Source organism: Diceros bicornis, chromosome 32 (genome assembly GCF_020826845.1).
Source record: "Diceros bicornis minor isolate mBicDic1 chromosome 32, mDicBic1.mat.cur, whole genome shotgun sequence".
NCBI lineage: Eukaryota > Metazoa > Chordata > Mammalia > Perissodactyla > Rhinocerotidae > Diceros > Diceros bicornis.
In genome coordinates this window covers 9,747,892-9,993,320 of record NC_080771.1, presented here as the reverse complement: position 1 = coordinate 9,993,320, position 245,429 = coordinate 9,747,892, and the positions used below count along the sequence as shown (strand labels likewise).

General features: G+C 47.9%; 2 protein-coding genes across 6 annotated transcripts; one reads left to right on the top strand and one right to left on the bottom strand.

Annotated features, from left to right (window-relative positions):
* The first annotated feature begins 6,679 nt into the window (after positions 1–6,679).
* Positions 6,680–49,551, top strand: AMFR (autocrine motility factor receptor). Of its 3 annotated transcripts, none has more exons than XM_058527849.1 (14): positions 6,680–7,060; positions 15,917–16,009; positions 19,102–19,266; positions 21,081–21,233; positions 23,503–23,543; positions 23,702–23,834; positions 26,059–26,192; positions 27,247–27,357; positions 35,008–35,198; positions 37,006–37,109; positions 42,235–42,369; positions 44,272–44,355; positions 46,937–47,121; positions 47,448–47,927. In XM_058527849.1, the coding sequence occupies exons 1-14, from the start codon at positions 6,800–6,802 to the stop codon at positions 47,791–47,793; spliced, it is 2,136 nt and encodes a 711-aa protein (XP_058383832.1). In that variant the 5' UTR covers positions 6,680–6,799; the 3' UTR covers positions 47,794–47,927. The 3 variants fall into 3 exon arrangements, with proteins under 3 accessions (XP_058383832.1, XP_058383834.1, XP_058383833.1); XM_058527850.1 differs by lacking the exon at positions 47,448–47,927 and adding an exon at positions 47,937–49,551 and having other exon boundaries at positions 6,691–7,060; XM_058527851.1 differs by lacking the exons at positions 46,937–47,121; positions 47,448–47,927 and adding an exon at positions 47,937–48,061 and having other exon boundaries at positions 6,686–7,060.
* Positions 49,552–52,019: 2,468 nt separating this feature from the next.
* Positions 52,020–223,587, bottom strand: GNAO1 (G protein subunit alpha o1). 3 transcript variants are annotated; one of them, XM_058527847.1, is made up of 9 exons: positions 222,716–223,477; positions 222,456–222,498; positions 138,885–139,026; positions 80,094–80,254; positions 74,469–74,597; positions 72,338–72,467; positions 58,018–58,171; positions 54,347–54,562; positions 52,023–53,312 (listed from the first exon to the last, which is right to left on the bottom strand). In XM_058527847.1, exons 1-8 carry the CDS (start codon positions 222,831–222,833, stop codon positions 54,375–54,377), a joined length of 1,065 nt encoding a protein of 354 aa, XP_058383830.1. In that variant the 5' UTR covers positions 222,834–223,477; the 3' UTR covers positions 52,023–53,312; positions 54,347–54,374. The 3 variants fall into 3 exon arrangements, with proteins under 3 accessions (XP_058383829.1, XP_058383830.1, XP_058383831.1); XM_058527846.1 differs by having other exon boundaries at positions 52,020–54,562; XM_058527848.1 differs by lacking the exons at positions 52,023–53,312; positions 54,347–54,562; positions 58,018–58,171 and adding exons at positions 61,021–66,033; positions 68,233–68,386 and having other exon boundaries at positions 222,716–223,587.
* Positions 223,588–245,429: the final 21,842 nt, after the last annotated feature.

The window sequence follows — 245,429 nt, the reverse complement described above, 5'->3', positions numbered from 1 at the left end:
CTTATTACAGACTTGTTGACCATAAGGCTTGATGTAAAGGAAATCTTGTAAGATACAGCTCCTTAAAGAGATTGGTGTAGTTAAGTTTTTAATAGATAGAAATGACTTTTGATTAGTTCTTAACATCTTTATGGTACTGATCACAGGCTATTTTGAATATTGGGTCATGTGAAAGGTATATCATGTTCTTCCCTATTTAGACTTGGGAAAATCAAACCAAGAGCAACTGAGCAATTGTATTGATGAACATTCAAGTTTATTTAGTTGAGGTCTAGTCAATCCTTCACACTGTTGTGTATCAAGTAGTGACTGTAACTGTGCCCATGCCCAAGTAGTAGATGAGCACCAGTCTCCAGGACCAAAAATGACCAGTGATTTCCTTTGAAAAAGCCACTAGTCCTTGTCCCACCGGGGTAACAGTCTTGCCCCTCTGGTTTACATTAGCATATTTCTAACTTACTATAATTGTACTGGTGAACTCACTGATTAGCTGAACCCTACAAGATGGGGGAAGGCAGAGATGGAGATGGCTTGATCCAGCCTACCTTCCATGATTGCTCTGGCATCCAAGTGAAAAGCTACAGTGACCACATTTCAGATGTGTTAGCTCTTGCCATTTGGGGAGGGTGGAGATAGGTGGACTTTTTCTTGGCGTGATTTATAAAGTGCTGTCAGTAAGGAGTGTTCAAGTTGAAGAGTCATATGATTTGAGGCACTCATGTGCTTTGTAACTTAAGCTTTGACCTAGAAATCCTTTCTTTTTTTTTTTTTTTGTGAGGAAGATCAGCCCTGAGCTAACATCCGTGCTAATCCTCCTCTTTTTGCTGAGGAAGACCAGCTCTGAGCTAACATCTATTGCCAATCCTCCTCCTTTTTTTCCCCCCAAAGCCCCAGTAGATAGTTGAATGTCATAGTTGCACATCCTTTTAGTTGCTGTATGTGGGAAGCGGCCTCAGCATGGCCGGAGAAGCGGTGCGTCGGTGCACGCCCGAGATCCAAACCCAGGCCGCCAGTAGCAGAGTGCGCGCACTTAACTGCTAAGCCACGGGGCCGGCCCTTAAAAATCCTTTCTTGATCACTACTTCCCAGACTAAGTGCTTGAGTCAATCATCCATATCCTGGGGCCTAGGTGAGAAACACCTTTAAGTTGGCTGGGTTACTAACCTTAGGATTTAAGAGATCTGGTTTTGAATGTAAAATTCATAACACAAACAAATTTTTAAAACTGTTTTTGAGCTGGTCAGGTATAGTTGTATCTCAAGACTCTCTTGTTCTATGTTTCCTGATGGAGATAGTAGAACTAGGGAAATTGAAATCTGATGTATTCTTACAGTAATAGAAGAGGGTACATGGGCACTGTTTAACACTAATGTCTTCTGATGAATAAGTTCTTACCACACTTTTTCAAGAACTACCATCTTCAATTGTGCATCCCAGTTCTCTACATACTAAATACTGAGTAGTTTTAAAGTGAGCTCTTCATTAACTGACATATTTTTGAATGCCTTCTGTGTTACAGGTTTGTTTATAAATGAAAGCCCTCTGTTGCATTATATAACTACAATATTTGCCATGTTATTTTCCCTCAGTAATCCAAGTAGTGCATATTCTATATAAAATTACTGAATGGTACTGTAAAATATTCAATAGTTTGAAGGACAAAACTAAAAAAGTTTTACTCAAATGTTTTAAATCATTGAGTATTGACATCGCTTTGAAGAAAAGTGGAATTTGTTTTTTTTTCTCCTAAGTGATGAAAACTTGTGATTTTGTAAAAAGTAGATAATTCTTAAAATGGCATTATAATTCTGTACATGAATTTATACTTTTAACAGCAGATCTGGAAGATTTTTTACTTTTTATCATTGTCTTACCTTGTATCTAGCATTGTATGGTTCAGTTATTATTTTGGATATTTAAGGCTTCCATTTATCTTATTTGGATAAAACAACCAAATTAGCCAGCCTATTTTCTTCCATGCTTACTGAGAAATGAGAGGTAGAGGTCCTCCAAATTCCACAGGCCAGCAAGCAGTCAACTTAAAATTCCCTTTCTTAAATGATGTGACTCTTAGGCTCTCAGGTTTTTGATGACGTTATTTTTTAAGTACCTGCCCAGTCACTTGAGATGAAATGCTTGGAGTAGCTTTTCCACATTGGAGCTCCTCAAACTTAATGTTTTTACTAGTTCATAGTGTTTGGGACAGTACGTGCCCATCAGTAAGACTGCTTCAGAGAGTCTGCAATTTTGTATGTCGCATTGCCGGAGATGGGTTAGTGGTTTTTGACTGTAATACAAGTCAGCTTCCGTAGCATGAAGTTTGATTTCCCATAATTCTTCCACTTGTTTTACATCACTTATTTGGGTTAAACTGGACTCACTTCAGGCAGTTTGCCTTTGTTATTTAAATATGTGATGAGAAACATAATGCTGTTAATTTGACTTGAGCCATAAAACACATTTTAATATTAGCTTGTATTATATGTATCAAGGTTGTTTTTGTGGAAAAAACAGGCTAAAACCTAAGTAAGTCTAGATTAAGCCAGTTTAGGTGTAATTTGTATTTTAGTGATGGATTGTATTGTAAGAGTAGAGGTAAATTAGGAAAATGTGTTTTGCTGTTCTGTTGAGGGGAAGATCAGTGCATTTAAAAACTTCAACTTTTGGTTACTGTGCTTACATCATAGTGTACAAGCATCATTTATAGTTTGGCTTTGAGGATTTTTCTGGCATTAAGTTTATAGAAATGTATAAAAGAAACTGTTTAAGTTTTGGTTATATTTTTATATTTGTAAAGTAAAAGTTTGATTAAAATGGTCACTGTTTTTTTATTTTATTGTCATTTCAATAAAAAAAAATTTAAAATAGAATGACTGATTGTTTGTGTGGCTCCAACCTTAGTGTGCCATTAGAAATCCTGCAGGGTTCTTTTTCACTGTTAGTGGCTAGGGGCCATTAGGTGAGAGACAGCTTGACGTAATAGCAAGGGCCTGAAGACCTGGGACATCGATGTTGCCCTCCCCTCACACTCCTCCATTGTGTGTTAGCAGTGTTCATAGGCAGATTCAGTTTCCTCCAGTGTGAAGCGGTCACTGGATTTGGTACCTGGTGCAAATAAATGCAAATAAAAAATAACCTTATATTATTGGGTTAGTTTCACCTATTCTCATAGCTGGGAAGATTGGGATTTAGAAATTGCCTCACAATTGTGTTAAGTCTGTGTTGTTATATCATTGAGGACTCCATTTCCTCATCTATAAAGAGTGTTCACTCCTACAGTTTTTTTTCCTCAAACTTGCCAGACAGTCGTGATGTTCTGTGACACCATGCTTGCTGCTTATGTAATGCTGTGTAATTTAATTTCAGCATCTTAAATAGAAACAATTTATACCCAAAATATGAGAATGTATGTGTAATAAAACCATAGCCTTGAGGCTTTATAGCTGAACAAATATTGAACAAAACCTGATAAAGTTATTGCAAAGTTCTGAAAATTTTACTACTTGTGTATTTTATAGCAGGCACCAAAGAGCTATGAAAAATTATGAAAGAAAAGGTAAAGATTGAAATATACCCATTAACTTAGTTTTTTCCGCACAAACTTGAGGAGTTGGTTAGTTTTCCTCTTCTGCTAGATTTAGTAGTGGAATACATTGGTCCAGCTAAGGAAACACCGGAATTCCATGGGAGTCCATTTAAGGCTACTGGATTAGATAATGATGTTCAGTTCCTAGGACGTTGAGAATCTTAACAAAAAGCTACTCAGCCCTTCTCACAGGATGGTGAAAATCACATGAGGTCACGCATATGAAAGGATTTCAAATATTTTAAAAAATGAAAATAGCAATACTGTATCTAGGTGTGAATCTTACTCCATACAAACTCTGGTCTGTTTGAAATGACACATTTCCTTTAAATCAAACTAAATCAGAGCCATCATCCCACAAAGATGGAAGGAAATTCAGTCTCTCAGTCACTATTGGGAGTGAGGACCCACCCAAAGTCTCACAAGAATCCAGAAGGCATAAATGGTACTCTGAAATGAAAGTGGGGGTGCGGAGAGCTCTGGCTTCCGTCACGGACTCCACAGACCCTTTCTTGTCCAAGCTGGACCAGGCCCTTAAAGTCTGGTGCTGTTGCCTCCATGTCACACTTGGGCCTTGGAACTTGACTGATACAGGTAGTCCCTGTGCCTATGGTCCAGCCTTCCTGGGTACACTAAATATTCATCCCTTCTGTCTCTTGCCTCCTCCCCTGGTCCTCTCATGGAGCAGGATGCAGCACAAAGAACCAGAAGCATTAGCTGACTTTAGAAGGTGGGTTCCGTCCTTGCCAAAAAGAAGCCATGAGAGATGGATGTGCAAAAGCCTGGTTACCTTCTTGGAAAGGGAAAGGAAAAAATGTTGGTAGAACAAATACTAATTATCCTAGTAAAATATCCAGACACAAACATCTAAAATCTTTTAAAATGTGAATTAAAAATTATATAGTTAGGTTAATTTCACCTATTCTTATATTGAATATTGAGAAAGTTCAAGCTTCTAAGTTTAATTTAGTTAGACTAGTTTTAATATAGTCAGAGCCAAAAGTAAAAAGTTGCTATTAGACACTTCACAAAGTCATTCCAGAAAACAGGTTGTCTAAAGTTTTTTTTTAACACTTAGAAAGTAGTGGTTATCTCAAAATATAATTTAATAAAGAGTATAGCACTTTGAAATTCAAGATGGTGGAATATTGTACCTTAATAAGGGCAGATCTATTAACAGCAGCCTCTTATGGTGATGGGACACAGTTGGTGTGGTATTATGTAACTGTAATGTGACTTAGACTGAATATGGATCACCTGATAGTGTGGTTTAAAAATTATGGGAGCTCAGATAAAGTAGAACAGTAACTTCCCTGGAAAATCGCTATCTTCATTTTTTCAAAATAAAGCTTTCCTTTATTTTACCAATAAAGTTGAAAGTAGCGTTTTAATCAAATGGCTGCAGGGTGGAGAACCAAAGGGAACTGAAGTCTAATATTCATATAGACTTCATAAACAAGTATGTGTAAATTCACATGGACATTGAGCTCTATATGAGGTCTATATAGACCTCATATAAAAAAGTTGGTGTGTGGCCCCCACAAAAGCCAAACTGTTCTGTTCCATCACAGGCCCTTTAATAGGATGATCCTAAAACTTCCAAAGTAGATGGTAATAACCTTGAGAGATCTTTTTTAGTTTCCAATTAGTAGGCTTTTCGAATTAGAGTATTAGGTATAAAAGAGATTTTGAAGACAATTTCTTTTCTTTTGAAAGTTTGTAAGATGCATCAAAAATTGACTGAGCACCTGCTGTGGGCCAGGCACTATTACAGGCCTTGGAGATACAATGAAGAATAAGACCCCCAAGCTAACATTTTTTTTTTGGTAGCACTTTTTCTTTGTAACAGCTTTACTGAACTATAATACACATTGAGATATATCTCACCATTTAAAGCGTACACTTAAATGATTTTTAGTGTATTCAGAGTTGTGCAACCATCACCACAATTTTAGAACATTTTCATCACTTCAGAAAACCATATTTAGTTTTTACCCTCCAGTTCCCTCATTTCCCCATCCCTAAGCAACCATTAATCTACTTTCTGTATCTGTAAATGTATTTGCCTGTTCTGGACATTTCCTACAAAGAGTCACAATATGTGGTGTTTTTTGTCTGGCTGCTTGCAGTTACCATGTTTTCAAGGTCCGTTCACGTTGCATCAGTACTTCACTCATTTTTATGGCTGAATAATATCCCATCATATGGATATCCCTTATTTATGGATTCATCACTTGGTGGACATGAGGGTTGTTTCCACCCTCGGGCTATTATAAGTAATGCTGCTACCAACATTTGTGCACAAGTTTTGTGTGGAGGTATGTTTTCACTTCTCTTGGGTGTATACCTAGGACTGGAATTGCTAGGTCAAATGGTTACTCTTAGGTTTAACTTTTTGAGGAACTGAGAGACCGTTTTCTGCAGTAGCTGCACTATTTTACATTCCTACCTAGTGTACGAGGGAACACTTTTATTTCCCGCTAAATGCGGTTCGTTTTAGACTGTGCGAGGCTACTAGCAAACAGCAGAAACTGAAGACAGCTTTGTTGGGGAGAAATTTCAGACTGTTAATAGTCTTTCTTTGAGGTCAAGGCCTCTATTATTCCCTAAGCACCATCTCCTCTTTCGGCCACCGGGGAAGCTGCTAGGCCCACAGGGGTGCTCAGGGGCAACCTGCTTAGGAGGGGTTAAAGGGAACGAAGGGCCAGGCGGCCGGACGCCCGGTGGCCCGGGTGCCCGCGTCCTGCGCGCCGCCACGCGGCCTGGGCCCCACCGCCCGTCAGCGCCGCCGGGCCTGAGTGCGCTTCGGCTCGGCCGGGCGGGTGCCCCGCGCGTCCGCGGGCGGCGGAGCTGGGCCGGCGGGGCAGCACGCTGGGCGCTGGGCCTTGGCCGGCCCGGCGGCGGCGCGAGCGCTGGGGGCGGGGGACGGAGGCCGCGCCCCCGCGCCCGTCCCGCCCGCACCCTGCGGGGGGCGGCGGCCCGCCCCGCGCCCGCCGAGGCTCTTCCGCGCCGGCAGGGGCAGCAGCGGCAGCGGCGCGGGGCGGAGCGGCGCGAGCAGCCAGGAGCGGCCCGGCCTGGCCCGGCGCGGCGGCGGCGGCGGCGGCGGCAGCGGCGGCAGCGACGCCAGAGCCCGTGGGCGCCGTTCGCGAGGCCGCCGCGGCGGCCTGGCCGCAGCGCGGGGAGGCCTGGGGGCCGGAGGCCGCCGCTGCCGCCATGCCGTTGCTCTTCCTCGAGCGCTTCCCCTGGCCCAGCCTCCGCACCTACACGGGCCTCAGCGGCCTGGCCCTGCTCGGCACCATCGTCAGCGCCTACCGCGCCCTCAGCCAGCCCGAGGCCGGGCCCGGGCGCGGCGAGCAGGAGTCGCCAACGGCCCCGCTGCTGCCGGAGCCGGCCGCGCTCGCCCGCCCGAGCGCCGGGGGACCCCGCGCCCGCGACGTGGCCCAGTACCTGCTCTCGGACAGCCTGTTCGTGTGGGTGAGCGAGGCCGCCGCGAGGGGCGGGGGCCGCCATGTCACCCATTATCTGTGGGGGGCGTGGCTGGGGCCCGGGTCCCCTCCCTGGGGCCCGCCGAGTGAGAAGCCTGGGGCCCCGCCCGCGAGCGCGCTGCCGGAGGAGGGGGGCTGTGGGGCTGGCCCGGGGCGGGAGGAGATGGGCGTGAGGAGGCGCGGCCGAGTTGGAGGGCCTGAGGAAGGGGTCGGGGGGGGCGCGGGGGCGCGAGGGAGGGAAGAGGTTAGGTGCTGGAGGGGCGGAGTAGAAGTCAAAGATGGGGAGCGGGGTGGGGGTTCCTGAGGGCCCCCCGGGGAGGAGACTGGAAGCCCTCAGAGAGCAGGCTCGGGGGAGGCTGGGCCCGGCGGGTCAGTGGCCCCGCTGCTGTGTTCCCTGGTGGAGGGAAGCTGACAGGCCTTTCTGACCCGGTCGTGCACGGCAGTGTTGTAGGGTTTCCCCTGGAGAGGAGAGGGCACAGCCGGAATTCGGGGTCGAGTCTGGGAGCATTTAGGCATTTGGGTGTTTGGACGTTCCTATTCGGCGAGAGGCCGTCTCCCACCACTTTTTTGCCGTTTAGCCTGCGATTGTCCTCTTTGGGTCAAACAAACCTGCAGACCGTGCTTCCTCTCCTGCCGCTCTCACCTGGTGATTCGTCACGGTTTCCTTTGATGTCTGAAGGCAGCAAAACACTCATCATTTTAACTCAGGATTTCTCCTTTTGGTGATCCATTTTAAAACAAGGTTTCCAGTTCGTCTGTCAATGCACGATAAGCAGCCTTTACAAGGCAGACATGCTGGGTTCGCTGATTAGAACAGATAATTTCAGGCGGGGCAGATCAGGAGTATTTTGGCTAAAGAACTTTGCTTCCGCCTTGGCCTAATGTAAATACTTCTTTATATAAACCCTACAGTGATCAGAAAAGTTGCTGCAAGGTTGAAGTGTGTCGCTTGGATATACTGTGGCGTCTTGAGTCTTGTCCCCTCCTGAGAGTTCCCATTTGGGATGGAGAGTAGGCTGTAAATGACTGAGATTAGTATTCCAAGTATATAGAATGATATACAACTCATTTGTAATAATTAATCCCACTGTGCTTCATCAGGAAGCAGTGGGATTTAGGAACTCCGTGGGCTGTGGATTAAGTCTCCTGGTCCTTCTCATGAAGAGATTAGTGGAAGGCAGTGGAGGGTGAGGTTCGGGTGCTCTGCTGCTGTGAAGTTGGACCTTACAGAACTGAAGACGGGAAAAGTGAAAGAACTCAACTCCCATCTCTTGTTTAATTTCAGATCTATTTTTGTGTTTGACTTAAGCAGGTAAACAAGTTAAAGTGATGTGAAGAGGGTTTTTGCCAGATGTTAACATCATCATGTAGTCTTTGACATATTTTTTTAAGTATAAGATATGAATAAGCCTTTGAGAAGGAACCACTATAGTATTTATATAACAACTACTAGTAGTGATTCGTGATTCTTTTTTCCCTCGGAGTTTCTTTTTACAAAACCCACGTTCAAGTTCCAAGGTTAACAGCTCTTCATAAAATATTACATAAAGGCCTGTTGATTTTTCTGTGAAAATTATTACTTTTAAGAAAGTTTCCTTTTCTTCCCAGCTTTTTCAGTAAAGGACTTGCCTCATGCAAGTTTGACATTTCTTCCTGTCTGTTTCCTTTCTCAATTGATCTTCTTATTGTTTTTCTTCCATCTTTGCTCCTTGGTTTTCACGCTTCCATCATGGCCTTCCTTGGTTTCTCAGACCCTCAGCACCCATTACATGGTTTCTGCTTCACTAGCTGAGTAGGAATCACAATCTCAGAGGCCTTCCTCCGTGGGCTGACTGATAGCTTTATTGAGTGAATATGTGGTGGGGCCTTTGTCAAAATGGATCTGTTTTGCTCTCTGTCCGAAGGCATTCAGATTCAATTTTTTAAAACCAAGCAAGACAAAACAAAAGCTGATCTTTTGGCCAGTTTGCAATCTGGCTGCTATTATTTGGTGTATTGGAATGTCTAAAACTTATCTTTGTAGAGCACAGTTCAGATTAGTATGGGTCTGATAGCATCTCAAGAGGTTTTTGGTTAACAAACTCATTTCAAAACCCTCAAAGGTACTATTTGGAGCACTCTGGAGGGCATGGCTGTGAACACTTTCCCCCTACTCTCAAAGCAATCCATATACAAATAAGGCAAAATTCGATAAATGATAGTAGATATATAAAGAAAATATGGTGGAGTTTGGAGGAAAGAGAAAACGATGCCCAGGGAAGGATGCATGGAAGGTGATATTTGAACCCAGCCTTGGAAGGTGGGAAGGGTCTCAGCAAGCAGCAAAGGGCATTCCAGGTAGAGAAAACAGCATGTGAAGCTCAGACTGGAGTATGGAGGACAGGGGAGAGCACGTGCAGAGCGGTTCATAAAGTCGGTTGTTAAATTGAAATTACATTGGATCCTTTCATTTAAGAGTGAGGTTGGGAAGGTGAAGGGGAGACCCAGGAGTCACAGGAGATGGGGGAAGTGACCCTGCTGTGAGAGAAAGGGAGAGGTGAGCAACCCCTCTGAAAGTGTATTTTTCAAAGTGTGGACCTCTGGCAACCTGGTTCATTGTCACCTGGGATACTTGTAAAATGTTGTTTCTCAGGCTCTACCTGGGGATCAGTTTCAGGGAGAAGGCTGGAGCCTTGGCATCTTCATTTTGATTAATGTCCTAGGTGATTTTAGGCACACTAATGGTTGAGAAACTGAATAGGCAGGAAATGGGGTGTGGGGTGAAGGTCAGATTATATAAACCTTGCCTGCTCTGCTAAGGAGTGTGAACATTACTTTCTGGGCCCTAGGGTTTAGGTGGGATTGGAGGGGAAGAGGGGCTGTCGTGATGAAATGTTGTTTTCAGGGGACAGCCTGTGGCAGCAGTGGGGAAGATGGATTTATGTAGAATGGGAAGAGGCCTGGAGATGTAGTGACCTAAAACCTCCTCCCCCCAAGGAAGGCTCTCCAGGTGGCCCTCTGGCATGAACATTGAAAACAGGTTAGAGGGGAGGCTCCAGGTGTCTCACACTAACAAATACCTAGGTTTGACACGATCATTTGTTTTTTCATGTCTTCTAGAACTTTCCTTCTAAAGAGTCATTCTAGATTAGGTTTTATTTTGTTATTCATTTCCAGGCTTATTTTACATTGTTCAGATATCATTTCCATTAAATTATCTCTTGATCCATTTCATCATTTTGAATTGTGCAAATGTTTTTGGCTTTTCCATTTCTATTCTTGTTCATTTTCATTACTTTCTCCTTTCTGTTCTTTTTTTTTTTTCTTTTCTATGGATTTTCCTCTAAAATTGTAAGAGCAGGACATGTAAAATGAAGAGATAGAAATATGAAAAAAGTGTTAAGGTTCTGGCTTAATTATATGTAGGTCAAATAATTTAAATAAAAGTCTCAGGGAAAAAAAAATCACCAAAAGTGAAAATGGATAAAAGTGAACTGACCATTTAGAGCAGGGATTGGCAAACTGTAGTGGCCTCTTTGGCCCGGACTGTTTTTGTACAGTCTATCAACTAGTAATGGTTTTTACATTTTTAAATTTTTTTTTTTTTTTTAAAGAGAAAACTATGTGTCAGAGAGCCTGTGGCCTACAGAGCCTAAAATATTTACTGATAGCCCATTAGATTAAAAGTTGCTGACTCCTGCTTTAAAGAGCCCATCTTCACATAATTATACAACTTCAAAACTGAAAGTAATTTACTAGGTTTGAGTCTTTATGAGTTGAATATTCCAAAGAAGATTAGAGAAAAATGTTAACTCCAGAAATGTTGGGGCAACTGAAGAAAAAGACTAAACTCCTAAATAATAGGATATAAGTCTAGATAAACAACTTAAAAAGATAGGGAAAATCTTCAGGGTGAAGGGGAAGGAGACTGCTACTCGATTGCTTGCTAGACGTGTGCTGAGTGCTTTGTGTACGTAATCTCATTTATTTCCCTCTTATTGTGAAAAGAGGAAAACAATCATCGATGTAATAAGGGGGAGTATGCATCTTTGATTTTATTGGCATTTTTTACTTGTCACTGGGAACCTGTGGAGGTAACATATTCCAGCTGTCTTTAAAGGTAGGAGACAGACAAATGGTGTGTGGGGAGTGGTAGTTAGTGCTAGTGTTAAGTAGGAGACTAAGAAATATCCGTATTGGTCATGTCCTTGAAACAGTTCCTGGTAGTTTAGCCACATCTCATCACATGCTCATAAATAATGCCTCATTAGTGGCCAGCATTTTACAGGATCAAAAATACCTCCAGGGTTACACAGTGATAAACGTGGCTAAGCCATTTGTTACCACCCTCATCTCTTTTCCTTAAAGGCCTGGAACTGTCTTAGAATTTAGTTTCTGTTTTCTCAAGTAGAACAGTAGAACCATTCTGGGAGGGAAGTTTTCTTATGGGGCCTTGGCGTAAAGGGAATGACTTTAAGCTTGATTAAAGTCAGGGTTCCTTGGGCACTGCTATCTGACCTGTTCTGTTATGGGCTGCTCAGGGACAAGCAAAACTTGTTTTTATTTTGTGCAGACTAATAAAAGATAAAGGCATTTGGTGAGGTTTTAAGAAAATATTAAAATTTTTACAGTGCTATAGATGTGAGACTTTTCTGAAGTATTTTAATATATTAGAAATACTGTGTGTTGTAACAGGTTAACTTGGGACTCAGACCACCTAGTTTTGGTTTGTTACTCATCAGTCTCCCATCATATGATGAGAAAAATAATGTGGAATTTCAGAACTGGTCAGATTAGTTTAATAGATTCTAAACTTTAAAAAAAATTAATTAAATAAATAAATAATGCATGCTCATGGTACAAAAATCAAAAAGTACACAAGTGATATACAGTGAAGAGTAAATCTCCCTCTCTGCCTGCTACCTGCCTCTCTCCCCCAGAAGTGGCCATTACTGGTTTATTGTAATTAGTGCTGGCGTTAAGTAGAAGACTAAGCAGTATCCAGATTGATCAAGTCCTTGACACAGTTCCCATCTACATGTTTTACAAACGTGTATGTATACATATACTTTCTTTTTTACACAGAAGGTAGCACAGTAATCACATTTCTACACTTTGTTCTTTTTCAGTGAACAAATTATCTTGAAGTTTCCATATTACACTGGTAAATATAGAGCTGTGAGTTAGTTTTCCTGGCTTCGTTGTATTCCAGTGAATGGCTGTTTTATAGTTTATTGAACTATCTCCCTGTTGGGCATTTAATTGTTTTCCATTTTTCTGCTATTATAAACAGTGCTCCAGTGAACTCCTTATACGTACATTTAAGTTTGAATTCTGCCTGCAAGGAAGAGTTAGTTAGCTGTATAGAGCAGATGAAATGAACTTAGAACTTTTCCTGTGGTCTGCCTGGATAAAGTGGTGGTTCAGACCAGCTTTGCTGGAAGCCAGCCTTGTTCTGATTGTTGGAGGTGAGAAGGTTTGTCCTGGTTCTCTGGATGTAAATCTGGGCTGAAGTGTTGTTTCTGTAAGAATATCCTTGGTGACCTAGTGGGATCTGATTTGGGATTTGCTTTTAAATGAGGAATGCCACGATTATGCTTCTTTGCATATTTGCAGTTTTTCAAGCCTTTGTCAATTTTAAAGTTGAGAATTTATTGTATCCTTATTGGAACAACACAGTGTTTGTGAAATGAAGACATTTTTCTATAAATAGACATAGAGTAAATAGTTATTAATAATTGTTAAGGTATTTTAAAAACACTTTGTACCTAATCTTAAAATAATTTTTAGTTGCTTCCAATCCTGTGTAGCTTTAGCTTTCATATAATGTTCACAAAAGGTTGTCTCTTACTTTTTACCTAAATTTCCTTTCTAATATCAGTATACTTTCTCAAGCCTTTTTTTCCTTCTTAGCCTTGCTAATTTTTAAGTCTTCCCTTTAAATTAAGAAAGGTTATTGATGGGTGATGGGATTATGAGAAGCTTTCACTTTCTTTTTTGTAAATCAAAAATACTAATTTTTTAAACCTTATTTTTAAACTTAGAAAAATCTTTTATAAAAAGTTTAACTGAGAAATAGTACATAATATTTTATTTTTTGTTTTGTAACCCATGATGTTGGAGAATGCTGTTTTGAGTAGAGGAATGATTAAGCCACCCTAAATTTGATTTTTCTCCTTCATTGCTTTCACAGCAGCCTGCTTGGTCTGTTAGATGCTTACCAACCATCTAGACACAAGCTTCTGTGTCTTGTAGATTCTGAAAGTTCTTGAGGGTGGGGTCCAGATCTCTCTCATTTCTCTTAACCTCCCATATCCCGTGAACAAGTAGGTGCTAAATGTGTTGAATTTATTTCTTTATTTCGTATACCTACGTGCAAAAATAGGAAGGATTCTTTTTCAAAATTGTGTTGTTATTAGGCTGGGGGATGTTTGGCTGATTTGAAAAATCCTGTTCAGCTGGGGGATGTGGCACGAGGGGTTGTGGTTGTGGTTTTGTCTTACGATGTTTTTCTTGATTAACATGACTGAGGTTCCCATTGACTGTGTAGAGCACAGTGAAGATGAGCCTTTTTAACATCTGTTTCATGTCCTTAAAAATTAGTATTCTAAGCTATTTGTGGGAACGATTTGAATAGGGCTGTTCCACAGGGAGTCATAAGTTAGGGATATAGGATGTTTTGGATAACTAATTTGGATTTTTTACTGGTTATTTGAAGGATTTAATTACTTTCATTTCATTTCATTCATTTCATTAATCACTTTCATTTTTCAGCAAAACTATTTTTGTTTCAGTTCTTAAAAAATATATCATGAGCCAGCCGTGATGGCCTAGCAGTTAAAGTTCAGCAGTGTGTTCCACTTAGGCGGCCTGGGTTTGGTCCCCGGGCACGGAACCACACCACTTGTCTGTTAGTAGCCATGCTGTGGCAGCGGCTCACATAGAAGAACTAGAAGGGCTAACAACTAGGATATACAACTATGTACTGGGAATTTGGGGAGGGGGAAGAAAAAGAGAGGAAGATTGGCAACAGGTGTTAGTGTAGGGTGAATCTTTCCCAGGGGGGACGAAAAGTGTATATATGTCACACTTCCTTGCCATATTAGACAGGCAGAATAGAACTAACCATAATTTAATCTTTTTACAGTGAATTGGGGCTGCCACTATGTGTTCTACGAAAGGGATGGGTGGTGTAAGACACTAAGGGGAACCTGAAGAGACCTTAGGGAGCTTTCTTTCTTTCTTTTTTTTTTTTTGGTGACGAAAATCAGCCCTGAGCTAACATCTGCCAATCCTCCTCTTTTTTTGCTGAGGAAGACTGGCCCTGGGCTAACATCTGTGCCCATCTTCCTCCACTTTATGTGGGATGCTGCCACAGCATGGCCTGACAAGTGGTGCGTCCGTGTGTGCCCAGGATCCAAACCTGCGGAGCGCACGCACTTAACCCCTACGCCCCTAGCTTGCTTTCTTATATTACTCTCTTCCATCACCTTCCTTTTTTTAAAATATCATTTGCTTCTTTTAGAAGTAGAGGGAAGAATGACCTGGGAAGAGGAATATGGCCACCTTCCTGTAAGCAATAGTGAATCGAAGTTTGAAGCAGCCTTTACATTAAGTTGGTGTTCATTTTCATTGGCTTTAACTAAAAGTCATCTTTACTGTCTTTATCAAGGTCCTTTTGGCTTTTTTGGGTCATGCAGAGTCTTAAAAATCATTTGAACATCAGTAGTGTGATGTACCACACTAGCCTCTTGGTCAGGGGCAGCCTACTCTTTCATTTTGTAAGCATTAGATTTGTTGTTTAGGTGTAAGGATATCCATCTCTCAATTATTTAAAAAAGAAAGTGTCGTACCTCCTGTTGAAGAAGGCCTTGGTTTTGCATTGGTGTGTCATGGTTGCCTTTCAGTTCTCAGCCCCTCCTGCCAGTTTTATTCTTTCTTCTTCCTGGTTTCTCAATTCCACTCTGCTCTAATGCCGCAGAACCTTTACTTTAAGGCCAACACCATGCCTAGAGTATCTTTTGGTTGGCAGGTTGTCCCATTGCAATACTTTTTTTTTTTGTGAGGAGGATTGGCCCTGAGCTAACATCCATGGCAATCTTCCTCTATTTTGTATATGGGACACCGCCACAGCATGGCTTGAGGAGCAGTGTGTAGCTCCGCGTCCGGGGTCCGCACCCATGAACCCTGGGCTGCCTAAGTAGAGCACATGAACTTAACAACTATGCCACCAACCCGGCCCCAATACATTTTAAAATATATATATTTTATTTTACTTTAAAAAAGTATATTTTAAATGTATTTTCTTTAAAAAACTACATGTATATTTTGGTTCTCAATTCTTCATGGTCTTGTGACTTTTTATGACCATTCCTCTCCCCACCTCTTATTTGTTTGACAGGGCAGGGCAGGATATTTGGGTGCTGGATTTGTGATAACTTCATTTGCTAGAAAAGTTTTCTTCAAGGATTTCTATCAAAAGTTTTGTATCAAAATTTTAACGTAGGAAATGATGTACCTAGGAGATACCTGTGGTTTATAAGGTGCATACAGTTTTAGACGTAGAGTACGAAGTTTATACACAGTGGAGTTAAGTCTGACTGGGAAGGTGGCCTACTAGAGGCTATGTACTAGGACAGGGCTCTGTGAATTAACGGGTAAGCTGGTGCCTCCCCTCCCCACTCCTCATCCCTATCCCACCACCCATAAAAGTGTGCTCCTTCAAATATTACTTACCTTGTACTGGTAGAGAACTGGAAAGACTCAGTCATTAGAAATGATGGCTGAATTCCTAATATATAATTTAAGAGCTGCTTTTATTTTTAAACAGGAGGAAATAAACTTCCTTTCTTTGGTTTCTGTACAGGTTCTAGTAAATACTGCTTGCTGTGTTCTGATGTTGGTGGCTAAGCTAATCCAATGTATTGTGTTTGGCCCTCTTCGAGTGAGCGAGAGACAGGTAAGTCCAGACAACTAGAAGGGATTCTTGTGACCAGATTTTTTTTTTTAACTTTGTATTTGGTGTAATTTCAAACTTACAGAGAAGTTGCACGAATACTATGAAGAACTCCCACATTTCCTTTTCCCAGATTCACAGTTAACATTTTTTCCACTTGCTTTAACATTTGCCTTTTATTTATATATACGTATTTTTTCTGGTCCATTTGAGAGTAAGTTGTGGACATGATATCCTGTTACCCCCAAATACTTCAATATGTATTTCCTAAGAGCAAGGACCTTTTCTTATGTAACCATAGCACAATGATCAAAATCAAGAAATTTAGCATTGATAAAATATTTTATATAATCCACAGTCCATATTCAATGTAGCCAAGTTGTCTCAATATTGTTCTTCGTAGCTGTTTTTCCCATGACTTTTATGATGTAGTTTTTAAAGAAGCACAGGTTTGTTTTAGTTTGAATAATCATAAATATCGCTCTTTAGAATATGGGTTCTTTTCCAAAGCAATTTACTGAGATTTTAATTTTTCCTTTTGGAAAAGTAAATTAAGATTCAGCGTTTTACAAGCAGAAAATTAGGTGACTTGTTGCTGTTTCAGGTGAGATAGTCTGATGTTTGAACATTACTCTCAGAATGTATATATGAGCAGGACATGCCTTCATTAAGGAATTATGCCACAAGCATACTATACGGATTGGCAGTTCCCCAAGGATTTTAGTGGATAGAGTGTAGAATGGTGTGTTTTAAAATAGGAATTTAGAACTGGCCTTTAAAACAACAACATACAAGCAAAACTGTATTTTACTTTATTTTATCCCAGTCATAAGACACAGGAACCTTCTACATTAAAAGTAAACAATGGCTTCACTCCTTACCTACTCTTTGAACCCAAGTCTCCTGTTATCACATCAGCCAAGGTCCTAGTTTAGAGCTGAAATGCGATTACGGTGTGGTCGAGCCCTTCTGTGCTGTTCTGAGCAGGACTATTTGTCTTCCCAGAGATTTTTCATTAGTGAGTATGCAGCACTTTCTCCAAAATACCAACTCCAGAAGCCTCCCAGATGGGGTCAGGAGAGTGTAGAGTGTTTCAGTAGGATACAAAGGCTCCTTTTGATACTTCTTTATTCTTCAAGAACTTTTGACGATGGGCCAGAAATTGGTCAGGCCAGGCAAGCCATCTAATGGCTGGTGGATTGATCTGGCACCAGTGGGCCTTATATACTGCTTTCTTTGTCCTAAAATGTTAAATATTAGTTCAAAATTTACAGAAAACATAATAGCCTTGGAATATTACAGAGATTTTTACAATACCTAGAGGTAATTATAATGGGCACGCTTGTTACTCAACTCTACTTTCAGTGTTTTCAGTACAGATCACATCTTTCATGCTGTTCTGTGATGACTTATTTTTTGACTGATGTCATCTAGTAGCATTTATTAAGCAGCATTTTGAGTTAGAACTCTACAGAATTGATATGAGTTTGCTCTGTGGGTGCTTAAAGTTCAAGAAATAGAGTAATGCTAGAGGCAAAGACACTGAATACCTAAAATGGGACAAATGTTAAACTGTTAAGTGGAAGTTTAGAACAAGGAATTTTGTTTTAAGCTTAAATGCCTTAATGCCTACTATGGCACTTGTCTAAGCACTTTACATATATTAACTTATTTAGTCCTCCCAACCCTTCGATGAGATATATGCCATTGTTATAAGACCCATCTTATAGATGGGAAAACCAAAGCACAGAGATCTTAAGTGACTTGCCCGAAGTCACACAGCAAATAGGTGGTGGAGTGCAGATCCAAAACCAGGGCACAAGATGTCCTAGCTTCACCTTGTGCTTTACCTGCCCCAGATCTGGAAACAGACATTCACCAAGGATTCCTAGTTTTGTTCTCTGTACAAAGGGTGTACAGTCAGAGTACAGTGTGTAAAAGTTCTCAAAATAATTCTTTAAGTAGTCATGTTATCAGTTTGTTACACATTTAGGTTTAGTTATTTCTGTTTTTATTCAAGTTTGCTTTTTTTCTGTTTTAATTTTTTGAATTTGTGAAACATTTACGTGGTTCAAAACTATACGTAAAAGTATACTTAGAAGTCATGTTTTCATCCTTATCCTCTCACTCAGTTCTCACAACTCCTGTAGTTGGCACGATAGTCTATTTTAATATCTGTTGGCTAGACGATGCTCAATGCCCTTTTCTTCAGGATAGTAAAGATTTTTAAACGGGAAGTCCTCAGTGTAGGAGAGAGCACAGTGAAGCAGATACGCTTACACACTGCTCGTGGGAGTGTACATTTATACAACTTCTTTGGATATCAGGTGGATGTTACTTATTAGAAACCATGAAAACATTTGTGCTTTTGATTCCATAATGCTGAAGAAATAGAAACTTGTACAAAGATATTCATTGCAACATATTCTGAATGGTGAAAAATTAAAAACAATTTCATTATCCATCTGTAACCACTAAAATGGTATACTCAGAGAATATTCATTGTAAGGTTCTCACAATATGATAAGTGAAATAAAGCAGTGTACAAAAATTAATGTTTTGCACATAGGGAGAAGACTAGAAAAATGCGTAAAAATGTTAAGGCATTTTTGTTTTACTTTTTTTTTTGTACTTTTGCATTTGGTATTGATTATGGGCTGGCAAATGAGCATACGTTATTTTTTAATCTGAAGGATGTTAAAAAAAAAAAATTTGGTCCTTTCTATTGTTTGTTTTTAGAATCCAGAGAACAGAAGTATTAAAAATGCTACTTATAGCCCTCACTATTCTTTTTATTTTGCTTTGGAAGTATATGTATTATTTCTTAATACATAAGGTACTAGACTAATATCATTCCCCTTTTAATGGCTAAGATTCCATAACTGACTGAGGTTACAATTCAGAGTCTATAGATTATTTTCTAGGTATCTTATCTTTATTATTCAGAGGGTTTGTTTTTGTTTCCTTGCCTTCTGTTTCCTGAGAAAGCTCAGTATAGAATATTTTTTCCATAGAAGCCAGCTTTTGTTATGTTCACTTCTCTTAAATGGGTTAGGTGTAAAGGTACTCACTTTTATAAATATTTTTCCTTTTAGCACCTCAAAGACAAGTTTTGGAATTTTATTTTCTACAAGTTCATTTTCATTTTTGGTGTGCTGAATGTCCAGACTGTGGAAGAGGTGGTTATGTGGTGCCTCTGGTTTGCAGGACTTGTGTTTCTGCATCTGATGGTTCAGCTCTGCAAGGACCGATTTGAATACGTGAGTTTTTAGCCAAGCTCTTTGCTTGCTTAGTCACATGTTTGCCAGGTTTGAAATGTGTATAGTAGTCCCCCATTATCTGTGATTTCACTTTCCGCGGTGTCAGTCAACTGCGGTCTGGAAGCAGATGCTCCTTCTGATGTATCGTCAGAAGATCAGTAGTAGCCTAACGCTGTGTCACAATGCCTACGTTGTTCACCTCACTTCGTTTCATCACGTAGGCATTTTATCATCTCACATCGTCAGAAGAAGGGTGAGTACAGTACAATAAGATATTTTGAGAGAGAAAGAGACCACATTCACGTAACTTTTATTACTGTATATTGTTATAATTGTTCTATTTTATTATTAGTTATTGTTGTTAATCTCTTACTGTGCCTAATTTATAAATAAAACTTTATCATAGGTGTGTATGTATAGGAAAATATATAGTATATATAGAGTTTGGTGCTATCTGCAGTTTCAGGCATCCACTGGGGTCTTGGAACATTTCCCCCGTGGATGAGGGGGGCTGCTGTAATATGAATGAGCCGTAACAGGCGTGTTCAGAGTAGCTCTCCAGGGGAAGGCTCCTGGATCTGTACCCACCACCTGTTTCTTGAGGAACATTTTGCAGCAGCCAAGAAATGCGGGATCAGTGTCTCCTAGAGAGGTTTCCTCCCCTACCCAGTAGGGTATTACATTACTACAGCCCACGTGGGGTCAGTTCACCTACACAAACTGTTTTGATCACAGCGCAAGGAAACCTTAATATATAAACTGAATAAAAGCTGGTCTCGTCCAGGTATTTTCTGTTCCAGTCTCCTTTTATTTTTTCCCCTCCTACTCTGGTTCTTGGAGCTCTTCTTTCTGACTGGTTTACACTGTTTCTACCCCTGGGTGAGGTCTGAATTACCTCTCTTGGCTTCCATGGTCCCTGGAGAAGTGAATCCTTTTCTGTCTGGGTGCAAGATCTGCCTCTTGGCTTCAGATCAGAGCTGTGCAGGTGAACCCTCACTCATTAGTGCTCCCGAACTAGTCTCAGGGATCCCAGGTAAATGTGCATCTGCAATCCTGCCCCTCAGTTAAACCCACTCCTGAGCCTTATGTGCCACTTTCTTTACCTAGTCCTCATGGACCAGGTGGTCCTTGCACCTCTGCGTGAGCTGAACTCAGTCTCAAAGCCTTTAGCTGTTTCACAGTTCAGCCCCATTCCGGCTCCAAACAGGAGCTTCTAACCTCCCTAACTGGTTTGTTACCTGCACCTTCCCTCCCTCTCAGGAGTCACAGCTCCAGGCTATCTTTTCCAAGCTCTTGCTTCTCCTTGTATCCCATTAACATGGCATTATAATAAGTCTGCACCTGGATTACATTTCAGTTGTCCTAGCCCCAAGCAGACTAGGACCGTCCTCCCAGTGAATTTTGGAGAGGAGGGCTAGAGCAAGATTGAGGAAGAAGCACAACATAACGTGGTGCTGTCCTGAGTCCTGTTGAATGTTAGAGAATTACAGACCTTTGGAAACTTGCTTCTAGAGATTTATAATCCCAGTGGTAGGAGGATCCTTGAGAATTTGAGATGAAAGTATAATGTGTGTTGTTATATTTCATAAATCAAATGATAAAGATCTCTAAATATCTGCTCCTACTCATATTTAGGTTGGGTGGAGAGTTTTGACCATCTAGTAATGGGATCCATTTCTGGGCTTTGCATTCGGCCATACAGCTAAGCACAGATCCCCAGGCAAAGACAGCGAGATTAACCTTGAGTTTCTCAGTGAGGTTCAACACTGCGATGAAGAAGAATGAGCTTCCTCCTCCTGTTTTGTGTGTTTCAGCTTTCCTTTTCTCCCACCACACCTATGAGTAGCCACGGCCGAGTTCTGTCTCTGCTGGTCGCTATGCTGCTCTCCTGCTGTGGATTAGCAGTTGTCTGTTGTGTCACAGGCTACACCCACGGGATGCACACTCTGGCTTTCATGGCCGCGGAGGTAAGAGGCAGACACGGGTTTTTGCTGTGGTTATATTCCTGTATCTTTTCAAGGAAGCTAGAGGATTATTGACAGATGATTTTCACCCATGAAGTGACTGATGGATATTTGGTCTTTGATTTTAACAAGTGTTTTTGGAGTTGGTTTGTTTTGTGTTGGGTACTGGCACCAAATGCTTTCGTGTGTGTTATTGCATGTAATCCTTGCTACAACCTAATAAAAAGTAATTATTTTTGCCAACATTTATATAGTACTTACTATATGCTGAGGATTATTCTAAACACCTTACATGTATTGACTCATTTTAATATTCCTATTTATGAGTGGGGAAGCAGGCATAGAGGGTGAAGTGAATTGCTTAAGGTTCCAGAGTGACAAGTGGTACAGTCTGAGTCCTGTGACTCTTCCCCTTAAGATGTTATAAACATGATTGGTGATGATTAATAAGCAAGTACTCTGTAATTGGTTTTCTTAGGGCATAAATTAAGCTTTTACAGAATAATATAGGTTGTAAACTATATTCATTATTTTGAAAGAATAATCTGAGATATTCATGTATATTTTAAAATTTACTTTTAAATCTTTCGAAAAATACCCATTTCTGTTCAATAGAAATCAGAATTTTTTGTATATGTTTATATTCAGTGGTCATATTTGCTTTTTTCCTCAGGCCAAAGGCAAAATACTTCTATCTTGCCCATAATAGCTATTATTAATGGAAAAAATGAAATAATATACTGAAGCTAATTAGCTTATATCAAAACACAACTAAGTTTGAACTACTAATTGGGAATTTGTTAGAATAGGGTTAAAATTTTGCTTAATAGCATTCATTTCAGAGTATAATATAGTAATGTAAGTAAAATTAGAAAAGGAACATCATTTAAGTACTTAATAAAAACATTTGCAATCCTAGTTTACTACTTTCTGTGTATGAAAGGTATATGGCTATATTTCCTCTTGAAAAAAAATGTTATTTACAATTTTATTTACAGTGACTTAAGTTAATTAGTTTGCTTTAGATATATTTTATTATAAATCACCATTTGAATGATTCTGTGTTTTCCTTTTTTGCTTCTTTACCTTTTAATTACTATTAGGCCAAACTTTGAAAAAGGTATACCTAAAAGTAAAGACATTTAAATTAGGGCTATTGGGTCATACTGTAGTGCATATTTTTATTTTAGCTCATTACTATTTATTGTTTTAAGGTAATTTATCATGTTATAGATTTGATATTTTGAACTAAATCATATTTTTATATTTATAGTTTTTCTCTTCTATGTAAAATATTTTCCATTTATAAATAGAGATTTCCTAATCTCAAACATAAATAATATACAGTTCTATACTGGTAGATTAAGAGGAAATTTTTCTTAATATCAGTTTCTATAATGCAAAATACCATGAGGGGCTTATTTTGTTTTTTATTTCCTTCGCTCTCTTTTCTTCTCTGTATGCAAAGGGAATGCACAAAGAGTTACGTAGAGAGCAGGTACTTGTATCTAGGATGGTAGCACCTAAACTATCCTTTGGGTGTAGGGCCACCAGGTATTTGTACCAGGTATTCAGACACTCTTTTAGGTATCTAAAGCTGTATAAAATGGTGACTTAATACTGTATAAAATAGAAGTGATCATCAAACTACTAGAATGAACCTCAAGATTGTAGAAGGCATCCCCAGGAGATGGACAGGTGTAATTGGTTGTCACCTATTAACAGGAAAAGGCTCAAATAAAAGTTGGGTTTCTAGGTCATGAAAATATTCCATGGAAATTTGAAGCAGATGAAATGAAATGGTTGGTAAACTTGAACTACCTGCTTTTTTTTCCCTTTTAGTTTTATTGAGATATAGTTGACATACAGCATAATGACTTTAAGGTGTACAGCATAATGACTTGACTCACGTGTATTATGAAAGGATTACCACGATAAGTTTCGTTAACATCTATCATCTCATATTGATAGAAAAAAAAGGCGTGATGAGAATTTTTAGGATCTACTCTCTTTGCGATTTTCAGTATACCATTCAGCAATGTTAACTGTAGTCACCATGCTGTACATTACACCCCCAGGACTTATTTGTCTTATGACTGGAAGTTTGTACCTTTCGACCACCTTCCTCCAATTCCCCCATCCCCTACCCCTTGAGCAACTTGCTTTTTAGTTGAACTGAGAAGCGTTTGTCTTTCATCATTTTGTAAAGTAAGTTTGGCCTGAGCAATCCTAAATTTTACAAAAAAGAAAAAATACGTCTCTTTTTTTACAGTCTCTTCTTGTGACAGTGAGGACTGCTCATGTGATTTTACGGTGAGTAGAAATTGAGGAGGGAGGTGATTGAGGTGTACTCATATAGTTGATTTTAAGATATGTCTAAAATATAAAAATGTGACTCTACTGTATCACGTTTAAACCAAATTCGATTGTAACAGTAAATTATTAAAATTATTTTTCTCTATTCACTGCAGATATGTAATTCACCTCTGGGACCTCAACCATGAAGGGACATGGGAAGGAAAGGGGACGTATGTCTATTACACAGATTTTGTCATGGAGCTCACTCTCTTGTCCCTGGACCTCATGCACCACATTCACATGTTGGTACGTTTCCTCAGAAGGGGCTCTAACAGAGAGCTAAGTTTTTCAGAATCAGGAGCCTGGTTAGTACATTAACAAATGAAACTTTTGTGGATGAGCCATTGAAAGACTATAAAAACTAATGAAGCTGTGCCCCCCTGCCCCACCTTTTGCCACTGGGGGTAAAGCAGTGTTGTGGAACCAGTTTGGCTGGTGCCCAGCTCAGAAGGAATTTGCTAAGTCCCCTGAGAGATTTCTGCTACCAAGTCAATAGATAATTCTTTTAGCATGAAATTAAGGGACTCCCTCTCTCCATAGTTTCTGTGGCTTCTCACATTTAGCAGTTACTTTGTAGATGGTAATAGGAATTCTCGCAGTGTGAGCTACTTCATTGGTTCATAAGTTTTCCATCTTTGTAGTTAAAAACAAAGTCTTTAGGGGCCGGCCCTGTGTTGTAGTGATTAAGTCTGGTGTGCTCCACTTCAGCAGCCTGGGTTTGCAGGTTTGGATCCTGGGCATGGACTTATACCACTCATCAAGCCACCTTGTGGCAGTGACCCACATACAAAGTAGAGAAGATTGGCACAGATGTTAGCTTGGGGCTAATCTTCCTCAAGCAAAAAAAAAAAGTGGAAGATAGGCAACGGATGTTAGCTCAGAGCAAATCTTCCTCACCAAAAAAAAAAAAAAACACAAAGTCTTTATACTTAATTCCTCCTACTTCATTGTTTATATATTACTTTGGTGTACAAGAAATTACAATGTTGGAAACCTGCTTTATTGGTTAGCACTTCAGTGATCTAATAATTATGAGAATCAACATATTTGGTGGGCAATTTATTTAAATTATAAGCCTATCAAAGTAGCATTTAAAAATTATTAGGTTAGACACAGCACATTTCTCAGTCTACTTTTTGAAAGTAACTTTGAAAACATACCTAAAAGTATAGCTTTTGTTAAAAAAAAAAAAAAGAGACCCCCCCCCCAAACAAATGCCCAGAGATAACTGTTGACATTTTGTTGTATTTACTGTTTCTTCATATATTCAAATATATACTTTCATAAATTAAGATCATATTGTGGACATATGGTTTAGGTTTTTTTTAGCTAATGTATTATGTACATTTTCCTGTGCTAGCAACAATTCTAAACCATTTTATGCCTTCAAGATAAAAGTTCCACCATATAAATGTGTGATGATTTAGTTAACCAACTCCTATAATGGGTTATTTAGATTATGTTCGGTGGTTTGCTATTTCATATCTTTATATAATTTTTTAAAATCACATATTAGTTGGACCGGCCCGGTGGTGTAGTGGTTAAGTTCGTGTGCTCCACTTTGGTGGCCCAGGGTTCACGGGTCCGGATCCTGGGTGTGGACTGTGCACCGCTTATCAAGCCATGCTGTGGCAGCATCCCATATAAAGTAGAGGAAGATGGGCACAGATGTTAGCCTAGGACCAATCTTCCTCAGCAAAAAAGAAAAAAAAATCACAGTATTAGTTTTTTTAAGGTAGTTTTATCCTGCTTTTTTTAATTAACAAATATTATTTTCCCATATAATTAAACTTCAAAAATGTTATATATAAAATATAACATTAATTTGTAATTATATTTTATAATAAATATAATTAATGACTATATAATATTACATTATATGAGTTTACAACTTAACTATTCCTGTACTGGGCGTTTTGTTATTTCCTGATTTTCTTTTTCATAATTGCATGGATGGACATGTTTTTTTTTTTTTTTCCCCTGTGAGGAAGATCGGCCCTGAGCTAACATCTGCCAATCCTCCCCTTTTTGCCAAGGGAGACTGGCCCTGGGCTAACATCCATGCCCATCTTCCTCCACTTTATATGGGATGCTGCCACAGCACGGCCTGCCAAGCGGTGCGTCGGTGTGCACCCGGGATCCGAACCTGCGAACCCCGGGCCGCCACAGCAGAGCGCGCGCACTTAACCGCTTGCGCCAGCGGGCCGGCCCCTCGGGTGGACATCTTTTTGCATAAAGCTTTTAATTTCTGGTTAGTTTCTCAGGAAAGATTGCTGGTGATAGAATGACTAGGCCAAAGAGCATGTACGTTGTGTAGAAAGTGAGATAAATGTGTGCATCTGCTTCCTGAGCGGTCGTTCCCGTTCACCTTCGCCAGCAGTAAGAGCTTCTGGTGCACACCTCGCCGTCATCACTTCCAAGTCCACGTTCATTTTTGTTGTGTGTTTTATTCTTCTCCCCTCGTCTTAAGTTGTTCGGCAACATCTGGTTGTCCATGGCCAGCTTGGTCATCTTCATGCAGCTGCGTTACCTCTTCCATGAGGTGCAGCGTCGAATCCGCCGGCACAAGAACTACCTGCGTGTGGTTGGGAACATGGAAGCCAGGTAAGTGAGCGCTAGTTGACGTTGCTAAGTTTACTCGTTTGAGTCTTTAAGAATAACAGACCCCAGATTAAATGAGAACTTGCTTTTGTAAACTGTTCACAGAATGGTGACGAGGATGGGCTCTGGAGTCAGACTGCCCGGGTGTGAATCCCCACTTAGTTGCTGCGTGATTTTGGGCAGTTTGCTTAGCTGCCTGTGCTCCAATTGCTGCTTCTCTAGAGGTGACAGCAGAGCCTTCTTCCTGGAGCTGTTGGGAGGGTTCAGTGGGATGACACATGTAATATTTAGATAGTACTGGGTCCATTGTATGTGCCCAGTAAATGTTAGGTTCTTCTTATGTCATTGTTTTTATCATCATTATTATTAAATGGAAGCTTCCTTGGGCTTCTGCCCTCTGTATTTTATGAAGATGAGTCTCACTTATTCCTAACACATGCATCTTTACACACATACTCTTTCACACTCTTAACCTCATTGAAGGAGGCATTCACTTGCCAACCTGAGGCTTAACCAAGCCTGAAGGTGTGAGGTTGATGGGGATCGTCTTTGTGTCCAAGGAAACAGTTTGGCTCTCTGGGGGTCTTAACTCCTCTGATTTGCCCAGAAGTGTTCCTTCAACTCATCACTAACAGGAGCCATTATTAAGACAAAGTTAGTACAGTCGTGTACCACATAACAATGTTTCGGTCAACAATGGACCGCATGTACAATGATGGTCCCGTAAGATTAGTGCCATATAGCCTAGGTGTGTAGTAGGCTGTACCATGTAGGTTTGTGTAGGTGCACTCTATGATGTTTGCACAACTACGAAATCGCCCGACACATTTCTCAGAATGTATCCCTGCTGTTAAGTGATGCACGGCTATATAAGTTTCTTACTGGCTCTTTGATAGGCTATGAAGAGAAAGCAAGTGTGATGTTTTTGATGGTTGGAAATTTTTTACTGAACAAGGTTCCTCTGTAGCTGTGCTGTTAGAAAGGTAAGGTCTATAAAGTGGCTCAGTATGTGTGAATTGACAGAGATCCCTGCTGGGTGCATTGTGTTTTTTTACAGGTTTGCGGTTGCAACTCCGGAGGAGCTGGCCGTCAATAATGATGACTGTGCCATCTGCTGGGACTCCATGCAGGCTGCAAGGAAGCTGCCCTGTGGACATCTTTTCCACAAGTAGGAGCTTCATGAAGGGCCACATGGGACTGGTGTTCTGTCTAGGGCACGTGGGTGCTTTTTGTGCCCATGCTCAAAACAAATCCTAGCAGAGGAGTGGGGACGTTACCCCAGACTGGCCATGGTGCTGGTACTGAGTGATGTGGGAAGCTTTGGGGTGTCCTCCTTTATCCCTCGGCCTTTTCCCTACATGGCAGGGCTGTCCCCCACTCACAATTTGCCATCTTAATTTCTGGGTGAGTTAGCTGTCTTCATATTCCTTCTCCATTTAAGTTCTGAGGTATAGCAAATATGCCTGTAAGATTTAAAAGAAAGGAACGGGGGACTCCTTGCTTTCAAACAGCTTATTCTGTAATTGGAGTAAGGAAATGTATATTTTTGCATTTTGCACATGCCCAAAAGCAACATAAAAACATGCACCAGGGAAGTGGGCTGAGAGGGGGACTGGACCAGGAACACCAAACAGTCCAGGAGAACTGTGACTGTGTTATCAGTGATTACAAAATAAGATATTCTGAAAACCTCCAAGACTGGAGTAGATCTGTCAGTGGAACAGGCTCAGTCCTTTCCCAGGAGTCCTGTTGTCTCCTTGAGTTGCAGTCCTCGCTGCCTCACATTATTCATTTTTAGAGATCTTGTAGGAGCTCTGGCTGTTTAACCTAAATCATTCTGTCTATAGAGTGGGGGTTTTTGGTATTGATGGACCTTCAGATATCTTTTGGCCCTTTCCATCTGTGGTCAGTTTTGCATATTGAGAAAGTTTTAATCTTTACACCTTTAATCTTCCTCTCCTGATTTTATATTCCCAAATCGTTTTTCGTCTCCTTTTTAATATTAGAAGGGCTTTGGTGGTCTGGGGTATCAGGAACTCAGCAAATGTACTGACATATTTTTTATGTGCTGGGTGCTGTGTTGGGTTCCGGGGATAAAATAAAAACAACAGATACAGTCTTTGCTTTCACAAAGCTCACATCCTAATGGAGGAGACAGACATGAATTAACCAGGCACATTTAGGAGTCTGTAAGTGTAAATTGAGATAAATGCTCTACAGACAAGGAACATGGTTCTTGAGGGCTTGTAACAAAAGGATCTGACTCAAACTTGGAGGAGGTGACTCTTGAGGCTGAGTAGGAGTTAAGTAGCAAAAAGAGGGATCAGGTGGAGGAATATTTGAGACAGAGGGAACATCTCTGTTGCAGGAGGGAGTGTGGTGTGTTGAAGGAACTAAAAGAGAACCCAGGTGTTTGCTGAGGCAGGAGAAGCAGGCAGGAGCTAGGCCCTACAGGGGCTTGAGGGGCACTGGAAAGGGTGAGGAGCCGTTGAAGGTTTTAAAGTAGGGGTTAGGGATCAGGTTTGCAGCTTGAAAAGATCAGGGGCCCTAGTTAGTAATGGCTGCAGTGGTTCAGGTGTGCGTTGACAGTAGCTTGGACTGTGGTGCTAGAAGTGGAGTTGGAGAGAAGTGGACATATTTGAGAAGGGTGAGGAAACACGTGGTGTCAGACTGGCTGTGGGAATGTGAGGACTATAAGGTGTCAGGGATTCTCCTGGTTTTGCAGCTGTGCAACTGGATGGACAGTGGTGCTGACTGTTGAGATAGGAAGACCAGAGAATTCACACATATTTCTCAAAAACCTTTCAGTTAGTCCCAAAGGAGCTTGGAGACAGTTGGGAAGAATAACTCAAAGAGTGTATTTTAGCCCAGAAGAAATGGTTTCAAGCATATGATTAGATTAGTTTTGGGATTTAATATTTTTGAGTGAGGCGAAAGTCACGTAACGTACCATTAACCATCTTAAAGTGTACAATTCACTGGCAGTTTGTGCATTCCCAATGTTGTGCAACCACTTGCACACTCCTCTCTAGTTTCAAAACTTTTTCATCACTACAGAATAACACCTCATACTCATTCAAGTCATCACTCCCCATTCCTCCCTCCTCCATCACCTGGCAACCACTAATCCGCTTTCTGTCTCTATGGATTTGCCTATTCTGGACAGTTCATAGAAAAAATCATACAATAGGTGATTTTTTGTGATTGGCTTCTTTCACTTAGCATGAAGTTTTCAAAGTCATCCAAGTTGTAGCGTGTATCAGTACTTCATTGCTTTTTATGGCTAAATTTAAATAATTTTATAATAATTAAACAATTTGTTTATCCATTCATCCATGGATGGACATTTGGGTTATTTCTACTTTTTAGCTATTGCAAATAGTGCTGCTATAACATTTGTGAACAGGTATCTGTTTGAGTACCTGTTTTTAATTCTTTTGGGTAGATACCTAGGAGTGGAATTGTTGGGTCATGTGGTAATTCTGTTTAACTTCTTGAAAAACCACCAGACTTTTCCACAGCGGCTGCACCATTTTACATCCCACCAGCAATGTATGAGGGTTCTAATTTCTTCACATCCTCAACAATACTTATTATTTTCTGTTGTTCTTATTATAGCTGTCCTAGTGGGTGGAAAGTGGTATCCCCTTGTGGTGGTTTTTCTTTTGTTTTTGAGTGATAATTCTCAAATGTAATTTTTTATTGTGGTAAAATATACATAACATAAAATGTACCATTTTAACTATTTTTTAAGTGTACAGTTCAGTGGCATTAAGTACTTTCACGTTGTTGTGCAAACATCACCACCATCCATTTCCAGAACATTTTCATCTTTCCAAACTGAAATTCCGTACCCATTAAACATCAAATTCCCATTCCTCTCTCCCCCCAGCCCTTGGCAACCACCATTCTATTTTCTGTTTTTATGAATTTGACTACTCTGAGTACCTCTTATAAGTGGAATAGTACAATATTTGTCCTTTTGTGTCTGGCCTATTTCACTTAGCACAACGTCTTTAGTGTTCATTTATGTTGTAGCATGTGTCAGAATTTCATTCCTTTCTAAGGCTGAATAATATTCCAATGTATGTGTATACCACATTTTGTTTATCCATTCATCTGTTGAGGGACATTTGGGTAGTTTCTACCTTTTGGCTATCATGAATAATGCTGCTATGAACATGATTGTACAAATATCTTTTTGAGTCCCTGCTTTCAATTCTTTTGGGTATATACCCAAAGGTGGAATTGCTGGGTCATATGGTAATTCTACGTTTACTTTTTTGAGGAACCACCATACTGTTTTCCACAGTAGGTGTACTATTTTACATTCCTACTAGCAATGTACAAGGGTTCCAACTTCTGCACATCCTCACCAATATTTGTTATTTTCAGTTTTTTGGATAATAACCATCCTAAATGAAATGGTATGAAATGGTATCTCATTGTGATTTTGATTTGCATTTCCTTAATGATAAATGACGTTGACCATTTTTTCACATGCTGCTTGGCCACTTGTATATGTTCTTTGGATAATGTCTACTCCAATTCTTGCCCATTTTTTTATTGGGTTGTCTTTTTGTTGATGAGTTGTAAGAGTTCTTTATATATTCTGGATGCTAAACCTTTATTAGATGTATGATTTGCAAGTATCTTTTCTCACTCTGTAGCTTGTCTTTTCACTTTCTTGATGACGTCCTCTGATGCACACAAGTTTTTAATTTTTGTGAAGTCCAGTTTACTTATTTTTGTTTTTTGGTTGCTCATACTTTTAGTGTCAAATCTAAGAATCATTGCCAGCCAAATCCAAGGTCAGAATAATTTACCCCTGTGTTTTCTTCTAATAATTTTATGGCTTTAGCTCTTATATTTATGTAATTGATCCATTTTGAGTTAATTTTTGTACATGAAGTGAGGTAGGGGTCCAACTTCATTCTTTTGATGTGATTGTCCAGTTGTCCCCACACCATTTGTTGAAGAGTCTATTCTTTCCCCATTGAGTGGTCTTGGCACCCTTGTCAAAATCAATTGGCCATAGATGTTTCAGTTTATGTCTGGACTCTCAGTTCTAGTCCATTGGTTCATATGTCTATCTTTATTCCAGTACCATGCTGTTTTCATTACTGTAGCTTTGTAGTAAGTTATGAAATTAGGAAATGGTGAGTGAGTCCTCTAACTTTTTCAATATTGTTTTGGCTATTTGGGGCTCCTTGCAATTCTAAATGAATTTGAGGATCAGCTTTTCCATTTCTGCAAAAAAGGCCATTGGAAATGAATAGGGATTACACTGAATCTTAGATCACTTTGGGGGTTACTTCTATCTTAACAGTATTGTCTTCCACTCCATGAACATGGGATGTCTTTCCTTTTATTTAGGTCATCTTTAATTTCTTTCAGTAATCTTTTATAGTTTTTATTGTCAAGTCTTTCATCTCCTTGGTTAAATTTATTCCTAGCTATTTTATTGTTTTGGACTATGTAAATGAAATTGTTGTCTTAATTTCTTTTTTTTGGTTATTCATTGCTGGCATATAGAAACATAACTGATTTTTATGTGTTGCTCTTGTATTATGCAGCTTTACTTAATTTGTTTTGTGTGTATGTGTATTGTTTAGGTTTTCTATATATAAGATCATGTCATTTGCAAATAGAGACAGTTTTACTTCTTCCTTGACAATTTGGATGCCTTTATTTCTTTTTCTTGCCTAATTGCTCTGTCTAGGACTTCCAGTACAATGTTGAACAGCAGTGGTGAAAATGAGCATCCTTGTCTTGTTCCTGACCTTAGAGGAAAAGCTTTCAGTCTTTTGCCATTGAGTATGATGTACCTGTGGATTTTTCATAAATACCCTCTATCATGTTAAGGAAGTTCCCTTCTATTCCTAGGATGCTGAGTATTTTTATCAGGAAAGAGCATTCAATTTTGTTAAACGATTTTTCTGCATCTGTTGAGATGATCCTATAGTTTGTTTCCTTTGTTCTGTTAATGCGGTGTGTTACATTGATTCATTTTCTTATGTTCAACCACACTTGCATTCCTAGGATAAATCCCACTTGTTCATGGTGTGTAATGTTTTTAATGTGCTATTTGATTTGGTTCACTTGTATTTTATTAAGGATTTTTGCATCTATATTCACACGAAATGTTGGTCTGTAATTGTCTTTTCTTGTGGTACCTGTGTCTGGTTTTGCTATTAGTGTAATGCTGGTCTCATAGTAAGTATGTGTTAGGAAGTTTTCCCTTCTATATATTGGGAAAGTTTGAGTAGGATCGGTGTTAATTCTTCTTTAAATATTTGATAGAATTCACCAGTGAAGTTATCTGGTCCTGGGCTTTTCTTTTTTGGGAGATTTTTTGAATGATTCAATGTCTACTTGTTGTGGGTCTGTTGAGATTTTCTCTTTCTTTTTGAATTAATTTTGGTAATTTCTGTGTTGCTAGGAATTTGTCCATTTTATATATATTATCTAATTTGTTGGAGTATAATTATTTCCAGTGTTCTGTTATAATCCTTTTAATTTCTATAAGGTTGATAGTAATGTTCACAGTTTCATTTCTGATTTTAGTTATTTGTAGCTTCTCCCTTTTTTCTTAGTCTAGCTAAAATTTGTCAGTTTTGTTGATCTTTCCAAAGAACCAGCTTTTGGTTTCATGATTTGCTCTATTGTTTTTCCGTTCTCTGTTTCATTTATCTCTGTTCTAATCTTTATTATTTCCTTCCTTCTGCTGGCTTTCAGTTTCATTTCCTCTTTTTCTAGTTTTCTAGTTCTGTAAGTTATAAAGTTATTGTTGGTTTGAAGTCTTTTTTCTTTTTAGGCATTTTTAGCTATAAATTTGTCTCTGAGCATTGCTTTCACTGCATCCCATAAATTTTGGTATGTTTTGTTTTTGTTTTAATTTGTCTCAAAGTATTTTCTAATTGCCAAAGTGATTTCTTCTTGACCCCATGGTTGTTTAAGAGTTAGGATTTAATTTTTAAAACACTTGTCTGCTTTGGGTTGAGTGAGAAAACCATTGTTAGGGTATCGTCTTGGTTTGCTTTACTTTGTAGCTTTGGTTAATAGATAGGAGCCGAATTGTGTGGTGGTAATCTAAGGGCAAATTCATTTGTCATAAAGCTAAATGTCTAGATTTCAATAGACTATAGTTAGATAATAAGTTGCTATAGAAGATGTTTTTGCAAGTTTCAGTCCAATGAATATTTAATTACATTGAAGTGTCATACTTAGAAGGAGGAGAAACAGTCCTTCAAAAGAATATTATTATAGTTATGTAGAAAAATATCTGTTGAAAAGTTTGGTTTCTTTTGCGATGGAAGTCTAGCTTTTGTTTTTTTTAAAGCAACTGTATCTACCTAGTTGTACTCACCTTGGAGTTTTTAGGCTATTATATTTAATGTGGGAGATTTTTGCAGAATATGAAATAAAATTAGATTTGCTTATAAAAAGTGTGTCACAGTGTAGCATTATTGGAAGACAAAGATCTTAGGACACTTTTGTAGTCCCATACAAGGCTAATTTTACTAAAGGTGTGATTTAAGGGTGTTCATTAAGGGGAAGTGAACTTTTAAAAAATATAATCATTTATTTGTCTGTTAAATGATCACAAACAGGAATTATAGGTACTTTGTTTCAAAATGTGATAGAGTTGGATGTACATATTCATTATTTTGGAATATTACTGTTGTACACTTTTCTGGCACAGATAGTAAGAAGTAGCTGCATCTTGGCCTGTGGAAAAGTTTTGATATGTGAGTACCATTAGGTTGCTAGAGACTGAGGATCATCACATTATGGTGAGGCTCTCCTTTGTAACTTTATATGTGCACATGTTCCCAGATAGTCAAAAAGAAAAAGACACAGAGAAGTGAGTACTTTTATTCAGTGCCTCCTTGAGCTCTTAGAAGAAAGATAACATATTATCATTCCATGAAATGGAAGGCTCCTTGAAGTCTCAGAAGAAAGATAATGTAGTATTATAAAATGGGAAGGGACCTGGGAGGTCATTTCATTCAACTTTCTCATTTTTTTAGTACACTTCCCTTTAATGGACAGTGCAAGTATTTATTGAGACTCTACCATAATTAGGGCATTATCATCTCCCAAGAAAGGGCAAAAGAAGCTTTCAGCCTCATTGGGAAAGCAGAATACAAATAGAAGAGGGTGACAAATAGAAGATACAAATAGCAGAAGTTGACATGGTGGATATAAGGGAGCGGTTGTAGGTGAGCCAGGTGAGGATGGAAGTAAGGCCCTGAGGAGATGTGATGCTTGGTGAAAAAGTGGTGTTGTCATTGGATGGGAGGTCTTAGTCAATAAGGGTCTCAGAGAAGTGAGCTGGAAGGAAAGGAGCTTTAGTTAGATCTTTGAAGTCAAGATTTTTGAAGACAAGGCCAAGGTTATGACCATGTTAGTGGGTAGCTCAAGAAAGAGTGAGAGAACAGATCATTGGAGTAGAGGATTCAAAGACACGAGAGGCTAGGGTGTTGGATGATTCAGCAACGTGGTTTTTGAGTTAGTCAAATAGAGTTGGAAAGGAAGATGGTGAACCATGTGATGAAGTCTTATTGAAGAAGGGTCATGACCAAGAGCCTGGTAGATGACCATGTATGTTAACAAATTAATGTTCACAGCAGAACACGCTGGAAGTATATTAGAGTGACGTAGGGCAGAGAGGTAATGTTAGCAAATGTTTCTCAACATTTAAATCTCACTAGTGGTAAATAGTAAAATTGAAACACATTTGATACATTCAGACTACTTCTGGTGAATTCTCACAAAATACGCTAAGGATATCTTATTTTGGCTTTTTTTGTAGCTCCTGTCTTCGTTCCTGGCTAGAACAAGACACCTCCTGCCCAACATGCAGAATGTCTCTTAATATTGCTGACAATAATCGTGCCAGGGAAGACCATCAAGGAGAGAACCTGGATGAGAATCTGGTTCCTGTAGCAGCAGCTGAAGGCAGACCTCGCTTAAACCAGCACAATCACTTCTTCCACTTTGATGGTTTGTTATTTCAACCTCAAAAACCATCCTGAAGGGATTTCTCCCCAAAGGGGATGCTGTTTTAATTATAAATTGCCCTATACAGGCCAGTTTAATATTATATTTCAATTTTAATTGAAAGTGTTCAGTAAGTATAGATAGCACTGAGGGTGTTCTGTGCCAGGCATTTTGCTAGATTTTATGTGACTATGGGTGGGGGTGGGGGCGGGGAGGTGGACGTAGTGCAATTGAATCAACCATGCCTGCAAGGAACGCACTTAATGGGTTTAACACTTAACCATTGCTAATAATTTATTGCATTGATGTAGTACTTACGCATATAATGAAGGGTCATTGAATAGACTTTCCAGTGAGTACCAGAAGCAGAATCAGAGCTAGAACCTTGTTTGCCCATAAAATATGAATATTCTGCCTCCCAGCAGTGTTGAAAGGAGCTGTAATAAAACCACACTTAAAATTTTAAGGCCATGAGCACCATATCAGGGGCTGGTTGATCATTCTTCTTTAATTCATGTGACATCAAGCTGTTGTTGATTTTCATCAATTCCAATACCACTAAATTCTATGAGTTTGTATTTCTTACTATAAAATAGGTACCCCTGGAATTTTGTTAGGAGGAGTACTATTCACATCTCTGATTTGAGTTTCCATGGGTGGAGCATGGTGGGAGTGTGGCACATTGGTGAAATCCCTGATAGAAAGGACCAAGGAGAGTAGAGTCAAGTCTCTGAGAAGAGGGGGTGACAGTTGCCTCGATGGCTGGGCCAGGGTTGTGGGAAGGGTGCAGAGGGGCTGCTTTGGTGGCTGTTAATTAAGGCCTCTATCAAGTAAGACTTCTGAAATATACTAGCAGCTCTTGGACTTGGGTCCAGCTATGTAATCTGTTGTTATATGAATTATCTATAAAAACTTAGTCAAAATAGATAAAGTCAGCTTTATTTCTCCGTAGTAAGCACATGAAATAAGTAACCAGTTTAACATGCACATTTTGTTGGGCAAGACCTTTGAGATGGCCATCAACATTTTTATATTCCATGCCTCAGTGCTTCTTTGTGAAGGAAAGAAAAATTACCCTTAAATGTGTGGCTTGATATTGAGTTGTTTTACAGCCAATACTTGGTGGTGTTGTATCTCAGGATCCCCTTTTCTTAGGGAAATAGCAGAAGCAGAAGACTTCTTGGTACCATGAGTCCACGAGCCTGTGTTGTAGAACTCTTTGAAAAGAATTTGAATCAGAAAACCAAGGTCTTTAAACCAGATTATTAAGTAGAAAATACTTCATGAAAATAATTGTGAAAACAGCGTCTCCAGAGGAGTATTATGTGTGTAAAGTGTGAAAGAGAGGAGCAAAAACTCATCTGTTGTGGCCGCGTTAGAGCCATGAAAACCTTCCTTAATACTCTAGGCCAAGAGAGGGGATTGAGATTGTGTGGATCCAGCCCAGTGAGAAGCAGGAAAGCCTAGTGGTGGAGTGTTCTGGAACCTGACTGTCTGGCTTCCAGTCCTGGCCACCATAATTGAATTGTGTGATCTTAGGCAAGTTATCTAATTTCTGAGTGCTTGAGGACCCGAGCCCAGGGAACTAGAGTCAGATCTCTGAAAAGAGTAAAATGAGAGTAGTAACAGATGGTACCCTGTGGGGTTCTGGTGAGGATTACATGAGCTAACGTGGAACACTTGGTACAAAAGGCCTGGCATAAGTAAGCCCTTGGTGAGTACCAGCTCATGTTGTAGAGAGGCCGACTCTGGAGTAGATGACACGGGGAAGAGGTCTCTGACGCTCATGCTGGATTCTCCTTTGTTTCAGGGTCCCGGATTGCGAGTTGGCTGCCGAGTTTTTCAGTTGAAGTGATGCACACCACCAACATTCTTGGCATTACGCAGGCGAGCAACTCCCAGCTTAATGCAATGGTAAGGCCCGCTGACTGCTTTAAGAAGATGATTAATAATCAGAGGGGATGTGTGCAGTGTGCGTGACCTTGTTGGTCTTACTCTGCTGTGGCAGAATGGCAGGAATTTTCAGGGGCGTTTTATTTATTCACTGGGACCACTTAAATTCCTGTGTTTTAAAATTTGAAACTGGTTTGGAAAGCAGCTTTCATTATACTTGTGTGGCAGATAATCTCACCTTTTCTGAGCACTAGTAGGTTCACTCTGTTGTGATCTAGGCCAATCTTGGGACTCTCCTTGATTTTAACCAAAAATATTGGGGGGATTATTGACTAGAGTGAATGATGTGCATTTTATCAAAAATTGTATTAGGCCTACCAAATGTGTTTTTTTGACCCCTGTCCCCTCCCTCCCCCAAATAAATAAATAGATATCCATACACACACACACACACACACACACACGTCTGTGTGTGTATCTCTACCTTGAGATATTGAGGTGTGCTGTTGGCTCAAGGATATTGTTCAGATACTTCAAGATTCTTTGTATTTTTCTAAAGCTTTGTCATATGGTGTGTATTTTTATTTTACAATGTTGCAGAAACGTGTTTCACCATTGTTGAAATTTAGTGTTCTTTGTGGTAATAAATGCAGGAGTCTTAAAATGCACACTACCTTCGTCCTGCTTGGATGGGGCCTCTGGCTGACCTGGGTAAGCCTGACCAGTACTTCAGAAGGTCTTTGGTCATTGTTCATTCATTAGTTAATGGTATGGTAATATATTTATTCAACAGATTTGTACGGGAATCCTGTTCCCGTGATAGGAACTGCACAGTGTAACCAAACTGCAAAGCACTTGCAGTGTCAACAAGGTAGATGTGAGCCCTACTCTCAAGAAGTATAAATTCTAGTTGGGGAGACAGATTATAAATACAAAGAGATAAGGTCATTGCTGATGGTGATGAGTGCTCTGAAGGCAGGAAGGCAGGCAATGTGGGAGAGTGGGCAGGAAAGGCTATTTTAGAGGAGGCTTTCGGAGAAGTTCTCTCTGAGGAGGTGATATTTAAGCTGAGAAGAGAAGGAGGCAGATCAGGGGAAGGAGGCAGTGAAAACAGTAGGTGCAAAGGCCAGGATATGAGAAAGTGCTGGAAACCGAGAGAGGTCATTGTGGTTGGAGCCTAGCAGGTTGGGGACCAAGATTGTGGCATAAGTTGAGATTGCAGAGCCAGCTCGTGCAGGGATCTGTAGGCCACAATCCAGTTTAGATTTTATAATGAAAATATTAAAAGGCCACTCAAGGCTTTTTTTTCTCCCCCAGGGGACTGAGAGGGAATGATTTTGCTTCTGAGAGGAGAATGAATTAAAGGGGCAAAAATGGAAGCAGCGAGACCAGTTACGAGGCTGTGCAATAATAGTTCAGGCAGAAGAAGATGGTGACTTGAACCAGGGTGTTGGTAATAAAGATGAAAAGAAGTGGCAGATTAAAGGTATTTTTGGAAGATGAACTGACAGGACTTGACAGGGCTTTGATTTGCATGTAGGGGGAGTGGGGGGAGGGAAGTGCAGGAACGAAGCTGACGAGCTGGATTTCAGTTAAGCAGCTGATGGTGGTATCGGGTATTGAGTCTTGAGGGCAAGACTGGGGGAGAAACAGGCTGGAGGACCAGGACTTGGCATTCTGTTCGGTGCGGAAGTTGGGATGTCTGTGAGACATTCAAGTAGAGATGTCATGTAGGCAGCTCTGGAGCTCAGGAAAGACATCAAGCTGGAGACACACATTTGGGAGGCTTTTTTTTTGGTGCGGGGGGGTGGTTATGTCTGTAGGTGATATATAAAGCAGGAAACTGGATCTCTTCAAGGGAGAGAATGTGGCTTGCAAAGAGAAGAGGATCAGGGCTGAGGTCTGGCACAGAGAGAGGAGCTATGACCATGGTTTAGAAGGAAGGAAACCAGGAAAAGGTGGCAAGTGAAGCCTGTGGGAATTCTTAGAAGATGAGGGCAGAGAACTGCGTGTTGGATTTGACAGGGTGGAGGTGGTTGATTAGCTGGAGAAGAACAAACAGTTTCCATGGCCTGAGGGGTTGAATACTAGATTGTGGTGGATTGAAAAATGAGTGGGAGCTGAAGAAACACACAGTATCTGGCAGTATGTTATAAAAGGGAGTGGAGAAGTAGAGGGGGTAGCTTGATAGGCATGTGGTATCGGGAGTTTTTGTGTTTTTAAGACTTTTTTTTTTAAGATTTTCCAACAGGTCATTTATCCACAAATTTCAAAACCTATAGAGGAGTATCCAGTGAAGTCATGCTCCCATACTTTCCTCTATCCATCTAACCACCCTCTGCCCCCCATAACAACTGTGGAATCATACAGTATTTGTCTTTTTGTGACTGGCTTATTTCACTTAGCATAATATCCTCAAAGTTCATCCATGTTGTAGCGTATGCAGAATTTCCTTCCTTTTTAAGGCTGAATAATAGTATTCCATTGCATGTATATACCATATTTTGTTTATCCATTTATCCATTGATGGACACTTGGGTTGCTTCCACGTTTTAGCTATGGTGAATGATGCTGTGCACATGGATGTAAATATCTCTTTGAGACTTTGCTTTCAATTATTTTGAGTACCCATGGGTCTTTTTTTAAAGATAGATTCTAAAGCATGCTTGGTATGTAAATAAGAATGATCACTAGATGGGGAAAGATGAATGGTATAGAACAAACCGAAGAGTTAACTGAAAGAGCAAAGACCTGGAGGTGGAGGGTGGGGTTGGGAGCCAGAAGAGGAGAGAGGCATCCACCTTTGTTGAGAGGAGGGATGGAAGTAGCTACCGGCTTGTTTTTGAGATTTGGTTTAAAAGGAAGGCATGGCTCATAATAACCAAGAGGTGGAAGCAACCTAAATGTCCGTCAGAGATGAATGGATTAAGAAAATGTGGTATGTACATACCATGGAATATTATTCAGACTTTCAAAAAGAAGGAAATCTTGTCACATGCTACAACATGGGCGAACCTTGAGGACATTATGCTAAATGAAATAAGCCAGTCACAAAAAGACAAATACTGCATGATTCCACTTATATGAGTTATCTAAATTAGTCCAACTCTTAGAAACAGAAAGTAGAATAGTAGTTGCCAGGGGCTAGGGGGAAGGAGGGAATGGGGAGTTGCTGTTCAGCGGGTAGAGTTGCCCTTTTCCAAGATGAAAAAGTTCTAGAGATCTGTTGCACAGTAATGTGCATATAGTTAATACTACTGTACACTTAGAAATGGTTAAGATGGCAAATTTTATGTTATATCTTTTTGACCACAATAATAAAAAAAAGGCCTGGGTTCCTGCTGGCTCCTGCTTCCTCAGTGAAACCCTCAGCCAGGTTATCAGCAGAGAGTGACAGTGACATCCTGATTGGCATAGATGGTCTGGGAGTGCGGTGGCCTAGTGTGGCCACTGCCTGCTCCTGTCAGGCTCTAGGTGTGTACTTTGGGGGTTAGGCAGCGGTTGAAGCTCTGCACGTGGATCACCTCACCAGCCTCCTTAAAAGAATCAGAAGTCATGGGCATGTAACCCCCTTAGGAATAAGAATTGCGTTCTTGGACTTGGTGTGTTCAGAATTCTCAGAGAGGCCCTGGCTTTTCTTCCTCCAGTTCCATGATGGATTGAAATAGCCTATTTTCAGCACAACTGATTTACAGAAATACATTTTTTATAAAGATCCAATAATTAACTTAATGGATTTTCTGGAAGAAAAGCTCTGGTGGAGTAAAATGAATCTTGAACACTTTTTTATTTGGGAAATGAAGAGGAAGCTGTTTAAGAATAGTGAAGAACATTATCTGATTATTGAGGTTTTTATGGACTTTTCCAGTTAGCTTTGATTTGACCTGGGAAAAAAATGACTGACTGACATTCATGCAAACAACAAGGGGATTCCCGGCTAGTGGAGGCCTCGGGCCCTCTGCTGCACACTGCTTGTCTGGCCCTCCCCCACCTCAGCGATGCCTCTGAGCAAAGCTTTGTGCAGGTTTCCCCTGATCTTGTCTCTCAAGGCCCTGACACTGAGACACATCCCTCTCTTTCTACAGTTACGACGACATGTTCCTTGCAAGCCCATATCCCAGTAGGAGATTCATTCAAGATTCATTCATTCAAGTGCCCCTAAAGCAACTGTATTTTCCCTCCTCTTTCTTTTTTTCTTTTGATCATTAGAACTTTTCCACAAATAAAACCTTGAACATAAGCATTTGTAAAATAAATATACACATACGACAAACAAAACCTGGAGCCTCTTTGATGAAAGTATGAGTGGTGGTGTGTTGAGACCCGTGCTTGCTCCCGCTGCACACTCGCGCCCACTCTCGAGCACTGAGTGGACTCGGAGACGTTTCTGGAGTACAGTTTGAAAACTACAGCTCTAATATTAGGAATTCACTTTCTTTATCATCTTCTCAAATTGAGGTGTAATTTACATACAGTAGACTGACCCGTTTTAGTATCCAGTTCTGTAAGTTTTATCAAACCAACACAGTTCTGTGACCACCACCACAGTCAGGATACGGGACAGTTCCATTCCTCTCCCCCCAGATTCCCTTGTGCCCTTTGTAATCACTTCCTCTCCCACCCCCAGCCTCTGCAACCGCTTATCAGTTTTCTGTCCCTGTAATTTTGCCTCTTGTAGAATGTCATATAAATAGAATCCTACAGTACATAGCCTTTTGAGTCAGACTCCTTTCACTTAACATAATGCGTTAGAATTTCGTCCAAGTGGTGTGTATCAGAAGTTTCTTCCTTTTCGAAATTATATCTTGAAGGAAAACACATTTTTATACCTGAGTTAAACTAAGCTGTAAAATGAACACCTTTTACAGCTAGCATGTTCTGGTTGAGCGTGTTTCAGGACCCAGCTGGGTTTCTGTACTGTTTTTAGTTTGAAATTGGTGCTGTCCCAAGTTATCTGTTTGGCATCCTGGGAAAGTACTACGGGGAGTGCAGTGTGGTGGTGATCCGCAGAGTGGAGGTGGCCCCTTACCCATGTGTTCAGGGTGGGCTGCCAGGTTTGGTGCCCAGAGCCAGCCAGACACCGTGACCTCACTGAGTCACTGTTGAGTGAACATTTCTGTGGTCCTCTGTTTTTGTGTTCCTGTAGGCTCATCAGATTCAAGAAATGTTCCCCCAGGTTCCATACCACCTTGTGCTGCAGGACCTCCAGCTGACACGCTCGGTTGAAATAACAACAGACAACATTTTAGAAGGACGTATTCAAGTACCTTTTCCCACACAGGTAAATGGGGGTTTTAAGTGTGACAGATGGATCATGTCTTTACAAAGATTTAATTCTCTAGATTAACTTTTTAGTTACTTAACAACTGAATATCATTTATGATTTGATGAAGGGTTTCTGTGAATTCCCTAACTTTCCACATTATGACAGAACATTCCCATCAGAGAGGCTCAGATTAAGACAAGGACAAATGCATTCAGGTAATTTTTTCTACAGATATGCACCCCAAACTGGCCTGCCCTTGCCAGTCCAGGAGGTCATGGCATCAGTCTTGTCTTCAGACAAGATTAGCAACCTTTTTCTGTAAAGGGCAGATAGAAATATTTTAGGCCTTGTGAACCATACAGTCCGTTGTAAATTTTCAACTCTGCCGTTGGAGCACTAAAGCAGCCAGGGACAAATGTAAATGAATGCGCCTGACTGTGTCCCAGTAAAACTTTATTTAGGAAAGTAGGTGGAGGGGTGAATTTGGCCTGCAGGCTGTTGTTTGCTGACCCCCAGCTCTAGGAGATAATGCTGCCTGTCCCTGGTTGGCTTTGCACACTGCTGTGGGTTTCCATTAGGTATATAGCTGTGCGAGGCTTGTGCTTTTCACTTTTGTAAAAAGGTCAGATTTCCAGGCCCATCATATAACCCTTTCATGGGTACAAGAAGTATTAACAATTTTTTTTTTTTTTTTTTTTTTGGGAAGGTCAGCCCTGAGCTAACATCCACGGCAATCCTCCTCTTTTTGCTGAGGAAGACCAGCTCTGAGCTAACATCTATTGCCAATCCTTCTCCTTTTTTTTTTTTTTTCCTCCTTTTCTCCCCAAAGCCCCAGTAGATAGTTGTACGTCATAGTCGCACATCCCTCTACTTGCTCTATGTGGGACGCGGCCTCAGCATGGCCCGACAAGCGGTGCATCAGTGCGCACCCGGGATCCGAACCTGGGCCGCCAGTAGCAGACCACACGCACTTAACCGCTAAGCCACGGGGCCAGCCCCAGAAGTATAAGCTTTCTGGCAGGACCAGGGAAGCATCTACCAAGAAATTATTCAACTTTGTATGCAAAAATATGTGGAAATCTATTAATAAAAGCCTACAACTTGAGACTCTTGGAAGAGGGAACTGGCCTGGAGTTTGGAGTCGAATGGGCTGAGGTGTTAGACGTGGCTCACCAGTCCTTACCTGTTTGACCTGGCTGTTGCCTGTGGATTTCCCCAGCAGCAGACCCCGAGACAGGGATTCAAATGCAAGTGGTTAATTTGGGACATGTTCCAGGAAACACAGGCAGTGAGTGGGGCTGTGAGATGGAGAAAGGAAGGCGGCCAGTAACAGGTTTGTTACCCAGCAGGTCACTGTCGTGGTGACTGGAGCTGGACCCCACTGGGGGCCTCTGGGATCCCTGGGAACACACTGTCCTTCCTGAGCGGGGGGAGCTGGGTGTTTATACACCAGTGCCAGTAAGTCCATGTCGAGGGCTCCTAGGGGGCACAGTTACCTCATGGTGCCGGCTGGGCCCTCAGGCAACGCAGTGCAGGAACGGCCAGCCAGCGCTGCGGGACAGGACCTGCAGGGAGGGCCCAGAGTGTCTGCAGCTTGGCCGAGATCTCAAACTGGCTGAAAAGGAGAACATTAACACCTGTTTTGTAGGCTGTTAAGAGGATAAATGAGGTGATCATGTCAGGTTTTCCACGAAGCGCGTTGAGTCAGTGTCATCTGATGTTGTCGTTTCGTTATTGTGCAGTTACTGTTACTGAAAGGGAAACTAAATGTGGAGCCCATTGATAACTCTCAAACTTAGGCCTTAGGCTTCTTTGTCTTGTCTTTAGTCTTAGTGGCATTTTCGGTTCTTCGATGCTGCCGGCGTTGTTAAAGCTTGGCGCGGCTCTGCACTGTCTGTGGTGCTGTTTCTCTTTCAGCGGTCAGAGAGCATCAGACCTGCATTGAACAGTCCTGTGGAGAGGCCAAATGGTGACCAGGAGGAAGGAGAAACTTCTGCTCAGGTGAGCTCTGCACACTCGAGAGAGTGTGTGTGTGAGATCAAGGAGGAGTAGTGTGGTACCTGGCGGTGGTCTTCAGTCCTGCCTCTAATGTTTGGGAGGCTAGGGTGGGAGTGTCAAAGAAGGCCGCTTGCCACATCTGCCTCGATAGTTAAGGTTAACAAACCAGGCTGTGCCCATGGTGTGGCCTGCATTTCCACCCAGGGCCTGCAGCCCACTGCCTGGCCATGGTCCTGAGGACCTGGAGGAGAAGGGAACCATGTGCCCCTGGGCCAGCCCAGCCCCTGTGAGCTTGAGTGGCAGCACTCGGGAGGGCAGAGAGGGAGGCTGGGCCCGGAGTCAGGGTGACTGGACCCATCCAAACCCAGAGGGGGACAACTGGGCTGAATTCTCTAGAGCTGAAACCATCGAGTTAGTCTCTCCCACACTTCACCTGTCCAACTCAGCGTTTCTAGGTACTTCCATGCATTTCACAAAAATGAGACCCTCTGAGTGTGTGTGTGGTGGGGAAGAAGCGTGGTTGTTTGGGGAAGCAGATCTGTCTAGATATCCACTTGGGGAGGCTCCCCTAAACAAAAGCAGCTCCTCTGTCTGGTTTGCAGGGCAGAGCCACCCCCCTCCACCACACACACACACATGCTCTTAGCCCCACACCCTGGGGGTCCAGTTCACATCCTTTCCCCGTAATTCCCATTTGCTTAATCCATTACCATACTTTCCAAAAACTTTCTTAGGAGACTGGAAAAAACCCCAGACAACCCTATCTTGTGTTTCCGTGTTAGTGACATGCGCGGCTTCCCACACGCAAGGCTGGGGTGTGAGGGTGGTGCTGCTTCTCCGCCAGCGCCGGTCAGGGCTCTTCTTGAAGCAGCTGCTGTAACTGATGAGTCACACGCAGGCTGCTTTCTCCTCGTGTGTTTTTCCGCAAATAGGAAACAGTAAAACTCCTAAGACTTTTTCAGATCTGTTGCTGAGTTACATTGTTCGTATCCAGATCTGTGACTGGATTGTGCAGCGTTTGTACAATGGTGCCGACTGCTGGAGGAGGAGGAGTTGTTGGTTTCCAGTGTTTTGCATAGCTGGCTTTGCTTAGATTTGAATGCCAGACTGGCTCGGGGGCATCTGTGGTACAGTGCGTTCCATTCCTGTCTCGATTCTCTAACTCTATTTTTAGAGTTAGCATGAAGATTTCCGAGCTTTTCCTAACATTGTGGAGGGAAAGTACTTATTTCACAAGGAAACTTGCTGTATAATATTTTCGATGATTCTCAGGAAATAAAACGTCCTTGGATAACATCAGTTAATAAAAACCCGAGTTGAGCCCATCATCCCTTCAGCTGCTTATCACTCAGTTCAGAGTTTCCCCTCTGGCCTGCATCAGTCAGGGAGGAAGCTGGCAGGGGCCTGAGGGTGGGCTTCTGTTTCCTTCCTTCCATCTCCTCCTCCACTCACCAGCGGCTCTTGCTAACCGCCTCCAGGGCCAGGCTCAGGAGGAGAGAGGGTGGGGATGGCCCGTGTGTCCCCAGCAAGCACACGTGTGTGCACGTGTCTGTGCAGACCCCTCCGTGTGCCTCACAGTTGTTATCTTACGGGTCTCCCTGCCGTGTCTGGCACCAGAAACCTCAACTATCTACTTCCTTTGAACTTGGACTGGCTGGTTATGACCTCCCCCACCTTCATGGGGTCACTCGTCCCTCCAGTTGACCCTCTTGGGCAAAGTCTGTTTCACCAACATCAGGCTGGTTCCCTCCTGCAGGACCATGTCTGCTCTTCAGGACACACAGCAGGGCCTACGGTCAGTGGAGGTCCTACTTGCTCCCGTCACAGCCTTTTTTAATGTGCTGCAAGCCAGTGTCTTTCTCTTAGCTCTTAAAAATAGGCCTGTCTCTCAGTCTCTTCCACCTCAACTTGTCGCCTAGAGGGCGACACGGCCCTCAGGCTGACACGGCCAGCCTGAGTCGTGTCTGGTAGCGTGAGCACAGAGGGTCGGGCACCTGCCTGAGCATGTGGGGGCACCTGCGCATTGTCTCGGCCTTCGGAGCTTCAGCCAAAACCCAGACAGTCCCATTTTAACATCCGTACACAAGGAACCACGTGATCTTATGTCTGTTTTAAAAAGACCGTTAGAATTTACCCTTTTTATCTGCTTGACTGTTTTCAGAGTTAAGTGAGGGTATAAAATTCATGCAGTAAGTGTAGTAAGACTTGTTTAAATTTTAGAGCCATTAGTAGAACTGAACAGAAAATTCCCAGAATGCAAACTAGCAGTTCACTTTGTTCTTATTTTCCAAGAGTACAGTTTTGAGGTGCTTATGTTTTTCATAGTGGTAATCGTTTACTTATCCCACTAATATTGAACATTCAGTATGAGTCAGGTCCTGTTCTTAGTGGTACAGAAGCCAGGTGCAGCGCTGCCCTCCAGGAGTCCGCACCTGCCATTACGCGTCTGCACGTGGTTCCCTGCCTGGCAGCCGGCCTCCCTTTGGGTCCAGAAGAACATTATTTGGGGCGCTCTGGCCGAGTGGGGAATCCGCTTAGGAGGGCAGCCTGTGCTCACGGCGGCCCCTTCTTCCTCCGTGTCCAGACTGAGCGTGTGCCGCTGGACCTCAGTCCTCGGCTGGAGGAGGCGCTGGACTTCAGTGGGGTGGAAGCCGAGCCCAGTGAGGGGGAGGACTTTGAGGCTCGGGGCAGCCGCTTCTCCAAGTCTGCCGACGAGAGACAGCGCATGTTAGTCCAGCGTAAGGACGACCTCCTGCAGCAGGCTCGGAAGTAAGTTGATTATACCAGCTCTGCTGGTGTAAATCTCAGGTCAAAGCCCTGTGGCCTGAAGGCCGTTGTCATGTTGGACCCATATCGTGTCTTTGTAAACAGACGCCAACATTGAAAAACCATTACCTGTCACCTAAAAATCAGATTTCAGAGCTCTCTTGGAAAACCAGAGGCTCTGGTAACCCTGGGCCCAGCTGGTGACCTCTGGCGGGCAGGTGCCATCGGTTGTCTCCTGTGGGTTGTCTTCAGCCACACTTGCGTGGAGAGCACTTATGTGCCAGCGTGTTCTAAGCCCTTTATGTTAATTATTCTAATTCTCTTAACAGTTCTAAAAGCGAGCATTGTAATTATATCCACTCAACAGACTTAAACCTGAAGAAACTGAGGCCTAGAAAGGTGAACACTGGCCTGATGTCTGGCACCCAGGCCCTCCCTCTTAGCCACTCTGCCTTCAGCCCAGCAGACTGCACATCTTTGTGCTGCCCACCCCCACCCCACCCTGCTATGGGTTGTAGCTGGAGTATGGAGCGTGAGTGTGGGGACTTAGTGGGGGTGTGTGCGTGTGTGGGTGTGTGTGTGTGTGTGTGGTGGGTGGGTGGGTGTCGGGCAGAGGAGAGGGCGGAGGTCAACAGCCGCCTGCCGGGCCTCCTCCCTGGTGCAGTGAGAACTTAGGCTCCTCCGTTCAGGGAAAGGTGTCTTTCATGGGATGGTGCTGAGTGACAGCTTCATGAAGGTGCTGGAAAACGGGGAAATTAAACATTGTGTACGTGTTCCAGAGCTCCCTTCTCTCCTGCAAATCCTTTGTTTTTTTATAGGCGTTTCTTGAACAGAAGTTCTGAAGATGACTCAGCCTCAGAGAGTGGCCTTCCCTCGCAAGGCACGACCTCTGACCCCGTGACCCTGCGCCGGAGGATGCTGGCTGCGGCTGCAGAGCGGAGACTTCAGAAGCAGCAGGCCTCCTAGCGCCGCCTCGCCGTCCTCAGTCCTCAGCCGCCGCCTCCCGAGCAGCGCCCGCCAGAGAAGCCTGGCCCAGATCTGCCTGCTGTGGAAGAAGTGGGCTTGACTGCATTGCCGCTGTATAAAGCATGTGGTCTTCATAGTGTTTGGACAGCTGACAAATTTAATCCTTTTTTGTAATACTTTCTATGTGACATTTCTCTTCCCTTTAGAAACACTGCACATTTTAACTCTAGGCATGATCTCTTTGGTATTGACTGGACTTCTTAGGGTTGGGGGAAGATCCAGAGGAAGTGGGCATCCAGAAACCCTGAAGCAGGCAGCTTCGATGACTGCTTTCTGCATAAGTCACAACAAATGCTGGTGTCTTTAGCTCCAAATCTGGCAGGAAGTGTGTGTGTAGGGGGCTGGATTCATAAAAAGCAGTGTGGAGATGTACAGCATGGGCCTAACTCCACACTGCTGGATAATTTCTCTTGTCAAACTGCTGTTCTTAGTGAGGGTGGGGTTTGGTGCCTGTTACAGAGGCCAGTGTTACACAGGCCAGACCCACGGGCTCCTGGACCCCTGGACTGCAGGGCTTCTTGGAAAGACGACTCTTGGTTTGATACCTGGAGCAGAGGAGGGGAAAGCCCAGGGCTGTGGAGTGTGAGGAGGAGACCCAGTTGTGTCCCAGTACATCCGGACTCACTTTCTGAGCCCCCAGTCCAAAGCTGGCTTTATTTCCGTTACTGCTGGTGCTCCTGCCTCTCACGAGTCCACCCTGTGGGTCTTTCCTCCTTTCTGCATTTCATTGCCCCCTCCCTGGACATGGGAAGGTCAGCACTGAATGGGTTAAGCAGCGAGCTTTGGCTTGGTCAAGTGAGTTAGGCAATGCCAAGGGCAGTGGGTTGGGTCCTTGGAGAGAATGTGGGCCTTCCAAGATGGGAGAGTCAATTTTGGAGGGCTTTACTGAGGAAATAAAAGATACCTTTGTGTCTTTCTCCTCTGGGCCCCTTGTTCCTGTTGGTTTGGTTAAATGTAGAAAGGGAAGCTGTGGAATCCACCTGCCCCGGAGCAGCCCTCAGTCCTGAACCTTTTCAGATGCTTCACACATTTAACTTTAAAGAATTTGAAACACAATCATAGGTTACATAGTTCAGTTTTATCTCCTATTGGATTAAGTTTTTTTAATGTTTGAAAGCATAGTTTTATGGTAGTCCTTTCAGGAAGAATCCAGTATTATCTAAAATTATTGGCAAAGTTAAATGTATTTTACATAACTGAAAGTTTTTAGAATGTTGAAAAGTAATTGAAAAAAGAGTGATGACTAAGTGTTTAGGCTGAGATAATTTATTTCAATAAATCTTTCAAAAGCCTTACTTTGAAATGCTGTTAGTAAATTTCTGTGATTTTTTAAAAATTTGTTTTGCTGAGAGCATAGCTATTTGTTTGTTTTTATTGTGAAACAATAATAATAAAAAGCAAACTCTTCTGGTGTGTTGTGTGTGGCTCGAAGCTAAGGTGGTTTTTTTCAGAGGTGCCAAAGTTAGCTCCCGTGTTGATTTTGTCTACCGTTTTGGTTGGAGGTTTTTTCCATCCTTATACTTCACACGTTGCACACGTTAAAGATGACACTAATTCCGTGTGTTCTTATGTTTCAGATGTGTAAAAAGAAAATGGTTTGGAGCCAATTTTAGGGGGTCTTGAGACAGTGGAATATAGCAATATGACATGGATCAAAGCAGAGACACACCTTACATAGCTTAGAATGACCCAAAAAGCCAAGTGGTAAATGCACCCCTAGATTTTACACCCGGATAGTGGAGGATTCTGGGCGCTATCCTGTCTCTTGGCTTTTGTCACTTCTTGGGGGCACCTGGGACAGATGCGAAGGGCAGCGGCGGGAGGCTAGGCCAGTGTCCTGTTACACTGGGGGATCCCTATCCCGTGGCTTCTTGCACTGTCTTCCCTGCCCCAGGATCAGGGAGCCTGTTCTCACGCTCAGCCCCTGTAGCCCGGAGCTGAGGCCAGGCTGCTGGGTCAGGTTTGGAAACAGAACAAGAAGTGGCCCGGCACTCGGGCAAATGCTGAGTTGCCGTTGCCCTCTTTGCCTCTTCTGGAGGTAGTCTCTGTTACTCCCTCCATTTTCTCATTGGCCCTGATTTGTCGACATCTTGGGTTCTCCTCAGTTTGGTTTCCTTCCCCCAGGTTTGGAGGCTTCTATGTACCATAGAGAAAGATGATCCACGTGGCTGTTTTCCTTCTCTTAATATAAACCCTCAGTGCTCAGGTGCACTTGGACCTGATTTCCCACCTGAGCTGTGTAGACGATGTGCTGTTAGCAGACGTGGTCCTCTGGGTGTGACTTCTCCACTGTGCTGCCGAGAGCTCTGCTGAAGCACGGCACAGCGTGCCAGAGGAGCCGTGGCCTTACCGGCCAGCTTGTCGAGGAGTAACCTCTGCCTGCCCGTCTGCCCACCTGCCGCAGGCCCTCCAGCATTGGGAAGCCTCCATTTCTTATCTCATTGCCTCTGCGTTTGTTAGGTTAGAAGTTCTAAACCTGACTGCACACTAGTCACTGGGGAGCTTTTAGAAGCCATGATGCGTAGGTTCTGCCCCCACGCTCCTTGTTCTAATTAAATTGGTCTTTCCCTGCATCCTTTCCCCCAAAAAAACCTTCCTATCTTCCATTTTAAGGAAGATAAGGCAAAGAAACTTCTCTTGGTTTTATCTACAAAATTCACTTGAAAGTTGCGAGAGAACCCTGTTAGAATGTGGCTCGTTTTGGAGAAACTCGGGTATACCACGTGGAGACAGTCACAGTGTCCTCAGCCTTCTGCCTGCATCCTGGTTTGCCCCCCAGAGCAGTGTTTTGAAGTCAAATTGTGGCCAGGAGTGCAGCCTTCCCATCGACAGAGACGGGTGTGGGCTCCCCCTGCACATGAGTCAGGGTGAGGGGAGCTGGCGGGAAAAGCACTGGCAGAGGGTAGCCTCGCTGGCTGGCAGGCTCGGCCTGGCCGAGCAAGTCCAAGGGTGCCCGGAGTGGTTGTTTCTTGATAACAGGAGGGAACTAGCCTCTTATTCCTTCATCTCTGCAGCAGTATCAGCCCCTCCCTCCACCCCCACTAGACTCAAGGAGAGGCCTCCCTGGGCTGATAACTCCTATCGGTTGGTGTGTAGAGAGGATTCCAATGACTTGACCTCTTGGAGGCCCTCCCTTCTCCCTAGATGGTATGCATAGCACCTGACTGCTTGGCTAATAAGTGATCGTGGACATGATGCAAGGATTTTGGTGGGCTGTGTTCCCTCCAGGTCCCAGTCTCAACCGATTTGCTAGTTATTACAGCAAAAACCTGGCAACCTAGGGGAGTTAGTGAGACCCGCAGCCTGGAGGAGACAAGAATCAGACTCTGCCTGCCAGGCCGTGCTGATCTGTTACCCCTGTGTCTTGGGTCTGTAGGGGCCTTCCTGGCATCCACGTGCGGCAGAGGAGGCTTTTAAAGATGTCCAGATGAATGAGTGTGACCCCTTGGGTGCAGAGGGCCCAGGCAATATGGCCCCATTCTTGGGACCACCCATTGTCCCACTGTAGTGGAACCACTGGGGACAGAAGAAACAGGATCCTGTATTAGCAGATTTGGGCTTACCCACCCTCTCCCATTTTTTCCCTTTCCAACCCTCAATTCCTTCCTACCCTCGAAAACAAACCCAGCTGAGAGTGAGGAGGAGCTGGCTGGGAGCCGAGGAAGAGGACATCTGCAGGCAGGGAGTGAGTGGCCCATTCCTCTGCCCTCCTTGCTCCCGGGCGGCTGCACTGAGCTGGACGGTAGCACTGAGGGGGGATGTGGAGAAGGTCCTGGGGGGACTCTTTATGGGGCACCTACGGCCGTACCCGCCAGCCTCCAGTGTCTGTGGCCCAGTCCAATCCCGCCTTCCCTTTCCTGTCAGAATGAAACCCGAGGGTGAGAGACTCAGGAATACAGACAAACATTCTCTTTATTGAGCTACACATGAATTTTCCATTAGTCAGAGAAGTTAGACTGGCAGTGTGTAAGATATCACAGAAACCTCACCGATTGGGAATAGAAAGGCTTAGAAAGACCCGTGGGCTTTTTTTTTCTTTTTTTCCTTTTTTTCAAGTTTTTTTTTCTTTTTAATTTTTTGTGTGTTTTGTCTTTTTGCCTCCTTTTTATCTGAAATGGCTGTGACTGGTCTTCTTCAGCAAATATTAAGTCTTAAAAGTGAAACCGTGAAGAGGTTTGGGGTTTGGATACTAGTCAAAGTAGAAATGACATAGGACTGATCATGAAAACTGTGGCTTTCATGGGAACACTACATTCCATCTTTTTTTTTTTAAGATTTTTTTGTGGGTTTTTTTCCCCATCTCGTGGTATTTAAAAAATTTTTTTGTTCTTTTTATCTGCAGCACAAACATCCCCACATGAGAAAGAGCGAACACAGGTCACTGGAACAAAGGAGGAGGTGGAGAGGGGCGCACACACACAGGGAGCATCCATCTGAGAGGCTGAGAAGCGGAAATGTCAAAGGAAAAAGAGCCACAACCCCGTGTCCCAGAGACTATGAAAGCTGATCTGGTATGTAACACATAGTGTGCAGCAGGACAGAACTAAACCGAAAACTAAAAAAAAAATTATAGGGGGAGTCTGTAGAAAGGGGCTTGATGGGAAAATTGTTTTCTGTGGGTCTCTATCTATATATTTGATGGGTATTCTTTTTGGCAGCTACTGGCCAGGGAGAGCTGTGCTTTTTCTATACAGACCTGGAGTGAGCATGTGGTTGGAGTGGTTGGGGCGGGGCGCGGGGTGCAGGGGGTGTTCTGGCAGCCTTGGCCAGAGCACCCCGGGGAAGAGGGCGTGGTCGGGCCAGCACCTCTGCAGGTGCACTGGGGGGGCCCCACCTCGAGGTGGGAGGAGGGTGTGGGTGCAGATGTGTATGTTTCTTTATTTCAAAAAAAGAAAGAAATATAGATGTAATGGTGAGTTTTCTTTTTTCTTTTTTTTTTTAAGCTACAAAGCACATGAGAAATGTTCTTTTTTTCCTTTCAAATTCTAAATGTAAAGACTCAACTAAAACCGGATTCTACAGCATTCTACAGAAATACACAGCCGTCAGTCACTCTGGGGTCGTAGGTTAGACAGGGGCTTGATACAGAAAGGCTGTGTGTCTTACAAAAGCCAAAAGGTCATGCTACCAGGAGATGAACGTCAACAGCAAAGAGTCCATGAAGCAGTCTGTAGAGAGAGAGATAAGGGGTCCAGTCTGACCATTTTCTTTGATTTTAAAAACCAACCAACCAACCAAAAAACCCTAGAACCTTTTTAATAATAATTGGGGTGGGGCAAGCTGGGGCACATCGCAGGACGGACCGAGAACCCACGGGAAGACTGTCCCAGGCCCCTGGAGGCCTCACCCCACGGGACCCGGCCCGGTCAGGTCTACACATCTGGACCGCCCTCAGCCACTCCTGTGCCCTTCTCCGCATCTCTCCCCTCTTCCTACCTGTCCTCTTGGAGGGAGGCTGGCTTCAACCCTGCAGGTGAAGCAGAGCCGTGGTTTGCACGTCCCCACCCCTCAGCTGCTTGTGGAAAGCAGACCAAGTCTCCCTTTTCTCTGACTCTGCCTCGTTCACATGAATAAAGAAAACTCAGGAGACAGTGGATTGGTCGGAGCAATGATTCTTCTAAATTCTTGAAATTAACAACCACCACCACCACCCAAGAGAGAAGCATCCTTAATTCTTCTGTTGTTGCTGGGGTAGAGGGCAGGGAGATGTTTAGGGTATTGGCCATTTTTTTAAGGGTTCTGGAATTCGCACAAGAGCAGGACAGAACTGAGAGCACCCAGCCTCCGCGGGTGGCAGCAGAGAAACAGGCTGCACTGAGCCAGGCCTTCCTTTGCCCTCCCCCTGCTCACAGGAGTGGGTCTCGGAGAGTAAGATCACGTGGCTGTTCTTAAAAGGATGGACTCCCAAATCCGGAACCCCGTCACGACGTGTGTGTGTGCACGTGTGTGTATGTGTGAGTGTGCATGCACACGCGTGCATGCTCACGTGCAGTCCCCGGACAACCTTCATGATCTACGGGATGGTGGTCAGTTCTGTCTGAAGCTCTTCCTAGTACAAACTAAAAAGAATTTTTTAATATATATTTGTATATATATAAGGTTTTGTTATGCCTTTTTAAAGTTTATTTACCAACTTGCATGTGTGTGTGTGTGTGTGCGCGCGCGCATGTGCAAGCGTTTCTGTGGGTGCTGGAATCATTACCAAATAGGTTGCTATACAGGACAAGAGGTCAGTACAAGCCGCAGCCCCGGAGGTTGTTGGCGATGATGATGTCGGTGACAGCGTCGAATACCACTTGGATATTATTCGTGTCTGTGGCACAAGTCATGTGACAATAAATTTCTTTGTTGGGTGAGCGGTTTTTGCTTTCAAATTGTGCTTGGATGTAGGCGGCTGCATCTTCGTAGGTATTGGGGCCTGTAACAAGACACAGAACAGGGGAGAGGCCTGTGAGAGCTGGGGCGCGGCGGGCTGGGGACGCCAGGCCGAGGAGGGGGCAGTGGCATCCTCCAGGAGGCAGGAGGAGACCGGACGGGACAGCAGAGGCTACCGTGGGGCACTCCTTCTCCAGGTGCAGTCGCCTTGACATTAAAAACCACATGAGGCTTAGCGTCACCTGGCTTCTGACTTTTCCAGGTCTTTTCCTCCGTTTTCACACTGGACCCACCCTGGAGTCCTGGGAGGACAGTGGCCACAGGCTCCCCCTTTTGCTTTCTAGAAGAGCACACTGAGGCTGGGGCCTGGGACTGCCCTTCCCAACACTCACCCCTGGTCTAAACCAGTCCTGCAGCTTCTGATAAACCAAGACAATGACTTCTGGTGGAAGAGGTCCGGCAGGCGGTGACCCAGGACTCGCGGGGTCCTAGGGCATGCTGGGTGCCGAGGTGGCCTGGACCTCCCTGGGTGGCTTCCTTTAATGGGGAGCCACTTGGCAGGGCTGGGAGCGTCTCTAAGCAGTCCCAGTTCTTGGCTGAGTGGCCAGGACGTGGGGGGCACTGGCATCTCCTGGGTGGGAAGTTTAAGGGGCTACCAGCATGTGTAATACCAACTGGGGCCCCATTGCCCCCCACAATTCCCTGGCTGTCCCCGTGATCCTTCTGGGGCGTGGAGGGGGGATCTGTGATGATGTGAGGACAGTTTTCCCACCAGCTGCACCCAAACCCTGTGGCCCTGCCCTGCAGACAGCTTGCAACTAAATACCACAACTTATGGACCAACACGGAATTACCTAAAAGCCCATAAAAGGATGATGCCCCATTTTCCTCCGTGCCACTAGCATCTGGCCAGCATGGAAACAACACAATCTTATTCTGAGCGTGTGAGATGGTGCCTCCCCTGCCCACTCCCCGCTCTGCCCCGTTCTCCAGCTGTAAGTGTGAGCCACAGGGGCAGGCTGGGGTTTGGGTTGCTGGAAGGCTTCTGCAGCCAGATAAGCAAATATGAGAGGTCAGGGGTAAGAGGTGGGGACATCCCAGGAGTGGGGGTCAGGGTGGAGACCAGCTCGGGGCCGCCCACCAGGCATAGCCTCCTTCTCAACCCCACTTTCTCAGTCCACTGGGCCCCAGTGGCAGAAGTGCCCTGAGCAGCGAGTCCACAGTGAAGCGGGCAGGTTAGTGGCAGCTCAGGGACCAGACACGGCTGCAGACTGGACCCCATCAAGGCTTTCTGTCCAGAGGGTACCAAGACAGGGCACCGAGGGAGGTGAAAAGTGCCCGGGCAGGACTCCGGGGCCGCCCAGCTCGCGCCCCGCAGTGTCTGCTGAGTCTGTGCCCTCACACAGCCTGGCGCTCCCTTCGAGCTCGCCTTGGACACCCGGCCCTCCACCTGTCCCCCGCCCGCTTGCCCCTCCAGCTTGTTTTGAGTCCCCACAGGCCTTGGTACCCCATGGGGCCACCGCATTGGTGACCATTTGTCAGCCATTGTGTTGGAAACTAGATCCCTCTGGAGGCCCTGGAGAACTCAGATGTTTCCCAAATTCAGATGGACTTTCTCTGGGGGCCTCAGCACCCGGACCTACACAGCAGTAGGACTGACCACTCCTCAGACCACATCCCAAATCGGGCTCTGGCGGGGCAGGTCCCTGGGGACAAGGAAAAGCCTTCGGGTGAGGCCTGCCAGGGCGTGGCTGCTGAGCCCCATCCAGCTCCACAGCTTTCTGAAGACCTGACCTGGTCCTGGAGGGCCCTTGCTGAGGCTGGGAGAGGTCAGCAGTGGCTGCCGAGAGGGGGCTGCAGCCCGGCTCTGCCCGCGGGCAGGGCCCTCCTCAGCCCAGGCAGCCTGGGGCTGGGCCTTTCGGGCCGGTCCCTTGCCCTCCTGGACTTGCTCCACCCTGCAGAGGGCACCTCCTCCACGGCCAGTTCCCCCTTCCTTGGTTTTCATCCTCTGAATAATACTAACGACAGTGACGGCCAGCGGTGATGTGGCCCTGGCGCTGGGCTCGCCATTCACCCACATGGCCCCTACGTGGTAGGCATTCTTGTCACCTACTATGGTGCTTAGGTGAAGCACGAGGCACAGGTGATTAACTTGCCCAAAGTTGCAGAGGTCTGGCTCCAGAGGCTGCTTCAGCACGCCTGCCTACTGGGGACTTCATGCTCCTGACACCTGTCAGACTGGGGGCCTGTGCCCACCTCCCTCTCCCTGCACCCTGGGATGGGCAGGAAGCTTGCAGGTTCACAGGCACCGCAGAATGTCAGCGAGGAGACAGGCCGTGGTCAGAACAAGCTCGTGGGCCCTTCCCCATACCCGAGGGTGAGGGGCAGCTCTTCCCAGCAGTGGAGCAGGGTGGAGGGGCCAGCATCCATCTCTGCTGGACTCTGGTTGGTTCCGGGGCCTGCGTAGCCCTGGGAGCTGAGCCCATGCCCTTATCTCACTCTGGGGCTGTCAGGGAGTGGGTTCTCGGCTGAGCCGACCTGTGACACATCCTCCTCTATTGCCACCCCAGGGGCCCCTGGAAGGCTCCCAGTCCCCAGAGGGACAAAGGCTGGGCTCTGGCGTCCCATCAGCACTGCTCTAGCCTTTAGCAGCAGCCCAGAGCCAGGCCAGCCCACAGCAGCCACCCTGCCTCAGCTGCCAGAGACAGCCCAACACCTCACCCACCCATTCAGAAAGAGCTTCGTTGTGGGGGTCTGTGATACATCTCCTGGGAGCCTGACAGGTGAAGAAAGCCCCAGAGAAGGCGGACGCAGGGATAGGGTGGGCGGGGAGTTGAAGTGGTTTGAGTTGGGGAAAAGACCAGAGGTGGAGGAAGAAGGGGAGAGAGCAGGCACGATGGGGTGGGGGTGGGGGAGCAGGCGTGATGTGGGGGTGGGGCGTGGAAGGACCTGCTGGGCGCGGGCAGGGCTGCTGCACACAGGACACCAAAGCAGGTAGTTGAGAAAGCAGGTGGGGAGAAAGGCAGTCCAGGCCCCACTCCTAGGCCATGTGTCCACTTGCTAATTCAGGTAAAAGTGCTGTGTGGCCCGGCAGCCGCCCAGGGTAGGGGTAAGGGGAGGCCACTGGGGAGACTAGGGGAGGCAGAAGAGCTTTTCTAGAGGGTGACCAGGATGAAAGGGGGAGGGAAGCTGTGGTCCTCTTCTGCCTCCGGATCCCTGCCATGTCACTCTCGAGTGACCTGGTCACAACACATATGGATCAGGAGGGTCCACTTCCCATCACACCCAGGGCTGTGTCCTGGGAAGGGCTGACCCTGGCCACGCCCTAGTGTTTTTCTCTGCGCCCCTGCCAGACCCTGGTAGTGGCATCTGCACGCCAGCTGGTGCTGGCCCGGCAGCCCGTTCCTGAGCCCCAGCAGCCCCTCCACGCCTCTGGGAGTGACGTGGGTCCCTGGCAGGGTGGGGCATCCTCCTGCAGAGGGCTGCCATGACACCCACCTGTGTACTCAGGAAAGCAGATGGTCAAAGGTGACTTCTTGATCTTCTCACCAAAGAGATCTTTCTTGTTGAGGAAGAGAATGATGGAGGTATCGATGAAGAACTTGTTGTTACAGATGGAGTCGAAGAGCATGAGAGACTCGTGCATGCGGTTCTGCAGCCCCAGGCCGGGAGGAAGAGAGAGCAAGACAGACAGAGAGAGGGAGAGACGGAGACAGGGAAAGAGAAGAGGAGAATTAGGTTTGAGAGAGAGGAACTGGGCTCCTCAGCAGCTCAGGAGGGGCTCCTGTGCCCCCACGGTCTCCTCCGAAGGCTGACAGACAGACTTGCGATCTGTAACACAGCACAGAGCATTCAGAGCAATCTACACCCATCGTCTCTGGGCTAATGGCAGAGACCGGACTGGGAACCAACCACAGCTCCCTGGGTGCGGCTTAGGACAGGGTGACCTGGGCTCTCGCCACTGCAGAGGCCCCAGTCACAGAAGGGTCTCCCTGCATGGGCGTGTGTGTGTGTGTGTGTGTGTGTGTGTTGAGGGGGTTGCTGGACGGGAACCCGAGAGCTGGGCTTTGGCTCTTCCCGTCTGGACCTTTCCTCTTGGGCCTAATCTGTGGGAGGGGGGGCGACCTCTGGGAGTGGTGAGGGACGCTAGGCCCCTCCTATGGTCTGCGGGGAAGTCAGGCCAGGCTCCTGTCGGCATCCTCGGGGGCCACCACTCTGGGGTGGGGGCGGGCCTGGGGGACTGGTCACACCTCCTCTGGCTGGGTCAAACTCAGCCACGGCTGACCCTGCAGGGAGTTTTAAGCAATGCAGACACGAAGTACTGCCTTGCACACAGAAGTCTATTTAGCAAATGAGTGAATATGATGGGCACTCCAAATAAAGCAGAATCCAGCCTTTTGCCCTGGGCAAGGACTGACTTACTCTGTGGTGGGATGCCAAGCATGTGAACTTGGGCAGTGTTTCTTGGGAGTGCAGAGGAGCATGTCTCTCTGTGAACTAACCCATTTCTGTAGGGAGGAAGGCGGCTCCTCCATGAAATGTCCCTCCCTGGGGGAAGCGACAGCCACTCATTTTCCTCAAGAACCCTATCCTAGCCCTGTGACCTTGTCCACCCCAGAACAAGCCCCAAGGGTCTACAGCTCAAGCCCAGAAGGAATTCCAGGCTACACTCTCCCTCTGAAGTAAGAAGACTGAAACAAATCATAAAGAGCAGAGAACTGGTGTGGGCATCGCTGGGCATTATTCACGGAGAGATGACCTCATCCCCGGGGCAAGCAAGCGGTAGGAGCTGAGTCAAGTTCTCGTTCAGTTGCCACGGCCGTCTTCCTCTACCTGAGCAGACGGAGGGTGGGGAAGATGATGAAGTGACCACCACCGGTCATCAAGCCCTGCTCTGCGTGCACAGCACTCAGTATTTTACCTGCCTCGTGTCATTTAGCCTCATCAACCCTTAGGGGACATCCAGAGGTGACACAGCTGGGACCTGGAAGATCAGAGACTTGCCCCTGTCTCTGGGCCAGATCTAGAGTTTAAGCAATGTAATGGGTTTCTCCAGTCAATATGAATAGTCCGTGGCCTTTAGAGAAATAAATAACAAGAGGGTCGTGACTGGCTCCGTGCGTCTTCAGTCATCTCTTCCGGCTGCACTACTATACCCATGACCTGGAAGGGTATCTGCCCCCAGCCCTGTTCTTCTGGCTGAGGCCAGTTGGTGGAGGGGGCTGTCTGGGGACCCCCAGACAATGGCCTGGTCTTGCTACTCCCTCCAGGGTGTGTAGTCAGTGCTGTTGTCCTTTTACTCTGCTAACATGCTCAGTAACTCCTATGATCTGATTACCCTCCTGGCCTTGACCAATAAATCTCATTCCTTCAAAAGCCTGTCATTTGCACAGCCCCGCTCGGGCAGGAGCGAGACTCATTTGCCCTGCCATCTCCAGGGAGCCTGTGTAGAGAAGGATTGGCGGAGGTTTCCTAGGAGGCTAAGTGCATCCATGCTGAGGGCCGGGGGCTGTGAACACTCGGGCTCACTGGGCCACCTGAAGGCAGAGGAGCCGCTCCAAGACGCAGGGAGTCAATATTCCAATTGTGGGAGGCCTCCTCCCACACAGAGCCACCTCGTCCTACAGCTGCTCAGCCAAGAGCTGGAAGCCCACAGCCAGAAGCACACTCCCGAGTTCATTGCATAACTGTCCTGGGCACTACTTGGTTTACAGACGTTGGGGGATGTGGTGGGGACACAAGTCCAGGGCCCTCTCAGGACCAGAAGGGGACACCAGGGTGAGCCGAGCTGAGAGTAGGGACTGTGCCCATTTGGCATTGGGGCTGGGCTGAGGTTTCTTCCTCAAGAGGCCACCGAGCTTAGGTCTGGAGGAGAAATCCAGGCCAGCTCGTCCAGCTCCACAGTTCCACTCTGCTAAGGCTCAGCCCCTCCACAGCCTCCACACTCCAGGGCCGCAGAGCATGCAGGCACTCTGCCCACCAATGCCAGCTCGATTTGTGTGCAAGGCCCTCTGCTGGGCTGCCATGGGGCTGTAGGAAGACCACAGGCTCCTGCTCTCCGCGAGCTCACAGTCTACTTGGGGAGAGACAATACACACACAGTGAAGAGGTCTTTGGTCCCTGAAGAGGCACAGAGCCGGGGAGGGGCCGAGGGAGGCAGAGGACACGCAGCACAGCCAGACCTGGCTTCGTGGGGATGGACCTGGAGTGAGCCTGGGAAGAAGGGCTGATCCTGGAGATGCAGGGAAGGCAGCAAGGAGGGGAGCTGCTGCAGGGAGGGGGCGCCGGCACTGAGACCCCTCCACACCCCAAAGGCCTGACTGCCATCCCTCTGCACACGCACTGGAACCCATCACCAAGGGCCCAAGAGCACAGCTGGTCCTTACAAGTTTCCCTGAGAACATGTGCCGGAGTACTTTCAAAATGATGCCACCATTTAAGAAAACAGAAGCCAGGGGTCACAGCCAGCCAACAGCCACCCACCCCTGTCCGCCATTACCTTCCCATCACCCCCCAGTCCTCAACCCGCCCCAGGTTTCAGTGGAGCCAAGAACAGCCGGAAAGCTCTGTCCTCCTGGCTGCCGCATCCCCCAGAGCAGTGGTGTGCGGCGCCAGGCGCGCCGGGACAGGAAGGTGAGCTCCGCCTGGGACAGACCAGACTCCGCACTCATGACAATCCTGACAGCCAGGCAGTGTGGCCAGTTGCCCAGAATCCTCCTGCCCCCAGCAGGGTGTGCCCCCTCCGCCAGGCGGCCCACAGTCCTGACCCTGGGACCGGACCGGGGCAGGGCACGAGGACTGGGACACATGTCATGTGGGTGCGCTTGGCGGGAGCTCCCTGGGCACTGACACAACACACCACACTTAACGCTAGGAAAAGCTGGCACTTTTTATTAACAGTAGGTGACTAATAAATACATTACGGCAGCCAATAAATTATTACAATAACTAGAGATTTATTAAACCAACAAGTCACTCTTCTTACAAAATTACAGTTAATACGGGGTGGGTGGCTGCGGCGGGGCTGGGAGGTGGGACTGCTGCACCTAAGAGAGAAGGCTTGCTACAGAGGGAGAGGGCGCCGGAGCCTGTCCCTGCCTGAGACGGGGGAGGGAGCAGGCAGGCCACAGCAAGGTGGGGAGGGCGTGGGGTGGGGGCAGAGGTCACCCACAGCGGGCCGAGCCAGCGGACGGGGCAGAACCAGCAGGGTTGAGCAGAGCAGGAGGTGAAGGCTGCCCAGGGAGGCAGTAGGAATGGGGGTTGGAGGGGGCGGAGGAGAGGTGAGGGGAGATGAGCCGCAGGAGCAGTGGTGCATCAGAGCTGCGGGCTCTGCTGGGAGAGGGGTGTGGGTTCACGCTGGTGGTCTTGGTGCACTGGGCCTGGGGGGTGAAAGCTTCCCTTCCAGAGAGACCCCCTCTCTGACCCAGAGGGCCCAGGACTTGGGACTGGTGGTGGGCCTCAACCTGTCCCTCCCTTGACAGGGGCCTTCATCTGGCCAGGCTGGGGTCTGTCTGGAACCCCCAGAGGGAAGGCCCCACTATGCTCTCTGGGAAGGGTGGGTTCAGGACTCACCTCACTGAGGGGGGAGTGGGGAGCCTGACCACCAATACCCCACGGCAGCAGCTCATGCTTGGCCCTGTTCCCTGGTCTGACCGTTGTGTCCTGTCCCAGTGCCCAGGGCTGCTGGGACCCTTCACTCTGTAGGCTTGTGGCCTCTCTGGGGGGTGCTTGTTTTCAGCACTCCAGATTGAATCCCTGGCAGCCACGGAGCTAGAGCCTCTGGCCTCAGTTCCTAAGAACTGCCAGGTTGCAGCTGGAGGCTTCCAGAAGGCTCAGAGAAGAGCAGACGCAGCCAGGAGAGGCTTTGTGCTCCAGACTTCACAAAAAGGGGGCTGGGACGGGCGCTACCTGGCCTGGAGGAAAGAGATGGAGACCCGGATTCGGTGGCTTTCCTTACCAGGAGGGCTGCAGAGAGCACTAGGTCAGACCAAGAGCAAAGGGGAGTCAGGGAGGATGCAGGCTAGAGATCAGGAAGAGCTTGCAGAATCACCACTGGGGTATGAACTGTGACTGTGTGAGGCCGGGCAGTGGGATAATCCCCCCTGCAGGACTCATCCGGGCAGAAGAGAAGGGCCTGGGTGAGATGACTCCAGGGATCCCCTGGGGGTTTACAGGTAGCCTGGGTACGGGGGCTCTAGGTGGGCAGGGCACTTGTGGCTGCTGCCTGCCCCAGGGAGACACTGGTGCCCAGTGCAGTCATGGAGGGCAGGGGTGTCTCCAGTTCCCACCAGTGGGTGTGGAGCTGGGCTCGGCGGGATGCTGGGAGGCAGAGCTGCCTCCTGGCACCAGATAAGGTGGTGGTCTTCTGCTCACTGCCCTGGGGTAGGAGCATGTGGCCATAGGCCCTCAGGTTCTGCTGGGGCCAGAGGGGAGAGAAAGGGCCAGGGCCCTGGGCATCTAGGGCCTCTATAGAAGGTGGCCATGGAACCCAGAATGTCAAAGTTGTTGGCGAGGGGCCCAGGGCTGTGCTCTCTACTCAGGGCTGGGGAGACCACAGCTTCTTCAGGCCAGAGTCTACAGGCTCAACAGAGCCCCTCCTTGGGCCTCAGGCACGCCCTCTCCAGTCAGGCCAGAGCACCTGGGGGACCTCTCTCAGTTGTGGCATTGGTGCAGGCACAGAACCTGCCCACAGGCATCTGGACGGCAGGCACAATTTTCATGGATTTGGCAATGGTGTCCCTCCTAGAACTCAGTTTCCCCTTGGCCTGCTGACTTAGAACCATTCAGAGAGTTTACACCTGGCCCCTACGGGGGCACACACCTGGCCACCGTGGATGAAGACCCACCCATGCCTGGTCACTCACAACACCTTCCCCCCACACCCATACCCACGACGGAGCCAAGCTCATCTGTCACTCTTAGTCGCTCCCCCATGATGGAGCCGCTGGTGACGACATGGTGAGAGACGCAGTGGACAGGGAGGGAATCTCGCCCTGGATACCCGCACCTCAGGGCTTACACTAGACAGCCAAGGAGCCCTCGGCAGGCCAGGGTGGGAGGGCGAGAGCAGCTCCAGACACGGAGCAGGGTAGAGCGTCTGAGGGCAGAAAAGGCAGCCCAGGGGACGGAAGGGCAGGAAGGCCCCAAGCCACCGGCTCCTCTGGCTCCTAATGCTGCAGAGGGGGAGGGCTGGGGCCAGGCCTCACTCCCGCCCCGCTCTGGCCGCTGTGGGTTGAGGGAGGCAGCTGGGTGATGGAGAGCGCTGGGCTTGGAGGGCCAGTTACTTCCATCTCCAGGGCGATGGCCTTAGAGGTGGGCTTGGCCAGCACCTCCGCTCTTGTCAGCTGCTTTTGAGTCTGGGGTCACAGGGCAGAGTTAGGGGCACAGCTGGCCACACCCAGGGTGGTGACGCCAGGAAATAACTGCTATGTCTTCAGCGTTGGGAAGAATGGCCTCCCTGGCCCTGGCTGCCCGTGGCAGACACCGAGATTGTTGGTTGCCACGACCCCGCGCCTGGTACGAGGTGCAGCACACAACAAGGCAAACAAAACCCAAGTGGGCTTGGGTCAGAAGGGTGGCTCCTGCAGCCTGGCTGCCTGGTGATTCCCACAAGGCCAGCGGCAGCAGCAGGAGGGCCAGGCGAGGGATGGGGCTCACCCCAGTGGCACCCATCCCTGCAGGCATTTGGCACTAGAGAAGGTGCCCTGGGTCTCCCGTGCCCACCCAGAGCTCTTGCGAAGGCACCAGAAACCAGGAAGCCCAGAGTGGTTGGCATGGGCTCTTTCTGGCTCCAAGGTAGTGAGCGGGCTGCACTGGAGTCCAAGGGGTCCTGCCTGGCCCCGGGACCGAGCAGAGCCTGGAGTGGAGGCTGGGAGAGCAGAGGGCTTGAGGAGGGAGCCAGAGGCCTCTCGAGGGGCAGCCCTCTCCCCTCCCATGTCTGGCTGCCTAGGCAGAGCCTGCCATACAAGCACAGAGTCTGTCTGAGGTGTAGGCTGGAGGCATCAGCCCACTGGAGGCATCCAGGAGTGAGGTGTGTTGATTCTGGCCTGGGACACCAGAAGTCACCCCACTCCTTTCTGCTCAGGGATCTGCAGCAAAGCCCCTCCAAGGGGTCCTAGGACTCTTTCCAGAGGTGGGGGCGGATGTGTGTTTGACCCAGACTGGGCCCTTCGTAGTGCAAGCCCCAAGGTGGTGGTCCCGTCCATCTACCCTCCTCTGCCCCCCGGGCTGGCAAGTCACCAAGGGCTGCAGTTTCTTCACCAAGATAGAAGGAAGCTGGGGCAGTGGCTTCAGGGGCCATGTCCACACCTCCCCTGGGCCTCCCCAACTACAGAACCCCCTGCCCAAAGGCCCCTGCCCGCCCCTGCTGGTTTGAGTTGGATTCACTGTGAATTGGAGAAGGAAAAGCACACCTAGTCACACTCGGGAGCAGCCGCCCGAGACCCAGGTGATGGGAGAACGCAGGTGAGTCACCCTTGGGCCTGCACGGATGGGGCGTGAGGCCCCATCCTAGTGAACACAGGGGTTACTTCCCCACTACCTCCTCTCACCTCTTCCTTGCCTCTGTCCAGCCGTGGGACTCGACCCCTCCCACCATCTACCGCATGCCTTTGCAATAAGTCAGTCTCAGGAGCGTTTCCAGCCCTATGAGGAGTCAGGGAGGGGGGTCCCCAGGAGGGCAATGGGAAGCCCCAAGGGCGTGCAAGGAAGGAGGACCCAGAGAAGGAAGGGCTTGTGCCAGGGGGCTGAGATCCAGCGAGGGCGGAAGGAGGCGCTGGCCAAGGCCCAAGCCCTTAGTCCCACTCTGGCTTTTGGTGACGGAGTTGCCCTTGACCAGAGAAACCCCAGGAAAAGCTGAGCAGTGGCTCCCACTGTCCCCACCCCCGCCAGCACCCTGCCCCAGGGCCACCTGCACCACCTGCACAACCCCAGATCACAGGAGGAGACCCCGAGACTTCAAGATGAGTCACAAGTGCAGGGCATGCCCATTCTGTGCCAAACGGCGGCCTCGGCCCCCACCACCTCCCCAGATAAGACCCTCAGAGATGAAGCAGAGGCCAGTGAGCCAGTGAGCGGCATGAGGCTGTGAGCGGCGGGCTCTGGCTGTGCGGACACTCAGCACCCCGGCCCAGCCCCTGTGTTACCACGTTCTGATGTCCGGGGTGGGGTGGCTGGTGGAGGGTCCCCTCCTCCCCCCACGGTGCCAGCGCTGGTGCTTCTTTGTCAAGTGCAGAGAATGGTCTGAGAGGAGGTGGAGCTCTGGTTCTGGGGGGGGCGGGGCAGCAGGCCGAGCAGGGTGGTGGGCGGCTGGCCAGGAGGCGGGGGCTCAATAGAGGCCACAGCCCCGCAGGTTTTTGGCGATGATGACGTCTGTCACAGCGTCAAAGACGAACTGGATGTTGTTGGTGTCGGTGGCACAGGTGACGTGGGTGTAGATCTCCTTGTGGGCTGACTTGTTCTTGCTCTCGTACTGGGCCTGGATATAAGCCACGGCTTCCGTGAAGGCGCTGGGGCCTGTGAGAGAGAGCGGTGGGGAGCGGGTGAGGCGAGGCCCCCACCAGCGTGTCCCTCAGGCCACGGTGACAACCCTGAGCGAAAAGCGTCATGGGGGAGGGGAGAACCTGACGGGTCAGCTAAATCAATACTGGGTCCTGAAATCAAGCCAGTGGTGCACACCCAGTCTAAACACAATGACAGAAACGAAATCTCACACCTCGCCGAGCCTCCTCTGTATTGAGGGTGAGCACGGTTTCATCAAACGCCTGTTTTCCTTTGTATATGCACCTACTGGCTCCTGATGCAAACGTTCCTTCTACCGCGGGTCCTGCTCGGAGAAGTCTGAACCCCTCATGCAGGCGGCCCCCGGCTGACACACACCCTGCAGGGAGGTGCTCTCCTGTCTGTGACCCCTCACAGCGGGCCGAGATGTCACCTCCCTTGGCCATTGCTGGGGGAGGTGGGTGGAAACTGTGTGGCGCCCCTGAGCTGCCTTGGCTTCCTTCCTCCTTATCCTTGCCCCTCCCTTCCTCGCGTTCATCATCCGGGAATTAAGAACTGCCTGGCTTGCTGACGTGCTGCCTTCCTCAGGGTGTGCCCTGTTGCTCTGTTCCCAGGTGAGCCCAGGGAGAGACTTCCAGGAGAGCAGCTGCTGTTTGGAGAGGAGCAGAACAGGACTCCTGGCTTTGTGGGGAAGCCTCCTCAGGCTCTGGGAACCCAGGCCCGGGCCTGCTGAGGGAGGCAGGGAGCAGGCTGGATTCTGGAGCCATAGCGCTAAGCTGGAGTGGCTGATGTGCAGATTGGAAGCCTGGGAGTGGCATATCTGGAGAGGGGTCCCAGCCTCTCAGGCACATGGGCACAGGCCACCAGCCTTGGCTTTGAGGGTCCACCAGACCATAGCTCTTGCCTAAATCTGGGCTGCTGGTGGGGGAGATTGTCCCTGAGACATACAGGTATCACTCAGACCTCCTCAGCCCCAAAGCAGTCTTGGTGGCTGACCTATCCTGCCTGCTTCTGCTGCCCCACAGGCCACAGCCCAGATCACCGGTGCGCGATCCACAGACCCCCAACTTACGGCTAAGAGGAGGCTGACTGGCAGGCGTGAGGGATGCCGAGCCCCGCCCACCTCTGGCTGCACGCTCCTGGGAGCCTGGCCTACGGGGCAGTCGGCCTGATCCCAAGGAAGCGGGAGACAGAGTGAGCTGTGCTGCTTGCCTCGTTCCACGCCATGGCCCCCACGTCCATTCTCAGGGAAGTGGGGTTCAGCCCGGGGGCTCCCCCTGCAGGGCCGCCTTGTTGGGACTTGGTCTGCCCTTGTGCTCTCCAGGCCCGGGGCTGGTCAGGCTGGGGATGCCCTGCTTCTAGTCCCATTTCCTCTCTGGCCACCTGGAAGAGCCGATGGGCCCTTGGCCTATTGCGGCCACCCTCGCTGCTCTGCGGGAGCCCCAGTTGGGCTGCCTTCCCTGGCCGCCCGCCGACCCCACAGTTAGGTAAACCTATGGCAACATTAACAGAGGTGGCCGCTGCCATCCTCAGGACCTTCCACAAGGAGGCCCAGGTCTCTGCTGCTGGTGAAGCTCTGTCACCTCTAACCGGCCGTTTGAGTCTTATAACTGCCCATGAGGGAGGTCATCGTGATACTTGCTAGTTGTAATCACAGTTACAATAGTCAGAGCAAAGGTTCCATGAGCACTTACTATGCACCAGCTGCCACGCTGCCGTCCACCAGCTCCCTTGATTCTCCCAGCAAGCCTGTGAGGGCGGGCTGGACCATCACAGTGATTATCCCCACCTCACAGACGTGACAAGTGGGACTCCGAGAGGTCACCTAACCTGCTGGAGTGGCAGAGCTGGGGCATGGACCTTGGGCTGCCTGAGTCGAAGCCCCTAATCTTACCCCTCATCATCCTGCTGTTGCCGCCTTACTGATAATTCCTATTTACGGATGACCAAGCTGAGGCTCCAAGAAGCTGCCAAGATGACACAGCTCGTAAGTGGCAGAGCCAGGATTCCATCCCTGCTCCCCCAACCAGGAAGCCCCGGCTGGCTCACTACGGCACATTCCGGGGTGGGGAGGGGGCCTCTTTTCAGTTTTCTGCTGGATGCTCCATGGCAGAATCTGGCGCATCCACAGAGCTCGGTAACGGTGGTCTGAGCTTGGAAAAGGGACCTGCTCCCTCAGGAATTCCTGCTGTCCTGCGGGGGTGGGGAGTCTACCTGTGTATTCGGGAAAGCAGATGGTTAGTGGGGACTTCTTGATCTTCTCCTCAAATATGTCCTTCTTGTTGAGAAACAGGATGACGGACGTGTCCGTGAACCATTTGTTGTTGCAGATGCTGTCGAAAAGCTTCAGGGATTCGTGCATGCGGTTCTGCAACAGAGCGGAGAGGCCAGTGAGGGCGGGCAGCGCCCGGGACCCTGACCCACTACGGCCACCAACACAGCGAGACAAGCAAAGGACAGGTCCACCAACGCGGCTGAACGCATCACCGAGGGACGGAGACGGGAGGACCCACAAGGACAAATGGGATGTGGATCCTGCTTCATTCCACACGCAGGCGGGGTGGGGTGGCGCGGGGCGGGCAGGGTGGGGAACACTGCCCCCCAAGAGCGCTGACCCAGGACGGGGGCAGCGAGGTCACTGGAAGGATACCAGATCACGGAGAGGACATGCACCATGCACGCAGGGCAGGGGCCGCACCACCATCCAACACGTCTACACGGAACCGTGGGCCATGCAGATTTCTCTACTGGGGTCTCATTCGGTTTTGCCAGCGGGGGTGGGAGGGTGCACGCATTCAGTTGAGAGACATTAACCGAGGACTAAGAGATCCTCGAATTAATCCAGAGTTGGAAGCAGACACCAGGGGGCAGCGTCTGGGGGGTGATCTTGCTGTGGCCTTGACGTGGTTGGGGGATTGGCTTGGTTGGCTGGGCCCTGGCTGGGCTGGGGGCGGCTCTGAGTGAGCTGGCTGTTGGGGCTGGTTTCTCAGTAGAGGGGCCAGAGAAACCCTAAGACGAAACCCAGCAAAACAGATTAAAACAGAGAGGAAGACAAAAGCCCAGCAGAAAACATGAGAGAAAGAGAGAGAAAAACCCCCCAAAATTGGTTCAACCAGTGTGGGGCCAGGAAGTCAAGGCCAGTCCACCCTGAGGCCCCGGTGCAGGCTCACAGAGGCCACGGCTGCCCCAGGACTGCGGACTGCGGGGCTGAAGCCGGAAGGCGAGGGTGGAAAGGACCAACCTGAGCCGAGTGGATGGTGAGGAGTGTGGGACACGGGAGTGGGCGGGGCAGGCGTCCACAGCAAAGTCACCCGGCGGCGCCCCGAGAACCTGCTGCTTTCAACTCTTAGCTGATGTTTTCGACTGGAGGGAGGTGCTTCATACCTGCCCAGCCTGGAGGGTCTCAGAATCTGCTGTTGGATTTGGCCTCGGTTTGGCAAGTTAAGGCCCTGCCGGCGGTGGTGACGGTAGTGGTGGTGGAGAAGGTGTGGCAGGTGGAGGCCCAGTGCCACTGGAGCCACGGGCCTGAGGTACGAGGACAGGATGAGGCCCCCGGGGTCCGGGGGTGAGGCTGACGGGGACAGGTGGTGGCCGGGCAGCCACTACCCCAGGGCTCCCAGCTGAGCTCCAGGAGCCGCCTGTGTCTCGGCAGCCCCAGCATGTGCCCCAAGGCCAGAGAGGGAAGGGCTGACCAGAGAGGAAGTCTGAAGACCAAGGACTGGTCAGCGGGGCCTGGCTCTGGCTCCCGGGGGCAGAGCATCCGTATCCCAGAACGTGTCCTTTAGCCATGTGCCTGGACAGAGGAGCCCGACAACTGCCAGTTACTGCGTGAAGAGTCCCGAGGGCAGGCACTCCCATGGCTCCGAGCCCAGGGGTCCTCACAGCCGCCCACAAGGCTGCTCTGCCACCATGGCCGTTTCACGGAGGAGGAGGTGGAGGCCCAGAGAGGGTGGAGCGGCTGCCCACGCTCACACAGCGGCAGGGGCAGCACTAGGCCCTGGGCCAGATCTGTCTGGCTCCCTGGCTACACAACCCTGCCACATGGCCCTGGACACACAGACGTTTGCTTAGTTCTGCAGCGACGGTGTTTTCTTGCTGCCTTTGTGGGCTGTTGTCAAGTTGTGAAGCCAATTCCGGTCCCCTGGAGGGGCTGCCGCTCTTTCCTGGGCTGCGTAGGTGGCTCGCTTTGGGGCAGAAAGGGCCTCAGGAGGAGCCCGTTCCCGGCCCATGTGCCTTTGTTTCCCTAAGGTCCTCCGCTCCAGCCCTTGTGAAGAAGGGCAGCAGAAACAGGAGCAGGAGGGCGGCAGGGAAGGGGAGAGAGGAACAGTAAGGCAGGAAGGCACCAAGTAAGGTGGAGGAGCCTGGAGGGACAGTGTCCCAGGACGTGGGCCCTGCTCAGAGCAAGGGCTGGAGAGGCTTCTGCAGAGCGCCTGGGACTTGGTTTAAGCTGTCTGAGGCCTGGCAGGACAGGTCCCAGGGGAGAGGGCTCCCCAGTGAGAAGGGTCCTCCCACCCTACACCCTCTTTGAAAGCCGGCTGGGTCAGCATCGCACTCACGGCACAGCCCTGCTTCCCACTCCCAGGCGTTGCAGGGAGAAAAGATGAGCCAAGCAGAGCTCAGACCACATGGGTGGCCAAGTGGACCATGAACAGTAGCTCGAAAAGCACAGTGAAGCGACGGAACAGTGAAAGATGTGCCACGGCAGTCCGTGGGCGCGGACGCATGTAGGGGCATGGAGCTGACCTGGGCTTTGGGTGGTCAGTGAATCCAGGTACAAGCACGACCCGGGCGCGAGTCTACCCTGACCCCACCCTCAGCTCCAGGTGACTCTTGGATGCCACAGCCTGCAGGTCACCAAGAATGACGGCAGCGTCACCAGAGAGAGCTGCAGCCGAGGCCACCGGAGCCTCCCCTGGGACAAGGCAGGGCTTGGGGGGCTTTGCTGAAGCCCAGCTCAGGGGTGCAGCTGGGCCTGGAGGAGGAAGAGCGCGGTGGACACGCCAGCATGTGGGGCGAGGCCGACTCACCCACCCAGCTGGCGGCTTCGGCTTCCTCAGTCTGCCAGAAGCCCCATCGCTAAGTCCCTCAGGACGGCGGCTCCTCCTCCCCACAGCACTGCACCCGCAGCCCGCACCCCACAGCCCATCAGATCCTCACAGCAGCCCCGAGGGACCAGCAGACCAGGACTGATGAGGAAGCTGAGCTGGACGGAAGACAGGCCCTGCTCAAGCCCCACCTCCAGCCTCAGTGCGGACTCGGCGAGGCTCAGTGCCGAGGGGCTGCGCGCGCCTGACAGAAGGAGCTGACCAACGCCAAAGGCGGGACCCCATGGCCCAGGATCCCCACCCCAGGAGGTGCTGTGGGCTCGTCTCCAGTGACCCTGCGGGGGCACCACACCTACAACCGGCTTCCCTTGCAGGCGCTGCGGACAGGCCCACCGCCCAGTGGGCTGCAGCCAGACGGCAACTGCTCAGAGGACCCCCAGCTCTGGACAGTCACCAATGACGGTACAATCACCAAGTCGGCGCTGCTGTGCCAGAAACGGTTCCAAGTACTTCACCCGATTCCCTCATCATCGTCAACGGCCCCACAAGGTAGGATTGCTGTCACCCCCTTTGACAGATAACAGCAACTGAGGCAGAGAGGGTGCTGCCTGAATTGGGCAGCGAACCAGGACTCGGCCCAGAGAGAGGCAGCACCCCTCTCCAGGTGAGTGGCCCTCTCTGAAGCCAGGCTGGCAGTTCTCCAAGGCCCCAGACACAACAACTCACCAATGGAAGGTGGGAACCTGGGCTGGCATCCTCCAAGGGACGGGCCCCGGTTGTCACTTGCCACTATGCCGCATGCCCGCTGCCCTTCCTGCTGCCAGGCCGATATGCCCCTCCTGGCAGCAGCCCGGCCCGTGCTCAGGAGGGCTGTCAGGGCTAAGAACTGCTATATCTGTCTCAGGTACATCCTTGCTTGACTGCACCCTGATTTCTTTTAGGATCTGCTTAATGTGGTTCTGGCCTGATGGCCTCTACGACTCTGCTACATTTACTGAAGATGACTCACTGCCCGAGACCCAAAGTCTGCAGAGATGTTTGCGATCAGTCTGCACACAGCTCCTGAGCCTGGGGGCCCACGGCTGCATTTTCTGCATTGGTATCACGACGCATTCACCCGGCAATATAGTCAGAAGAGCAGGCACGGCCCGCCCAACAACGGAACCCCCAGCTCCTGCAGCCAGCCCTGCCCCAGAGCCGCCGAGGGCCACTGAGGCGAGTGCCGCAGGTCCTCCCGGTGCCCCCTCCCGCCGGGCGTGCCCAGAGCCACTCACCGTGGTCTCGTCTTCGTGGAGCACCTGGTCATAGCCGCTGAGCGCGACACAGAAGATGATGGCCGTGACGTCCTCGAAGCAGTGGATCCACTTCTTGCGTTCAGATCGTTGGCCCCCGACGTCGAACAGCCTGTGCGGGACAGGAAAGCTGGGAGTGGTGGGCAGTGGCGCCCAGGTGGGTGGGGATGCAGGTCAAGCTAAGGGGCAGGAGGTGGAGGGGGCTGGGCACGTGCCCCCAGCCTTCCCAGGAGCCCCGCTCCCGGTGCTCACAGCCGGACCACTGCCCTCCACGGGCCGGGGGCAGCCATCACTGCGGCCTGTCCCACGACTGGGCTGTGCTCACAGAGTGACTCAGAGACCTGCCCTTGCATCTCAAGCATTTTATTGAGGGGTACACCTCTGCCGGCCCCCGAGAAATGCCTCTGCAAGGCCCTCCTCTCAGGGTAACACGCACATCCTGTTCCTGGCTTTCTGGGCGTCTCTGTTCTTGGCTGTGGTCTGGGCAAAGTCCAAACCAGTGGGGAGGGAGGCAGGCAGGGACTGTCACCTGTTATGTGGAGGGAAAGTGAGCATCTAGGGGTTAAAAGCCCAGGGTACTGGCGAGAGATGGTGTGGCAGAGCCAGGGTCTGACCCAGGTCTGTCCACAGACAAAGCCTCTTACCTCTGCTCTGTGCCACCCCTCCCTGGCAAGGTGCCTGCCTCTCCCCCTCTCAGGCGCCATCCCCCAGGGGGCAGGAGGGCTATGGGAAGAGACCATCGGCAGGTGGGGTGGATGTTCTGGAAGCAAGAGGTCAATCTCACACCCTAACGCCCTGAGCGAAGGTCTGCAGCCTCCTAGGCCTGGGAACCCTCTTGGCACAAAGCTGCTGGGGTGGGTTGGCCCTGACCTCGTGTGCACAGGGACCCTGGGCCCTCCAGACAGAGGAGAGCAACCACAGGCAGAGACCAGAGTGGGTTCCGAGCAAGGAAACAGGTCTGGTTCCCGTCCTGTCACCGCCTCCCTTGGCTCCTGCTTCCACATCAGAAATACAGGCCCTTGGCCCATGGCCGCTGTGGCCCCTCCACAATGCTTATCCTCAGACTCTGCCTGCGGGGCAGCGCCCTGTGCCCCAAGGGGAGAGCGGGAGAGACTGAGGAGACTAGGAGGCGAGAGGTACCTTGTGGGGGTGGCTCTGCCCTCTGCTGCACTCCCCAGGTCCAGGGGAGGCCGAGAAGCTCCTGTGCCCAGTGTGGCTCCTACGGCCCTGCCAGAGAGGCTGTCCACCAGGCCCAGGGGCCTAGAGACAGAACCTTGGCCCCTCATGTGCACAGGGGCAGGGGCTGGGGAGGTGGGCGGCAAGCGGTCTGGTGTCCAGCCCTTCCAGGCCGGCCAGGGGTGGGAATGGGCCTTGTACTCTCCACCTGCCTGCAGTCCCTGCCCTTCTGGCTGTTCCTCCTGCTCTACCCAACACCCAGAGCCACACCTGAAGGCAGCAGGGGCCAGGACAGGGGCTCCCAGGCCTCAGTGCATGTCTCCACCCCAAGTGCAGACACAACCCGCCAGCAGGGCCTGAGAGGTCCAGCCCCATGCCTCAGGCCCTGTTCTGAGGTGCTCAGAGGCCCTGGGCTTGAGGTGTATTCTGGGCTTGGGGCAGCCTAGCTCTTCTCAGGCCTCAGTTTCCCCGTATGTACTGGGAGAGGGTGGGTCAGCTGATCCCTAAGCCCCTGCCAGCTCCGGAAGTATATGGGTCCCTGGGGTCTCACAGATTGGGCTCACCCACTCTCATTCCCTACCCCTCCCTACAAGGTGGCCTTGGAGGGGCCACCCGGGTGATCTGCCCTCCTCCTTACCCTCAGAAGTCACCCAGGGACAGGCTCCCCTCCTTTGTCCATTTGAACCCTCCCTATTCCTCAGACTTCCATGCTCCAGGACTCCTCTTCCAGGAAGTCTCCCTGCTCACCCCAGCCCCTGAACTTGGTGGAAAACAACAGACAGATACGATCCCTTCTGGCACCTAACTGCCTGTCCCAACGTGAAAGCTCCCCGAGGCAGGGTGACACCTGGGTGCTCCAGACAAGCTGCAGCCAAAGGCTGGCCTCTCCCATCTCTCAGCGCCCTCCCCAGGGCTCAGGAGTCTCCCTGGGCCTCACCTGAAGTGGAGGTTCTTGAATGTGAAGTGGGTTTCTACGATGCCGGTGGTTTTGACCCTGGTTCGGAGGATGTCCTGCTCGGTGGGCTGGTAGTCAGCGGCCCCGATCCGATCCAGGCTGTCCAGGTAGCTGGGATGGCAACACACAGGGATCATGGACCAAGTGCTGGGCCCTGCGCGGGGCATGCTGGGCAACCCCCTTCAGAGCCCGGTCCCGCCAGGGCCCCTCGAGGGCGGACTGGAAATGATGGCACCACCGCATCCAGGGCCAGATAGGGGTGTGGGGTGGGGGCGGCGACTGGGGAGGAGCCTCTGTCCTGGCCTCACATTCTCAGAGCCTCTAAATCAGACCAAAAGGGGCTAAGCACACAGTTCCAGGTACACTCAGACAAGATCAAACTTTCAATGAGACTAACACGTTTATCACGCTGTTGTATCATTTCTTCATCTTAAAATAATAACGGCCAACAGTTAGGCTCTATTCTTTACATGTGGGATTATGTTTCATCCTTAGTTTCTGAGTTAAATGTGCTATTTTATACATTAGAAAACTGAGTGGATGAAGTAAGTACCTTGCCCGGCTGTGAGCCAGGGCCTGACCTGGACATCAGGCTTGAGTCCGTGCTCTAACCAGTGCTCTGCAGTGCCTCCATGAGGCCCTCTGAGCATCTGCCTGCCTTTCTCATCCTTCCTGAGAGTTTACCAAGGGGTCTGTGCGCATGTTCCCATTTGATGCTCTCAGAAGGGAGGCTCAGAGGCCACACAGCCGGGCAGTGGCTGGGCCTTGCTGGGACCCAGGTCTCTGGCATCAGGGCTCTCTTCCCATGCCACCACTTGCTCTGGAGACAGACCAGGCTTTTGCACTTCACCGCACAGGCCAAGCACCAAGAAGAGCTTTGGGGTCTGTATGGGTTAGGTTTGAACCCAAAGTGAGGGTGGGATCCAAGAAACCAAGAGAGAGAAAGTTGGGCCAGGCCTGCGGGAAGATTCAGTGATCCACAGGGCCGGCTGGGCCACCCATTCCTCGGGCCTGGTGGTGGGGAACCACACACACCCCATGGGGGAGGAGACCCGAGCGTCCAAGCCACAGGATGATGTGGGGTCCCAGCTTGCATGTGGAGGGGCCGTGCTTCCTCAGCACTTGCCCCAGGACCTTCTGGGGGCCGGCTCCCTGGCTTGTGGATGTCCACGGGGCTGGGAGGAGTGGACGCCTTCACCAATGAGGGTGTCCACCGGTAAACCAATAACCCAGGCCTGGCTCAAATCCTTGTGAGAATCTTCCCTAGGGAAATAAAACCAAATGGTGGGTTCCCAGGCTCCGGGAGGGTAAGCTTGAAGTCACACTGCTAAAAGGGGACACTGCTAGGACTCCAGCCTGGGTCTGCCTGACTCCAGAGCCTGTGCTCTTGGACAGGCCTCCAGGCCTCCTCGCATCTGTGGAAGGAGGGGGCTGGGGCTCCAAAGCAGATCTAGAAGCTCTGGCTGCCTCAGAGCCTCTTCACCAGGCCCGTGGGTGTGGGCTCTGGTCTCTGCCTGGAGCAGGCCCTCCTAGCTCTTCCCGATCCTCCTAACCCCTCTGTGCGTGACCCTTTCCTGCTCCCACTGCCTCTGCTGGGAGCCTGTGCTGGTTTCAAAATGACCCCCTCCTGTCGTCTCCAGCTGGACACCAGGGCTGGGGAGCCTCTGTTCTTGGCTCCCCTATCCCAGCTCCTTTAGACAGACAAGCTGGCCCTCTGTCTCTTTGTGCTGGCTGAGCCTCACGCAGGGAGATGGCCATCGGAGGGAGGGTGAGCAAAGCAGAGTGTGCACCTATCGTAGGTTCTACCTACCCACTGTCCCAGTGAACAAGACTGACAGACACGACCTTCCCGGAGCCTACGTTTGTGTGTATATGTGTGTGTATATGTGTGTGTGTGTCTGTGTGTGTGAGAGAGAGAGAGATAATTAACAGGTAACTAAGATATATACCATGTCAGGCGGTGGTGTCAGGAGGAAGGAATTAGGCGATCGATAGGTAGTGGGGAGGCCTGCTGGGGGCTGCTATTTGATACAGGATGGTGGGGGAGGCTTCTCGGGCAGAGTGACAGTCGAGTGGAGACTGAGGGGAGTGAGAGGGAGCCTCCCGTGGTCCAGCAGAAGGCCCCGCAGGCGCAGAGGCCACGCCTGGAGTGGAGGAGGTCGCGCAGGCACCAGGAAGCGTCCAGGACGGTGAGGTAGGAAGCACAGGTGTTGGAGCAGGTAGCAGTGGGACTGGAGTGGGGTGATGGAGGCGAGGGAGGGCCAAGCACATGGGCCCAGGGGTCACTGCAAGGACTTGGGCTTTTGCTCTGAGTGAGATGGGAGCTCCTGGAAGGTTCTGACCAGAAGAGTGTTGGACTAACGGCTCTGCTGCTGTAAGGAAAGCAGCTGGGGAGGGAGGAGCAGGGAGCGGGTTAGAAGTTGTTGTAATCAGTGAGAGGTGGTGGCGGTCGGGCCACAGTGGTGGCTGTGCAGGGACGAGAAGTGGGATATGGAGGGAAGAGCTGGTTAATCCCTTCCGTGTGGTGGAGTGAAGCTGCTCGTCGTGGGAGGAAGAGTGGCGGCGGAGCAGGTCTGGGGGGAGGGCGGGAGCCAGGAGTTGAGTGGCCGCGTATTGATCTGAGATGCGCAGGGATGTGCAAATGGACACTGAGTGTCAGAACTCAGGAGCGGAGGCTGGGCTGGTGGTTTAGATTTGAGAGTTGTCCTGGTGCATGAGGAATTTAAAGTAATCAGGCTGGAGATCACGCAGGCGCTCCGTGTGGACAGGAAGAGCTGCCAGGGCTGAGCTTGGGCCTCCAGAGAGGGGACAGGGGCGGGGGAGCAGTGAGGGGTCAGAGAAAGGGCGGCCAGTGAGGAAGGCTGGGGCCCGGCAGCCGAGTGGATGGCACTGCCAGGAGGTCAAGGGCTGCTGCCAGCCGCGGAGCTCGGGCAGGAGGAAGACTGAGCGGGGCCTGGACCGGCCTTGCCCGGGCAGTCTTAGGGGGTGCAGGAGTGAACGCCCGGGTGGTGGGCTCCAGGGAGAAGGGGAGGAGAGAGCACTTGGACAGCAAGCACTGACATTTAGTGGGAACTGGGTTTGAGAAAAACCGACCCTAATCGAGCCATGGAACTATCTTTACAGCCCCTGCTTGGCTGCGCTCAGGTTTCTGGGTTCCTGGGGCCTGTCTCAGAGCCGTCGTTCAGAGGGGAGAGGGGAGAGCCAGCCATTTCACCGAGGCCCGGGGCGCACCAAGAGCGAGCCCGCCCAGGCCTCCCCTCGAGCCCTGGTGCCCTCGCCTGTGAAGTGCGAGGCTCTGGGCCTTGGGGAGCCATTCACACAGGCTGGATGTACGGCGCCCCTGGCATCGTGCCACGAGACAGCCCTCTTAGGCCTCCCTCTCCCTTCTACTGCAACAAATCTACTGTTAACTGTTTTACATCTTGGGCCCAAGATTTTGTCAGAAGAGGAGATTTAGCTGCTAACACAACAACAGCAAAGCAACCGTGCACCAGAGAGCAGTTAAGGTCCTTCTAAACCCGACTGTCCAGGGCTGCCTCCCTCGCCTGCCGTGGAGCTCTGTCCTGGAGACAAAACACAGAAGACCTAACCCTGGGTGACAGAGCAGAGTGCAGTACTATCACCTGGGCAGTGGGAAATCTGGAGGGAGGCAGGGATGAGAGAGAGAGAGAGAGAGGGAGGGAGGGAGGGAGGGAGGGAGGGAGAGAAAGCGGATTTCCTCAGCTTACCTGGTGGGGAGTTGACAAATACTGACTCCAGTTTCTTATTTTAAATTATAAAGGTAACCACCGGAAGAACTAAAAATAATCCTGTAACTAGCAAAAAACTGGGAGTGGAAGTGGGGAAGAGAGGTGGAAGGAAGGAAGGTTAGCTGAATTCCTCAAATTTCATAGCTGGAGGTGATTAAATAACTTTTCAAGTTGGGGAGTCAGGTTTTTCTGGACAACACTGGAATAAACAAATGGAAATAGTTCCAAGTAGGAGGAGGAGAGGCCTGGCAGGAGGAGTTTATTGTAAATAGTAATTTTATGCCTTTCTGAATTGTTTAAAATTTTTTTCATAATGGATTCATGTTACAATTAGTTAAATGGGTAAAAATTTAAGTGGGGAGCACAATTTGATGCCCTGAGGGACCCCAAGGGTGGTGGGGGAATAAGAAGGCCCTGGACTTGGGCCAGCAGCCGGCAGGGAGGGGGAGCAGGGAGGGGGACTCTCCGGCCTGAACGGCTCAGAAGAAGACCTGGGTCAGGTCTGTGATTCAAGTGAGCACACGTAGCTGTGGACTTGAACCTCCGGGCTCACACCCCTGCCCACCCAGGTGTCCCTGCGGGCTCATCGGCCTGGGGCCTGGGTTGCTACCACCTGGGACTCACAGGACCTAAGCACTTGTCCCCTGGACCATCTAGGTGTGCAGAAATGGGAAGATGCTCTGGCCTTTCTGGAATCTCAAGTGTGTTAGCTGTCATCATGGCCACTGGAAACGTCCCAATATCCATTAGTGAATGCTGTTTTCTTGGCCCTAGCCTCTGCTACAGCAGCATCGTGTAGACCAGGGTTTCTTAATCTCAGCACTGCTGACATTTGGGGCCAGATAATTCTTTGTTAAGGAGGCTGTCCTGTGCATTGCGGGATGTTTAGTGGCATCCCTGGCCTCTACCCACCAGACGCCATAGCACCACCCTAGTCAGGACAAGCAAAGCCTCCTGGGGGCAAAGTGGTCCTGGTTGAGCAGCACTGGTGGGGACAGCTGAGTCAGATCAGTGTCAGAGCACACGTGTCCTAAGATAGAGAGTTTAAGCCCAGAGGCTCCCACTGCAAAGCTGGGCACAAGATTGCAAACGTGGGGTGCGTTTCCTGAAAGCTAGGGTGCAATCCCAACGTCCTCAAGACGGAAGACATGTCCCCAGCCAATGTAAACCATCCCAGGGGTCTGGGGCCTCTGATCTCAGGGCCAAGGGCCTGTCCCTTACAACCTCAGAGACACTGGAGTGATGAGGCAGCAGGCAGGCCTGTGGTCCTGCTGTCACAGCGACCTTCAACCCTCTCTGGCTTTCACTGCACCTCCTCCCCCCACTTCACCCTCTCTTCTCCCCCCTTCTCTTCCCTTCTCTCTGTTCCTCACTTCTTTCCTTCCCGTTATTTAGTTATAACACAGTGGCAAAGTATGTTTGATTATTTATTATATTTGTTGGATGGCTTACATATTCTTTATTTTTAATTTTAAAGATAGAGGAATGGAAAGTTTAATGTCTCTAAAATAAGACAAAATGGCACCATATAAGTTATTTCCTGCCTATACGGCTCTTGATTTGTACTTATGGGGTCAGGGGTTCTCCAGGAAGAAAAAAAGTCGCCACACTGAACACCTTCCTTCTGGGGTGCCAGGTCCCAGCCCTCTGGGAGCCCCGCTGTTGGCTGTCTCTGTGCCTCCCGCCCCAACTTCTTCCTCATCCTGGGGTCAGGAGGAGAAGCCCCTTCCTGTTTGTCCCCGAGCCTATGGCGGAACATCTCACAGCAGTTCAGACCCGGGCCCAGGATCCCTCCACCCACCCCTCCCACGCCCGCCTCACTGCCGGGCTCACGGCCCCCCTCCGGCCGGGCACTCACTATTTGGCGGAGTCGTTGAGCTGATACTCCCGAGACCTGTTGAAGCACTCCTGGATTCCTGAGTCGCCCCACAGTCGCATCATGGCGGAGAGCAGCTCTGCAGAGAAGGGCTCGGTGTCCTCCATCCGACTCACCACGTCGCACACCATCTTGGCGTCGGCCTGTGAGGAGAGAGGGACAGTGGCTTTGAGGCCTCGGTGGGGACAGGAGCCCTGGCCAGGCACTTCCCAGGGCACTGGGACAACGGCTCAGCTCTCGGCCTGGTCAGGAGAAGCGGGCCACCAGCTGAACACCCCCTGCATCTGGACACACGTGCGGGCCCTGGGGGACGAGCGCCTTCAGGGCCTTCCATCACAGGGACGTTCTAAAGCGCAGTTTCCAACCACGTCCCACGCGGCCCTAGGGTCTTCTGTGGGCAGGAGCGAGAGTGTGAGGGGTCTGTTCTCCACCCTCCAACCCAACCAGAGTGCCTCTGCTTTCATCTCTCTGAAAACTGGAGTTTTGCATAGTATTTGTTTAGGGAAAAAAAAAATCAATGCTCTTGGTTAATGTTGTAATTTTCTATACTTCTCACCCAGGTGGAGTCAAGTCCGTAGAACTGGGCTAGATCAGGGAGCGGGGCATTTTGGTTATTTGGGAATTCCAGTTAGCCCGGGGACTGGACCCCAGTGGAGCTGTACCTCGGGGTGGGGGTCGGGGGGTGAAGAGGTTGGTTCTCTCTTCAGGTGAAAATGCCTGGTATCAGTACTAAATCTTCAGAGCTTATGCTCTTGGATGGCCCAAAGTTAAAACTTAATTTTATTAAGTTTTAGTTACTTATTTGCCCTTGACTTGTGGCCTACTTTTCCCTGTGGGCTGGGGGAGTCCAGACAAGAGAAGGGTAAGGGCTGAGTAATGAGACAGGGCCCTTTCTCTGCCCCCTGCCCGTCCCCCTCTGTGTGCTCGAGGCTCACACATGGAGGCTGATAAAAAGTGCTGGAACTGCGTAAAAAGTACTCCATCGTTAACAGGTACTTTCCCCCATCCCCTCATCCTGGATACCAAACAGGCTCACCCATTTTCAGACTGCCAGTGAATACATGTAACACTAAAACCAGGAAGGCAGTGGTCTCTGAAGACTCAGAGGCTCTTGGCAAAGCCATAGGCTTCACATCACCAGCACCTTGCACATGCACATAGCACTTTACAGTTTACAAAGGACGCTCCTGTGCACATACACTATTTCCTTAGAATTTCGCAGCCACCTCCTGAAGGAGCTGTGGGAGACTGCGTTAATGGGCCTGGGTCTTCACCTCTGCCTGTGTCCGTGCCCTTCGCCCTGGATCTTTGCAGAATGTATTTCCTGCTATTGACTGTGAGCGTGGCATGGGACTTGCTCCAGCCCCTAGAAAGATGTGAGAATTCCGTACCCAGCCCATAAGAGGCCTTGCATGTTTCCACTTGTCCTCTTGGGCCTCTACCATCACCACGTACATGCCCAGGCCCTCCCATTCATCCCAGGAAGAGGAGGAGGGGTGCACGGAGCAGAGCTGAGCCCACCCTGGGTTTCTGATCCCCAGCTGAACCTCTGCCCTGTGACAAGAAATGACTGCTGTTCTAAGTGACCGAGTCAGGGGAGGCTTGTTAGACGGTACTGTTGTGGCAATAACTAACTAGTACAGAGGTCACTGTGTTACTCCCCATTTTACAGGTCAGGAAACTGAGGGCCAGAGAGAGGAAGGTGCTCACCTACAGTCACAGGTGGTAAGTGGCAGAGCTGACTCAAGATCAGGAGTCTCCGACTCCAAGGCCAACCTCTGATCAGACCCGCACGTGCTGAGAGCAGCCACTGACTACAGCACCTGTGATGGCAAACGATGCCTGACGGAGCGAGGGTCCCCACCGAGGGGGACGGGCATTAACCAGATGGTCTGCGCTCCATCTGAGATGTGAGATGACCGCTGCTTCTCCTGTCTGGGTTGGAGCAGGTGGGTGTGAACCAGGTGCTGCTGTGGAGCCCGTGCACACCAGGGGCCCGCCCTCAGGTTGCCCCCAGAGGCCTCCTGCAGAGGGACTGCTTCCTGCCTCTGTCTGGCTGCGCGGTTGGGGAGTTAGGGCCCAGGACAGACAGGGGTGGGCGAATACCCCGGCTTCCTTGCCCTCACAGGGAGATAATTCTGAGACGTGTCTGAGTCTCTCAGAGGATCTGAGCCCCAGCTGCCCAAAGTTGCAGCCCACCCATCGCTACATCCTTTACCCCTTTATTGTTTCCCTCCCTTCCCTGTGTCACTTCCCTTCTCCCTCGGTGCTTCCTGAAATGATCTCCCAAATAAACTCCTTGTCTCAGGGTCGGCTCCCGGAGGAACCCAACCCAGGACAACAAGGTGTCTGCCTGAGCCCAGGCACCCGGCAAACCCTGTCTGCTGAGCCTTCGCACAATTCTCTGGGTGACGCGGCCTTGCTCAGACCACTCTCCTGACCCAAAAGCAAGGAGGCCGCCACCTGCGTGGCCCCTCTGGCCTGCAAGCCCCCAGCGAGCCCTCTCTGCCTCTGCCTCGCGGCCACTGCCTGCCCAGGCCCCACGCTGCAGCTGCTGGGCACTGCCAGGCGACAGCAACAGGGAGAGAGAGGTACTTGGGGAGCAAGGCCAAGCAAGGAGTGGGCACGTGAGCACGCTGGCCCTCACGTCCAGGTGCCCACAGTCCCGCGGGGCCCAGGCCCGGTCAGGGGTCTGGAAAGGCAGGTGTGGGAAGCCAAGGCCTGAAAGGCGATGAGGCGGCTGCTGGGCATGTGACCCACTCTGGGCCAACTGGTTTTTCCTGGGGAGTTTTCAGTGGGCTGAGCTTAAGAGGATGTGCCTCAGAGTCAGTGCTGTCACCAAGATCATGTGCCACCCACGGAGAAGCCCATAGGAATGAAGTCACCAGAAAGAAGCGGGAAAGCATCAAGGTGTTCAGGCCTCCTCACCCTGTGTCCTGGCCCCTCGCACACACCAGGCCCCAGACAGGACACGCAGCACTGAGGGAGGCAGATCCAGGGGGCAGAGTGGGCCCCAGCTCGTCACCTGGGCTGGTCAGTAGCTGCAGCACTCCCGGGACCCCTCCTCCAGCCGCCTTCCCCCTGGTTTCAGCCTGCATGGGCTGGAGCCACGGTAAGACGGAGCCCCTGGGGGGGGCCAGGAGTGAGGCACACCAGGCGGCCTTCTTCCTGACCTCACGGGCCCTCCAGAATCGGGGTCTTGTCTTCATGGGCACAATAGTTATTCCCAGACGACTACTCCATTCTCAAGCTGGTTCAACCCCTCAGCCCTCCGGCTGAGGCCAAGGAGAGACAGACGCCCCAGCCCGTGGCACGTGGTTCAGGAAGCGAGTGGGAGGGGCTGGAAATCTGCAGGCGTCCTTTGGGGTGGGAGAGACATGAAGGAAAGAGGTCAGCGCCTGGAAGCCTTGTGGCGGACGACGGAAGGTTCTGTAGGAAGGTACGTGGGTCCAAGGGCCCCGTGGAGACTTTTCCAGATTTGACATATGCAGTTAAGTAGCTATTTACATGTCAGAGCCTGTCTACTGCAGAAGGTGGATGGGAAGCTTCCAGCAGCTGTGTCCCCTCCCCACCGCCTGCCCTGGGAAGGAAGCTACCACTGGCCTGCAGGCTAGCAGGCCAAGTCTACAGGCAAGCCCAGATCCAGCTTCCCAGGGACAGTGTGCCACAGACCCCAGCCCTCGGGTTCCTGAGTCACCCTCAGCTGACGCAGAGGGCTGCCCACCCAGACAGCCTGACCTCCCAGGTTCTGGGCCTCAGAGATGAGTGTCTTGAGCCTCTGCGCCTCCCCTGGGGGCAGTGACTTGGGAAGCTGGCCCTGGGGCCTGGGCGTTGGGTGCCCCAGGCAGGCAGTGACTCAGGGAGGCAGGGGTGGGGAGCAGGGGTGGTACCTCCACCTGGGGCTAAAAACAGGCCTGTGAGTCAGGGGCGGACAGGCTGATGCTGCTGCGTCTGAGCGCCTGGGTGACCTCGGGAGATCTCGGTCCTTCCCTGGCTCTGCGCGCTGTCCCATCTGCGGTAGGCGGGGGTGAACCCGGCCAGACTCCCAAACTTCCTCCTCTGGGCCCACCTTCAGGGCTTCTTCTAGATCTGGGAGAAGGGAGTCAGGACCTGAGTGGCGGGTGGAGCAAGACTTCCTGCTGGGTGAGAGACACTCCACTCTGAGCGCCCGAGAGCCACAGCGAGGGTGTCATTGTAGACCACGGGCCTCCACAAAGCCGCGTGGGACTCCCGTCTGTTCCTGTGCCTGACCTGGAATTCTGCGACTCCCATTCCAGCGGGACGCACCGCACAGCCAGGGGAAGGCTGGACCAGATGGTCTCCCGGGAATTCGCCAGCGGACGGCCCCGGGGTCTGGAGCTCTCCCCCCAGCTCCGTCTCATCAGCAAGTGTGGTGGTGGCGCGGGGTGCGCCCCGTGCTGGCGGCGCCCGCCCGCCCTGGCTGTTTCTCTCCCGTCTTCCCGGCTCAGTGTGTGGCACCACCATCGGCCCAGCTGTTCAGCCGCTGAGACTAGCAGCCACCCTTGGTTTTGCTGCTTCCCTCCAGCGTCCGGTGTCCGGGGGTTTTTCTCCCAAGTCTGTTTTCCGTCAGTCCACTTCTCCCAGCTCCTCTCGCACATTCCTGCGCCCAAGCCACCGCCATCTTTTTCCTGGCTCCCCCTTCTCCCCTCCCCAGGGCTCCCTGCCTCCCTTGCTTCTCTCCAGTCTGTTCCTCAGATAGCAGCCAGCAGGAGACCATGAGTTTCCTCCTAACATCAACTTTCCGCTTCCCCTTCAGAAAAAGAACGCCAAAATTTAACTGGGTACCCTGACATCCAACTACAAGCCTGCATTCCCTAATTTTGCTTGCAGCTAGGTGTGACAATGTGAAAGTTGTACGCAATCAGAGGTAAGCCAAAGTGTAGTGGGGTCTTCGGAAAAGTCTTTTTAAAGGGAAGGCGCACCCTTTTCTTCCCCCTTCCTCCTTTCTGAAGCCTGGAACTTGGATGTGATGGCTGGAGCTCTAGCAGCCAACTTGAATCATGAAGACAAGGTCTACACACTAGGGATAGTGGAAAGGTGATCTGAAAACAGCCTAGGTCCTTGACAACTTTGTGGACATTCCATACCATCTGGACTTCTTTATTTTCTACATTTAAAATAAACATCTGTTTTATTTAAGTCATATTTTCCAGGTCTCAGATATTCACAGTCAAACCTAATCCTAATGGATATAATAATTCTTCCTGTCTCAACTCTTTCAACAGCTTCCTTCATTCCTAAATCCCAAACTCCTTATTTTGGCCTCCAAAGCCCATGCCTACCTCTCTGTCCTAACCTCCTCCCACCTTTCCCTCTCACGGGGCTCCAAACACAGCCCTTCCTTCTGCTGCCCCAGGAACCCAGGGTGCTCTCACCTCAGGGCCTCCGCCTGCCCAGATCATCCTTGACCTGGCTCTTCGCCACCTCAAACGTCACTTCCTCAGGGAAGCCCTCCTCGATGCCCCCAGGCAGAGTCTGTCCCCACAGTGCATGGCCCATGTCATGTCACAGCTGGTGCTGTGCCCGCTCCTCAGGCATCCTGATTCTTCACATTACCCAGGTCTTGCACGGTGCTTTGTGAATAGCTGGTGCTCTGCAGCATCTGTGAGATGAATGTCCTTGGTGTGGCCCTGATTTCTCACTGCATCCTGTCTACCCCCTGACTCTTCTCATCTTGTCCATTTCAACAAGATTTGCATGTAATTTAATCACGACAGCCACTCTCCAAGGTAGCCATCCCATTTAACAGATGGAAACTGAGGCTTCGAGGTGAGGTAAATTGCTCAAGACCATGCAGCTGGTAAACAGGAGAGCCTGGACCCAAGGCTGACCTTCTCTACTGCGCTCCAGCCAACAGCCCTGGACTTGCATCTCAGACAAGGCCTGGTCACCTAAGGCCGAAGCTGAGGACTGGCTGGGGCCCAGCCCAGCCCCTGGCAGAGGAGGGGGAGACGGGTGGGAAGAGGGGTAGGAAGGGTCAGGCTTGCAGGGAAGGAGGGGCCTTGCCAATTTGCCATGGAGGCCTGTGGGGAATGCCAAGCTGGACCCAGTGCTGTGGGGGCCAGGCTCACAAGCAATTAACAGAGCCAGAGGAGGCCCTTGTCTCCTTGTCTGCCTGCCTTCAGGGACCAAGGAGACGGGGCTCACCCTGGGCCTGACCTTCCCATCCTGGTCTCCTTCTGGGCCAGTGGTGGGGGGCATCTTCTGACACTTTTCCTCTGCTACAGCCCCCATGGTGCTGCCACCTCTTGCTGGTCAGAGCACGCCAACTGTCCGGGCAACACGACATATGACAGACCACACGCATGGACTGGGGGCAGACTCACCAGGTCTGACCTGTGGGGCTTTACTCAGCGGAGAACGCGGCGGCTAACTTCCGGAGAAAACCCCCCACGCTCCCAGCCAGGCAGGGCTGCAGGAGAGACGGCAGGGAGCAGCTTCGAGGGGGCAGTGGAGAGCCCGCCCCGACTCTCTGCTCAGCCCTGTGGTGGACGGCTGCCCTCTCCACTTGTGTGGCTTCCACTCCCTTGTTTTCTGGCACCAGAGCCCCAGCTTCTTTGAGGGAAAACACCCTTTCCTGACTCCGTGTGAGCTGTTTTGGGGGCTGACTCTGTCCCCTGTTCCAGCGATGGACACACGGTCTGGGCCTGGTCAATCCATCCCATTGGCCTCAGTGAACAGTTTGGGGCGGACAAAGAATCCATATTAACAACCAGCTCCCACTGCCCCAACCAGCCCCAGGACATTTGTATGAACTATTAGGACAAAGAGACTCCCACAGGGAGGGCCCACCTGAATGTGGAGCCATTACGGAGGGAAGCAGAGCTGAGAGAGGGACACACCCTGAGTCACGATAACATGTCAACACCTGGATCCAGCTGTGCCTGCAGCCTCATATACCTCTAGCTTTCCAGTCACTTAAGTCAATCAATCCCCTGACTGTTTTTAACCCAGTTGAGGATATGTTTTTGTTTGGCTGGTTTAGTTTTGCACTTGCACCCTAAATAGTCCTGACTATTATACCTCCTGGTCTGCCAAGGCCAACTTCAGGCCTACCTCCTCCAGAAAGACTCCGCCCATTCCTGCGGCCCACACAGTTCCTCTGGCATCTGACACCCCTCCTCTCTTAGTGTCTGGACCACGCCTGGGTCTGCACTATGTTTCCTGTGTGAGTGGCCTCTCTCTCCCATGGGACTGTCAGGGCACGGGGTGTGCCACGGGCTCTGCCACATCTGGGCACTAGCGGCAGTTTGGTGGGATTCCGTAGACAGTCCCAGAAGGAGTTTAATTAGGCTGCTCACTGACACGTGTGTCCAGCAGGCCCTGCACACTTGAGGGGTACAGGACATTCTTCACCGTGTGGCACGGTCACACAGCATGCCCGGCCCCAGACACTAAAGGCCTGTGCCCCAATTAGTACCCTCTTTCACCACTGCCCCCCCTGCCCTGAGGCCCCGCTGCAGATGAAGGGAGAGCATGACCACTGCACTTCCTCAGAGGGACAGGCCTGGGTGGCACAGGTCCGGCGGTCACCAAGTGCCCAGAATGCTCCTCTTGGCCTTCCACCGCCCACTGGGACTGCCCATGCTCTGACGTCCAGCCCCGACGCCACCCACCCCTCTGAGGAGCCTCCTCCAACGGCCCCCTTGGGTCACTCCCTGCTCAGGCTTCCTCGTGCCGCTCCGGGCAGCTTTCTGGGGGCTCAGGCCACAGATGCAGGGGCCACCCAGACCCGGGCTCCCCTCTGGGCTCCCACCTGGAGCAGGGCCTTAATCTTTCTGATGCTCAGCGTCCTCTCCTGAGAAATGGGGATGACGGTGTCACCATCCGTCACAGGGCTGTCTTGTCAGCTCACAGAGGACCTTAGCACAGGGGCGGCATGGATGGGCGGGCTGTGCCACTGCCCCACCTCCCGAGCTGCCTGGGAGGCCACAGAGAGACGAGGAGGCCAACCTGCTGCCCTCGTGATGTCGGGGGCGTGGGAAGGGGTGGGACATTTTGGGGTGTGGCCGGGACCATCCATTTCTGAATGTGAGCCGCAGGCAAGATGCCTTCCTTATGGGTTTAGGATCAGGAGGCTCTGGAGAGGCCGTGACCTCTCATGGACACTCACGGGATTCTTTTTACCATGTCAGTGACTTAAAAACAGCATTAACTTTTCTTTTCATTGCAGCCAGTATGACCTTTCTGGTTAAATGGTATCTTACTCACAATGTTGACGTATAAATGGCTGAAGTTGCTCTAGGCAGAGGTGAGGTTCTTTTGGGGAACCCCCTATGAAAACCTTTGCACCATACCCATGAGCATCTGGAGAACGGGGTGAGCAGGGAGAGGAAGGGGCATGCGGAGACAGGGCCCAGGGATATCTCTAGAGTTGGGTGGGTGGGGAACTCAGCACAGGATGACTCCCAGAAGTGGGCTGCCCTGGGCCACTGCTGGGGAGCAGGGTGCCCAGGGCGGGGGTGAGGGTGGCTATGCCCCTGAACCAGCAGTACACAGGGGTTCCTCACTGTGGTGTAAAGGCCAGGGGCCTCCTGCCATGAGGACCTGTGCTGCCGGGGACCGGCCACGAGTGTGCGTGGGAAGTAGTACCCGAGATACAAGTGACAATCAGTGGGACTGCCCACTGGCATCTAGGAGTCAGGGGCTCTGCTTCCGGTCAGCCAGCTCGTCCTGGGAGCCAGAACCTTGCCCTCCTGCCCGCCCCGGCTCCCACCTGCCAGTGCACAGACAGCCCCCCTTGCATCCACTTCTCCTGCCTAGCATCTCCTGCTCACCCTTCTCAGAGATGTGGCTGGTGCCTCTGCCACACCAGGGGTGGGTGTGGGCGAGTGGTGACCAGGGAAAGCTGGCATCAGCCCAGCTGAGCCAGGGGCAATGAACGCCACCCGTTCCCATTCATTGCCAGGGACTCGGAAGTGCCCAGGTGTGCTCACCCTCTGAAGCTGGGGCAGCTAACGGCACTTTAACACCTGGGTCTTCAAAGCTCTTCCCTTCTCTTCAGGGCAATGTGGACTCTTCAATACACAATCAGCGGTAAAGAGGCTTGGAGCTAAAACGTATAATTAAGAGCCTTTTCGCTCCCAAGAGATGAGATGCAAAGGAGACAGTGGGGAAATGAACAGGAATTTTCCGTCAGGTGACTCAGGTTCAAATCCTGGCTCTGCAGCTTTTTAGCCCTGTGACCTCAGACAGACCACTTCACCTCTCTGTGCCTCTGCTCTCATGAGTGCCCACCTCGCAGGGTTGTTTGTGCAGATGAGACAGGCCAAGGATGTGACACAGCTTTGCAACATAAAGAGCCCTGCAAATGTTAGTTATTATAAGCAAAGATGAGTCCTTCAGACACAAACAACAAGCTGACATAGAATAAGCCTGCTCTGTACGAGACTTTCCAGGCAAGCATGATCATCTTGATAACAATAATCACGGTAATTATAATAATAACCCCTTCCATGTGAGAGGGCACTTTGGATCTTTCCGAGTTTTCCTCCATCTCTACACACACACACACACACACACACACACTCTCTCTTTCTCTCTCTCTCTCTCTCTCTCTCTCTCTCTCTGCCTAGCCCCGGGCACTGTACTTGTCACGGCCCCCGCCAGGGGGAAGGAGCGCACAGGCCAGTGGGGGAGGGAGCGTGAGCTGGACAAGGCAAACCCAAGAGACCAGGCAGAGCAAGGCCAGGCCCAGTGCGCACAGCCGCCCTCCTTGGCTGCCAACCCCATTCTCCCAGGGGAACAGCAGAGAGACTCCAGCTGCTGGAGGCCTGGCCTGGGGCTGCATTTCCCGCAGGTGGGGAATGGCAGGGGGGCATTCTGGACACAGTAACCGCCAGACCCATGCCACCCAGGCTTGTTCCTGAGGAAATGCACGGGTCATGTTCCCTCTCACACACAGGGGAGCGCCCCCACGTCCTCTGCAGCTAGCCCTCAGATCAGTGGGGGGCAGGAAAGGGCCCACTCCCTCACCCCTCAGGCAGAAGCCTGCTTTCCTGGCCCTGGGCTGGAAGGGGGGTCCATAATTGTGACTCCCAGTGGAAGTGGTGTCCCCAGGGGCATTGTAGGCATCTGTGAGGTGCCTTTGTGAGTGGTAATAACTGCAGCACAGGCATTTAGTGGTTGGGGATGGGGCATGCTTGGGGCTCTTCCTTCACTTGGGCTTAGGGGTCTAGCAAGGCCTGTCAGTTCACAGGGTCTCTGTGGGGAGCCGGGGGACCTCAGAGGTCTACCACTTGCCTCAGGGAAGGGAACCTTCCTGGTTCCCCAGAAAGATCCTGCAGCAAAACCAAGGATTTGGTGCTGTTTTCAATCTTGCCTGCTTTCAAATCTGCCCATCCCCTCTCCAGCCATCCATCCACATATCCCTCTATTACCCATCCAGGATATCTCCCTACCAAACACCATGCATCCACCCACCTAGCCATCCTCCCATCCATTACGTCACCTACCCACCAGCCACCTTTGTTCATCCATCCACGCACTTCCACACCCACCCACCCATCCCTTCACCGCCCTTCTGTCCTTCCCTAGCATCTGTCTATCCCTTAATTATTCACTAGTGCACCCATTCCCTCCATTCCTCTCTGATCTATCTAGCCGCCTACCTGTTCACCCACCCATTTACTCATTTATCCACTGTACACCCACTGCTGAGTGGGGTCTTGGCCTTAAGAGCGTCATGTTTGGCATAAAGAGAACATATTGCCTGAATCTCCTCAGCCCGTGAGCTGGTGCCCTGAACACATCAGGGGAGAACTGCCCCCCTGACTCTCCCTCCCCCTGTCCCATGACCCATCTTTGTCAGGGGCCTGTGGCCTTGTGAAGGAAGGCTCTCCTAAGATCTCCAGCTGGGTTCGGACAGTAGTCCAAACTCTCTGGATTCTCCAGGGATTTGTCCAAAGCCCTTCTCTGTTTTGGGCCCAGGCTGCCTTCTGTGAAGGTGGAGAAGGCTTGTGTTTTCTGAAAGATCTCACTTTCTGAAGGATCATACCCTTCTCAGCCTCCAAACACTTGGATCTTCCAATCGTTCAGAAGCAGCCTTTTCTGCTGGCTTACTATGCATCTCCAAGAACCAGGGGCTAGGGTTGACTGTGGCCTGAGTCCTCTGAGGCCCTGTCACTGGTTCCAGCACTTGCCATAGAGAAGTTTCCACTTGGAAACCACCTGTCAGCCCCTGCAATTGTGTGGTTTCCCATCCCTGGCCCTGGCCCGACTTAAGCAGAAACCAGTGCTAGACCAGTGAACATTCCTTCACCACAGGCTGGCTGAGCACCTTCCCTGTGCTGAGCCCCCGCTGGGTGCTGGGAGCAGAACAGCCAGCAGGATCTGGACATGCCCTGCCCAAGCCTGCCGTTCAGAGGAGCATCAGACACATCAGCCACCAAGTGTGGAGTCAGGGAAGGCTCCTCCGCCGAGGCAGCCACTGAGGAAGGTCTGGGCCTCAGGGAGAAACTGGAGTGTGGGTGGGGGATGTGAGAGGACTATGTCTGGGAGACGGGCAGGCAGGGGTTAGCTTGCCCAGAAGGCAGGGCACAGTCTAGACACCCGTCCTCCCTGAAGAAGGAATTAAAGGGGGAAGGGCAGAGACCCTAGGCAAAGCTGAGGGTCTTGCCAGGAAGCAGCAGGTCCTGGAGGGTGTCAGATGCCCCGCTAGCCACCCGCAGGGCCTGAGGACAACGATGGGGCTTGGAGGTCCACACAGCCCTGCGACATTAAACTAAGAACAGCCACCCTGCCTGCACAGGTGGTCCACCTGTGTGAACTTGTGCATCTCCAGGGGCGAGGGCTCGGAGGCAGCCTGGGTCCCATTGTCGGGCAGCTCTGAGGGTGTGGAAAGTCCTCCCATGAGGCCTCACAGAGCCGGTGCTAACACTCCCTGAGTGTGGGGCCGGGACGTTCCCTCTCTCCCTGTGGTCCCCAGGCTCCCGGCTCTCAGGGTGCCCCACTGCCTCCTGTGCGCAGGGCTTTCAGCCCCTCCCCAGCTCTGCCCTTCTCAGATGAGGCTGCTTCACTTCCTGTGTCTCCTAAAACCACCCTGGCAGGGCGTCTCGTGCCAGGGCCGGGCAGGGAGGCTGGCAGAGAGAGGGCAGCAGTCAGTCCACAGCTTCTGCATGGGAGATGCCCAGGCCAGTGCAGAAGGGTGTGAGGGCCCATGGAGGCTGGCTCCCCAGCCAGCTCTGGCCTGACAGAGTGCAGAGGGGTGTTCTATGTGGGTGACCGGCAGAGACAGGGGGACGCGGGATGGGCCCTCGGGGGCACTGGTGTGTTTATGTCACCAAGGCTTCTGATCCCTCAGATCCCAGAGGACGGAATGCGAATGCCTGCTTGTCCAAGTTCCAACCGTCATCCCCTTTGGGATAGCCTTACGTCGCGTCACTTTCTCTGGGTTCCCTTCTCCCCTTGGCGGGTCCAGACCTGCCAGCCTATATCTTCTGGGCGTCTATCCTAGACAGGGGCATGGTAGACAAGTGAACCACCAAGCAGGCACTATTTAGTCAAAAGTAAACTTTAAGGTGAATGGGACAGAAATTTCCAAATCCGTGGTGCCCTTGCCCTCTGCCTCCTGTCCTCTGAGCTCAGTGTTCCAAGACAGGAGAAAAGAACTAAAATTGGACAGGCTAAATTTCTAAGAAATGAACAAGGGCAGAATGAAATTACCCACACAGCGCTCAGTCAAAGGGAAAGAAAAGTGATAATGGCCAACCTCGGCTCTTCAGAACATGAAGTGAGGATGGCGAATAGTTTAGAGCTGCCTCAGATGAGAGATATTAGCAACACAATTACGGAAGAGGAAAGATGGATGCTGGAACAGACACACATGGCAGGGGGCTGGGGGGAGCCGGGCAAGTCCTTAAGATGCCGGCTTGGCTGATGGGTGCCTCTCCTTAGACTTATTCATTGACACCCTTCCTGTCTCCTTGTCCCCTCATTGAAGACATCAGTTCCTGCACCATGCCTTAAAGTGATCAAATACTGTTTTTGCTTGAACAGGAGCATGTCACCCTGCTTCGGGGATCTCAGGGACTCAGCCTGGAGCAGCGCATCAGGTGTCAGAAGACTTGGGATTCGGCCCACGCTCTGCCTCTGACTGGCTCTGGGACCCTGGGCAAGTCTCATCTCCTCTTGGGGCCTCAGTGTCCCCAAATGCACCAGGAATGGGTTGGCTACATCAGTGATTCTCAACGGGTGGTCTGCAGACCCCTGTGGGTCTCTGAGGCCCCTTCAGGGGGTCCACAAGATCAAAACTGTTTTCATAACAATACGAAGACGTTGTTTGCCTTGCTAACTGTTAACACTGGCACTGAGGGTGCAAAAGCAATAGTAAGTAAAACTGCCTGGCCCTTAGCGGGAGGTGGTGGCACCACACTGCACTAGTTGCCTTTGTATTCTCTGCCACCACGCATTCATACTAAAACAAATGCCAGTGCTACTTGAAAATGTCCTTGATGAAGTAGTAAAATTATGAATTAAAAAAATCTCTACCCTTGAGTACACGTCTTTTTCACATGCTGTGTGATGAAATGGGAAGTATGCAGAAAACACTTCTACCACAAAGCAAAGGAGGATGGTCGTCTCGAGGAGGAAAGGCACTTGGAAGACCGCGCTGCAGCTGTCATAGTCCCTTTTCTCATGGACACCACTTTTATTTGAAAGAACGCCTGACAAACAAACAATGGTAATTCAGACTTGGTCTCTCGCAGATATTTTCTAAAAAGGAATCAAGTAAGCCTATAACTTCAAGGAAAACCAACATGTTCGTTGCCAAGATGAAAAAATTCCAGCTTTCAAGTGAAAAACTAGAATTTTGGAAAACTTGTATTTACCACTGTAAGCCTGGTAAGCTTCCCAATCCCTAAAGACTTTTATGATAAGACTGGTGTTGAAGTTAATAAATGTGAATTTTTGATATTGTATGCTGAAATGTGTCAACATTTGGAAGATCTGCGTAACTCAATGAACCAATATTTTCCAAATGACCAAAATGATGCTAAAAATCATGCATGGGTAAGAGACCCCTGCAAAGGGCAAAGTAGACCAATGGATTTGTTTCAAGATGTCATTTTTTTAGAGTGGTTTTAAATTTACAACAAAATTGACAGGGAGGTAGAGATTTCCCATATACTCCCTGCCCCCACATGTATAGCCTCCTCCGTTACTAACATCACTCACCAGAACGGTGCATTTTTTACCAAGAATGAACCTACATTGACACTTCATAATTACCCAAAGCCAATAGCTAACCTTAGGGTTCACTCTTGGTGTTGTACATTCTATGAGTTTAGACAAATGTATAATGACATATATCCACAATTATGGTATCTTACAGAGTATTTTCACTGCCCTAAAAATCCTCTGTGCTCTGCCTGTTCATCTTTCTCGTCTCCCCCGACCCCCTGCAACTACTGATCTTTTTGCTGTGTCTATAGTTTTGCCTTTTCCAGATGTCATATAGTTGGACTCACACAGTGTGTGGCCTTTTCAGATTGCCTTCTTTCACTTAGTAATATGTATTTAAGGTTCCTCCGTGTCTTTTCATAGCTGGATAGCTCATTTCTTTTTAGTGCCAAATAATATTCCCTCGTGTGTGTGTACCACAGTTTATTTATCCATTCACCTAGTAAAGGACATCTTGATTGCTTCCAAGTTTTGGCAATTATGAATAAAGCTGCTATAAACACCCAGGTTTGTGTGGGGATGTAAGTTTTCACATCTGTGGAATAAATACTAAGGAGCACGATTGCTGGATTGTAGGGAAAGATTATGTTTAGTTTTGTAAGGAACTGCCAAACTGTCTTCCAAAGTGGTGGTACCATTTTGCATTCCCATCAGCAATGACTGAGAGTTGCTGTTGCACCACATTCTCAGCATGATATCCAAAGTCAGCATTTGGTACTGTCAGTGTTCCAGATTTTGGCCCTTCTAATAGGTATGTAGTGGTATCTCATTGTTGTTTTAATTTGCATTTCCCTGACGACACATTATGTGGAGCACCCCCTTTTCATATGCTTATTTTCCATTTGTATATCTTCTTTGGTGAGGTGTCTGTTAAGGTTTTTATCCTATTTTTCAATTGGGTTGTTTGTTTTCCTATTGTTGAGTTTGAAGAGTTCTTTGTATATTTTGGATAACAGTCCTTTATCAGACGTGTCTTCTGCAAATATTTTCTCCTAGTCTGTGGCTTGTTTTCTCATTCTCTTGACATTGTTTTTTGCAGGGCAGAAGTTTTTAATTTTAATGAAGTCCAGGTTATCAATTATTTCTTTTATGGATTGTGCCTTTGGTGCTGTATCTAAAAAGGCATCGCCATACCCAAGGCCCTGTAGGTTTTCTCCCATGTTATCTTCTAGGAGTTTTATAGTTTTATGTTTTACATTTAGGTCTATGATACATTTTGAGTCAATTTTTGTGAAGGGGGTAAGGTCTGTGTCTAGATTCACTTTTTTTGCATGTGGATGTCCAGTTGTTCCAGCGCCATTTGTTGAAGAGACCAATGGATTTTAATGTAACAGAATAGGAAGGGTCATTGATATAGTTTCAGACCGAAACTATCCTTTAAGAAACTACCGGGTCGGCCCCGTGGCTTAGCGGTTAAGTGCACGTGCTCCGCTGCTGGCGGCCTGGGTTCAGATCCCGGGCGCGCACCAACACACCGCTTCTCCGGCCATGCTGAGGCCGCGTCCCACATACAGCAACTAGAAGGATGTGCAACTATGACATACAACTATCTACTGGGGCTTTGGGGAGAAAAAGGGAAAAAAAGGAGGAGGATTGGCAATAGATGTTAGCTCAGGGCCAGTCTTCCTCAGCAAAAAGAGGAGGATTGGCATGGATGTTAGCTCAGGGCTGATCTTCCTCACAAAAAAACAAAACAAAACAAAAAAAACTACCACTTGTCCAGTTTGGGTGGGTTTCAAAGAAGTATCATCTGAAAAGGCTAGTGAAATACTCTTCTAACTACATGTTTGTGTGGGGCCAAATTTTATTCATATTCTTCAACCAAAATAATACATCACAACAGATTAAATGCAGAAGCACATATGAGAATTGAGCTGTCTTATATTATGCCGGACATTAAAGAGATTTGCAAAAATGTAAAACAATGACATTCTTCTTACTAAAATATTTTTAGAAAACATAGTAATTTTTCATAAAAATGTTTATATGAATGTGTAATGGGTTTATTATAGTTATTTTTAAATGAAGAAATATTTTAAAATTTTCTTGGTTTTAATTTCTAATGCAATAGAAATTGATAGATATAACCTACATGAACAAAATGTTTATTGGGATGCTCAATTTTTAAAAGTGTAAAGGTGTACTGAAACCAAAAAGTTTGAGAACTGCTAGACCAGATCATTCTTTCCCAAACATTATCCCCTATCACCTTCATAACTTCTGCCAAACTTCTGCCTGTTCCACCCGAGGACTATCACTTATTTCTTCTCTTCCACACACCTTTGTACTTTATAAACTTAACGTCCTTACAGCAAATGAAAAACCCGCATGAAGTGTTTTAAATAGATGATACCCATAAGAGTAATTACAGTGAAAGCAGAACACTATTGTTAAACTCAAGCAGGATCCTGCTGCCTGCTGAAGGCTCTTAGCCTGAGGCCCTCCTCTCTTTGTTAACAAGGGGGATAGTTCAGAGGTGTAAGGAGGTACTAGTACCAGCCTGAGACTTCTTTCTTGAGGTGCTCAGGCTGACAGAGAAGAAGGAATCACTTTCTGACTTGGTGACCCCATGTTAGTAAATGCGGTGACCCTGTTCACTATCTCACCACTGACCACCTCACCTCACAGACTGGTGGCATGTGCTCCTGTTTAGAGGGGCCCTCCAACTAGCACACCTAAGGCCTCCACCTGCTGAGGCGTGACTGATTCACAGCAGACCTTCTCAAGGGCTGAGAGGTGGAGCCAACACCTCTTAGTAAGAAAATCAAGAATTATGAGTTTCTGCCAAAGGCTAATGGTGGTGGAAGGCTGCCAGGGTTGGGGTTGAGGGGGGACCTCTGGGGTCAGGGGCCAGGGCAGGCTAAGCCAACCACCCCAGAGGACCAGAGCCTCCCCAGTGTCTACTGTGAGCCTTAGAGCTGGCCACACACACACACAGACACACACACACAGACACACACACACAGACACACACACACACACACACACACACACACACACACACACACACACACACACACACACACACACACACTGCTCAGAGCCTCTGCAGTCAAGGAGGAGCCCTAAGAGGTAATTACAGTAGCTAGTATTTAGTGAGCACTTCTCATGGGCTTTATTTCACGTAATGTTCACAAGTAGTATCATTTTCCCCCTTTTAGAATCAGAGAAACCAAAGCTCAGGGGGGTTATGAGATGGGCCCATGGTCACCCAGCTAGTAAGCTGTAGAGCTGGGATTTGAACTCCAGCTGTCTGGCTCCAGAGCTCACGCTCTGTAATCACCGTGCAGCACTGCTTGCCCTCTGGTTTAACCACCGCGTCTTCCAGGGGAAAACTGACGTCTGAGTGAAGGAGGGGGGGTCTTGCCCAAGGTCATCCAGCAAGCCAGAGGGCAGAGCGGGCCCGGTCTCCTGACTTCTCCTTGAGGGCAGGGCCTGGGAGAGCTGGCACCTGGGACACACTCCTGCTGCCATCATCTGCTCTCCTCAGCCCCGCTGCTAAGGGGACATGGCTCTCATGGGGTCTGGCTGGTGCCCACCCTGGGGACCCAGTGTTAATGCGTTGGTGCTGGCAGTGTTTATAGGAGGCAGGTGGGATGGCGACAGGTGTAAGAAACAAGGGTGACAAATACTCCTGTCAACCAAAACATGGGCGAGGCGGCGTGGGGCCTGTGGCTGTGCACCAGCTGGGCCTGGCAGAGAGGTCCCGGTGGGCCACTGCGGGCGGGGCAGGAGGTGGAAGGCACAGTGGGGCCAGGCTGGATGCCAGCTCCTCTGACGCTGGGAAGTGCCTGGCCATGAGAGAGGAGCACACGGTAGGAGAGGCTCGGGGCTGAGCAAAGCCTCTGGCGGCCTGTCTCTCACGTCATATCAGCAGGGAGGGAGGAGGGAGCACTGTACCCTGTGGGGTCTGTGTCCAGCTCAGGCCAGTTGGACGGGAGCTGCTCCAGCCTGGGTGCTACAACCTGGGCAGCTTTCTGCGAGGCCTGGGATCAGGGTGCATGGCCCACCCCCTACGCCACCCCACTGAGCCTTGGCCATCCTCATCTCCCTGACATTGACACTGGGTGATCACGGGCATGGGGTCAGGACAAAGCCCCAGCTGTACAGACCTGGGCATGGGAGGGTGGTCAGACGTCCCACTGGGCAGTGCCTGAGGCCTCAACTCTGCCATACGCCAGGGAAGAGCTGCACAGGGCCCACTGAGTGAGAGGGTCAGCAGTGGAACCCCCACCCAGTTGGTGAGGGGGGTACACCAGCTCAGGCCGGCCCTCACTCTGAAACTGCAGGGCCACAAAGGAGGCCCCTTGTGCCACCTGGGATCAGGTTCCACTCCCCTCCAAGGCACTTCTGGCTTTCCTCTGTCTCTCTCCCCTCTCACCCCTCTTCCATGCCCATTCCCCTCAGCCCCAGCCAGGGAGAAGCCAGCCCACACAGCACCTTTGCTGGAGTCAGAAAAAAGTTCTTTCCTCCGGGTTGCATCGCCTGGCAAGGAGAAGGTGGGCTGGATTTCAGCCCTCTCGTGATCCCTGGGTTAGGGACTCTCCTGCAGGCCACAGCCTGCCATGCAACTGAGCTGTAGTCGACGGAGTGTGAATGTGAAGTGCGCCAATTCTGGGCCCAGGCTCTTAAGATGTATGTCCCCCCAATACAGATGATGACAAAGTCCTGGGGGATGAGTGGCGCCATAAGATGGAAGGAGCCGGTCCATGAATCACCGTGTGGAGGAGAGCCACCCACCCACCCAGAGCACCTGCCCTAGACTATTAGATGAGCAAGAAATAAGCTTCTATTGCATTTGAATCATGAAACATTGGGGTGTATTTGTTGTTGCAGCTTGTGGTACCCTTACCAATCTACCCTGTTCGTGTTCTTCCCCTCCTGGTGTTGTTCTCCATGTGACATCTGGCCTCTGTTTAGCCCTAGATTATGGATTATCTGGTACTGTCTTCGTCTACTGCTTCAACAAGCAATAGATGGCCCTCTCCATCAGATTTAAGCCGGTGAAAGGCAGAGGTACATTTTCTGGAGTGTCAAAGAATATGTGCTCCCCACCACTCCCCTCAAAGAAGGAGAAAGTCGTGCCCCACAGTGGTGTTTCCCAAGCTCAGTCACTCGCATACCTACCCCCGCACGATCTCTGTTCACCACCGTATCACAGGACACTGCAGGGCACATGGCAGATGCTCAGTAAATGATGCTAAATTTTTGCCGTGTTCGTATACCACCTGCACTATAATTTACTTCATATTTTTCTTTAGACTTTTATCTACTTAAACTTATTTCATGAGAAAGGAAATTTAGTACCAGTAACAATAATATCTGCAAAAAGTTGTTTGATATGGTAGTTTTTATCTGTTTCTGACATGTATTAAAATAAGTTAATAACTATGGAGATAAAAATCAGCACGTCCGTCCTCCATGCTGACTATAATCTGCCCCCTTTGCCCGTTTTGGGAAGGGCTGCCCCTCAGCGTGCAGCACGGGGCAGGACACAGCCGGTGTGTCCTAAGGCCTCGGAGCAGAAGGGGTGTGCCCAGGGGCCACGAGCGCAGGTCGGGGCCCCCAGGCAGCGGGGCTGGGAACAACTCACTTCACCTGCTGGTTCTGCAGGGCCCCAACCCTCCTCCCACCAGCAGGGACTTGGTTTGGGGTTGTGAAGCCTGAAGAAGCACTCTGATTTCCAGGGAGTGTACACAGCCTGCTGGTGGGCAGCATGGGAATGGGGGCATGCTGTGGGCTCCAGCTTTCATCGGCCACAGACTTTGCTTCTCTGTCCTGCATCCCTCCTCGGTTCCCCGGTTTTGGTTTCAGGAGGGAATGAGCTCAGTGGTAGTTCCAGTACCCAAGGAGTGCGTGGCATTCTCATGGGAAGGGCATCTACGCCTTCCCTAGTTTTTTTAGGGGGGAGGAACAGCAACAATGAGTCTACCCCCATGCCCCACCCCCCCACCTCCCAGGCAGCCAACTTGAGGCCTCATCTTTGTTGAGAGATGATTTCCCTAAATTGCCTGGACTCAGATGCAAGGGAACCAGGGGCACTGGCCTGCCAAGGAGCTTTGTTGTCATGTTGACTTCTGGTCTCCTAGCTGCCAACATCCTCTTAGAAAGGAGCGGGAAGGTGAGTGCCCAGCCCCCAGGCCAGCAGGGAGAACAGAAGGAGGCTCACCCTGCCCAACTGTCCCCACCGGCCGTGCGGCTGAGCAGGTACTTGCCCTCCAGTAAGGTAGGCTGTCCCCCATGCAGGGCTTCCCCCTGTGGGCCTCCCATTCCTGGGAGCACCTGACACGGAACCCAGGACTGTCCCCTCCCAAGACTCTAAGGCCTCGCCCAGCCACCAAATGAACTTCAGTGATACCCCCAAGAGGAAAATCACTGTGCTCTTCATCCCACATCAGACTTTGCTGAAAAGGCAGCAGTGGGGTGTGGTCCTGACTCCATCTCTGTTGAGTCTCCATCCTTGCCCTGCCCGCACCCTCTGGGCCTTCTCTCCACCTTTTCTCTATACTCATACTCTGGCCTCCACATCCTAAGCCTTTCCTCTGACCCTGCCTGCCCCTCAAGCCACTGTCCTCCTCCCCACATTCCTCCTCTTGTCCTGTCACCTCCCCTCCGCGTTTCCTGCCAGGGCTCTCAGTGCCCTCATCGCCAGCCTGGCATCTGCTCACTTCTCCTCTTCTCTCTGGGTGCTGGGCCCTGCGGACACTGCTTCCTGGGCAGTGTGCTCTTTTCTGGGTCACCTCAGTACGCCGGGAGCCCCCTCTGTGCCCTTGTGGGCCCCAGTCCCTCCACCAGACATTTAAGTCCCTGAGGGCTCAGTCCTCAGACCCCTTCTTGCCTTCTCAGGCTACCTCCCAGATCTCACCAGATCCTCTCTGTGTAGGGGGCTGCTGGGTGCCCCTACCTGACCTCCTCGACTCAACTCAGCGTGTCCCGAGTCAATCCCACTCTCACTCCTGCTCTTGGCTTCCCATCCTACAGTCTCCTATACCACGATCCTTCCCATCTCATTCTCATAATCTCTGCCGTATCAGCACACCACTGCTGCTATTTACTCAATTTCATAAGTAAAATGACATTGACTTGTTTTAAAAAATCAGCTTATCCTAAACAATAATATCCATGAAATCAGAGGTCTGTGTGCTAATTTTTCTAATATACACTAAAATACATAAGACTATTAAAGCAAAAGATGTTGGTCTGTGTGAACCACCAGGTTACCTGTGTGCCCCAGGAATCCCTGCACCTCTCTTTGGGGACACAGCCCCTTTCTAATGGCAACTCTGTGCTTTCCATCACACACGCTGGAGACCTCAAGGTCAGGTCCACTCTCTTCCCTTCCTCTGTCCCTGCAGCCAACTGATTCCCAAGAATTGTCATTTGCCCCCAGAAAGGTATGAACTCTGACCCCTCCCCTGCTCCTCCAAGGCACCCCCCACCTCTCCTGCATGGATGACAGTAGGGGTCTAGACCAGTCTCCTGGCCTCCTGGCCTCCAGCCTCTCTCCCCCTTTAATCTGCTGCGAGAACTTCCAACTACAACACAGTGAAACCCTCGGTGGCGCCCCCTGTGAAGGAACCAAGGCCACCTCACCCCGCCGTCTGCTAGAACTCATTCCATCTGTCACCCACGCTCATCAGCCAGCTCACTGTCCTGCCTCCCTTCCTACAGAGAAGGTGGGTAGAGACCTCTGCTGAGAGAGTGTGAGATGGAGAGCAGAGGGGGGAATGGGACAGAGACCTCGGTGGTTGGTCAGGAGACAGGAGGGTGGGGGGACATCCAGTGGAAGCAAGTGGGAAGGCGGGCACGAGTCTACATGAGATTTGTGGAAAATGCAAGCATTTGGCCCCAAAGGGTGCATGCGTGCAGATCAATGTTAGTAGTAAGAGCAATAACAACAACAACAGTGAAGCCTGCCCCGTGAAGCCATCTTTGTGAGATAACTCAGTTGGACAAGAGGAGGGACACGCAGGAGCCTCTGAGGGCAGCTGGCTCCTCACACGCCTGCGCGGCTTAGTCCAGAGAGCAGGAGACAGTATTCCGTGCCTGGTGTCTCCCTGGGCCAGCCGGCCACCATGTTCCCAACTGGGAGGCCCATCCACCTGCCTTCCAAGTTGAAAGGGCCTGGGGCTGCCTCTCCTGGGGCTCCGGGAAGGAGGGAGCAGGACTTCTCCACCTGGTGGGCCTTAAAGGCTGGCAGGAACCTCCCCAAGAGGGCACTGGGCACCGTTACACAAGACCCAGACCTATTTCTATAGCACCAGGGGGAGACGGGGGTGGGGGGAGGCGGGGGCCAGCCCAGGCCAGAGCTCTGCCCAGTGAGCGGCCCCAGGATGGCCCAGGCTGGACAAAAGCTCACCCTCCAAGGACACGGCCACTGCCTCAATTAGCTCTCCTCCTGGGAGCGGCTCCACTGATCCCCTAAAAGGCACAGCAGGCTCCCAGGGCTGTGGCCCCCCGCGGCCCCCAAGCCTTTGCTCCAGTCCCGGCTGCATTGCGCCCAGAGGCCCCGTGCTGCTCTTTTCACTCCCTTAGCCTGGCCAGCGGTAGGCGGTGCCTTTGAAGTCGGGTCTTCTGTTCCAATCGGAAACTTCGCTCAGAACCAAAATTAGAGAGGCTGCACAACCAGCTTGCAATTTGAAATGCCACCCAGGCTTCCCCTGCCCCTCCTTTTTAAAATGTCATCTTAATTAGATGGAGCCTGGCTTCATGTTTCTGAATTTCAAGGTAATTTCTCCAGGACATTTCCCTCCTTGTAGTTATTTTTATCTTCAGCCTAAGGTGGGGGAGTGAGCCAAGGCTACTCTGCAGGTCTGCAGACACCTCGATCCTCCAGCAGTTTGTGGCCGGCTGCCCTCTGGCTCCGGAGGCTGAACATACACTGATCCAGGGGGTCTTAGGGAAGGCAGGTCCCGAGGTCTGGTGGGGTTTCTCCTCTCCATTTAATTCAGCACAACACGTTCTGGGGGCCTCTCTCCCGGGCAGGTGGCTATGCTACGAGTTGGGAGGAAACACTGAAGGAGGCTCGGTGAGCCTGGCCAGTGCCCTCGTCCCCTCACCAGCCCACTCACCAGGCAGTGGTGAGTGGGCTTTCCCTTCCTCACTCAGCTTGTCACCACTTTCCTGCCTGGACTGCTGGCTGCCCTGCCCAAGTGGTTGAAGGAGAGTGTCCCAAAGTGTAGGCCAGTGGGGACTCTGCATTAATACCACTGAATCACACCCAGAAGGCTTCCAATTGTCTTTCAAGGATTCTGACTAATCCTGGGTAAGAAAGTCTCAGTTTGGTGCCATTAAGTCTTCGATACCCCTAAACACCTGTTAATCATCGCTTTCAACAAAGAGGGAGCAAGCTGCTTCGGCCTGGTCTCCTCTGGCCTCCCCAGGCATTTTAAATATTCTGATCCACTGCCCCAATCCTGTCCTCAAAGAGTAGGTCAGGGAGAGCCCCTGTTACAGGCTGAATAGTGTCCCCCCAAATCCATATGTAAAAGTCCTAACCCCCAGTACCTCAGAGCATGAGTATATTTGGAGATAAGATCTTTAAAGAGGTAACTAAGTTAAAATGAGGTCATTAGGGTGACCCTAATGCAATATGACTGGTGTCCTTACAAGAAGAAGAGATTAGGACCCAGACACACAGAGATAGGACCATGTGAGGACACAGGGAGAAGACGGCCATCTACAAGCCAAGGAGCAAGGCCTCAGAAGAAACCAACCCTGGTGACACCTTGATCTCAAACTTCTAGCCTCCGAACTGTGAGAAAATAAATTTCTGTTGCTTAAGCCATTCAGTCAGTGGTCCTTTGTTATGGCAGCGCTAGCAGACTAAGACAGCCACCAAGATGGGGCTCTCCTTGGGGCTGGAAGTGGGGGTTCTCTCTCCATCACTCTGAACTCTACCTACAAGGCTGTGCATGGTCCTGCCTCCCCTCGAACCTCATACTGAGGCACCCCTGCCCTCACTTTCCAGCTGCCAGCCCTCCTGACCCCTTTCTAGGTTTTGCACACACGTGCTATGCTCATTTCAACCTCAAGGTCTTTGCAAGGTCCTTCCTGCTACCTCAAGTCTTTGTGAGATTGGCTCCTTCTTATTTTTCCAGTCTCAGTTTAAATATGCCCCTGAGAGAGAGCTTTCCCTGACAGACTCCCCACCTAAAGCACGTGCTTCCTGCTGTTCTCATGTCAGCATTCTTTCTTTTCTTTAACAGCACTGATCACAATGTGTAATTAGACATGTTTGTTTCCTCGTTGACTATTTCTCTTCCTGGGGAGACTGTGAGCTCCAAGAGGGCAGGGTCCGCATCGGCTTGGTTGACTATTTGGTCCCTTTACAAGGTGCTGTTTGTGGAACTCATGAAGGAATGAATGGATTTTAGGCCATAGCTGAGATGGGTACCAGGTGCCATCTCCTTGTCCTTGGAAGGCCCGCTAGCACCAGGGTGAGCAATGAGGAAGCAGAGAAGGGATCGCCCAGAGCTCGTTCTCAAGGCCTCTGCTCACCTCAACAGGAACCCCAGGAGAGATGGGCTATGAGGCAGACCAGTCACAGAGGAGCTGAAATGTCCCGGGTGTGAATAGAAATACGACGCCGGGTAACTCACCGGTCCTGGATGCCTCCAGTGCAACTGGAGAAGGGTGTGCTGGCTCCGCTCCAGCAGAGGTGGACAGTGTCCCCCCATGTCCTCCCTTGGCATCTACCTCTGTGAGCTGAATACTGACACAGCCACAGATGTGTAACACACATGCAGGGACAGGTCAGCTCACCAGTCTCGGCCAGTCTGAGATGGGTGGTCAGTGCAACGCTGAAACTGAGTCACGCACGGTATAGGGCTGTTTACAGAGGGGAAGAGATGCGTTTTATTATCTAAATTTCAAACCCTCTAATATTCTAAGAAATTGTCTGGTTTGGGATGTTGCAAATGAAAAGTGAAGAAAGAACATGAACTACAGAAAAATGCAGAATGTTTGCCTACACTTAAAAAAAAACAAAAAACAAAAAGGAACTTGTAACCTGACTTTTGAGCCTAACTCAGTAATTATGTCCACATGGGCTCCTTCTCCCCTGAGGGAGTGTGAGGCAGCAGTCTTCTCTTGTTATGGATGATGGACATGAAAGCCAGCTCCCAAAAGGTTAAAATGTGATGTTAAGTTCAGTGCATCTAATATATCCCTTATTTTGAACAATAAAGAAAAAAAATTTCATTAATAGAAAGTCAGTGTCTCCCTGGGCCCACTGAATAAATGATGAACAACATCTCAAGAGAGCCAGCTTGAAGAGGGGCCAGTGATCCTCCTGTCTGGGACGGCCACAAGTCTTGGTCAGCCCTAGAGATAAGACTGGAATTTGGGGCAAGGATTTCAGCAAGGAGTGAAGAGAACACAGGTGCCCAGCACTGTGGGCAAAGCCCCTGAGGATTAAAGGAGGCAGAGACAAGGGGCTCATGGAAGTATGGGGTTGCAGGATCGCTGCCCCCATGATGAGGGTGGCACTGAGTGTGGGTCTGACCACCTGCTGGGGTTATGTGTTTCCAGGTCTCTCCCCTGGAGCCCCCACGTCAGGTTCCCGCTTGTATCCAGGATCTACCAGTGAGTTGGGCACACAGGAGGTGCTCGGGACACACTTGCTGAATAAATGTACTTGGTAGGGAAAGCACCAAAAAGCATTGCACCAGGGGGTCAGAAGAGTGGGGTGCAAAATAGGTGTTATCTCCTCTGTGGCCTTCCAGGTCACTTTCCCCTGCTGGGCTCTGTAAAACGAAGGAGCTACACTGGGTAGACCAGGGATGGGAAGCTGGCTTCAATCTGAGGGCCAGCTCTGATCAAATGTAATGGCTGCCTGGGGCACTGGCTACCCTGAGGACTCTGCGGCCAGAGTCAGTGCTGTGACTGATGAATAGTGCCTGCCAGGGACAAGGGCTGGGGGTCAATGATAGCACACAAGCCACATCTGTCCACTCTTTGGGTGTGATCATCTGAGGTCACTGTCAACCATCACACTTGGTGATGCTGCAACAAGCATGCAAGTACTTAAAATGCCTGAGTCAGGAGGGGCTCCCCTGCCCCAGCAGGTGAAATCACTACCCAAGCCCTCGCCACCTAAGCTGCCGACTGAAGCTCTGCCTCCTCTAGGGGGGTCTTCCCAATCTTTCCCACGTCAGGATCCACGTAGACAATGATGGCGTCTGTACAGCACCTTCAGTAGACATAGGAAAGGATTCCTCGGGCACACCTGTAACCCATTTTTTGTGCCAGGACATGCTGGTGGAGAGTCCCTGCTCTGGGAAGGCTCTGTACCAGTGTCCATACCTGGCTCTCCTGAGGCCCTCATTGGGCTGTGAATCGCACCAGTTAGTTGCTGAACGGGCTTCAGTGTGTCAATCTTGAAAACAAGACTGTGATGATTCTAGGGGCAGGAGCTGTGTCTTCCCCTGGTGCACCCCATCCCAGGCATGGGACGCAGCACAGAGCTGGGCACACAAAGGCAGGGGTGAAATCATGTGAGAGCGTCCAGGAGTGGCAGAATTGGTGGTCAAAGGCTGCTTACTCCTGTGGCCCTTCTCCACTGACCCCACCTTGACTGACCTTGGAGGTCCTATTTCAGGCCAGGGAGAGTTCCAGAGACGGTGTCCAGACGTACGTGAGCTGAGGCCGGGGGACAAGATGGCATGCATCGGGTGTCACAGCATTTTATCCTCCCAGAAAAATGTTAGGTGGAATTATTTATAGACAGAAAAAAAGTGTTTTTCCATGATTCATTCAATTAATTATAAAGCAGCTGTTTTCAATAATTTGGGACATGTAAGAAAAGGGAAATGTCAGGGCAAGCCATAAATATGAAACTGAGGACACAGGTTTGGTGAGGAATCAAGACACCCAGTGAGGATGTCAGCTGCACGGGTAACGGGGCCTACCGCAGGCAAGGTGGCGGCTGGCTGTGCTCAGGGCACTTTCTGAGCAGTGTCTGTGCTGACCCCCCATTACACAGGGCACTGCTGACCGCGGAAAGGAGTTTGACTTGTATTCCAAGTGTGGTGGGAAGCCATGGGAGGATTTAGAAAAGGGGAGAGAAATGACCTTCTGTTTTTGAAAGCTCATCCTGGCTGCTGTGTGCAGCCACACTGGGTGTGGGAGAGCTGGCAGAGGGGCCACAGAAAGAACACAAGGAGGCTACTGCTGTCATCAGACGAGAGACGACGGAGGTTTGGAACGTTGGAGCTGTAAGGGCCCTTAGGAATGATGCCGTCTATGCTCCCTCATCGTACAAGTTGGGAAACTGAGGCAGAGAGGCAAGGTTAGCTCAAGGTTATAGGGTTTCTGGTAGCTCAGCTGGTGGCTCCCAGCAAGGAGGTGAGAGCAAGCTGAGTCTGGCAGGGAAGTGGGGCTTGGGGGAGGGAAGGAGCAGGGGGTGGTGGAAACCCTTTAAGGAGAGGCCAGAGTTTGAATGGCCAAGTAGCCAGGGCCCAGGGAACCTCAGTCTTCCCGGGCTGGCACTAGGTCCCTGAGAACTGAAAACTGCAGGTGGGAAGGGGGTGTCAGTGGGGCTAGGAGGAGCAGATTCTGAGCTGCAGATCAGAGAATACTGTTCACTTCACTGTAAGATAGTACACAGGTGCCACTGTCTGGATGAGCCTGGCAGGCCCTGCAAGTGGGGGTACTCAGGGCCTCAGGGCCCCAGGACTTTGGGGCCACATCCACACTTCCAGACACCACCACGAGAGTCACTGGACTCTAGAACCAGACCTAGGTAGCCTCTTTGAGTCTCAGTTCTTGCATCTGTAAATTGGGGATGATAATAGAATGTACCTCATGGGATGCTGTGAGTTTTAAATGAGTTAGTGCGGTCAAGTGCTCAGTGTGACACATAGTAAGAAGTCAACATAACGGCCACCGCAGTAGATTAATCACGTATATCTAGAACTGTTACGAACCCCTCAATCAAGCAGAATGCTTTAGCTGTGCTCCACTTGGAAGAAATGCACAGTAAAACAAGTATAAGTCAGGGGTTTGGTTAAAAATAACCCACCAAAACAAAATAAAAAACCATAGCCAAATAAATAAAAAAACCAATCTCCCTGCCCACACATAATAATAATGAAAAAATTTACCTGCTTCTGTGATAAGTGCTTAGAGGGTCAACAGAAAAACAGCCCTACCTCCTACACCTCTTCATCCCCTGGATAAGTAACTGAGAGCACGGCAGAGGAAAATAAAGTCTAAGAGGCAACTGGTCCAAGGTCCCAGGGCTGGGAGCTAGAGTTGGGGTGTGTCTAGATCTTTCTGACCCCCAAAGCCTGTGCTTTTGGCTCTACCACACTGCTCTAAGAGTCTTGATCCTCAAAAGCACATCTGAGTCACCGCAATATGCTTAATGAAGTGTGTTACACAGACCACTAATATTCTTGGGGGGTTGAAATCAAGAACCCTCCATCAACTGTATTGCTAAAGTGGGCCTAAGCTCCATTTTCTAGACCACTGTGGCTATCTGATATCGTTAACCAGTGTCCAAGCATTGACCACTGTCAACATCAGCTGGTCTGTGTTCATACTGGCCACAGAGGCTAACATCAGAGCTCTCAGAAGTCTGAGGGAACGTGGCCTTGCACTGGGCAGGGAGAGACGACGCCCCCTTGACAGGCTGTGGGCTGGTGAGAACTACCAACTGAGGGGCCAGTAGTGGCCAGTGTCAGGCTTCTGGAACTAAAACTGTTGTTTGCCGGAACTTGGACAAGTTAGTGGGAGACAAGTTAAACTCTCTAATTTGATAATGAGGTTTAAGGAAAAATCCTCACATTGATGGTTCAACTGGTAGCCCTGAAGGAGTCCAAGAAAACTCAGGAAGCTCTGTGGTACTGCCACAGACACGCCACCAGCTCCATCAAGGGCTCCTGGGCCAAAAGCAGGAGTGTGACTTTCAGACCTATTTGTATAAAAGTTTATATTTTAAAAAATATTCTTTTTGCTTCTCAGGGATAAGAAAATAGGGAATCACTCCATTTTACAGATGAGAAAAATGAAGTCTGGAGAGGCCAGTATTTTACTCAGTGAGGCATTTGGAGGTAGGTAACCCTAGATTTTGGTCCTGGTTCTGCCACTAAACATCTGTGTGACCTCCCCAAGCCTTAACATTCCAGTCTGTTAAATAGTCCCAACTTCTCGGTGTTACGAGGCCTTTTAGGACAGTGCCTGGCACATGGTGAGCAGTCAGTAGGTGTCAGCTGGTACTATGTCACACGGTTGGCCAAGGGGGAGCTGTGTTACCACCTTGACTTCAAGCAGCCACCCATTTATTGCACCTGTTTATTTAAAGTCTCTGCATTGCGTGACCACAACCTGGCTTTCCTTGCTTATTTGTTAGTTTATCTTCTCCAAACTCTAACTTCCATGAGAATTACCCTTCTCAGAGGCCTCAGCTAGCAGCTGACGTACCTGGCACATAGTAGGTCTGGAGTGTAACTTTTTAGGATTATAGGAGGGCCCCTTTGAGATGTGACAGAAGCTAGAGCCTCTCTCCCAGAGAAGGCACATAGTCCACACACACAAAACCACACACAGAACTACACGTTCAAAAACACGTGTGCACGCACACACAACACACACACACCAAGAACACGTGCATGCACACACAACACACACACACATCAAAAACACCTGTGCATGCACACAAAACACACACACTTTTATTTCTGGGGCTTCAGCCCCAGAATCCCTTGTTAGGAATCTGACCAACTACCAAACACAGGGATCCAAACGGCTTCTCAGTCACAAGATCTGCTCTGATGGTCTGGGGCAGGGCTGCTCCCCCGTGCCGGGGAAACTGGGCTGATTTCTCCCAGGGGGGTAATAAGCTGGGCAAAGTTGCTTGTGTGACTGTTTTCATCCTGCTTAAGATGCTGTTTCCTCCCATCTATATTGCAGGGAAGAGGCTACTTTCCTAGCGCCTCATGCAAATTTAACACTGTTCTGAAATCTCAGTCCCACATAAGCATAAATGTGTTTCCAACTCCGAGGCTTCAGTTATCAGAAGAAGGCTTTCGGAAATCATTCAGGGAGTTATTTGATATACTGAGTAGACAGCTTGTTGGAAAAAGTGATTCAGAGACAAGAAAGAAAGGAAAAAGGAAGGGCTGGGAAGGACCAGGGAAGAAAGAACGGGAGAAAAGGAGAGCCCTTTGGGGGTGGGTGGAGCCAGGCCGGGGCAGGCGCACAGTGAACCCTTGGCAATCGCAGCTCTGCCAGTCACATGCAGCATCACACCAGGCCTTTTCTGAAAAGGCTTTTATTTGAGAGAATTAGATGCAGATGATTGGAGGAAGCAGGCCCAGGGCCCCACCTCCCCAGAGTGGGATTTGCCTCCATTAACCCTTCAGTAAGGAGCCAGGAAAGCTTCTTCCCCAGTGGACAGCCCCAGGAAGGCTGGCTGATCTGACGCCAGCGTTGGGGGCTTCGCCTGGAGTGTGAAGACGAGACTTCCCCTGGGCTGCGGGCTCCGAGTGTTGCTGGGGCCTCTGACCCGCCTTTGGAGTCAGGCAGGCCTGGGTCTCGGTCGTGGCTCTGCCATCTATCAGCTGTGTGACTGTGGGCATATCACTCAGCCTTTCTGAGCCTCAGTTTCCTTATCTGTAAAATGAGCATAACCATTTACTTCTCTGTAAAATCAGCATATTACCTATGCTCATTATAAATGAGCATAATCATATTACCCAGCTTGTATGGGTAAGGGAAGCTTTCCCAAACTTCAGTCCTCTCTGTCCTGCTGTCATAATTTCTGCCCAATCTCTGTAATGTCCTTGGATCTACCTGCATAATATGTTTCTTTTACTTGAGTCACTTTTTAAAAAGTTAGGCCCCGGGCTGGCCCCGTGCCGTAGCGGTTAAGTGTGCGCGCTCTGCTGCTGGAGGCCTGGGTTCGGATCCTGGGCGCGCACTGAAGCACCGCTTGTCAAGCCATGCTGTGGCAGTGTCCCATATAAAGTGGAGGAAGATGGGCACAGATGTTAGCCCAGGGCCAGTCTTCCTCAGCAAAAAAAGAGGAGGATTGGCATGGATGTTAGCTCAGGGCTGATCTTCCTCACACACACACAAAAAAGTTAGGCCCCTACTTTGGTCTTATTCTAATATCTGAGCAATCATGAGCTAGATGGGGTACATACTTATTTTTTGATTCATATGAAAATAAACATATCACTATTAGAATGAAGAATGTCAGTCAGGGTAACACCAGAAACAGGGTCTGGCACCAGAGCCTGGCCTGTGTGTGCTCCACACTTGGGGTGGCTGTCACACAGTCACTCAGAAGTGCAAGATGGTCACAGCGGGGTCTATCCAGGCACCTGTTCCAAGAACCCTTCCCCTATCTGGGGTGCCAGTCCCCTTCCTGCCAAAGCCTGGACCCCAGCCTGGGTTTCCCCTTCACCTGTTTCCCCCACCTTTCTTGTACCACCTCATGTCTGCACATATAAAAAATCATCCTACACGAAGACAACTATTTTTCTTTATTGTCTAGTTCTACATAGAGGAGGAAATCGATCCTCCTTGGCCCAGCCCAGCTGCACACATTTTTCCCTTCTTCACAACTCCTTTCCCCCAATTTGGCAAAACCTGAATTTCTATGGAAGGGAAAAAGTACTCGATCCAGCACTGCCTGGTTATTTGTCAATTCTGCTTAGCTGACTAACCCAGAATTTCCTAATTACAACTCCACCAGGAAGCTGTAACAGTTTCATTAAAAAAAAAGAAAAGAAAGGAAAAAAAACCCGAAACTCAAACCTTACAAAAAATTCTCACCTTGTAAAAACAAGCAAACACACAAACAAACAAGCCAATTGAACAAAGTGGGTGCACCGTGTCCACAACCTCAATGCAGCCCGAGGCTGTGCACACAGAGGAAACAGGCATAGTTGGACTCAGAAGTCCCAGGTCCGAGTCCAGAATCTGCACTCACCAGCTGTGTGATGCTGGGCAAGGCACTTGACCTCTCTGAGCCTTGGCTGCCCCATCTGCAACTGGGGGTCAAAGGCAGCTGGCTTGTGAGGCTGCTGTGTGGATGAGCGGCAGGGTGTGAGTGCTTTGCGATGTGTGGAGCACCAGGTAGACATTAGAGGTGCAGATGTTTTCTGGTGTGAGGGGTCACTTTGGGCCTGGCCTTGACTAAGCTGGGAGGCAGGTGCAGTTTATCCGACCCCATGCTGGACACAGGGAATCCCATGTCCTACTCCCACAGGGCTCTCTTCTCAGTTAGCTGATGGCTAATCCCCACTGTAGATGCTCTCCCTCCAGGGATATTAGCACTTTAACCAGGATTCCTAGAGACCTAAAAGCCTTTCAAACCCAAAGGGCTCCGTCTCTAATTGGGGCATTTCAGGCATGGGGGAGGCACTTTTGAGAGGGGCCCCATCACCACTCTTGGATAATATGCCCCCTGTAGGAAGAGTTCGGGGATGGCTACAGCTTCCAAAGAACTGAGATCCTCTCATCTTATTCCTAGGGAAGGAACTTGGGTCCCCGAACCAACTCAGACTCTGACCTGGAGCCCCGGCCACCTCCTGCCACGGGCTCTGTTGGTTTCCCACTAGTATCTGAACAAGCAAGGCGCTCTGGCTCGAGACCAAGGTTTGCTTTCCAATTCCCACCTGCCCTGGGCCCTTGCCGTGGGGGCCCAGCCCTGCAGGTTCTGGGGAGACGTGACCACCCGGGCAGAGGCAGCTCGGGGGCTCCTGTCTTTGGACCCTTGATCCTTGGCCCCAGCATTTGTGTGTTCCCCGGGCAGGGGATGTAGCAGTCAGAGCCCAGCCACACTGCTGAAGCTGCTCGCAAGTGACCGGTGAGCCACTTCCGTGTCCCTGTTCGCGCAGGTGTCCTCGAACGCGGCCCTGTGGAAGGCCACTACAACTCGACTCCGCATGGGAAACAAACGCTTCTCCCTTCAAAGCTGAAGGACTTTGTTTAGTTGAGCTCAATTCCGGGAGCCCATTGCCCTGGCAACAGGTCTTTGGGGGATTTACATCTCATGCATCACAACAGAGGAACAGCCATTCAGCAAGCTGGGGGGCTGGTAAAAAACCCCACAACAGAAAACCAATGTGCTTCCTCCCCCACCCAAGAGTGCAGCCACAAAACAAACCAGAATCAACAACAAAAAAATCTCCCACAAGCCCATTTGGCCTTGGCTGGCAATCAGCCAAACAGGAATTCAAACTTAATCAAACTTTCATGTCTCCTGTGTAAAGCTCAGGAAATCAGTAATTGGTTTTATAATTGAATTTTCTGATCACGTATCAAAGGAATGGGTCCTGCCAAAGGCCAAGGAATGGCCTGTCTCCAGTAAGGACAGCCAAGGTCCTTGATGGAGGCTCTGGAAGGTAGAGGAGGAGAACTAACTGCTAGTGGGCTAAGAATAGAGCCTGTTATTTATAACCAGAGAAGGAGTTAGGGACAGCCGAGCCTTGCCCTTGCAAAGTGGTCTCCCCTAAACACCCACCCCAGGAGCCCCAGGTTTCTGATTCAGAAAGGAAGCCTTTGGCAATGGTGGCTGCGGTACGCAGGGTGGAAGATGGGCGAGGCAGAAGGCAGGGAGACCATCTCAGTAACGAGCTATTCCAAGAGCAGTGCGGAGAGGAAGGAGGCCTGACCGGGGCTGGGGCCTGGGCGGAGAGAGGACGGGGCTGATGCAAGAACCATGAAGGTGGTATTTTCAGTATCAAAACGGAAGGTAGAGGAAGCCAGCTTTGTGCAGCCTGGTTTCGCATGGGCTGGGGCTTGGGTGCCGATGGGCCTTAGGAACCAGAGTGCCAACTGGTACAGCTCAGCTTCTGTGTGCCTTTGCCAGGTGCTTTACAGTCATCACCTCATTTAATCTTCACAACAGTCCAAGGAGATGATCATTTATTGTTCCCATTTTACAAACAAGAAAAACAAGGCTCAGAGAGCAGAGGTGAAGGATCTGCCCGTGCATGAGCCCTGGAGCGGGGACTTGGACCCAGGACTGTCTGATTCCAGAGTCCACAAGTTCAGCCCCTAATGCCATCCCACCACCCTACCTGCAGATAAAGATATCTCACAGCCAAACAGAAATAATTAGAAAAGGGTTCCTAACACTCAAGCGGAGGTCTGAGCTAGAAAGCCTGAGAGTCAACAAATCAACATTCATTAATTAATCCATTTAAAAATGTTCACCGCAAAGGCAGGCCGCAGACTGAGAAAATATTCCCAATACACATACCTGACAAAGAACTTGTATGCGGGATGTATTTTTAAAAAACTCTCACGACTCATTAAGAAGAAGACAAACAACCCGTTAAAAAGGAAGGATAAAAAATGTGAACAGACACTTTACAAAAGAGGAGATACAAATGGCCAAAAAGCACATGAAAAAGTGCTAAATATCATTCATGATCAGGAAATGCAAATTAAAAGCACAAGGAAATGCCGCTATGTACAAACTAGAATAGCTAAAACGAAAAGGACTGACAATTGCCAGTGTCGATGAAAGTGTGGGCCAACAGGAACTCCCCTACATTGCTGGTGGAGTTTTAAATAGTATGACTACTTTAGAAAGCAGTTTGAAAGTTTCTTATAAAGTCAACAAACCCCTACCATATGACCTAGCAATTCCACTCCTAGGCATTTACCAAGATAAGTGAAAACATGTCCGCACAAAAACCTGTACATCAAGCTGAATTATCCATATTAGCGCCAGAACGGAAATAACTCAAATGTCCATCAACAGATGAATAGATAAACAAATAATGGTCTATACTTGGGGGAAGTTTGAAGCTTGGGCACAGTGAAGTACTCAGGTGCTATAGAGAGAGAGAGCAGCAAGAATCCACAGCCAGGCAGAGGATCTGGAAGGGGCAAAGTTTGCAGGCATCCTGATCACATCCAGTCCAGTTGTTTTCTTTTTCTTTTTTCTTTCAAAAGCAAAGGCTTCTGCTGTGGTTTAAGTGAGGATAGCAGCCCCTAAGTCCTGCAAGCCTGGTCCTGCACAAAGCACAAAGCTGGTCCCCTGCCCCACGCACACGGGAAGCTTGAGGCTCAGAGAGGGATGGGGCTTGCCTAAGGTGGCCTCTAAGTTAGTGCCAGAGCCAGGACTGCAACTGGACTCCCCTCCCAGAGCCCAGCCTAGGAGTCAGGCACACCGGGGGTCAGAGCCTGGCTTTGCTACTAGTTGGGCAAGTGACTTAGCCTTTCTTTGCTCATCTGTAAAATGGCAGTAATAACACTGATCACAGGGCTGTTGGCACAGTTAAATGATATGACGCGGTGTTTCCTAATAACTAACAATGGGTAACTAACACCTACTGAGCACATAACATGTGCCAGATACCATTATTGATCATTTGACACTCGAACCATCCTATACTCTATATACACTATGGGAACATGCTACAGAGGAGGAAAGCGGGTACAGAGAGGTCACACGGCTAGCAAGCACTGGGACCACAGTCCATCAAGGCAGTCTAGCATCTGAGCCTTTTCACCCCATGTTCCCAAACTCAGTCATTCATGTGTCACTTTTTTTTTCATATCAGTAAAGCCCCAAAATTAGACACATCTAAAATGATAATTTATGTGAAATTTGTGTGAAATTATGTGAAATTATGGGCTTTATGTATTAAGTGATTTTCTAATACACATTATAATAGATATATAATCACGAAAGTAAAAATAAAAGGTTTATACATACCACTTAGTCTCATATCCACCAAAGCACGTGTATCGTACCAGAGAAACACCAACATAACACAGAAGTTTCTAGAACACTGACACTGGAGCAGGTGGAATCAAAGCTCCAGAGCCATCATGCGTGTCAGTATCAGAAGGGCATCCATTTTACAGAGTTGGGATAAAGGAGGTAGGGTGGGAACTGGGGAGGCTCTACCACAACTGTCACCAACAAGTGAATTTTCAGGTTTGCTCCATCACGTCACAGAGAAGCAACGCTCTTTAACTGCTCAGCCCGCACAGCTCGGCTGGGCCCCAGTGAGGACCAGGAAGTGAGGCCAAAGGAGCCATGAAAACTGACCTCTCACCGCATTAGGGGTGGCACTTCGAGGAGCTGGAAGTGATTTGGCTCAAGTTCACATCTGAGCACTGTGCCTGAGACTGGCTCCCTGTGGACAAGAGCTATTTGACTTCTCTTCCTGGGGCCACAGCTAGACATTTCCCAGACCCACTTGCAGTTAGGTGTGACCAAGTTCTGGCCAATGGAATGTGGCCTGGCCCCAGAAAACTCCCCTTACAACCTTGCATGTGTTCTCCTTTCCCTGTCTGCTGGCCTGACGTCAGGAGTCTAGCAGAGGTTCCGGGGCTGGCAAAGCCACAGACCACAGAGAAGTAGCCGGCTCCCGACAGCCTGGACCAGAACACCCCCCACCTTTCACATTAGACTGCGATGTGAACAGGAAACATTCCTCTACTGGGGTGAGCCATCGGGATTTGGGGGTTGTTGTTACAGCAGGTGAAGTCAGGCATTTTCTGGAGTGTCAAGGAACTTCTGTTGCCACCATACTGGGACTTTCCAGGGAGGTACCAACACTTTCTCTAACATTTTTGAACAACACTGGGCCCCTCCCAGAGTAGTCATTTACCAAATAGATCAGCAGAGGTAAACTTGTTGCCCCTGAGCCATGTACATGCTGTGCAGTCAGACACACTGGCAAATCCAGTTCCATTTTATTCACAGGGTAGACAAAACACTAGTATCTTAAGAGTGTTCTGGGTGGGATAGTGCATGCAAAGCATGGAGCGCACAGTGGACACTCAGTGTATGGTAGTCTCCTCTCCACTCTGCCATATTCATCTTGTGGGGCTGGGGGCACAGATCATCACACAGCCTCAGAACCCCCCAAACCAGGGATGACTACAGTCTGGGTGCAGTTCAGGCTGCTGGCTGGGGGAGAACCTCCTGGAAACATTGTCCACAGAGCAGGATAGAGCCGGTTCCTGTAGCCCAAGGAGAGTGCAAGTCCTCAAGGGAGAGCAAACAAGAAAGATGAATAGGCCAGAAAGGAGGGAGGCCCATGTGAGGGGGCAGGGGCAGAAGTGGGTGAGACTTCGAAGGACACCATCAAGGAAGGGGAAAGATAACCACAGAATGGGAGAAAATATTTGCAAATCATATATCTGATCTGGGACAGGTGTCCAGAATACGTAAAGAACTCTTACAATTCAACGGTAAGACAACCCAATAAAAAAGTGGGCAAAGGTTTTGAATAGACATTTCTCCAAAGAAGACATACAAATGGCTAAAAGCATATGAAAAGATGCTCAACATCCTTAGTCATCAAACGTAAATTAAAACCACACTGAGGTACCACTTCACAGCCACTAGGATGGCTATAACAGAAACAATGGACAATAACAAACGTAAGCGAGAATGTGGAGAAATTGGAACCCTCATATATTGCTGATGGGAATGTAAAATGGTACAGTCGCTTTGCAAAACAGTTTGACACTTCCTCAAAAAGTAAAAATAGACTTACCATCTGACCCATCAGTTTCACTCCTAGGTATAGACCCAAGAGAAATGGAAACATGAGTCCACACAAGAACCTATTCATGAATGTTCATAGCAGCATTATTATGACAGCCAAAAAGTGGAAACAACCCAAATGTCCATTACCTGATGAATGCATGAACAAATGTGGTATATCCACACAAGGGGATATTATTTGCCTACAACATGTGTGAAGTTTGAAAACATTATGCTCGGTGGAAGAAGAAGACAGAAGAGTACATATTGTTTTATTTCATTCATATTAAATGTCCAGAATAGGCAAATCCATAGAGACAGAAAGTAGATTAGGGTTGTCAGCGGCTGGAGGTGGGCGTAATGGGGAGTGATTGCTAATGGGCATGGGTTTCTTTTTGGGTGCCTGCCCTCTATGCCCTGCTTTAAGAAGGGCCCAGTGCCAGGGGAAGAGGCACAGAGCCAGCTTTCAGTAGGCATCACCTCTCATACGTGTCACATGTGTGACCCCCGCCCCTCTTCCTGCACAGTACTGGGGCAGAGGGTGTTGTTTCCATTCAGAAGCTGTAAACCGAAGGCCTGGGAGGTGGCCCAGGAACAAGTCAGCTCTAGAATTCAGGTTCCAAACTCATTCTGGTTCTCCATGATCTGATTTTTAACAACTGCTCTGATTTCACAGGGGGCCCTACTGGAAATGGAAAAGGCAATGGGCCATGTTTTGGAATATCTGGGTCTAAGGATGGCTCTGCCACTGACTAGCTGCTTGACTGTGGACAATTCATTTGAATTCTCTGAGCCTCAGTTTCCTCATTTGTAAACACCAGTTACACCTGCCCCACAGGTGGGAGGTTCAGAGCTCAAAAAAAAGATGGCGAAAGTGAAAGGGTTTTACTTTTGTGCCAAATCCAGGGCTTTGAGCTGGGAAACAAAGGGTTCCTACCCTTACAGGGGGCTCACCACATAGCTGTGTAATTGCAAAAGGCCTGTATACATGCCAGGTTAGTTTATTAGTTCTTCCAGAACTGTGAGAAAATAAATATCTGTTGTTTAACCTAGCCAGTCTATGTTTAATTATGGCAGCCCAAGTAGACTAATATAAAGAGCTGACACATACTAGTGTGCTGGGCACTGTTCAAATCCTTTACATTCTTCCAAGCACAAGGTAGGTACCATTATTATCCCCATTTTACAGATAAAGAAAAGGAAGCACAGAGCAGACGGGTAACTTCCTCCAGGTCACATGGCTGGCAAGCAGCAGCACCGGGCTCTGCCAGGAGGCAGGCTGGCTGCAGAGCATGTGAGCCTAAGCACTCTGCTCAGCACCGGGATGGAGGAGACAAGTCTGTGAGCTCCCATGTGCACAGACTGAGAGGGTCTTGTCTGCTGCCAGCCTGGCACTTACCAGGTGCTCCATAAATGCTGGAGGAAGGACGGAGAGGATGTCCAGGTCAGGACAACAATGATTAGGGAGTGCCAGGGCCACCAGAGCCTTCTGGCTCCCATACACAGAGAATATAGTCCCCATCCTCTCACCCCATACCCTGGGGGGTTCTTTAAACCCCAACTCAGGGCCTGTGAGTGCTATTGGGAATCCAGGTCAGTGGGCGGTGCTTTTCAAAGATATTATGGCTGGTTCTTTTGGTGACTGTGTCTGCTACACCCATGGGAAGACATCTCCCTGCACACTTGAGGATGCTGTGGCCCTCTGGACCTCAGGATCTATACAGTCAGCTGACCACAAGACCCAGTGACAGCATGTATTCTGGGGTCTTCAAAGGACCACACAGCTAGCTATGAACAAAGCTGGCTCTAACACCAGAACTCACACCATCACCAGACTCTTCCCAGGCCAAGGCCTAGGGAGGAGGAACGGGCCTGGCTGCATGTCCAAGACCCTGACTCCGCCAAGCCTGCAGGCCTCATGGTGCAGAGGCGTCTGTAGGGTTGCTTGACTCTGCAATGGCTGCTTCTTGAGGCTGGAGCACTGATATGCAGCCAGACCTGTAGGCCACGAGGGCTAGGCAGGGCAGAGCCTGCCAGTAGCTGTTTCCTGGGCTGAACAGTGACAGTAGTGGGAGGGACCTCTCCGTTTTGGAAGCCTGGACCAGAGATACATATATTCTGACCCCAGCAGACAACTCAGCACACTGCGGGCAGTGACTGTCCGTGGAACAGAGTTTAACTGAGCACCCAACCATTCTCGGCCAGGCACTGTGCTGGGTGCTGGGCACTGATTCTAATTGGAGTCATATAGGTCCTATCTCTTCCCCTTATCTAGCAGCAGTACAGACACTGATCAAATATTCATACACATATACATTTACAAACATGACAAGGCCCTGAAGTGAGTTCCCAGGGCTCTGAGAGCATCAGGACAAAAGGCCCGCCTAGTCTGGGGGGCCAGGAAAGGCTTCCCAGAGGAGGCGACAGTAGAGCCTAGTTCTGAGTGGGGAACAGGGGTGGAGGAGAATGTCTCCTGCAGGGGCCACGGCTCACACAAGAGCCCTGGGGCACGAGGTTGCAGCATTTAAAGCATCAGAAGCAGACCCTGTGGCAGCAGCACAGACCCATGGCTGGCAGGGCTCTATCCCAAGGGCTAAGGGCGCCAGTGAGGGCTTTCAAGCAGGGGATTAGATACACATTTGTAAAAGCTCTTGCTGGCTCTTGTGTGGAGCACAGATTATGGGGGGACAGGAGAGGCCACGGGGAGGCTAGTGAGGAGACTGTTGCAACTGTCTGGGGGCTTGACCAGGGTGGGGGGATGCTCAGAAGCAGCACCTCCCACTGCCCTGAGCTCCAGGTGCCCTGATGGTGCCACGGGACATGTGCCCAGGTGCTCTGGGTTTGGGGCATGGGTCAATGAAATGTGTGCAAGATGTTTGTGACAATGCCCAAAGGTGTCCCTGGCTCACACCCCCTCCCTGAGCCTGCTCTGTATGCTCTGCCATCTCATTCTCGTCAAATGAACAGCTCCTGAAATCCACCTTCCCTCTCCCCACCACCCAGGAAGCCTTCCGGATTGACCAGACTGAAACTGACAGCTTCACATGGGCATTCATCCCGCGGCCGCCCTGTGACGGAGTTACCCTTGACACAGATGCAGCACAGTCACACTTGACGGTGTTTTTCTGCCTGATTTAGTGGCTTCATCCCCATGGCTTGGTGGCCTACATGTGCCAGTCCACTCTGGAGGTCCCATCGGGCTGGGACCGTGCCCATATCTACAGCTCTGCCCCAGGCCCTGACCCCAAGCTGTGTGCCCTGGGTGCTCGCAAGGGCTCCCTCTGCGCTAACCGTCTGCTGGCTGTTGGAACATCATCTGCCTCCTTGAGAGAAGTCAGTCTTCATGTTATACATGTGCCCTGCCTCTCACACTCTGGGATACAAAGTAAGAACCTCGTGTTTGGCAATCACCTAAACTTAGCGATTAAGTTCTGCCAGGATAATTTATAGAACTTTTTAGAATTTACAGAACTGAAATGGGGGATGGGGTGGAAGGGAGATCTTAGAGGCCATCTGATGCCTCTGTAGGACCCTGTAAAACAAGGGACTTGCCTGAGGTCACACAGCCAGCCAGGAGCAGGGCCAGGCCTGGAGCCTGGCTTTTCTGTGAAGGGTCAGTGTTCTTCTGCCATGAGCTGAGGCCTGGCATGCCTCTTGTTCAAGATGGACCCTCACCTGACAAAGACCCTAGCCCTTCCCTGCCGAGTTCCTGGAAGCCCAAGCAGACTGGGCTCCTGCCCCTCCAGACGCCAGAGAGTCACAGTGAGGGAAGAGATGCCCCACACTGGCCGCTCTCCCCATTGGGCTGCGTGGCTGGTGAGATAAGGACTGTGGGGCTGTGTTTTCCCTTCTCCCCCACTTTTCCCAGGAGGAAACAGCTTCCTTGCAGGGGCTAGGCCTGATTGTCTTCTCCCTGCCCAGCTTGGAAACTTCTAGGACTTGGCACCCATGCCAAGGATGGGCTTGCTTCCTGGTACTCTCCGGTTGGTGACTCTCTAATTTACGGGTGGCCCAATCTTCGATGCTTCACTCTAAGTCACAGGCTGATCCGCCCCCACAGTGGCAGTGATGAAGCAGAGGGCAGGGGCCCTGCCCTCCGACTGCTCAGGGAGACCAGATGCAAAAGGGGGCGTGGGACGGGGACACTGGAGCAGGGAAGGCAGACCTACAGTGCTTACTGGAAAGTGGGAGTGTGGTTCTTGCTTCCCATGGGGACAGCAGAGAGGCACGGAAGTAGAACAAAAACACTTGGTCTAGAAACAGGAGACCTGGTTCTCATCCCAGCTCTGCTGTGACCTGTGCTATGACCTTGTGCAGGTCTCTCCTCACACTGTGCCTCTATATCCCCTTCTGTAAGAGGAAGGACCCAGGTGAGAGCAGCAGGTCCCAGAGAATGGTTGTATAACTTAACAGGATGGCTCAAAAAAAACGGTAGGGAAACTCTGGACGAGGCACATATCAACGAGCTTCCTTTCTGCAGGGCTCTGAGTGCCTTCAACACTGTAATGTGCACTGTCGTTCCCCAAAAGGAGGAACAGTCCATGTTCCCAAACTTATTCGACAAGAAAAGAGTTTTGCTCCTTCGCATCAGGGGACTAACATCTGAGGAAGCCTGGGCTATAAGAGTGTCAACGATTCTTCCAGTGCAAAATTATACATTCACAGCAAAGTGCTCACTAAGAAAGCTGTGATTAAATGCCGCCAGGGCTGCCGCAGACCTCGAGGGATGTGGACGCACAAGGAAGGGCAGCATCGGGAAGAGCTGCACAGTCAGCGAGGCTTCCCTGAGGAGGGGCAGGAGCGCTGGGCCTCCAAGGATGAGCGGGCCAATGCGAGGCTCTCTGATGAAGCCGCCACGGCCTGAGGCCAGTCCTGGTGCAGATCCACCAGGAAGCGCAGGGCAAGGCGGGGACCATCGTGCTGCGAAGGGATGCTTGCCCCTCAGTGGCTGGCGGAAGGGGGTCTGAGATTCTAATGCTCTGGGTCAGGGAAGAACCTCTGGGCCTTGGATAAAAAGTAAGTCTGAAGCAAACTGACATGACACAACAAGCCCAGAGAGAAGACTTGCGACTCTCCTGCCCGCCACGGCAGTCTCCACGGAACACTCCTCCCCTAACCCAGACACCTCGGCCCATGCTGTGGAGAATCTATACTCTTTGGCCTGACACTCAAGGCCTTCTACAGTCCAACCCCCCCCCCCTTGCTGCTGGCTAGAAGGGGCAGCTGGGGAGCCTCTTAGACCCGAAATGGAAGCAGGGACTCTGAGTGTGACAGAGCAACTCAGGTGTGGACAGAAGGGCCTGACCCTGTATCACAACTGGGATGCTCAGGAAAGAAAGAAATGCATTTGTATCTTGTTTATGTCACTGTTATTCAGGTCTTTGATACAGCAGGTAAGCCTGTACCCTGACTGAAATACATTGGTGTTATCTCCATTTTACAGATGAGGAAACTCAGGTTTCAACAGATACGGAATCTGCCTGAGGTCATAAAGCTGAAAAGAGAGAATGCTGTTTTGACCTTGCACCTGTCTGACTCCTGAGCCTGTGCTCTTTGCCCCATTCCCCACAGAGCTCCACTTCCAGGACGTGTTCTGTGGTTCTCCAAGAGAAGACGCAAGAGTCAGAAAACTTATCATCAGGTTCCTGCTGCAGAGCAGAGCTCCTGGTCTTGGTCCCGGGGAGGGCAGGGCCTGGGAGTCACGGTACTCCACCATTCAGGTGCACAACTGCAGACCCTGCAGACAGCGTGGGGCCCCCAGGAGACACCCCGGCCTGCAAGGCTGGGCCCAGCAAGCCACCCTGGGCCAGGAGAGCAGCCTTCCTCTCCTTGGCCAGTTGTCACCGGGGAACCAGCTGGTCTTGGCACCACGCAGGGAAGTGTGGCAGGAAGGAGAAAGGAAGGAAGACAGAGGGCTGGGAAAGAAGGGGGAGGGCGCCCACAGAGCTGGAAAAGCTGGGCCTAATTTGGCAGTGAGCTATTTCGGGACTGTGCCCAGGGACCTCAGACCAGAGATATTGGGGGAGGGGAGGCTGGTTGTGCAAATGCTCCCAATCCACAATCCACATCTCCTCCAGAAGCTGCTCCTGGGCTGACTCAGGAGAGGGGAGAGAGAGAAGGCCGGCTGCCAGCACTTGTGCTGGGTGATGAGAGCTTGTCCTCTGAGCCAGAAAGGGTCTGCGGGCATCAGTGGCAATAACACGTTCACGCTGTGTTCAGAGGAGCACGTTGCATTGCAAGGCTCTCATCCATGGTTATTGACTGTCATAAGTATAGAACCATCCCTATTTTACCCATGAGGAAATGGAGGCCAGGGGTAGGGGTTGAAGGAGTCGAGGTCAGAACACCCAGAAGGAGCCGAAGTCAGGGGCTGGGGAGGAGAGGCAGCGGCTCTCTGGATGCAGGAAGCCTGGAGGAGGTACCCCCCGAGGACTCCCAGAGCAGGAGGCCAGGGCTGCCATTGTGCTCCGGGCCTGGGCTCCCACCTGCGTTGGTTAAGCTGGGGAGGTGAGGGACGTCTATCCACTCACCCAACAGACATGTGCAGCTTCGGCAGGCTCCGTGCCGGGCAGGGTGCCCAGAGGAGTTCATGGGATAGAGAGGTACAGCCTGTCCTGAGAGAGAACGAGTCCTGAGGCCTCTTTCTGGGTCTGCCCACCGTCCACCTGACATGGAGTCTCTGTGCAACTGTCACATCGCCCAGCCGGACGGCGATGCCCGGATGCCTGCAGTGGTCTCTCGGCTCCTCCCACCCGTTACCACTCTTGCTGGCCACCTATCCTGCTCCACCCAGTAGCCAGTGAGCCTCTTCAGAGGCAAGACTTTCTTGGCCTTGCTTAAAACCTTCAGTAGCTTTCTGCTGAGCTAGGAACAAAGCCAATATTCCATGGCTGAGAAGCTCTTTTCACCTGGCGGGCCCCTGGCTTCTTCTTCAGCCTCATCTCTTGCCCCTCTGCCCCCTCGACCTCTGGGCTCCAGCCATACCGGCCTTCTTTCAGACCCTTACACTTGGTCAAGATGTGCCAGCTCTGAGCCTTTGCATGTGCCGTTCCACCCACCTGCAACATTCTCTCCCTTCTCTCCTGCTCATTTGCCTCACTCATCCAGTCCCTTCTGCTCTTTGTCAGAGACCTCGTCCTCAGCACAGGCTAGGCCAGGCTCTCTGGCGTTACTGAGGGGCGTCCATCTTCTCCCAGCCTGAGCTCTGTGACGGCAGCACCCCTGCTTGTTCTTGTTCATCGTGGTGTGCCCAGTGCTCGGCACACTGCTAGTGTGCGGAAGGCCACAACACATTTCTCAAATGGATGACCCAGCGAATGAGTGAGAGGGAGAGGTGTTGTGTGCGCCCAGGAGGAAGAGAAGACACCTTCAGCTGCAGGGACTAGGGAGGGGTTTCCCGTGGGAATGACATTCACAGAACCGTATGCGCCCTAATAAAAAGGAACAAAGCAGCTGCCATTTAAGGAGCATTTGCTCCGTGCCAGGCACTGCGCTAAGAACCCCGCCGACACTGGGACACCTGATGGATGACCCTTCCAACTAATGAAGAACCGCCCCCAGTGTTTCCCCGGTGACTGTCACCACTTCTGCCGCTCTCCTCCTCCTCTCTGTGGTCTTGCCTCTTCTCTCCTTGTCTCTTTCTTTTGGCTTCTCTCTCAGGCCTTGCTGGGCCCTGGTGCAGGAGCAGCCCTGAACCACTCCACTCAGCTCCACTCTTCCAAAGCCAGCAAGAGGGCCCGGGGCCGAGGCACACCCTGTCTCCCAGCCTGGAACCAGAACCAGAACCAGAACCAACAGGTAAGTTTGGGGAGGGGGTGAGGCCACCCCTTGGACCTGCAGTAGTTCAGAGGCCTTGGCACTGACTCTTCACCCCAGTTTTGAAACCACCGTCACACCCAGGCTTCTAGTCCCGGCTCTCCACTGGGCAGGCAGAGGAGTGTGGGTGAGAGGAGGGTGTAACAGTCGCTGTTTAGTGAACACTTACCAGGTGCCGGGCACTCTGTTCAGCTCTTAACGTGCATTCTTTCTTTTAACCCTAACAACGCTTTGCCTAGGTAGGAGTAGTATTACCTTCACTTTTCAGATGACAAATCTGAGGTGGAGGGAGCCTGAAGACCCGTGCTGGTAAAAGGCAGGGCCAGGATCAGGGTCATGTCTCTTTGACTCCCAAGCCTGGCGCTAAACCCTGCTGAGCCGCCTTTCTTGGGCACAGCCCTCGGCAGCTGCGCTTCCCCAGCTCTAAGATGAGGTCTAGACCAGTGCATTGCTATGGCCGGCGCATCGCTAAGGTCCCTGCTGGCTCAGCCAGGCTGGGAAAGACCTGAGTCCTCCTGTGCAGACCTCCCTACCACTGGCCCATCTCTGCTCTTCATCTCCAACTCTTCCATTGCTCCTGCCGCAGACCCAGTGGCAAGGCAAGATGGGAAGGGTGAGTGGTGGGCTGAGGGCCACATGTCCATGTTCCCTGCCACCTGGGATCCTGGTTGGCCCACTGGGGAGAGGCCACCATGGGAACAGCAGCTCTGGCTCCAGGCCAACCTCAGATATCTCCTAAGCCTGCTGTGCTAGATTCAGCCTGGCTGGCCCTCCACGATACAGTGGGAATCACCCTAGCTGGCAGTGCTGAAGTCAAGGAGAGATCTGAGGATGGCTATGGTAGGCTCCCCAGCATCCATTTCTTCTGCTTCCATTTTCCTTTTTCATGAGTGCCTGGCTTTCCTCTGGGGAATTCACGCTTGTCCCAGGAGCCCCTCAGGAAATCTGAGTATTGCATCCCCTTGGTCACAGTGACTGGTTCACGGATGGGCATGTGATCCAACTGCGGCCAACAAGAGAGAGGGTCTCCCAGGACCCAGGTAGCTGCTCAGGGAAAAGACCGTGTGGGCATACCTTATGCTCCCTATGTCCTGGGATGCTCACAGGTTAGGTGTGGTGGGAAGATGTGGCAACTTAACTGCTGTAGCTATTGTCTTGCAAGGTGAGGGAGCAATTTTGTGGAGTCTAGAGTGAAGACCACACAGTGGGGCAGAGCGGAGAGATGCAGAGAAGCCAGGGATGTCATCTGAGCTGCTGAGTCAAGCCTCACCTGCAGCTGGAACTCTAGACTTCTGAATCACTGGGCCAGTTAATTTTTTTTTCACAAGCCAGTTTGAGTGTGTCTTCTATCACTTGTGACCAAAAGTATCCTAACTTATCCAGAGGAGGGTCTTTGGCAGTGATGCAAGACCACTGTAGGTTGCCTCACAAATAAAGAAGTGGGGAAGAAACGGAGTAAAACAGAAGATGAATGTGTGTTAGTTGTGGGAGGGGCAGACGGTTTCTGGTTCCTAGGGAAGTTATCCCCCACCCCACGTGTGTGGTACCACCCCACCTCCCACCCTAACACACACAGAGAAGGGCTTCTGAGCTGAGGAGGGACCCAGATGACACCTTGGCCATCCCCACCGGGCCTGTGACTCACGGTTTCACCCACATTGTGCCGCTGTCTCAACAAACCTAACCCCTTTCTCAGTCCCTGACACCCCTCAACGAGCTGAAATCCACATTGTTGGTCCCCAGGCTCCTCCCGCAGTGCACTGGGTCACCAGGGAGGGACTGCACATTCACAAAGGGCTCAATTTGGGGCTTGGACCAAATGAGCTAATAGATACAGTCAAGGAGAGACCTCTGGGGTGACAGGTGACAGCGTCATCACAAAGCTTGAACTTGTGTCCCACTGCGGGACCAGCACTGTGGCCAGCACTGCACTATGAATCAATATTTTTGTAAATCCTGTGACTGTTTCTTCGTTAGCACGATTATTTTGCATTGCATTTGTGGTGGGTCCAAAGTATTAATTTGTTAAATATACACATTTAAAATATACCACAATTTTGTGACCTTGTTTTGATTCCTCATTTTTCAATATGCCAGGAGCCTCAAAGAATGGTGATGGCCAAGCAGGGCTCTCTTAGCTGCTCTCTGCATCTTCTAAGGCTCTTGGCAGCTCGTTTGCCACCTTAAAGCAACTACTTTGAGCCCAAAGGATGTACCCATAATGTTCCCTCTCCAAAGAGGAAGCTCTCAGCTCCCCCTGTGGGGTAGCTTAGCAGAAATGAGGGGGGAATGAGGCAGGGAAAGGCTGTAATGTGGGGGTCTCCCAGATACCCAAGGGAAGGCCTTTAGTGGGGACCCACCTTAGTCTTGATGCTCAGGAATATTTATTTACCTAGTTGTAACATTTTTCCACCATTAGAACAGGGTACTTAGGGGTTTACAAGGAGGGAGGAGGGGAGTGTATACTAGTGAGAGAGAGAGAGACAAAGAGAGAGAGAGAGAGAACACAAGTGCAAGGCATCATCATCTGTGTTTTTCATTTACTGTTTGAGTCTTTCATTTAAAGTTTCCTTTTCTTTTTCTTTCTTTTTAAAATTTCACGCCCCTTTCTACAGGCAGTGAACATGCAGAGACCAGCGGTGGTCCAGCCTTGAACACCCACTACACTTGGCATGCCAGGAAGGGCAGTCAGGAGGGCCAGACGGAGGCCAGGGAGCCCTGTCCCAGGCTCATCTGGATGGACATTCTTCCTTGAAACTACTGCCACCAGCTTTGTGCTGCCAGGATTCACCTGCCACCAACTGTTTTCTTGTTTCTAGTGCCTCTTGGGACAACATTCTAGTTTCTGAGCCTATGTGGGTGCTATAGCATGTCTGTGTCCCTGCCCTCCTGCAGAGTCATATGTTGAAACCTAATCCGAGATGTAATGACACTAGGGGGAGGGGCCTCTGGGAGGTGATTAGGTCATAGGGACGGAGGCCTCATGAATGGCATTAGTGCCTTTATAAGAGACCCCAGAGAGCTCCCTCATCCCTTCTGCCCTGTGAGGACACAGTGAGAAGACAGCTGTTCACGAATCAGGAAGCGGGCTCTCACCAGACACTTAATCTGCTAGCACCTTGATCTTGGACTTCCTAGCCTCCAGAACTGTGAGAAATACATTTGTTTTTTAAGAAATAAATATGTTAAGTTGTTGAGTCACCCAGTCTATGGTATTTTTGTTATATCAGCCCAAAAAGACTAAGACACTGGGAAAACAAAGGCAAAAAGTGGAGAAGAAACTAGGACCCACCCCTGCCACAGCCTGGTGGAGCACCCATCCACCAGAGCACCCACTGCCCCTCCTGGCCTTCAGACAGGGCTCCCCATTGACTCAGCACATCCACTTGCACGTTTTTTTGTTTTTGTTTTTGTGTGTGTGTGAGGAAGATCAGCCCTGAGCTAACATCCGATGCCAATCCTCCTCTTTTTGCCAAGGAAGATTGGCCTGGGCTAACAGCCGTGCCCATCTTCCTCCACTTTATATGGGACGCCGCCACAGCATGGCTTGACAAGCGGTGCGTCGGTGCGCACCCGGGATCCAAACCTGCGAACCCGGGCCACCAAAGCAGAGTGCGCGAACTTAACTGCTGCACCACCAGGCTGGTCACTTGCACATTTTTATCTAATTCCCATGACAGTCCAAAGGGAGGGTGGCAGGCGATGACTAGCGCTATCCCCAAGTCCCTTCTCTCTTGCCTGCGTGTCCTACTAGGGTGGCAAAAAAAGCCACACATTTGCTTTCTTCAGCTCCCTTGCTGCTAGGCCAACGTGGAGTAAGAAGCTGGGCTGCTCTGCTTCTTCCTCCTGCCTCTGGACTCCTTGTGAGAGGGTGTGTTACCTGCCATCTTGGAACCATGAGCACCCAGAGAGCCACTGAGGTGTGGACCCAGGCCCTGACACTGCACAGCTGCAGAAGCAGCCCTGGGACTGCTGACTCTTGGGATTCCCTGTCCAGGAAACAACACTGTCTCTACTGTTTAGGACGTTGTTGGTTGGGTGTTTTTCACTTGCAGCCAAATACATCCTAACTTACATAGCGAAACTCAGCGGAGCTACATGATTGCTCAAGAAAAAGCACTCACCATTTACAGTTAGGCTGCGACTACCCAAAATCCCACACGTGGAACAGCTCCCTAACTGTAATGCCACTCTGCCCCTGCTTCCTGAAGAATGAGGCCAGGCAGTGTGTCCCTGCTTGAACTGGTGCCTCTGCACCAAAGGCCTCAAGGCAGGAAGGATGTAGGCTTTCTCCTAGGTGAACTGTTTTTCCAACAATTTGGTCCCAAAGGCAACTTCTTCAGAATGTTCTGGGGTAGCACAGTCAGCCCAGCCCCCTATAGGGAGGTCCTTCACCTCTGGGCCTGGACCACAACCCCTGATGTCCATGGAGAGGACCGAGAGGCCCATCAATAAGGGAGCCCCCTGGTGTGTTCTCGACACTCGACTTCCTAAGGCGGGGAACAGCTCAGCATTCTATCAAGATTCAGAACAAAGGTTTTCCTCTTAGCCCTTAGGAAACTCTGAAACTCTCCTCTGAAGAGGAGGAGAACCCTCATCTTCCCCTCATCAGCATCTCTTCATTAAGTGCCAATCATGCAGCAAGTGTACTTGTCCAAGCCTGTCCCGGCTTTCCTGCTGTTTCTCTAGGATGGACAGTTGACAACAGGACAGAACCTGAGAAAAGAAGTGCTCCCCCTCCGTGCTCTCAGCCCCTTGCACAAACCTTGACTTGGCTCATGCTGCCCTCTGCCCAGAGGGCCTCCCTCCTTCCCTTCATCTGTAAGGCCTAATCAGCCTTGTAAAACTACAGCGGTTGTCATTTTGCTTCAAGGTACACGATGCTAACACCAGCTAACCTTTCCTGAGCACCTACTGTGTGCCAGGCCCTGCTCTAAGAGCTTGCACTTACTGTGTCATTTAAGCCTGAGACAACCCATTGAGGTAGGTCACTATTATTATCTTCATCATCGTCACCCACCTCAGGGCTCCCATCGCTGCACTTTCATGAAAATAAAAAATGCTGTCTACTGCCATGTCTGCACCCCTTGCCTGCGCCCCTTGGGGGCAGGGCGGGGCTTACCCATGAACGTCTGCATGGATGAATGAATGGGGGAAGGCAGGAGGGTGCTCCAGCCACCCTTGCTCTGGCTGTTGAGGAGACCAAGAAGGCAAGAAAAGAAGCATGTTCTGCATCTTTCATTCCCTCCTCCATGGACACATCTGTTGAAGGCAGGGGCTGTCTGTCCTGTCCCTATCCTGAGGCCTGTCCCTAGCACCTAGCCCAGCACTTGGCCCGAGGAGGCACCCATGTGCTGGATGAATGGAATCACCATGAACTCATCTATCCACTGACCCCTGCTCGGCCCTGGGCACGATGCTGTGGGGAACACGCAGATGGACAAGACTGTCCTGGCCTTCCTGACTTACTGTCTGGTTGCAGAGATGAGACACCATGAAGCAGAGTTCAGGGGACAGCTGGGGGTGCAGCTCCAGGACGACAAGTGTTCAGAGGAGGGAGTAACCATTTTCAGCTGAGGAAACCCAAGAAGACTCTTAGGAGGAGAGGCATCTGAGGGACATCTCAAAAATCTGAGATTTCAGGCCTTCCTCTTCCTTTCCCATCTTGAAAACTGCTATTCCTTTGAGTTGGTCCTTCCTTTTGGTGGGAGGCCAGGAAGAGCCACTGGTGTTGCCAACCTGGGCCAAGGTACCAGTGGCCAGGTCTGGGGATCCTCATGGCAGGGCTTAAACAACAGATGCCTGCCCCAAACCTGGAGCCTGGGGCCCCATCCAGCCTTAGACCACAGGGAGTGGGCTGAGCTGGCTGCACTGAGTCTTGCATCGCTGAAAGAGGCCTTGGAAATCAAGGAGTTCACCTTCTCTTCTTATGCATGTGATCTCTGCACAAGCTTAGGAGCCCCCATATCTTTTCATCCCACTGCCCTGTGCCCTGTCTGCCAGGGAGTGAATGCTCAGTAAGTCTTTGTGGAATGACTGACTGACTGAACGAAAGAAAATGAGGCCCCAGTTGGCTGGGAGATTTAAGGCAGGCTGCTGAGATAGAAAGAGAACCTAACAGTGATTCAGAAAACCGTAAGTTCTAATACTTGGTCTGCCACGTTGTCAAGCCTTGAGTAAGATGGAGCCTATTTTGTCCCATCCAAAAAATGGAGCAGCAGAATTAGATGGTCTTGAATACAGGAGTTTCAAGCTCTATTAACCTGGGCAGGCAGAGAGTCAGAGCAGGGCCAGGCCTGGGCGGGTACAGCGGGAGAGCCCTGGTGCCCAGCACGTGGCAGTGGAAGCCTCTTCCTGGCCTCAGGTTTGGGCATGGGAACATGTGGCCTTCATCTGTCACCTCGCCCAGCCCCATCAGGTCTGACAACCACCACTGAGGTTTCTCCAGGCCCAGGGAACTCAGGCAGACACAGGCCAGAGAGCATCTTGTTTTCATCTGTTTTAGAGTTCAGGCAAACCACAGGGCAAACAGCACTGTGCTGCGGAGATGGCACCACAATATTTCCATGATTAAAAAAAAGATAGTGTTCTGAGCTCCACTGTGGGACTTAAATGTCAAGATTCCTTTTACCAGAGGAGATCCAATGACATTCTGGAACCTAAGTGTGAAATTTGATTCCGCATCCCCAAAGAGCTGCCATTATCTCCAGGGGGCGGTTCTGAGGAAGCCCCTGGGTGCAGCATTAGAGCACCAGGCCCCAAGTCCAGCAGCATGATCTTTAGCCCATTTAGGTCAGTGATCCTGGGAGGCCAATTAAGTGCCTTGTGCCTTGGTCTCTGACCTGAAAAATGCAGATAAAACCCTGCTCATTCCTCACTAGATTGCTGTGAGGATAATTCATCAGGATTTGATCAATGATAATAATTTTAAACAAATAATTAAAAGGATAAGAGCTAATGTGTACTGAGAACTTGATGTGTTAGGTACTATCTTAAGCCCTGTACATGCATTATCTCATTTAATCTTACAGCAGATGAATGAGGAAGTATTAGGATTATGCCCAATTTACAGACAAAAACACTGAGAGTTGAGGAGGTTGAATAATTTAGCCATGGCCACATAGCTGGTGGTACAGCTGGAATTTGAACACAGTATCCAAATACTTTTTGTGTCAGGCATTGTACTAGATGAATAAGATCTATATTCTGTCCTCAGGGAGTTTATAATTTAGTGAGAGAAATAGGCATAGGCAGAAATGGTGAACAAATGAAAATGAAAATATTTTCAACTGAATAAAGCCTCATGCAAGTTCAAGGCATTACTTCTTTGCAATCATTCCATTAGTTTACAATATATTTTACATATGCAAGTATACATGTAAATGCACAGAAATTTTATGTATGTTTATATATACACACACACACACACACACACACACACACACGTGTGTGTGATGAGATTTATTAATGGGGGATTGTTCACAGACTTTCCCCACCCCCTGCTGGTCCAAGCGAACCTTCTAATCCTGTAATTGTCCAGTTTCCCCCAGCCTTTCTTCAAGTATCTGAGTCTGGGCCAGTTCTGCCAGATGAGTTTCTCTGCTTTTGTGATGCAGATGCAGGCCCTGGGCTGAGGAAGGAGGAGGGGGAGAGACTCAGCTCAAAAGGTTAAGACAATTTACATGATAATGAGCTGGGGGCTGAGGAGGGAGAGAGAAAGGGGAAGGAGGGAGAGAGAGGGAGAGAGAAAGGGAAAGGAGGGAGAGAGAGAGAGAGGGAGGAAGGAGGGGGAAAAAGGGAGAGATGGAGCGAGAAGTAGAAAGAGGGAAACCAAGGAACAGATGGAGAAAGGGAGAGAGGGAGAGGAAGAGAGGGAAGGGAACCCCTTACAGGCAGAGAGGAGGAGGGGGAGGAAGGAGGAGGGAGGGAAAGGTGGGAGAAAGAGAAGGAGAAAGAGAGGGGGAGGGAAAGCCTTGTAGGCTGGGGCTAGAGGGAGGGTCTCTGGGGAATTTGGGAGGACAGCAGCTCCAGAGAGTGCGGGTGGGACAGACATGAGGACAACAGAAAAGGATATATGAGAAAACCAGTGGGAGTTTTCCTTTGGGTCCTTTTCATATTTTAAGAGAGACTCAGGATAAAGAATGGAGTTCTTTGAATGATTTGTTTTGTCTGATTGTACTGTGCCTATTTAAATGAGACTCTGCTCTGGACCTGAACCACATGGATTATAGTTTCATTACGGTTACACATCTAACCATTTACATATATATTTTACCTGCATGACCTTGGGCAAGTCACTGCACCTCTCTGTGCCCCATTTTTTCCACTTGTAAAATGGGGATAACAATATCACCCACTGCACAGGGAGTTGTTAGGATTAAATAATTTAATTCATGTGAATTGTTTAAAACAGGCCCTGGAACATAAAAATTAAAAGCCACTATTATCATCATCTTTAATTCCTGGAGCTTCACTTCTCTGAGTCCATCTACTGATCGCTCCCACCTGGAAGCCCATTTGGTTGAAATGAGACTCACCATATTTGGCCCAGCCCAGCCCTGTCCCCCTCCCCCCGGGGGCTCCATCTTGCTCCCAGTCCTCCAGCCTGGTCACACTAGAGAACCAGTTTCCTGATCCTCACCCTTTTGCCCCAGCAGCCAACTAATCACCAGGCCCCTTTCCTTCTTCTGCCTCCACACCTCACCTTGCTGCCCTTCCTTTCCACCCCATTGAGACCCTCATACCTCATGTATGGCCAATTACTGTAGCTTCCCAACCCGCCTCCCCACCTTCAGTCTCTCCCCACACTGGTCCACCCTGCACACACCATCATGATCATTTCCTAAAACACTCTCATCCCATCCCTCCCCAGCTGAGAATCTATCAATGGCTGCCTACTGCCAATAGGATAAAACCCAAACTCCTTGGCATCCCTTCCAAGGCTCAATCTCCCTCCCAATCTGACCTGACTGGCTCTTCTAACCCTCCCACATCTTGCCCATGCCCTAACCCTCGGTTCTGGCCACTGGAGCAAATCTCCTTTGGTCACTACCAACCCATGGCCTTTACTCATGTTCTTCCCCGCTTCAAGACCCTTTCCTTACCCACATCTGCCCCTGTCAAGCCACATCTCTGCTTCAAGGACAATTCCAGCCTCACTTCCCCTAAGAAGCTTTCCCTGACCACCTTGTGGAATGGCTGTGCTCACTCAGCCTGTGAGCCCTGTCTTCCCAAGAAGATGACCAGCTCCTTACAGGCCCCATCTCACCTGCCTCTGAATCTTTACGCAGGGCTTAGCACAAAGCCTACACGTAGTAGGTACTCAATCAACACCAGTTTATTTAGTGATGAAATTATAGGTACTTCTCCTTTTTTCTCTGAGAACTGGGAAAGTTAGAAATGTCATTTCACTCAAGGGATGTGCTTTTGAATACCTACTATGTGCTCAGCACTGTGCTGGTTGTTGGGGTGAAGAGATGACCCAAAGATGAATGACACAGGCCTTGAGCAGAAGGACCTTAAATTATGAAGCAGTTCCTACTCTAGGCTCCATTGGTGGGCTTTACTGGTTCTAGAGCCCCCTGAAATTGTACACAAAACTTTCTAGATACGTGCATGTGTGCACTGTTCTGGAGAGAAGGCTCAGGCTTTCATTAGCTGCTCAAATGGGTTTTGACCACCCTAAAGTGCAAGGGTCACTGCTCTAAGGAAAGAGTGACACAAACAAGCAGTCTTCATACCGGTGCATGAGTGAGTGCTCAACGGAGAGAGAGCACTGAGCTGAGTCTTGCTGTCAGGGGAAGAAAGAGGGAAGGCTTCATGGAAGACATGGGAGCTAAGCTGGTCCTCACTAAATGGGAGGAGTTCCAGGAGAAAAAGAAGAGGAGAAGGACATTAGAAGCAGAGGGAATGGCCTGAGTCAAGGCCTGGAGGCATGGGAGTAGGTGGTGTCTTTGGGGAGGGGTCCGTGGTCTGGTGAGGCTGGGGCATGGCGTATGGAAGACCCAGACTAATGTAAGGTGGTCCCCGCTCTTTGCCCTATGCTGAGACTTTTTTAAACTTGGTCTCATGCACAGTCATGTGACCTCAGGTGAGTCTACACCACAGAGAGGCCAAGGAAAAAATCAGTCAGTCCTCCCTCCACTGGGGGGCCTGGGCAGGTGGTGAGCCAGCTGCCAGGAGAAGTCAGGGACACCTGTTCAAATAAGGCACAGCAAGGGAGCTTCTAGATGCTTCTTTGTGTGAAGTGGGCAAAGCTGGCTGGGCCAGCTTCCCTCTTGCTTCCCCTGACAGCAAGCAGAAGCTGGGTATGGGGCTATCTTCCTCCAGGTACCCCATGATGGGCAGGGGGAGGATGGAGGAGGGCAGAGGTGGGGAAGCCAAGAGAGGGAAGGAGGTCTTTTCTTTAGAGACCAAAATACCAGTCTGGGTCTGTTCTTCATGGGGCAGTTTTCCCAACATCCAAACAGCAGATCCCCAGGTGGGCAACCCCTGGGGGCCTGAGAGAGGAAAGAGTGAGGAGACCCAGACCTGGGGTCGGGGCATCTGGGCACCAATAACTGGCCAGCTGCAGGCAGACCTGACTGGAGGGTGTCCAATACCCCAGAGCCCACCCCTCCCCCAGGGTGCAATCCAGGCTGAACAGAAGCTTTCTCTCTTCTAACACACCAGGCTCACTCCTGGCTCAGAGCCTTGGTGCTTGCTTGGAACCTCTGTCTCTTCTTCCTCCCACGGCTGGTTCCTTCTTGTGGTCAAGTTCCAATCCCTTTCCAGGTTCAGGGAAACCTTCCCTGGCTACTCTGTCTGAAGAAGCTGTACCCTGTGCTCCCCTACCCCCCGCTAATATATGGGGTTCCCTGCGCCCAGTCCCCAGACTGCAAATCCACACCAGCCCACTCCCAGGAAATACCTTCTCTAGCTGCCCCACTCACTTTGGCTTGAGTCTTGGCTCAACTTTCCTTTCCCGCTCTTCACGGGTGAAATAACACAGGGAACAGGCGCCTGAGTGCCCGGAGGCCTTTGCCAGCCAGGATTGTGCCTGACAAGCCTGTACCACCCTGGGGATGGGTCAGGAGCCTGCCATGGTGCCACCTGCCATAAGAGAACTGGGTTCCAACTCTACCGTGTGTCCAGGAGACTCTCCAGGGAGTATCCACTCTGTTCTCAGTCTCCGTTTCCATTGGAGCCTTCCCTGTCCTCCTGGCTTGAGGACTGTCTTGACTGGGAAATCCCACAGAGAAGAAACAGCCACAGAGGCCCCAGGGGCCCTGCAGTATAGTTCTTAATATATCATATTCCTAGCTATTCCCAAGCAATCATCTCTCTATTCAGGCTAATAAAACGGAAAAAAAAATCCCACAGGAACAGTTAATGTTTCCCAAAACTGAAGGAGAAAAGCATTCCAAAGTCCCACTGACTTTCTAGGTCATACATAATCAGGGCAGGAGATTTTGGGGAAGGAAGAGTTGGTTGGGAGGTGGGCATGGTGGTGAACACACACACTCTTGGAAGATCTCCCAGTGTGTGTGTGTGTGTCTTGTGTGCAAGGTGTGTGCTGTGGATGCATGAGCCTTTTGCACTGTGTCTGTCATCTGGTTAATGGAGATTCAGGGACCATGCTCTCGCTGGCCAAACGGGAGACAGAGACCAAAGGCCTGTGGCCTGTTCCGGGTCTGACCATCAGACCAGACATTTCCTGTTCTGGGCTTTAACCCTGAGTTAATTAAAATCAGTTAATACATGTAAAGTGTTTAGCACAGTGCCTGGCAGCGAGCAGGTGCTCAACAGATGAGGGCCATTTGTATTACCCCTGTGGCCAGTATAATCAACATGAGTAAGGTCCTGTAACCCTCTTGGCTAATTCTGGTGATCTGAGCAGGTATTTGCTTACTGGTTTCTCCAGACACCACTCCCAGGTGCTCATGTCTGTATCCCCAGCAACCAGCACGCCTGGCACGTCGTAAGCCCTCAGTGAATGCTTCGTGGAAACAGGACTGAAGAAACAGCTGTGTGCCTCTTTCCACAGGCCCCAGCTCTATGACCAAAACTAAAGCCCGTCCCCCGGGGGACAAGAGCTTCCTCTGCAGAACCAGCTTCTGGACTCCGCCTCCCTGAGGAGCAAGGGACCCAGCCCTGGCCTGTCTTCCAGCCTGGCTTCCCCATCCTGGCCTGGCCTCAGACACATTCTGTCACCCAATTCCCCAGTACCCGAAGGAGCCAATGCCTGAGCTGGGATGACTCTGCCCCATGGAATTAGGATTTTGTGCATAAAATATTGAATTTCACATTTAAAGCTATCTGTCACAGATGATTTATCAGACCCAGAGAAGGTGAGGATGGTTTTCCTCTGTGACGGAGATGATTTTTAGCAAAGTCGGGACATGCATATAATGCACAACCGAATCACACAGTAATCAGAGATTAATGCTGTCCACCCAGAGGCCCCAGCGCAGGGCCCAGGCGCTCGGAGGGCTCCACCTGCCCCCTTCTCCACACTCCAGGTCACAGGGACAGGATCGCTGGGATTCAGAATCCCACCAGGGGACAAAGAGTCACTTCTGGATAGAATTCTCCAAGGCTGTTTTCCTTCTCTCCCTTTTATTTAGCTTTACCAGTGTAGCTCTATATAGTTCAGTCTTACAGTTAATGCAAATGTTTGCAAACAAGACTTTTATATACTTATTCCATTCACCACTTATCAGAGGCCTGGAAACACAACTGAAAAACAGTCCCTGTTTTGGGATGTCGACTTCCTAAAGAAAGGAGAGCCCCTTAGGTCCTCAGACTCACCTGGGAGAGGCAGGAAACACCTCCTCGTTTAAAAGAAGAAAGAGAGTCAATTCAAATGGCTGCCCCCACCCCCAGCAAGGCAAGGAAAGCTTTCCCAAGGAGGGGAGATGGTGGTCAGGTAGGGCTTGTTTTGTTTAAGAAACATTTTTTCTGTTCAAGTTAATTGCCAAGGGCAAGTACTTGTACAGTGCTGCCGGAGTCCTAATTTAAAACAGTCACCAACCCTTTCTCAGCTGCAAAATAAACCCTGGAATTCTGTGGCTGCTGTCCTTGTTGGCAACTTTGCCGTGGAGGTTTGCCCATCACCGCAGCCCCTGTTTGACTATTTGCCAGGTTGACTGGTAAACTGGCTTAGGTTGGCGACTAGCCTTCTCTCTCGTGTACAGCACAGTCTCTTCTTGTCCCTCTAAGGCAGCCTGGTGTTATAAAGAGAACGCAGTGGGCTAGCAGAGACAGGCCCTCTCCTCACTGTGCCCATGGGCTCAGTGGCCTACCTTTCTCTCCTTGTCACCATATTCAATGCCCAAAGTGTCCATGGCCCGGACGATGGCTGCCAGGGACTGGATGGTGTTGCTGTAGACAACAGGCTTGTACTGTTTCACGTCTTCTCCAGAGAAGCCATCTTCGTGGATGATCCTAGAGAAAACCACACACACCACATCTGATGAGTGCGCTGTCCTCACCCGGTACCGGGAGCACCAGGTGTGTGAGGCCCCCGGGCCAACCACCTGGCCTAGTTGGCTGAGGGCTAGGTTCAATTGGGATGCTGAATCACTGAGCTGATGCATTAATACTGTAAAATATGAAGGAAAAATCTACCTGAATTACTGACAATTAATCTGACAAACAGAAGAGTGGAAAAAAGAAATGCAGTCTTTTTACATTCCCAGTATGTAGTGAAAGAGATATCAGTCAACTAGGTGTTGATAATACTTGAAAGTACTTAGAACAGGAGGGGCACACAGTAAGCACTCAATTAATGCTAACACTAGTATTTTTAAGCAAAGCTCAGGTCTTAATTTAAACATCTCCTCAGGAGTATCTTGTTGAAGACCCTGCAAAAGGCCTGCAAACGAATCATACATTTTTCTTTCACAGAAAACTCTCAGTGCTTTTAATGAAGGGCAGAGGACTCACTTAAAATGAACCACCTTCATCTTTGACAACAGAAAAGGCAACAGAAGGAGTGTGTCTACTCTTCTACCCTTGGCTGGGATTTGACCACTGTGTCACTCTTACTCTGGTGGCTCTGAACATGACACAGAGGACACAAAGGTGACATCACAGTTCTCAGAGGCCACATAACACTCCCTGCTCTCCTGTTCTCAGGTTCCTCTGAGGTCAGGGTGAAGCCTAGACATGCCCTCGTGTCCCTCCTCCTTGCGGATGGTGGCCACTCAATAAATGCTCCCTGCTCTCAAGGTTCTGGATAGGAGAGAAGGCTAGAAAGAGGGGATAAAACCAAAACTTTGCTAGAATCCTCTTACAGTTGAAGTAATTAAGAAAGAGTGAATGGATTTTAAGACTAATATCCAATATTAGTCATCCCCCAATGACCTGTGTAAACTCTTCTGTGGCTGCACTTATCAGTCCGAGATTGACTGCTACTTGTAACACGTACATACACCAACACAACAGCCGAGACCTGTCCTCCACCTCACCACAGCCCCGTCCACTCCTTCAATACCTTCACTACCAGAGAAAATTGCTAACAATTTCTTTTTTTAAACAGTTTTAATGAGATATAATTCATATATCATATAATCCACCTATTTAAAGTGTGCAATTCAATGCTTTTCAGCATATTCACAAGGTTGGGCAATGATCACCATAGTTTAATTTTAGGACATTTTTTCCTCCCGCAGAAGAAACCACGTAGCCATGAGCAGTCACTCCCCACCTCCCACCCCAGCGGTAAGCAACCACCAATCTGCATTCTGTTTTTATAGATATGCCTATTCTGGACATTTCTGGATTCCATCTATTCCATTCCATTCTATGATTCCATCAAATGGAATCATACAAGATGTGGTCTTTTGTGACTAGCTTCTTTCACTTAGCACTGTGTTTTCAAGATTCATCCATATTATACAATGTATGAATACTTCATTTCTTTTTATTGCCAAATTATATTCCATTGCATGGATATACCACATTTTATTTATCCATTCATCAGTTGATGTGCACTAATAATTCCTGTTGCAAAATTCGACTTGGTGCTGGCTGTGGGTCTTTATTCTGAGTTTCTCTAAGAAGCAGATCAGAATGACCCTATTGCCGGTTCATTGACTTTAATTAGCCCCAAGTCCATTTTTGTACAAGTCTTTTGGTGCACTACCCCCAGAAGGATCTCAAAAGGAATTGCTAGCTCCCAAGGTGAACAACTAGAAAACTGGACAAAACATATGAAACAAGCCATTTCAGACACTGGAGAATAGGCAGCAGAGGACTGTGATCCCAGAGACAAGGGAAACAAATGCGGCAAGTCTTATGATTGCCTTGGCTTTCTGCCTGGAGGCGTTTACCAGACCTCAGAGCAGGAGGGAGAACCCAAGCAGAGCAGAGCAGTTTCACTGGGCTGATAAGATAAAGATAAAAGTTCGGGAAGGCTGAGCCTGCTGGAACTTGAGGGGCAGAGTACCACAGAGAGAGAGAACCACAGAGAGAAAGAAAGCTCCGGATATCTGAATGGGGTCTCCTTGAGTCTTTGGCTGAACAGGGTGAGACTCTACAAGCTTGGCAAGGAACATGTATCAGGGAGCTCATAAGTCGAACACTTTCCCAAGCTCACCCGAGGCTGGGAGATATTCAAGTTCTGACCAGCCAGAGTGGAGAGTTCTTGCTGAACACCTAGGGTATTCAGCAGAGACCCCAGAAGCCCATGCTATGGTAGTAGGCTAAACTAGCCCTAGAGTGAAGGCTACTTTAGACCCACTCTGACGCAGCTTAAAAATAAGTCTCAAAGGGACTGGCCTGGTGGTGTAGTAGTTAAGTTTGCACACCCTCTTCAGCGGCCCGGGGTTTGCGGGTTCGGATCCCAGGCACAGACCTACACACCACTCATCGAGCCATGCTGTGGTGGCGTCCCATATAAAGTAGAGGAAGATGGGCACAGATGTTAGCCCAGGGACCATCTTCCTCAGGCAAAAAGAGGAAGATTGGCAACAGATGTTAGTTAGCTCAGAGCCAAACTTCCTTACCAAAAAAGTCTCAAAAAAACCAAGCTGACCCACAAGTAACTTAACTGCCAATAGAGCAAAGCCCAACACTTTACATGAGGACAACAAAATCCAGACACTTAACAATATAATATTCATAACATTCAGCATCCAGTAAAAATTTCCTGGATATGCAAAGAAGCGTGAAAGTATGACTCATAACCAGGAGAAAAATCAGTCAATAGAAGCAGATTCAGAAGTGACAGAGATGGTGAAATTAACAAAAAGAATTTTAAAACATCTATTTTAAACATTTTCAAGAAATTAAAGGAAAACATGAACATAATGAGAAGTGGGAGACATGAAAAAGAAGAAAATGGACTATCTAGAGATGAAAATATAACATCTGAGGTAAAAATTTCACCGTATGGGATTAACAGCAGATTAGACACACAGATTAGTGAACTTGAAGACACAGCAATAGAAACTATCCAAACTCAAGCAGAGAGAGAAAAAACACTGAAAAATGTATTGTGATGTTTATAATATATGTAAATGTAAAACTTATGTGGCAATAGCACAGAGGAGGGGACGGGTAAAATGGAAATATGCGGTTGGAAAATTCTTATATTCTACTTGAAGTGGTATAATATCACTTGAAAGTAAAATGTGATAAGTTAAGACACTTATTGTGAACTCTAGAATAACCACTAAAAACCCACGTAAAAAAGCCAGTTGATATTGGGCCTCCATGACCAGACTCCCCTCAGAGGGTGGGACCCTCTGGGTGACCTGAGCGGTCCCCATGATACTCTGTCCCAAAAAGCCAGTGCGATGAGTTTCTCTTGCTTCATTTCGGACCAGAAGGCCTTGCCCCCCTCCTGAAGACCGCTGGCTGCCCACAGGGTTTCCCTCCACATGGGGATGGGACTACCATTTTTTACACCCATTGGTATCCATCTTTACACCCCCTAAAGAGGTAGGAAGGGTAAGTTTTTATTACACCCATTTGACAGAAGAGGCAATTGAGACTGAGAGAGATTAAGTAGCTGGCCTAATGTCTCTCAGCAGGTAAGTGCCAGATCCAGGAGAGATCCCAGGTCTCCTAGTACACAGTCGTTTCTACACATCTCACTCCTCGGGCTGGACTAGGCCCAATATTGCCTGGAAGTCTCAGCCTGGCGCCTGGGGTGGCCCAAGATAAACAAGCTGCATATGAGGTTTGCAGAAATGAGGCAATTTGGGGAAAAATTGCTCAAATCATGATTATTAATTCTATAACTTGTTCAAACTGGCTTATGGTAGCTTAAACTTGGGCTTCCTGTTTCAGGGTAGAATTTTATATCCCCTCCTAGCTACAAAGTAGCAAGTACTCAACACTAGAAAAATTAGACCATACAGAACAACACTAAAAAGAAATATTATTCATAATTCTACCACTCAGAGGAAAACACTGCACTTTTAGTGTAAGTCCCTCAAGTATTTCTTTCATGTACATTCCTCCCTTCTTTTCCCCCCCAGCATTGACTTGAGTCATATATCCTTAAAAGCATGACTTAAGGCCCCTTTATTTTCTATTTCCCCATCTCATTCCAGAGATGCAGGGTAGAGCAGTGGTTAGAGCTTGGGAGTCAGACAGGCGTGGGTGAGCCCAGCGCTATCACTGAGGAGCCGTGTGTCCCTGGTAAAGAATTGAATCCCTCAGGCCTTGGTTTCCTCATTTGCAAGGAGCTGTTGCGAGGAATAACTGTAAAGTGCTTATCACATAGTAAGTAATACAATAAATGGTAGCTATCAGTAATAGCATCTTCATTCTAAAGACAAAAGCCCCACGTAGAATTTCCTTCATTGGTGGTAAAAAAGAAGCAGAATATAAGCAGTTAATGTTTGAGGGTTTACTCTCTGTGCTAAGTGCTTTACATGTACCATCTCACTTAATCTTCAAAACAATCCTAGGAAATCCTCCTCTTCACAGATGAGGAAACCGAGGCTCAGAGAGGTTAGGCCACTTGCCCTAGGTCACACAGCTGGTAAACGTCACAGCGGCATTTGAGGCCCTGCTTGTGACCACCAGGCTAATGCTGAGAGGCAGGGCTGCTTCTTCTACCCTGGATCCCTATATCTAGGTTCCCCAGGAATCCAGAGATTTCACATACAAAGTGGGCATCAGAACACCCCCTACAATATCAGCCCAATGAGTATGGGGCAGAGAAAGAAGGTGTCTGGTTAGGGGCTGGAGAGGCAGCCCAGGTCTGAGCCCTGGAGACAAGGCCAGGATTTGGAAAGCAGGAGTGAGGCTGCATGGGACACCTTAGCAACAATCAGTGGCATCTCTGGCATCTCACGCTGCAGTAGCCCCAGACGAACTGATCTTCATCTATGTGGTAAAGTGACAGGGTGCAGAATCAAGTCCCAGACACATCATTTCAGCCACCAGATCCTGCCATGCCTGAAGCTAACCTACTCTTCTGAGTGATATGAGCCAAATAATTCCCTCGTATTTTTGCATAAGCTAATCTGACCTGGGTTTCTGTCATTTACAACCAATAGAGAGAGTCATGACTAAAACACGTTTTGTACCTTGATGACAACAATAATCAGAGATCATCTCCTAGTAGACACGTTTATTAATTTTCTGTCTTCACCACCAGCCGGTCAGCCACTGGAGGTCAGGTACCCACATCTCACTCATCTCAGTCCCCCTCTCCATATCACCTGGCACAGGGCTGGGCTCCGGTCAGCACCCAGAGAAAGTGGGACATAACTACACGAGCCAGGGGTACACAGATGCACAAGACTCCCCTTTCCAAGGAGCTCACCAAAGGAGGCAGACGTGTGTGTGCCCAGGTGGAAATCCACCAGACTTCTTATGTTTGCAGGGCCAGGGTAGCAAAGGGAGGCCAAGCTCGATGCTGCACTGGTGCCACACACAACTTAGGGGCTCTGAGGAGTATTCCAAGCTCCCAGACCAGAAGAAACACGGGGATCAGCCACGTGCTGACTCTGCAGCCCTGAGTGTTCGACTTTGGACAGAAGCCACCAGCTGGACTCTGGAAACCTGGCAACGTGACTGAGGGAGGAGATCTCAGGTGGAAACGGGCAAGGGAGGAAGGGCGGCAGCCACGCCTGCCTGACAGGTCTGAGCCCTCTGGGAGCCCTCTGAGGCCACCAAGGAGGGCCCTCTGGCCTCCCCTACCACAGCTCCCCTCTTCGCTGCCTTGGGGACCCTGCAGGAGGCCTGGGCCTGGGCTCCTGTGCTCTCTGCTCTCCTCCTCAATGTAAGACTGCACTCAGCTGCAGTGAGACTGCCCAGGCACAGTGGCCTTATATGGTCACAGAACCACAGGCTCGGGAGCTGGAAGGGACTTTGGAGGATCATCTGGCCCAGCAGCCAGTCGCCTTCTCTGAATCACAGATGCCTCAGAGATTATGACAAATGCACCAACACACGCAGTCTTACCCCCACTTTCTGAAGGTTCACGAACTCGCAGACCCTAAGCTGCCGGAACATGACTTCTCACTCCATCTCCAGGCTGGACTGAATGCCCCTCCCCGGGTTCCCTTCATCAGCACCCTTTCCCCTGCACTGGGGCTGTCTCTCCATCCTCCACCACAGTCTCTTTAAGGGTCCAGATTAACGGGGTGCTTCTGGAGCCAGACTCGAGCTGTGAGACCGGGCAATTTCCCTAACTGCTTGGTGCTTCAGGCTCCTCGCCTTCCAGGGGGACGGGCCTGGTAACACTAACCATCCTCCCTGGGGCGTGGTGGGGAGAGGAGGGCCTGGCACAGTAAGCACTCTACCAGTTCAGCTGCTATTGTTATTGTCATATGTGGTGAGCAGGGCAGGAGGAGAAAGTACAGTTGGTTGACGTCTCTTGTCTTCCTCTTGAGGAGTGGAAGTCACCGGGTTCATGGGGGCGGGACGGGAGGACCACTGCCCGTGGAGGAGGAGGAGGAGGAGGAAGCAGGGTTCACAGCCACAGCACAGAAGACGGGACAGGGAGGGGGTATTCTCTGGAGTGGAGCAGAGACTGCTCACTTACCTAACGAACATCACAGGAGTAGTTGTGGGTTGAAAAGCTGAATTTCCTGATTTGGGGCTGTTTAATGATGTCATAAAATGTGCTTCTGATCACAGCTGGAGATTCACACGCTGGCTGCCTGGGGCAGGGTCAGTGCTCAGGGCTTCACTCCTGTGACCATGACTCATGACAACGGTTTCTGATCCTCAGGGAGACCTCATCAGCAAGGGCGATATGGCCCTGGAGCCACACCCTCCCCAGTAGAGGGGGAAGGACCACCCTGACTTCACAGGACACATTTAATCAAACAGTGAACAGGGAGATGCCAGCGAGTTAAAGAGCCACTTGCCAGCAAGTAGGGGCTCCAGAGAACCTACTAGAGCAGTGGACCTGGACAGGACTGTCCAATGAAAACACCGCTTAGAGCACAGTACGTGTCCTGTGCAGACGTCTTTATAAAACTACATTTGTGTGATGGTGTTGGCGGGAGGAGGGGGTGTGGGGGGAGAAGTGGGGAGAGACAAAAGACGACATGGGAGGATGCTTAACAAAATATCATCAATTACTTCTGGGTGGTGGCATTCAGTGATCTTTTTACTCTCTATCGTTTGTTTTTGTCTCATAAAAAAATGTGAATTTTGTTACTTAAAAGAACAACCAAGCATTTTCAATGGGAGACAGACACTTCAAGTTTAACAGGGGCCTATTTTGGCCAGGAGAGAAGGCTGGAGTATAAAAGGGTAAAGTTGTTAATCAATAGGAATTTCCTGACATGTTTCATTTGGGTTCAGCTGGTGTAAGATCTCATCAGACTTCAAAGCCCGTGAGGCCTGGTCCTTGCCTTCCCAGGGCTCTCATTCTAGATGATAAGGCTGGTGCTGCAAACATGCAAGTTAACAACATACAGCGGCACCCGCCAGGGGCCAATGAAGGGTACGTGTGTCTGACACACGTCAGCCACCCAACAGCCGCTCCCTTCTCATCATGGTGAGTTCCTTACCCTGCCTCCCTTGCTGCTAAGAGTGACCGCGTAATCCAGTTCATGTGACTAAGACTGAAGAGGAGTTGACCAGAAACACCTCTGAGAAAGGGTTTCCCTTCCCGGTCCAAAGAGAGAGGCCTTTGAGGACAGCTTTCCTGTCCCCCTTCCCCACTGTCCCCTTGCCCCTGGCTGTCCCTCCACTGGCCATTCCTTGGCTTCTTGTCGTTATATATGGTTGTGTGAGGAAGTAAATACTGGAGCTATGGCAGCCATCTTGTGACCATGAGGTTAAATGCCACCACCCTGAGGATGGAAGATCAAAGGGGTAGAGGGAGTTCCTAGCGACACTGCTGAACTGCCAGATCAACCATGGGGCTTTCTGATAACAAAGATCATGCTCCTACCATGATACCCCCTGCCTGGCACAGAGGAGTGGTCTTCCTTGGAGCCCACACAGAAACAGTCATTATCCAGGTGGGAAACTGTGACCTAGAGAGGAGACTTGCCTATAGGCACATGGTTAGCTTGTGGCAGAGCAGGGACAAAATCCCCAGAGGCCTTTCCACTGTGCCATAGGCCTCTCATCTCCCTTAGTGTTCCCCTGAGGTAGGGGAGGTGAAGGGTGATACTGGTGAGAAAAACGTCTATCAATTGCAAAACAAAAAGATTTTTTTTCCCTTCTGTCTTAAAAGCTCTAGTTCCTAACAACTTGGAGGCTTCTTGGAGGGTATTCTGTAAGCTCCTTCATTCATTCATCCCCTAATTCACTCTTCATATATTTTGGGGGTACCTTCTATGTACCAGCACTGTATCACATGCTGGGGATATAAGAGAGAACCGACAGACACAATCCTGCCCTCGTGGAGCATTCTAATGGGGAAGACAGATACTGAATAAGTAATTTTATGAATGGTTATTTAAATTGTAATTGGAGTAAGTGCTACCAAGAAAAACAAACAACCTTGAAGAGCTACTCCAGGAGGACCTATAGTTTGGGTGCAGGGTGGGGGCAGGCCCGCCCCTCAGGAAGCAGCCCTGAAAGTCGGGCGGCAGCAGGGAGGGTACAGGACGGGACAGCGGAAGAGCACAGCCCAAGTACTCTGGAGCCACTTCTCCGTGCGTCTCTGCCTGTCTTCCAGAGCCCCCAGCAGGCACACGGGTGCTCGGGAAGTGTGGCTCAACGAACAGAAGGCACGTCCTGGCTGGCAGGAGCGACCGGAAGCCAGAGATGCCAGTCAGGGGGGCTGCTCTGGGTCCGCCGTTCCCTCTCGAGGGGGCTTCCGTCGAGTCTAAGGGAGAAGGTGTGACCACAAGCTAATTCAGTGGGGGAGACGCCAGCAACACCAGCCAGGCGAAGACACCGGCAGGAACAGCAGAGCAGCTTGAGGCAGGCACAGCAGAGGGGAGACACCCAAGGCAACGGGCAGAGAGCGCCAGGGCCCTGCGGAACCCCGCCCCCTTCTCCCTGCTGGAGCTCCCACCAACCCTCTTCTTACAGTCACTTTCACTTGACCAAGTCTTGTGTCCAGTGGGGTTTGACCTGCAGGAGAGACCTGGCCCCCGATTCAGCAGATGCCACCAAGAGTGAGGACTAAGCAGAGCAGTCGACAGTGCTCCAGAGGGCACCGCGTGGGCAGGGCCAGGGCAGGTGGGAGAGGGGCGTCTCCCCTAGAGGACATCCTCCATGCATTCCTTTATTCACTCCGCACACACACACACGAGCACCTGTCAGGAGCTGGCCACACCCTGACTCTGCTCTTCAGTAAGTGTGGCCCATGGCAAGTTCTCAACCTTCCTGGGCCTGGGTCTCCCCTCTGTAGAATGGGGATAACGACTTCATCCCTCACAGGGCTGTGAGCAGGTATGAAAGAATGTGTGGGGCAGGGCCTGGCACACGGTCAGGCCCAAGAACCGCCAGTTGCTGGTATTATTTAAAAGTTGCAGACTAATCGGTGCCCAGGCAGGGCTAGACCACGAGTTGCGTCTCCCAGGCCACGTGCCCTCCTACCCAGTGCGGCAGTGCATTGACCTAAATGAATGAGGTGCTGGCGGCCAGAGGGTCTCCACGCTTTGAGTGACTGGCTCAGAGACCACCGGCTGGGCAGAGGTAAGATGCGTGTGTTTTACAAAGTAATTATTTGGGGACCTTGATTTCTGATTTCCCAGAGTTCCAAGACAGCAGAGGCACTGAGACCCAGAGGCCCCTGATGGGAGGGCCGAAGCTTCACCCTTCTCTAGGCATAAAGGCTGTTTCCTTGACTGCCAGAGCTGGAGCTATCCTCAAGATCACTGCCTCCTTCAGTGTCCCAGCGACAGCTTCCCCTCCTCTCAGCCACAGACCTGGCCACTACGTGCCAGGTGCAGTTCATACAGCACCTAGGGGACAGTGGTCAATAGGACAGATATAGCCCTTGACTTCAAAGGACTCACAGTCTAGTAGGGGAAGTCAGAAAATAAAGAAGTAACCTAACAAATAAATTTTATAGAGTGATAAACACAAAAAGAGTAGAGTGGCGGGGGGAGTGGGATGTGGAATTAGGAGCCAGGAAAGGAGGTGACATGTGAAGCTGAGGCCTGAATGATGAGAAGGAGTGGACTCTGCACGTATGTAAGCAAGAGCATTTCAGGCACAGAGAATAGCAAGTGCAAAGGTCCTGGGGAACTTTGTGTTACATTAGAGGAATGGTGAGGAGCCAGTGGGGCTGGCATGGAGTAATAGGGAGTGGGGGGGATGAGGTCAGAGAGGGCAACAGGGACCCAATCATGTAAGGCTAATGTACTACTTATATTTTTTTCTGAACATACATTAAAACAGTCACCTATTAAAATAAAAAATGTTCATCTGTGTACCTCCCTGAACCATCCTGACTTCCACCAGCGGTTCTGCTCCAAGTGTGGATCATTTTTAAATGGGAGCTTTCTCTGACTTCTCCAGCCCTGACTGAAAGGCCTGTTCTTGGAACATTTATTGATTCCAACTCACATAGCTAAGCAATAGAGAAGGAAAAAAAAATCAGCCATCACTCCACCATCTGGAGGGTAGCACCATCCACATGCTGGTGTATATTTTAGTCCTTTTACCTGCGAGTCCATATTGTTTCATCCTGAAATGGAATCACACTGTGTGGCTCTGTGTCACCCGGGAGTCGTCACTGGCTGCTTGGTGTCCCCTCATCTGAATGGGCCCTGAGTCATTCAACCAAACCCCTATCAGCAGGGTTGCTCGTGGATGGGAGCTCTTCCCACCTTCAAATTCAGCTGCTGGGGAAATGCCTGAGCACGAGCCCACTTCTCCTAATGAAGGCAGAAAGTCACAGAACCTGGAGGGAGCAAGCCCAAGGCTGGGCCACCTCTCGCCTCACAGGCTGGGCTTGAGTGAAGCGTGTGAGCACTAATGAAATCTTCCAGCTCCTTAAAAAGGAGAGAAGAAAGACTCAATTTAAAACCTGGCTGTTTAACTGTGGGGTGAAGTTGTGTGGTATGAGAAAAATTATTTAAAAAATAAATAAGATCTCTTAGTAATTCATACTATATTTAAAACTCGATATTCTAATATTAGGATAATATAGAATAGAAGGGTATTTAAAAATAATAGTGTCAGGCGAATCCACCCCTCAGGGGAATGACTGGCACAAAACAAGGGATATGTCCTGTTGACAGTGACTTGCAGAAATCTGTTATAAAGATGCCATTTTTAATAAGGGGTAACTCGGGCCAGAAGCAAAGATGTCAGCTGCCAATTGTCGCCAGACGGAGCCAGGGGCAAAGCCGGGACTTGTTGTGATCCCAGTACAGAGCCTCTGTTGCCATTATCTGGAAAACAACGTGGACCTTGCCCTTTCACAAGGCTCTCAGTGCTGTGGCGTGGGCACGTGGCAGCTTCATTCCACGGGGCTGTGATGCTCAAAGCACTGCCTTCTAGAGCTCTGTTCCTTTTCTCTTCTCAGTGGTGTGGCTGGTCTGAATCCTGGACCCCGGCCTTGGATTACAGACAGCATGCCTTGGACTTGGAGGCACAAGACCCAGGTTCTCACACAGTTTGGCCACTAAGAAGTAATGCAACCCCAGGTGAAGCGGGCAGAAGGTCCCAGAGAGCTGGGGTGTCCGGCTGGCCCTTCCTAGGTCAGCATCATTGGCCTGGGCCTGGGGCTCCACATTGGTGTTACAGAAAACCCTTCGAGGCAGCTCTGCCAGCCCCCTATGAGGATATCCTTGGCCTACTAATCCACCCTCAAAGTCCAGCCACTGGCCCTTCCCTTGCCAGTGTTTTTAAGAAATACTGCTTTTTACTGCAGCAGCATACACCCCAGTTCTATCACTCGGGAGACCTGGGGTCTGGTCTCGGCTCTGCCACTGACCAGCGGGAGTGAGCCTGGACCACTCACTGGGACTCTGGACTCACTTCCTATGTCTGTTGTCCCAGGCTCTTGGACAGGTCAGGTGTCCGCTTTGGTCTCAGGTCGTGTCTACTCCCTGTGGTCACCCGGCTGCACTCAGGTTCACCAAGCTCCATGGTCATATCTTACGTCTTTGCCAAATGCAGTCTTTTTGGGATCTAACAGCTCACAGAACATGGGGGCAAGTAATCAGAGGGGACTCTTGGCGGACAAAAGATTGAGGAGCTCCAAAATAGAGACCTGCATCCCTCACTGAATTCCAGCTCTGCTCGAACGTCACTCTCTCAGACCACTCTGGATGAGAGGCCCTTCCTGCCACCACCCCCATCTTCATCTGGCCCTATGTCCCCTCATTACACATTGGCTGGTATAGTGTCTGTTTCCCCACATACCACTGAGCTCCACGAGGGCAGGGACCTTGTCTGTCTCCTTCACAGACCACAAGGCCCTGAGCAGTGCCTGGCACGTCGTGAGTGCTCAGTAATGTTGGCTGGAATGAACAGGCGACTGTCCAGGACCTCTTCAGCTCTAAAATGGTGGTCCTACACATGACTCCTTTCTGTGAAGGCGGGAGCCTTAAATCGTGGGCTGGCACAAACCTGCATCTCTCCCCGACCCACACCACCGCCTCGGCCCTGGCTGCCAATCCAGGCCTCACTCGGGTGAAGAGTCTTCCCCTCAGGGCCCAGGACCCGGGTCCTTCTCTTAATGATATTAGCTGGAATCATGTCCTCACTCCCCAGCGGGGGTCCACTCCCCTTTGACCCTAGCCTCTTGGTTCTCAGGTTTCCTGAGGGTCAGGACATACAGACCCTCGTGTTCCCCACTGCATGCTCACTTCTGGGAAAATCCAAAGCCATTCTTTGAAACTCAGCTGCTAAATTCACTGGTTATGTTGCAAAGACGTGACAGAGAGCTTTATGGCTTCTGAGCCCTTTTTACAACGCCTTATGTCAAGACATGAGCTTTCATTAAACACAGTAAAGGCCTGTGAGCGAAGCAAATTGGTTCAATGTTGACTTTACTGCCTAAACCTAAGTGACATTTCTGGTGCCCCATCTGCTGATTAGGGTAGCTGCCACGTTGCCCTTTCTTCTTCTGCTGACAGGATGAAATGAGGTATTCTCATTAGCACATGATGTCTAATATGAACCATATTATACACTGGGGGGCAGTTTGCACAGCTTCTTAAATATGTTTTGTGGAGAACACACAAGGGAGGCTGCAGAGCTTGTTCATCTTGCTCAATTCTTGGGAAAAACCTTCCTGCTTTCCTGTCTGCAGTATGTTTGTTGATTATTTATGGTTCCTGCTCATTAGCCCCTGGATGTATTCTCATGAAGCACAGGAAAGAGAAAAAAGACCACTAGAGCCTGCTGTCTCTGGCAGACAGCTCACAGACAAGACGGCCACCAACTTGAGCCACCTAAAACATCTTCCTTTCCGACCCCAGGCTGATAAGTCCAAAAGGCTCTGGCATCTCAGCAGACCAGGTGGGGCTCCGACAGTCTGTAGGAGGCTGTGAGCTGTGTAAATAGCAAATGAGGGTTGTAGTGGACATCTGCTCTTTTTACCTGCTCAACTCCTATTCTCCCCTCCTTTGGACAACCATCCTTCCTCCCACTTTGGGGACTCTCCCTATCCATAGCCTAAGTTCCCAGGGTGAACCCCTGATCCACACCTGGCCAGTCAGTGTAGCACACACCTGGATCCAGTCATGCCTGAAGCCAGTATACCCCTAGGCTACTCAGTTACATGAGCCAACAACGTGTTTCCTTTTGTGCTTCAGCTGCTCTGAGGCAAGTTTCTGTTCTTAGCAACCAGGAGTTTTGATGATGGCAGAGGCTCTGCACAGCCCTCAGGAGTTTGTTTGGATGGATGGCAGCAGGACACTGGCCTAGCCACATAGACTTGCTGATCTGAAAAGGGGTGCCTGGTTACTGCATAACTTCTGAGGGCTCTGAGGGCTCCAACACTGCAGAAAAGCATCTGTTCCAACTCCACGTGACAGTGGCCAAGTCAGGCTGGAGGTCACCTTCTTTATAGGCATTTCAGGGACCAGCAGCTCCCAAAGCACTGCCCACTGCCCCCCAAGCCCAAAAAACACCAGGAGCGTCACTCGCCTTGCTTCTCTTCTCGATTATAGACCAGGCAGGCTGGAAAAGGCTTGTCACAGGCTCTTGTTTGTTCCCTTCCTGTTATTTTTAAATGAGGACTTGTTTTTCCTCCCCTTCTTACCACGTGATTGGGCAGGAAGGACAACAAAGCACCACTACCAACCTGCAGAGACCAAGGGGCATGAAAAGGATCCCCCGTTCTCCGGGTCAGATCGCTTGGCACGCACACAGGGGACAGCTCTGAGATCTGCCACAGAGCCTCCCAAGCGCTGCCCAGAGAGGGGACCGTTCTAGGTGAGTGTTTACTCTGCAGCAGAGACAAACAGAAAACGCCCTTCTCAGCTCCCTGCTGGAGAGAGTTCAAGGCTAAAGGTGCAGATCTCCTTGGGGAAAGCACGTTTCTCACGCCCTCTGGGGAAACGCTTGTGGTCAAGTCTGCCAAAAGCAAGTCTGAATCCACATTCCTCTCCAGGGTAACTCACGTCTCCCTCAAACCAAACGGCAGTGGTCAGTCGCCACGCCAACTTTCGCTGGACAAAGAGGGCCATGTCTGCTCTCAGCCAGGCCCCTGAACTTCTCCAACTGCACTGTGTGAGCCACATTCTTCTGGTCCCCTTTGTTGAGTCTTTGAAAGAAAGTGAGGGAGAATTCCAGGTGAAGGCATGTCTTGCCAGACCGAGAGAAATATAGTCACAGAAACATACAGCAAAACCCAGCCCAGCTAGCCTTCCTTCCCCGGTGGTGGATGCGGCCCAGAAAGGATGCCAGTCTCGTGTGGTGGATTTAAATAGCCCCGCGGTGGCCTCCTGGGTTTCCCACCCAGCCTTTCTCAAGCAGCTGGAAGCTCCTCATTAATAACCACTATGGTATGGTCATGGCCCAAAAATGAGAGTCCACAAAAATCACTTTGTGGGCTGCCATGTCAGTTCCCCTCTCTAGGGATGCTGGGGTGGGCAGCGTGTTCTGTCCCTGAGGCCGTGGGCATCCACACGGGCTGTAGGTGGAGCAGATCCAGCTGAGAGACCCGCTGTACCCTCTCAGCCTATTTTTCCACAGCTGGGTCGGCATGCAATGGAATTGGGGCTCAGTCGATGGCTCTGTTGCTCGTCTGTGAAGCCAACAGGAGGGTAAGTCGTGCCTGGTCCCTCATCATGGTCTCTGAGCCTCTGCTCAGGAGGAGACCTGCTTCTGGTCCAGCAGCTGGTAGCTGAGGGATTTTGAACGTGAATCAAGCCTAAAATTGGCTCATGCTGAAATCAAGCAGCCCAAGGAGGATGGGCCTCTCAAGCTGCCATCCTGAGAATCTGTCCGCTCGGTCAGACACTCCTCATTAGGACTTCAGGGAAAAGATAAATGTACACTGCCTATTGCCCAAGCCTCTCTAATGCACAGCGCCCAGCCACACCCGGAGCAGAGAGGGTGGTCTTGGAAGAAGCACCATAGCCAGCATCTGCTGAACCCCCACAGGCACCAGCACTGTGCGAAGGGCTTCGTGGATATTCACGCATTTAATCCTCCCAACAACCCTGGGCCCTCACCTCCCGGCATCCAGCCTTAGTAAAAGCCATGTAAGAGTTAGTGCTGGCCCCATTTTAAAGATGAGGAAACTGGGTAACAGAGAAGGGAAGGAGCTCTCTCAAGGTCAGGCAGCAAACAAGCAGGGATTCCCAAGAGCCTAAGCTCCTAACCATTCTACGGACAGCCTGCAGACCACAATTTCCAAGGAATACTGATGACCTCAGGCACATTCAGAGGAAGCAGACCAGGCTGGTGAGGGACAAGACTTCTGACCATCTGGAAAGGAGGGGGAAAGGCACTTCCACATTAAGAAGGGGTCCCAACAATCAGGAGGCTTCTATTGCCACACTGGCCCCTTAATCAGAAACTCTTACCCCTCTTTAAACACTGTTCCAGTGTCACAGCTTAATCCTCAGCAAATGAACTCCATGCCCTGCCCCTTCTGCTGACACCTTGCAGCACGCGTCTGCTCCACTCTCCCCTCTCCACCTGATACCCCAGTTTCCTCCCACGTGTCTCAGCTCTCTCACTGGACTGAAAGCCTCCTGAAGGCAGAATCCAGCTCAGATTCCTCCTTGTGCCCCAGTGCCTGGCACAGAGCCAGACACATGGTTGCTGCAGGAATGAACAATGAACGACTGGATGCAGTCTGTCCTGGGAGACCCCCGACACTGCCACGTGTCCCCACCACATTCACTTCTGCTTATCATCACCACAGCCAACTGCTGAGACAACTGTCCTAGGACACTGCTGCATCCACTGCGCCTTATGCTCCCACAGGCACGCTGATCGGCACGGTCTGGGTGCAGGGGTGGTCAGAGACCTGGAAGGGTGGTGGGAGGGGGCAGAGAGTACACGCAATTTTCCAGCATTGGATGTGGACACACATAGGGCTCCCAAGAAAGGAATTCAATCCAGTAAACACTTCCCCAACACCTACTAAGTGCAAGGCACGGCCTCCGCCTCCTTGGTGCGGATCACACTCCCCGACAAGCAGGCAGCAGCCCCACGGTGTGTGAGGCTGACGGTGCACCCGGTCCTATTGCGGCGTGTGGTTCCGGTCCTTGACGGGACTTCCCACGTGGTGCTGCCCATGCCCGAGGAGATCCGGCCACTCCTCCTGGGCTGGCTCCAGCACTCCCCAGCTCCACCTCAGACTTGCCCACTGGCACTGATCACAGAACGGCCCTGGGGCTCTTAGCTGGTCGTGCAAGAATGCATAATGCTTGCATTCTGCTTCCCAGTGCGGGGTCTTTGTTTCAAGCCTGTTACCACACTCTGAGGTTCAGAGAATGGACCATCTGAAGCCAGGCGTGTGTCTGGTGGTGCTTTCCACGAAAAACAAAGCGCCGTGCTCGGGAGGCCTTGATGGCAACGTCAAAATAGAGGCACCAATAGGGCTCTGAGGCCAGAGCTGCCTGGGGCTCCCCTGTCCAAGTTCAGACTAAAACCTCGCCACGCCTACCCCAATCCCTCACTTCCCCCAAAGGAGATGACAGAAACTCGCCCTCTGTCTCCTCAGCACCCCTCGATCCTGTGATGGGGAGGGGCTGCCCATCGGCTGTGAGTGTGTCAGGGCTGATGTGTGGGAGGGCAGCTAGCCTCTGCCATCAGCCCACGGGGAAGCTGTGGGGACATCGTGCTGGGTCCTCCTGGACGGCAAGTCCCAGGACTTTAGGAATATTATCACTACTATCATGTTTATGGACAAGATAAAGGTAAGAAAGCTGAGTGAGGCCATTCGCATTCCGGCTCTGTGTCCTCCCACTGCTGTAGAGACACGGCGAGGGGCTTTCCCATCAGGCTGGTGTGCCACTCCCCGTAACAGGGACAAACACCCAACATTCCCTTTAAGGTTTTCCAGGCATTTTCACAGATGTTATTTGAACAATAATAATAGCTCCTATTGATCAAACACTGACTTTGTGATAGGCATTTATGTACATTATCTCAATCCTCACAACAAATCTCAGGGATAAGGAGCACAGTTATCCCCATTTTACAGAGAAGGACACTGAGGCTTAGGGAGGTTGACCAACTGCATGGCCAAGGTCTCAGCGCTGGTAAGCAGCAGAACTGGGGGTTGAATCAGGGTCCCCTTCATGACCTCCATCTCAATAGCCCTAGTGGTGGCCCCATTTTACAGTAATGGGGGGAAGTCTGAGAACAGGAGTGACTGGCTGGCCCACTGTCCCAGAGCAGAGGCCTCAAACTGGCCATCTGCAGCCTGGATTTGGGCCAGAGAGAGATGTGTTTTGTTTGGCCTACAGTGGTTCTGAGGTTTTTGTTTAGTTTTGTTTTTTATTGGAGCAAACATTTATAAATCAGGAGAATTCTCATAAAAAGATGCTGATTTCCGGCTTCTCTGAAAAAAATCAGACATGCTGATCTGCCTTCTGGGGTGGGACCTGAGCGTGGCTGCCTTCTGTGGGCAGGGCCGGTGTTCTCCAGTGATTTACAGGCCCCACCATCCGCAGCCCTCGGTCCACTGCCTGCTGGCCCTGTTGGTACTGTGACCCCTTCAAAGAGCTAGTTAGTGGCACTGGCCACATGCTCCTGGTAGAATAAACGTTTGCAGCATGTTGGTAGGAAGAAAGAGTGTGAAACTAATGGCAGATTTTTTATCATAATCAATATGGGCAACAGTCAGGAATTTGACAGGTCCAATGAATCTGGAACATTTATTGTGAACCATGTTCAAACTTACGAAACAGGTCCAGCTTGCTTTCATCTTTTCACGCAGCCTCCTTGGAGGATACCACACACCCTAAGAGGATCCGACAAGATACACTGCCAACCAGAAGGCTCTGCACAGCTGGAAGTTTGGCCACAGTCCATGTTTGCACTTAAGTGCTGCTTGGTCAGATACACGGAACACTAATGACAATCACGTGGCCTCGGCTGCCGAGAAGAGGCCCAGAAGTGATGGGAAACAAATCTCTTGAGCTAGCCAATGCAAAGGCACTCAGCCAACAAGTGGGAAAGGTACCTATGATTGGTTGGCAATGAGGAAGGAATCCAATCTCTAAACACTGGAGTGCCCCTGGGCTCAGACCTTGGGCTGCCTACTCAACATCTCCACTTACATATGCACTAGGCATTGCAGACTAAATAGGTCCCTCATTGAACTACTGATTTTCCCTCCAAACTTCCCCTGTCAGTCTTCCCTACCCTAGCTAAAGGCAAATACCGTTTTCTCCCAAAGACTCTGAGCATGACACCTGCTCTCTTTTTTGTTAAAAGGGCAATTAATAAGTGTTAAAGAGGTATCAAAGATATAGTGACACCACACTCAAGACTTTTTATTTGTCATAATCAGAAGAACTGAAAGAGAACTGAAAAAAGAACTTTCCCACCATGGGATTCAATGTTATTGAACGCTGTGTCCTTGTTACTATGGCAAATCATCTTGGGGGTCATCAGCAGCGTCCAGCTCACACTGTGAGGAAGCCTGGAGCATATGATTCTGGAATATATATAGTCCAGTGTCTAATCTGATTCAAGCAGACAAAAGAGTGGAGGGGCTTCGGGGGGTGGGGGGCGGTGTTAGGGTCCCTGGGAGCCAGTCATACCGACAGCCTGCCCAGGAAGGGAGGGGGTTATCCACTCTCAGCTGATCCACTGGCAACTGAGAGAGGATCACAGGGAACACAGCAACCTGAAAGAGATGATCATTTCTAATTTACATGCCCATCCTGAATCAGAGAACTGCTGAGGCCTTTGGACAGACGGAGGTACGTGTGGGAGATAGGATTGAAAAACAGGTATGGGGATCTTTTCCTTTTTACTTAGAGACCAGCTTCAGAGAGCTCTGGAGCAAGGACCAAAAGCTGCAGACACTGGGAAGAGCTTGGCCAGTGGACCCCCAGCGTGTGTGTGTGAATTTGGGGAAAAGGGAAGGGAGTTTGAAACTAGCTTTGCCTGACTGGCCCAGTCTCCCTGGAGCCCAGGAGGCCAAGAAGTAGCTGAACGAGTAGGCCACATGCCCCCTGCCCCTGGGGCTGAAGGAGAACAGGGAGGCCAGGGAGAAAGGATTCCTCCAGATGTCCCAGGAGCAGACCAGTGGCTCACCTACCCGGACACACTGGCCCAGAGGGCAGCTCCACTGCTACCAGCTCCGCTCCACGGCAGAGGGCTGCCACTCTGGACTTCACACCCAGAGGCGCCAACAAAGAACAACATGGTTCAAAGTCCCAGCAGCAGAAGAAGATCAGTCAGAAGAAACAGTGCACATGCCTGGTGAAGTAGAGCTGCTCCAGGAGACAAAAGACAAGTCAGACAGAAAACCACATGTACCTAAAGCAATCAGGGCAGACAAGAGACTATCTGCATATTAAAGTCTTCCCAATTACAGTAGGTGAGTCCCTGTTGAGATGTGAATTAGTGGCCTGGAAGACCAAGTGGAAAAACCACCTTCAAGTATAGATCAAAAATATAAAGAGACAGAATTCATGAGGGACAAGATAAAAGACCCATAGGACAGATCCAGGGAGATCTAACTTGAGAATATTGGAAGTTCTAGAAGAAGAAGGAACTGATGGAAGAGAGCCAGTAATTAAATAACAAATAGAAGACAATACCCCTGAGCTGGAAAAAGCCTTGACTGTGCAGATTGAAAGGGCTCCTCACGTTCCGGGAAGGATGACAAAAAAAGACATACACATAGGTTATCCTGGTAAAATTCCTCAACTTGGAGGATGAAAATGAAACCTTAAAAATTTCCAGAGGGAAAGAACATATTACTTATAAGGAAAAAAAATCAGACCGACATCAGACTTCTCTGAAACACTACAAGCTAAAAGAGAGTGGAAGAACCATCTACAGACGACTCAGAAAAGAGAACCAAAGCCCCAAATACTTTGCCCACCATTTTTCAGGGCAAAAGATACTTGTGGATATGCAAGACGTCACAGAGTTTATCATCCACACATCCCATCTGTGGAAAATACTTAAAGCAGCAAATAACAAATGCACCAGAACAGAGACCTCAATACGGAGGAAATGAACAGGTCAGGAAACCACGAGGAGTATGGAAGCTTGCTCGCACACCTGCTCCTTCCCCTTTCTCCTAAACCTAAATGGAGAAAAGTGGACTTTCTGGGAATGAAACTGCTAAATAACGACTCTGAAAATAGAAGGGACAGCCTACAAAGGAAATTCCAGTAAAAGCCCAAAGCTGAAAATATTAGATTATCCTAACAAAATCAAGGAGTTGAAGAGGAAGAGAATGAAAGCGTCCCAAGGTCTCATCTGACATAGCAGACAGGGAAATAATTCCAAGGGTCTCATCCACTGAAGTAGGGGAAAGCAGGGAAGAAACGGAGCAGATTGAAGGGAGAAATAGTTATTTCATGTTATCTTGTTTTCAAATAATAGAAGAGCAATATGTATTTGATTATGAATCAAGGGAAAAAGAATGTAACCTTTAGTAAGATGGAAAACTAGAGAACTTCCAAATTGACATGCAAAGCAACTACATCAAACCAGCACAAATAAAAGGAAAGAAAAACACGTAAATAGTGATGGAAGAAAATTAAAAACATGCCACAAGATGGAAGGAATAAAATCAAGTACATCAGTTAACGGACTAAATTTCTCACTAAGAGACTAAAGATATCAGATTGGGTTAAAAAATTAAAACAAAAAACAGGGCCAGCCCGGTGGTGTAGTGGTTGGGTTCATGCACCCCGCTTCAGCAGCCTGGGGTTCGCAGGTTCAGATCCCCGGTGCGGACCTACATACGGCTCATCAAGCCATGCTGTGGTGGCAACCCACATACAAAATAGAGGAAGATGGGCACAGATGTTAGCTCAGGGCTAATCTTCCTCAGCAAAAAGAGGAAGATTGGCCACAGATGTTAGCTCAAGGCCAATCTTCCTCACCACAAAAGAAAAAACAAAAAACAAAACCCAGGTACATGATGTTTATAAGAAAACTAATTAAAATAAAGGTATATAGAAATATTGAAAATAAATGCATAGACAAAGAGATACCAGGCAAATGCGAACAAACAGAAGGAAAGCAGCAGTGTCAAAATTAATTAGATAAGAGGGAGTTTTACTTGAAAAAATACTGCATAGGATAAATAAAGATATTTGTAATGACAAAAGGAACACTTTATGAAGAAGTTACAACCATCAGAAAGCTGTATGCATTAAACAACAGAGAAGCTAAATATATAAAGTGGGTATTAGAAGAATAAATAAAATTTTAGTGTGAATTTCAAAGATGTCTATTTCAGAAATGGACAAATATAGGTAAAATTAATTAAGATAACAGAGAAAATGAATAATAAAATTTGAATTACTAGAAATATGCAGGACCTTACATTCCTTGAATACAGAATGGACTACTTTTAGGGACCTGGATCATTTATAAAAATCGATCACATATTGGGTCATAAGAGACAGAACCTTAACAAATTTTACAAAGGAAAGCTTTTGTAGGGCACAATCTCTGATTATAATCAATAAAATTAGAAATTAAAAAAAGGTGAGAAGAAAAATATTGAGTTAGAAATTAATAAACCCACTCCTAGATAAATCTAGGATTAAAGAAGAAAAAAAAGGGAAATGACAAACTATCTAGAAAGTCCTTACAGAGAGCATTTCATACCAATTCCCATGGGACAGAGCAAAAGTCATGTTCAGAGGAAATTCAAAGACCCTATGATTAAAGAAGAAACACGAAAAATAAAGGAACTTGGCCCTCTTCTTAAGAAATTACAAAAAGAACAAACCAAAACAAAAGAAACTACGACGGTAAATTAATCAGGTTAGAAGCTGGAATTAATAAGATTAAAAAGAGTAGACTAGTGGAAAGTATAAATAAATACAAAACTAAAAATAAGTAAAATAAAACCTCAATGAGACTTATTAGGAGAAAAAGCAAACATACAAAGATCAGAAAAGAGAAAGGTCACAAATCACAGCTTTGGAAGAGACAAACAAATTCGTAAAGGAACACCACATACAGGCCTATGGCCACAAACCTGAAAATCTGATGGTTCCGCAGCCAAATATAAATTACTAAAATTGACCCAAGAAGAAGAGGCGCATTTGAATAGACAAATTACATAGAAAAAATTGGAAAGGTGATCGAAGATTTACTATTGAAAATGGCACTAGGTATTTAGTGCCAGATAGAGTCGCTGAATTTTATCCAACCTTTAAATGCCAGATAATTCCAATATTATTTCAAGGATTCTAGGTCATACTAAAAGATGGAGAGTTCCCCAGATAATGCTGTGATGCCACCATAACTTTACTAAAATGTGAAAAAGATAGCACAAGAAAGAAAGCTACAAAGCATTCTCATTTATTAAAATTGATACAAAAATTATTTTTAAAAATTGCCGAATTGAATCTAGCAAAGTATCAAAGGAAAAACCATGTTACGACTAAACCTATTCATTGTACGAATGTGAAGTAGTTCAATAGCATTATCCATGACAACCACAAAGAGAAAGCCATATGGTCACATCAATAGATGCTAAAAAGGTACTTGGTAAAATTTAGATCATTCCTAATTAAAAACCAGGAATAGAAGCAAATTATTTATACAAAATAAAAACTATTTACCAAAACCCAACAACAAATAAGATTATAGACAGTGACATTCTAAAAGCATTTCAACTAAAATCTAGAACTAGATAAGGATGACAATAATCACCATTATTATTTACCATGATCTTACCAATGTAGTAAAGCAAGAAAATAGTACCAACATTGTAAAACAAGAGCTAAAATGATCTTTTTGATGATGTTTGGATATCCAGAAAACCTAAGAGACTATTACAAAACAAAGGCTACTATAATTAATAAGAGATTAAGAATAATTAATAAGAGAATTGGTAAGGTGGCTGGATCCAATATAAATATTCAAAAATTAATTGTTTTCTTTTCTTCCTAGGATTACCTAAAGAAGGAAATAAAGAAAATAGCCCATTCGGGGCCGGCCCAGTGGCGTAGCAGTTAAGTTTGTGTGCTCCACTTCAACGGCCCAGGGTTCATGGGTTTGGATCCTAGGCGCAGACAGACACACTGCTCATCAGGCCATGCTGTGGCAGCATCTCACATGTAAAAGTAGAGAAAGTGGGCACGGATGTTAGCTCAGGGCTAATTTTCCTCACCAAAAGGGGAGGATTGGCAACAGATGTTAGCTCTGGGCCAATCTTCCTCACACACACACACATAAAATAATAATAAATGTTCATTCCCTTTCACCTAGTAATTCTACTTCCAGGAATCCATCCCAAGAAAACAACCAGCAATGAGCCATTAAAAAAAAAAAAATAGCCTCTTCACAACAGTGACAAAATTATAAATATCTAGGGATTAAATTACACAAGAAACTTACAGAACCTACATGAATAAAACTGTAAAAGTCTTACTCCCCATCAGTTCCATTCCTAAGTAAATACCCAAGAGAAATGTATACATATGTTCCCCAAACAAGAATGTACAAGAATGTTTCTAGCAGCACTATTGGTGATAGCTCAACACCAGAAGTCACCCCCATCACTTAGAGAAGAAACGAACAGAATTGTGGTTAGTTACACAATGAAATACCATACAGCAATTAGTAGAAACAGCTACAACTATACGCAACAGCATGGATAAACCTGAAAGTTAAGTGAAAGGCAAAAACAAAAGAGTATAATTCCATTTAATATAAAATACAAAAACAGGCCAAACTGATCTATGCTGTCAGAAGTCAGGAGAGTGGTTCCCCAGGTCGGGGTAATGACGAAAAGAGAGTAGAGCTGGCGAGGTTCTATGTCTTGACTTAGGTGTTGAGTACCAGGGTGTGTTCATTTTGTGAAAATTCATCAACTGCACACTAAGATTTGTGTATTTTAATAGGTATGTTATACTTGAAAAAAAGACATTTTACTGAAGGCTATAAAACCAGATTTGAAGAAAAGACATATGTTCTTGAATGGAAGCACTTAACATTATTAAAAAATTCCCCCATGTATACTGGAATTTAATATACATTTTAAGTAGAATTTCAACAAGGTTTTTTTTTTTTTTTTTTTTTTAATTGGAAGCTCAATCCCAGGAAGACTTGACATCTCCCTCCCACTCCCAGCCTGGGAAGGAGGTAAAGGCTCAGTGCTGTCTCCCCATCCCTCTCTGCCACCCACACATCCCCCAGCTCTGCTTCCGCAGACGACAGAAGCATGTAGGCCATTAAGTCAGAGCCTGGCCTCGGAGACCTTCCATGTCAGCGCATACCTCCTGGTGGGGGCTGGAGCTGAGAGGAAGCCAGCAGGATAACATGCAGCTGAGTGCTGAGACCAGCAGGGTGGTCCAGTGAGAGGGCCAGCTTTCAGCCAGCAACACCAAATGGATGAAAAGTGGGCAATATCTGCCCCCCTGGGCTGTAAAGAATATTTTCAATTCTCAAATTCGCCTCTGGCTTTCCTTATAAGCTTCTCAAACAACTAAGCACTGTTATGGTTATCTTATCCAACATTCACACATACCCTATGAAGGGGAAAGGACAGCTACTGTCTTCTCCCCATCTTCCAGGCAAAAAACAGAAGTTTGGAAAGGTAACAGGGCGTGTTCCAGGCCACAAGCCAGCAAGCAGCCCTGCTGGGGCTCCCGCAGCCGTCTTCTGACCCCACACCCCAGGCTTCCTCCCTGCCAATCTCTGTGATAAGACGGGTCACACGCCTGCGGGGGAGATGGAGGAATGGTGGGGGTGATGGCGCCTGGCGCCAGACGCAGCATTCTCCAGGGAGCCTTTTTGGGAGAGATGGCCAGAACGGGGCCAGGCTAGAGGGGGCCCGGAGAGGGGTGATTCTGTTCCCTGCTCAAACACTTGGCTCCAGAGACAGCTGCTGCTGCTGCTATCTCCTCGGACACTCAGAGGTCAGGTGAGAGCAACTCCCCAGCGGAACTCCTAGCAAGAGGCAAGTGTGTCAGCCCATCACCCCTAAGCCCCACTGCAGCCTCAGAACCCAGCTCCCCACAGCACGGCACCTCCTCAGGGTGACTTGCACTCCACCTGCCAGAAGAGCCCTGTGAGCTACGGGTGCGGGGGGCGCCGAGGGGGGCGCTGGTCAGCACACCCCAAGGCAGCAGGGTGTCTCTCCCCTAGACTGCCCATGAGCCAGGCTGGGCTGGGGCCAGGAGGAAAGGTATGGAGGGCGTTTCTGAGTCCACTTGAGTATTCCTGATGAGGCTGTGTGTGGATGAGCTGCTCCTGTCTGACAACGCAGTGAGGCGACAGATGCTCAGAGAGGGCTGGTACCTACAGCAACACTCCCGAGACCCCAGGGAGGGCTCGGACCTCAGATGCAGGATGGAAGAGGTGAATGGCCTCACTACGTGAACACACTGAGGAATTGCTCTGTGCTGGACACCATGCTCAGTGGTTTATATGCACCATCTCACTTCATCCTCATAACAACTCTCTGAGGAAAGTACTGTTATTATCCCCTGTCACAGAGGAGGAAGTGGGGCTGAGAGAGATGAACTCACTCGCTCAAGGTGACACAAGTAGGAGGTGGCAGAGCTGGGCTTGTTTGACCCCGGAGCTTGTGCTCTTACCAAGGAGTCCTCCTGACTCCCTTCTGGGCAGGCCCTGCTCTCCTTGCAGCCCAGTGCCCTGCTGAGCTGGCCAGTACAGCACAGGACGCACTGCTTCCCCTAGCCCTTTCCTGAGAGGGGCCTGCCGGCAGCCTGGCATCTGGGGGCCAGCCAGGGGGACTTGGAGTCAGAGGACTTGGGTTCATGGAGGCTGTCCCACCCTGTCCTGCAATTGCTCTGCCATCCAGAGACTAATAATCAGTGGGGCCACAGCATAGTACCTATAATTACTTTGTACCTTCATATATGTTCTCAATGAATCATAAATGCGTTTCTGGCCTGATCAGCTCACTTGACATGAGAATTTCCTCTCTCCTTCTCGGTGTGGCCCTACTTTGAGGGTGGGAGGATGATTTCTTACACTCCCTATAATGTCTGTCCACTGCTCCTTCTATAGGAAACAAGTCTAATTTGATGTCCCCATGACAGAGCCTCAGAGAATTGGAGACAGTAGCTGGTGCCTTCTGGCTTGAAGCCTTTGGTTCTGTCTGGACCCCAGAAAAAGTACTTACAAACACCCAGAAATCTAACAAGGAGCTTTGGAATCCACCCTAGAGCCACCTGTTTATCAGAGAAAACGGCAGCCTGGAGTTCAGGATGAGATGGGGGCTGGGCAGAAGATCCCATTAGGTACTAAAATGATTCCTGCAGGGAAAAGCTCAGGTACCAACCTTGGGAGCAGACTGAATCCTGCCACACGATCTACAGGACCATCAGCTGGCAATGGTTTGTGTGTCGGCAAGGGGAGGGTGAGGCTGGGGCAGGTGAGGAGACTCATCCACAGGCAAGCTCTTCCTTATAAAGGAGGCTGCTAGGAAAATCCAACTCATACTTGACCACCTGGGGTTCTACATGACAATCCTTCTTCCTAGGACCCATCTCAGTGGAAGGGGAAAATATCTGCTGACTACTTTGTGCAAGTTAATTAACTGTTACTAAAACATGCCCTTGAGCTTAATGATGCTCTGTATTTCACCATTTACATATCGCAAGCCTTCAAGTGATGGTAACTCCTTGAGCTGACTCTTAAACTTGATTTCATTTGTGCAGTTTTAAGAACTTCTCTCTTCAAATATGCATGCAGAGTCACAGTGAGTCAGAAATGGAATGGGTGGTTTTACTGGCAGAGGAGGGTACAACCCTGGACTTGGGGTTGGAAGACCTAGGTTCAAAGGCCAGACCTGCTATTTCCTAGCTGGATACCCTGAATAAATCATTTAATTTCTCCGACCCTCATCTGTAAAATGGGATAATTCCCACCCAGCCACCTTTATAGGGATATTATGAGGATTAAATGAGCTGTTGAGGATTAAAGGGATGATGAAACAAAATCTGTTAGATATTTTTGGACTTGGGGTTAGAATCTTGGATGAGATATTTGTGGCTTGGGGCCACCTGGCATTCGTTTACCCTTTTGCCAGCATCAGGAGTTTGGAGGGCCACCCCTCCTGACTCTTGGTCAATGTCATAAGGTGGGGTCTGACCACACTGTATTCTCCAAAGCCACAATGGTTAGCTCCGGGATGGGAATGCAAACCAGTCAGAATCAGTGAGAAGCAGTAAGCCTTTTCCTGGGATATCCAGTAAGGAAACACACTTTCCACGGGGATCTGAAGCTGTGGCCGTGTATGGCCTGAGGCTGAGGCAGCCATCTCATGGCCCTGAGGGGTGAGCCCATCCGAGAGGGAAGTTAATAACACAGAGGACAGCAGAGAGGAGACACACCAAATGCTGATGTTTTTGGACCTTTGGATCCAGACTTTTCAGTGACAGGTGGTTGCTAAGTTTCTTTTTTATTTAAGCCAGTGTCAGCAGGATTTCCATCGTCTGCAACCAAAAGGGTCTGATACACAATCTGAATGAAAGCAGGGATGACTAGGAATCAGTATCAGTTTCTGGCTATGTTTTCCAAAGGAAAACGCTCTGTCCTGGGTGCTCTGCTTTCTACCCAAGAGCCATCAACAACCCCGTGCACCAGCACAGGGCTTAAGCTGAGGATGCTCCATCTTCCCCACAAGTGGAACTGCTTAGGGGAATATCAGGAGTAGCCTTTCCTATTCTAATTGTCCCAGGTCTCCGAGTTCTTCAAGAATTCCTTCCTTGAGACGGAATGGTCTTTGAGATCTGTGCTTTTCCAGGACTGTCTGAAGACCCCTAATTATCCAACAAGATCTCCAACAAGGTTTGTGGTTACGGTTTCTTTCTGGCTTTTACTCCCTGCCACACTGTATGCAACTCATCAACCTAGTCTGATGCACATACCTTGTATCTTCATGCTTCTGTGCCTCTGCTCAAGCTTTTCACCCCACTTAGAACACCTCCCTTCCTACTTCTCAGTACCAATTCCTCCTGACAATTCAAGGCTGGGGCAGACACCATTGGGGGCCAAACCACCCACCACATTTCCTCTCTTCCTTGCTGGCCAAGTACTAGCTGTGTTCTGGTGTCCATTACTCCCCCGATGGGTCTCAGCTCCTCGTGTAACTCCACCCCCCTAGCCAGTGGGCGGCTTAAGAAGAGATATGTGACTCAAGTCTGTCCAGTAAGACATAAGGGCAAGTCTACCAGTGGGGCTTCTGAAACAAGGAAGGGTTAGACCCTTTATGCCCCTGGATTTAGGGGTGTGAAGCCATGACGTCTGGAGCTGCTGCAGTGAGGAGCCAGTGCATGTGCTGAGGCTGGCAGAAAGAAAAGACAGAAACACTCGAGTCCCTGACGGCTTCATTGGGCAACCTCGGGACAGCGTAATTTCCAGACATCTCGATATGTGAGCTAATAATTTCCTAGATGGTTTAAGCCATTTCGAGTTGAGTTTTCTGTCACTTGTCACCAGTTGCTCCCGAACCGATGGTAAAGCTCAGTTCAAGCTCCTTTCCTCCTTGGAACTTTCCAGATCATGCCAGTCCATAGGGAGAGCCTCCTCCCCAGCGCTGCCCTCCCCAGGGCCCACTGGCTGGATTTGCTGTCAACACCGGGAAAGTGCAAGTTCTCATTCTCGGAGTGGGCTTCTGAAGCGCAGCGTTGAGGGGACGTCGAGGCACACCCGGGCTGAGCGGGGAGGGGCACTGTGGCAGCATCTGCCGTGAACTTGGGAGGAGGCCTCCCTAGTGCTGTGTCCCAACACAGCTCCTGACTGTGCCGTCCAAACCTGTCCCTGCTGTGTCCTTCTCTGTCTCAGCGAGCAACGTCTCCATTTTATCAGTCACTCAGGCCAAAAACCCTGGATTCACCCTGGGCTCCTCTCCTTCTCTCACACTCACATTCAGTATGAAAGGAAATCCTGTTGGCTTTCAAGGTTTGTGGTTATGGGTTCTTTCTGGCTTTAAAACATATCCAGAACCTGACGGCTCTACCACGTCCCTAAGTCACTATCGCCCTGGTCCAGGCCACCAGAGCCTCTGTGCTGAATGACGTCAACAGCCCCCAACCATCTTCTTGCTTCTACTCCCTGTCCCCGCTGTTCTCCACAGCGAGACCAATACTTCCCGAAGGTTCCCATTGCACTCAGAATAAAAGCCCAAGTCCTTACCACAGCCTCAAACAGGGCTCAACCCCAGCCTCCTGTGCCCTCCCCTGACCTCATATTTCCCCACCCCACCCCCACTGCCTTCCAGCCACGCAAGCCTCTGTCTGCTCCTTAAACACATCAAAACGCTCCCACCGCAGGGCCTTTGGACTTTGCATTTGCTGGTCCCTCTGTTGGGAACACTCTTCCCTCACTCCCAAATCTCTGCTTAAATTTACCTTCGAGGGGATGTCTCTGACCACCATCATGAAATAGCAGCACCCTCTATCCTTCTTGCTTGGATTTATTTTTCTTTCTAGCCCCCCAGCCCTTGACATATTATTTTCCTATCTGTTTGGTGTCTGCTTCCCCGCGCCTGAGAGCTGGGGCTCTGTCCTATTCACCGCTGCACCCTGCAGACCAGAGCAGCTCCAGGCACACAGAGGCACTTAGTATATGCTCACTCAGCAGACAAACTCTCCTTCTACCTCTCGCTGCTCTCAGCACAGGGCTTCGTACAGTGTAGGTGCTCACCAAGTGTCTGTTAGATGTCGTGTTTGTAAGAAGATCACATCAGCACTTTGATTTCATTTCTGGCAGAAATGAAAGTCTCTTTGCTTCATAGGGACAAGGACCGGACAGCAGCACAGAAAAAGAGAAATAACTGTTAAGGGTGGTGGAAGTTTTTGTAGGTTAAATTCTCTAACTGTTGTTATGACATTAGTACAATTAAAAGGCACAAATATGTTATACTGTTAAAAATTGTTTCAAAGAGTTAGGCATGTTTTTCTTAGAATGTCTTTTAAAGCAAGCAGTTTGTGCTTTGTTAAAGCCACCAATAAATGAGACCCTGCAGACAAAATTTCCCTCAGAACCCCTTGTCCCCAAAGACACCTACAGAGAGACTTCAACTCTTTAAGAATGACTTTCCAAGAGCCGCGATCCTCAACCAGTGTGTGCGTGAAAATGCACATTCAATATCGTTAATTGCCTTCTCTTTACATGACATTTAATTTGCAATTCCAAATATCATTCCATGGCGGTTACTTATTAAGAAGGGATACAGGTTAAACCATTTTTTCTTGCCTAAGAAAGCACTGAATCCACTCCTCTAGCTTGGGCAGGCTGCTTGCAAATATTCATTCATCTAGCCAATATTTATCAAGAATCAACCACATTCCTGCCCAAGGAGCTCCTATGTCCCTAGGGAGACAAATGGGTGCCTGTTTTTATAGGATTTCAGCAAAGAAGATATGAGTTGGGCTTTGGAGGAAGACTGTTCAATTCATTCTAGTCCAATTATTTATTGAGCGTCTGTTATGTGCAAGGTGCTCTGCTAGGCCCTGAAAATTCAAAGATATGGGGCTGTCCACAAGAAGCTTATAATCCAGCATGTGAGATAAGATCTGGAAAAAACTAACCTTAATAAAAAGCAGCAAAATGTCAGCTATGCCGCAAGAGAAAAGAGAAACTACCAGTGTTCTAAGGGGCTCAGAGGAGGAGGAAGCACAGCTGACGGAGAAAGCAGGTGCGGCTGTGGGAAAACCATGACACTCTGCAGCCTGGGAGGAGAGGTGGGTGTGACAGGCAGAGACGTGGGACATGTGGGTGTGGGTTATTCCAGGTAAAGGAAACCATGCAGCCTAGGCAGGAGACAACAGAGCGCAGGGCGCAGGCAGTTCTGTTCTGCTCCGGGTGGCCAGCCCCAGCCCACGTGCTCTGGGCACTGCAGAGTCGGGTGCGTGTGTGGTGGTGACGAAGGGAGCTGAGCTGGGCGAGGGTTGCTTCGGCAAGCATGTGGGCAACGGATTCGACAGGGGAGAGAAGAGGAAAATGGCCAGTTAGAGGCTGTTACTCTAGGGGTGGACCATATAGTAAATTTAACTCAGCAAAATGGGTGTTTTATTAATACCTTACATTGAGGTCACATACGCTTTATATGTATAAAATATTACATAATAAAAAGGCCCATTTGATTAACTCATTTAGTTAAACATAAACTAAATTTTGCCCTTTAAAAACTCCTTTTGAAGAGGCTGATGTCCAGGGAAGAGCGATGAGAGGGCCGTACAGGGGAAGGGGCTGTAGGAAAGGAAAGGGGGGACAAGCAGCGGAGAAAGGACAGCAGCAGACTGGCCACAGATGGGCTGTAGGGGTGGTAGGGTGCGCAAGGGAGAATCCGGAAGCACAGAGGACAAGGCCCACAGCAGGGGGCTAGGGGCACAGTGGTGCTGTGAGCTTTGCTCTGAGGAAAATCCTGGGCAGAGGAAAAAGACCTTTGGGTCATGAACACAATAGCTCCCCGCCCTTCCTGGCCCTACCTGGGAAGTTTCTTAAAGCTGCATTTAGCTGGGAGACACTGAACTTGATCATCCAGCATCCAGAAGCACCCTCCAGGCATGGGCAATGCCAGGACCCAGGGACACCTGCAACAAGATCCTTGCTTCTGTGTCTGGGGCTCCGATGTCCCAGATTGTGACCTGGGCGTGTTACCATGAACACGGATACTACAGAAGAGGTTTTCTCAACGATACCCTTTGTGATCACAGCTGGCAGATTTCAGCAAGGATCTTCTATAACACAACCTTTGAAGAAAGCTTAACAACTGTTTTAGGAGGACCTGAGCCTTGTAAGGCCTGGGAAGTCGGATGGAAAGGAGAGTTTGGGTGTTAGGGCCTTACCTCAAAGAGGGCACTGCGGGAGTCAGCCATGCTTTCCCTTCAGTCCTGCAGACAGGTATGGGCCCTGAGGGAGTTACCCAAGGGGTGGGTAGGCTGTGAGGAAAAAAGCCTGACCCAGGGGGGTGGGGGCCCTGACTCACCCAGGGACCCTGCGGAGACCCCAGCTGGGGAGGAAGCAGGGCAGAGTCATTATGTAATGGGCTCTGGACTTGGTAAGGTCTGAGTTTGAAACCTGCTGCCGCTTACCCTCAACACACCCAATGCCACTAGTCTCTCTCCTAAAATGCCTGCATTTTTCACAGTTTATAATAAGATTCATTTGTACGTTTGTTTATTGTCCCTCTCCTCCATAAAACTTCATAAAGCTCCATGAGGGCACAGGCCATGTTGGTATTGCTCATCATTTTACACCAAGGGCAGTAACTGGCACACAGAAGTATCCACTATTTGCTAAATAAGTGGATGAACCTGGTGAGCAAGTGGCTTGCCCTCTAAGCCTCACCGGGCATTTCTGGTGCACACCAAGCACTCAGCACCACGCGTGGCCATCATGAGCATTTGATGGATGGTGGCTGCACATAGTACTTCTAAAACACAAGGAGCTTGGACTGGATTTTCAGAAGTCAGAGCAGAAAGCAGCTGACCATCTGTCTCACCAGCCCCACCATTCTGAGGATGGGAAACCAGCACAGAGAGGGGACGTGATTTACCCTGGTGACCTTCAAGGACACCCCACACTGCACCCCTACCCCCCTCCAGCTCCAGACTCCAGGCTTGTACTGTGCGAGTCTCAACTGCTACGTTTTTTGTTCTCAGTGGGCCCTGTTTTGACAGAGAAAGTACACCATATCAGTTCCTAAATCTTACTAATTCCTTAGAGGCAGCTCAAATGCTCTCTTCTCCAGAAAACCTCCCTGGGGCCTCTAGCATCCAATAACTGCTCCTTCTATTCAAATACCCCAGCCCTCCAACTGGCCCCAGCATTTTCTGCCTTTGCGGTAGGGAAATTAGTGCGCGTAGCTACAATACATTTACCTTCTTAGGTACACCCATCAGCTCCTTCTGGGTCAGGAACTCATCTACATCCACTTCTTTCACCAACTTCCCACACATACCTAGGGCAATGCCTGCTATGTTTGTGAGTTAATGAATGAGTCAGTGAACAAGATTTTCTGGCTGCCCTAGGGCACACCACTCGCATGGCCAGGGCCATGAACTCTTCTACAAAAGAGCTGAGCATCACCACAGCCAAGCTGAATCAAATGGAACATCAAGGCTGTGATTCCAAGACAAATCCATACAAACTGAATTTAGCAGTTGCACACAGCAGAAGGAGCCCTCACTGATTTCTACAAATGGATAAATGATTCTGATTACCAGATCAGCAGCAAGAGCCTCCCGGAGGCCATATCTCCCTGGGCCAACAGTGGTGGAAGAGGCATCTCTTTAAAGGGCTTCCTCATCTATGAAATCAGTGTGTTGTTGGAGGGCTTCGTCCTGGCTCCATTGTCCTAAGACTCTAGTGTAGGCTGATCCTAAAGGCACTATTTTACTTAGTGGAAAGCGTTTTAGTAAAACATGTTTTGAAAATTAGTGCCAGAGCACACAGGTGCTGGAGTAGAACTGAGGGGCCATCAGTGTAGCCATATCTCAATTATTTCTAATCTGGCTCATTTTAATGGCTCTCCAGGCATGACTGAGGATGGTGCTGGTGAGTGGGACCCTGGCCTTGCCTTCTGCCTATAGAAAGAGAAGCAGCAGTGGTGGCTCAGAGCATGGTGGCCCTGCCCATTTTCCTGACATGGGTACTTGCTAAGCCTGGCTGTGGTAGTCAGCCCAGCCACCCACTGCCCGCCTTGGTTCCAGCCTCCCACAGGAACTCCTGGGTGGTAAGGAAACGCCTCCTTAGCCAGGATCTGAGTGACCAGAGGAAGCCAGGAATCCAGGGCAAGGCAAGTCCCACGGGAGTCAAATGATTTTGGAGAATCACAGTCTGACAAAGAGGTGGAAGCCCCCAGACCTACAGTTGGCCTTCCCCACCAAGCGGACACAGAACACAGGCTATGAAGGCTTGTTCCACCACACAGCACTTCTTTTTTTTTTTTTGTGAGGAGATCAGCCCTGTGCTAACATCTGCCAATCCTCCTCTTTTTTTGCTGAGGAAGACTGGCCCTGGGCTAACATCCGTGCCCATCTTCCTCCACTTTACATGGGACGTCGCCACAGCATGGCTTGCCAAGTAGTGCGTTGGTGCGCGCCCAGGATCCGAACCGGCGAACCCAGCGCCGCCTCAGCAGACCGCGCGCACTTAACCGCTTGCGCCACTGGGCTGGCTCCAGACAGCACTTCTTAAGCAATGAAGGATTCAATTTCTTATTCTTTCTAAGCCAGATAAGTAACTGTTAATCAGAGCTTCTCATCAGCCTGAAGTAACCGGGGTTACCGCCCCGCTTGGATGTAATTCCAGCCAACAGCAAAGATGCTTCGCGGTCTCCATAGCCTCGGAGGCCTGATCGCAGATAGGATCCCTGCTAGTATTTTTTTTTTGAAATGGTATTGGTTGTCCACAGGCCTGCATTACTACCTTCAAGAGGCCCAGGATGGGGCCCTGTTGCATCTAGCCTAAGACATGGTTTAAGAGATAGGGAAACTGAGGCCCAGTAACGCTGTGCCTTAAGTAAAGTCTCAGGGTGAATTAGTGTAGATGGTCTTCCAGACAGTGTTTCTCGGGCTTTCCCTTTTATGTACACGCATTTGAGTAGATGGTAACTCCTCAAGGATAAGGAGCCTTTTCTTTTCCTCTAGTACAGCACAGGAAGCGGCCAGAGCAGGGGTCTGGTGCCGGACTGCAATCCTGCCTCCGTCACGTCCTCGCTGTGTGACCACAGACACAACACAACACAATGCTGTGCCTTGTTTTCCTTGTATGCTACAGGGGATAAGAATAGTACCTTTGGCAACTCTGCCTCAGTTTCCTCAGCTGCAAAATGGGGAATATTCATATAATAGGACCGACCTCATAAAATAATTTTCATAAAATAAATGAAAATAAAATAATATTGGTAAAATGCTTTGAACCTGGCACTTAGTAAGTACTCAAATATTTTTAACAGCTTTATTGAGATGTAATTCACATACCATACAATTCACCTATTTAAAGTATACAATTCAATGGTTTTTGGTATATTGTCCCAAATTTTTGGTACATTTTTATCACCTCAAAAAGAAGCCCTGTAGCTTTTAGCTATCACCCCCCTTCCTCCCATCCTCCCCTGCTCCTTCCCATTGCTAAGCAACCAGTAATCTACTTTCTGTCTCTATCAAGTTCTCTATTCTGGACTTCCAAATGAATGGAATCATATAGTATGTGGTCTTTTGTGACTTGGCTCTTTTTACTTAGCATAATGCTTTCAAGGTTCATCTGTGTTGTACCATGTATCAGTACTTCACTCCTTTCTATAGTCAAATAATATTCTATTGGATGGCTATATCACATTTTGTTTATCCATTTGTCTATTTCGGTTGTTTTCCTGCCACAAAGTCACAAAGTCAGACCATAGAGTCATAAGGTAACTCTGTTTAACTGTTTGAGGAACTGCCACATTGTTCTCCAAAGCGGCTGCACCATTTTACATTCCCACCAGCAGTGTATGAGGGTTCTGATTTCTCCACATCCTTGACCAACACTGTTGGTCTGTTATCTGACTTTTTGATTCTAGCCATGCTCATGGGAGTTAAACCGTATCTTGTGGTGTTGATTTGCATTTCCCTGATGGCTAATGACGTTGAGCATCATTTCATGTGCTTATTGGCCATTTGTATATCATCTTTGATCAGATCCTTTGCCCACTTTTTAATTGGGATATTTGTCTTTTTATTATTGAGTTGTAAGAGTTCTTTATATATTCTGGATACAAATCCCTTATCAGATATGAGAGTTGCAAACATGTTCTCCCATTCTTTGGGTTGCCTTTGCACTTTCTTGATGATGTCCTTTGAAGCACAAAAGTTTTTAATTTTTATGAAGTCCAATTTATTTTTTCTTTTGTTGCTTGTGCTTTGGGTATCATATCTAAGAACTCTTTACCACACTCATGAAGATTTATCCCTATATTTTATAGTTTTTGCTCTTACATTTAGGTCTTTGATCCACTTTGAGATAAATTTTGTATGAGGATGTGAGGTAGAGGGCCAACTTCATTCTTCTGCATGTGTTAGCCAGTTGTCCCAGCACCATTTGTTGAGAAGAACATTCCTTCCTCATTGAATGGTTTTGTTACTCTCATAAAAAATCAGTTGACCATAGATGCGTGAGTTTATTTCTAGACTCTCAATTCTATTTCATTGATCTGTATATCTCTCCTTGTACCAGTACCACACTGTCTTGATTACCATGGCTTTGTAGTAAGTTTTGAAATTGGGAGGTGTTATTAAGTCCTACTTTTTCTTTTCTCAGGATTGTTTTGGCTATTCTGGGTCCCTTGAAGTTCCATATGAATTTTAGAGTCAGCTTGTCAGTTTCTACAAAGAAGGCATCTGGGATTCTGAGGCATTGTGTTGAATCTGTAGATCATTTTGGGGAAAGTATTCAACAAATATTAACCTTTTTTTTGTCTTTTTCTTCCTCCTCCTCTACTTATTACTACCACTATACTATTACCATTTAGCATTATGAGAAGTAAATAAGATAACCCACGCGAGCTGCCAGCATGCAGTAAGAATTCAATAAACGTTTGCTACTAGTGTTTTTGCTATTACTGCTGTGCCCCAGAGGTGTCCAAGGCCGGCAGGAGAGTGGGCTGAGTGACCTCCACAACACCCCCTAACCCTGACTCCCTTGAATGCAGGCTGTTTCCGGGTACGGTACAGGGAACTCCCAAGTCCAGGGCTTTTCATTTTCCCATTGAGGCTCAGGCCAGGGTCTCTGCCAGTGGACAGCATGACCTCTGCTCATGTTCAGCTCCCACAGGCCTGTAATCGGGAGCTCCCATGAGTGATGTAATCCACACACACTCAATCAAAATGCCTTCTCAGCTGCCTTGGCAGGAAGGGACATTGGACTGCACGGTAAGGAAAGCAGCAGGTCTGATGGAGCATCTCTCAAACTTTAGTCACTCAAGGACCACACTCATGATTTTTGGCCATGGCCCTGTACCATCATACTTGATTAGCTTAGTAGTTTAATTTAATTCTGCATATTGGAAGCAAATATATATTAGTATTTTAAAAAGAAATTTTACATCACTGCCTTAAATGCAAAGCCACACGCTTTAAATAGGAGTTAAGCATGAAAGCAAATACAGTGGAACCAAAACCACATAATAAAATGCTTTTTGTTACAAGGGAAGATTAGCAAGCCTTAAAGGGATGTTAAAGACATCCTACTGACCAACTGAAATTCTCTCCTTGACTTGGTCAGAAGGACTGGAAGAGAACAGAAAAGGGGCTCACTTCCTCCCACTAGTGATTGAGTGGTGTGCTACGTACAGTCACCCCTGCACCACCAATGTTGCATACTAGGCTGGCAAAGGGGCTGGAGGAGTGACGTGTCACCTCCAGCTTTGCTGCTCAATCATATTGGCATTCCCTGATGGTGGAAGCACAGCACAGGCTCTGGGCATTGCCACCCACCCAAAGTACACGGAACTTGTTGGGAAGAGTTCTATAGGAGCAGCATCAGAGCTCTGCGGGGTCTGTGGAAGAGTCCTGCACGGTCCCCCTTGCGCTGCAGCAGCAGGACTGCTTGGTTCTCGAGGTCCGCCCCTGCTCCACAAAGCAGTGAGCAGAGCCTGGGCCACCAAGCACACAGAGTATGAAGAATACAGAGCCCTAGAGAGACCTGGACGATGCCAATGGTGCTTTGTGGAAGGAGCACTCTTCCCCTGGAGGCACCCTAGCCTTGGCTGTCCCGTGCCTTCTCCCTCTGCACTGGGTGGCCTTCCTGAGCTGAGAGAAATCAAACTAGAATCCACAGAGAACTTGTCATGTTATAGTTTTCCAAGTACTGCTCCCACACCTGGGCTCTGAGGCATGACCCCACTCCAGGAGAACACCCTGGCCTACTTCACAGCTCACAACCTTGTCACCCTCAGTATCTGGTCCTGAGCAGCCTTGAGCCTGGAGAGAGAGGGGAAATCACAATCTAAGACCAACCAATTAAACCAAGATGAAGTTACAGAACTCCACATAAGATCCTGTGTAGGCATTCTATGGAGGAATTGGCTAAGGCCTACAGAAATGGGAAAAATTAGATTCTGATATGAGATTCAGATAAAAGGTCAAGACAACAGAAGAAATGTCATCAAAATGACATGCTTAAATGTACAGCCATGCATTGCCTAAAGATGGAGCTATGTTCTGAGAAATGCGTTGTCAGGCGATTTCGTCATCGTGCGAACATCACAAAGTGTACTTAGACAAAGATGGTATAACCTACTAGACACCTAGGCTACGTGGTACAAATCTGATGGGACCACCATCGCACATGTGGTCCGATGTTGACTGAAACATCATTATGCAGCACAAGACTGTCTACATATATGGAACCCACCACCCAATAAAGCCTTAAACACGGTCATGATGGATTGATGGGACAAAAGACAAGCCATTTTAGGGAAAGTGGCTGAAAACTGATACCACCCTGGGGAATGAAGTTACTGGTGTTCACATCTGCCTCTGCGACAGACACCTGGAGGCAAGGCAACAGAGTGGGGGCCCAATGACGGGTTACCAAACTGAATTTGGAAATGGGGGCAGAAAATGCCTTCCATAACCAGATGGACAAGCAGGGTCCAGGTAACAGTGTCCACAAGAGAAAGTGTCTCCAAGCCTGCCTCTTACAGACAGAGCTCAAACCAGTGAGAGGACACTTCTGCAGAGGCTGCTGAGGTGGCTTTCAGATGCACCTGCAGAAGGGTCCCCATCTCCTTTGTAAAATTACATCAGGGGCTGGCTGAACCCCTGCCCCGAATCCAGGGTGTATGTGAAGCCTCCAGCTTCTTCACAGACCACCCACCCGTTCATCTTCTGCAGCCGCAGGGGACAATGGCAAGTTGTTCTTCTGATTCAAAAGCTTGACCTATAAGCACCTTTGTGGACACTGGACTCCTTTTTCTGAACGGCTCAAGGACAGTTGTTGAGACCCCACCCCCAAAGGCAATGCCACAGCCTCTGCTGACTCACCTACCCTAAGATGCTATATGCTGTTTCTATCTTTAATGACTAAATGGCAACCCTATTCATCCACCTTGGGAAAGAGATTCATGACTGAAGGCTCCAGTGATAATTAACAATGACATTTACAAGGGTCCAGCGCCTAAAATATATGCAGTAGCTCCCACATTAGCCAATCTGCTCTAAATATGGAAATTCTTAACTTTTTTCCCAAAATAATGAACATTCAGCAATTATCTCTAGAACTCATCACTGAAATAATTCTTCATTAAAACCTGAAGAATGTGATGCCCTAGCACCTCTGGATGTAGGCTCCAAAAGGGGACAGATATTCTTACCTGGTGGTGCCTTGCCAGTCCCTGTGGACTCAGCAGCTGGGGACAGGACTTGTCCAGTATGTCTCTAGAACACTCTCTGTCCCTGGAGGGTTCTTCTCAATGGCAAGAAGCCTAGGCTGGGGAGGGGAATGCTGACCCAACTGCTTTTTGTTAAAGCATCCAATTACCAAAGGGAGTTCTATGAAAACATAGTCCTTTTTTCTTTGCTAAAACAACCTACTCAGTGCTTCTGAGTGGCACCAAGGCAATTTCCCACAGTTTCCACGGTGCCAAAGCTGGCAGTGCGTTTACAGAACTGGCCTTCACCTCAGCCATGGCTGTTGGACTGGGCATGCTCATAATGACAACTCAGGGTGGGAAGAGTCTCCAGTGGAGTGTTTGTGATGGGCCACTGGAAAACTTCCAAAGGTGCCCAACATGTGAGTCTGTGATGCAATGGTAAAGTGTACTTGCTATTGTCTCTGTCTCCAATGGCAAGGAGAGAGAAACAAAAGGAAAGATCTTCCAAGAGATCTGCAGAGCATACAAAGTGATATGCAATTATATTTGTCGATATGGGGAAATGTTCAGAGTGTATACTGAGTGTAAGGTGGGGTAACAAAATTGTGTGCTTAATTTGATAGTAATTTTTGTTTAAAAACACATACACATGCATTGAAAGAAGTCTGGAAATATATACACCAAAATGCTAACTGTTGTTTCCATGAATAGAGGGAATACGGGTTATATTTATTTTCTTCCATTTTAAAGTCTGTATATTCTAATTTGTCTACAATAAAAAGTCATTAATTGTGTAACAAAAATGTTATTGTCTCATTAAAACTTGTTTTTAACAATTCCTAATAAAAATGTTATTAAGAATAAATGTGTGTGTGAAGGGCATGCTATGCCAAAGGCTCCGAGTCTACTGCTGTCTGTCTTGTACCTCACAGGATGGAAAGAGACCAGAAGTGGAAGCAGAGTTGGGGGGGCACAATTTCTCCCCTGAGCCTGTTTTCCAAAAGAAGTACCTATTCAACAAATTTTTATAGCTGTGTTGACATTACCAACATTAAAAAAGAATGTCAATAGGATGGGAGGCCAGATCCGGAGACTGTGGCACTGTTCTCATGTGTTTGCCCCCACTGTCCAATCTGGTCTCAGCTCCGAGATGTTAGAAGCCAGGTGTGCCTCTGAATGCATCTATAGGCAAGGCCCTTGGGTGTCTATGACCAGGATGCACCAGATTAAGAGGGAAGAGAAGGAGCTACCAACCTGTAGCTCAGCCTTGCTCAAATCCCAGGCCCTGTTGGTACCTCATAGGCTGTCACAGATCGGGGAAGCCTGACCCTCTTACTCCCACCTTTTGAAAACCTCATCTTGTGGCCAGGTATCAGGAGGATCCAAGAGGTCTGCTGCAACCAGTGGACCCACCAAAAGGTATATGTGCATGTGGGTATCTGTGTTGGGGATCCCTGATGGGGACCCCTTGTCACATGAGCCTCAGCCCACACATCTCCTTTCACCCTTACTTCCTTAGAACATGGTAAAATGTATGAAATAATGCTTCTGGCTCAAAGCTTTGAGAAAGATGGAGAAAGAAAGCTATATCATGCCCCAGTTAAGGATTACACAGGGGAGACTGTACAAGTGGTACCCCAGGTACCCAGATACCGAACTTGGCTTTTTTATCCATTGCCAGCTGGCCTTGCAACATGCAGCTGCTAAATAAACAAACAAAAAAGGATTCAAGTTTTAATTTAGATGACTTTGTGCTCCATAACTTGTCCATTTTATTTTTTCCGGAGCCAGAGTGTTTGTTATTTCTTTGCAATTTCAGAAGTTATGAAATGATTCATGGTTTTGTTGGAGCTGAAGTCAACCAAAACCATTCATAATTGTGAACAATCTCTGTTATTGTTAGAGGGAAAATGCCAAGGCATCTGTGCTTCCCAAAAACACATGGGGGGAGAATTCCAGTTTGGAAATGGAACGGCTGTGTTTTTCCCCCTGGAGTTAAATTTACACAGATTGATTTCCAGGGAGATCGTTGCGTTCTTCTGGTTGGAACAGTGGGATGGCCATCAGAATGCATGATTTCTCCTCTCTCAGACACACGGCACCCATGTTGCAACACTCTGCACACTTGTAATTACCCATTAACTGCCTGTCCCCCCTGCAAGACGGTAGGATTTGTGAAGGTAGTACCACACCCATCTTATTCACCCAACATGCAGCTCTATGTCTTGCACACAGTAAGTGCTTAAAAAATATCTGCTGAATGACTGCACAAACCCCACTAGGCTAATGTCATTGCTCTTTAGTTCTTTGATTCTTCATATTTGTGTTTTGATAACATCTACAACTATAAGAGAGACCAATCCAAACACAAAAGAGAGAAAAGAATAAAATGATGATGATGATGACAGCAAATATTCTTTGAGTGCTTATTATGTGCTGGCAGCATGCTAAGACTTTATATATAGCATTCCACTTAATCCCCACAACAACTTTATAAATTAGGTTCTATTCTTACTCCCATCTTATAGGTGAGGTAACTGAGACACACAGATAAATTAAATAATCTTATCCAAGATCACACAGCAGTAAATGGTGGAACTAGACACAGACATCCAAATGCACAAACCTCCACTTTCCAGCAACATTGCCATTGGTTAAAGCACTTCTGACTGCCTTTTTCATAATATATTTAGAATCTGAAAATATTTAATGGTGGTATAACTTCATTCTCTATTGATGAATCTGACTTTGTGAAACAAACAAAAGTCATTCAAAACCATAAGGTATGTGATAATACAGAGGATCACTGAGTTTGGGAACAAAGCTGCTCATGTGACTATCATGCCACGAGACCAGTTTGCTCTAGTGAGTCATGGACCAGACTGGGAGAAGCAACATGGCAGAGTGAAATGGAGCACTGGATTGGGAGTCAGGAGGTTTGTTTGTAGGGTGACCAAAGACTGCCACTACATCTCTCTGACCTTGGCCAATTAAACTGGACTAGGCTGGCAGTTCAGACCTATTTGGAAGTCAAATCAGAATCTCTAAGGTTCTTAGGAAGGGCACCTCCACGTCCTCTTCCTGTTTTCCAATTTACCTCTGACAGTTAATTCCATGGATTCAAGCTGAATTATCCGTGTGTGTGTGTGTGTGTGTGTGTTTGTGTGTGTGTGTGTGTATGTTGTGGGGGGAATAGAAAAGACAGAATTTAACACAGGCTCTCTTTTCTCCAACACAATCCATTTTGCAAGTCATGCTTAAGGCTGGATTCTTCAATTTAGTCTACAGCTATAATTGCCCATACCACTCAATTCTTCTCCCCAAAGTGGATCAATGCGGATTTGCCAGCAAAGGTCAACCAGTTCAGCAGCTTCAGGAAAGATCTGGGAAACTGTGATGGGAGAACATTGTTTCCTCTTTACCTAAGAAATAGAATCAAGAATGGCTGTCTGAACTCAAGGAGAGACCTGAGCTGACAAAGTGTTTAGCTTAAGACTGATGCTTAGCTTCCCCATGTCAAAGTGCACTATGACTCCAAGAGTCAACATCTCAGGTGGAAACAGGAGTCTTGATCCCCCAGTGTGATGATTTCAAATGACAAAGACTCACCCAAGTCATGTACATAAAGTGCCACTTCATTCTCTTCCTTTTTACACATAGCCAGGTCAAATGATGAAGATAAAGGTCTTATTTCCCACCAGATCATTAAGCACTCATCTTAGTCCAACAGGCAAATGGCTAGCTACAAAGTGGGGTTAGCCACAGGACAGAGCTGGGTGATGTGGGCAGAGGGTGAAGGATGCGGAGGCTGCAGCCCACACAGCAGGACAGTCAGGGAGCCCTGAGGAGGGCAGGGCTTACTCCACATCTCCATCAAAGTCCCATGAAAAATAGAAGGTTCTCTGTTAGCAAGCGTTCCACCACGAGCACTGTCTTTAGAGACAAGTTTTAGATTGGCATGTGCTCTAAGGGGATGCCCCAGGAGCCAAGGGGAAATAGTGGATGGGCAGAGGCTCTGACAGTGGAAGCCATTCACCTGGGCAGCCCTCCACTGCTCCAGCCCTCCCCCAGTCCTTGTGGTCACTGTGGGCATCAGCTGTAAACGGGCTGGGCTACATGCTCAAACTCCCATCTTCTCTAAGATTCTAAATCTATATCAAAGTTTCTGGATGATCTACACGGACTGGGCCTTTTACTAACATCCTGAAGCCACTTGCAACCAGAAAGAAGTCCTGGAATTTCTTCAAGGGAGCCAAATGCTAGAAGAAATAATTTGTCTCAAGCATCAGCCCTCAAGAGGGCATGAACTTGATACCTTTCTTTCCCCTCCAACTGTACCCTGAGAGTTGTGAGTTGTGGCTAAGCATCTCTGCCTGGTCAGAGAATGGGTGTGGTTTGTGGAACTCAAGCACCTGGCACCGTATTTAAACTCCCTGAGTCGCTGTGAGGAGAGAGACAAGGATAACATTTTCAGGGGCAGCTGGTGGCTGAACATTAACTAGCCAGGCACAGTGCAGCTACAGATGGCCAGGCACTCACCAACCCAAGCGAAACAGGTCTTCTGACCCAGACTGATGACTAGGGGGAGAGAGGTAGACTGGTTTCCTCATTCTTAGGGCTGGAATGTGTTCTCTTGGAGAATCTTTGAGCTGGATAGGGCCCCGGCACACCCAATGTGGTCACTAGAACAGGAATGCTGTGGGAGCGGAGGAGAGGGCTGGTCCTATTCTGAACTACCTGCCCTCAAGAACTCCTAAACCCTCACAGAAGACTCTCTGGATAGGAGAAGCAAGCAACACAGGGACTGGGGAAAATGGAAGCTGCAGATGTGAGAAGCTGAGTCAGCCTTGAAACAGTTCACAGTCTCATCCGGGCTTTTGCTTTTGGTGAGATCTCCCCAGACAGGCTATTAGAACCCCACGGGAGAGCCTGAGGAGCTGCAGGCCTGGCTGCATCACAGCTAACCCCTCTTTCCAGCTACACTTCCTGAAAGACAGTAGTCAGCTGCAGGCCTCAAGCATTTGTGTCCACTCCCTCTCCAGAGATCAGTCTGATAAGCACCCCTCCCCAACCATGAGTACCCGCAGCCTACAGACATTCTGGGCCACAGGGCCAAGGCCACGAGCCTGGCTAGTCGTACAAGTTTTGCTCAGGCCTTTGCTGCTCCCTAGACTCGTTGCTCCTGGGTTCTCCAGACACAGAGGGCGAGACAGGTAGACTCTCCTTGGGGTGTCACCTCTCATCTCCAACCAGAGACCAGGAGAGCTGGGCCACTCACAGTCCTTAAAAATACTTAACTCTGGGTAAACCCTGGCTCCTTTAGGAATAAAACAATGCAGGTGTGGCTGTCTGGATGAACATGTTGCCATGGAATGGAGTGGAATCAACCTTCCAGCTTAGGTGCCCCAGGCAGAGTTGAGGATACTGAAGGCAAAGAGAGGCCAGGGGCATATCACTATCATGCTTCCCAGCAGAGCCAGGTCAGCACAGTGTCTGCGCTGCTTATTTTGGTCCAGTGCCTGGGTTATGTTTCCTCAAGAGAGAGTAAAATCAACATCAGCAGGCCAAGGGTTCGCATGCCGTTTTGTGGTGCCAACCCGCAGAAGAGGGGATGGGGAGCCCTTGGGGGGCAAAAGTGTCAAGGTGGCTAAGGGCTCTTGGCCCCTCTTTGATAGCTAGGGGCAGCTCCCTTCCAAAAGCAGCTCCACAGGCAGCATCTTCCCTGCAAAGCCCAGAGGTGAATGGTTCTCCTGCTGGCAACCCTCCGGCTAGGGCAAACACAGACCTGTGTGTAGTAACCAGGAATAGAAGTCCACAAGCTTGGAACCTGGAGGCTCGAAATGTTCAGATGACACTGTCACCTTCCAGGAAATCACCTCACGCTCTGCCTCTGAGTTCCACAGCATGACTTGCATCCTCTTGGGTGCTGGCTCCCCATTCATGCACAGAGAAGATAGGGCAGAGGAAGTAAAAGCCTTGGCCTGCAGAAAGCAGCCCACTTTTAACCTGGTACCTACTCTGCTGGAATCTGACTCTTAGAGAGGTGTTGTGATCCCCATTAACGGAAGACCATCCATTCATTTTCTCCCTCACTCATTCATTCAACCAACCTTTACTATGCGTTTTTCTCTGTGCCAGCCCCTGTTCTAGACGCCGGAGGTACAGGAAAGAACAAAACGAGGTTGCTGCCTCCACAATATTAATAGGTAAGCTCTCAGTGAATATTGGCTTTGTACTGGACACCACTCTAAATGCTAAAGATGGATCTCATGTAGTCCTCAAAACAACCTTAGGCAGGTACTATAAGCACCCCATTTTACAGGTAAGGAAACCGAGACATAGCTAGACACTGTGTCTAATGTTCCCTGGCGATGGCAGGATTCAAACCCGCAAAAGCGCAGTGATACTCTGCCTCCCAAGCGATGTGAGCGTCACTGATGCAGTTTCCCAATGGTGAATTCTTTGCGGCCCATCTTGACAGTCACTTGTGTAGAGGACATGTTTTGCTATACTCACAAAATGAAAAGAGCCTGCAGGCTTTCTTAGACAATAAAAACAGAATCACAGGACATAAACAAGGGGAGACATCTTCGTGAGGCTGTCTTTCTTGTGTCCTTCCAGTTAGAAGGGCAAAAAGCTGTGTGGAGGGCACTCGACTCCCAACCCCTTAGAGGAGGCCTGTATGTCATATTTTTTCAAATATTTTACCATTAAAGAAAAAACCAGAATTGTATAAAACAAAAGATTACAGTTGTGTATTAAACCTTGTGTGAGTGATCTAGTTGGTCTGTGGTCAGAGGAAGACCAGCTCTGTGAGAGGCCAATAGTTTTTCATGCAAAAAGAGAGGTCACACAAGTGTGGGAAATGCTGAATTACAGACAAAAGAGCTGCTGGGATTTTTCCTAACTAGAGAACTTCTCAGGGTCTTTAATATGCTAAAGTCCATTGTGTCTCTCCAAGAAGGGGATGTAGTAGGTAGCATTTTCTACATTTATTTGACCTTACAATTCCTGGGAGAAGAGGTGTTAAAAGCTCACAGAACCAGGATTCCAAGGAATATGAACCTGGGAAATGCCTGACTCATTGGAATCCCTTTCTCTAACCAGAAACACCATTTGTCGTCTCACTGGGCACATTTCTGAAGATGCATGAGCTTCTCCAGCAACTACCTTAGAGTCACAGGCTTCAGAGGGTCAATCATGTTGGAGCAGGCATCAGGAGGCCCTTGCCAAGGTTTTCAAGATTTTTTTTTTTTTTTGGTAGGGGAGGCTGTAGGGAGGGAATATCAAAAGATCAGCAATAGTAAAGCAAGAATTAAAAAAATTAAGCAGGTTCTAGTCTGGGCTCTGCCGTTGTCTTGCTGTGTGCCCTTAGGTAGGTCCTTCACCCTCTCTGGGCATCAGTTCCATTCACCCTTCTGCAATAGATGGGATGGACCAGATGGTCTAGCGGGCCCTCCAGCTCCCACATTCTCTTTCTTGCTCTGATCTGCCACCCAAATGGGAAAAGTGCTGGCGGGCAGCCATGGGGATGACATTGTAACTGAGATACACTCGTCACGTGGGACCAGGCTCCACCTTGCCCATGGCCCTGCCCTGCTGGGTGGGAAGGGTACCAAGCCTCAAAGGAGCAGAGGTCCCTTGGGAAATAGAGGTTGGGCCACCAGGGAATCAGACCCTTGACTTCAGATGCAGTGCCTAGTATCAAGCCTGGTGATTTTTCAAAGAATCACAGATGAGCCCCTTGAAGCAGCTCTGAACATAGTCTGCGTTTAGATTTATTTAAGTGGTGCAGAAGGGTGATCCAGTCCCTCCCAGTTGTTCCCCCAGTTCCTACTCTCTCTCCAATCCCCACTCCTATCTCCTTTCCCATTCCCACTGCCACCTACCAGTCCCGAAGCACCTCCAGGGGCTCCCCATCCTGCAAAGGCCCCTGGTCCCACACAATTCCTTCCTGTCCATTCCCTGTCTCTTGATCTTTCTCAGAACTGCCCAGTTCTTCCCAGTACCCTCACACTATACCCACTTCTTCCTATTCTCCATAATCCCCATTCCTCCTTTTATTCATCAACAAATATTTATGAAGCACACAGAACATGCCAGGTACTCTTCTAGGTTCTGGGAATAGAGCAGTAAACAAAACAGACGGGAGCTGCCTCTCAGGGAACACGTATTCTAGAAAGGGAAAACAGAAAATGAACAAACAAATCTATGAGAGGTGCTGATAAATGGAGAAGAATTGAGAAGAGTGATGAGGAATGCTATTGTAAAGGACAGCGTGTCACAGAAGTCCTGTTGGAAGAGGTGACATTTGGGCAGAGGCCTGAATGAAGGGAGTCCCTTCCCTGGAGAAGAGTGAGTCTGCTCTGAGCCCACCTCCTAATGGCTCTGGAAGCCAGCCACCCTGGGCTTCAGAGCGTTGGGACCTGGCCATTGAGAGGGTTGGGCTTGGTCTGAGTAGGGACCAACCAAGTCCTTCACAAAGAGAGGAAGCCAAACGGCCCAAGTAATGGCAGTAGCCTCTTGGACTTACATCTGCATTCTGCTCACCTCCTGCTGTGTCTTGGGGTCCTGGCTTTACGATGGATCCACGGGCTGGGGGTTGACCAGAGCAGACAGCCAGGGCCCCAGCTACACAGCCCTGGACTGTGAGGTTGCAAACTGACAAATCACAATGGGGTGGGGCCTCCCTGTCTGCCTCTGGGTCTCAGTTTCCCATTCGTGAAACGCAAAGGCTGGATGGTCTCTAAGAGCCCTTCCAGTTCTAAAGCACTGCATGACTCTGGACATGCACTGACTGGGTTTCCAGTAAGAAGCAAACAGAGACACAGAGTGGGGAAATCTTATCTAAGGGCCAGTGGAACGCCTTTACTCCCATGTTAGAGGGGATGATCGGAAACTCAGTCACTGCAGCATTAACCTGAAGAGGTCCTTCTCTAAGCCTCTTAGCTCTCCGACATCAAAGTCTTGTGGGCTGAGTCTCAGTGGTCCATTTCGCATACCATACTGGACCTCAGGTTTACATAAAACAAACCATAAAGGTTATTCCAACAGCTTCAGGATATTTTATACTCTCCTCACCCACTCTCTGATTGGCGATGAAGGGCAGAGCTATAAAATCTGCTTGACAGGCAACCCCTTATCAGGGGGCCGGGCCAGGCACTGTTTGCTGAAGGCCCCATTCGCCCAGGTGCAGCCACCAACCAGGTCTGAAACAACAGATGGCTCGGGCTTGGAAGTGAACATCCCGTTTCCTCTGCACAAGCTGTGTTTGCATAGGGACAAGTGGCATGAGATCTCGCTGAGGGGCATGGAAGAGACTAGACGACTGCTGGGTGTGCAAAACTCACACCAGGAGCATACCACCCATGAGGTAAACGCAGAGCAGCAGGTTTTTTTTTTTGTGAGGAAGATCAGCCCTGAGCTAACATCCACGCCAATCCTCCTCTTTTTGCTGAGGAAGACTCGCTGTGCTGATCTTCCTCCACTTTATGTGGGACGCCGCCACAGCATGGCCTGACAAGTGGTGCATTGGTGCGCGCCCGGGATCTGAACCTGGGCCGCCAGCAGCGGAGTGTGCGCACTTAACCACTATGCCACAGGGCCGGCCCCCCACAGAGCAGCAGTTTTAAATGGAGTTTTTTTAAAAATAATTATGTAAGTAGCTAAATAATCCAAAGCATCATGAAGAAAATTCAAAAATTCACATGAATTAAAAAAAAAAGCCAGATGTCAAAGAAACTCTGAGCTTGCGGGGGGCTGCTTCAGGCATTGCCCTGAGACCTCCCTGGGCACACACTCACCGTCCTCTTCCACGAGGGCTACTTGGCAGAAAAGCTTGAGAAGCTCTAGGAGTGTAAAGAGCTGGGCTTTCTTTCATTCCACAGATACTCACTGTGGGCCTGCCATGTGCCAGTCATGGTTTTAGGTACTTTGGAGCTAGACTAGATGCACTTGAGTTTCTGGGTCTCAAGTTTTTTTTAAATCTGTAAAATGGAGATAATGAAACTTACCTCATTGGGTTATTGTGAATATTAAATTCTTCCTATCTATCTATCTATCTATCTATCTATCTATCTATCTATCTATCTCCTAGAACAGTGCCTGGTGGTAAGCAGAGACCCAATTACTTGTAGCTTCTCTCCCCCAACCACGGATAAAGACAACAATGGTATCTTCCAACAAACTAGATATTCCTTAAAATGATTCCACCTCCGCCCTCTAAATCTTCCTTGCAAGCATTAGAGTCCATAAAAGTTTACTAAGCAGCATTAGGTTATATAGAGAGAACGTTAATTTATTCAGTCAATAAATATTTACTGAGTTCCTACTATGTGCCAGGCACACAGCAGAGAACAACAGACAATCCTTGCTCTCACGGAGCATACATGAGGGGAGATAGATAAGAAACAAAAAAATATATACGCATGTCAGGTAGCAGTAAGTACTTTTAGGAAACAGAAAGCAAGGTAAGGGAGGAGGTAATAACAGTGGGTAGGATGCTAATTTACATCGGGTGGGGTGGTCTGTAAAGACCTAAGAAAGTGATATTTCTGCAGACCTGAAGGAGATGAGGCAGTGAGGCGAGGAAATGTGCTCCCAGCATGCAGCAAGTTAATTAGCAGACCTGGGACCTGAAACCAAGCTCTCTGACCCCCCAGCGTCCTTCCCACTGCACGAGCTCCAGGCGGCAGGCTCAAGTTGGGGATGGGGGTAGAACGGGAGGGAGTAGACCACCATGATCCACGATCCACAGGCAACGGAAGAAAACATTATAGTTTCTAGTTAAAATAATTTTTAGTTAACTTTTATATTTTTCTATATGTCCTTATGCATTTTACTATACAGAATACAAAAATATATACATTGAGGATACAGACCCAAACATCTTTTACTAAAGAAGTACAAAATCTGAAATGTCTGGAGAACACTGCTGCTCCCCAGCCGTGTCTCTCTCTATCCTGGTTCAGCTTGGCTGAGGCCCTGACTACGCCTGGGGGAACTTTCTTCTCTGGTTGCATTTGGAATACATGAACCTGTCCAGACAGAGGCAGACTGGCCTCCCTCCCCGGCTCTGGAAAGTGCCCTCAGCTCCAGAGCAGTGCTCACGGCCACCTGGTCGTGCCAACTCTGGGGTGAGACCTTCCCGTCAATCCTGGTATGCCATTTCAGGTAACCTGGCCCAGCACGGCCCTTTCGGTCCAAGGTAGCCAGGCAGACGCGGCTCCCACGGCGGGCTGTGTGCTCCTCTCAGCTCCAGCCGCATCTGGTGATGATGAAGTGCACCATTACATTGATGATATCACCAGAAAGAAAGGCCAAAAGGCTGCAGTTGGAGAAAAACAACGCCCCCAAGCCCCATTATGTTAGCGAAATAATAACAATAATACAGCCAGGGAAAGAGGTGGGATAGTTTCAGTATTTATCGAGGCAGAAAGATCACAGTTCTTCCCACTGAAGTACAGTGATGCCCTCGGCGCTGATCAGGAAGGGAGCAGCCAAGAGTGCAGACCACCCACACTCCAGGCTCTGGCCGGGAGGGAGAGGCAGGAGCCACTTAGCTCACTCCTCAATGTGTGAGGACCAAGCCCAGAACCAGTCTGCAGAGGCCACTGTACCTGGGTTCCTCCAGAGTGAGGGACACTGCAATGCCTCCCAAGCCAAGCAAGTAACACATGTGTACAGCGGGCAGGTGGTGAGACAGGAGGGAACGGAGGAGCCTGAGGGGGGCGGCTGGAGAATACACACTCGTCTAAAGCAATTACATTTCTTTCTTCTTTTTTTAAACACTGTACAGGCCAATAAAACAAAATGAAACTAACAAGAAAAGCTCCCCCTCATCAAAAAAAACCACCAAACCCCGTGCAACACATCTGAGGGTGGGATGTGGTCTCTGGACAACCATTCAGCAGTCTCTGCTCTGGTCTGAAGGCTTTCTAAAAACTTTTAAAGACCCACTTTTAAAATCCCAGGAAGTGTACTGTAGAGCTGAGGATGGGGTGGTCTCTGAGGGGCCGAGAGCAATGGCTAGGCTCTTGGAGTGGCACCAAACCCAACTAAGTTCAAATCCAGCTCTGCCTTTCCCGGCTGTGCAACTTCGGCTAAGTTTCTTAGCCCGTTTCATCCTCGGTTTATTGTTCTGTAAATGGAGAAGAAACCACCGAACTCATAGCTATTGGAAGGATTAGCATTTAAACCAGATAAAGTACACAAGTGCCCAGAACTTATTAAACAGACGTCTAAAACGCATCTAAAAATTAACATGTCCAGAACAGAACCATTTTTCCCCACTACTGCCCCACCCTCTTTCTCTCCACCTCTGGTCTCGTCTACCTCAGTAGGTGTCGTCACTACCACCCAGTTGCTCAGACCAAAGACCTTGGAATGCTCCTCAGTTCTTGCCTCCTCACCCTCTACGGCTGAACCCAGTAGCGTGCTGGAGAGGCTCAGACTGGCTCACAAGAGCTAACCGTGCATCGTTCACTGTCACATTGGTAGCTTCAAATCAGCCATGGTGGGAATATCACACCACAGAAATTGGCACACTCTACAAATAAGGGTTTCCTTCCCACCCCCGGCTGGCTTACCAGCCCACCACTGTCCTAATCATAAGTAGGCTCTATTGATTCTAACTCCAAAATACTGCCTGATTCCAATAATTTCTCACAGTCTACTACCACAACCCAGGTCCCAGTCGCCACCACCTCTCACCCAGCTAGAGGACCACGACGGCCTTCTCCTGTCTCCCTGCTTCTTCTCTTGCCCCTCCTATGCCCACCCTCCACACTGCAGCCAGAGTGAACTTTCAAAGTATAAATCAGATTGTATCTCTCTTCTAATTAACTCCCTCCAATGCCTTCTCAACACACCCAGAAAAAACTCTTGATGGCCCTGTCTACACTATTGGTACCGTCCTGCCCTCTCTCTCACTCATCTGGCTTCAGCCACCCTGGTAGCCTTTCCGTCTCCGGGTCATCATATGCTCACCACTTTCTCTGTCTTTGTACTCCTGTTCCTTCTGTTTGGAAAGTTCTTTCCTCAGATCCTTGCATGGCTACTGTTTCTCATTACTGCTATCTTAGAAAGCCCTCCCCAACCACTTTAGCTAAAGCAGCTCCCCAGCTATCCTCCATCACACTTCCCTCTTGGATTCTCTTCATGGCACCCAGTACCTGCAGTTTATTATTTGTGGGTTTGTCTGTCTTCCTGAAACTAGAATGGCAGCTCCCTGAGGGCAAGGACTCTGACTCTTTCGTTTCCAGCTCTGTCACCGGTGCCTAGAACAGTACACACAGCAGACACTCAGTAAGTACTTCCTGTCTTACTGATAGATGGACTGTCACTGTCATGCCACTGTTTTACCCATTCCCTCTCTGCTAGAATGGACTCCATCCTCCCATCCAAAGGCAGAAAACACGGCACAGCCCCATCAGATCCGGACAGAGTGCATACACCCAGATACTGATCTGACAACCAACTGGAGCTCAGACTCAACTAGTTAGAGCCCAAATAATTCTTGCTAATACCCTCTGGGTGACCAGGGAGAGTCATTACTTCCCAACCTTCATTTCCTCATCCGTAAAACTGGGAAAATCACAGCTGCCTCAAGGGATTAGTGAAAATCCAAGTAACCAACTTACATAAGCACCAGGCCCTGGCCTGGCACACAGTAGGAACACACCTTAGTTCCCCTTTCAAGGTACCACCCACCTGGTATCCCTGGAACCTGGTACCCCTGACATTGTGACACTTGACATTTCTTGCTTAGAAAATAACAATTCAGATTTTGCTCAAACAATCCGACACAACGACAAAGCCCTGGTTCCCATGAGACAGCATAAACGCTACATTCTGCTCCAAAGAGATATAATGGCTTTCCCTGTAGCTGCCTCGTGTCAGGGGAGGCCTGGTACAGCCTCAGGGCCCAGAGATACTGGGCACCACCCCGTCCTGCCTTAGCTGGCTCTTGTGGAAACAGGGGACACTACCAGCTGCCCAGAAAGAACTCATTGGCTGCCAAGCTGTGCTCAGCCTAAGCAGAGCCAGGGAGCCCTTGGGACAAAAGTGCATCTCTGCCCCAGACACTGATGTGAATGTTCTTGAACCATCCCTCTGAAAGGGGCCTGAAACCCAGGGTTGTCACTTGGGACCCTGGAGGTGTCCAGATGGGTTACAGATGGGGCAAGTGAGTCACAAGGAGCCAAATGGTCCCCAATTCCATAACGCTGTAAGTGTAAACAGGCAGACTAAACCCAAGTTCCCTGACTATGCCATGCAGCCTTCTGTCAAAGCCGAGGGGCATTAATGCAGGCATGAGTGGGCATCAAGCATCTGGTTGCTGTCCTACTGGGGAGCTGCCTCTGGAAATCTACAGAAGCCAGAGGAACAACCTACAGACAGGTCTTGCCAAAGGCCACCTCTAGGAAGAAAGGGTGGGGGCTCTAACTCTTTTATATTAGTTCTTCTCTCCAAGGCTGTACCAAGGGCCAGAGCTAGAGTCAACACCTCTATCCCACTGGACTGACCTCTGGCTTGGCTGAGACCACAGGGTCGAGAAACCCCTACAGAAGTGAATATAGCCTGGTGCAGAGGAAGATGTACTGGCCAGGAAGGCATAGGCTACCTTCTGGGGCTCTGCCATCACCTGTCACCTGAGGCAGGTCCCTTCCCCAGTGAGCCTCAGATTCCAAGCTGTAAACTGAGGGGCTTGGACTGGTGACCACTGGAGCCCCTCCATCCCTGACATTCTCTAAGTCTAATGGTGCTCATACAAGTCACTTGCTCTTTCTGGTTCTCAGTCATTCATTCAACATACATTTACTGAGCATCTTTTCTAGGCCAGGCACTGTGTTAGGTACCATGGGGGATAAAAGAGACAGATAAAATGTAGTCTTTTCTCTCAAGAAGTTTTCAATTTTATTCCTCGGGCAACTTACTTAACATTTGTAAGTCTTAGTTTCCTCAACTATAAAACAGGTTTGACAACAATTCCCACAGCTAATACCAAGGAAGCATTTACCAATGTGCCTGGACCTATGCCAAGGGCCTTTACGTTCAGTCCTCACAACCCAAAGGCGGGTACCATCATCTTCCTCACTTAACAAAACCAAAAAGTCAAGCACTTTTCCCTAGGTCACTGTGATAAGTGGAATAATGGCCTCCCAAAGATGTCCTCATTCTAACCCCTGGAACCTTACATGGCAAAGAGGGCTTTGCAGATGTCATTAAGGTTATGGACATTGAGATGATGACTTGACAACCTGAGGCGATTATCCTGGATGATTAGATTAGGTAGGCCCAGTCTAATCACATAAGTCCTTTAAAGCAGAGGACCTTTCCCAATTGTGTCAGACAGAGACACAATGAGAAAAGAGGGATCAGAGAGACGCAATGGAGAAGTTCTCAACTTGCCATGCTGGCTTTGAAGATGGAGGAAAGGAGCCACAAGCCAAGGAATGCGGTGGCCTCTAGAAGCTGGGAACAGCCGTCAGGACACAGCAAGTGCTCAAAATATGTTAGCTACTACTATTATTACCCTCAGGATCAGTTCTTACAGTCCCATAGTACAGCTATGTCACATTGTTTCCCCATGTGTCAAATGAAGGGACTTGGACTACATGCTCTCCTAGGATCCGTCTCTCCTGGGTTTATCCTAGGCTCACTCCATTTCTGCATTTCCACCTGAGCTGGAAGCTCAGGCTCCCAGGCTCCACGCTGAGCCTCAAGACTTTCAGCGGGGCTGATGGAATTCCTGGCACCTGGTGAGCACACATGAGGGGGATAAGATCTCACAGGGGGGACGACTTGTATGCTCTTTTTTTGGAGGCCACTAATCCAAGGAATCGCAGGGCTCCAAGGTCTGGGGGCGGGGGGGGGGGAGCATTGTAATCTAGATTATCATATCACCTTGGTTGTAGAGGGGCAAACCCATTCGAGGGGTTATTTTAAGGATACCTACAGATGGGCAGCCCACTACCTCCTGCAGTAACAGCCCTAGTGTTCTACAATTTCTGGGGAGCAGGGGGGTTCCCTACCAACCTCATGGGTCTGTTGCAGGAATAATGAAAAAGGACTGCAAAGCACGTTGCAAATCGAGGAGGCTGCCTCACTTGCCCTCCAGAGCTGTGAACACGCTGCTGCTCCCTCGCCCCCCGCTCCCTCCCTCCCACTGACATGCTCTGCTCTTAATAAGGCTCCCATAAAGATCTCTCCTGCGACATAATCATAGACTTTCAGGGGCATGCCACTCTTAGCTGTCAGCATCACTTGGAAAGACCTTATAAAGGCTTTCTAAACCTCCTGTTCATCTCAAAGTTGAGCTCTCAAAAATTCTGTGAAATCCCATTGCAAAACTCGCGTGCTTGACTCTCTGCTCTTCTCCTAAGTCCCCCCGCCCATCTCGTCTGGCCTCCCGCCGTCCCCCCACAGAAGCAGAGCACTTGGATCCGATGGCTACACTCTCTCTGAGAACCACCGCTAGCTCTGGTGCTGGTCACCTTCTCTCTGACTTGGTTTCCTCCCCAACCCTGGGATGAAAAATCAAAGACCACAAGACACTGGCATGTGTACAACTTTGCCGAACTGACAATAACAACGGCCAAAAAGTCACATCCGTGCTCTCATCCTCTGTTCACTGTGAAGCTGCCTTTGAAGAATTAACAACTGCTCTCAAGGAACAAGACACTAAATTCATTATCTGGTCCAGAGCTTCTTAATCTGCAATCCAGGAACAGCTGAGGGAGGGTGTGGCGGGTCCTTGGACTGCCTTTGGGAGATTGTTAACCTCCATATACAAACATTGTTTTTTCAAATTCAAAAATGCAGGAGCATTTTTCTGAGAAGACTCTTCACAGCTTCTATCAGTTTCTCAAAGGTCCCCAAAAGACATTAAGAACCCTAGTTTTAGGCCCTGATCTCCTCCAGGAGGCTCTAAACACTTACAGGAGAAAGGTCAACTATCATTCTGTTCTGGAAGCCTGGAACTTATCACGGAATCTGGCCATAATAGGCTCTTAGTAGATGATTTTTAAAAGAATGATTTTTGAAAGCACCCTCCAAGGTGATTCTTCACGGGGGGAGGAAAGGACGCATGGAGGAGGTGGGGGCAAATTTTTGCAGGAGGTGGGTATGATGGCAGACCCCCAGGCTACGAGGCGTGAGTCTTTGTTCCAGGTCTGCCTCCAACTTCAGTTTCTTTACCTGCAAAAAGAGGCCAGAGACATCTGTCCTGCGTGGCTGTCCAAGGAGCTATGTGGAGGTTTCACAAAAATAGCAGGTGCAATGGAGCTTTGTCAGTGAGCATCTCCATCTTCCGCCCCTCCTGTTGTGTTTCTGGGGCTATCATTCCAGTCCTATTGTTTCTCAGAATCAGGCTGATATATAATTTTCCTCTGCTTTTTTGGATTTTTTGACTGACAAGGGCCTCTCTAGTTCTGGAAATTCAAATTCTCAGACCTTGGAGAACCCAAGGCACCAAGGCCTTCCCTACTGACAGGAGCTGCGTGGCAGGTTCCCCACTACTCCAGGACCTGTAGTACGCACCTCCAGATGCTTCTCTCTCAGGGGCTATTTTGTAGGTCAAGGGTTTCAAGATTCTTCCAGAGAACAGAGGAAGTTAGCGCCATGCCAGAGCCACACAAAAAGCAGAATGTGGCAAGGGACATGGGCCTGCATCAAGGTTTAAGAAATGTGGGTTCAAATCTTGACTTGTGGTTTGCTGTGTGACCTACGAAAAGTTCAATTCCCCTTTGTGTAATAGTATCTTTATCTGGGGGATAGGCCACAGGATAGGAGAAGAAAAGATCTCCTATTATCTGATACAAAAGAAAAGTCTTTAAAGACCTCTGGCTTTCTGGAAGGCAACTGTAGTCATCTTGATCCGACCAACTAAGGGCCCCCCAAGAAGCCTTTTGCTGTGAGAAAGTGGATGCAAAAGCAAAGATGCGATGGGCTTAGCTTTCCGAGCCTGGCTAGCTTCTCAGCCACAGAGGAGCTTCCTCCCCAAGCTGGGGTCTTGCCAGAGAGGGGTGGGTTAGGTGAGTACTCACTGCCAGAAGGTCTCTGGAGCTCCAGGAAGGCAGGGGGGCAGGAAGGGTTAATCATAGCAGCTCTTTTTTTGTGTGTGAGGAAGATAAGATCTGTCATGAGCTAACATCTGCCAATCCTCCTCTTTTTGCTGAGGAAGATTGGCCCTGGGCTAACATCTGTGCCCATCTTCCTCCACTTTATATGGGATGCCGCCACAGCATGGCCTGACAAGCGGTGCATCGGTGCGCGCCCGGGATCCGAACCAGCGAACCCTGGGCCGCCGCAGCGGAGCGCGTGCACTTAACCACTTGCGCCACCAGGCCAGCCCCATCATAGCAGCTCTTAACCCAATGTGGTAGTTTCAACCCAAAACCCAGTGGGATAGAAAAGGCATGAAAATTGAGTACCAGTCCCCGCTGCCCCCCGTCCCCCGCCCCGAGTGCACCAACATCTCCACCAGCACCGACTCCTTGACGTTAGGTGGTTACGCCCCGTGGTGTCCGTAGGGGGCAGTGGCCTCTCTCTGGAAGGGGTCAACTCATTGTTGCTGGGGGTAGAGGCAAGGAATGGCTCCAACTGAGCACATTCCCTCAAAGTGGCATCTTTCACATTTTAGGAAAGGTGTGGGTGTATGCCCACAATGAAAAGATAACAGAAAGAGCAGTGGGTGGGTCTGTTTAATGTGCTTTGGCAACACCAGCGGCCTATGGGTTCAGAGAAGGTTTCAGCGAAGTGCCATGTCTGCTGAAGCCTGGACAGTGAGTGGGATTTGGCCAGGCAAAGAGCAGAGTAAAAAGGGCTCTAGGAACAGGGCACAGCATGGACACAGGCCTGGACGTGAGGGAGCACACAGAGGATGTTTCAGAAACTGAAGGAAGATCACTATGGTTCAAGCACAGAAGGAGGCAAGGCCACTGGCGATGGGAGAGGCCGGAAAGGTGGGCAGGGCCAGATGGCGCAGAGCCTGGAGCCTGTCCTAGGGAATCAGGCAGCAGGGAGTCAGCAAGTCCTGCTGAGCGCTCATGGGAGTAGAGCAAACAGCCTTCTCCAGCTGGCCCATGGAGCCAGATCTTGTGGCTGGGCCCCAAGTTCACCACCAGGTCTCATCATCTCTCATTTTATGGGAAAATTATCTGCTGGAAACCTCTTTTGCAGAACTTACTGCAGCAGAATGTTAATACTCCACTGACGTTAGTACCTCATATCCTACTGCCTCCCTACAACTCAAACCCCTGCAAGAACCAAAACGGTGGGTGATGGTCCATCCCCACCTACCAGGAGAGGCATTTGAGGCCCAGACACAAATCACCTCCTCACTCAGGAAAGTACGAGCTAGTCGGGCATTCAGCTTTGGGAGAGAGCAGCTCTACTCAGTATTTTCCATCTCCAGCAAAGGGCAGGGAGGAAATGAAGAGGGAAGCCATGGTGGGACATTTGAGAGGATTTCCTAGCCCACTTGCGGCTAGGCACAGCTTCTTAATTGTTTTTGGCAATTCCTGGAATATCAGAAACACATATTGGACATTTGGACCAAAACGCAAAGCCCAATAGAACTGATTTCAGATTATGAGTTATTTGGCATCTCCTCTGCCTCCATCTGTCTCTTCCCTCCTAGGAACATACATAGCATATTCTCTGTCCCTTAGCGAACTTTATCATGTGCTATTATTAATTTACTTACACGTTTTATCACCCCTATTTGATTTTAAGCTCCTCAGGCATAAGATCCTGGGGGTGCCATTCATACACACCACAAATGGAACGGCAGCCCAGGAACAGTGCAACACGGGGTCCTAGGAAAGCTTCTGAGATCACATCCAGCCTCCACTCCAAGAGAGTGAATTTGGACAACTGATTAACGTTGCTTTAGTTTTCTCATCTGTAAAAAGGGAGCCATAACCCCTAACTCATGGGGTAGCATCTGACGACTAAAAGATCTTAAGGCATGTGAAACACCGGGCATTGGCAGACCTTCACGAAACGCGGCCGTCTTCCCCTTCTCTGCATTTCCACACAGCGCCCAGCCCAGGGCTTCACAAACACTCATGTAAAAACTGGATAAAGAAAGAGTCAACACGTGACTCTAACGACAGGGGTCTCTTGCCCTGTTAGGCAGCACAGAAGATGCCATGTCAGCTGTATATGATTTTTTCAAATCCAGGCTCATAATAGAAAGATGCAGAAGCTCAACCTGTATATCCGGCATCCTGAATTTAATATGCACACTACCTCACTGCAAGCGTTTAGCTAAATCTGGTGTCCTGTTAAAAATGACTATGCAGCAATCACCTTGAATTGAACAAGAATACCCACTCTGTCACTTGTTTGCTGAATTGTAAGTCAGAGAGCTCACAATTGATGCTGCAGCAAAACTCTGAAGGCAAGGACATGTCACAGGGGATCTTTATTTATTAGGTAAACTCGAAAGATTAAGGATGGAAAAACTTGCCAAATATAGCAAATAATTGATCTCAAGCCCCAAGTCTCAAGATAGTGCATGAAGCGGTTATATTCAAATGAGACCTGTTTTTTTTTTTTTCCCTGTTTCTGCCCAATAAAGATGTCCTCTCAAGCAGAGAGCCTTGCCCATGGTCCTATTAGCTGCGTAACTTAGCTAGCTAGGTAAAGCCAAGTGCTTTACCTAGATTAACTCACCTAATCCTTAGTACAACCCTGTGGGGCTGGTGCTATCACTGTTGCCATTTTACAACCCAGGAAACTGAGACACCAGCAGGGTAGCAGCTTGCCAAGGTCATACAGCTAGTAAGTGGCAGGGCCAGGACCCATGCACCCAGCCTGCACACTGAACCAGTGGCCTTTATCGCCCCTCAAAACCTGTGGCTCTTGAATGTTTGTGGAATTAAGCTGGGCTTGGGGGTACACTTTGTTGATAGTTTGTATGTTATGGCCCTGTAAGATGTTCACATCCATGATCTCATTTGCTACTCCTAGCAACCATATGAGACTGATAATGCAGGCCTTATCATCATTTTACAGGGAGCAAAAACCCTGAGGCTCAGAGAGGGTAAAGACTCGCTGATTCCTAGCCTGGCAAGCGGCAGAGACAGGACTCAAATGCTGTGTTTCACCGCAGCAGGCAGGTTTGTGCTGAAGAATGGGCTGTGGCCATGATCTCACGTGCTGGGCAGTTCAGGGCATCGAAAGTGGGTGACGGGGCATCTCCATCTGGTTCTTCACTCCCAGCTGCAAATGTGGGGGATGAAGGAGGTTCACAGGTGGCTGATGCTAGCAGTTGAGCCGGGAAAACTAGGCTGTCTGGGGCATGCCCTTCTCTTTTGAGGGGTCAGACATCTCCCCCTACAGAGCACCCCTCCCTGCTTCCTGCAGAATCAGACTCTCCTGAGGCTGGTAGACTCAGGGGCACTGCTTAATTTCCCGGGCCTTCCTTCGCTCAAGAAAAAACACTATTATCACCTCTTTAAAAATTGAGATATAATTTACACACAGTAAGATATATAAATCTTAAGTGTGCAGCTCAATAGGTTTTTCTAGCTGTATAACCTGTGTAACCACTGCCTAGATCAAGATATTATTTCTTTTAGATGTTTGCAGTAGAAGTGTAGGAAGGAAGGGCTTAGCATTGTACCCTGCTACAAACTCCTCTACTGCTTAGAACTGGCCCTAGCACCTGCTGGAATGAGTTGAAAATTCCAAGATCTGTAGGGAAAGGGAGCAGAGGCACAGGTCTGGGGTGTGGAGAGAGGAGATGGGCGGTCAGACATAGAAGTCTGCTCAACAGGAGGACAGGGAGCAGAGTCCTTCCTTCTCCCCGCATACAGTAAGTGCTCAATAAAGAGCTATGGTTTGATGGGCTCAGCAATTCTTAATCCACTGGGGACCCAAATACACAAATAAGACATATCATATATGTTCCCCAGAGTTTCACAGAGTATTGTAAACAGTCTACGCCTAACAGTCAATTTACGAGAAAACCCACAACAGTGTATATGGGCCGCTCTACTTAGTATGTAAATTTACCCTGAATGTTCCCTGTGCACCATGGACCTATTTGGCTTAATAGGTAGAAAAGAGTATGAATTGGGATTCTCTCCACAGGAGGTTTACAGCCTAGATGAGGAAACAAGTCCTACACGTCCAAATGTCACCAATCAGTGAACAACAACAACCATAATTATTAATTATTATGTTCCTAGTACTGGGCTAAATGCTTTCCACTCTGTTTCCTTTAATCCTCAAACCTACTTGCCCAAGGTCACAACGCTAGAAGGGAGCACAGCCAGGATTCAACCAGGCAGGGCTGCATCGACGCTGGTACACTTCACCATTGCGCCCAGACTGCTTCTCCCCAGACGGCTCACATGCAGAGCTCTCTGCTAGCCTCCTAGTGAGCGACTCTGCTGGTAACAGCACATGTGTGTGTACTTGTGTATCTATCACACCCAGACAATCTCTATGGAACCACGACGGCATATTTAAAAGCTCTAATGGTGTGATGCAGACATTATATACAAAATAATTTAGAGAATGGAGATACCAGTGGGGGTTAGTGTCCAGAGGAACACCTTACGGGGCGGACGAGGCTTGAGCTGGCCCTCAGAGGCTGGACGTGCACATGAAGGGGAGAGGGAAAGCCTGCCTCGGCATCCAGCACAGAGATAGACACAGAGGTAGGGGTGTGGGCGGATGCCAGAGAGAAGGCATCCTATAGAAGGAGAGCCAGCTCAGAATCAATGCGGTGACTGGACCACGGTACGTTCTCAAAGCCAAGGAGAGTTTCAGACCCAATGCAGAGGGTGAAAGGAAACCACCTGAGGCGGCTGAGCAGGGCAGTGAAGGGCAAAAACAGCATTTCTGGAAGACAGCTGAGGAGACTCTATGCCCCAGACCAGAGAAAGGCTGAGGAGATAGTGAGGGGTCCAGGTCAGCGCAGGCAATGGGACAGACACGCCCGGCAGGCAAGTGCTGGGAAGAAGACAACTCAGTGGGAATTACGGGGCAGCTCCTGGACCTGGGGTTGGGACAGAGACACCGCTACTGCCGCCCGAGATGGCGGAGGAGGAGCTCTCTCAAAGCACTCTCTCATCCCTAACAGGCAGGAACCCCTGTCAGAAATCAGCACCCCCACACTGAGGGTACGTTTCAGGGTAGCACTGCCCAAACATCATTTTTTTCCCCCACCTGCATGATTTTTATTTCCTTTTAAAAAATCGCCCTGCTTCCTTTAACTTCATCCTAAGCCATAATTATCTGTGAAACCAGGGTTTTGATGTATTAGGGAGCTTTTGTCCTAAAACGCATTAAATAAACACGTCAACATACGTGTTCACTTGTATACCACCATACTGTCGGGCTACACTCGGGGAAACCTGCCCTGTGGCTCTGGCTCAAGGGATCTGCACCTCGACCCAAGTTTGCTCGCCCAGTGTGTCCAGGCCAAGGCTACACCTGGGTCAGCAACCCTGAATGTGGTCTGTAGGCCAAGCCTCAGTGCTCATGGTGTGGGAACTGCGGTATGGGAGAGCAGGCGGCAAAGCCAGGGCCAGTGATGAGAGCCTCCCCACCAGGAGACCGGCAAGAGTGGCCCACACTCTCTGGGTGCTCGTCTCCCAAAGACCAGCCAGAAATGAGCGATCCTTCCCAGGCCATGCAGTGTCGACCCACTTCATTTCTGGAAGGGCTCCTTCCCTCTAATGTCCCTCCTCTGTCAGGAGACACACACAGGACACACGCCCCACCCCTAAGCAGCCGGCCTTGCAGGGAAATAACACAGTCCACCCGCTGGCAAGACAAAGGTCTGTGCAGGTCCGTGATGGAGCTTTCTTGCTAACTCCCCCGCCTTTAAGTGAGACCACACTCTAGATAACCACAGACCCCCCGAGGGCACCCATTTTTCCAGTTCATTTGTGACTCCAGCTACGCAGATCTCCTTGTGGTTCCTCGCACACACCAGCCACACTCCTGACTTAGTGCCTTCGCACCTTCTATTCCCTCTGCCTAGAACACTCTTCCCCCATGGTACAGGGCTGGCTTCGTCACCTCTGTCAAGTCTTTGCTCCAATTTCATCTTCTCAGTGTGGCCTTCTCTGACCTTTTTTCAAAGTTGTAACATTCCCTCCCCACTCTGTGCTTTATTTTCCCCGCTAGCATTTATCACCAGATGACCTACTGTTTATTGTACCTGTTTGCTTACTGCCTGCCTCCCCCACTAGAATGTAAGAATGCTCCTTGAGGGCAAGGATTTGGTGTGTTTTGCTCAGTTCCAACACCTAAAACAGGGCTTGGTACACAATAGGAGCTCAATAAACAGCCGCAGAATGAAAAAAAAAAAAAAAGAATGCACAATAATGTTGGAGGAAACCACTGTAACCAAACGGTTTCAAACACTTTAGTGCAAGGGCTACAAACATTTGAAAACAGCCAAATTCACATTCTGTCTTCCCTGAAAGAATTGCTACTCTGGGTCTTGACTAAAAAGTAGCAACTGGGTCTGGCCTGGCTTTGCTGAGTGACCTTAAGTTCTCATGCAGGTGAGCAGAAACCCAGGGTACCCACCACTGGGGAGGATTCGTGGGGATGTTCCTGCTCATCACGCAGTCTGACCCATGTGTGCCCAGGTCAGTTTACAGAAAAGGCCCAGCAGAGCACTTCTGCCATAGACATTCTTCATACCAGCCTCCTTGCTGCTGAAGCCAGCCCAATATCTTTTGTAACAAATGACAGTACATCACTCTTATCTAGAAGCTACTTGTCCAGCCATTTCTGTGAATCAAAACCCTGCCAGGAGCTGTGAAGGACAACGAAGAACTCTGAGCACCAGACTGCACAACAATAGCAACCTCGTCACCGTCACTTCCATTTGTAGAGCATTCACAGTTGCCAATTCATTTTTACATACTTAATCCCATGTCATAGGTAGCAGAAATGCACAAAAGTTCAGACACTAAAGCACAAACACTCTACTCTTAAAAGAGTTCCTCAGGTCCTCACTTATATCCTATTTATTCTTGCCCTACACACTATTGTGACAAACCCAGTCATCTGGTTTTCCAGGCCACTGCAGATTCAGAGCAGAACAAGAGAAGGGGAATAACGCTTGAGGTACGAACACTGAAAGAGCAAGATGTGACGGATGACAACAAATGAAGACACAGGAAAAGGATACAAAGCACATCAAAGCAGAGCTAATTGCAATCCGGGACCATGGAGGAGGTGGGGGGTGGAACAGTCTGCACATCAATTGCCCTTAGGGGCACTGCTGATTTTTGGCACAAAGCAATAATAAAAAATGATGACTTGGAGCCATCAGGACAAAGGTTAAACGCTGTGTATGGCATTCAATTACTTTTGGTAACGCCATATGACTACTTTCTTTTGTAAATGTCCCTCCTAGTTCTAAAACTCTCCCTGAATTGGTAAACAGGGTTTGAAAAGAACATTTACATTTTTTTAAAAAGTGAAACCCACTCTCACAAGTAGCACTGTGACAGGACTTCCTGGCTTTTCTCAATTGCCAAAGACCTTCCTCCCGTCAATCGCCAAGCAGCCTAAGTCTGCACACTCGCATTTCAGATCCAGGCTGAAATCTGCAGTTTGTCCCTTCCTTTTTCCCATTACTCTTCATTGTTTAACTCTGGAGTTGCATAATTTACAGTCACCCTGTGAAGGGCCGTGTGTTCCAGAGTAGGAAGCTGTCATCCTGAATAGAGCACTGCTGGGCTGTGTTCACAAACAGAGCGTTTCACGATTCCTTCGCGCAGCCAGCAACAGCAAACCTCCTCCTTGCGTGCAGGCAGCTCCCGACAATCAGCAAGACTGTGGGAAGGGGGGGCCGGGGAGGACTCAACCATAAATTCTCTCCAGTCCACCGTCTAACAAAGCAGGGTCATAAAACCCCAGCCATTTTTTCAAGTCAGGACTGAAACAAGATGCCCAGGGCAAGTCCTAATTTGGTTCCTAAAACCCAACAAGTTGTGAATTAATTTTCTCAGTTGGGAGGGAACTATGTAGCAGGGCAGGGATGGAAACTGATCTCAGGACTTCGGGTAGGAAGTCAACCCAAGAGTTGACAATAAGCAGGCCTGTGTTGAGTCTGAGGAAGCTCGTACAGCTTTATTAGAGACAGCCCCAGATCTGTACAGGGCTGGGGCGCTGGGAGACAGCATGGTGGAGGGCAGGAGGCCCAGAGAGTTCTACAAATGTCTACACTTGAATACAGAAGGCATACGGACTGGTATACGCATGACAGAGCAACAAGACTCCTCCAACTCTGGAATGTCCTCTCAGTGATGAACCAAGGAGTAATCCCAAACAAGTTTTTTCGATAACCTCTCTGAATCTCACTTTCTTTATCTATAAAATGGGGATAACCAATAACCTGCCTCCAGTGAGAGTTAAGCTGATTGTGTATACTAAGCATCTTAAATAATAGGGGTTCAATGTTATTTCTTTCTCCCCAACTGGCTTCCCCCAACCCTTCCTGAATATTCTCCCTTGGGAAGCTAAGGAGAAATGGGACCACACTCATTCTTGCTCTGTTACTAGCTAGTCATGGAAACCTAGACAGGCCACCCCCTTCTCTGGGCCTCACAATCTACAGATTAACCATTAGAATTTATATAAAAATTAAGTAAGGTTGATGAATACAAAATCAATATACAAAAATCAATTGTATTTCTATATACTAGCCACAGATACAAAATGGGATTCAAAAAAAAGAAGCAATTACAAGACCATTGTAAATATCAAGTATCTAGCTATAAATCTAACAAAAAGTAAATAAGACCTTTATGGGAAACATTGTAAATATTTTTAAGAGAAATTATGATAACCTAAGTAAATGATAAAACATAACACGTTCACGCATCAGGAAGACTTAAGATTTAAAGATGCCAAATCTTCAAGATGTCAATTCTACCAAAACAGATTAGTAACATAAACTGATTCTAACATTTATATGCAAACACAAAGGGCTGAGCACAGGCAAAACACTCATGCAGATGACCATGGTGCAGGGGGATTTGTTAAACCAAATATCAAGACATGCTATAGGGCTATAGTGATAAGAAAGCCTGGCACTGACACATGAATAGAGTCTAGTGGAACGAAACAAAGAGCCAAGAAACAGGTCCCTACATATATAAACACCTGACTTCTGACAGAGGTGGCTCTACAAAGCAGTGATTGAAAAAATGGCCTTTTCAACGAGCGGTGCTGGGACAAATGGGTAACCACTGGGGAAAAAATGAAACTAGACCCCCATCTTACACCACATACAAGAATCAATTACAAATAAATTAAACACTGAAATATGAAAGGAGAAAAGCTTTAAAACTTTTTGAAGAGGGGAAAAAAAGAGGATAGCTTTTTCCACCTCAAGATAAAGATTTCTTAAATAGGACACAAAAAACACTAACCAAAAAGGGAAAGATGGAAAAATCTGACTACATTAAAAATAAGAACATCTTTTTATCACAGTACACCATTAACAAAGTGAAAAGACAAGCCAGAGAACGGAAGGTAATACTTGCGATGAATAAAACTGGAAAAGGACTAGTATCCAGAACATATAAAGAATTCCTAAAAATTAATGAGAAAATTACAACCTAATAAAAGTAACAAAAGTACAGGTGCTTCACAAAGGAGAAAATCCAATGTCCAATAAATATATGAAAAGCTGCTCAACCTCATTAGTAATCTAGAATATGTCAAGTAAAACCACAATGAGATACTACTACTTACCTCTCTGTCTGGCAAAAATTAAAAAATTTGACAATACCAAATATTGGCAAGGATTTGGAACAATAGGCATTCTCTCTGCTAGTGTGAGTGTAAAATGGAATAACCACTTTGGAAAACAATGTGGCATTATTTAATATAGTTGAAGATGCCCAGCAATTCTACTTCCAAGAACCTTCACAAATGCATGGGCCTCAGGATATATTTCTATATGGGTATTCATAGCAGCATCCTTCATAATTGCCCCAAACTCAAAATAACCCAAAGGCACATCAACAATAGAATCTAGGATAAATAAATTGCAGTATAGTCATAGCTGGTACATAACAATGAATACTATATCGGAATGAAGTGGATAATATATAGCATATTCATTATACACAAATATTTGTGAATGCTATATAGAAAAATTATGAATATTCATATGACCGACGCTACAGAATACTATATAGCAATGAAAATGAATGAACTACAGCTACATACAACTTAAATATTACAAACACAATGTTGAAGGAAAGATATAAAACACAATGTTAACAGTACCATTCCAATTATATTAAAACCAGGCAAAACTAAACTATATGATAAGAGGATACATACACGGAGCACACATAGATGACAAACTCTATGGAAAAGCAAGGAAACACCATGAAAGTCAAGGTAGTGGTGAATGAGGGAGGGAGCTGTGATCAAGAAGGGACATTTAGGGACCTTCGTGGGTACTAGCAATGCTCTAGTATTTTACCTAGTGGTGGCTACAGGAGTGCTTGCTTTTTTAAACAAATGCACGTTTTGCATGTATGTTGATTTTGAAAAGGCAGTTGCAATGTTAGCTCCTCCAGGAAGTCTTCCCACGCCCCAAGGTGAGATAGCTGCTCCCTCAGCCTCTTCCACCTCTCAGCTGGCTGTAATGCTTATCAACTGTAAGTGCATCTCCATGCCTGAGGGCACAGATAGAGCCTGTCCTAGTTCACCATTATATCCTGTGTCTACACCGTGTTGAGCACGTGGTAAGTGCTCAATCAGTATTTGCTGAATTAACCAATGACTGCATTCAAGGATCTGAGTTGGTAAAAAGTAATTGACCATGGACCAATCAACCGACAACCAGTAAGAATGTACTGAGTGACGTGACGGAAGGAGCGACACACCTACAAGGAGAAAAACTGGGATCTAGCTCCATCATGTACTGGTCACATCATTTTAAATAAATTACTTTGTTCTCCGATAGTAAAAATGATACAAATAGCTACTATTTAGTGAATTTCAACTATGTACTAAGCGCTTTTAGTTGGTTAACTAATTTAATCCTCAGTGTATCTGCAACGTGTTTATTTTGTTTTTTATCTCTTTTTAATGATTAGGAAACTGAGATTCAGAGAGATTAAGGAATTTTCCCCAAATCACACTGATAGCCAACAAATGGCAAAGCCAAGATCTCCCAAATTCATGCTTCTCTGATATTGCTACCCTGACTTCTTTCCACCTCAGTTTCTTCATCTATAAAATGGGGATACTGCCTGTCTGTAGTGCCTGACAAGACTCTTGTAAGGCTCAAAGGAGATAATGAATGTAGAAGCAGCTTGTAAACTTTAAAGCACCACTCAAATGTAAGGAAACTAATATGTAATGAGCATCTACCATTGGCCCACACAAAAGAAGCAGATGGTTTCTACCCACATTGAGCTTTCAAGCCAGTTGTAAAGGAAAGCTATGTAAACAGGAAAACTAGGAACACGCATCAATAAACTGATTTAAGCAAGTCACCAGGAACAGCACATAATACAGGCTAAACTGTAAGACTAGCAGTGAGTGGCCATACCGCGTGGACTGTGCAATGGTCCTGCTTCCACGCTGGCTCCCGGTCACCCATCTTCCACACAGCAGCCGGAGAGATCTGTCAAGGCTTTACTGCAATACTTTCTTTATTATTAAAAAACATGTACCTTTTATAAGTCAGATTTATCGAAGCATAATTGACTCACAGTAAATTTACTCTTTTTAGATACACAGTTTGATGAGTTTTGATAAACACATACAGTTGTGTAACCACCACTACAAGTAATAGGTAGAATATTCTATCACCTCCAAAAGTTACTTTGTGCCCCTTTGTAGTCAATCCCACCCTCCTACCATCCCTAGAAACCACTGATGTGATTTCTGTCCCTATGGTTTTGCTTTTTCCAGAATGCAGAGAGATCTTTTTAATACATAAGTCAAGTCAACCCCCCTGTGTGTTTCAACTCCCCATGGCATCCAGAATTAAACCCAAATATCTCTCTACGGCCACCAGGCCCTGCAAGTCAGCTCCTCCCTGCCTCTTTAATCCCATTTTGTGTCACTTTTCCTTCCCTACAGTCCAGTCTCGGTGGCCTTCTTTTTGCTCATTTCTGCCTCAAGGTCTTTGCATCTGCTATTTCCTTTTCCTCGGATCTTTCCTGACCCACTTTCTTATCCCTCATCTCCTCCAACCACTCGCCACTGTTGAAGCCCGATTTCCTCCTTTAGAACACATGGCTAGATGAAATGACCTTGCTTAGGCATTCACTTGTTTACGGTCCATCTCCCTTCTCTCAGACTGTAAGAGCCCTGAGGGCAGGGAGCTTGTTGGTCTTACTAAGGGCTCTATTCCTAGCAACTTAGAAAGTGCCAACACATGGCTGGTCTTCCACTGGTATCCACAGAATGAACAAACACGTGCCAAAGAAGTTAGGGGAGAGTGAGGTTCACGCGGGGGAAACGCTAAGGGAAGGGTTCAAAGAAGAAGCAGGCCTTACACTGCACATGGGGAGAAAAGGGTGGGCAGAACGGCCACCACTCAGAACCAGGTTGTCCCCATTGCCATTCTACCTTCCCCAAAGGCCCCCACCGACAGGGCCACAGGTGCCCCGGACACGGAGCTGGCGCCCCTCCCACCCTTGCCTCCGGTGCCCTCGGCTTGTGCTTCCCGAGGCACGGGTCCTTCCAGCTCTTCTTTCCCCGCCCTAACTGGAGCCCCCCGCCTCAGCCAGCTCAGGCTCACAGCCTTCTTTCTCCTCTCCTCGTGAAGTCAGAGAGGGGGACGCCCAGGGTTGCTCTGTCTTGGATCTCTGGAACCACCTTCAGCCCTCCTCCTCGCGGAAGAGCAGTGCGTGACCCTGGTCTGGTCAACCCTGACGGGATTCCCAGACAAAGCCCTCCCTCGCAGGGCTCCACGCTCTCGGCAGAGACAACACGTGGACGCAACACGCGCCGCTGTCCACAATTCCCTGCGCTGACGTCCCAGTTTTCTTTCTCAGTTAGCACTAAGTCCTGAAAGCTTAATTCTGTTATAATTTATTATCTCAGTTGGGGGTGGCCAAGAGAGAAGGCGGGAATTCCTTTGCCATGAGAACATCTGTTTTGTTGGACAGCAAAATTTAAATTATGACCTCAAAACTTCAGAAGAAGCTTATAGATCATTCAGTCCAGTTTTCTAATTTTTATGTAAAGATACTAAGTCCTAGAGAAGTTAAGGAACTTGCCTGGAGCCACCAAGATACATAGGGACAGAGCTGGGGTAGAACTCAGGTTTCTTGACGCCCAGTCCGGACTTACCTGACTTACCTCCACCCCAACATTTTCTTAAGTTTGGCTTCTATCCCTTTCCCCCCACTGAAACTGCTCTTTCAAAGGCCAACAATAACCTCAACCACCAATACAATGGCCTTTTCTCAGTCCTTATCTAACTTGGCGATGCCAGGGAACAAAACCCTGCCCTCCACACAGAGAGCACATTCTTCCTGAAGCACATTCCCACCCCGGGGGGTCCACACGTGGCAGGGTTCTCCTCCTGCTCCTCTGGCGCACTTTCCCAGTTGGAGCTATCTATTGGTCTACCGAAGGCAGGTTCCCCTGCTCACCTCCACAACGGGGGTTTCTTCCTTGGGCTCCCCTTCTCCTCTCCATCTGCATACTCACTTTGGGAGCACTGTATCCAATCTCATGGCCTTACCACGCAGGGCAGCTGAGCCCAATTCTCCTTCCAGCCCTGACCTCTCTTCTAAATGCCAGAGTGACTTCCTAAGAAAACCACTGAACACTGTGAGCATAACACCCAAGTCATCCTGCAAGGACCTGAAATTCGTGCTTGTGGTTTGACTTGCCATCTTCCCTCTGCTACCACTCTCCCTGCTTCTGTGCTTCCTAACTCGACGGCATAGCTACACTCCATCACCCAGGTTCAAAACTGGGAGGACTTCTCTGATCTACTCTCTTCTCTCCATGTTCAACCAGACACCAGGTCTCGTCAATTCTGCCTCCAAAATCTCTCCCCCATGCAATTCCTCATTATCTTTCCTACCAATTCCCTAGTTCAGACTACTAAAATCTCTCTTCTGCTCTTAAGCCTCTTCTCTGGTCTCCCTTCTCCAAGTTCTCCCGACTTGGCACCCTCCTACCCTATCATGGAAGGTAGTACACCCTATTATGTATTTAAAGTATATACCCCTTAGCAGAAAGACCAGGGAACCCTACATTCTAGCGCCCTTCTTCCTTTCAACCACCTCTCTTCACATTCCCACAAACCCCCAACTCTTTAGTCACATAAGACTGCCCACTGCTCCCTGAGGATGCCCTGCATATTTGAGTCCTGCTTTTATGCTTTAGCTCATACTGTCTCTTTTTCCTGGAAGGCCTGACACTTTTCATCTGGATGATTTTGCTTGTAAAGGAGAGAATTCCAGGTCAAATTAGTTTATGTAAAAAAAGAGATTTATTGGTTCACATAACCGTCAGCTTATAAGCCAGCTTCAGAGATTACAATAATATCATCAGACGTCCTTCTGTCTTCCTCTCTCTCTCTCTTCTCCCCATTCCCTCCTCCATCTCCCAATCTCTCAAAGCCCCAGTCTCTCCCATGATAAGCAAGCTTCCTCCTTGCAGAGAGTAATGGAGATGTGGAAACATGGCCACAGACAGCTCTAGGCTTTCATCCTTCCAGCCCAGCGAGGACCTTGCTGGAATCTCAGATGAAGAGCTTCTTTCTCATAGTGCCTACAAAATTCCAGAGAACGACTCTGACTAGCCTGGTTAGAGTCACATCCCATCCCCTGGGCCAATCACTGTGGCCAGGAAAATGGGATTTTGTGAATGGCAAAGCCTGAGTCACATGCCCACTTCTGTCTTCAAGCAGCAAGGGCAGTGAGGGGCAGCCCCCCGGAACAGCCTGGAATGAGTGAAGTTGGGCAGAGCAAAACAACAAACAACGGGTGTCCACTGAACTCTCATTTCTCCCCCTTGCTGCCTCGAGGCGTAATCCTGAGCCCTTGTCCAAATCAAATTCCATCGCTGCCTCTTCTGTGCCCTCATGGCACCGATTTGTCTCCTCCAACTGATTCAACTCTCTGAAGGCAGGAATCGGATTCCTTGGTGATCAGCATAAGGCCCCACGCTAAGGTGTGACTCCAGAAAATTTTCACAGTCTGCGATGACCATGTCCAATGGTTTGTTTCTGGAGTTATTGCCTAATTCCCCTGGGACTGACTTGCTCACCAACGAATCTCCAAGCACCTAGAACAGTGCCTAACACATGACAGGTGCTAGATAAATATTGGGTAAATGAATAAATGAGTGGTTTGAATAGAGTAAAGGTTACCAGTCTTTGGTGTTCTGGTAAACAAGCACAGCTGTTTTTTAATTCTTCTCACTTCACAGAGAAAAAATAAACAAGGCCGGAACTCCTTCAACGTCTTGTTCCCACCATCCCGTCCCCCCAGTTTCTCTACATATTCCCCATCCTTACTGCCCTCCTGTCAGTCTCGGAAGGAGACGCACATTCATGCCCAGATCAAGCCACCATCCACACTCTGCACCCCTCTCTGCCCACCCTTTTGGGCTCTGCTCCTTCTACCACTTCCTCTTTCCTATACCTTCAACATCCTCCTCCATCTGGGCTCTTTCTTTACAGCTTCTCAGTGGATCCAAGCCCCACTATGCTAGCCAAGCGAACAATAAAAATAAAGCCCTCCCAGAGCCCTATCACTCTCTCTCTCCCTACCTCTGCCCCCTTCCTTCTATAGCTCCAATTGCTTTCCCAGGAGTCTCCATTCATGGCCTCGACATCCTCAGTCCACTTACTTAACTCCCACTGCCATTTGGCTTTTCTCCCACCACTTGACTGGAACTATTCTTACCAAGGTCACCAACAACCTTCCAGACCCAATGGACACCTGCCAGTCTTCATCTTATTTGACTACTGCAGTATCTGACTCAACTAACCACTTCCTCGCCTTCTTGAAATTCCTTCCTTCCTTGGCTTTCATGATGCGGCTCTATGTAGGTTTCTTTTCCATCTCTTGGCTCACTCCTTCTCAGTTTCCCTCACAGGCTCCTCTTGAATGATTCTCATTTCCTGGAGCTGGGGTATGTTGAGTGTGGTGGGAGATGTATTCTCTGCCTTCTCTCCCCTTCTCACTCAGCCTGGTGAGGTTACCAACTTCCACGCTCTCACTGCTCACAAGTACCACAGAATTCGAAACTGACCTTTCTCCCCAGGTGCATTCTATCTCCTAATCCACATATCCAACTGCCTGCCGGGGATTTCCACTTGGATGATCCAAAAGAATCATCAACGTGACCAAACTAAGTCATCATTTTTCTCCCCAAGTCTTCCCTCTTTCTCCTGCATTTCTCCATCTCAGGGAATGGCATTACCATCCCACCAGTGGCCCAAGCCAGGAATCCTGGACGCATTCTTGTCTATATCCTTTAAAATTTAGTTTCTCCTCAATGCCCTTCTAATTGATCATCAAATAAGTTCAATTATTCCACCGCCCAAATATCTCCTAAATCTGTCTTCTTTTCCCACTCCCACTGCTTTAATTTAGTTCTTAATCTTTTCCCACCTGGATCACAGAAATAGCGTTCCCCATCTAGTTTCCTAACCTCCAGACCTGACTCCCTCCAGGCCACATAGGTGATCTTTCTAAAGCGCAAATGGATCCAGCCACCCACTTCCTTAAAACCCTCAGGTGGCAACTCATTATATTCAGAATAAAATCCCAAGTCCTTAGTGTAATAGACAAGGCCCTTCATGATCTGATCTCTGTCTCATCTTTCATCCCTCATCTCTTGACACTCCTCTTACATACTGTGCTCTAATCAAACCAAATTATTTTATATTCCCAGTGTGATGCATGTGGTGATATGTCTTAGTGCCTTTGCACATGTTGGTCCCTCTGCCTGGCATTCTGTTTTTCCACCTAGCTAACTACCACTCTTTTAAGACTTAGCCCACATGTCATTTCCTCTTGGCCGACTTCCCTAAACTTCCCGCCTAGAGAAGGTGCCCTTGGTTCTTCCACAGCTTCAGGGCACTTCCTGCCCTGAAGGGTAAGAGTCTTTTACATGTAGCTCCCTGTAGTCTGAGTTCCTCAAGGGCAGGGACTGAGACCTTCCTCTCTACCTCCATGACACCATGTTTATACCTAGTACTCAGCAGGCACTCAGTAATGGATGGACAGATGGATTGATGGATTGACAGATAGATGGATGGTTAAATGGATGGATATCCTACTATCCTGTCTTTCCCAGGTCTTCTCCAAGCTACCTGCTTCTACCAAAGCCAGAGCCTTCAGTGGCAGCTTCTCTCTGTGGCCACCTAGAAATGGCCCACACTTCTGAGACAGGAATGGAAAATGATTTCAGGAGCTGTCCAGCTGGTGGTTAGGGAACACTCTGGCAACAGAATCAATGTGATACTTGATGATGATCACCACCTCCACCTCCAGAAGGAACCCAGCACCAATCAAGCACTTGCTATGCTCTCAGCTACCGACCTCAACCAAAGCTGGTACCATCCCATTTGCTGATGGGTCTTGGGTCTTGGCCTGCCAGCTCTCCATTCCCTACGCTGGTGGTGGTCTAGTAAGAACCGTGTGGGGTTAGAATGGAAAGGACTTCAATTTTGGAATTAGACAAATCATGGTCTGAATGCATCGCTGGCACTTACTAAGCTGTGTGGCCTTGAGAAAGCTACCTAACTTCTCTGAACCTCACTTCCTCATCTGTAAGATGGAGTTGATGACCATATTTCCTCATAGGTTGATGGGAAAAAAACAAATGAAGATAATAGATTGGATTGAAAATGATGAACAGAACCCATGACAGCCAAAGGCTTTCAATATTATTATTCTGGCTCATGTAGAAATGAGTCTGCATTCCTCCTGCACCTCATTTCTGTCTCTCTGTTCTTCAACTAACATTTATTAAGCACCTCCCTGTGCCAGACATTGGGTTCTGTGCTGTATTATGAACAAAAATAAGTCACCATCCCTGCTTTAGGGAGCCCTGGTGGGGAGGGGGCACCCAGATAGCAAAGGAGACAGACACATAAACACCTAATTAACTTACAATGAGTAATAAGCATTAGTGCTCTGTGACCCTGGAGGCAGGTGACCCAGGGCTGATTTTACAGCATAGAGATGCTATCCCCTTAAGTAATGATTTTCCACAGAAGATCTATCTGTTGGCTCAGATCTAGGCAGAGAAGCCAGGGTAAATTCTTGGCCATGGAGTCCAATCCTTATAGATTACCCCCCTTTTCTCTTTTCTCCATTCTTGGCTCAGAAATCAAGTAAGCAGGGGGACAAATTCAGGGCACTGACTATTAGCCTTGCAGTATTTTATTTTACTTTAATTTTTTGGTGCTATGAAAAGCACAATGTTTTTCCTTTGCTCTGTAAAGAATATTAGAACTAAAGATGGCTCAGCAGATAAAAGCTGTGGGCGGTAAATACTCCCACTATTCCCCCCTGCATTTCAGGCTTCTAGGTTTCTCTTTGCATTTACTGTATCTTAAAGCTAGAAACCTGAAAGAGGCCTGAGAAATTCTATGGGGAAAGCCCATGTCCTCATGAAGAGATGAACAAAACTGAGGCTCCGAGGGACTGAATGACCTGCCGGAAGTCAAATCAGAGAATGAGGCACAATTACAGCACAGTTCTCCTGACCCTTCCCTTTCACTGGTCTGCAAATCTCCCAGATCCCTGATCTTATGCACCTGAACCCAGGCAAGTTCCTTCACATGCAGCTAACACTGGTGGAAGCCAGGGCTGTCTCCATTTTAAGCATCCTGGAAGCCACAGACAAACCATGTCTGCCTCTAACATGTCATTGGGTCTTTCCTCCCAGAAGCATCCTGTTTCTTACTAACAGGACACTTTCAGATCCTCCTCTTTGGTTTGAGAACCACGTCTGCATGAAAAGTTTGGTTAGAGGTGGTTTCCTCAAAATGCCTCTCAGGGCTATGACTTTCCTGGCTGACAAAGCTTTGTGGTTGAGGTTGCTATTCTGCAATTATCTTGGCCTTAAAAGAGCTTTCATGGGTATCCCCTACCCCTGCAGGATGGAACCATAATTGATGCTTTTATGTTTAGAACCTCACGTCAAAGACTTCAAGACCCTGAAAATGAAGGTAAATCCCAATTTCATAGACCATTCAGAACAGGAAAGGAGCTTGGGGTACCCTGGGTCCAACTCTTTCAGGAAACAAAGCCCTAGGGAGGCAGGGGCAGAGCCACTTGTCTTGACTCCTGGTCCAGTGCTCTTTCCCACTCTCTATAACATCACTCCAGCCTCCAGAGCTGAAGCAGCTGCACCATCAAAAATGTCACATCAGTTATGACAACACAGTTTGTTATATAACTGGTGCTGCAGAGCAGGCAAGGGGAAGAAGCCGTGAGCGTGAACCACAGCGCCCCCCTTCTGGCTCTCAGGGCAGCTAAGTCCCACACACTTGAGAGGAGAACTCCATATGGAAGGGAACACCCACAAATCAATCCGAGGAATAAAAAAAAAACTAAAGCTGACATTCATACGATGATTTACATGTTCTAGAAAACTGTTATAAGGGCATTTCATAAATTACATCATTTAATGCTCACAACAACCCTATTCGGTGGTTATTTTTATTATCAGCCCCATCTTACAGGCAAGGAAACTAAGGTGCAGAAAGTTAAGTAACTTGTTTAAGGTCACATATCTAGTTAGTGGTAGAGCCAAGATCTGAAGCCAGGCAGCCTAGTTACAGAGTCCACGCTCTTAATCGCCTCTCAATTTTAGAGAAATGTGCCAGACTGCTTCTCTAAATAGGAAACTACCTATTTCCTTAAACTTGTAACAGGCCACTGCTCCTTCCTTCCCTTCCCCCCTAAGCTAATGACTGATTTGTTGGACAGTTTCTTTTCTAACCGGTATTGTGCATGAGTGAGAGGCAGGGAATAACATAAGACTATGACACAAATTTGAACAAATTCTTAGAATGGAGTTCATGTGAACACCTTCAAGCTTCTTTTGATGATGCAGTCAATAAGAAAGTGAGGTGAAGTGCCCTTCTCATAGCACCTGCTAACTGTTTTTAAATTCACGTAGTATGTGTATACATGCACACACATACATAACTTTTTTTATTTTTTCAAAATCAAAAGTTGTTCTTTGATAGTGTCAAATTCGGGGGTAACGCTTTCCAAAATGTTTTTTCAGTTTGAAACCATCCCCTCACCAGCTTGTCTATTGTCTTTCAGATCAAGATGTGCTCTCGTGATAATAGTCTGTCTTGCTTCCTAAGAAATTAAAGACTGAAAACACCCTGGCATACAGGGAACCAAGTCCCTGCATCCAGATGGACTGAGCACATGTCAGAAAAATAGGACCTTATTCTACTCATACGAAATCTCCAGTGTTAACAGAGATAAGGTACTGTGAGCAGCTGAAAAACACGAGTGATCCTGTCCTATCTTTAGCAGATGTGGCATGCTAACAAGCACAATATAATCTGGGAAGTTCTAAGTGCCAAAGAAACAAGACAGTACTCCGACTCTGGTCACTGTAAATCTAATCTAGCCCCACACACAAAGAACAGAAATTCTGGATTCCTTTCACTCATTCCTTCCTGCATGAAGTTTCAGTCATTCAATCTAATCAGCAATGACCCTTTCAACAAGCAGACAGATTCTATTTCAAAATCCAACAGGTAACTGAGGTTTAAGAATTCCACAGCTGATTCCTGAGACGAGGTGGACTGTTTGCTAGTCTTCTGGCAGGAAGGTCTGCTGGTATTTACAGCTCAGTGAACAGTAAGCAGAGAGAGAGCACCATCCATCAGCAAAGGAGAACTCATCTGCTACTTGATCTGACATTCTGTTCGTGCTCATGCTATCTCCAGAGAGCAAGGCGCATCCATTTGAATAAAGATGGAGACAGGAGGAATGGAGGGGGTCAAAGCAGCCAACGAGATGACTGCAGAAATAACAAGCCCACAAATCCAGAAGAGTAGCTCTCTGTGGAGTATGGCCTCAAAATGGGACCCTTTAGGGGTGTGCAGGAAACACCCTTTTAGATGGCTGCACTTTTACAGAGTAATGGCTGCAAGTTGCCATTCACCTCCACTAATGCCTGCCACTTAGTAGGCGCTGAACAGCAGTGTGTTGAATAAACACAGGCTTGCCCTGAACCTAAGCCAAACAGTAGGCACCCTAATTACAAAGTCAGGGTCAGCTGGTAGGAGGAAACCACCAGCTTTTGGCAGCAAGTGACATCTTAAAACTGCTTTCCCTGACAGGGTGGGGTCTGCCCTTGGAATCATACCCCACTGTAAGGGCTGGGATATTTGTATGAGCAAGACATCTTCACCAGGAAAAGCCTTAAATTTGTTTTACAATGGCACTGAGCAGGAACCTTGGGAATGAATGCACATCCGAAGTGCTCCATTTTACTGTGTCCATTTATGCAAAGCCTACCAGCTACCAAGCCATGCCTCACTGCCACCTGCGAACTCTCTCTCTTCCTAAAAATCCACTTAATGCTCCAGAGACAGACAGCCTGAATGCGACAGCACAGAAAACTCAACATCTCAAATGAGGGCAAACTGTGGTGTCCATAGCAACTCCACAGTTCATTTTACATTTTCATCAGGTAGATGTCCAAGCAATTGTCACTATTTGTTCAGAACGCCAAGTCACTTAAAGTGATATTCCATTGATTCCATACTTCATAAAATATAATTCTTTAAGGGATTTCTTTGTAAGGATTTTAGTAATTAAATAAAATTAACTCTTCCTTTTAAAATGTTGATTAGTCTAAATAACTAAAAGAGTCCCACTGACTGACTGCAAAAATGATGAGGTTGTATCACAGGTGAGGTCACGACTTCCTATAAGCAAAATTATTTAAAATGCCACACACAAAAATAAGTCACTGATTAGTCATGGTATGTGTAAAATTATATTTGTGCTGTCTCAATTATCACTGTTTATTTCTCAGTACTGAAATGTTTTGGACTGTCTGACACAGAGCTCCCAAACACTAGTCACAATCACATACACATAAAGAAACAAAAAAACCAGACAGCTATGTTCAAATGAAATTTTTAATAAAGTATGAAGAATTGGGCTTTTAAAATGACAGTCTAATCTGTGGCATCTCTTAAGTGGATGCCGGTTTCCCATTACAACACATATCAGGCAAAAGAATTTCAAAGGTCAGTATCCCAGCAATGTTCCTCGGCTGCTATGGGTGTTAACACTCTGTTCTAAGCTGCATCTGCCAGCCAGTCCTTTCTCATATAACTTCAGTTACTACGAGCCTATAGGGAAGCCTATTCGTTCTTCTAATCAGCACATCACAACGTGGATGAGAATAGAGACGGAATGTAATGGCTCTTTGCTCTTCTGGAAATGCTGATTAACAAGGATCTGGAGATGCCTGAATATCGATATTCTTCCTCTCACAGGGCATCACCCACAGAGAACTCTCTAGTTTCCTCTGCCCAGGTGAAATAAAACAGCATCCTAATTAATTCGTACGTAGGGCCTGATAGGTTGATCACCAACCGTACTGCACAGTCAAGTCCAAAATTGCTTTCTGTAAATGCCACCTAGATTTTGGGGCCTGGCCCCATCCACAGTATAGTCCTCCTGACTCAAGTGACTCTCAGTCAAAAATCATCTCTGCAAGGGAGGACTCAAAAGAATTTGTCACTAGGATACAGTGACACCAATCCCACATTTTGTGGTTAATAAAACAAGTCCTGCATCCAGCTTGGCACAAGGCCCTGATCAAACTTATTTCAAGCCAAGCTGGAGGGCTCCGAGGAAAAGCTGCCATTCATGAATGCTTCAGGAGGACAGGACGCCAGGGTCCCTTGTGGAAAAACTGACATGGGCCAGAAATCTTTCTGATTGACCTTTTGAACAAACCTAGCCTACTTGCTAAACAGAGTTGGTGTACTGTTTTTTTAAAAAAATATTAATAGTTTTACCTACAAAAACTCAGTGTTGCCTGACATTTTTCTCCAAAAAGGTGTCCTGTGGGGGTGAGAAAAGGGAAGAGTGCAGGGAAAAGAGAAGAAATGATCGACTATCTGATTCAATTATCTCAAATATCAAACGCTTGATTTTTCCCCCCTACTCAGTGTAACCAAATATGAGAGAAATAAGACTTTCCCGGGAAAGTCTACATACAGCCTTCATTTAAGATTTCCTACACCAGTACAAAATTAGGAATTTTCACTCTAAAATGGCACACATCTCCTCAGAGAGCTCAGCTCTCTTTGAATAAAAAAGGCGAGGTACTCTTTGGGGGACTCAGTATATATTTTTAAACTTCTTATTAAATCAACCTAATTTATGGGGCCTGTTCTGGAAAAGCAGGTAAGGAGTTGCTTTGGCGGATGCAAAGTTAATTTGCAGACTCTAGCATACCCCTCCTTCCTTTCTCTACCCCCTCTGCCGAGCGTTTCCGAATGCCTTCGGCCCTCCGCCCCCCCCCCCCCCCCCCCGCCGAAGAGGCTCGGCTCTCTCCGCCGGGGCCCCGACTCGGCTCCGAGCACTACCGAGTCCCTGCGAGCCCCGCGCCCAGCACAGGGCGAGCCGAGCCGAGTGCCGCCGAGCTGAGCCCCACCGACTTTTCCGGCCTCGGCTGGGCGCTGTCCACCACTCGCAACGCCTGAAACCTCACCCAGCTCCAGTGGCTGGGGCTTCTACCCGGCTGAGCCCGCCACTGCAGATTACGGACTTCTGAAGTTTTGAAACGTCCCCCTTAGGGAGAAAGGGATGGCGCTGCTTGCATTTACCGACCTGCAAGGGTTCCAGGCAGATGCAACATGCACCTTGTTGCAAAGAGCAATTCCCCAGGCCCCGCCTCCCCGTCCATTTGGGTTGCACAAGCTCCAGAGAAGCCCCAGGCCAAATTACCCGTGGCTCAGAGGGGTGCGGCGAGCCGAGGGGGCCTCTGCAAAGAAAGCCCCGGGGAGCTCTCGAACAAAAATAAGAGCACGTCAAGCAGACGGGGGAAATTGTCTCCGAGTCGCTACTCCCTACCATCATGGCGCCGCCTAGAACCCGCTTGTCATGCCTGTTACACATGCAAGATTTTTTGCATCTTGTTCTGAAAGCAAAAGCATGCTTCGTCTCCCACCCACCTTTCCACGAAAGGGGTTTTTATTTTCCATTGTTTTCCTACGGGATGCAATTACTTCGCCTATGCTGTCAAGTTGAAAAATAATCATTTTTGTTTACTGCACAGCAACCTCTAATTAGGAGCTGTGTGTGCACGAAGGTGTCACAGCAAAGCGACGTGGAATCCTCGCTAAACGGTCTTAACGAACTCCTCCGTCCCGAACCGACAGGCCAACGGAAGCAGCAGGGCCAGGAGGCCCTGCGGGCGCGCACCCCTTCCCCGCCGGCCACCCCCTCCCCCAGCAAAGCTGCCTGAGGGCTCACCAGGAACTGCCGAGCGGAGTGCATGGGGCCAGAAGCGAGCCCGAGAGTGGGAAGGAGGGGCGAGGCTCCTTATCGAGAAAGTGTGGAAGGGAAGAAATATCCCATTTTGTTTTAATTTTCAACCATCACTCAAATCCACCCCCAGTTAATTAGGAGGGGAAACTGATATCTAAGGCAGAAGGGGGCGGCGGCAAGCGGGGCCTGAAATCCGCATTGGGGGTAGATTACATGGAACACGGCCTATGCAGAGTGTAAATAAATACATTGATAAAGGCCACAGAGTGAAAGAAAACTGCCAGTGTCAGGAGAGCGAACGCTGGGAAGGGTGGGGGAGGAAGGGCGGCCAGCAAGGGGCGGGCATTCAGCCTCACAGCCAGTGTCCCCCTTCCACCTCTGCCTTGGATACAGCTGTGCCAGTCACATAAGCTGGGAAACCCCCACCCCCTTCCCTACCACACGCCCCCTCCCCTAACCCTCGTCCTCTTTTTGGGGGGAGAGGGGGCAGAAACCACAGTCTCCAATTCAGCACCAAATCCATGAACAGCAGACACTTGATCATCCACCCCAGTCTAGGGCTGGGTCCCCTCCGTGTTTTAGCCAAGTTCAAAATCACTGCCCCAGGAGGAGAGCAGGGCGAAGTGAGATTATGGATGTGGGGTGGGGGGTGGAGGGAGGAGGAGAGAGAAATAGAGACAGAATGAAACAGAGACACAGAGACAGAAATGCAGGCATCAATACACACGAAACACCCCACGAGCAAGAGTAATGATCATAATCATGCCAATAGTGTGATGTTCTGATCAATATGGCGGACACTGTCATTCATACAACTACAGGCGCTCCCCTTCCCTCCCCCCCCCAAAAAACACCCACCCGGGGAGTTGGGGTGGAGGACTCAGAACCAACGTTGGGCGTGGGGGAGGGGAGTCAAACCCAGGTCTGTGTGTGTGTGTGTGTGCGTGTGTGTGTGTGTGCGTGTGTGCACGAATTAAAAACTGGGCCCGGAGAGCAATGTAGAGTGAGCAAGGTAACACAAATGATAAAAAATTATTCTTAATAAAAGTACAAATCCCAATGGCACAGGGACTTACTTCATCTGCTTCACAATGGTGCTTTTTCCTGATTCTCCAGCCCCTGTTGGGACAGACAGGGGGGAAAAACTGGTGAGTGTCAGCTTAGGGGAACGGGGTGGGCAGGGGGATAAGGCATGCGAGGGGGTGGGCGATCCTGGGCACATGGTGGTGCCAACTCGGGACCAGGTCTTCCCGGGCCCGAGTGGGGTGGGGGAGCTGGCGGAGGGGGTGCGGAGGGGCCGGGGTCTGGGGATAGGGGTGGCAGCCCCGGTCCTTACCCAGCAGGAGTAATTTCACGTCTTTGGCGGCGCTGATGCCATCCTCTTTGAGGTTTTTCTCAATCGCCTTGCTCCGCTCGAGGGCGGCTCTCTCCTCTGCGCTCAGAGTACATCCCATGGTGGCCCCTTCCCTGCCACAGCCCGCACGACTCGGCTGGCACTGCTCCCCGGCTCGGCGCGCCCCCCACCCCCCCAGAGAGCAGAGCCTGGGCTCAAAGGGGAAAAAAATCACGATATCCTCCCCTCGGCAGAAAACAAAAATGTCGGGAAACCAGAACCCCCCAAAAAGACAGCCGCTAACAAGATTCCAGCAGCGGAGAGTCGCGGCAGCTGGCGCGGCTCTGGGGGTGTCGAGGCGAGGGTGGCCGGGGTCTGGGGATCCGGAGCCCAGGGAGGAGGCGCCCGCGGTCCGTGGAGGCGCGGGCTGCAGGCACTGAGGCTTGTGCACGACCCAAACTAAATAAAATACTAGTCGAGGCAGGAGCCGCAGCCCGAGCCGGCGGAGGGTGGGGTGGGGGGCAGGGTGGGTCCTTCTGCCGCTGCTGCCGGAGGAGGAGGCGGCGGCGGCGGCGGCGCGGGGTGTGGAGGGAGCGAGTGAGGGGGTGCTGCTAGTGCATGTGCATCGCCGGTCCTGAGCCGTCGGTGCGTCCGCGGCGCCTTCGCCGACCCCCGCGCGCTGGGCAGGGCTGGGCAGGGGGCCGGGCCGGGGGCAGGTCTCTAGCGGGAGGCGGCGTCGCTGTCTCCCAGAGCTCGCATCGCTCAGTGGAGCCTACCGGAGAGAGAGGGAGGGCGCGAGGGAGCCGCGGGCAGCCGGGAGCTCGAGGGGGAGAGAGAGAGAGGCTGGGAGGGAGGGGAGAAGAAAATGAAGGGAGAGCGCGCGCGCCACAGCCCGGGCGGGGGAGGGGGCGAGTGCGCCAGCGGCTCTGCGCACCCCGCACCGCGAGCCGCCCGCTGACGTCAGCAGGGCCGCGCGCCGGGCCCCCGGGACGGGGAGGGGCGGGGGGCGCAGGGGGCGCGCGCGCCCGGGCCGCGTCAGCCGGCGGCGGCGCGCGCTCGGCGCGGCCTCCCCTCCTCCAGCGCTCCCCGGGCCCGCAGCTCCCCCGAGTGGGCGCGCGCGGGGCCTGGTGGGGGCGGGGCCTGGGGCCGGGCGCGCGCCGGGACGCCCCTCCCCGCCCCCGCCCCCGCCCCCGCCCCGCGCGCCCGCTGCGCCGGCCTCCTTGTCAATGGGAGCGCGGGGCCGCGCCGCCCGCGCGGCGGTCAGGCGGGTCCCCCGGCTCGCGCCCCGCGCCACTTTTCTCGCTCTCCGGCTCCCTCTCCATCTTGGCTCCAGCAGCTCGCCTTCTTGATTGTGCTCCTGCTGCTGGGGCCGTAGAGCCGAGGCCGAGCGTCCTCAGCAAACGCGAGGAGACAGTGGGTCAGAGTAAACCTGCGTTCCCGATAATTCGCCTCTGGGGCATGGGGGCAGATTCGGATTTTTCGCTTCCTGCGTCCCACATTTATTGAGCACCTAGTATGTGAGAGAGGAGGCTGTGAGCAGGGGAACACAGCAGGATGAGACAAAGCCAGGGCCTGTTCTCTGGGAGCCTCTGCCTGCCTCCCTTTGCCATCGCGAACTCTGCTCCAGGATTCCCGGCCATAGGTATCAGCGCAGGAGACAGTTCCCACCATGGGAAGCTTTTGGAGGGGAGGACAGGTTTTCATGCGAGTGAGCTTCTAGCAAATGCTTACTCCCTCAATACAGAGTTGAAACGCTTTTGCTCTTTTGGACGGTTTAGCTTCGTTGAGATCTTTGCGCTGAACTCTCTTATCCTGCCCCTTCCCAAAACACAAATACATAAAATGAAATTTGAATAGATTTTTGGTGAGAAAAGAGATTTTCTTCCTTTCTTCATCTTTTAAAATATTTTTTCCCATCTCTTCTTTTAAATAAAGACTGAGAAACCCGGGTCGGTTACTCAGCGTACAGCTAATCAAATACTGAGGAAACACATAGACATTTGCCAAAGATTGGGCATGTTCTGGGTGGTCTCTGAGATTTTGAAGAAACTAGTTCTCATGCACAAAATGGTTTTACAATCAGTTCCACAAGACAGCCCCAGGGGCCCTCCTAGAGAAAGGGGCCAATAGGAAAGGTTGCATGGGGATAAGAGAGGCAAGCGGCCAGTGGAAAACGTTTTCTTTTTAACAGTTGGGCATTGCTGTGGCTCTGAAAGCAAACTTGTTTGTTTCATTTCAACAATAGAAAAAAAACACCCCTCTTTTGGAAACGTTACCCAGCATAAAAATACATTTGCAATGGGGAAGAAAAAAAAGGCAATTAAGGCCCACCCAGAAGAAAATATTTTTTTCCCCTGAATTTTTTAATTTGTTATTTCCCAGTATGGGTGTGCCTCATTCTACAAATAGCTATCTATGTCAAAGTTGTACATAATATAATTAGAACATTTAAATTTGAATCACATTTTGCATATTCTAGAAAACAGACTAACGACTCTTATAAAGAATTGTTTTATAAAGTAAATAATTGATTCCCTACTCCCCTCTGGCAGTCTCCTTTTGTGTGTGTGTGTTGGGGAGGGGGGTGGCTTAGGGGATAAATCTGGTTTGCTTAAAATCAGAGTATCACTAAAAATCAGCCTTCCAGATCCAAAACAGACCTTAGGTACCCAACATTCTATAGAATTTGTTATTTCCTGTAAAGGTTGCGAGGATGATTATGCAGATCTATCAAATAAAGGGAAAAAAATTCAGCAACCTCACCCAGATTCTGCTATCCCAAGGCTGCATCTGAAAGATTGAAGAGGTAAGAATACAACCATTTCATTGCAGATGGTGGGTCATAGTTTACATTTTAATGCTCTTTCATATCAAGTAATTTTTAATTTAAGATCTTAGGCTCTTGAGGCATTGTGGCTTTTATGGTTGAATCAAACTATCCTTGATTTTAGGTTTATTTATTCCTTCTTGGTATCATACCTGGTATGGTGGAGGCACAAACCTGTGTTTTGTGTTTTTCTGTACTCACTCAGTACTTATTAAGCACCTACTTACCATGTACAGGGTAATGTTCTAGGCACTATAAATGTTGTACTTCAGGTTTGTCCTCCCTTTTTCTGGGTCACTTTGCATCTTTATAGTTGGGCTTCACAAAAGACTAATAATAATCTGCTTCATTTGTATAGTGCTTTATAGCTAACAGAGCACTTTTGCAAAAATTATCTCATGTGATCCTCCCACAGATCCTCAGTTAGGCACTGTGGTGTGGGGAGAGTCATGGCTGAGTGGAAAGAGCCTGGACCATGAATCCAGATCGACCTGGGTACCCATTTTACAGCTAAGAAAATTGAGCCTCTGAGGGGTTGAGTAACTTGTTCAAGGTCACACAGTCATTAAGTAGTAAGCCAGTGCTCCTTTTACATGTTTGTGGACTATTTAAGAAATAACATGTAATATAAAGCATGCTTCCTAGACTCACAGAAAGCTTACAACCTCAGAACCCAATCATATTCTGGTCCCCCCAAAGGAAGTGAAAATAAGGACGTCTCAGTTCTCTGAGTTATTAGTAATTAGATAATACCACAAGTGTTTAGTTTGTCTACAACTAATTCCTGTGAGAATGGAGAAATTACAATCCTAATATCAGGACTGAGGGACAGACACTTAGATCAAGGACAGATTCCACTTGGTTTTATTTTATACGATCCTCAGAATTATATTTCTCTGATTATTGCTGTTGGCCAGAGAATACCGCTCATTTACCCCACCCTCAGTCAACTATCCCTCTTGCCACACACACACTGTTCAGCATATTTTTACTTTTAAAAGTAGGCAATTAGAATGTTTTATATTCTCTCTAAAAGGAACAACAGCAAAGCCTACATTAAGTTGCTTTTTTACTGCGTGTGGCTCCTAATTCTGGAGGACAGTAATTTATGACATAAGCAAGATTCCCTAGCTCTGACTTAAGAATGTGGGCTCTGATTAGATGAACTGAATTTCCCTATTTGTTCCTTTTTTGTGATTACTTTAAGTAAATATGCATGTATTGACAATCTACTATCTATAAATTATTGATTTAGACTCAAAGGGAGGTTCAGATTTAAGAGCTTAATATCTTGAAATCGTGAATTCTCTGGAATGCTTTCTCAAAACCATTCACACCAGAATCAGCTGGGTGCTTGTTCAAAATTCTGTTACCCATCTTACTTCTACTAAGTCAGACTCTTCTGCAATCTGCACTGATAGCCACTCCCAGGTGATTTTTCTGTACACAAGGTGCTAGGTCTTATACAGACTCTGTGTATGCCAGTTAATTCTGCTAGGAGCTTACTTTCTTTTCTTTTCTTTTCTTTTTTTTTTTTGGTGAAGAAGATCAGCCCTGAGCTAACATCTCTTGCCAATCTTCCTCTTTTTGCATGATGAAGATTGTCACTGAGTTAACACCTGTGCCAATCTTCTTCTATTTTGTATGTGGGACACTGCCACAGCATGGCTTGATGAGTTGTGTGTACCTGGGATCTGAACTTGCGAACCCCAGGCCACCGAAGTGGAGCATGCAAACTTAACTACTATGCCACTGGGCCGGCCCCAGGAGCTTACTTTCTTAAAGTCCAAATATCTCACATGTCTCTGAATTCAACTTTTCTTTATGATTACTAGTGTTTTGTATTTCTGTCAAAGGAAAAAAATTATGAAATTTGAAATTATGAAAATTATTCCTCTTGAACACTACTGTCATGGCAAGAAAATAGGCTAAAATGAGCTAAATGAAACCAAATTAAATGTCAAGTGAATTAGGCATTTTAAGGAGAATGATAGATCACTATTTTAGGTTTCTGTACTAAGGATTTCCATTATAAAATGTATAGCTCACAGTCAAACTTAGTGGTGAATATAATTTAGAAGAATGTCTGGGTAAAGCTAAGAGATGACTTAGTGTTTTCTGACAGAAGGTGCTGATCCAATTTTTTTTATGTCCTTAGAAGACAGGCCCCCTATTTAGCCCTGGGATGATTTTTAAAATGCAGATTTCTGGGTCCCACCCCTAGAATTTCTGATCAGTAACCTGAGGTGGAGCCTGGAAATGTTCATTTTTACAATTCTACCTTCTCGCCCAAGTGATACTGATGCTCTTTAGGAAACACATCACTGGACTGTAAACTCCTTTGAGGTGAAGGAATTGTCTTATCACTGTGTATATATCTCAAAAGGTCAAGCATGGCCCGTTGCCCACAGGTCATCAATTTTAATACTTATTAACTAAATTCACCTGTCTATAGGCGAGGGCTAAGTCAGGTTGTATATCAAAGTTCTTTCCAGCTCTGAGACTTTTGATTTTCTAATAGAAATTTTGTAACTCGATGATTCTAGAAAATTTTTAAGATTGGGTGAGTGCAAAGAGGTAATAGCTTGTTTTCAAGTAAAGTTCTGAAAAATGAGATGATACTTATTTTAAACAAACAAATGGAAGATTTATTGGCATTTAGGAGCTTGTGAGAAGAGTGTATGCCAAATGTTTTTGGAGTTCCCATCAGAAAATTTCTTGCTAAAGTTTGCGTCTCATTTGTTACTTTGTAGAGCTCATGGAAAAAATAGTTTCCTTATTTATCATTGTTAGGAATAAAAGATGCCATGGGAAGAAATAAATTTTTGTGTGCTTTTGAATGAAGGGACTTGCATGAAAAGGAGCAGATTAAGGCTTGTAGGTAATTGAATTGAGCTCCTAAGTTATTGAAGTCCATTATGTGGTCACTGTTGAGAGCATTATTTGTTGAGTACTGTGATGGGGTTCAAGAACCCCAAAGAGAGTGTGCTTTGTGACTTTCCTCAATTTAGGACAGCAAGAGAATCCCACAGGGATGCGTTTGGCTTGAATGGAGTGGAAAATTGGAGGCGGCTAGGACTAGTGCTTTCACATTGATGAGAGTGAGCAAGAGCTGAAATTAAAGTTGGAAGCTTGGCTTAATATTAAGGCATTACCTGACAGCCATGTTGCGATTTTCTTGGAAAATCTTTCATCAGAAACCAAGATTCTTATTTGTTATGATGAAAATAATAGTGCTTTTCAAGCTACCTGGGCTGGAGTTGACAGATTAGATTAGCAGGTACATATTTGTAAAGTATTTGTTTAATACTTTTAAGTCCTCCAGAAGACAGGAGATTTCCTGACACAAAGGTTTCTTGCATTATTTATCATATTTTCTATCTCTATAGAGCCTTTCACACATGCAGCTCAAACACATTTTAGACATTATCTCATTAGTCTTCTGCAAGCTTCAAGGTCCAAAGGCTTATTATCGCATTGCTCTTTACAGACAGAAATGTTTTGGTTTGTTCCTGTCAGTTGTATTTGACAAAGCAAAAAGTAGGTGAATTTTATCTGAATCCAGTTAAAACCAGTTTGAATTGGCTGTAACAAGTGTGACTGGAGGGAAGGGGAACCTGTCAATTAATTCAAACTTATTAAAAGTAGGTTGAGGGTGTTTGGCCAGACTAGACTGATTTAATTTTGTGACCTGTCTGCATTCTCTAAAGTACATGTGGTTTGGGGTATTCCCAAAGTTGGCCACATACCAAGAACGTGGTGTTCCAGTGGGGTAACGTGGTTCTTCAGTTGAGCTGATGTTTGAGCATGTTATTTGTTCCCCAAAGGCCTGTAAAACCCTGACCTCTGTGGCAGAGAAAAACATTTTTATGAAATTCCTATGTGTGTGACGGAGCACATCTATAAAACTGAAAAAGAGCAATTCTGAAAGAGATGCATTTTCAGCCAGACACCTATCCCATAGGACTTTTAGCTAGAGTCGTTCAGAGCTTGAAGTAGAAAGAAAAGGACTGAACTAATTTTCCTCTCAAGCTGTCCCTGTAGGCTGCTGTCTTTCCCCATCGCCACGGTAGCCTTTGGAGAGGGCTAAAAGAAGAGGAAAGAAAAAGGAGGAGGAAGGAGTCTGAATTAGTTACATCCAATGTAAGTTAAAAACAGCACTGTTCTTAATGACCAAAGAGAGTACATATGTAGATCTCAATAAAAAAACTGAATGTAATGGCTTAACATGACAGAAATTAATGAGGTGGATGCCCAAAGGCAATCTTAGAAACAAAAAATCAATAACGGGATCCTGGATTGAGCGGTGGGATGAACGGGACTGGGAAAGAAAGAGGGCAGATTTTGGGATTGGTCAATTTAATCATTCGTTCTTTGATTCCACCACCTCTGCTTCTGTTCTAGGAAAGAAGTAGCACCAATCATTCTCTTCTTCTTCTCTTTTGCCTCCCCCACATATACTTGGCTTTATCCCTCCATAAACATTTCTCCAGCAAGACAATAATGATAAGAATGATATTTTCCCTATCATTGCATTCATTTATTTAATACATATTTATTGTGTATTTACTGTGTGCCAGGCTCTGTGCTAGGTACTGGGAATACACTGTTGAATCCGACACACGTGGTCCCCTGCCATCATAGTGCATAGATAGTCTCTGATCTTTGAATTATAGCAATCTCTCATACATTTTTGGATTTGATCCTTTTAACAACCCTTTGGAATAGACAAGATTTCTATTTACATTTCATGTGTAATGAAATTAAGCTTTAGAGAAGTTCAAGTGGCTTACCCAAGATCACACAATTGGTAAATTGTGTTATCAGGATGGTCATCCTAATTTTCTGAATTCCAAAACAGTAGTCTTTCTGCCACATCATGCCACTTCCCTAAAACCCAAGGTTCAAAGATTATATCTAAGTTGCTCTTTTAAATAGCACCTAGACCAATTATATTATTCATATTTCAGTTAGTGTTTACTTTACTCAAAATCCTTTCCCCACTTTGTCAGATGTTATTGATCATCATAAGTGAACCTTATCCAAGCAATTCATGATCCCATGATATTTATTCTAATAAATTATTCCTAGCTCTTAACAGAATAGATTTTCTTTGTACTGCAGAATTATCAGAATATATCTATGTTTTGCAACACCTCGTCCTTCATAAAGATACAACCAGAAATTGGGAGTAGATGGTATACAACTATTAAAGGAAGATATTGGAAAGCTTTAGTCCCAATAGGTTTGGACAAATAATAAATGAAAATAATTTTCAAAACTAAAAGGAAGTAACATCAAGAAAGGCACAGAGTGAAAAGAACACTGGACTAGAAATCAAGAGACAGAACTTTTACTCTTGGTTCAGCCAACTTTGGGAAATTCAATTCTCTTGCCAGGCCTCAATTTCCTCAATCAAGGGATTGAATTTTAGGCACCTTCTGTATTCTACATCCATAGTTCTAAATCTGAGTTAAGTGGACAGAGATCCTGCAAAGTGACACTGGGGAGACTACAGAAGGCAGAGCAATAGACCCCTTCGCAGGGCAAAGAAAGAAAATGTTACAAATCCATTCAATCCTTGAATCTGAGTCCATCTGTTCCACTGTTTAAATGGTTCCCTTTTCTTTTTTCCTCCCTTCAGATCAAGAATGAATCTTTTGTACATTTTATGGCATTTGCTTTAGAAATATAACACCTTTGTAAACAAAACAAGCAAATATTATGAAAGGACTGTGGCTTGACTTTGATTTTTCAACTTAGAAGTGACACCATTCCTAGATATACTGGAATTTTTTCTTTAAACCCATCATGAAAGATTTTGCCCAGACTGCTTTGTATCCCTTTCAGCAAAGCAGGAATATAATGGCTCGTAATCACCACCCAATTGATTTTGAGAGTATTTCGTTGTGGATGAATAGGATGAGTGGGGAACATCCCGTAGGGCTGGGGAAGGAGAACCAGGGGAGTCACGTAGATCCAGGAGTGAGACAGCCAGTGGTAAGTAACCAAAGGTGCAGATGAGCTTGACAAAGGGTCAGCCTTCTCTCCACAGCCTCCGTTAGATCTATTCAGTGCTGCCCTCCTCGTGATCTTCTCTAGCATTAGTTCTAACAGTTCTCTCAATTCTTCACTCACTTTCCACACCCTGAAGCATATCTGCCAGATTGGTAATCATTTGGTTAGTGATGACTATTTGCTCCTTGCCTATTTGCTGAAAAGATTTCATTGAGAGAGTGGAGGAATTCAGCATATGCTTCTACAACCTTAGTGATACCAGTCTCTAAGCATGAGAGAACCAAGGATTTATGGGTTCACCCAATAGTGATCTAAAAATTAAAGTTTTTCTTTCACTACAAAAGTAATCTGCTATTTTAAAGAAAAGTAGAATTGTGCAGAGAACACCTGGGTTCTCTACCCTCCAGTGACTAGAGTGTGATGTTTCAGAATGTCTTGGGGGTGAAGACAACTTACTGTTGACTCGAGAATCCAGTTGCCTCTTACTCTCTTTAGGGAGCTGTTCTATTTAGGAATCAGCCTCTTTCACAGCTAGCTGCCATCATTTTAGCTACTGAGAAAAACCACCATCACCCTTGTGACAATGTCCTGAGGCTTATGTCTGAAATGGATTTCAAGTAGGGGCTGGAAAATTGAGTTAGAGGTCCTTTCCAGTCCTTACAGCAGGGCCACTTAGCTCCTTGGGGCAGGCTAACCCTTGTAACAGGTCCTGGACTGATCTAGGCCATGAGCAAGGAAATCCAAGAGACCCTAGATGTGCTGCTTAGTGGCTGAGCATCAAATCAGTCTCTGTGCTGGTCCTTCTTTGAGCTAACTCTGGCCCTAGGGAGTAGGCTCTCACCTTGGTCCTTGTGACTGGTTCCAGTAATAGGCCTCTTTTAGGTTCTCTTGTATCTGACTCTGACCCTTCTTTGGATTGGAGTTCCACTTTGATCCCCCCAATCTCTTGGAAATTAGAACCCAATCCCTAAACCTAACTCCGCATGACTAGATCCTTACTACAAGCTGCTGCATCTCTGATGCCTATCATCTGTGCGTCTGAAACTTTACCTATCGCCAATGCCTGACTCCTAACACATCTCTCCGCTTTTGGATTTCCACCTATTGACATTGTAGGACTTTCCTTCTGCTCCCATAACGGTCTACACGAACCATCTGCTTACCGTCAGATTCCCTTGGCACCATGTCTTGCCTGCATATTTGGATATTTTCCTTTTGGTGCCTATTGAGTGGACCTGGTATCCTGTCTAGTTCCAGTGGGATTGTCTATAGTCATTCTCAAACTTTAATGTACATAAAAATCATCAAGAGTGCTTATCAAAAGTGCAGGTTTTGGGGACCTGCCCAGTGGCATAGTAGTTAAGTTTGCTCGCTCTGCTTCGGTGGCCCAGGGTTCGTGGATTCGGATGGGCGCAGACCTGTGCACCACTTATTGGGCCATGCTGTGGCAGGCCTCCCACATATAAAGTAGAGGAAGATGGGCACAGATGTTAGCCCAGGGCCAATCTTCCTCAGCAAAAAGAGGAAGATTGGCAACAGATATTACTTCAGAGCTAATCTTCCTCACCAAAAAAAACGTTCAGGTTCTGGATCTCTACCCTTAGAGATTTTGAATTAGTAACTATCAAACAGGGCTTAGAAATCTGCATTTAAACATATACTCCTAAATAATTTTGAGGTAGATAGTGAAAAAACCACATTTTGAGTCTATGGGACTTGACCCTTCCTTAGGCCCATCCCATCACCAACCAGACCTGATTTTGACAGATCATGAGAAAATCACTTTGCCATGAGTAATTTCTGAATATCATAATCATTGTTACATTTTAGAATATTATTTTTCTTTCTATTTTTCTGCTTATTGGAAACCTCGCAGAGGTTCTAATACCCATCTAGCTGAACTTTGGCTGGTAAGTCATTCAAGCACATCACGATTTAAAGAGTCCAGATTTTGCCTCATGCTTTGGGCTCTGACTTCTCTGTGGTAAAGATAATAGATTTCTTATAAATGCATAAATCAGTGTTTCCATCAGCAGCCCACATTTTAGGGTAATGGAGGAAAGTGTCTTCCTCCTCTTGGGTTTGGATTCATGCTTAAATATTGCCCTCATTGGTGTGCCTATGTATGCCATTATAGGAGTAACATAAATTCATGTACAGATTGACATAAAAGGAAAGGAGCTGGATACAGGAACTCTGGAGACAGGAGGAGTCCAGGTGTAGGAGAACTGCTCTCTGTTGTAGTGTGGTAGCTTAGCTTATGTGAGACTCATGCTGGTCCAGATGCAATATTCCTCAGATATGGGTTAAACATTTTTGGAAAGAATACTTCAGAGGGCATGTCGTGTACCTCCTATTCCATTATATCAAGTGTGTGTACTCCCAGTGATTTAGAGAAAATTCTGAGCCATTTGGAACCTCTGGGGGCCACCAAGAAACCCGGGGAAAGATTTCTGTTTCTGATCAAGATGGAGTAACAGGTACTGCCTGTTTACCCTCCTACCTGAAACAGCTAAGGAAAACCAGACAAAATACATGAAATAATGTTTTTCAAGACCTTGGACATCAGGCAATGAAGGACAATGATTTCTGAGAGACTGAAGTGAGGTAATCCTGTGATTGCCACAGCTTACTGCCTTGAGGGAGTTTCCAGGTTGTGATGCAGGAAGGGGGAATCCAAGTGGAGCTCAGCAGACTCCCTGGATTGAGGAGATGGAGCTGAGAATCCAGGGGACCAAGGAAGCTAGAGTTCTCTGATGGAGTACTGGAAAGGAGAGAGCTGCACAGACAGAGAACTCTGGATACCTGCAGAGTCCCTCCTGAGTATTCAGATTACTAATTGGTACATGCCTGTGAGAAAACTGCCCAAAACTGGGGAAATAACTATCAGAGGTGATTAGAAAGAACAGTGGCAGCACTCACACAGGTCAAATAATAGTGCCTGTTCTTGTTAGCTGGACCAGAACATCTCATAATTCATGGAGTATTGCAGAGAGTACTCAGAAGGGTCTTGCCTCAGTAGTGGGGAATAATCAGTTCCATATTAATGCTACATTGGTCCTGCCTAACAAGCAAGATCTAAAATGATCAAACTGTTTCCAAGGAACTTAACTGTGTCATGGAATAAAACTCAAGAATATTTAAGGAAATACAAAAATACTCAACACCCAACAAGGTAACATTCATAATGCCTGCCATCCAAACAAATATTACCATGCATTCAAATAAGTAAGAAAATCTGACCCATAATGTGGAGAACAATCCATCGATCAAAACCAAATTAGAACTGACACAGATATTAAAATTAGCAGACGAGGACATTAAAAGTTGTTATAACTGCATCTTATTTGTAAGTAGAGATTTAGAATATGTTTTTTAAAAAGACACAAAGTAAACCTCTGGAGAGGAAAATTATAATGTCTTAGATGAAAAATACAGTAGATGGGACCTATAGTATATTAGATGTTAAAAAAGAAAAGATTCATGAACTTGATAGCATAAAACACAAACTATCCAAAATGAAACACACAGTGAAAAAATAACTTTTAAAAATGAGGCAGATATAAATTATACCTTATCAGTAGTCACATTAAAGGTAAATGGATTAAATACTCCAAGTAAAAGGCAGAGAATATGATCCAACTGTATGCTCTTTACAAGAGACACACTTTAAATTCAAAGACACAAATACATTGAAAGTAAGAGGATGGAAAAAAATATATAACATGCAAAGACTAACCAAAAGAGCTGCAGTGGCTATAAACATATCAGACAAAATAGACTTTCAGACAAAAATTTTTACTAGAGACAAAGAGAGATATTTTATAATAATAAAAGGAAGAGGTAACAATTTATAACATCTGGGTATATAACAGTTATAAATGTAATGCACCTAACAACAGAGCCTCAAAATACATGAAACAAAAATTGTTAGAATTGAAGGAAGAAATAGACAATTAAACAATAATAGTTAGAGACTTTATCATCTTACTCTCAATAATGGATGAATAAATAGGCAGAAGATCAACAAAGAAATAGAAGATTTGAACAACATATAAATCAACGAGGCCTAACAGACATTTATAGAATACTCCACTCCCAAACAGCAGAGTACTCATTCTTCTCAAGCCCGCATGGAATATTCTCCAGTCTAGACCAATGCTAGGCCACAAAACAAGCCTCAAGAAACTTAAAAGAATTGAAATCAACAAAGAGCATCTCCAACCACAATGGAATTAAGTTAGAAATCAATAACAGAAGGAAATCTGGGAAATTCACTAATATGTGGAAAATAAATAACACATTCCTAAATAATCAATGGACCAAAGAAGAAATGACAAGGGAAACTAGAAAATATTTTGAAATAAATGAATGTGAAAACACAATATGCCAACACTTATGGGATTCAGCTAAAGCAGTGCTTACAGAGAAATTTATAGCTGTAAATGCGTATATTAAAAAGGAAGAAAATCTAAAATCAATATCCTAATCTTCCACCATAAGAAACTAAAAGAGATCAAACTAAACCCAAACCTAGCAGAGGAAGGAAATAATAGGATAAGTGGAAATAAGTGAAATAGAGACTGGAAAACCAATAGAAAAAAATCAATGAAGCCAAAAGTTGCTTCTTTGAAAAGATCGACAAAATACAAACCTTCAGTCAGACTGACCAAGAAAAAAAGAGAGATCATAAAAAAAGGCAAAATCATGCCATTTGCGAAAACATGGATTGGATGGACCTTGAGGGTATTATGCTAAGTGAAATAAGTCAGACAAAGACAAATACCCTATGATTTCACTCATATGTGGAAGATAAACAAACAAACACATAGAGAAGGAGAACAGATTAGTGGTTACCAGAGGAGAAGGGGGTTGGGGGAGGGTGAAAGGAGTAAAGGGGCACATATGTATGGTGATGGATAAAAACTAGACTATTGGTGGTGAACATGCTGCAGTGTATACAGAAACTGACATATAATAATGTACACCTGAAATTTACACAATGTTATAAGTCAATAAGACCTCAATAAAATAATTTTAAAAAAAGAAAAAAGAGAGCAGGCTCAAATTACTAAAATGAGAAATGAAAGAGGGAATATTACCACTAACCTTAGGGAAAAAAAAGATTACAAAGGAATACTATGAATAATTGTATGCCAACTAATTAGATAACAAACGAAATGGACAAACTACTGAAACTGACTCAAGAAGTAAAAAATCTGAATACACTTACATCAAGTAAACAGATTGGATCAGTAACTAACAATTTTCCGCAAATCCCAGGCCCAAATGACCTCACTGAATTTTACCAAATATTTAAAGAGTCTATTTCAATCTTTTACAAACTCTTTCAAAAAATAGAAGAGGAAGAAACACTTTCCAAGTCAATATATGACACCAGTATTACCCTGATACCGAAACCAGACAAGGACATCACAAGAAAAGAAAACTTCAAACCAATATCCTCTGTGAATATAGATGTAAAAATCCTTAACAAAATACTAGCAAACTGAATCAAGCCAAGTACAGAATGAATAAACCATGAGAAAGGAGGATTTATACCAGGAATATATCCAAGGTTAGTTTAATATATGAAAATCAATGTAATACACCATCTTAATAGAATAAAGGACAAAAAACACATGATCATCTCAGTTGATGCAGAAAAGGCATTTGACAAAATTCAGCACTTTTTCATGATGAAAGCAGTCAACAAAGTAGGAACAGAGGAGAACTTCCTCAACTTGATAAAGGGCATCTATGAAAACTCCACAGATAACATCATATTTAATGGTGAGAGACCAAATCCTTTCTTCCTAATATCAGAAACAAGGTAAGGATGTCAGCTCTCACCATTTCTATTTAATATTTTACTGGAGATACTGGCCAGGGGAATCAGGCAAGAAAAAGAAATAAAAGGCATCCAGATTGGAAAGAAAAAAATAAAACCATCAATATACAAGTCAGTTGCTTTTCAATACACTAGCAAAAAAAAAAAAAATCTCAAAACAAATTAAAAAAAATAATTCAATTTACAATAGCATCAAAAACAATAAAATACTTAGGAATATATATATATTTTTAAAAAGCACAAGACTTATTTATTGAAATCTACAAAGTATTGTTGAAAAAATTAAAGAAGATCCAAATTAAAAAAAAGACATCCCATGTTCATGGATTGGAAGACTTAATATTATTAAGATGGAAATACTCTCCAAATTGAACTGCAGGTTCATCATAATCCCTATCGAAATTTCAGTTGGATTTTTTGGAAGAAATTGTCAAGCTGATCCTAAAATTCATGTGGAAATGCAAGAAACCCAGAATAGCTAAAACAATTCTGAAATAGAAGAACAAAGTTGGAGGATTCAGACTTCTTGATTTTAAAACTTACTACAAAACTACAGTAATGAAGACAGTGTAATACTAGCACAAGGGCAGACATATAGATCAATGGATTAGGACTAAGAGTCCAGAAATAAACCCCTACATTTATGTTCAATTGATTTTTGACAAGGGTGCCAAGATAATCTAATAGAGAAAGAACAGTCTAGATACTGACATTCAAAAGGATAAAATTGGATATATACCTCACATCATGCACAAAAATTATCCCCAAATGGGTCATCACGTAGGAGCTAAAATGACAAAACTCTTAGAAGAAACCATAGGAGTAAATATTTGTGATATTGAGGCAATGGTTCCTTAGGTACAACACCAAAAGTACAAGCAACAAAAGGAATATAGGTAAGTTGGACTTCATCTAAATTAAAACCTTTCATGCTTCAAAGGACACCAGCAAGAAAGTACAAGACAACCCACAGATGGGAGAAAATATTTGCAAATCATATATTTGTTAAGGAACTTGTATCTAGAATACGTGAAGGTCTCTTATGAGTCAATAATAAAAAGACAAATAACCCAATTTAAAAATGAGCAAAGGATCTGAATGGATATTTTCCCTAAGAAGAAATACAAATGGCCAATAGACACATGAAAAGATGCTCAACATCATTAGCAACCAGGGAAATGAAAATCAAAACCAAAATGAGTTACCACTTTACATTTACTAGAATGGCTATAATTAGACAATAAAGTGCTGTTGAGGGTGTGGAAAAATTGGAACTCTCCTACATTTCTGGTGACAATGTAAAATGGTGCAACCACTTTGGAAAACAGTTTGGTAGTTTCTCAAAAAATTAAATATACCTTATGATTCAACAAATCTATTTCTAGGTGTATACCTCAGATAAATAAAAACATAGGTGCACACAGAAACTTAGTCTTCATAGCAGCATTATTCATAGTAGCAAAAGTTGGAAACATTCCAGATGTCCATCAGTTGATGAAGTAACAAATGTGGCATATCCATACAATGGAATGTTATTCAACCATAAAAAAATGAAGTACTGATACATACTACAACATGGATGAACCTTGAAAACATTATGGTAAGTGAAAGAAGCCAAGCCACAAAAGGCTGGATATCATATAATTCCATTTATATGAAATTTCCAGAATAAGCAAATCTATAAAGACAGAAAGTTAATTAGTGGTTGCCTAGAGTGGGGGAGGGGGAGGATGGGGAATTACTGTTAATGGGTATGGTAGGCAGAATAATGGTCCCCAAAGATGTCCACATTTTAATCTTTGGAACTTGGGAGTACATTACCTTACATGACAAAAGAGACTTTGCAGAAATGATCAAGTGTACAGACCTTGAGATGGAGAGATTATTCTGAGTTATCCACTTGAGCATCTAATCACACGAGTCCTTAAAAATGGAGAACCTCACGGTGCATTCTGCTTTGGTGGCCCAGTTTTGGTTCCTGGGCATGGACCTACACCACTCATTGGTGGCCATGCTGTGGCAGTGACCCACATACAAAATAGAGGAAGATTGGCACAGATGTTAGCTCAGGGCGAATCTTCCTCAAGCAAAAAAATGGAGATTGGTGACAGATGTTAGCTCAGGGTGAATCTTCCTCAGCAAAAACAAAACAAAACAAAACAAAACAAATGGAGAACCTCTCCTAGATTTGGTCAGGGAGGGAGATATGAATGATCAGAGACATGCAGTGTTGCTGACTTTGTAGATGGAAGAAGGGGGCCATGAACCAAGAAATGTGGGTGCCCTCTAAAAGCTGGAAAAGGCAAGGAAATGGATCTTTCCCTAAAACTTCCTGGTGACAGTTGCACAACTTTCTGAATATGTTAAAAATCACTGATGTGTATGTTTTAAACAGATGAATTTTATGGTATGTGATGTATGTCTTAATAAAATTGCTTGAAAAAAGAGAAGAACATCAGTGAGGTGAGGTACAACTTCAAGCCAGCCAATATATTTATAATCAGAGTTCCCAAAGGGAGGGCAGAAAAGATATTTGAAGAAATAATGACTGGGCCGGCCCCATGGCTTAGCGGCTAAGTGCGCGCGCTCCACTACTGGTGGCCCGGGTTCAGATCCTGGGTGTGCACCGACGCATTGCTTCTCTGGCCATGCTGCGGCCACGTCCCACATACAGCAACTAGAAGGATGTGCAACTGTAACATACAACTATCTACTGGGGCTTTGGGGAAAAAAAAAGAGGAGGATTGGCAATAGATGTTAGCTCAGAGCCGGTCTTCCTCAGCAAAAAGAGGAGGATTAGCATGGATGTTAGCTCAGGGCTGATCTTCCTCAGAAGAAAAGAAAAGAGAAATAATGACCAAAAGTGTTTGAATTTTGATGTAAACTACAAATCTGTAGATCCGAGGGTCACAGTGAACTTCAAGAACAGGAAACTTGAAGAAAACCATACCAAGTCTCATCATAATCAAACTGCTCAAAACCAGTGATAAAGAGAAAATCTTAAAAGCAATCAAGGAATAAAGATGCATTATGTGCATAGGAACAAAGATAAGGATGAGAGCAATTTCTCTTTGGAAATGATACAAATGATAAGATAGTACAGCAGTATCTTAAAAGTACTAAAAGAAAAATACTGCCAATGTAGAATTCTGTACCCAGAGAAAATATCTCTAAAAATTAGAAGGAAAATAATCAGTTTTTCAGAAATACAAAGCTGGAAGTATTTATCATCAGTAGACCCATGCTACTAGAGAGAAGTCTAAGGGAAGTTTTTCAAGCAGAAGGAAAATGGCACCAAGTGGAAATATGGATCTACACAAAGAAATAAAGAACACCATAAATGGTAACTACATGGGGAAATATATAAGATTTTTTCTTATTATATAAATCTCTTTAAAAGAATTGATTATCTAATTTCTACAAAGAAGATATACAGATGGCCAACAGGCACATGAAAAGATGTTCACCATCACTAATTATCAGGGAAATGCAAATCAAAACTATAATGAGATATCACCTGACGCCCATCAGAATGGCTATAATTAACAAGACAGGAAATAATAAATGTTGGAGAAGGTGTGGAGAAAAGGGGACTCTCATACATTGCTGGTGGGAGTGCAAACTGGTGCAGCCACTATGGAAAATAGTATAATGATTCCTCAAAACACTAAGAATAGAACTACCATACAATCCAGCTATTCCACTGCTGGGTATTTTTCCAAAGAACATGAAAACATAAATGTGTAGATATATGCACCCCTATGTTCATTGCAGCATTATTCACAATAGCCAAGACTTGGAAGCAACCAAGGTGCCCATCAAGAGATGAATGGATAAAGAAGGTGTGGTATATATACATAATGGAATACTACTCAGCCACAAAAAAAGGATGAAATCTGGCCATTTGTGACAACATGGATGGACACTGAGGGTATTATGCTAAGTGAAATAAGTAAGAAGGAGAAAGTCATGATCTCATAAATAGAAGATAAAAACAACAACAAACAAACACACAGAGATGGAGATTGAATTGGTGGTTACCAGAGGGGAAGGGGGGAGGGACAAGGGTGAAAGGGGTGATTAAGCACATGTGTGTGGTGATGGATTGTAATTAGTCTTTGGGTAGTGAACTTGGTATAATCTACAAGGAAAGGAGATATGTACACCTGAAATTTATATAATGTTGTAAACCAATGTTACCACAATAAAAAAAAAAAGAATTGATTGTCTAAACAAAAATAATAACAATGTGTTGTGGGTTTATAACACATGTATAGGTAAAATGTATAACAATAAAAGGTAGGAAAGGAGAAATTGAAGTGTATAATTTAAGGCTCTTCTATGTAAACTGATGCAATATCACTGGAAGGTACTCTGTGATTAGTTAAAGATGTCTACTATAAACCCTAAAGCAACTGCTAAAATGGTAAGACAAGACTTATAGCTGATAAGCCAACAAAGGGGATAAAATGGAATAATAAAAAATACTCAATCCAAAGATAAGATGAAAAAGAGGAAAAGGGAAAAAAGAATAATTGGGACAAATAGAAAATAAATAGCAAGATGACAGACTTAAACTTAACCACGTCAGTAATCACATTAAATTTTAATAGTCTAAACACTCCAATTAAAAGGCAGAGATAGGGAGCTGGCCTGGTGGCGTAGTGGTTAAGTTCATGTGCTCCACTTCAGTGGCCTGGGGTTCACAGGTTCCGATCCCAGGCACAGACTTACGCACCACTTATCAAGCCATACTGTGGCAGTGTCCCATATCAAGTAGAAGAAGATGGGCACAGATGTTAGCCCAGGGCCAATCTTCCTCAGCGCAAGAAAGGAGGATTGGCAACAGATATTAGCTCAGGGCTAATCTTCCTCAAAATAAAAAACAACAACAAAAAGGCATAGGTGGTCAGATCAGATTAAAAGAACATGACCAAACTATATGTGCTGTTTATAGGAAATACAATTGATATATAAAGACATAAATAGGTTTAAAAGTAAAAGGATGCAAAAAGGTATACCATGCTAACATTAGTCAAAAGAAAACTGGAGGGGCTAACTAATATCAGACAAAGTAGGTTTCAGAGCAAAGAATATTACCAGGGAGAAAAAATGTCATTTCATAATGATAAATGGATAATTCATCAAGAAAAAAATAGCAATTCAAAACTTTTGTGCACAAATAATACAGCCTTAAAATATATGAAACAAAAAAATGACACAAATTTAAAGGAGAAATCCACTACTATAGTTGGAGTTTTCAATGCTCCTTTCTCAGTGATTCCTAAGATAAATAGATAGTAAACCAATAAAAATATAAATCACTTGAAAACCACCATCAACCAGCCTGACCTAAGTGACATTTATAGAACACTTTCTCCCCAATTGCAGAATATAAATTCTTTTCAAGCACATGTTCTAGGTCATAAAACGCATTTTCATACACTTCAAAAGATTCAAACCATTCAAAGTACATTCTCTAAGCACAATGATATAAAATTAGGATCAGTAATAGAAAGATAGCTAGAAAATTCCTAAATATATAGAAACTAAATAACACACTTCTACATCACTATTGGTTCAAAGAAATCAAAAGTGAACTTTGAAAATATTTTGAAGTGAATGAAAATAAAAATAGAACATACCAAAATTGGGGGATGATTCTAAGGCGGTACTTGGAGGGAAATTTATAGCACTAAACACCTAAATGAGAAAAGAAGAAAAGTTTCATATCAATAACCTAGCCTCCCACCTTAAGAAACTGGAAAAGTAAATTAAACCCACTATATGCATAAGAAAGGAAATGGTAAAGATCAGAGCAAAGATCAAGGAAATATAAAACAGAAAAATAGAAAAAAATAAATGAAACAAAAAGCTGGTTCTTTGAGAAGATCAATAAAATTGATAAACCTCTAGTCAGACTGATAAGGAAAAAAAGATAGAGGACACAAATTACTAATATCAAGAATGAGAGAAGTGACATCACTATAGATTATACTGATATTAATAAGGATAATGAGAGAATATTATGAACAACTTAGATGTGAATAAATTCAACAACTTAGAAGAAATAGACAAATTCATTTTGAAAGACACAAACTACCAAAGCTTACTCAAGAAGAAATAAATAACCTGAATAACCCTATATCTGTTAAAGAAATTGAATTCGTAGTTAAAAATCTTCCCGTGAAGAAAATGGCAGGCCCAAATGTCTTTGCTTGGGAATTCTACTAAACTTTTAAGGAAAAAAACCCCCCAATTCTCACAAACTCTCCCAGAAAATTGAAGAGAAAGGGATACTTCCTAACTCATTTTATGAGGCCAACATTACCCTAATACCAGAACAGACAAACATTACAATAAAAGAAAATTACAGACCGATATCCCTCATGAACGTAGATGCAAACATTCTAAAGAAAAGGGAACTCATAATCCTTTACTAAAAGCAAAATCCTAACGCGTCTCTTAATTCTGTTGAAATTTTTGGTAGAAAGCCACATGCATTTATATTTCTAATAAAGTAAATACTATAGATAGACATTTTAGTATTTGGTGTTCCTAAGAAACTGATTCAGTGAGGAAGCACTAGAGCATAAAAAAGCCATGAACAGAAATGGCTTTGCGCCCTGCGGAACTTTATAGCTGCCTTCACTATGTGCAGGTAGGAGACGAGCCACCTCTGCTTATATATTATTTAATTTATTTGACAGTCCTGATAGGATTTAACTTTAAGATGGGTTCATTCTTTGTTTCCTTTGACAATCACTTTTACATTTTAAAAAATCAGCCTTAATTGCCACATGTAGTTCCAGGATTTTTAAATTCCTTCTATGACTTATTCTTATTCTAGAATATTTTTAATTTATGATATTTAGATAATATTTCACCCACCTTTGTGTCATCTCTCCTGAACTTTGTCAAAGTTTGCAGTAATGAAGGTAAAATAAATATACTGTATCTATATTTAAAGTTGATTTATTTTTTTATTTTATTGAGGGCCTAATATATTGAAAAAACTTATTCAATGCTTTATATTTGTGATGTGTATTTTTTTCATGATAATCTTAAGAGATGATAATCTTAATCTACTCATAAAATTATGAAACAAATATGTTTTATTCATATATTGTTTTATTAGAAATATTTTAGCTAACTTTTACATTTATGCCAGTCTATCATAATTCTTCCATTCATTAGGTTATTTAAAGGGTGCATGCAGTCTTGTCATTGGTCCACAGGAGGACCACTAGCTTCATTTTGTTATTTTTCAGTCTTCGTGTTTGTTTTAACTCTTCTCCCTAACCACATAATGTGCTTTTTAAAAAGTAGATTCTAGCAACATTACTAAGTTTATTATTATTATCACTACTTTTAATTTTGAAACTCTAAACACTAACTCACAATATCATATGGGTTTTATGAAAAATACATGGCAATCTATTGTTGTAAATATAACATTATTATAAATACACAATTGGTGCATAATAATTTGGATAAAATTATGTCATGATAAAACTACATGTCACTTAAGAATGAATCAAGAAGCTATTGGGTGAGACACTGAAAGTTTTACTGTGGTAATTCAGAGTACCTTGATTATGCATGGAGATGATAAACAAATTAAGGATATAATTGAAGGAAGTGTGCCCTCGGCTTAATGGCTCTCCAAAGGTTATATTCAAATAATTACTCTTCGTTTGTAGGTTAATAAAAGAATTAAGTTAATAAATGTGACCCTAAAACTGTTTTAGAAAGCCACTGTTATCACAACAACAATAATCATGTTAACAAACAATAATAACAATTATTATGGCTACTAGTACCACCATTTGTTGAGCACTTGCTTTGAGCCATTCACTGGGTCAATGAGGCAAAATACATTCTTTATTTCATTTAATCCTCACCACAACACTATAAGGTGAAAGTTACTGACCTCATGATACGTACAAGGAACAGTTCCTCAGTTTTGTTTTGTGGGACCACATTTCCTCCAGTGTGAATTCATACAGTTTAGGTAGGGT

Excerpts from the sequence above, each read along its gene's own strand:
- AMFR (XM_058527849.1), top strand. The coding sequence starts at position 6,800 with ATGCCGTTGCTCTTCCTCGAGCGCTTCCCCTGGCCCAGCCTCCGCACC. Across the intron at positions 23,544-23,701 it reads ACTGCTCATGTGATTTTACG|ATATGTAATTCACCTCTGGG; the intron begins GTGAGTAGAAAT and ends TATTCACTGCAG. Across the intron at positions 42,370-44,271 it reads AAGTACCTTTTCCCACACAG|CGGTCAGAGAGCATCAGACC; the intron begins GTAAATGGGGGT and ends TTTCTCTTTCAG.
- GNAO1 (XM_058527848.1), bottom strand. The coding sequence starts at position 222,833 with ATGGGATGTACTCTGAGCGCAGAGGAGAGAGCCGCCCTCGAGCGGAGC. Across the intron at positions 80,255-138,884 it reads ATGGTGACAAGGAGAGAAAG|GCCGACGCCAAGATGGTGTG; the intron begins GTAGGCCACTGA and ends CTCTCCTCACAG. Across the intron at positions 66,034-68,232 it reads CTGCTTTCCCGAATACACAG|GCCCCAGCGCCTTCACGGAA; the intron begins GTAGACTCCCCA and ends TCTCTCTCACAG.